Genomic DNA, 284,738 nt, shown 5'->3' on the forward strand with positions numbered 1-284,738 from the left:
AAATCAGTTTTCTAGTTTTTAACTGGCTCTTCTTTATAGATTCTAGTTCCCTTTTTACAGTGATCTACATTTCTGTCAATAGCTTTTCTTAATTCCTTCAGTGTTTTAATCACCTCCTTTTCGAACTCTGGATTTGATAGATGGCAGGGCTCTGTTTCATTGTTCTTTCAGGGGAATTCTCTTGATCTTCTGTTCGGGAGTTATTCCTCTGCTTCTTCACTGTACTTATATTTCTCTAATTCTATGGTGGCTCAGTGGTAAAGAATCCACCTGCCAATGCAGGAGATGCAGGTTCAACCCTGGGTTGGAAAGATCCCCAGAGAAGGAAATGGCTACCCACTCCAGTATTCTTGCCTGGAGAATTCCACGCACAAAGCCTGGTGGGCTACAGGCTATGGGGTCGCAGAGTCAGACATGACTGAGTGAGCACACACATGGGGGTTTAGGAGTCATGAAGGGCTATTTTTACGTGGGATCATCCCTTTGTAGCCTGCAGAAGTCTAATATTTTTTGTGCAAGTGCTGTTTTTAATATGGATATCTGCCACGTCTTTCCTCGGTGTGTGCTGACCATTATCCCCTTGATAGGGGTTGTGACTGGTGTTGTGATGACCACTGGATGTTCAGCAGGGCCTCCTCTTTGCTGCGTGGTTATCACAGCACTGTCTCCAGCAGGGTTTTCTCCCCAGTTTGGGGGGTAGAAGCGCGCAGATCCATTTCTCAGCTATGGTGTGAGGTAGGTGGGAATGGAGTACTTCCCCTAGGAGAGAAGCCACTGAGTATTCCTCTGCCGGACCAGGCCACCAGGAGGTGCACACTGGGTGTCATCTGTCGCATGGACTCACAAAGCACATTGTTGTTGGCATTGCCCCCAGCCCCACCTTACCCATGGGGACGCAGACAGTCAGTCCCAGTGTCCCTCGGGCACTATGCTCAAAAAGCACAGATTCGTTGGTGCCTGCTAAGTCACTTCAGTTGTGCCTGACTCTTTGTGACCCTCAAATCGAGAATGAGGCTGTGATGGGAAGTCCCACCCTGCCCTTTGCGTGCTTGTGAACAGTGAGGCCCCTCTGGCAGACCCAGGCTAGGTCCTGTGTGCACCCCAGGTTGCTTGGACCTCACTGCAGCCCCTTCAGGCTGTCTCCATTCAATCTACCCCAGTTCTCTTCCCAAGTCTATCTGCTGAAGCCCATGTTTCGGGACCCACTCCTGTGTGCACCAGCAGACATGCATCTCATGTTGGGAAGTACAGGGAGTGGCCAGGACCCTCTGTGCTGCTCTCTGTCTGTTGTGCCTGCTGCACTCTCCCCTGAAGCTCCCTTTCTGTCCCAGCTGATCTCTCAGCTGGTGAAGGACATTTCCGGAGAGACAGGACCTTTGATCTTTCACCACTCCCTCCCAGGGGCACAGGTCCCATCCCCATTCCATTTTTTTCCCTTCATCCTACCTAGTTATGTGATGATCTTTCTTGCAATTTTGGCTGTATGAGATCTGTGAGCTTTCAGTAGGTATTCTGTGAGAATTTTTCTACATGTAGATATATTTTTGATGTATTTGTGGGAGGAGGTGAGCTCCACGCCCTTCTGTTCCACCACCTTCATCTGCTTTCCCTCCCCTGGATTTCAGTATCAGGTCACCATTTCGTCACCAGGACTGTAGGACACTAATGGTGACAAGTAGTGATGCCGCTCCCCTTTGTTCAGACTGACCAATGACCAAGGGTAGCCACCAGCATTTGGCTCAGGGAAGACATTATCCCCTAGTTTATAGCCACATGTGGCCATATGTTCTAACATAATGCTGATGGGTATATATCTAAAGATTTGGCCCCATCTAATTTTGGAATTATACAGATACCCTCTGTTAGAAGGGTAATACTTTCTTTAAGATAACCAAGTGGGTAACTATTCCATTTTTTCATATTTAAAATAAGCAAGTAGTTATCTAATACAAGAATAAAAGGAGAGTTTCCACTCAGTACTACTGGAAAGGCAAAAAATAGCTAAATTATGATACTGTTTTTCTCAGAAGCTAAAACTGAGTAGAAAAGTTAAAGAATAGAGGAAAAAGTAGAAAGATGGCATTTTTATTGATTATTTCCAATGCTCTGGGCTCCTTGGAAATTTCCAGTTGCCACAGTGGTGAGGCTTCCCTGGTGGCACAGATGGTAAAGAATCTGCCTGCAGTGTGGGAGACCAGGTTTGATCCCTGGATTGGGATGATCCCCTGAGAAAGAGAATGGCAACCCACTTCAGTATTCTTGCCTGAAGAATTCCATAGACAGAGGAGCCTGGCGGGCTACAGTCCATGGTGTTGCAGAGTCAGACGCAACTGAGTGACTAACACATTTACTTTCACAGTGGGGAGGCAACACTGCTTAAATGATCCAACATCTGGGATTTCTATCAAATTCCAACCGTTTGTTTGTTATTGAATAGAACCCATCCTGGAGTAAAAGAAAGTTTATTGGACAAATAGCCAGCTCCGAACTATTTCTTTAAGCAAGTATGTGTAATAATAATTTAAAGACCAGGGAAAAAAAAACCTTATAATTATTTCTTCAAGGGATCTCTTTTGTTCCTTCTCAGATCATCAATATATGATTTCATGTACTTTCGTCTTCTCTTTGCTCTTTGCTGTGCCATTTATTTATTTATCATATTTAGTATATATTACCTTTATAACTAGAAGCAAAATAGTAAATGCAGTTAGTGAGAACATTTAGAAGTTGAAAAAGTATTGTATCCTTTAAAACTTTTTTCTATGTCTTCTTTGTAACCTTTCCAAATTAGACTGAATTTTATGTTGTATAAACTTTTAAAACATGCACAAGGATAGAGACTATAACAAAACTTCATGAATTTACTACAAGAGTTCACCAATCATCATTAATCTTCTATACTAATTTCTTCTGTTCTCTCTCTTTCCCTCTTTCTCTATTTAAACATTTTAAAGCAACTTCCAGGCTTCACGTTATTTTAGCCCTTAATACTGTAGTATGAATGTCAAAAAAGGAAGGGCACATTTTCTTACCTAACGATATCGTGGCCATACACGGTAAAACTAAAATTCCTAATGCCATCTCAAGCCAAATGTCCCCCATTTGCTAAAATACATCTTCTTAAAACTTGGTTTGTACATATCAAAATCCAAACAAGTTCCATTCATTGTGTTAGGCTATTCATAATCGTATACCTGTCTTAACTCTTAATCTAGAAGTCTCTTTCCAGTTCTATTTGTTTGTTCTGGGCCATTAACTTCTTGAAGAAACCTGGCCAAATGTCCTATGGAATGGCCCACATTGTGCATTTGGCTGAATACATGTTTTAAAAATAAAAGGCATTCCAGTTGTGATTCTATAACATTAGCCTTTTTAAACATCTCCAAAACATAAAACCCGTTTCAATGATAGTGATGAACAACAACCCATAGTGGGATTCTTTGGGGAAAAGATTGATTTAATCAAACAGCATACTAAATGGATGGGCTCCCCAGGTGGCTCAGTGGTAGAGAATCTGCCTGCAATGCAGGAGACATGGGTTCAATCCCTGGGTTGGGAAGATCCCCTGGAGAAGGAAATGGGAACCCACTCCAGTATTCTTGCCTGGGAAATCCCATGGACAGAGGAGCCTGGTGGGCTACAGTCCATGGGGTCAAAACAGCTGGACATGACCTATCAACTAAAACAACACTAAATGGGTTTAATACATTTCAATCCCCTTTTGACTGTGTTGTTTATGATAAAAAATAAATTAAATTTATAGAGTTTTTAGGTTTTTAAAGAACATTTGAAATAGTGCCTTAAGAAAAATATTCTCTACTGTGTGCCTTGTAAAGGAATACCATTGTATAAATTGAAAACTGATGCTAGAGAAGCTAGCAAGGAACAAAACGGTCTTTGAATGTGAGAGTATAGATGCTGTGACTCTGTTTCCATTTATTTGATATGTTTGGATTGCCAGAAAAGAAATACAGGGTGCCCAGCTAAACTTAAATCTCAGGTAAACAAAGAATAAGGATTTTTAGCATAAGTATATCCCATGCAATATTTTGGGATTTACTTATACTAAATATTATTTATTATTTATCTAAAATTCATATTTAACTAGGCATCCTGTATTTTTATTTGCTAAATCTAACAACATATGGACAAACTCTGTATCACAGTAGGGTGGGGAAGACCCAGGAAGGAGCTTTAATACTAGAGAAGAGTATTATTTGAGGACACTGTCAGCCTCTTGACCCCACTTCTGAAATGTGGGAAGAGCCACGAGTCTCTGGTACTGCCAAGATGTTTGCTCAGGAAGCCTGGCTTCTTATTTCTGCACATAAATTCCCTCAGCTGAGATTCTGTAGAGGGCCTGCCAAAGCAGAGGACAGTATGATATTCTTGTTTCTCTGAGAAACAGCACTCACAGAAGCCAGAATCACAAGAGATTCTGGAATCAAAATGGGGGCTGGGATCCACCAGCAAGCTCCTCAAAGCCCTTTCTGTACATGTCAGAGATACAGTAAGGCTGCAGTCAAGCTGGGGTCTCCTGCATTGTAGGCAGATTCTTTACCAACTGAGCTATGAGGGAAGCCCCACAATAAGGCTGCACATATTATGAAATATAAGACAGGAGACAAGGGATAACATAAGATGAGTAGAAAAATTATGCCTAAAGATTCTGGCTTAAAAATTCCCATCAGTGGACGATAAAACTTAACTCTGAACATTCTAGCAGTCAAGACAAAGAAGAAAGCACTGGGTTACAGAAATGTTGTGGCTAGGTTAGCAATGATTAGTTTCTGAATTCATTTAGAAGCAAATGGTTTTCCCAGCCTTAGTTCTGAAGAAAATTTGTGCTGGAGATCAAGCATATTAAGAAGACGTAAGATGTGTCCCTGGTGGCTCAGTGGTAAAGAACCCTCCTGTTAGTGCGGGAGACATAGGTTCGATCCCTGATGCAGGATGATCCCACATGCCTTGGACCGACTAATCCTGTGTGCCACAACTACTGATCCTGTGCTCTAGAGCCTGGGAGCTAGAGCCCATGCTCTGCAACAAGAGAAGCCACGGCAATGAGAAGCCTGTGTACCACGACTAGAGAGTAGCCCCTACTTGCTGCAACTGGAGAAAAAGCCCAAGCAGAAATGAAGACCCAGCATAGTCAACAATAAATACACTTAAAAAATTTTAAGAATATATAAGAATTGTGTAGAAGCAACTATTTCTTCAAAGCAAGACGAGAAACAAAACTTCCTTGTGGAGAAATTTTAGAACCTCTACTCTCTGTAGGTGCTGGAATATTTTAGTGACAGTTAATATAGTTTATGTCCTGTATGCCCTTTAATATGGAAAGGTTTCTTTCAAACATATTCTTCCAAATACATTCTCATTGGGAAAGGGTGAAATGACTCAGGCTTGTCTAAACTCCAAGTCCCCATTCTAGACCTTTCTTCTTCTTTAACCCCTCTTTATAGAGGCATACCTCAGTTTTGTCTCTGATTTCTTATTTGGTCACTCGATTTGGACTTGGACTTCAGATTTTTAATTGGGCTACTGTTACCAAACTGAAGTTGATGACTCACCCATTCTTGCGTGCTCAGTTGCTCAGTCATGTCTGACTCTTTGCAACCCCTTGGATTGTAGCCCACGAGGCTCCTCTCTGTCCACGGGATTTTTCCAGGCAAGAATACTGGACTGTGTTCCCATTTCCTTCTCCAGGGGATCTTCCCAAACCAGGGATCAAACCCACATCTCCTATAGCTCCTGCATTGGCAGGTGGGTTCTTTACCTCTGCACCACCTGGAAAGGCCCATCCACTTACCCACTAAAAAGCAAAGACAATTTACTGACCCCAGGATGTGGTGAAGGTAAGTAGAGTGTTTATTGAAAATGCCCAGCAAGGAGTACAAGCCTCTCATGCTGAAAAGACTTGAACTCCCTGAAGGTTTTCACGGAGGCATTTTTGAAGGCAACATTTGGAGCAATAGCTGCAGGGTGCAAGACTTTCTTCTAACTGGTTGGTGAAGGTCAGTTTTCGTTCAAGTCCTAAAGAAAGGCAATGCCAAAGAATGCTCAAACTACCACGCAATTGCACTCATCTCACACGCTAGTAAAGTAATGCTCAAAATTCTCCAAGCCAGGCTTCAGGAATACGTGAACTGTGAACTTCCAGATGTTCAAGCTAGTTTTAGAAAAGGCAGAGGAACCAGAGATAAAATTGCCAACATCTGCTGGATCATTGACAAAGCTAGAGAGTTCCAGAAAAACATCCATTTCTGCTTTATTGACTATGCCAAAGCCTTTGACTGTGTGGATCACAATAAACTGTGGACAATTCTGAAAGAGATGGGAATACCAGGCCACCTGACCTGCCTCTTGAGAAACCTGTATGCAGGTCAGGAAGCAACAGTTAGAACTGGACATGGAACAACAGACTGGTTCCAAATAGGAAAACGAGTACGTCAAGGCTGTATATTGTCACCCTGCTTATTTAACTTATACACAGAGTACATCATGAGAAACAATGGGCTGGAAGAAGCACACTGGAATCAAGGTTGCCGGGAGAAATATCAATAACCTCATATATGCAGATGACACCACCCTTATGGCAGAAAGTGAAGAGGAACTAAAAAGCCTCTTGATGAAAGTGAAAGAGGAGAGTGAAAATGTTGGCTTAAATCTCAACATTCAGAAAATGAAGATCATGGCATCTGGTCCCATCACTTCATGGGAAATAGATGGGGAAACAGTGGAAACAGTGTCAGACTTTATTTTTAGGGGCTCCAAAATCACTGCAGATGGTGATTGCAGCCATGAAATTAAAAGACGTTTACTCCTTGGAAGAAAAGTTACGACCAACCTAGATAGCATATTCAAAAACAGAGACATTGCTTTGCAAACAAAGGTCCATCTAGTCAAGGCTATGGTTTTTGCAGTAGTCATGTATGGATGTGAGAGTTGGACTGTGAAGAAAGCTGAGTGCCGAAGAATTGATGCTTTTGAACTGTGGTATTGGAGAAGACTCGTGAAAGTCCCTTGGACTGCAAGAAGATCCAACCAGTCCATTCTAAAGGAGATCAGCCCTGGGTTTTTTCTGGAAGGAATGGTGCTAAAGCTGAAACTCCAGTACTTTGGCCACCTCATGTGAAGAGTTGACTCATTGGAAAAGACTCTGATGCTGGGAGGGATTGGCGGCAGGAGGAGAAGGGGACGACAGAGGATGAGATGGCTGGGTGGCATCACCTACCCGATGGACGTGAGTCTGAGTGAACTCCAGGAGTTGGTGATGGACAGGGAGGCCTGGCGTGCTGCAACTCATGGGGTCACAAAGAGTCGGACACGACTGAGCGACTGAACTGAGCTGAAGGTAACGGGATATCAGCAATTTCCATCATCAGCCTTCTTGTTTCAACCAGAAGGTTTAACCAGAGACTGAACCTGCGCCTTTGGCATTGGCAGGCAAATTCCCATCCTCTGTCTTTAGGGAAGTCCTCAACAATTGTTTCTTGACTGTCTTTCCTTTGTTTCTGCATTTCCTCACTTCCGCAATTAGTATCTACTTGAATTTGCTGTTTGGAACTCAGGCAATGCCCGGGAGACTAACGGCCTTTTCGTACAAACAAGGAACAGGGGATACGGAAGGGTCCCAGAGGGTCCTGCTCAGTTTCAGTCCCCCCGCCCCCCGTTTTCTTTGATATTTCTCAATCCTGAGGGAACACAAAGGGAGTAAAATTTTGGACAGAGAGGTCAGTCCCAAGAGGAACACAGGTTTCTGTTTTCTGTTCATTTCTGGCCGCACTGGGTCTTCACTGTGATGCACGGGCTTTCTCTGGCTGCAGTGAGCAGGGGCTGCTAGCTCTAGTTGTGGTGCGTTGGCTCTGCACTGCAGCGGCTTCTCTTGTTGCAGAGCGCAGGCCCCAGGGCGCATGGTCTCAGCAGTTGTAGCTTGTGGGCTCTAGAGGGCGAGCTCAGTAATTGTGGCACATGGACTTTTAGTTACCCTGCAGCATGTGGAATCTTTCCAGACCAGGGATACACCTGAGTCTCCTGCATTGGCGGGTGGACTCCTCTTAACCACTGGACCATCAGGAAAGTCCCAAGAGGAACTTGGTTTTAGGAGGACTCAGTTTCCGTATCTTCGGTTCTGTTTCCACTGCCCCTGTCCCTGTGTCCCCACACATTCAGCAACATAAGAAAGTGACCCTTTTTCTGGCTTTGGACTATTGTGCTCTGATCATATCTGGGTACAGGGTGGCATCCCTCTAGGCATGCCCTGCGGTAATGCCCTCCTAGTCTACTTCTGCTGCTGCTGCTAAGTCACTTCAGTCGTGTTCGACTCTGTGCAACCCCATAGATGGCAGCCCACCAGGCTCCCCTGTCCCTGGGATTCTCCAGGCAAGAACACTGAAGTGGGTTGTTAGACTTAGTTAAATAACTTTCTTTGTTCTATGGGATAAGAGCTAACCTGACAAAGCAGAGTCTTGAAAAGTTTGCATATTTTTGCTTCTGCTTGTTCCCTTGCACAATCAGACCCTCCTTCTCACACCTGGGCCACCACCCTGAGAACATGCCTGAGCTAGCCTGCTCTGGGAAGGTGAATAAGACACGTGCAAGAGAACTGTCATCAGCTGAGGCCATTCTGGACCAACTAGCACTTTAGCCAACTGAAACCAAGCAGAATCCTGTAGGCCCCTCCCAGGTACAAAAGCCTGTCCCCCTGATTCTCATTTATAGGACAAAGGCTTCAAGCTCCTGGATCTTCCCTGAGTTCCAAACAGCAGATTCAAATGGTTACTCACTAGGGAGGTAAGTGGATGCAAAAACAAAGGAAAAGCAGTAGAGATATTAAAACAATACAATCAGTGCAGTTCAGTCACTCAGTCGTGTCCAACTCTTTGCAACCCCATGAAGCACAGCCCTCCAGGCCTCCTGTCCATCACCAACTCCTGGAGCCCACCCAAACCCATATCCATTGAGTTGGTGATGCCATCCAACCATCTCATCCTCTGTCATCCCCTTCTCCTCCTGCCCTCAATCTTCCCAGCATCAGGGTCTTTTCAAATGAGTCAGCTCTTCGCATCAGGTGGCCAAAGTATTGGAGTTTCAGCTTCAACATCAGTCCTTCCAATAAACACCCAGGACTGATCTCCTTTAGGATGGACTGGTTGGATCTCTTTGCAGTCCAAGGGACTCTCAAGAGTCTTCTCCAACACCACAGTTCAAAAGCATCAATTCTTCAGTGCTCAGCTTTCTTTATACTCTAAATCTCACATCCATACATGACCACTGGAAAAACCATAGCCTTGACTAGATGGACCTTTGTTGGCAAAGTAATGTCTCTGCTTTTTAATATGCTGTCTGCTGCTGCTGAGTCACTTCAGTTGTGTCTGACTCTGTGCAACCCCATAGACAGCAGCCCACCAGGCTCCCCCTTCCCTCGGATTCTCCAGGCAAGAACACTGGAGTGGGTTGCCACTTCCTTCTCCAATGCATGAAAGTGAAAAATGAAAGTGCAGTTGCTCAGTCATGTCCGACTCTTAGCGACCCCATGGACTACAGCCCACCAGGCTCCTCCATCCATGGGATTCTCCAGGCAAGAGTACTGGAGTGGGGTGCCATTGCCTTCTCTGTAATATGCTCTCTAGGTTGGTCATAACTTACCTTCCAAGGAGTAAGCATCTTTTAGTTTCATGGCTGCAGTCACCATCTGCAGTGATTTTGGAGCCCAGAAAAATAAAATCAGCCACTGTTTCCCCATCTATTTGCCATGAAGTGATGGGACCAGATGCCATGATCTTCGTTTTCTGAATGTTGAGATTTAAGCCAACATTTTCACTCTCCTCTTTCACTTTCATCAAAGGGCTCTTTAGTTCTTCTTCACTTCCTACCCTAAGGGTGGTGTCATCTGCATATCTGAGGTTATTGATATTTCTCCCAGCAATCTTGATTCCGGCTTGTGCTTCCTCCAGCCCAGAGTTTCTCTTGATGTACTCTGCATATAAGTTAAATAAGCAGGGTGACAATATACAGCCTTGATGAACTCCTTTTCCTATTCGGAACCAGTCTGTTGTTCCATGTCCAGTTCTAACTGTTGCTTCCTGACCTGCATACAGGTTTCTCAAGAGGCAAGCCAGGTGGTCTGGTATTCCCATCTCTTTCAGAATTTTCCACAGTTTATTGTGATCCACACAGTCAAAGGCTTTGGCATAGTCAATAAAGCAGAAATAGATGTTTTGCTGGAACTCTCTTGCTTTTTTTGATGATCCAGCAGATGTTGGCAATTTTATCTCTGGTTCCTCTGCCTTTTCTAAAACCAGCTTGAACATCTGGAGGTTCATGGTTCACATATTGCTGAAGCCTGGCTTGGAGAATTTTAAGCATCACTTTATTAACGTGTGAGATGAGGGCCATTGTGTGGCAGTTTGAGCATCCTTTGGCATAGTGCAGCAGTAAAACAGAGTCCTAGTTCCTCCTCAAGGGCCATACAGAACAATGTATCTTTGAATTGTTCTACAGGAACTAAGGCTCCCACCCAGGTGGAGGATGCCTACTTCCACCTGAGCCAAAGATTCCTAGAATACCACCCTGTTATGTCACCCACCAACCAGTCAAAAGGAAGTCACATACCCTGTAGCCCTCACCTCAAATTTTGCCTTTAAAACTCTCCCCTGAAAACCTTTGGGGAGTTTGGGTCTTTTGAGCATGAGCCATATGTTTCCCTTGCTTGGCCTTTGCAATAAACCTTTCTCTGCTCTAAACTCCGACATTCTGGTTTGTTTGGCCTCACCATATATTGGGTTCATGAACGTGAACATAGATTTAACAATACAACCAGCCAGTTGACCACAGATGCACAAGCAGGTCTAGCCAAGATCAGAAGAACCACCCAGCTGATTGACGGATTCAAAAGCAGTAAATAGTTGTTGTTTTAAGCCATTAAGTTTTGTGATTGTCTATTTACACAAGCAATAGTTGACTTATGCAGTTAGGAAGATAAACCTCACATCTAATTTAATAGATAGCCATCCTATTTCTGCACAAAAGTGAGCTTCATGAACTTATAAATTGGATGAGGGCATTTTCTTTTTCCAGAAAATACAATTCTGAATCTTCTGACATTCAGTGAGTTTTTAAAACCCCAAGTTCTACCCTTTTAAGGATGAAAGTCAGAGATGACAGTCATTGACCTGAAAAATTTTAAGCAAAACCTTAATATGACTCCTCAGTCATCAGATATGAGTAAAATTATTTCAAGGCCAATGGAGTTTGCATTTGGGTCAGAAGATTCTGGTATCTCTTAAACGGTACAGATTGATACCATTAGCTTGTGAACCGTGAAATTGGTAGCTCCTCTCTGATAGTTTTGATCTAGCATTTGAAGCTGACTTCACCATTTCAATTCAAGCGTGAATACTTCTGTGATTAAAAAAAGAGAAAGACACTATAGGTGGAGAAGAAAAAAAAGCACAGAAGAATAAATGCCATCCAGAAAAGGAGATGAAGCCAGTGCAAATGATGGAGAAGAAAGCAGAGGAAGTCTTGGAGGTTCTTGGAAACCACACCTGGTAGTGACGACAGATGAATTGTCAGGGCCAAGATCAGAGAGAAGCACTCTGGCAAACATATGGCAGTGAATTAAATTATCTTTTAAATGAAAAAAAAAAAATTCCTGGAGTCAATTAGAGCTGGACCAAGTCCTGACTCTCATAATTGAATATGGAAAATGATTTGGGGCTGCAGTTTATGCTGATGAAGAAACAATATGTGGTACAGTTTCTTCCTTTAAAATGCAAGTTCTTTGGCATTTGATTCAAATACACAACAAAATGTTTCAGTCTTAGTATAGCAACTCTTAAGGCCATGCAATGATTAAAAAAAAAAAAAAAGGTCTTTTAACAATACATTTTTCCAGTTAAAACTTACAGGAAGGTCTGTTTTTGTATAATTGTCTAAAAGACTATCTCCTATGCTTTTCTGGTTTAGACCTTCCAAGTGAGTTATTTTCTGGACCCACCAGAAGTGAGGTGGGACATTCTGTCAAATCACCTGATATCAAGGACAGACAAATCATTGACGCTGAATAGTCTTTGCCTAATTTGTAACAAGTATTCATGAAAAGGTCCAGGGGACCTAGGTACAGACGTCTTCATACCATACTTTATGCCATACTTTATGTCTAGGGAAGGGCATTTACCTAGGAGGGTATCAGTGATTTGTCTGGTACCTCTTTATGTCTAGGCCAGATAGAAACACCTGGTAGAGGATTTTAGAAGTGATTTTAGTTCCTCCTGGCTAAAGTCACACCTTGCTGGAGATTTGGTTGTGGGTTGTCCTTCCGCTGAGGCTTACATTACCCGATCAGAGGTAATACAGTTAGGAATTGCCATGTGACTCTCGACAACCTGGCATGTAGCTAAGCAGAGCTCTATTACACACAAACAAGCTAGAATTCCTTTATTGAAAATGACCTTCTGTTAAAGCCAGAACTGTGCCAGTTGCAACCTTGATACCAGAGACTACAATAGAAGCCACTATGGGGGCTGGGAGAGGGAGGGAGACAACAAACCCCACCAAATACTGGAGGGGTGCAAAACGTCTGGACAGTTTGGAAAGAAACAGAATAAAAGCAGAAGCAATCGAACATGAAGCACTGACCAACAAAAAATAATCCAAGTAAAACATCATTCATGTAAGCATAGTGGAAAGCATGCTTTTAAAGACCGGGAATCTGCCTTCCAACTCTAAGGAACTCTTTGTGTACTGTAATAACTTGTCTCTTACATTGTCATTCCTTTCTACTGATTTTGTTATCATTGGCTCAACTTTATAAATGCACTAAGAAAGGGGGAAAATAGAAAAGCAAATTACTGAAGTGAGCTTGGAAATGGGAAAGGTTGTATCAAGATGACATTTGAAACACTGGCCCAACTTTTCCTTTGACTTGCACAGTTAAGATCACAGAACAATATGGGAAATGAGCCAGATTACACGGTACATTAGAATAAACTAGAGTTATTTCCTCAGCCCCACAAAGTAGGCAATGCCACGGACCACTGCCTTTCCATGAGATGGAGAAATCCTTTCCATCTTTTGGAGAGGTTCTATTTTAGTCCTTGGAAAGTATACTTGGATTTCTTTATTTTCATTGTACTTCTCTCCTTGTTAACATATTTTGTATACTGTAAGGCCGAAACATCTTCCCTTCAGCTGGTAATATTGTGAGTTGTAATAACATACTGTTTTAGATTTTTCAAAGGTTATCAATGATTGGGAGTTTTTCCTATTATAGAAGAGTTAAGTAGCTATTCTAAAAGTTTCTTTGTGAGAATGTTGGTCTTATTTTTCCTAGGCTGAGAAGCAGCCTCATAGTTTATACCAGTCTTGGACAATCAGGTTCCTTTATATCTACTTGTATTAAAAACATGAATCACTTCAAAATAATCTAGCATCTTTTATTTAGGTTGGCTTTTGAGGTCTGCAATAATAAGTAAAAGAAAAGCAACTAATATAAGATCCAGCTGCCAAATATTATATTTAAAATTAGAGATTCCTTACCTGTTTCTCTCTGGCAGACTTTGGAATGTCTTCTTCTGCAGAACTTTTCTCAGGAGTTGCTTTAAAGCTACTTTTAAATCATTCAGCCTACGATTATAACCAAAAGTGGACAAGACTTCTTAGTTCTCTTGGTCCTAGGGTCAGCTTCATAGTTTCAGGAAGTATTCATTCCTATAAGACAAGGCTTATAGTCTACCCAGTTAAACTAAAGATAACAAGAGACCAGTACTGCACTGAAACCTGAGAAGTATGTGTTCTTTTCATTAAATGCGTGACTAAATATTTTATTAAGTAAAAATAAAATAGGGACTTCGCTGGTGGGACAGTGAATGAGAATCCACCTGCCAATGCAGGGGACATGGGTTCGATCCCTGGTCTGGGAAAATTCCACATGCCGTGGAACAACTAAGCCCAGGTACCACAATTACTGAGCCCGAGCTCTAGAGCCTACAAGCCACAACTACTGAGCCTGCGTGCTGCAGGCTGTGAGCCTAGAGACTGTGCTCTGCAACAAGAGAACCCACTGCAATAAGTCCACGCACTAAAACACAGTCTGTCTTTCCATCTCTTTGTGTCATCTTCAAATTATTTCATCAGTATCTTAATCGTTTTCTGAGTACGGGCGTTTAACCTCCTTATGTATGTTTATTTCAAGGTATTTTATCCTTTTTGATGTAATGGTAAGTGGGATTATTTCCTTTTTTGATAAATTTTGTTTTAGTGTATAGAAAAGCACCTGACTTCTATATATCAATTTTGTGTCCTACAACTTTACCAAATTTATTGATGAGCTCTAATAGTTTTTTTAGTGGCCACTTTGCTGCTAAGTCACTTCAGTTATGTCCGACTCTGTGCTACCCCATAGACGGCAGCCCACCAGGCTCCCCCGTCCCTGGGATTCTCCAGGCAAGAACACTGGAGTGGGTTGCCATTTCCTTCTCCAATGCATGAAAGTGAAAAGTGAAAGTGAAGTTGCTCAGTCGTGTCCAACTCTTAGCAACCCCATGGACTGCAGCCTACCAGGCTCCTCTGTCCATGGGATTTTCCAGGCAAGAGTACTGGAGTGGGGTGCCATTGCCTTCTCCGGGTGGCCACTTTAGGGTTTCCTATGTAAAGTATAATGTTATCTGAAAACAGTGACAATTCTATTTTTTCCTTTCCAGTTTGGATTTCTTTTATTTCTTTTTTCTGTCTGATTGCTGGGGCTAGAACTTCCAATGCTATGTTGAATAAATATGTGAAGAGTGGGCATCCTGGTTTTGTTCCTGATCTTTGAGAAAGTGCTTTCAGATTTTTGCCATTGAGTCTGCTGCTAGACTCATATATGGCCTTTATTGTGTTGAGATATGTTCTCTTTGTGCCCACTTTCTGAAGACTTTTAATCATAAATGGGTGTTGAATTTTGTCCAAAGTTTTCCTGGAGAGAAGACAGAATGATGCAGTGAGCAAGAGTTGGGGTGGAAAATCAGTAAGATATTCACAGCACCACCCAGTGCTTATGCTCAGCTATTTTAATAAAGAGTTATTTATTTTAATAAACTTCTCTGGTGGTCTGGTGGTTAAGACCCACTGCTGCCACTGCAGGGGGCACAGGTTTGATCCCTGGTGGCAGAACTAAGATCCTGCATACCATGCAGTGAGGCCAAAAAGAAAAGAGTCCTATTCTTCTGAAACTCTTTTAAAAAACACCATAGAGTAGGGAAGTCCTGTAGCAGTGTTGCAGAAACCAGTACTCAAGAAACCAAGCACCACACTCAGAGAGTTGGAGAACTCAGGTTTATTACGCCGGTGGGCCCAAAGGAGTTAACACTCTTAAGCTCTGAGCCCCGAACAAAGGGGTTACAGAGTTTTTATACATGGACAGTCATGATTAAGCAGGTTTGTGGGTTTGCAGGGGCTAGGGCGATTGCAAAGAGCAGGACAAGGGTGAGTGAGATAAGCTCCAGTTCCTAGTACTGTGAGTCTCTACTTTCTGAGACCTACATGATCTAGACTTTGCAAAGAGCAAGCTGAGTTACAGTGGCAGAAGGAGCAGGATGTTATGTGAAAATTTTAATTTTTCCTCTTCAGCAGTACTCTTATATTACATCTTTAGAAAGTACAAGGACTTGGAAAGTCAGAGCAAAGTCCATCTGGTTAATTATGAGGCGCCAAACTGGTTACCATGCTTAAAGTCAAGTGTGCATCAGAATAATTACTAAATTAATTTCTCTAATATGAATAAACTTGTATCATATTCTATATCATAAAATTATAGTTTGGAAAATAAAATTATTTCTGTAAAGCTATTTCACAAGAATGAAGCTGGTGAACCAAAAGCTAAATAATCTGAAAAAGATACATGTGTAACCCAAATCTTTTAAAATAAGAGGGGTTTATTTAAATGGGTGAAAACAAAACTGTCATGTGAACTCTATTCAGCCTCAGCATTACGTTTCCCATCTCACTTTTGCATTTTAAACAAGAGCTATGGCTCTCAACCAGATTTAGTTCAAAGTATTGATCTATACTTAAGTTCAACATTCTTAGAAGTTTAAACATATTTTCTACTAATTCAAGCATTTTCTTCTTTTTTGAAAGCACAAATCAATATATGCTTTCTTGGGGCCTATTATTGCTGTTTTAGTGATTCAGCTAATTCTATGATAAAGAGTACATTATGTAAAAAAAAAAAAAAGTAGAGATTCTCATCGTGTAAATAAAGCACTTCTCACTGTCATTACTGTTTGCATGCCTGTGTCCTCCTCCCCACCAAACACACACACACACACACACACACACTGTCTTTGTAAACCCTGGGCCATGCCCTAATAGATGCTCAATAAATGTTTCTTGGGTTAATGATGAAATGCCCTCTCCAATTGTGGGAGACACCATCTGTCACCTCCTAATATCCACTCTTGCCTCTGCCCCTCCCATGAAGAAAACCTTGATGTGTTCAGGTGATGACGGTGATCTCCACCCCCGTGAGACAAGATGGGTTGTGATTGGTTCTATACCAGTGATACGAGGGCTTCCTTGTGGTCCGGTGGTTAAGAACCCACCTTGCAATGCAGGAAACACTGGTTAGATCCCTGGTTTGGGAAGATCCCACATGCTCTGGAGCAACTATCCCCGAGCACCACAACTACTGAGCCTGCTGCAATCTGCAGCTACTGAAGCCTGTGCACCTTAGAGCCTGTGCTCTACAACAAGAGAAGCCACCGCAATGAGAAGCGCTTGCACCGCAACTACAGCGTAGTCCCCACTCTCTACAACTAGAGAAAGCCCCCGTGCAGCAACGAAGACTCAGCACAGACAATAAAGAAAGAAATACATTAAAGACAAATGAAAAAATAAATCAGTGATACTAATATCATTCCCCTTGGCTGGTATTGCTCTAAGCTGGTCATTGAAATGTAAGTGAAACTTCTGAGTAGAGCTTTCAGAAAATATTTTGCTTTCTCATGGCAAAATATCAGACTCAGGTGGCAAAACCCTTTGCCTATCCCTTTCTTCCTAACTAGAAATTATGCAATGGTTGAAGGTGCAGTAGCATCTTACGATCGTGACACATGAGGTCTAAAAGCCAAAAAATAAAAATGTCAGGGATTCAGAAAGATAGAAAGGGCTTATGCCAGCATCACTGAGGAATCACAATAGCTCTGTAAGATGAATTGCTTGTGCTACTGAATATACAATACTAGTAGTTTAGTATTGCACTATTTGCAGCCAAATGCATACCTTACTGTTCAGTTCAGTTGCTCAGTCATGTCTGACTCTTTGTGACACCATGGATTGCACCTCGCCAGGCTTCCCTCTCCATCACCAACTCCTGGACTTTACCCAAGCTCATGTCCATTGAGTCGGTGATGCCATCCAACCATCTCATCTTCTGTCGGTCCCTTCTCCTCCCACCTTCAATCTTCCCCAGCATCGGAGTCTTTTCCAATGAGTCAATTCTTCTCACCAGGTGCTCTAAGTATTGGAGCTTCAGCCTCAGCAGCAGTCTTTCCAATGAATATTCAGGACTTATTTCTTTTAGGATGGACTGGTTGGATCTCCTTGCAGTCCAAGGGACTCTCAAGAGTCTTCTCCAACACCACAGTTCAAAAGCATCAATTCTTCGGCCCTCAGCTTTCTTTATAGTCCAATTCTCACATCCATACATGACCACTGCAAAAACCATAGCTTTGACTAGACGGACCTTTGTTGGCAAAGTAACGTCTCTGCTTTTGAAAATGCTGTCTAGGTTGGTCATAGCTTTTCTTCCAAGGAGCAAGCGTCTTTTAATTTCATGGCTGCAGTCACCATATACAGTGATTTTGGAGTCCCCAAAAACAAAGTTCATCACTGTTTCCGCTGTTTCCCCATCTATTTGCCATGAAGTGATGGGACCAAATGCCATGATCTTCGTTTTCTGAATGTTGAGCTTTAAGCCAACTTTTTCACTCTCCTCTTTCACTTTCATCAAGAGGCTCTTTAGTTCTTCACTTTCTGCCATAAGGGTGGTGTCATCTGCATATCAGAGGTTAATATTTTTCCCAGCAATCTTGATTCTAGCTTGTGCTTCCTCCAGCCCAGCGTTTCTCATGATGTACTCTGCATATAAGTTAAATAAGCAGAGTGACAATATACATCCTTGACATACTCCTTTCCCAATTTGGAACCAGTCTGTTGTTCCATGTCCAGTTCTAACTGTTGCTTCTTGACCTGCATACAAATTTCTCAGGAAGAAGGTAAGGTGGTCTGGTATTCCCATCTCTTTAAGGATTTTCCACATCTATTAGCCATGAAGTGATGGGATCCGATGCTATGATCTTAGTTTTTTGAATGTTGAGTTTTAAGCCAACTTTTTCACTGTCTTCTTTCACCTTCATCAAGAGGCTCTTTAGTTCTTCTTCACTTTCTGCCATTAGGGTAATGACTTCTACATATTTGAAGTTAATGATGTTTCTCCTGGCAATTTTGAATCCAGCTTGAGCTTCATCCAGCTGGCATTTCGCATGGTGTACTCTGCATATAAATTAAATAAGCAGGATGACAGTATACAGTCTTGACATACTTCTTTCACAATTTGGAACCAGTGCATTGTTCTATATTTGTTTCTAACTGTTGCTCCTTGACCTGCATACAGTTTTCTTAGCAGGCATATAAGGTGATCTGTTATACCCACCTCTTTAAGAATTTTCCACAGTTTGTTGTGATCCACACAAAAGGCTTTAGTGTAGTCCCTTTTTCACTTTTTCTTGCACTGCCACATTGATAATTTTGTGTATATTCTTCAAATGGGGAAACGCCTGGTCTGACAGCCAAGATAAAGTGGTCTATTACTATGCCCAGGGTACCCTGTTACAGATATTTCACAAAGCGTTCTTAGCTTCATGTGTTTGGTCCTGTGTCAGCGCATTTGTTAGCTAGGAACTGAACACCAATATGTATTTTTAGCAATGTGATTATGCTCTTTCCTTAAGCTACAGAAGCTGATCTCTTTGCCAGTTATAGGATCCATTAGTTGACCAGCTGCCATAAGGGCTCTGCTTGCTGTCATCAAACATGCTTTTCTTCCTTATGATGAGTTTTAGAGATGCTATTCTCTCTTGAAACGAGATAAGTTTTACCAAACAATATACTTGAGGTAGATAATTTAGTTACATAATCTTTGTGAGCCTAATTAAAAGTTGGTAAAATGAAGCTTTTTCCTTTGTTTGTATTTTAAAAGGAACATAGTCAGGAACTTCCCTGGTTGTCCAATGGCTAAGATTCCATCCTTCCAATGTAGGGGCCTGGGTTCCATCCTTGGTCAGGGAGCTAGATACCACATCCCGCAACTAATAGTTTGAGAGTTGCAATTAAAAATCCATCACAATAAGCAAAGTGAAAAGACAGCCTTCTGAATGGGAGAAAATAATAGCAAATGAAGCAACTGACAAACAACTAATCTCAAAAATATACAAGCAGCTTATGCAGCTCAATTCCAGAAAAATAAACGACCCAATCAAAAAATGGGCCAAAGAACTAAATAGACATTTCTCCAAAGAAGACATACAGATGGCTAACAAACACATGAAAAGATGCTCAACATCACTCATTATTAGAGAAATGCAAATCAAAACCACAATGAGATACCACTTCACACCAGTCAGAATGTCTGCGATCCAAAAATCTGCAAGCAATAAATGCTGGAGAGGGTGTGGAGAAAAGGGAACCCTCCTACACTGTTGGTGGGAATGCAAACTAGTACAGCCACTTTGGAGAACAGTGTGGAGATCCCTTAAAAAATTGCAAATAGAACTGCCTTATGACCCAGCAATCCCACTGCTGGGCATACACACCAAGGAAGCCAGAATTGAAAGAGACACATGTACCCCAATGTTCATCGCAGCACTGTTTATAATAGCCAGGACATGGAAACAACCTAGATGTCCATCAGCAGATGAATGGATAAGAAAGCTGTGGTACATATACACAATGGAGTATTACTCAGCTGTTAAAAAGAATACATTTGAATCAATCAGTTCTGAGGAGATGGATGAAACTGGAGCCGATTATACAGAGTGAAGTAAGCCAGAAAGAAAAAGACCAATACAGTATACTAACACATATATATGGAATTTAGAAAGATGGCAATGACGACCCTGTATGCAAGACAGCAAAAAAGACACAGATGTGTATAACGGACTTTTGGACTCAGAGGGAGAGGGAGAGGGTGGGATGATTTGGGAGAATGGCATTGTAACATGTATACTATCATGTAAGAATCGATTCGCCAGTCTGTGTCCGACGCAGGATACAGCATGCTTGGGGCTGGTGCATGGTGATGACCCAGAGAGATGTTATGGGGAGGGAGGTGGGAGGGTGGTTCATGTTTGGGAACGCATGTACAGCCGTGGTGGATTCATGTCAATGTATGGCAAAACCAATACAGTATTGTAAATTAAAATAAAGTAAAAAAAAAAAATCCATCACAGCACAGTGGAGACAGAAGATCCCACATGCTGCAGCTAAGACCTGGCACAGCCAAATAAATAAACAAAATGAACATAGATCGAAATCATCTGAGAAAAAAAATGGATCCTAATCCACTTTAGTGGAGTCATTTGAACCAAGCACATAATTTTTTGTATTAAGATAAAAATACTCCATTTATGTGACCCACATCCAATGGTACTGGCTTCTGAACATAATGGAATTTTTCTTCTTTAAAATATTTAATCAGTACATGGAAACCTACCGTTACTCTTAAGATGATAACTGGTCTTAATTTCATGATTTTTAACCCAATAGATAGAGTTTAGTAACTGTGCTAGGGCTGAATAACTATATATGCTTGTGTAAATTAATACTTGGCTAAATTTTATGAGTCTAACTTTTTTATTAAATTTACTAATCAGAAAAATATTTGGACAATTGGCTAGATTAAAATAATTCGTTATTTCCATTTCATCCACATATAGCCCGTCGATGGCTCCCTTTGCAGGTCCTGGTCTGGCCTTATTGTTATCATTTCCACCCTCAGTCTCTGAGAACCCTTCCCCTTCAGTTCCCTCATGGACTTCAGCCCACACTGTTCTGTTTCTACTTTTCTTTGTTTTCTGTCTTCTACCTGCTATATCCTCCCATGATCTCTATTTGTCACAGTCTTTCCAGCTACAGACTGGTCTTCTCAAATCCTGCCTCCTCCCTAGTGCTTTCTTTGATCCTCTGGTTGTCATTAACTTCTGTCTCCTTTATTTCCTCATTGTCTCATCTTAGCCCCCAACTTGGCTATTACAGTCATTACTACATCTGCCAATATCCTCCCACACACTATTTCTTCATGGAAGACAAAGCCTATGTTGCTTTCTCCTTCCAATTTCCTATCCTTAAAACATTAAAACAGCTCTTCATTTAGCTGGTGCTGGACAACTCTGCACTGAATCTCATCCTGTTTTGTTGTTGTTTTCTTTATCTGCTCTCACCCACGAGGATTCAGAATTTTTTCGTACAGTTTTTGTAGGTCTTGGCGTTAGAAGGCTTTTAAAGAATGCTGCTGGAAGGATATGTTAACAGATTCAGAGGAGAATCACTAAATGTGCAGAGAGCCCCACATCCTGCAGAGAGTTGGAAACAAGCTGGGGGGAGAGCAGACCATCCAACTGGACACCCCTTCAGAATGAACTGGTCCCATCCTCACTCTGTGCTAGAAGTTATCTACTATCCAGGACATAATGTTGGCCTTCCCAGTAGTTTCATAAGGGACTGCTGGGTAAGGAGGTCAAGTGGAACTTCTCCCCAGCAGCAGCTGAATGGAAGAAAAGCTGTTTTATGTCCTAAGCTACATACATGATTGCTCTTCAATGGTCAGGCCACTAGTGAATTGATGATGCTAGTTAATAATGGCTTAAAGCTATATTTTATAGCAAATGATTTAACCTTTCTAAATCTTAGTTTTCTCCTCTGTCCAATAGGGTAATAGTAGCCTTTTCCAATTTTTTTGTTGCTCTGATGATTAAAAGTAATGTTTATAAAGTAACCACATACATCTCCTCCTCTGGTTCGTAGACCTTTGGACACAGACTAGAACAATGCCACTGGCTGTCCTGGGTCTCCAACTTGCCAGCTCACACTACAGATCTGGAAACTTCCAGCCTCCATAATCACATGACCCAATTCTTTGTGATAAACCTTGTGATATATGTAGATATAGAAATCATATAGATACATTTATACATCTATGTATTTGTATTTTACATATGACATACATAATATAAATAGATACAGATAAAAATGTGCCTCCCAGGTGGCACAGTGGTAAAGAACCCACATGCCAGTGCAGGAGACACAGTAGATGAAGCTTCAATCCCTGAGTTGGGAAAATCACCTGGAGAAGGAAATGGCAACCCTTTTCAGCATTCTTGCCTGGAGAATCCCATGGATAGAGGAGTCTGGCGGGCTACAGTCCACGGGGTCGCACAGAGTCAGACATGACGTAGCGACTGAGCGCATAGATGTAGGTCTATAAAGAGAGTAAATGGCCAAGTGGCCTTGCTTCTGTTTCCTTGGAGAACCCTGACTAAGACATTACTCTTGGTATTATGTGACATAGAAAGAAACAGAAATGAGAAGCTCTTTATCCACTGGAAATGAATGTGGAATGTAGGGAATTCACCAGTGACATATAGGTAATTAGGATACTGCAGTGAATCACAAGAAGTGGGTGATTCAAAGCAAGACAGCCCAGAACCTGCTGCCAAGCCCCATGTCTATGGTCTGGAAGCCTCTACTGTAGACTTATCAGGCTTCAGAGTAAAAAGGCTTCTGCTTGACTCTCACTTTCAAATATCACACCAACCTATCTCTCGGAAGGAATATAAATTGGAACTCAACTAACAAGACTGAGTTTGGCAAATGTAGGTTTTAGGCCTCCAGCAGGTGATAAAGGGAGACCTTAGACATATCAAAAACAAAACGAAAACAGAGAAAATAATTTATAAGGTAAAATTTTGTTGACTTGAATGACAGTCTCCCAAATTGTCCTCCTTCATTCACACAGCAAAGGTCCGCAATCTTAGCTGTACCACCAATTGCAGGTGGCAGTGGGGGGGACGCCTGCCTGCTGACTCTCAGAAGTGGCCTTGACTCCAGGAACCCTGCTCTCTGACTCAGTGGCTAAGCCACTCTGTTCCAGAAGTCCACGAGAAGGCAGGTGAAGTTAATTGTTCTTAGGTCAGGGGCGTTGGAACAGATTCAGCTATGCTGTTCCCTGATACTAATCACCAAGGCCAAAGGTTAGCCAAGAATAGAGAAAGAAGCTGAAATTTTAAGGCAGGCTAGATTTTGTATTCATTGAAAAAAGGAACAATTTCCTGGCTTTTATGAATGAAAACCTCACTTGTGTGGAAGCAATCTACAAAACAACTGAAAGAACTCTCTAGCCTCCTTTCTTAAACTTCCCTGGTGGCTCAGGCCATAAAGAATCTGCCTGCAATGTGGGAAACCCTGGTTGGATCCCTGGGTCAGGAAGATCCCCTGGAGAAGGGGATGACAAGCCACTCTAGTATTCTTGCCTGGAGAATTCCATGGACAGAGCAGCCTGGCAGGTTACGCGGTCTGTGGGACCCCAAAGAGCTGGACATGACTGAGTGACTAATACTTCTACTTTCAGCCTTGTGTCTAGTGTTCACCGAATCCACAGATACCTCATTTATACAAACAGTATTTAGCATGGTTAATAAACTCAGTTCATGACTAGAATGTGGATTTATAAGCTTTCTCAAATACTTATTAGCTAAGTAATATACTGGTATTTCAATGGGATATAAAATCAATTATAGAAAAACATTGTAAAAGCTGTAACATTTAAGACTCTGAGATTTAGAATTAATGTAGGCAGTCCAGAAATCAAATTGTGTTTGATTATCCTATTTTCCTTTTTTATCACTTCAGCTGATCGTCAAGAAAGTTGTTTTCTACTGCACCTGACCACAGATGTTATCGTTAAGCAAGGTGTTATATTATTTCAACAAAGCCTGTTCTCTCACTTAACAGAATGGATTAGCTAAATGATGTAAGTCAAGCTATTTTAATGATGATGCAGATACAAAAAATTTAAGGGGTTTGGAGAAAATTCTGTTACAGTGAAACTAAGGAAGAAACAAGCATTGCGTTAACTTCATGAAATGAGCCTTCAAGAAAAACAGGGTATGGAGTGAAATCCCAATTTTACAGATGGTGAATTTGGGCTCAGCGAAGAAAAGAGAATTACCTAAGGACTAAGAGACCTGGATTTGAACTTGGGTGTTCCTGACTTTGAAATCCACACTGCCGGATCCTTCTGCCCTCCAACTTTATTGAGGATAGAAAAAGGTATTATGCGCACAAAGGAGGCAACAAAGATGAGAAAGCACCAGGAGCAGAACGCTGAATTAACATTTTGTTCATTATTTTTCTGAGGAGATAAGTATTTGTTTTCTAAGCAAGACAACATACCCCTATTAAAATTGCCAACAGGTACACTTACCCTTAGAGAAGTGCTACAAATGTGAGGATGGTTGAAATTTAAACATATTCCAAAAAAATTGAAATACAGGATCATTTATGGACAGTCACTAACTGTGCTAAGGAAGGCAAGAAGATCCAAGGACTAAATTTACATTTAGACTTAATGATACAGATTTGTATCCTGTCTACTCCACTGCCTTCTAGATTTCTTAAGGTGAGGCTGTGATTTCTTGTGTTTTCTTTCTTTCTTAAGTATTTATTTTTATTTATTTATTTGGTTGTGCCAGGTGTTAGTTGCAGCATGTGGGATCTAGTTCCTTGATCAGGGATCGAACCTGGCCTCCCAGATACTGGGAGCATGGAGACCACCAGGGAAGTCCCCGAGACTGGGGGATGGGATCCCAGTGCACAGCTTTGCTGATGAACTGCACTGGCCTTCCTTGTTTTAAATGCAGTGAGGGTAATCCTACATGCTTCAAGTACCAAGTTGGCAATGACATGAGCAAGGGAGGAAGAAGGGAAAATAGTAGAGTGGGAGAAATGTGGAAAACCCTAGAATAATGCCCTGTCTGGAGAAAGCAGAAGACATTGAGCTTAGGCAAGTGTGGCTACAGTGAATCTTGGCCCAGTGGTATCGGAATTTTCATTTTTTAAGCAAAGTCATAAATCTACTTCTACTTTACTGACTATGCCGAAGCCTTTGACTGTGTGGATCACAACAAACTGGAAAATTCTGAAAGAGATGGGAATACCAGACCACCCGACCTGCCTCTTGAGAAATATGTATACAGGTCAAGAAGCAACAGTTAGGACTGGACATGGAACAACAGACTGGTTCCAAATAGGAAAAGGAGTTCGTCAAGGCTGTATATTGTCACCCCGCTTATTTAACTTAAATGCAGAGTACATCATATGAAATGCCAGGCTGGATGAACACAAGCTGGAATCAAGATTGCCAGGAGAAATATCAATAACCTCAGATATGCAGACGACACCACCCTTATGGCAGAAAGTGAAGAAGAACTCTTGATGAAAGTGAAAGAGGAGAGTAAAAAAGTTGGCTTAAAGCTCAACATTCAGAAAACAACGATCATGGCATCTGGTCCCATCACTTCATGGCAAATAGATGGGGAAACAATGGAAAGAGTGAGAGACTGTTTTTTGGGCTCCAAAATCACTGCAGATGGTGATTGCAGCCATGAAATTAAAAGACGCTTGCTCCTTAGAACAAAGACTATGAGCAACCTAGATAGCAACCAACCTAGACACAGCTGAGCGGCTGAACCGAACTGATAAATTTATATTTCACACAAAATTATGTGATGTTTGTGTGTTTGCTCAATCATGTTTGGCTCTTTGCTACACCATGGAGGGACTGTAGCCTGCCAGGCTCTTCTGTCCATAGAATTTTCCAGGCAAGAATATGGGACTGGGTTGCCATTCCCTTCTCCAGAGAATCTTCCCAGCCCAGGGATTAAACCCACGTATGCTTCATCTCCTGCATTGGCAGGCAGATTCTTTACCACTGTACCACCTAGCTTTATCAGCTGCAGTTAATTCCATTTTTTAAATTATGGTGTGGGCTCGATTCTGAAGCCTCTGCTCTAGGTGTCTCTTCCTATATATTTGTAGCTCTGACTTAAATCTGGAAACTTTGCTTAAGGGACCTGTCTACTGCTGATGGCTCAGCTGAAGCCATGGGGTAGCACTGATTCTGAAATGATATTGGCAGGCCTGATGGGCAGGGCTTTCATACACGTGGGTCTGGGAGTCCTGTGCACTTGGGCCAGTTACGGATTGGTCATCTGCCCACTGTAGACATCAGTCAGAGCTACTGCTGAAAGGAACTTTATTAACCTACCCTCGATAACGAAGAACACGGAGATCCCACAGAGTCCCTGGGTACTTGATCACCATCCTCCACACTGTACCCCCAACTGCCCACCAATCGCTCACCACAACAAAATGATTTATTAAGTCACCAAATCAGAAACGCAGAAGTCCCTGGACCATATGCTTAAAATGATTTTTTTTTTGTCTGTCAGATGAGTTTGACAGGGATGTTGCTAGCTTTGTTAGAAAGGCATGCTAGTAATATCTGGTGGCTCATAGCCCACTTTCAATGATTGTAATCTCTTGGTATAATTACTCGCAAGAATCTCATTTGTATAAGCATCTCAAAAACCGGCTTCTCTCACTCACCAAGCCTGACCAGTCAGAAGAGTTTCAAAAGAACAACGAACCTAAGATTGATGAATTGATTTTTGGCTGTGCTGGGCCTTCATTGCTTTGCGTGGGCTTTTCTCTAGCTGTCGTAAGCAGGGACTACTCTCTTTTGGGGTATATGGGCTTCTCACTGTGGTGTCGTTTTTTGCAGAGCGCAGGCTTTAGGTGCATGGGCTTCAGCAGTGGCAGCGCAGGCTCAGTAGTTGCAACTCATGGGCTCCAGAGCAGCGACTCACTAATTTAGGCGAATGGGCTTACTTGCCCCTCGGCACGTGTGATCTTCCTGGACCACAGATGGAATCCCTGTCACCTGCGCTGGAAGACAGGTTCTTGTCCACTGCACCACCAGGTAAGTCCAAAAGAACAACAAATCTTTTAAAATTAGAAATGTAATACACATCTATGAAAAATTCAAATAAATTCCAGTACATAGAGTAAAAACTGAAAGTTCCCTTTGGCTCCTATCCCATGCCAGGAAATAGTTCCTCTTAGTTAATGGGTGCCTTTACCCCAGGCCTTTTCCTTTAGTTTTTTTTTTTAGGCTGCTAGATCTCAGTTCCCCAGTCAGGGATAGAACTCTTTCCCCTGCTTTGAGAACTTGGAGTCTTAACCACTGGACAGACAAGCAAGTCCCTCAGACCCTTTTCAGTTCTTTTGCATGTGTGCGCACATATGCACATGTGCATACATGCACACAAATGCATATTTTAACATTTTAAACATAATATCAACACGGTATACCTAGTGTTTCATATTATTCTGGGATTTGCTTTGTTTATTAGACTATGTTTATTAGAGATGAATGTGAAGTTTTTCAATCGACCTGTAGCTTACAGCTGAATCATGAATTTGAATATATGAGTGAAGTATAACCCAAAGTATTTCATTTAGATTTGGAAGCTTATTTCAGAGTAAATGAGGTTTTAAATTTTTGACAACTAAGTGGTATGGTTCTACTTCTGCTGCTGCTACTGCTAAGTCACTTCAGTCGTGTCCGACTCTGTGCGACCCCATAGATGGCAGCCCACCAGGCTCCCCCATCCCTGGGATTCTCCAGGCAAGAACACTGGAGTGGGTTGCCATTTCCTTCTCCAATACATGAAAGTGAAAAGTGTAAGTGAAGTCACTTAGTCATGTCCAACCCTCAGCGACCGCATGGACTGCAGCTTACCAGGCTTCTCCGTCCATGTGATTTTCCAGGCAAGAGTACTGAAGTGGGTTGCCATTGCCTTCTCCGATGGTTCTAGTTAGATCTACTTAATAAACCAAGTCTTGGAAAGCGTTAACTGAATGTATAAATTGAATCATATTATAAAAGTGTCCCGGAAACTGATTATTGGAAGTGAAAGTGAAGTCGCTCAGTCGTGTCTGACTCTGTGCGACCCCATGGACTGTAGCCCACCAGGCTCCTCTGTCCATGGGATTCTCCAGGCAAGAATACTGGAGTGGGTTGCCATTTCCTTCTCCAGGGGATCTTCCCAACCCAGGGATCAAACCCGGGTCTCCTGCATTGCAGGCAGACGCTTTATCCTCTGAGCCACCAGGGAAGCCCTGGTGGATTATTGGAAAGGACTCAACAATGAGTGATACTTACAGGGAATATTCTTTAGCAATAAAAATGACCACCCTAATAGATGACTTGTGAACTGTCAAACAGACAATTTCTTCGTCTTAACTTGGAGTTCTCTGCATGTGAGCTTGACCAACCCCAATGCAAGCCTGATGGAAGTGAAAGAAATGGTTTGCTTTTTTCCATTAGATGTTTGATGTTTTATCAAAGCATAAGTCAGACAAAGAGGACTGACCTTTAAAACTGGTTGGCATGAGATAACCCCCATCCCCCAAGTTCTTTAGTTGGGTAGAGCCAGCTAAACTCTACAAAATTCCTCATAAAGTGGTCAAAATCCATCAAAACTCATTGGAGAAAACTATTTAGTCTCATATGGTTTGATTCAACTGGATTCAAACCAAGAAGTGCTGGCTGAAATGAAACTCTTAATCAATATTCATGGTTGTGAGAGCGTGCAAACTGGACCATTCCTTGACTGTTCGCTGCAGGGAAAACTAAAGACTCCTAGTCTTTCTTCTTATTGCTTTCTCTCTTTCTGCCCCCTCCCCGGGCCCCCACTCTACAGGAACATCACCTGTAAATGTTTTCTTTCAAAGCAAGGTTTTAAGCTGAAACTTCTCCCAGTCTAAAAGGTCCCCCGGCCTCAAGAAAATAATTTATGTTTGATGATTTACTGAAACTGTCTTAATAGAAAAAAGTGTTTTTCATTAAAGAAAAGTACCCTGAAAAACAGAAGATCAGTTCTATGCTTTGCATTTCAAAATCTCAGTGATCTAAACAGTACATGGAGCCTAGGACTTTGATCAATTTGTTAACAAATGATACATCTTTTTTTTTTTTTCAAATGATACATCTTTAATCTCCTAAAGTTATTAATCCTTGAGTACTTTACGTATCTGCAAAGATATAAATTATCATTCCTAAAAATACTGCCAGAAAACAAATTCACATATGTGATAGTTTGCCAATCTTGAAAGGATTCCATGCCAGAAGTTTGTTTGGATTTCAGAATGCCCTCCCCATAGAAAGTGACTAGATTTCCCCAAGCCCAGGAGGCAGTTTGAGTCACCATGAGGTGAAATAATAGCAATAGACTCACTGTGTTCCCTAATCTCTCAGGAAGCCCTTTCCAACACATTGAGGGGCTGAGGTGGAGTCGGAATCTGCAGCTTCCATTGCAGCAAGATGAAACCTCCAGCAGCAAGACGTAGGTGTGGCTTCGTAATCACTTGATGGTGACTTGAAGGTGAGGAGTTGCTCCAGTTTTCCCTATTCTGCCAATTCCTGGCTGTTTGAATTAGGACTCTTCAGGTCATAAGTGAAAGACTTGGGGGATTTGCTACCAAGGATTCAGGGGCAGTTCGGGAACCCAGGCTAGGAGGACCTTCACAAGGACCGGAACAAGGTGCCGACACAGAGTTGTCTTTCCAGATTAATTGCCTGCATTGCCCAACTTCTCTGTGTGTCTGTCTGCTTTATTCCTCCCTTGTGAGCACTCTGCACTAAGTCTGCTGAGTGAAACCTGACTCCATGTTGGATCTGTTCGTTTGATTTGGTTGTGGTTCAGCTGCTCAGTCATGTCCGACTCTTTGCAACTCCGTGGACTGCAGCACAACAGGCTTCCCTGTCCTTCATTATCTCCTGGAGCTTGCTCAAACTCCTGTCCATTGAGTCGGTGATGCCATCCAACCATCTAGTCCTCTGTGATCCCCTTCTCCTGCCTTCAGTCTTTCCGAGCATCAGCATCTTTGACTTTAACTGTTGCTTACATAATGGCTTGCCTCAGGGAACCTGTCCCTCTGTTCCGAATGTTAAACTAAAGACCCTTTGTTCTGTAGGAAGGGAGAGATTCTGACTCTGCCCACCTGTGAATGGTTGCAGAAAAGAAGAAATTAACACATCCCCTTCCTGATGCTGGCTCAATCAAGAGGTACTTTGCAAAATGAATGGCCTTTTTACTTTACTTTCTCACTTCCTCTATTCTATAAAAGAAACTGGCATGCAGACACCCTCCCTCCCCTCACCATAAGATGGTACTCTCAAGACACTAGCCTGCCTTCTAGGATGCCCAGTTTTACAAATCAAGTCCCTATTTCTTGCCTCAACACCTTGTTTCCCGATTATTGGCTCAGTTGTGCGGCGAGCAGACTGAGCTTGGATTCAGCAACAAGACCACTTGTCTGCCCCATGGCATGGTCTCCACTTTTTAAGTTTTCTTCTCGCTAGTTCAACAGATACTGACAGAGGTCTGTGAATCCAAATTACCAAGGAGAAAGCATTTGATGATCCTAAATGTGATCAAGTGGTGTACAGTCCAGGGTCAACTTGGCCCTGGTAAGGGGGCCAGGTCATGTGGCTCAAAAATGGCTGCCATCTCCTCTCTCATTCTTTCTCACCCCCTGAGTACAGATGAAGAAGGAAGGAAATTCTCCCCATAAGAGCATTGTGAAATGGCAGACGCTGCCGAGTATCTAATAAATTCTCTAACTTTGGGAAAAATCATTTTACATCTCAGTCTCAGTTTTCTTTTCTTAAAAAAAAACAAAGAAAAGCGGTAAAACTGAAACTTTACCTCAGTTTGAGAATCGAATCCACAAGACCAGGACTCGAACCCAGCCAAACCCCACGTTTTCCCCACGGAGGTCACAGACCTGGTTTCAGGGCCTAATAAAGTTCAAGTTCTTGACGTCTCATCACAGAAAGAATTCAAGGAGAGACAAAGTGATAGGTAAGAAGTCGATTTATTCAGAGAGGAACACACTCCACAGAGTGCAGGCCATGGCAGAGGACACGTGCAATGGTCTTGAAATGTGGCTTTGTTGTTTTTTAGGGGCTGGGTAATTTCATAGGCTAATGAGTGGGAGGACTGCTGCTGCTGCTGCTAAGTCGCTTCAATTGTGTCTGACTCTGTGTGACCTCATAGATGGCAGCCCACAAGGCTCCCCGGTCCCTAGGTTCTCCAGGCAAGAACACTGGAGTGGGTTGCCATTTCCTTCTTCAATGCATGAAAGTGAAAAGTGAAAGTGAATTCACTCAACCTTGTCTGACTCGTAGCGACCCCATGGAATGCAGCCTACCAGACTCCTCCATCCGTGGGATTTTCTAGGCAGGAAGGGGGACCCCTTCCAGAGCCCGAAACTCAGCTCTTGTCTAACACTCGGAAATGAATTGTCCGAGGAGAGACATGTGCTGACAAAGCCAGAGGTTTAATTGGGAAAGGGCACCTGGGTGGAGAGCAGTAGGGTAGGGGAACCCAGGAGAACTGCTCTGCTGTGTGGCTCAAAGTCTCGGGTTTTATGGTGATGGGATTAGTTTCTGGGTGGTCTTTGGCCAGTCACTCTAATTCAGAGTCTCCTGGTGGCACAAGCATCGCTCAGCCAAGATGGATGCTAGCGAGAGGGGTTCTGGGAAGTGGACGGACCCACAGTGTCTCCTTTTAACCTTGCCCGAACTCTTCCATTTGGTGGTGGTTTATCAGGATCCCCTGTCATAAAACAACTCATGCCTGGCCAGGGTGGATGGTTTCAATCAGTGTGCTTCCCCTAACAAGAGTACTGGAGTGGCTTGCCATTGCCTTCTCCGGTGGGAGGACTATTCCAACTATTTGGGGCAAAGGGTGGAGATTTCTAGGAATCCAGCTAAGTTAAGTTAAGTTAAGTCGCTCAGTCGTGTCCAAATCTTTGTGACCCCATGGACTGTAGCCCACCAGGCTCCTCCGTCCATGGGATTCTCCAGGCAAGAATACGGGAGTGGGTTGACATTTCCTTCTCCAGGGGATCTTCCCAACCCAGGGATTAAACCCAGGTCTCCTGTATTAGAGGCAGACGCTTTAACCTCTGAGCCACCTATTGCCCACTTTTTGGTCTTTTGATGGTGACTTTGGACTATCCTGGAACCTCTGGGTGTGTCATTTAGCTTGCTGATTGAGGAGAAAGGTCTAATCAAAGTTGACTTGTCTGCCATCTTGGACCCATTTAATTCTAATCTGTTTATGTTGTGTCCTCAGGCTATGTCATTCTTTAGAAAGTTGTGCCCTACCCCCACCCCCACCACCACCACCCTTCTTTCCCGTTTCAAAACCACTGGTCTCTGAGGGTTGTAGAATTCACATACAAAAATTTACAAATGAGTCCAAAAGCTCTAAAAACTGTGAGGTGTACTCTTAATCTAAAACAACATTCCCAAAGTGTTTACTGAGCACTCACTACACACTGGGAAAACTTTTCCATACAAAAGTAAACAGTGAAGATAAATTCCAGGAATAGAATGTGGCTTAGTAATAGATTACGCTTTAGTCAGTAAAACCTGAGTTGAATCCTCCTTCTGGCACTTGGAGACTTGGGTTCGACCCCTGGATCAGGAAGATCCCCTGGAGAAGGAAATGGCAACCCACTCCAGTATTCTTGCCTGGAAAATCCCATGGACAGAGAAGCCTGGTGGGCTACAGTCCATGGAGTCGCAAAGAGTCAGACATGACTGAGCGACTTCACTTTCACTTTCTGGCTCTTAGTTGTGTGGCTTTGGTTAGTTTCCCATCTCTGAGCCTCAGTTTTCTCATCTGTAAAGTGGGAGTATATGGCAAGCCACTCCAGTATTCTTGCCTAGAGAACTCCATGGAAAGAGGAGCCCAGTGGGTTACAATCCATTGGGTTGCAAAGAGTTGGACACAACTGAGTGACTAACACTTTCACTTTACTATTTTGTGGAGGTTTATTGCTACTGCTAAGTCACTTCAGGCATGTCCAACTCTGTGAGACCCCATAGATGGCAGCCCACCAGGCTCCCGGGTCCCTGAGATTCTCCAGGCAAGAACATTGGAGTGGGTTGTCATTTCCTTCTCCAGTGCATGGAAGTGAAAAGTGAAAGTGAAGTCACTCAGTCGTGTCTGACCCTCAGCAACCCCATGGACTGCAGCCTTCCAGGCTCTTCTGGCCATGGGATTCTCCAGGCAAGAATACTGAAGTGGGTTCCCATTTCCTTCTGCAGGGGATCTTCCTGACCCAGTAATCAAACCCAGGTCTCTTGCATTGCTGGCAGATTCTTTACTGACTCAACTATGAGGGAAGCCCCTAACTCTTTATTATTTGTTATAGTCTAAATGGTCCTATTGGGGCTTCCCTGGTGGCTTGGACGGTAAAGCGTCTGCCTGCAATGCAAGAGACCTCGGTTTGATCCCTGGGTTGGGAAGATCCCTGGAGAAGGAAATGGCAATCTGCTCTAGTACTCTTGCCTGGAAAATCCCATGGATGGAGGAGCCTGGTAGGCTACAGTCCATGTGGTCACAAAGAGATGGACACAACTGAGTGACTATGTATATATAGTCTAACTGGTCCTACTAGACCCCACCTCTCCCAAGACAATCCTTGTACTCAAGCCTCTCCTACAGTTAGGGGAAGCACACTGACTGAACTGGCCCACCCTGGCCAGGCCCTTTAGTAACCATTTGTATGAGTTGTTTTATGACAGAAGATCTTGGTAAGGAATACGGAACTAATAAGCCACCACCAACCGGAAGAGTTCAGGAAAGGTCTAAAGGAGACACTGCGTGTCCATCCACTTCCCAGAATCCCTCTCGCTAGCATCCATCTTGGGTGAGTGATGTGTGCACCATCAGGAAAGACTCTGAATTAGAATGATTGGCCAAAGACTACCCAGAAACTAATCCCATCGCCATAAAACCCGAGACTGCGAGCCATGTGGCAGAGCTGTTCTCCTGGGTTCCCTTACCCTACTGCTCTCCACCTGGGTGCCCTTTCCCAATAAAATCTCTTGCTTTGTCAGCACATGTCTCCTCGGACAATTCTGAGTGTTAGACAAGAGCACGCTCTTGGGGCCCTAAAGGAGGGCCTCCCCCTTCCTACAACACTACCAGGTTGTTCCTTTCCCAGTGGTTTGTCCAATACTCCAAGCTTTGGTGGCCTCAAGGCCTTTACAACTGCAGTGTCCTCTAACTGGACTGCTGTTTCTCCTGATCTGGATCAAGTGGGCTCCTCTTCTTCCTGGTCTCTGCACCAATACCCTCTTCTTGGAGGTGACCATCTTACCTGCACGTCTGCCTCCTGCCCCAACCACCTTGCGCTTCTCCAAGGCATTTGTTGCTCACTAAAAATACAGATTAATTTGATTTTTAAAAAATAGCTGTCCCTGGTGGCTCAGATGGTAAAGAATCTGCCTGCAATGCAGGAGACCCAAGTTCAATCCCTGGGTCAGGAAGATCCCCTGGAGGAGGGCATGGCTCCCCACTCCAGTGTTCTTGCCTGGAGAATCCCCTTGGATAGAGGAGCCTAAGTGAAGTTGCTCAGTCGTGGCCGACTCTTTGCGATCCCATGGACTGTAGCCTACCAGGCTTCTCCGTCCATGGGATTCTCCAGGCAAGAATACTGCAGTGGGTTACCATTTCCTTCTCTAGGGGATCTTCCTGACTCAGGGATCGAACCCGGGTCTCCTGCATCAGAGGCAGATGCTTTAACCTCTGAGCCACCAGGGAATGCTTAGAGGAGCCTGGTGGGCTACAATCCATGGGGTCGCAAAGAGCCAGATATGACTGAGTGACTAACAGTACTAAAATATAAGTTTCATGATCTAGGAGCTCTGGTTTTTTAACTGATGCATCCCCAGTCCTAGAATAGTGTCTGACATTAGTAAATGCATAATTGTCAAATACATGAAGGATGAGTGGCTAATTCAGAGGGCTACTGGGAGGATAAAATGTGATTAAATTAGTTATGGTGTGAAAGTACTAAGCACATGCCTGGCACAGAGTAAGAATTGGGTTGGCCAAAAAGCTTATAATTTGTAACACAGAATTTATATTTTTTTATAACATCTTGTGGGAAAAACCCAAAGGAGCTTTTTTGGTCAACCCGACACTTAACTGGGTTGAGTAGCATTTGCTCCAAATTCATGTGTACCCAGAACCTGTGAATGTGGAGGAAATGTAATTTTTGCAGATGTAATCATGTTAGGATGCACCAGACTGGTTTAGAATAGACCCTAATCCAAAGACTGGGACTGGTGTCCGTATAAGAAGAGGGAGATCTGGGCACAGAGAGTCACACTGGGAGAATGCTCTGTGACAACAAAGAAGGAGATGGCGTGATATTGCCTGAAGACAAGGACTGCCACACCCAAGAATCAAGGAATGTCATTTCATCAGGGAAGGCAACTGAGGCCCACAGTGATGTCACAAGCCACTGGAAGCTGGGGTTAGTACCTGGTCCCCAAGGGGACAAAAATGCCTTGTCTGAATATGCATTTTTTGGCCTTGTGCTCCATATGCCATGTTTGGCTTTGACTCTACTATTTGGGAGAAAGGGAAATCACAACATCAAATTTGGGAACTATATAACTTAAGTGTCTTCATGGGAAAGCATATTTCTTTATTATATAAAAAGAAAAGGTCCTGAGCCACAATTCCTACTTTAAAAACAGAACCACAGGATTTCCCTGGTGGTCCAGTGGTTAAGAATCCACCTGCCAATGCCGGGGACACAGGTTCGATCCCTGGTCCCAGAAGATTCTACATGCTGGGGAGTAACTAAAACCCATGTGCCGTAACTACTGGATCCTCACGTCTACAGCCGATGCTCTGCAATAAGAGAACCCACTGCAATGAGAAGCCTGGCACCACAACTGGATAGTAGCCCCATTCATTCACCGCAACTCAAGAAAGCCCATGCTCAGCAACAAAGACCAAGCACAGCCAAAAAAAAGAGAAAACCCTACAGAATTTGGTCCCTGCTGCTGCTGCTGCTAAGTCACTCCAGTCGTGTCCGACTCTGTGCGACCCCATAGACAGCAGCCCACCAGGCTTCCCTGTCCCTGGGATTCTCCAGACAAGAACACTGGAGTGGGTTGCCATTTCCTTCTCCAATGCGTGAAAGTGAAAAGTGAAAGTGAAGTCGCTCGGTCGTATCTGACTCTTCGAGACCTCATGGACTGCAGCCTACCAGGCTCCTCCATCCGTGAGATTTTTCTAAGCAAGAGTACTGGAGTGGATTGCCATTACCTTCTCCAGAATTTGGTCCCAGTGGCTGTAAATGACCACAGCAGATGGAAGAGGAGCCTTCTGCTTCTAGGACTGAACATCTCTTTGTGTGACACAGCCTGATTGGGCCAGCAGTTCTGTGTCTCTTCTGTAAATTAAGTAGAAAATGGTTATTTGCCAAGAGTTTTATTGCTCTCTTAGCCACCTTGATCTTGCTTGCCAGACAGGACTGGGAAGAAGAGCAGAAACGCAGACACAAGGGAGACCACGTCATCCTTGAAGGCTACATCCGAAAGACTTCCTGGCCTGAACTGACAACTGGATATACAAGGTCGGTGATGTGCAGGTGTGCCTGCCTAGTCATGTGTGCAACCAAATACTTAGCAGCTTTACATGGGGGCTACCAGGAAACCCCAGGCTTCAGCTGCAGACTGAAGACAGAAGGATTGAATTGCACTTTCCTTGCAGGCTGGTCAGCTGGGCCTAATTTGACTGTTGGCTTTCTCTGTGAGGAAGTGCAGTGTCTCGAGAGGATTCAGGAGGGAGAAGGCAAAATCAAGGTCGACAGGCAGGATGTTTTCTTTGCTCTTCTCCTGAGATATCTAAAGCCCGCGCTGGTGCGGGGAGAAGTCAACTTCTCCTCCAGATCCTTCAACACCTTGTTCTTGTCTGGTCTCAAGTGTCTAAAGGCAGAGTGGGGGAAAAAAAGCCGGTGGGAGGGGCAAGCACTATCTTTCTTAATGCGGAACACCAAGAAAGAAAGAATCAGTGTTCCTCTCCACGTATCTAGGTGTTCCCCAGTTGCCAAATCACAAGGGCAAGGGCAGGGAGGCGGAGGGATGACTCGGAATCCACTCGAAACCCACTCGGTTGGTTCTTGAGCAATGTCGCAGAAGTTTGGGGCTGTGGGGAGATGCGACATCACGCAGAATTTGGCAAGAACTCAAAAAATGTTCTCTAGCGGGGCTCGCGCTCCCTGCCAGAAGTGGGTAAAAGCAGAGACTAGAGGCTGGATGCGGGGAGTTGGGGGGGGCGGTGGGTGGTGGTGATGGAAAATCTCACCTCTCTTTGAGATCAATAGTGAACAGGAAGGTCCCTAAGCGATCGGCCAGTGTGCGCCAAGTGGACTCACGCAGATCCACACGTGCGCGGCCGCTCCCCATTAGGTGGCACTTATGCACCAGCCGACAGGGGTGGGGACACCTGTACCTTTTCGCCCAGTTTCGAGCCTGCCGGACGCCAGAGATCACCCGAGTCCGCGCGGGCCCGCCGGAAGGAAAGGAGCCGGGACGTGCCCTGCGCAAGGTGGAGGCGAACACCTGGACGTCCGCGCGCGCGGGGGGCGGGCGCTAGGACCCGAGCGGCGCACCTGTTGGCTGGCGCCCCGGGCTCCGCCCGCCCGCCAGCCACCCCGAGCGCCCAGCCCGGCGCGGGCGAGGGCGGGAGGGAAGGCGCGAGCCGAGGGCACCGGGCGGTGGCGGCGCCGGCGGCTCCGGGAGCACCATGGCCGAGCTGCTCTGGAGCCTGCAGGATTCCCAGCTCGTCGCCCGCTTCCAGCGCCGCTGCGGGCTCTTCCCCGCGCCGGATGAAGGCCCCAGCGAGAACAGCGCGGGCCCCGCGGACGGCGAGGCGCGGACGCCCGAGCTCGGGCATCTCCCCGCCGCCAAAGGCAAGGGCGCCGGGGAGCCGGCCAATGGGCTGCGGAGACTGGCGGCCCCGCAGGTAACCACGGGCCAGGTGTTCGCAGAGGGGGGAGGTGAAAGGGGCAGATCGCTCTGCAGCCTGCGTAGGTCCAGCCGACCCCGCGACGCGGCGAGGGGCTTCCGGCGATTCTTGCCGAGCCGAGAGGGCCGCGTCGCCGGTGGTGACCCGGCTGTTCGCGCAGTGAGTCCCACCCCTAGGATGACACCCTCTAACGCTGCCAGGTGACAACTAGGTCTGTTAAGACTTCAGATGGACCCTGAGCTAAAGCTATTTAGAGATTTTTTTAAAGAGTCTCTTTAGAGATTTTCTGCCGTCCTAAGTATATGTTCATGTATATTCTTCCAAATGTAGGAGAGTTACATAATTGAAAAGAGGAGCGGAAATGTCATTGTCATTTTCGGGAGAGGCTTCTCTGGGGAGAAATTCCGACAACTCCCCCCTCCCTCATTGTGAGTTTCCGCGCCATCCCCTTTGTTTGATCCACACTAAGATGGTGCAGTAGAACTCCGCTTGCTCCTCACCGTCCTGCACCGCCGGCTCTCCAGACAGAATTGCGGGTTTAAATACTGCTGCTGGAGAGATTTACCAACCCCACCGCCTACTAACAGTGCTGTTGTCCAGGCAGCGCGCTTCGCTCCCACCTTCCCCTAGAGTCTTCGGGTCCCCCCGGCTTGGTGGGTCTCTTTTTAGCCGACACCAAGTGACTCTGAACAGATGCTGTCAGGAGGGAGGCTCACGACACTGTCCTTCAGGCTGCACAGTGTGGTTATACAATCCACTGCGGCTTTGGGAAGCCAGCGCATCGGCGCAGTGCACAAGGACTCCAGGCACGAGAGATGAGACAGGCTGCAGATGCCAACGTGCCCGGGCGCAGGGCTGCCCTCTGGGAGGGCGGACTCCTGGCAGCAGTGAGACACCTTGGGCCCGGACAGCGTCTGTGCCCTTCCCGCAGGGGAGGTGGAAAGTGACAAAGGAAAAGGGAAACGATGGATTACTACTCTTTGATGGGGGTGGTGGTCTTGGTGGTGGAGGAGGAAACCAGGCATTTTTTCTTCCTAGAAGTTTTGATGACAGGAAGGTGGCATGTATTTATGTGTAGATTTCTAGATCTAGTAACTGAGGAATTATGAAGAACCTGGCTTTCACGGGGAATGGAATATTGTGGGCGTTAAGTGGTAGGATTTAATTAGAGTGTGGGGGTGGGCGGTGGGTTCCACTCCAGAGAAATCTTCCTCCGCGATATTTTCTTTTCTCCTTTTGTGTTTCCTTCTCCATCCCACAGGACACCCAGAAACTTTTAGAGACCTTCGAGAGCCCCTGCCCCTTTCCTCTTGCTTTCTCTTTAATGGTGCAGAGAGGAGAGATTAAGAACCTGCCTCATTCCTGAAACGCTGTCTGGCATTTTCTGGGGGCACAGTTTATATCCACAGGTAGATGCATGGGCTGCTCCCTGTTGCTCTCTCCTCTAGCATCTACTCTGTTTTTTTAGTCCAGGGAGCTGAAGAAGAGCACAGTTTTCCACTAGTAGTTCTCAAACTGTTTCAAACCTTACCCTTAGTCATTTAACTTTCAGATCTGGAAAAGAAACCTCCTGCCCTTTAAAAGCAAGAGGAGCAGGTTTTCTTGTAGAAAGGAGTTATCTTGCTCCTTTCAGTGAAGGAAATGAAAGGGTCATCCCCTTTCTTTCCTCTTTTAAAACAGTTTTTTTAAATTGGAGTAAAATTGCTTCACAATGCTGTGTACTGCAAAGTGAATCAGCTATATGTATACTTAGATCCCCAATCCCCTTTCCATCCTACACAGGACCTCACTCACTATAGATCATGTAAGAGGGTTAAAAATCCATGATAGGAAATCCCCACATGCAATGGGCAAAAAAATGAGAGCACTTAATAAATAATGGGATAATGTTTTTAAAGCTGGGTTGGTATCAAGTGACTTGGGAAGATTCATATTTTGCAAGTACAGGTGGAGTTCCCAAAGCAAGATGATTGCATACTTGCCCTCAGATAATTGATAGGACCTTAAAGGGACAGCGGACAAAACTTCTCTCCAATTAGCTACTCTTCCCCTTGGCCTCTGCCTGGCTTGTGGCTTGTCTGAATTGCCTGTCCATCCTCTGAGTAAACTCCCACTCATCCTTCAGTTTCAAAGGTCAGTTCCTCAGGAGACACTTTCACTCACTCTCCAATCTCCCTCCTCTTTTTATAGATTCTCTTTTCTTAGCAGTTTTCATCACAGCCTTTATCACGTGGGTTAGCGTACCACTTTGTGGCTGATTATTGCTAGCCTCTTCCAGGGGATGATAAGCTCTAAGAATGCAGGAAACTTGTCTACAGTGCTTATTATTTGCTCCTCATGACCTGGTGCCTGAGAGCTCAGTGAATTTTATAAATAAGTGAGTGCAGATTGCAATATAAAATTGCCCTTTAAAAGCTAAACAAGGAGGTTTTTTTTGCAGAGAAGTATCTTCTTACTGCTTCGGTGTTCAGTGAACCAAATGGTAGGGTTTCCCCCTCCCATCCAACACTCTTCGCTCGCTATATCATGACAAAGAGACTGTTCAACATTCAAGATAAGAAACTGAAGATTTCAAAAACTGAAGTATAAATATTGAAAATCAAATTTTTCCACATAATCTAGAAGTCAGGCAGCACCAAGGTATTGATTTAAGATATATCAGACAACAGAGAAGTTGTTTTCTTCGCTGAGTAGCTTTGTTGTTGTTTAGTTGCTATGTTGTGTCTGACCTTTTGTGACCCCATGGACTATATGGAGCCTTCTAGGCTCCTCTGTCCATGGGATTTCCTAGGCAAGAATACTGGAGTGGCTTGCCATTTCCACCTCCAGGGAATCTTCCCAATCTAGGTATCAAACCTGCAGCTGGCTGATTTTCTACCCCTGAGCCATCTGGGAAGCCCCTGAGTGACTTCAGATAGTAAAAGTCTAATTTTTTCTTACCTTTCATGCTTTCTGTATTTCTTGTAGTGCTTATAAAGCAGGGACAAGTAGGAAAATGAAGAAGGGCTTCCTTTACACATTGTTGTAACACCACACACTTCTAGCTTAAAGATTAACTACATCATTTACAAACCAGGCTGGGCTGAACTTGCACAAAGCTGTCATGGTATAAATTAGACTGGACCTCATAGATTTCCCAGTGGGCCTACGTGTCACAGACAGAAAAAGTTTGAGTCCTAAAGAGTTAAATGCTTTGTTGAGGACTTTCCTGATATTACACAGTCAGATCCGTGACTTACGTTTAAACTTCTTTCTACATGTGCACCTTCCTCGGAAACCAGCTCGAGGCCTTATTCTGTCTGCATCATGGAGGACGTGTGAGGTGTTGGGACTGTTCTCAGTCAGGGTAGAGACTTAATGGAAAGAGGAGCAATTGCTCTTGGTTTGTAAAGGTAACTGGTTTGCAAGGGTAACCAGAGGAGGACATTCTTGGAAGTCACCAGGAGCACTAGGCAGGGGTCTTTGGACCCAACTAAGTGGGGGACAAAGGCCTGGACAGAATTATGTTTATTTGTTCTGGAGTAAAGCCAACCTTGAATACAATGGTATTTTGATTTCTGTCCTCTTTGCTTGCTCAATACAGTTGCATCAAGTTAGATTTTGTAGTGCGTTTCCCATTGTTACGTTAGACTGTGGTTAATGTTTCCAAATTGCACTGTGCTCGATAAATACTATTTGATAAGTAGGTTATTTTTTAGAAGTCTTTGCACTCCATCCGCATTTTCCTCTTAAAATTTTTGGGGTCCTCCAAGACTGTCAGTCTATAAAACCCCACCCTTAATTTTATTGGTTTGTTAAAGTGCAAAGGACCAGGGTCTAGCTCTGTGCTGATGTCATTTTGAACTTCTCTAGGCCTTTGCTGGGAAAAGGCAATGACACCCCCCTCCAGTACTTTTGCCAGGAAAATCCCATGGACGGAGGAGCCTGGTAGGCTGCGGTCCATGGGGTCTTGAAGAGTCGGACACGACTGAGCGACTTCACTTTCACTTTTCACTTTCATGCATTGGAGAAGGAAATGGCGACCCACTCCAGTGTTCTTGCCTGGAGAATCCCAGGGACAGGGAAGCCTGGTGGGCTGCCGTCTATGGGGTCACACAGAGTTGGACACGACTGAAGCGACATAGCAGCAGCAGGCCTCTGTTGTCCATCCTCAAAATGAGTAGAGTGGAATAGAACCTTGGGTTTCCAACTATGGCTATACATTACAGTCAGTTAGAGAAGCTTTAAAAACAAAACAAACAGGGATTTCCTTGGTGGTTCAGCAGCTAAGACTCCGTACTGCTAATGTAGGGCGTCCAGGTTTGGTCTCTGGTCAGGGAACTAGATCCCACATGCCGCAATTTACACCTGATGCAGTTAGATAAAAAATTAAAAAAACAAACAAGCAAAAAATCAATGTCCAGGATCCAGGTCAGAAGTAGGGCCCCAGTGTATGCGTGCTCAGTTGCCAAGTCCTGTCTGACTCTTTGTGACTCCATAGACTGTAAGCCCGCCAGGCTCCTCTGTGCATGGGATTTGCTAGACAAGAATACTGGAGTGGGTTACCATTTCTTACTTCAGGGGATCTTCCCTGTGTCTCCTGCGTCTTGTACATTGGCAGGTGGATTTTTTACCACTGAGCCACCTGTGAAGCCCGGGGCCCCAGAGAAGCTGGCAAACAGAAGTAGGAAGCTCTGAATCTCTTTCCCTGGGACCCACCTCCCTTAGTGTGTTTAGGACAAGGGTAGTGATGGCTGGAAGCAGCAGTCATGGTGTCTATTGACATTTTGACTTGATTATATCTAAACTGTGCCTTGGTTATCTTTAGCTGGATGCTCAGGTTGGAAATGGCAAAATAAGCCTCTGTGAAAAGGTACATTTTTTTTCCTCGTTGCAGATATGGTTCAGATGCAAAAATATGAGAAAAAATACAAAGAAAAAGTTAAACCCATGTCCATTATACCACTGCTGAAAGATAAGCACCTGGTAAATGTTCAGCCTGAATTTTAATGGCTATATATTGCTCCATAGCATGGATGTACTATAATTTAGTCCACCTCTTGGTAAGCCTTTAGTTTCTTTCTAGTTTCTGCTTTAAAAATATTATTTTTGTGTGTGTAGCCTGCAGGCTCCTCTGTCCCTGGGATTATCCAGGCAAGAATACTGGAATTTTGCCATTTCCTTCTCCAGAGGATCTTCCCCACCCAGGGATCCAACCCATGTCTCCTGCAGCTTCTGCATTGCAGGCAGATTCTTTACTGCTGAGCCACTGGGGAAGCCCCACATATCTTGGTAGTCTTGTTTTTATTTATTTATTTTTTAAAATATTTATTATTTATTTGGCTGAATCGAGTCTTAGTTGCGACACACAGGCTCTTTCATTGTGGTACATGGGTTCAGTTGCTCCAAAGCATGTGGGGTCTTAGTTCCCCAACCAGTAATTGAACCCACCCACGTTCCCTGCATTGCAAGGCAGATCCTTTACCACTGGACCACCAGGGAAGTCCCGATAGTCTAGTTTTTGAACTGAGATATAACTGACACAACTTATTAGTTTCAAGTATGCAACATGATTCAATATTTGTATATATTGTGATGTGATCACCACAGTAAGTCTAGGTAACATCCATCACCATACAGAGTTACAGTTCTTTTTCTTATGATCGGGACTTTTAAGATCTGCTCTTTCAGCAGTTTTCAAATAGACAATACAGTATTAACTATAGTTATCATGCTGTTCATTACATCTTCATGACTTATTTATTTTTTAACTGGATGTTTGTATCTTCTGACCATCTTCATCTATTTTGCTCATTGCTGTCCTCCACCCCCCACCTCTGCATGCATGTGTGTGCATGCTCAGTCGTGTCCGACTCTGTGACCCTATGGACTGTAGCCTGCCAGGCACCCCTGTCCAGGGGATTCTCCAGGCAAGGATACTGGAGTGGGTAGCCATTTCCTTCTCCTGGGGATCTTTCCAACCGTGGGATCAAACCAACATGTCCGGTATCTCCTTGCACTGGCAGGCAGATTCTTTATCATGGAGCCATGTGGGAAGCCCCACCCTCATTCTGGCAACCATCAACTTGTTGTCTGTATTTGTGAGTTGTTTGTTGTTGTTTAGATTCCACATATGAGTGAGATCATACTTCATTATTTATCTTCATCTGACTTATTTCACTTAGCATAATGCCCTCAAGGCTTCCCAGGTTTCCTTTGCCATGCAGAAGCCTTTTAATTTAATGTAGTCCAACTTGTTTCTCTTTGCTTTTGTTGCTTCCACTTTGGGTGTCAAATCCAAAAAATCATTGCCAAGACTGATGTCAGTCTTTGATTGCTTTCTTAATTTAAATTTCCAGGCTTGTAATTGCTGGGTAGAAATATGTATATATTATGGCTTTCAATAAGTATTACCAACTTGTCATGCAGAAAGGGTGGAGGGATACATAGCTATGAGTGCAGCTTTTCGTACACCCTCACCAGTCTTAGATATTAACAGTCTCTTTACTCTTTGGAGAAAATAGGCCATCTCTGCTTCTGTCTTATCTTTGCTTCCTTGATTGCCAGCTAACACTTATTGATCAGCTACTGTGTTTCTAGGACAGTTCTCAGCCTTAAAGGTACAAGATACAGGAGATTTAGTTCCTGCCCTGGGAAAGCCACAAAGAAAATAATGCAATGCAGCAAATACTAGAATTCAGGGAGAAATAGGTGGTCAGGGAGACGAGAGCAGGAGTCATGGTGATCTCTATCAGGGAACCCATGATGTCTTGAATCAAGGCTTAAAGGGCAGTAGGTAGCAAATAGTTGAAAATATAAGACTCTGGTTTTCTTACATGGAAATCTCATGTAATGAAACATAAAGACACATTACTATTATTTTTGGTGAGTAGTGATAAGTTCATCTTGGCATAAAAAGAGTCCCAGCAGGAGACAGATGGTTTACTGATAAGGGGTCACTGAAACTCTCAAAAATGATTACATGGCAACTTTTATGTTATATATGGTAGTGGTGGTTTAGTCGCTCAGTAGGTCCAACTCTTTGCCCACCAGGCCCCCCCCCCCGCCCCATGGACTGTAGCCTGCCAGGCTCCCCTGTCCATGGAATTTTCCAGGCAAGAATACTGGAATGGGTTGCCATTTCCTTCTGTAGGGGAACTTCCTGTCTCTCGGATCAAACCTGGGTCTCCTGCATTGCAAGTGGTTTTTTTACCAACTGAGTCACCATATTTTACTGCAATTTACAAAAAAAAAAAAAAAAAGAGATGAAGGAATGGAGAAAAAAAGGAAACATAGGCTCTACTCCAGGGGGAGAAATCATAACTTCCCTCTCCTTAAGTGCGGGCTGCACATAGTGACTTCCTTCTGAAGAGTACAGTATGGAAAGAGGGAGACGGGCAGAAAAAAAGAGTTATTTTACAGTGTAAAACCTGACAATGCCACCTCAGCCAGATGATCCAGGCTGATGTCAACAGTGATGAGTGAGTCATGTTGATGTGTGTGCTCTTGGTGTGCACTGACATGATAATTTCTTGATCCATGTTGAAAATGGCACTTCACCTCTGTGACCTTCTTCCCCCAAAGTGAAGTGAAAGTGAAGTCGCTCAGTCGTGTCCAACTCTTCGAGACCCCATGGACTGTAGCCTACCAGGCTCCTCCCTCCATGGGATTCTCCTGGCAAGAGTACTGGAGTGGGTTGCCATTTCCTTCTCCAGGGGATCTTCCCGACCCAGGGATCGAACCAGGGTTTCCCGAATTCCAGGCAGACACTTTAACCTCTGAGCCACCAGGGAAGCCAAACTCTTCCCCCAAACTCTCATTCTAATCGTGAGAAAGACACCAGGCAAATCCCAGTTGAGGGACATTCTACAAAACACCTGTCCTCTTCAACACTGTCAAGGTCATCAATCATAAGGGATGTCTGAGAAACAGTCACAGCCAAGAGGAACCTAAGGCAATAGACGAAGAAGTGTAATTGTGGAGTCGTGGATGGGACCTTGGAACAGAACAAAAAAAAGCATTCGGTAAAAACTAAGGACATCTGAGTAAAATATGGATCTTGGTTAAAAATAGCACATTAGTATTTTAACCAGTGTATCATATTGGTACGATGTTTAAAGATGGGGAAACAGGCTGCAGGGACTTCCCTAAAGGTCCAGTGGCTAAGACTCCACATTCCCAGTGCCCGGGTTCCATCCCTGGTCAGGGAACTAGAGGCCACATGCCACAAGTAAGAAGTTCACACGCAACAACTAAAGATCCTGTGTGCTGCAACTAAGACCTGGCACAGCAAAATGAATACATATTAAAAAGAAAAAACAGGCTGCAGAGTATATGGGAAGAATGTAGAATATGTGGGACCTTTTAAAGGGGGAATGAATGAGCAGTTGAAGAAGTTCAAAGATGGGATCCTTTACAAAGCTGTAGGAAGAGTTGGGAAAAGTCAGCATGGGATGATGAAGTATCCTAAAACAGACGACTTTAGCCTAAAAAGGTGAGGGGAGACGATGGCATTCTGGTATCCCCAGACCCAAGGAGAGCTTAGTATCAGAGAGGCCCCTGACGGAAATGAGCCCTTTAGTGGAGAAATAGCCACAACCGGGCAGGAGCTGAAAGGGAAACTTATTTCTAACTTCTCTGTATGCCTTCTCCTATCCCAACAGTTGCCTCTCTCCCTCCAAATTCAGTCAGAAGCCAGGGAGCCTGGGCTGATGCATTTCAAGGTCAGCCCCACCCTGGAGAAACACGGAGAGTGGATCTGGAAGGACAAATGAAGATTATCCAGTTGTGTAAAGAAGTTGGTGTTATATTGGCTGTAGTGTTGGGCTAGAGCCAGAGTTGAAGTGTGGCTTCCTGCAGAATTTGGACCTCATCCTACAGACAGGGAATAGCAAGTCAGTTTCATCCCATGTGCCAAATCAGAATTTTCAACTCAGACTTGGTCTTGAGAAAGGTTCTTGGGGTGTCAGTGTGCTTCCTGAGAAAGAGTGTGAGGTTGAATGGTGATGCCTGTGTGGGGAACTGAGGGACCTAGTGCTGAAGCATTTAAGAAATGATGATGTCATCCCTTGTGTGCAGAATCTAGAAAGAAAGGAACAGAAACAGACTCACAAACTTACAGAATGAACTTATGGTTGCCAGGGGGTAAGAATGGGGGAAGAGATAGTTAAGGGAGTTTGGGATTGACTTTTACACAGTGCTGTATTTAAAATGAATCACCAGGAAGGTCCCACTGTATATAGCCCAGGGCACTCTGCTCAGTATGCAGCGGGAAGGGAGGGGATTTTAGGGGAGATTGCTTATTTGCTCAGTTGTGTCCTATGCTTTGCAACCCCATGTCTGTAGCTCACCAGGCTGCTCTTTCCATGGGATTTTTCAGGCAGGAATACTGGAGCGAGTTGCCATTTCCTTCTCTACAGGATCTTCCCGACCCAGGGATCGAACACTTGTCTCTTGCATCTCCTGCATTGGCAGACAGATTCTTTACCACTGCACCACCTGGGAAATCCTAAGGAGGGAGGAGAATGGATACAAGGATATGTATGACTGAATCCCTTTGCTGTATACTTGAAATTATCACAACATTGTTAGCTTTGTATACATATTTTTTTAAAAAAAGAAATGGCGATGTTATAGTCAAACAGCATCAAACATGAGACTAACATAAAATCAAGCCTTAGTATCTGTTTTGGGTCCTTGGTGATACTTTGAGTGTCTTCTGCACCTAAAAATGCCTTAGGAGGAAAAAGAGCACAAGTGGTTTAAGATGCAAGTTGCCATGTTTTGAATCATGGGACCCCATCATTACAGCTGAAAGCTGGTTGGATCAGCGATCAGCCCTAAGTCAAAGGCAGCCTGTTTAGGCTGGTCAGTATTTTATGATGTAACCCCACATGGGAACTTCACCTAACTGGGATACTGCATCATGGAGGGTGACTAAGGGAACCAATTTAGTGGCTCCCTTAGGGAGTCTGAATGGAAGACCCAGAGGCAGGGACATAAATGGTAGAATGGTGATGGACTTCAGAAAGAAAGAGGAGGTCGTAAGCAGAAGTCTCATGACAGAGAAAGCAGTAGGAACGCAGAGAGTCCACAGCAATGGGTGGTAAAAGCAGCAGGAGTCTTGAAGGGTAGAGTCCACTTCTGAAGGGGGGAGGACTGCTGACTTTCAGGACAGAGTGGCTTAGGGTGAGGCCAACACGGTTTGTGTCCTTGTTATTGTTCAGTTGCTCAGTCATGTCCAGCTCTTTGCCACCCCGTGGACTGTAACACGCCAGGCTTCACTGTCCTTCACAATTTCCTGGAGTTTGCTCAAACTCATGTCCATTGAGTTGGTGATGCCATCCAACCATCTAATCCTCTGACATCCCCTTCTCCTCCTGCCTTCAATCTTTAACAGCATCAGGGTCTTCTCCAGTGGTTTGGCTCTTCACATTAGGTGGCCAAAGTATTGGAGCTTCAGCCTTAGCATCAGTCCCTCCAATGGATATTCAGGATTGATATCCTTTAGGATTGACAGGTTTGATCTCCTTGCAGTCCAAAGGACTCTCAAGAGTCTTCTCCAACACCACAGTTCAAAAGCATCAATTCTTTGGCACTCAACCATCTTTATTGTCCAACTCTCACATCCATACATGATGAAAAAAACCCATAGCTTTGACTAGATGGATCTTTGTTGGCAAAGTAATGTCTCTGCTTTTTAATATGCTGTCTAGCCTTGTCAGAGCTTTTCTTCCAAGGAACAAGCATCTTTTAATCTCATGGCTGCAGTCACCGTCTGCAGTGATTTTGGAGCCCAAGAACTTCTGAGGATTTATGTAACTCACTGGAGGGGACCTGAGTGGGTCTCCACTTGCAGCCAGAACATGCTGGTCTCTGGTTCTCTGAAGACTTGCACATAATCACAATTAAATCATTAGTTCCAGCATTTTTTGTGAAGTTGGCCAGGTTTCTCTTCCTCACCTATGCATTCTCAAGCTAACATGCGCCTGGAACCTGTTAATCTGTCAACAGGTACCTGGCACTCCCTGTTGAACGAAGCATGTAACTGTGCTGAGCGCGACCTTTTCTTTCTTGGCAGAAATGTGATGTCCCCTGTCAGAACTGGGGTCATTTGGTCCCTGACCACTCTGTCTGTGTCCTCCTTTAAGCTTAATGGTGTTTTCAAGTGTTAGCGCCTTCCTTTTTATCCAGGAAACTGATGAAGGATTTTGATTAATGAATAACTTTTTTTTTTTAATTGGTTTGCTTTCTTCTGTTGGACACTGTGAAGGGAATTCAGGTATCGCTAGAAGTTAATGATGGTGAAACACCTGCCAACTTTAAAAATGTGATTAGGTGACTGTTTTAGGAAGGCTTTTGATAGCAAGTCTGATCTAATTTTAACTTTTGATTTATAATTAAGAGGCTGAAACTTCCCAATTTTAAAAGCACTTTTGCTTCTGTGGGTACAGTTAATGATTAAATCTTCTGTTGTCCTGATAAGAATTATGTCTCGAGCAATGGCATTTTTCTTGCATTTCATTTGGTACACAGTTTTCCGGAAGAAAATAATACTGTCACCGTTTCCTGGCAACACATTTGGAAGGCTCCTTTCTCTGTTAGAAAGCTATGGAAATACTAAAATTGGGGCATACACTGGTTGTTATAATCTGGCTTGCCTGGTGAGATATTTTCTACATATTAAAAAAATAAAAAAGTGAAAGTGTTAGTCGCTCAGTTGTGTCCGACTCTTTTTGACCCCATGGACTGTAGCCCGCCAGATTCCTCCTCTGTCCATGGAATTCTCCAGGTAACAATACTGGAGTGTGTAGCCATTCCCTTCTCCAGGACATCTTCCTGACCCAGGGATCAAACCTGGGTCTCCTGCACTGCAGGCAGATTCTTTACCGTCTGAGCCACTATTAAGAAAATGAAATACTGAAAAATCCGGCAAGACTGTGATTCACATTTTTTTTCCCTCTTGACTCTGGCTTGAAGCAGTGTAGGCTAATTAGCAAAGTGTTTTGAAAACAAAGAAAGAATCCTTAGGCGTGTACCAGGGTGGATGGCAGTAGGGAAAGAGGTGAACCACCTGAGATCTTGAGAGCAGGGTTAGGAATTTTGGGAATGGGGAGTACTGGTTTCTTGGAACCATTTAGAAATACTGCCTCTACTCCCTCAAATGCTAAGTGGCAGTTTTATACCTCTTTGTTTAATAAAACAAAAGGAAACAAAACACCGGATTCATTCTTGCTTTTTTGTTAATGCTGTGTATTTAGCAATCATGCCTGCAGGAGAAACTTGATCTCTGGGTATGTTTTGATTTTGCCAAGTGGCAAAAACTTTGTTCTCACAGTGTTTTATGGGAAAGAGCTCATCAAAGCAGGGACTGAGGAGGGGAGGAGTTAATGATCCTGCAAAGAGGGCTTCTGAGGGTAGAATGTTGGCAGCTGAAAAAGGGTGTGTTAATCTCTCAGTTGTGTCCCACTCCTTGGGACCCAATGGACTATGCCTGCCAGGCTCCTCTGTCCCTGGAATTCTCCAGGAAAGAATACTGGAGTGGGTGGCCATTCCCTTCTCCAGGGGATCCTCCTGACCCAGGGATCAAACCTGGGTCTCCTGTATCGCAGGCAGATTCATTACCCTCTGAGTCACCAGGGCAGCTGAGAGGCCAGGGCTTAATTGATGGGGAAAGGGCATAGGTGAACTTTTTTTGTTTTTGCAGTTAAAAAAAAAAAATCCTGTCTTGATATGATAGGTGACTTAAAAGGTGGCGGTGAAGTAGAACTTCAAAGATTTTGTTAAAAGCATGATAGGTGAAAGGAGGCTCTATTAGAAGTTGGTTTTCTCCTTTCTGAATCTTGATCTGATTTTTTTCAACCAGGAAGCTATTAGATACTTTGAAATTAATGTTTATGCTTTTCCACTATTAAAGGAATGAATGTTCATGTTAGAAATAGTGGAAGACACCAAAAAGTATAACGAAGAAAACAAAATCCTGTCATAATTCTGCAACCCAGAGAAAAATATTAATGTTTTAAAGTAGTACTTCCTTTATCTCTGGAAAACATAGAATATTTACGTAATCAACATCCTGTGAAGGTATAACACTGAGATCAGTTTCTGTCACTCATATCATGAGTGTTTCCCCAGATCACTGGATAGTCTTTATATGATTTAATATTTGTATTATAGTTTATCAGATGATTGTAACTTTGATTTTTAAAGCATTTTCTCAACTATGCATTTTGATTGTTTCATTGTTTATCTTTGTACTTCAACTGGAGTTTAAATATTTAATTGTTTCTGGAGAACTGGAAGAAAAGCTCATTTCAGAGCTCTTCACACTAACTGCCAAATTGCTTTTTGGAAAATGTATCTCAGTTATTGTTCTGAACAGCAATCCAAGACTGCTAGTCTATTGTCAGCATTTATTATCTTTTTTTGCATTTTCTTTTTCTTTATTATAATATACTGTGTGCATGCTCAGTTGTGTGACTCTTTGGGACCCCATGGACTGTAGCCTGCCAAGCTCCTCTGTCCACGGGATTTCCCAGGCAAGAATACTGGAGTGGATTGCCATGTCTTCCTCCAAGGGAACTTACAGACCCAGGGACTGAACTCCCATCTCCTGCATCTCCTTCAGTGGCAGGCAAATTCTTTACCTCTGAACCACTTGGGAAGCCCTTATTAAATATAACTTCAGTATAAGTGCAGTATAACTTCAGTATAATAAATGTAAATACGACTGTATGTCTGGATTCCAGTAACTATTGCCCAGATGAAAATATAGAGCATTCCAGAACCTCAAAAAGCTCCCCTGGACTTCCCTGGTGGTCCAGTACCTAAGACTTTGAGCTCCCAAAGTCAGGGGCCTCGATTTTGATCCCTGATCAGGGAACTAGATCCCACATGCCGCAACTAAAATCTAGCACAGCCAAGTAGTTAGAATGCTTTTTAAAAAATACCACTCTTACCCCCAGATAACCACTGATTTCCCCCCATCACCAGAGCATAGTCTCACCTCCTCCTGAACTTCATATAAATGAATCATATAAGCTGTACATTTTTCATGCCCATTGGCATGCATTGCAGGAACATACAATAGTGTGTTTATATGTTCTACTGTCTATCGACACTTAGGTTTCTGTGAATAAAGGACAACATCAAGTATTACCTTTAAAGCATTGTTAAGTTTTATTTTGAAATAAAACTTTTAAAAGTTTGTAAAAATAATATAAAACATTCCTATATACTCTTGACCAGTATTCTCCTAATGTTAACATCATATATAACCACAATACAATTATCAAAATGAGGAAATAGTATGTAATCTATGGGCCTTATTCAGTTTTCATGACTTGCTTTACTAATCCCTTTTTGCTATTCTAGGATCTTATACAAAGCCAAAAATTGTGTGTAATTGGTATGCCTGTTTAATTCAACCTGGACGTTCTTCAGTTTGCCTTTTCTGACCTTGACTGTTGAAGGGTCCAAGCCAATTATTTTGTACAGTATTCCTCAACCTGGGTTTGTCTGATGTTTTCCCATGATTCCATTCGGGTTCTATAATTTTAGCTGGAATGCCACAAGCAAGATATTATAGGATGCACATGATGTGGATTTGTTCCATTCCTAGTAATTTTAACTTCACAGATCTTTTAAGCTGCTTCAGTGATGTCTTCCATAAATGTTTTTCTCTTTGTAATTAATAAGTATCTTATAGGGCACTATTTTGAGGCATTATAAATATCTTTTTTTTCTGTATACTTTCATCCCCTAATTTTGTCATTCATTTAAAAAAGTAATCTGCCAAACTGATAGCAGATTAAAGCATCTCATTATTTTGGTTTTGTATTTCTTTTTATCTCTAGTGAGGTTGAGTAATTTTCTTTTATTTAGCAGATACTTGTGTTATTTTCTTGAATGGTCTGGTTTTATACTGTATCCACTTTTCCACTGTGATTTTAATGATTTTAATTTTAATGATTTTAATGATTTCCTTACTGGGTTTTGATGGTCTCCTCAGTTTATCCATTGTGTATTAAGATCTTCCACTGTACATCAGCTAACATAATCTCACAACTAATGGATTTATAACTTTTTCTTGTAAAAAGAAAATATTTGGAGCCTGAAAGAGTGAAGGATGATGGGGGTTGGGGGTGATAGCTCCCTTCCAGACACAGGGTTTACATAAGTCATGCCTGGCCCCCTGGTCCTTCTGCCTACTCCCTCCCGGTCAGGTCTATCATTCACAGCCTGTGACATGTTTGTGATACTTCAGTAGCCTTGGGCAGGGGCTGAAGATTCTGAAAGAGTTAAGCATTTATCCTCTGGCAACTCTGAGCCAAGAAGGCAATGTATGCATAGAGGATGTTCCCCTCACTTTATAATATTATGACTGCAAAGCAGGGAAACAAATCTGTTCTGTTGTGCAGAGGGTGGCAGACAATTCCAGAGTCCTCCCTGCTTTGGGTCTCCCTCTTCTGCATGGTTCCTTGAGGAGGCTTCAGAACAGCCGTCTTGCCACGGTCATTTACAACACACATATCCTCAAACAGAAAGAATGGAATGAATATTCCCAATATTTATTTAGTAGTATATTCTGGCATAATGATTGCTTTTGGAGAAGCAGGACTATCATCTGTTGATCACTTAATTTTGCCTCCATCTCAACCCTCTCACCAGTTCAGTTCAGTCGCTCAGACATGTCTGACTCTTTGCAATCCATGGACTGCAGCACGCCAGGCTTCCCTGTCCAACTCCCGGAGCTTGCTCAAAATCATATCCATCGAGTCGGTGATGCCATCCAACCATCTCATCCTCTGTTGTCCCCTTCTCCTCCTGCCGTCAATCTTTCCCAGCATCAGGGTCTTTTGAAATGATTCAGCTCTTTGCATCAGGTGGCCAAAGTATTGGAGTTTCAGCTTCAACATCAGTCCTTCCAATGAACACCCAAGACTGATCTCCTTTAGGATGGACTGGTTGGATCTCCTTGGAGTCCAAGGGACTCTCAAGAGTCTTCTCCAACATCACAGTTCAAAAGCATCAATTCTTCGGTGCTCAGCTTTCTTTATAGTCCAACTCTCACATCAATACATGATCACTGGAAAAACTGTAGCCTTGACTAGGTGGACCTTTGTTGGCAAAGTAATATCTCTGCTTTTTCATATGCTGTCTAGGTTGGTCATAACTTTCCTTCCAAGGAGTAAGCGTCTTTTAATTTCATGGCTGCATTCACCATCTGCAGTGATTTTGGAGCCCAGAAAAATAAAGTCAGCCACTGTTTCCACTGTTTCCCCATCTATTTCCCATGAAGTGATGGGACCGGATGCCATGATCTTAGTTTTCTGAATGTTGAGCTTTAACCCAACTTTTTCACTCTCCTCTTTCACTTTCATCAAGAGGCTCTTTAGTTCTACACTTTCTGCTGTAAGGGTGGTGTTATCTGCATATCCGAGGTTATTGATATTTCTCCTGGCAATCTTGATTCCAGCTTGTGCTTCCTCCAGCCCAGCGTTTCTCATGATGTACTCTGCATAAAGTTAAATAAGTAGGGAAGAGGATGTTTGCTATGACCAGTGCATTCTCTTGGCCTACAGTCTACAGAGTTGCAAAGAGTTGGACATGATTTAATGACTAAACACCAAGAAACATTACCATGCAACCTGCAATTGCACTCCTGGACATTTTTCCCAGAGGCAGGAGAACGTATGCATACAAAAATCTGCACATGATCGTTCATGGCAGCTTTATAATAACCCCCAAACTGGGACCAGCCAAAATGTCCCTCAGCAGACAATGGCTCAGCAAACTGTGGTACATCCATACCATGGAACACTACTCAGCTGTTAAAGGGAATGAGCGATTGATAGACCCAACAACTTGGATAGATCCCAAGGGCATTATGCTAAGTAAAAATGCCAATCTCAGAAGGTCACATATTGCATGATTCCATTTATCTATTTCTGAAATGACACAAGTATAAAGAGGGAAAACAGATTAATGATTGCCAGGGATTAAGAACAGAGGGGCATGACTATAAAAGGGTTGTAACGAGGGATATCTTTGTGGTAACGAGGGATATCTTTATGGTGATGGAAAAACTTTATAATTTGATGACAGTAGTGCTTAGTGAATCTACATGTGTGATAAATTGTTATAACTCTACACATTGCACCAATGTTCGATTCCTGGTTTTGTTTTTTTAAAAGAGGAGCATTTTCTAGAGTACATTTTACTCATGAGATCCACATACTTTCTTGACTCCAGACAGAAATATTAATAATTAACTAGCCTCTACAAGTAGAAAGATTACTGATTTTGATTATGTAATCATGTGAGATGTAATTATGTGAAATGTAACCTCTGTGAGGAAATGGGTGAAGGCTATACAGGAGCTTGCTTACTACCTTTTTGCTATTGCTTGTGAATCTACAGTTTAAAAATCAATACTGCCTTGTAAAAATGGGTCCTGGATACTCTAATTGCATCACAACTCTAATTGCAGGCACTCCACACACACACACTTCCCAGGTGGCTCAGTGGTAAAGAATCCGTTTGCCAGACAGAAGATGCAGGAGACCTGAATTCGATCCCTGGGTGGGGAAGATCCCTTGGAGAAGGAAATGGCAACCCATTCCAGTGTTCTTGCCTGGGAAATCTCATGGATAGAGTAGCCTGAGCTATAGTGCATGGCGGGGTGGGGGCCGCTCTCAAAGAGACAGACATGACTTAGAAACTGAAAACCCAGTGTGCAACCTTGGGGAGACCTTCCTCTGAGGGCCTTCTGTTTCCAGAACTGGGGTGGTTGGAAACCTCCTCACTGGCCTCACCTATCTACCTAGGATGAACACAGGGAAATGTTTGAGGGTCACAAAAAGCACGTTTGCCCTTAACTTTTGTTCGACTGATTCATTTTATAACTGCAGGATTTTTACATTAAAAAATGTTGTTGGTTTCTGTTTTTTACATCAGTTCAACTTGATGCTACAAGCAGGTCAAATTCACACATCATTTGTCTGCCCTCAGTTGTCGTTTTTTATGTCTACAAACAGGCTGAAAATCTTCACCCCTTCCTTACCCAGGACAGAACATCTGCATTCAGCCTGCCTAGAGTCTCACACCCTTGTCTTTTTCTGAACCACTTGACATCTTGAAAGAGTTATCTGAGATCTGTGCTCCATTTCTACTATTTCACCTATTTTTCCCCCCTGTGGCATAGCTCTCGCTGAAATACACTAGTGTATTTAGTGTATACACTAAAATGAAGAGATTATTCACCATAAGATGATGCTTAAGGTTTACTTTGCTGCTGCTGCATTACTTCAGTCGTGTCCAACTCTGTGCGACCCCATAGACGGCAGCCCACCAGGCTCCTCCGTCCCTGGGATTCTCTAGGCAAGAACGCTGGAGTGGGTTGCTATTTCCTTCTCCAGTGCATGAGAGTGAAATTGCTCCGTCGTATCCGACTCTTGGCGACCTCATGGATGGCAGCCTACTAGGCTCCTCTGCCCATGGGAGTCTCCAGGCAAGTGTACTGGAGTGGGTTGCCAGAGGTTTACTTTGCCTGTGTGTAATTTCATGGAGGATAGTTGACCGATTTTAAATTAAAAATTGTAAAAGAGAAACTTCCCTGGTGGTCCAGTGGCTAAGACTGCAAGCTCTCAATGGGGGCCCAGTTTCATCCCCAGTTAGGGAACTCAATCCCACATGCCACAACTAAGACCCAGTGCAGCCAAATAACTAAATATATTTTTAAAAAATTATAAAAGAGAGCATTCTCTCTGATATACATAAAAAGCAATGGGGATTTCTCTTTATTTCAACTGCACTCCAAATTTCAAGAGCCGAGGCTATGGCTTCCCATGGCTCAGCTGGTTCAAGAACCGGCCTGCCAGTGCAGGAGGTACAGGAGACACAGTTTCGATCCCTGGATTGAGAAGACCCCCTGAAATAGCAAATAGCAACCTGTTCCAATATTCTTGCCTGGGAAATCTTACAGACAGAGAGCCTGGTGGGCTACAGTCCATAGGGTTGCAAAGAGTTGGACACGACTGAGCACAGCACCACTGAAGCTATGGCAATGGGTTAGCTGAAAAGAAACTCACAAGTTCATATTTTAATGGCTGCTTTTCCTGCTCTCAAGTTTAACAATATACTCTGCAAGTGGTAGGCCCCCTTCACCCCTGTTTGTTAGATTTATGTTTTTCTCCCACAGGTAGATTTTTTTTTTTTAATGTTTGTTTATTTGGCTGTTCCTGATCTTAGTTGTGCCATGTGAGATATAGTTCCCTTACTAAGGATCAAACCCAGGGCCCCTGCATCAGGAGCATGGAGTCTTAACCACTGGACCACCAGGGAAGTCCCTCCCACAAGTAGTTTTTACCAGAAAGTGTTTATCAAATATCTAATTGTAAAAGGTTTTTTCAGCTGTCTTCTACAAAAGGAAAAACTTAATCACAATATTGAAAGGGTATCTCAAATTTATTAAAATTCCATATATTTCTAGACATGGAAACATCCATGATATATGGTTCAACCCGTCCTCCCCCCCCCAAAAAAAGAGCAAATATAAAAAATATATATGACCCAATTTTAAAAACTGTATAAGTTCATGTTTGAACAACTTTTTAAAGGGTCTGTAGGGATGAAGCATTTGGAACTTTTCTCTTATTCATGCTTTTCTGTATTTTCTGCATAGTTTTCTTTGCTCTAGAAGGTAGTGGTTTTATGTTTAGATAAGATTAAAGCATTGTTGTTTTATAGAAAAAAGTCTTAGGCCATTTTGTACTTTTGAGGAATATTAGTTACTAAGATTACTAACATTACTCCATGTAAGAATTCTTTTTAAAAAATTACGATTGGCATTTTTGTAAGAGAGTCTCAAATATCAGCTGTATTGGTCATGATCTATACCTGAGGAAATATTAGTAAATCATGTGGCTTACATGAAAGCCTTCTTAAAAACAATATGGCTCCCTCCATGTATGCATAAGAACCCTGAGTGAAATTACAGAACACCTTTTCCTTGTCTGTCCGAACAACCATGTGAAATTCCAAGAGCTTTAAATACATAATGTTCTTCTGAACTATTGGGAATAATAATGCAATTAAAGATTTGGCCAGCAAAGGATCTCTTCTTTTCTTGGCCCAAAATGTTTTATTAGACAGCTCAGGAAGGTCTTAAGAAAAGCAGATGTTGTCTGTTGTCACCCCCTACCCTTCAAGCAACCTTTGGCAAGGATTTTTTGTTTCTTTATAAGATCTTTGGAAGATCTCTTCTTACTGTTGTAGATCCAAATGATTAAGTGGTTTTTAGCTTGTTTGGGCTCCCTGGTGTCTCAGAGGGTAAAGAATCCTCCTGTAATGCAGGAGATGCAGGTTTGATCCATGGGTCAGGAAAATCCCCTGGAGAAGGAAATAGCAACCCACTCTGGTATTTTTGCTTGGGAAATCCCATGGACAGAGGAGCCTGGTGGGCTACAGTCCATGGGGTTACAAAGAATAGGACTTTCATTTTCACTTTTACTTTTTAGCTGGTTTAGCTTGTTAGTTACCTGATGGCAATATCTTGGGCATATTTTGTGCTGGATCTTGGCTCCTCTTAATCTGATGACAGTGATTAAAGTAAAGGGATCTTAAAGTAGGATTGGACTTAGGGCATCTGAACTACCATTGCCGCATGTTTGATGTGGTTCTCAATTGAATAACTTAAGAATCCATCCATTTTTATTTTAAAATAAAACTTAGTCTTAGGTGCTCAGTCACGTCCAACTCTACAACCCCATGGACTGTAGCCTGCCAGGCTCCTCCATCCTTGGGATTTTCCAGGCAAGGATACTGGAGTGGGTTGCCATCTCCTTTCCAGGGGATCTTCCCAACCCAGGGATAGAACTCGGGTCTCCTGCATTGCAGGCAGATTCTTTACCATCTGAACCATGAGGGAAGGGCCTAATTACTAATTTCAAAAATTAAATGAATGATAGTTTTCTTTTCAAAAGTAATATTCTTCACTTTTCTAAAAAATAATTTGTGTGCATGCTTACTCAGTCATGTCTGACTCTTTGGGACACTGTAGATTGTAGCCTGCCATGCTCCTCTGTCCATAGGATTTCCCAGACAAGAATACTGGAGTGAGTTGCCATTTCCTAATCTGAGGTATCTTCCCAGTCCAGGGATCGAACCCACATCTTCTGCATTGGTAGGTGGATTCTTTGCCACCTGAGAAGCCCAAAATAATTTGTAGATGAAGTCAGTTTTAACATAATTTTATTTGGAGTTGTATTAAATCTATAAGTTGATTTTAGGATAATTGGTATCTTTATAATACAGTCATCCCTAAACAAATTATGTCTAGATCTTTTTTTTTCTTTTTACTTTACAATATTGTATTGGTTTTGCCATACATCAACATGAATCTGCCACAGGTATACACATGTTCCCCATCCTGAACCCCTCTCCCTCCCCGTACCATCCCTCTGGGTCATCTCAGTGCACCAGCCCCAAGCATCCAGTATCATGCATCGAACCTGGACTGGCAATTCATTTCATATATGATATTATATATGTTTCAATGCCATTCTCCCAAATCATCCCACCCTCACCCTCTCCCTCTCCCACAGAGTCCAAAAGACTGTTCTATACATCTATGTGTCTTTGCTGTCTCGCATACAGGGTTATTGTTACCATCTTTCTAAATTCTATATATATGCATTAGTATACTGTATTCGTGTTTTTCTTTTTGGCTTACTTCACTCTATAATAGGCTCCAGTTTCATCTACCTCATTAGAACTGATTCAAATGTATCCTTTTTAATGGCTGAGTAATAGTCCATTGTGTATATGTACCACAGCTTTCTTATCCATTCATCAGCTGATGGATATCTAGGTTGCTTCCATGTCCTGGCTATTATAAACAGTGCTGCAGTGAACACTGGGGTACACGTGTCTCTTTCAATTCTGGTTTCCTTGGTGTGTATGCCCAGCAGTGGGATTGCTGGGTCATAAGGCACTTCTATTTCCAGTTTTTTAAGAAATGTCCACACCGTTTTCCATAGTGGCTGTACTAGTTTGCATTCCTACCAACAGTGTAAGAGGGTTCCCTTTTCTCCACACCCTCTCCAGCATTTATTGCTTGTAGACTTTTGGATAGCAGCCATTCTGACTGGTGTGAAATGGGACTTCATTGTGGTTTTGATTTGGATTTCTCTGGTAATGAGTGATGTTGAGCATCTTTTCATGTGTTTGTTAGCCATCTCTATGTCTTCTTTGGAGAAATGTTTGTTTAGTTCTTTGGCCCATTTTTTGATTGGGTCATTTATTTTTTGAGCTGCAGGAGTTGCTTGTATATTTTTGAGATTAGTTGTTTGTCAGTTGCTTCATCTGCTATTATTTTCTCCCATTCAGAAGGCTGTCTTTTCACCTTGCTTATAGTTTCCTTTGTTGTGCAGAAGGTTTTAAGTTTAATTAGGTCCCATTTGTTTATTTTTGCTTTTATTTCCAATATTCTAGGAGGTGGTTCATAGAGGATCCTGCTGTGATTTATGTCGGAGAGTGTTTTGTCTATGTTCTCCTTTAGGAGTTTTATAGTTTCTGGTCTTACGTTTAGATCTTTAATCCATTTTGAGTTTATTTTTGTGTATGATGTTAGAAAGTGTTCTAGTTTCATTCTTTTACAAGTGGTTGACCAGTTTTCCTGGCACCACTTGTTAAAGAGATTGTCTTTAATCCATTGTATATTCTTGCCTCCTTTGTCAAAGATAAGGTATCCATAGGTGTGTGGATTTATCTCTGGGCTTTCTATTTTGTTCCATTGATCTATATTTCTGTCTTTGTGCCAGTACCATACTGTCTTGACGACTGTGGCTTTGTAGTAGAGCCTGAAGTCAGGCAGGTTGATTCCTCCAGTTCCATTCTTCTTTCTCAAGATTGCTTTGGCTATTCGAGGTTTTTTGCATTTCCATACAAATTGTGAAATTATTTGTTCTAGCTCTGTGAAAAATACCTTTGGTAGCTTGATAGGGATTGCATTGAATCTATAAATTGCTTTGGGTAGTATACTCATTTTCACTATATTGATTCTTCTGATCCACGAACACAGTATATTTCTCCATCTATTAGTGTCCTCTTTGATTTCTTTCACCAGTGTTTTATAGTTTTCTATATAGAGGTCTTTAGTTTCTTTAGGTAGATATATTCCTAAGTTTTTTTAATTTTATTTTTATTCCTAAGTATTTTATTCTTTATGTTGCAATGGTGAATGGAAATGTTTCCTTAATTACTCTTTCTATTTTCTCATTATTAGTGTATAGGAATGCAAGGGATTTCTGTGTGTTGATTTTATATCCTGCAGCTTTACTATATTCATTGATTAACTCTAGTAATTTTCTAGTGGAGTCTTTAGGGTTTTCTATGTAGAGGATCATGTCATCTGCAAACAGTGAGAGTTTTACTTCTTCTTTTCCAATTTGGATTCCTTTTATTTCTTTTTCTGCTCTGATTGCTGTGGCCAAAACTTCCAAAACTATGTTGAATAGTAATGGTGAAAGTGTGCACCCTTGTCTTGTTCCTGACTTTAGGGGAAATGCTTTCAATTTTTCACCATTGAGGATAATGTTTGCTGTGGATTTGTCACATATAGCTTTTATTATGTTGAGGTATGTTCCTTCTACTGCTGCTTTCTGGAGAGTTTTATCATAAATTGATGTCGAATTTTGTCAAAGGCTTTCTCTTCATCTATTGAGATAATCATGAGAAGACTCTTAAGAGTCCCTTGGACTGCAAGGAGATCCAACCAATCCATTCTGAAGGAGATCAGCCCTGGGGTTTCTTTGCAAGGAATGATGCTAAAGCTGAAACTCCAGTACTTTGGCCACCTCATGCAAAGAGTTGACTCATGGGAAAAGACTGATGCTGGGAGGGATTGGGGGCAGGAGGAAAAGGGGACAACAGAGGTTGAGATGGCTGGATGGCATCACTGACTCGATGGACATGAGTCTGAGTGAACTCCGGGAGTTGGTGATGGACAGGGAGGCCTGGTGTGCTGTGATTCATGGAGTCACAAAGAGTTGGACACAACTCAGTGACTGAACTGAACTGAACTGATGGCTTTATTTTTTAATTTGTTAATGTGGTGTATTACATTGATTGATTTGCAGATATTGAAGAATCCTTGCATCCCTGGGATAAAGCCCACTTGGTCATGGTGTATGATCTTTTTAATGTGTTGTTGGATTCTGATTGCTAGAATTTTGTTAAGGATTTTTGCATCTATGTTCATCAATGATATTGGCCTGTAGTTTTCTTTTTGTGTGGCATCTTTGTCAGGTTTTGTGTGTGTGTGTGCTTAGTCAGACGTGCTTAGTCTTTCAGTTGTGTCCACCTCTTTGCAACCCCATGGACTGTTGCCTGCCAGGCTCCTCTGTCCATGGAATTTTTCGGGCAAGAATATTGGAGTGTATTGCCACTTCCTACTCCAGGGGATCTTCCCCACCCAGGGATCAAACCTGTGACTCTTGAGTTGGCAGGTGGATTCTTTACCGCTAGCAGCCCCTGGGAAGCCCTGCCATTTATTTAATTCTTTTCAGTTTCTTTCAGTAGAGTTGTACAACTTTCCCCATAAAATATTGTACCTTTTTGCTTGATTTATTCCTAGCTGTCTTATGGTTTTGTTAGTACCAAAGCAATGTTTTGAAATTGGTTTTCTGCTGATGTGTTAGAATGCAATTGAATTTTGTCTATTGATTTGGCAGCTGTGCCAAACTTTTATTAAGTCCAACAAATTGTCTCATATTTCTTTGTGTTTGTTATGAAAATTTAAAAAATGGACTTTATTTCTTCCTTTTTGATTCCTATACCTTTCATTTATCTATTTTTTTCTGCCTTACTGCACAGATAAGGACCTTCAAGTATTATGTTGAGCAGAAGTGGTGATACCTACCACACATTCTTGTCTTGTTGTTGACTTTAAGCAAATGGTTTTAACATTTCACCATAGAGTATTAAACTTGATTTAGTTTTCCCCTGCCTTTTAGAGCTTGCTTGACAAGAGATGTTCTCATGAATTTTGGCTCAACTGTGTTGAATTCTTTTTCTGTATTTATAATAAAAGGATCATATGTGGGTTTTTTTTTTCCCTTAATCTCCTTTAATCTTTTGAAAGGGTGAGTTAAAAGAGATTTTCTTTGTTGACTCAACTTTCCATTTATGGGATATACTGTCTGTGGCATGATGTAATCAACAGCAATATTCACTGCTTATAGCAGATATTATGAAAATATCTAAAATGTTTTGTACTAGTGTATTTTTATTTTTAACATTTGTTTTCTTTTTTTTAAGTTTTTTTTTTTTTTTTTTTTTTACCATTTTTTAAGATGAGTTTGAAAGTGATTTTATTTTATTTTTTGGCCATGCCACTCAGCATGTGGGGTCTACTCCCCAATCAGGGACTGAACCTGTACTCCATGCATTGCGATTGCAGAGTCTTAACCACGTGACTGCCAGCAAAGTCTCTGTACTTGTATATTTTAAAAATATCTTCCTTCAGCCCTTTCCCCCACCCCTTCTGGCTTTGTTGGGTGATATTTTTCATAAGCACAGAAAAAACACTGAACAACTTAATTGTAGAGTTTATGTTCATGTCTCTGTGAATATTAGATACATATCATAAAATTTGTATCATAAAGTATCATAAAATTTGCTTAGTTATGTAAATATTCCTGAACATATAAAAGACCCAATTCCTAAGGGGTTAACTGCATGAGTATCTCTTGGCTAAAACGCCAAATATTTTTTAATAAGTAGGTTTCTTTTTGCAGTGCGATTCTGTACTCATGTATGAAGTCTGACGTGTCTAACATTTATGAATCCACTATAATATAATGGAGTCACATTGGAAAGATTTGACTCAGGGACTAACTTCCTCCTTCTTCAGAGCAGACACTGTTTTAGCTCAGTATTCTGACGATTCTGACCAAAAGCAGAGCAAGAATCTGTGGATCAGTGAGCAAGGGGCTGTGTGAACAAACCAGAGATCAGAGTGACGAAGGACTGAATCATAAGGAATCAGCATATTTTCATGTATTGACCTTTATCAGACACCCACACTTAAAAGGAAAATGATATTTTTAGTAGTTAATCCCCTAAAAATGATCACATATTAAAATTGAAAGTATGTCACCAATTAAGATCAGAAATTATCTTAGGAAGTAGTATATCATGTGTTACCCTGTGAATTTTATTTTTTAATTTTGCCTTTTTTTCTTACTGAAGGAAAGGATTTAGGAGGGGCCAGCCTGGAGAGAAGGAAAAGCAGTAATGTTCCTTTCTGATGTGCCTCCAATCATGTCTTTTTGCTGGTAGTGCCTCAGGTCATCTGTGTTCTGCCAGGAGCAGGCATTGCCATAGTTTGTTCTCCTGTTTTTGTCTTTTCAACCATAGGTTTTGTTGGTGTTAGCTTGGGTCATGTGCTACAGAACTTTTGGCAACCTTTCATCGCTGCCTGTGCCCCAGCAGAAGGCCATGTGTTCCATGTCTGTGCTGTACTTTGCAGGGAGGCAGTATAAGGAATGGGCCAAAACAGTGCTTGGCTTCTTACACTTGCAAACACTGTGACCTTGGTCACCTTATCTCTGAAACATTGAGGAGCAGGAGAATAATAACAGGTGAGATGGTTAGCATCACCAACTCAATGGACATGAATTTGGACAAACTCTGGGAGATGGTGAAGCACAGGGAAGCCCTGGCAGGCTGCAGTCCATGGGGTCACATGGAGTTGGACACAGCTTAGGGACTGAACACCAACAATACCTCCAAGAGTCCTGAGATGCAAATAAGATCATCAGTGGGAATGCCAGACACATTGCTGTAGCTGCAAGCTAGCCCTCAAATGCTAACTATTTTCACCATCATTTAAAAAAATAATTTATTATTTTATTTTTTGGCCTTGCTTTGTGGCTTGTGGGATCTCAGTTTCTGACCAGGGTTGGAACTTGTGTCCCTTGCACTGGAAATGCAGAGTCTTAACCAGTAGGCTGCCAGGGAAGCCCCTTCACCATCATTTCTGCCAGCCCATCACCACCAATGCTACTTACTCTGGCTCCTAATACTGCTAATATCCCTACTGCTATTTTTTATCCAAGAACCTTGTCTGGAATGAATCTCTGATGGCAGGGCATGAATGGTGGGGAGGAGGAAAGTTGATATAAGCAGTGCAGATCTTTCCATGCCACTTCCTAGTGGCTTCTACCTTAAAATTCGGGCCCATTTTACACCTTCATTTGTTGCACTAAAATGTATTAAATTTGGCATTCCTTCTTTCTGATAGTTCACAGCATCTGATCATCTGCCACGAAAATGCTTTCCTAGGTCCCGCTTCCCCTCATGCATGTGGGAAGTGCATTTTAGAGTGTTCCTTGCTCTGAAAAGACACTATTCATGTTCAGCCAATCTGTATGAAGCATCTAATGATGTACCAGATCAGGGGTCACACTCTGAGCTCTCAGCAAGAGACATGGGCCTGCCACTCCTGCTCTCGAAGAACTGTCAGTCTGTCGGGGAGACAAGGAGACAGATGAGCATGACCTGAGGGGAAAGGACAAATTCTCCAAGATCATTGATGTGGAGTTGAGCAAGGTCTTCCTTTCTCAGCTTCCCTCATTCCCCATTAGAAAACTTGAAGAGAACATTTCAAAAGAAGATGCTTCTAAGATTCCTAATGGAATCATTAAGAGGATTTGAAACATGCCAAATATAGGACAGCTGATGTCAGATTTTTGAAAACAATAAATGTGGATATCATCTAGGAAAAAAATGCTTGGAGATTTTTTTGTTGCAGTTTGTGTCAAAGAGATTTCATGCTTAAGACTAGAACTTTGTAAGTTTAAAACTTAGAAATGGGAAAAGAAATTGTGTCCATGAGTAATAAGATAAAGCTTCGAACATATGGGTGTCAAGGTTTCTGTCAATCCTTGGCCAAACCCCAACCTAGGAGAATGTTAACTATCTGGTGACCAGGGAAAAGGAGGGTCTCCCCTGATCCTTTTTTCCATTGACAAGGTGTGGAGTTTTGAAAATAAGGCCACCCACCCTTATGGGGAACCATGTGTGATAAAGATGGTAACTAACCTCCACTGCTGGGACCTGACCTTGCCTGGGGTGGCTCTTCTTTAACTGCAAAGTAGAGGTCGCTAACGAGGCAAACCTAGTGTTGGCTACACATATGCTTTGTTCAAACATGGTTTTACTAGCAACATCTTTCTAGATTTTTCTGGCTTCTGTTTTTCTAAGAAAATGAGATCTGGAGCAGTACCTGCTTGCATTCCTGTATGACTGGAAGAGGCTGCTTCCCAGTTGCAGAAGCCTCTCTCAACCAGAACAGGCTTCCACCACATCTTATCCCACACCTGCTGTTGCTTGGCTTTGCTGATTTACATGACTTGCTTAATCCATGTAGGCATTTGAATTTGCAACTCCTGGTCTAGAAAATTCCAAAGTAAGGGAGAAAGGCTGGGGTTCCCAGGGTAGAAGCCTTCAGGACACCCTCAGAAATGGTGTGTGCTGCCCTGGGGACGAGGATGTTTTGCCTGATACTCTTGGATGTAGGCAGTGGTCCCCAGGGGAGAGACATAGAATCACTTTGGACTGGTTAGGCCATCAGAGACACTGCTTTTAGAGGACTTAACCTCATGATCGGTGCTACCTTGCAGTGCAGAGGATGTGGGTTCAATCCCTGGTCGGGGAGCTATGATCCCACATGTTGAGGAGCAGCTAAGCTGATATGCCACAGCTAGAGAGTCCGGTGATCCTGCATGATGCAACAAAGATCCTGCATGGGATCTTTGTGACTGCATAGGGTCACAACTAAGACCCTATGCAGTCAAATATATAAATATTTTTAAAAAATTAAAACAGACCCAGCAATCCCACTGCTGGGCATACACACTGAGGAAACCAGAATTGAAAGAGACACGTGTACCCCAGTGTTCATCACAGCCCTGTTTACAATAGCCAGGACATGGAAGCAACCTAGATGTCCATCGGCAGTCGAATGGATAAGAAAGCTGTGGTATGTATACACAATGGAATATTACTCAGCTATTAAAAAGAATGCATTCGAATCAGTTCTAATGAGGTGGATGAAACTGGAGCCTATTATACAGAGTGAAGTAAGTCAGAAAGAAAAACACCAATACATTATATTAATGCATATATATGGAATTTAGAAAGATGGTAATGATGACCCTGTATGTGAGACAGCAAAAGAGACACAGATGTAAAGAACAGACTTTTGGACTTTGTGGGAGAAGGCAAGGTTGGGATGATCTGAGAGAATAACACTGAAACATGTATATTATCATATGTGAAATAGATCACCAGTCCAGGTTCAATGCATGAGACAGGGTGCTCAGGGTTGGTGCCTTGGGATGACCCTGAGGGGTGGGATGGGGAGGAAGGTGGGAGGGGGGTTCAGGATGGGGAACACATGTACACCCATGGCTGATTCATGTCACTGTATGGCAAAAACCACTACAATAGTATAAAGTAATTAGCCTCCAATTTAAATAAATAAATTTAAAAAATTAAAACAAAAAAAGACTGCTGTGGGTGGGAGTACATGGAAAAGACAGATGACTGCTGATTAAAAGAAGCCCTGAACATTGCCCTCTTTGAATCCTTCCAATACTAGGCTTAGGTGGACTCACCACCTGCCTCATTTATACACTAGCCCAGGAGCTTTGTCCTTGGATGAGGCTTGAGAGAAAGGACAGGATAGGTTTTGAAGAATGAATAGGATTTGTAATGTTGGAGGAGATGGAGAGAACATTCCAGAAAGAGGGCACCACAGAATGAAATGCAGGTGGTGGGAACGGGTGTGCCATGAGAAAGGGACACTTAGGAAACCAGACTGACAACAGCAGAGGAAAAGAGTGGAAGTTGGCTAGTTGGCTCTTCAATCTGTTCTTTTAAAAAAATTTTTATTATTAATATTTATTTAGGCTGCACTGGATCTTCACTGCTGTGCAAGGGCTTCCTCTAGTTGCAGCAAGCAGAGGCTACTCTCTGGTTGCCATGCGTGGGCTTCTTATTGCAAGTGGCTTCTCTTGCTGCAGAGGACAGACTCTAAAGTGTAGGCTTCAGTAGTTGTGGTGCACAAGCTTAGTTGCCCTGTAGCATGTGGAATCTTCCCTGATCAGGGATATAACCTGTGTCCCCTGCATTAGCAGACAGATTCTCAACCACTGAACCACCAGGGAAGTCCTTCAATCGATTCTTCAATGCTGGGCTGAGAATTTTTTGTTGCTCAGTCTCTTAGTTACATCCAAGTCTTTGGCAAATGAGGCTGGTAAGGGAAGAAGAATCATCCAGGTTGACTTGCCCCATTGCCCAAAGTCCAGTCTGAGTTTGATTTTGCTAATAAGCCAAAGGGGGATGAGTAGTTTCTAGTAAGCAATTCATGATGTCTTAGATGCTATGCTGAAAAATTGAGTTACTGGGCCATTCAGGAGGTATTCTCTGGGCAGCAAAGAACCCTGATATCGAGGTCAAAGCTGTACAAGGAAAGATTGGAGTAGTCATTGCATAGCCATAGAGGGAACCAAAGCTGATAAATCAGACACATAAGACAACAGATTATTCAGTTTGAAGGAGAAAACTGAGAAGAAAAACTAATATTTATTAAATTTTCCATGGGTGTTTTCACTTAATCCTCCTAATGATTTCATGATTCTCCAAATATTAACCAGCAGTTTACCATATGCTGATTTTCTCTGATGGCTCAGATGGTAAAGAATCTGCCTGCAGTGTATAACACCCGGGTTCAATCTCTGGGTCAGGAAGATTGCCTGGAGAAGGAAATGGCAGCCCACTCCAGTATTCCTGCCTGAAAAATCCCATGGACAGAGGAGCCTGGCAGGCTACAGTCCATGGGGTTGAAAGAGTCAGACATGACTGACTGCCTGTCACTTTCACTTTCACCATGTGCTGAACTAGGCACTGGGATACAATGGCGAATAAAACAGACAAGCTCCTTCACTATTGAGCTTACAGGCTAGTGAAGAAGGCAAAATAACAACCAGAGAAACAAATAGTGTCAGGTGGAAATAAGTGCAGTGAGGAGACATACAGCTCAACCCGGGGATGGAGAGTGATGAGAGATGTGTCTCTAGCATCACCAGGAAGCAGCTTCATCATCACCACTTTTCTGCCGGGGACACTGAGGCAGGCAGGCTGGGATCCAGAGCAGCCAGGTGGTAATTGGCAGAACCTGGCCTCTGATTCAGGTCGAGCCCCAGAGCATATAGTGGGGAAGTCTGCCAGCTGGGACCTGGGGAACCACTTAACGTCTGCCTTTAAGTGGAGACCAAGCGTCTCCTGTCGGACTCTGCATATGAGAAGTCAACCTCGATGGCGTCAAGCTCCTTTGAATTTTGCCAGTCCTCTATATCAGGGACCAGCCACCTGGTTTTTGCCATGACTTCCTGGTCGTCACTGGCCAATAGTTTTAAACACAGGGACTATGTTCCGTTCTCTGAGCTGTCTGGGCCAGCATGGGTTTATGGGCAGGATGGAGAGATGGTTGAGGGGTTGTAGGCTCTAGACTCCAATGGCTTGGGTTTCAGTGCTTATTCTGTCACTCACAGGTATATAAACTTGACAAGTTAGCCACTGTGTGGCCAAGTGTCGTCCTCTGGAAAGCAGGCCTAATCCTCATTTCTGCCTTAGTGCCTAGATGTGGAGTCTCTGAGATAATACAGGTAATAGCACAGAAAGCCCAGAATAAATAAATGCTCACTCTGTGTATTGGTTCTCTTGGTGTCTTTTATAGAGTCTTTGTCTCCTTTGATGTGTTCACATTGCAGAGCTAGCCTCAGAAAAATGTTTTTTTTTTTCCACGCCGAAACCTCACATTCACACGTTTGTAAACTGTGAGCAGCCTGGTGATGTGGCTAGGGATCGTGTTCCCCCAATGGCACATTTCTAAAGCACAGCCTCCTCAGAAGTGTATCTTCCCATTTGACATGCTTTTGCAGACTGCACAATGTGAAACTGGTCAGACTCCTAATTATAACAGTGGTCCAGAGCCAGAATCCAGTCATCTCGTTGACAAAGAACTTGGTACAGAGAACGGTAACCAGCTGTTCCCCATCTCCAGTGAGCAGAGAGTCAGAGGAAATGGGTTTAAGATGCGTGAAGGATTTGGGTTATTCATGCCAGAATTTCCTGACAGTGAAGGTTGCTGAACATTAGGACTGGATTAGAGAAAGAGGTTGGAGAATTCCCGTCTGCGGAGATTTTGCAAACATATGTTTGTTTGTGTGATTACTACACACATTGCCTTCTACCAGCACTCTCTGCCTTGTCTCTCTCTCTGTGGTGCTTGGAACCAAATGAACTTTGTCTGAAGGATGAGGGAGGAGGAGGCTGGGCTGCAGAAAAGGGAAGGGGGCACCTGGTTAACTGGTCTTTGGCATTCTGGGTGAGGACACAGGAGCATTAACAGCCTTGGGCTGGAAAGCCCACCTGGGCCAGGTGAGATGCAAAGGTGGTCAGGTTTAAGACTTGGATGGACATGGAGGACACAGGCTGGCCCTGAAGAAGGCAGACCCATGGGCGAATCAGCTGATTTTCATCACAGGGTCTGTGGGAACTCACACTGTTGCCAGACTTTGATTCCCCAAAGAAGTATGAATTCTAGGGAGTTTAACAATTCTGGCATGCATGCATCCTAAGTCGCGTCAGTCATGTCCGAGTCTGTGCGACCCTATGGACTAGAGCCTGCCAGGCTCCTCTATCCATGGAATTCTCCCAGCAAGAATACTGGGTTTCCATTTCCTTCTCCAGGGGATCTTCCTGACCCAGGGATCGAATTGGCATCTCTGACATCCTGCATTGGCAGGCGGGTTCTTTACCACTAACACCACCTGGGAAAAGATTCTGACAACTAACTTTTAAAAAGCCAGTTACATATGGGCCAAGCCAAACTAAGGAGGTCAGAATTCAAAGTGCAGGACTCTCTTCTGTGAACTTGGCTCTGTTGGTCTGGTCAGCAAAGAGAAGTTTAAGCCTTTCTCCAAGTTCAAACAAGCACTTGAAGCCGCAGAATTCCTCTTTTAAAATGAGAACCTCTGGGGACTTCCCTGGTAGTCCAGTGGCTTAGACTCCTCAATCCCAATGCAGGGAGCCCGGGTTCAATCCCTAGTCTGGGAACTAGACCCCACATGCCACAAATAAGAGTTCACATGCTATAACTAGGGATCCCACATGCTTCAGTGAAGAGCGAAGATCCTGAGTGCTGCAACTAAGACCTGGTGCAGCCAAGTAAATAAATAAATATTTTTTAAAAAATTAGTTTCTGAGCCTTTAAGAGTGAATAGGAAAAATTTGCCAAAAAAATTTAAAAATTAAGATAAAATCAGAAACTCTATATTCATGGGTTAAACCATAAGAACTTGCTATTTATACATCAAGAATGATCAAATATTGTTAATTTAATTTGCTTCAATCTAAAGTAATCATTTACTACTCAAGAAAAATAATATTAAATGTAAATCATGTTTTCTCCTGCAGCATCAAAAACTGCTGTATCCTCTCAATCATCCTTCTCTTCTCTTCTCTTCCCATCTTCCATGTCATTATAGGCTGCCACCTTTGTCAACTCAGTGGACATGAGTTTGACCAAACTCTGGGAGAAGGTGAAAGACAGGGAAGCCTGGCATGCTGCAGTCCATGAGGTGGCAAAGAGTCTGATACAATTTAGCTACTGAACATCTTTCTACAAATATCATTAGTTTGAAATCATCTAGGCATAGCTGAGGATAAGAAAATTGTTGCTGGTAGACAGATGGCCATATTCTCAAAGCAGGAAGAGTTCTGTTTCAGCCAGGATCCATAATGCTTCTGGGAGAAATTAAATTGCTTACTGATGGTTTCAGTCTCTTGAACACAAGATGTGTTGGGGGAGACATGAGTGGCAGACCACCTCATAGGAACCAGAGGGGAGCTTCCACCTCGGATGCCATGTTCCCTGCCCCCCTCAGCCTGACCCCTGGAAAGTAAGGGTATGGGATGCCAAGTGTTGGTCATGTTAGAGGAGAAAGACCAATATTAGAAGAACAACCTTGATACCTCTCTGGCCTCCCAGTGTGTCCTAGAACTCCAACTCTGATGGAAGGATTTCTCCAGTCAGTTCTGAGAGCTCTCTGGATAAACAGGGTGACACAATTTTTTAACCATTTAGTTTACTCTCTGTGTGCATAGTCGCTCAGTTGTGTTTGATTCTTGGCGACCCCATGAACTGTAGCCCCACAGGCTCCACTGTCCATGGGGATCCTCCAGTCAAGAATACTGGAATAGGTTGCCAGGCCCCCCTCCAGGGGAATCGTCCCAACCCAGGGATCGAACCCAGGTCTCCCACATTGTGGGCTGATTCTTTACCATCTGAGCCACCAGGGAGAATACTGGAGTGAGTAGGTAGCTTAACCCTTTTCCAAGGGATCTTCCCAACCCAGGAATCGGACCAGGGTCTCTTGCATTGCAGGCAGATTTTTTGCCAGCTGACCCACCAGGGAAAGTTTACTTTCTACTGATTTATAATTAGCACCTTTTTTTGGCATGTTTTCTTTATAACATCAAAAAGATTAATTACAGTTCACATTTAATTGGGATTAATTGGAATTAATTGATTGGAACTCATAATTAATTGGAATTCCATCCCTGCCCCAATTTCTTCACTTTTAGTAAAAAGTAACAAATGAGTAGAAACCATACTTAAGGGTGGGGCGGGGGTGCTGAAAGCAGAGATTTAATAAAACTCACTGAAGCAATATTCCAAAACAACTTTCAGAATACCTACTAAATCAATCATCTGGGGGCTGTTTTGAAGGAAGAGAAATGCCCTATAAAGTGACTTGTGTATTTTCTTCATGGGGCTTAACAAAAGTATAATCTATTCCTCATTATGTTGATGGTGATTATTTTGAAAGCCATAATTCTATTTCAAAAACAGCTGTGACCACACATGGCACTATCCAGCTGCCTCTTTATCTAGTCTTATAAGTATGTAAAAACTTATTTGGATGTGTCCAAGGAGTCTAAACCTTCTTCGGTGACTGTAGCTGACTCAAAAACCTCACAATCATCTGAGGGCTGAGCCCAGGGCACAGCCCTCCTGGGTTCTTCTTTCTCTTATCAGAACAGAAAGAATACAATGCTTCTTTGATTTTCATAGACTGCTGCTTCAGCAGCTTTGTGCCTCAGATTTTAGACTGATGGTATTGCAAAAGTCTCACTGGAAGGACTTACGCTGAAACTAAAGCTCCAATACTTTGGCCACCTGATGCAAAGAGCCGGCTCATTGGAAAAGACCCTGATGCTGGTAAAGATTGAAGCCAAAAGGAGAAGGGGGCAGCAGAAGGTGAGATGGTTATACAGCATCACCAACTCAATGGACATGAGTTTGTGCAAATTCTGGGAGATAGTGGAGGACAGAGGAGCCTGGTGTGCTGCAGTTCATGAGATTGAAAATAGTTGGACACAAATTAGCGATTGAATAACAACAACAACATTGCAATGGCACTAAAAGTAACAGGATAATATACACTGATTTAAAAACGTGTTCTCATGTTCACTGAGCAGGGATGCATGGGATCTTACTGCCTCAGTTCAGTTTAGTCGCTCAGTCGTGTCTGACTCTTTGCAACCCCATGGACGGCAGCACGCCAGGCTTCCCTGTCCATTACCAACTCTCAGAGCTTGCTAAAACTCATGTCCTTCGAGTCAGTGATGCCATCCAACCATTTCATCCTCTGTCGTTCCCTTTTCCTCCCGTCTTCAATCTTTCCCAGCATCGGGATCTTTTCCAATGAGTCAGTTTTTCACATCAGGTAGCCAAAGTATTGGGGTTTCAGCTTCAGCATCAGTCCTTCCAATGAATAATCAGGACTGATCTCCTTTAGGACTGATTTCTTTTGGACTGGTTGGATCTCCTTGTTGTCCAAGGGACTCTCAAGAGTCTTCTCTAACACCAGTTCAACAGCATCAATTCTTTGGCGCTCAGCTTTCTTTACAGTCCAACTCTCACATCCATACATGACTACTGGAAAAACCATAGCTTTGACTAGACGGACCTTTGTTGGCAAAGTAATGTCTCTGCTTTTTAATATGCTGATTAGGTTGGTCATAGCTTTTCTTCTAAGGAGCAAGCATCTTTTAATTTCATGGCTGCAATCACCATCTGCAGTGATTTTGGAGCCCCCAAAAATAAAGTCTCTCACTGTTTCCTTTGTTTCCCCGTCTGTTTGCCATGAAGTGATGGGACTGGATGTTATGATCTTAGTTTTTGAATATTGAGCTTTAAGCCAGCTTTTTCACTCTCCTCTTTCACTTTCATCAAGAGGCTTTGTAGTTCCTCTTCACTTTCTGCCATAAGGGTGGTGTCATCTGCATATCTGAGGTTATTGATATTTCTCCCGGCAATCTTGATTCTAGCTTGTGCTTCATCCAGCCTGGCATTTTGCATGATCTTTTCTGCAAATAAGTTAAATAAGCAGGGTGACAATATACAGCCTTGACATACTCCTTACCCAATTTGGAACCAGTCTGTTGTTCCATGTCCAGTTCTACCTGTTGCTTCCTGACCTACATACAGATTTCTCAAGAGGCAGGTCAGGTGGTCTGGTATTCCCATCTCTTTAAGAATTTTCCGCAGTTTGTTGTGAAGCTCCAGTACTTTGGCCACCTCATGCGAAGAGTTGACTCATTGGAAAAGACTCTGATGCTGGGAGGGATTGGGGGCAGAAGGAGAAGGGGACGACTGAGGATGAGATGGCTGGATGGCATCACGGACTCAATGGACGTGAGTCTGAGTGAACTCTGGGAGTTGGTGATGGACAGGGAGGCCTGGCATGCTGCGATTCATGGGGTCGCAAAGAGTCGGACACGAGTGAGCGACTGAACTGAACTGAACTGTTGTGATCCATATACTCAAAGGCTTTGGCATAGTCAATAAAGCAGAAGTAGATGTTTTTATGGAACTCTCTTGCTTTTCTCTTGGAACTTACTGCCTAGGCATGGTTGTTTAGTGCCTGATGGGGTACAGCAATTCTCTTTGTTCAATTGTTGTTTAGCTAGCTGCACCAGGTCTTAGTTGCGGTATGTGGGATCTTTGATCCCTGTGGTAGCATGCATTTATTTTTAAATTTTTTATTGGAATATAGTTACTTTACCATGTTGTGTTACTTTCTGCTGTACAGAAAGGGAATTAGCTGTATATGTACATACATCCCCTCTTTTTTTTAGATTTCCTTCCCAATCAGGTCATCACAGAGCGCTGAGTAGAGTTCCCTGTGCTATATAGTATGTTCTCATTAGTTACCTATTTTATACATAGTAGTGTATATAATGTCAATCCCAGTCCCAATCCATCCCACCCCCCTGCCACATTTGTTCTCAATGTCTGTGTGTCAATTTCTGCTTTGCAAATAGGTTCATCTATAACATTTTCCTATTTTCCACATATATGGCTTGATATATGATATTTGATTTTCACAATGAGAGTTTTTGTTTGACTAGCTAGAAACTCAGGCAAGTTTGAGCCTGAGTTGCCTCCTCTGAAAGTGAAGTGATCAGACTAAGCAGTGAAACTTGTGAAAAACAGACCAACTGAGCCTCCCTCCAGACCTAGTAAGTCAGATTGTTAGAGTGGAGTCCAAATGTGTGTATTTGCATACCTCCCCGGGTGGTCATGATGGACTTCTGCACGGTTCTAAGGCCCCGTCCATCCAGAGCCTTTGGCTCACTCTTCGTTTCTGTGTCTGTTTGTTCAACAAGTGTTTATTGTGTGCTTGCTATGTGGTGGGCAGAACATGGCCACTGTGCTGGATGTTAGGGTTTCCACAGGAAGTCAGAGGTCAAGCTTCCTGCTTTCCAGGAGCTTGAAGTCCAGCGTAGACAAGGAAACAAGTCCAAGAGTAAAAAGCACTCAAGTGGGGTACAAATTAGAAAGAAGATATCAGAGTCGCACAATGCAGCTGAGGAAAAAGTCGCCAGTGAAGGCATCTCGCAGGGGAAACCCTGAGGGGCTGGCATCTCAAAGATGAGAAGGAGCCAGCCACGCAGAGACCTGCTCAATAAAGAAGGTGGGAACTGCTCATCATGCTGAAGGAACAAGTAGTGAACGAAGGCCAGGGTGGCTGGCCTATGAACCGAGGTGGACAGAGACGCAGGAAAAAAGAGCAGTGGTCAGATCTCAGGTCCTTGACCATGGTCAGACATTTGGACTTTATTCTGAGTGCAGTGAGAAGCCACTGGGGATAGAGGTTGTTCAGTCTGCTTGTTTTGAGTTGTGAATCGATTCTCTTTGATTGATATTTGAATAAAGTCATTTTGGCTGTTCTGTCATACTTGACAGGTGGATTTATGAAATTATTGCTTGATATTTGATCAATTAGGCTTTTATTTCACCTTTTTAAAATGTTGTTTTGTTTATTCACAAAGCCATGAAGCTGTGTAGATTGTACATCAGTTACTATCTGCTTTTTGAATTTAAGGATAAGGTGATTCAAGTTGCAAACACATGGCTATATAGGAAATCATAGTCCCAAGAACAGCGTGAGTATAGGGAGGCTTGGTGGGACTACAAGGAAAACAAAGAAACTCTCTTAATTCAGCACTTCCAATAGAACTTTCTATGAAGATGGGAAGGTTCTGTATCTGTGCTTGTCCACATGGGTAGCCATTACTCACATGTGGCTGCTGAGCCCTTGAAATGCAACTAGTACAACTAAATAACTGGAATTTTTATCTAATTACATTTACACTTAAATAGCCACATATGGCTACCATATTGGCCAGCACAACTGCAGGGCAACTTACAAATTTACAGTCTTATCTGAGATCATTTCTCCCCATCCCCCCTACCACCCCAGCTTCCAAAATGTCGGAAAGTTTGAAGCATGTGCTATAAAAATTGTTGTATTTAAACCTAATCTTCACTACAAAGGAAAAATTGCTGCATTCCCACAGGGAATCCAGATGGGGTTCCACACATAGGTTGGGGAGCCGTTCTGGAAATACATCTGAGCGGGAGTCTACTGGGTTGGCACCAGGCGTGGGTGACATCTGTGCGCTCACAGGAGGGCAAAGTAAACTCACGAGCTTGGCCCCAGCTTCACAGCTCACACAGAATAAAAATAATTCCAATATTTTGAGAGGGCCTGATGAGTATGGCTGCTTCTCCTGCTCACACTGGAGTCCCATGTGACACAAGAGCAAAATCGCCCCTTCTAATTATCTGTCACCAAACTATTAGTTGAGAAGAATCAAAGAGCCACGAACGATTCCTTAAGCTCTTACTGTTCAGCTCATTAAATTCCTCCTCTCCCTAAAGGTCTGTTTAAGCGGTTTCTGTTATTAAAAAGAAAAAGTCTCCAGCATCTTGTGTTTTTTTTTTCTTGAGAATTTGCTTTTCCATTGGGAAAGCCTGAGGACATGAGGAGAACAGAGAATGAGATGGTTGGAAGGCATCATCGACTCAGTGGACATGGGATTGAGCAAGCTCCGGGAGATGGTGAAGGAGAGAGAAGCCTGGCGTGCTGCAGTCCACGGGGTTAGAGAATCAGACGTAACTAAGCGATTGAACGACAGCAACAGGGGAAGGACAGTAGCCCGAGAGGATCTTTAAGCTTCATGAATGTTGTAAAATATTCAGTGGGGTTTTTTTTTCCATTGTTCTTTATTTCCTGTTTTTCTCTTTTTTTCAATTATCATGTTTTGTAAATGAGGCATACATGAAGGCAAGCACAGTGAAGATGCTTCTTAACCTAAAACTTCTTATACTTTTAGAGCAAAAAAAGATCCTTAGCATTAATTATGTATGAAGCTATGAAAAGATGGGCTGGCCTTTAATGAATAATTAATATTTACCTATAAAATATGACATGCTCAGGAGAAAACCACAAATATTCACTGACTGCTTGACAAACTTAGAAGAAAAATATAATTGGCCTCTAAAATGGTTCGGTTTTAGGACAAGTGCACAAATGGAGAAAAAGTTTCCATAGGTCAAAGTCGTTTTTCAGGATATTTATCAAGCTAAAGAAGCGTTATGTTTTTTTGTACTTTCAATTCAATGTTAGGCTGCAGTGGGGCTCTGCTGCTGTGTTCGGGCTTCTCTCTAGCGTGTCAAGCAGGGGCTGCGCTCTGCAGTGTGTGGCCTTCTTGTGGTGGTGGCTCCTCTTGTTGCAGAGCATGGGCTCGGGGGTGAGTGGGCTTCAGTAGCTGCCGCACTTGGGCTCAGTAGTTGCAACTCCTGGGCTCTAGAGCACATTCTCAGTAGTTGTGGCACCAGTCTTAGTTGCTCCGTGGCTTGTAGAATCTTCCCAGATCAGGGATTGAACACGTGTCTCCTGCATTGGCTAGAAGATTCTTTACCACTGAGCCATCAGGGACACCCACAAAGCATTACATTTGATAGATTTTGTCCTTCTACCTTGATATATCGATCTACATGTGACTTGGAAAGCTAGGTTCGTAGTTAAAATTCTCAGACCCCAGAGTTCCTCGCTGGCCTGCTGTGGCGTCAGGGAGCCAGCCTGTCACTGCCTGGGGCTGTACGATGGATTCCTGTGTGCCCAGTCTCCTTCCTCACACTAGCCAGCCCTTGGGTCTGGGAGAGTGCACACCAGTGCTCGGGGTTCCTCGCTGGCTCAATAGGTAACAGAATCCACCTGTAGTGCAGGAGACGTGGGAGACTCGAGTCCCATCCCTGGGTTGGAAAGATCCCCTGGAGGAGGGCATGGCAACCCACTCCTATATTCTTGCCTGGAGAATCCCTTGGACAGAGGAGCCTGGCGGGCTACAGTCCATGGGGTCGCAAAGAGTCGGGCCCAACTGAAATGACTGAGCATGCACGCACACCAGCGGTCTCATTTACCCTAGGAAGGACGACCCTGGGGGAGAGACCTGCAGAGGCCCTGCCTGCAAGCTCTGGCATTTGGGCAGGGAATGCTGGGCCACCAGGTGTCTGCAGAAGGATCTAGCAGCCTGAGCATCTTCCCTTGCTCAGGGAAGAAGGACACAGCTGGAGGAGGATCAGAGTGGGGCATCCACATCACAGAGTCTAGCACATGGACCCTGGGGCCTGGGTCTAAGGGCAGCATGGAAGCTTTCATATTTTAAGAGCCAGTGACCATTTCAGTGCTGCCCTGTTGGAAGAAACTGTTTCCTAACATGCCCCTTAAATCTCACCATCCTAGAGAATAGAGCAGTCTCTTGCCGGAGGTGCCCTTCAACATCTAGTTCTACAAGTGGTCTCTTTTGCAGTGGGAATCATGAATTTTCAGTTTGGTGTTTCCAAGGCTCTTGAGGGCTTTTATTTCTATTTTTAAGTTTTCGTGAGATACAAGTCACATACCATGCAATGCGCCTATCTAAATGATTTTCAGTATATTCAGAGTTGTACAACTTTCACCAGAAGCCATTTTTAGAGCATTTTCATCCTCCTAGAAAGAAACTCATCCGCATTAGTGCCCTTCCCCCTTTCCTCCCCACCTCAGCTCCAGCCGTGGGCAACCATCAATCTACTTTCTGTCTTAAAGTAGTTTTCCCCTTTCATGTGTCCATAGGCCTAGAGAGCACTGTAAAACCTTAGTACCTCCATCCAATCTTATTTTTCTCATCAGATGTGGATTTGCGCTTCTCCAACTTCAATGTGTATGTGAATCCCCTGGGGAATCGGGTTAAAATTCCCAGGGATTCTTCAGGTCTGGGGTGGACTTGACATTCTGAACTGCTATCCAATGATGCCCATGCTCTGGGTCTGGGGACCACATTTCAAAGGATAATGGATGATGCTGAAGTCATTATTTTAGCTGGAGTAACTTTCATTTCCTGGGCTTCCCTGGTAGCTCAGATGGTAAGGAGACTGCCTGCAGTGTGGGAGACCCCAAGTCGATCCCTGGAGAAAAAAATGGCAACCCACTCCAGTATTTTTGCCATGGGAAAATCCCATGGACAGAGAAGCCTGGTAGGCTAAAGTCCATGGGGTCGCAAAGAGTTGAACACGACTGAGCGACTAACACACAAAAACAGCCTCCGTTTACGACAGTGTGGCAATGACTTGTGATTTCAACTGGCTTAGGATGGCAGGTTTCCATCCCAGTTTAGAAAGTGATACGGGGGAGGGGAAGGAAGTGTGTGTGTGTGTGTGTGTGTGTGTGTGTGTGTGTGTGTGTGTGTGTGGTGTGATGCAGTGGGCAGAGCTTTGCATACATGGACCTCTGTCTACTGTTCTGAAATGAGGCCTGTGAGGACCCCAGGCCTCCTTTCTGTCTTTTCTTTCAACCCGTGTTCACACTGCTTTGTCAGCATCCTTGTGGAAGCAGGCAGAGACACTTCATTGTTTACTTTGGTCTGGTTCCCTTCCTCATCAGGGCTGCAAACCCACGTTTCTCTGACCATCTCTGCCTCAGGGTCATTGGTTCTGGTCACATAGTGCTTTCTGGAAATAGTATTCTAGGAAAAGAAATGAGAAGCACATTTTCCACACTGTGGTACTTTCAGTGAGTTCTGTGTCCTACGGTGTAGGAGCCGTGGTCTCTGCTGGCGGGGGAGGCCTCTGAAGCGTGTGTCCCTCGGTGACAGAACTGAGCTGGAGCCCGCAGCCTGAGAACCTTGGGGTGGGTCTCGGCACAGCCTGTGGCATTTGGCCGCCTTCCACGGAGGAACTCACTTTCTCTGGGTTTCATCAACTTGTTTTTGTCCCTGTGGTTTCTTGCTAAATAACTGTATCCTCAGATCCCACACGGCAGAGCCAAGGCCAGAAACAGGAACCGAGCTTTCTTCATCTTCCCTGATGGTCCACGGAGGTCTGGGAGCACTGATAAGGAACCCGGAGCCCAGGAGGCTCACCCCGGGCTGCGGGTGGCAGAGGAAGGTTGTGTGTGAGATCCTCTAAGAGCACAGCTTGAGAAGTGGTTTCCCGGCTGTGGTGCAAGGGTGTCTGACCTCTCCTGAAACACGTCAGCCTGCAAAGAGGGGGGAATCACAGAGAAAGGATGAACTTTGTGAGCACAGAGCAGGCCGTGCAGAGCACACCTCTGATCATGACAGTTCCCTGTTCAAACACACTCAGTGGTCCCCCATTCAGTTCAGTTCAGTTCAATCGCTCAGTCGTGTCCGACTCTTTGCGACCCCATGAATCTCAGCACGCCAGGCCCCCCGTTCATCACCAACTCCTGGAGTTCACTCAGACTCACATCCATCGAGTCCGTGATGCCATCCAGCCATCTCATCCTCGGTTGTCCCCTTCTCCTTCTGCCCCCAATCCCTCCCAGCATCAGAGTCTTTTCCAATGAGTCAACTCTTCACATGAGGTGGCCAAAGTACTGGAGCTTCAGCTTTAGCATCATTCCTTCCAAAGAAATCCCAGGGCTGATCTCCTTCAGAATGGACTGGTTGGATCTCCTTGAGCTACCCCATGCCTGAGGCCAGGGGCGGTGGCCGGGAGAAGCAACCCCACGTCCAAGGAGCAGTGGCTGCGCGGGCACAGGAGGGCCTAGAGGAGCTATTCCACGTTCAAGGTCAGGAGGGGTGGAGGTGAGGAGATACCCCTCATCCAAGGTCCCCCATTACCCACATGATAAACCCATCCTCCTTGTTACCGCCTTCAGGACTCTGTTCTCTGGTTCTAGTTACCCCTTCCAGCCTTGCTGCCTACGATCCCTGCTATAAACGCCTTACACTCCAGGCATGTGGACCAGGTTCTGTTCCAGGAGCACTGTGCCTTGCTGCATCCATACCTCTCCCTCAGGCCATTCCCTTCAGCTGGAATGTCCCTGTTCCCTTTCTCTTTCTGTAGCAGTTCCAACCTCCTGCCAGGACAGCTCCCTTTCCTCCTCCTCCTCTATAATATCTTTGTTTTTTAAATCTCATCTACTTTCCCTCCTCTGTGCTTTCTCCTATAACCAGACACTTCTGACACTATCCTTAGTATTTATATGTGTGTGTGTGTGTGTGTCTGTTAGTAGCTCAGTTGTGACGGACTCTTTGTGACCCCATAGACTGTAGCCCGCTAGGCTCCTCTGTCCATGGGATTCTTCAGGCAAGAATACGGGAGTGGGTTGCTATTCCTTTTTTTTTTTTTATGTTAGGAATATTCTTTAATGAGCTAGCAATTATTTATGTGAAGAAGAGACCAGAAAACAGATTTATGACAGTATTAGCCTTATCCTTGATTAGACCTGTATCAATTTACATACAAAACATTATTGCTTAGAGTAGGTTAGTGAAGATCTAACAAGCTGTGAACTTGAAAGAGCTCCTTTCTGCTTTTGTGGCTGCTCCAATCAGACCCCAAGACTTAGTTACAAGGATGGAAGAATTCTCCTCTTTTGAACTTAAAACTTTACAACAGTTCGGATGCTCTTTCCGGCATGCATCAGATCAAAGGCTTCATTAATTTGGTCAAAAGGCAGACTGTGAGTCACAAACTCATCAACTTTTATCTTTTTGGACATATATTCAGACACCAACTTTGGGACACTTTCTACACTCTTCCATCCTCCAAAGGCAGTGCCTTTCCACGTGCGGCCCGTGACTAGCTGGAATGGACGAGTGGCGATTTCTTCACCAGAGGCAGCTACGCCCACTACCACGCTGGTGCCCCAGCCTTTGTGGCAGGCCTCCAGCGCTGCTCTCATGATTTTCACATTACCAATACGCTCAAAGGAATAGTCGACTCCCCCATCCGTCATCTCAATGAGCACTTCTGGATCGGTTTACTGAAGTCCTGGGGGTTAATACACTCAGAGGCCCCAAACTCCTTGGCTGTTGCGAATTTATCCTTATTGATGTCCACACCAATGATCCGGGTTGCGCCAGCCACCTTACAGCCCATGATAACTGCCAGTCCAACTCCTCCCAGGCCAAAGACAGCACAAGTAGAGCCAGGCTCCACCTTGGCAGCATTCAAAGCAGCACCATAGCCAGTTGAAATGCCACAACCCAGAAGGCAAACTTTATCCAAAGGTGCTAAAGGATCAATTTTAGCAACAGAAATATCAGCCACAACCGTGTATTCAGAAAATGTGCTGGTTCCCATGTAATGTAAAATTGTCTTTCCTTTACAAGTAAATCTGCTAGTGCCATCTGGCATTAATCCTTTTCCTTGAGTGACTCTTATCTTCTGGCAAAGGTTTGTTTTAGGATTCAGACAAAATTTGCATTCTCCACACTGGGGGATGTAAAGTGGGATGACAGTATCACCTGCCTGCAGCTTAGTAACTCCTTCACCAACACTCTCCACAATTCCAGCACCTTCATGTCCCAGGATCACTGGATAATTCCCTTCAGGATCAGCCCCACTCAGTGTATAGGCGTCAGTGTGGCAAACTGCAGTGGCAATAATCTTAATTCGAACTTCATGAGCCTTTGGGGGTGCCACCTCTACCTCCTCTATAGAAAGAGGCTTCCCAGCCTCCCAGGCAACTGCAGCCTTGCACTTGATAACCTGGTTCGCCATTTCCTCAGACCGCAGTGAGCGTGAAGCAGATAACTGAGAACAGCCGTGCAGGGTCCTGCTATTCCTTTCTCCATGGGATCTTCCTGACTCAGGGATTGAACTTGGGTCTCCCGGATTGTGGGCAGATTTTTTTACCCACTGAGCCACCTGGGAAACACCTTACTACTAAGCTGCTAAGTCACTTCAGTCGTGTCCGACTCTGTGCGACCCCATAGACGGCAGCCCACCAGGCTCTAAAACTGTGTAAATACAGCTACCATCTCTGGAGCTCACACTGTGTCTGGTGTGGTGTAGTGTGGTTTACATAAGTAACTTCTTTTTATCTTCTAAAGGCCTCTGGAAGGGAGCTGGTATTATATCTACTGCACCGTTGAAAAATTCAAACTTCCCCAGAGTTGCCCAAGGCTGGTAATTCTAACCAACTGAACTACGAGGGAAGCCCTTATAACTGTGGCCGTTGCTGCTGCTGCTGCTGCTAAGTCGCTTCAGTCGTGTACTACTCTGCGACCCCATAGACGGCAGCCCACCAGCCTCTGCCGTCCCTGGGATTTTCCAGGCAAGAACACTGGAGTGGGTTGCCGTTTCCTTCTCCAATGCATGAAAGTGAACAGTGAAAGTGAAGTTGCCACCTTAAACTGTATCCCTGATGCTTCTGCAAAATCTGGCAGAGACTTGAAGTCACCAGAAAACAAAACAAGCAAGCCACAGTAAGACCAAAAAATGCAGACAGGTGGTCTCAGAATGTTGCTGTGCACGGTTATTGCACGGTTATCATTGGCAACACTGAGGAATGAGCAAGGTGCGACAGCATCCGTGGAACAGTACCTCTGGGGGCTCTAACAGAAGTGGATGGGGAACTCCAGTAAAGGGGTTCTTGGGAGATAAGATTCTTGGTCATCCAACCTGCGGATGTGTTTGTAGTCTTGGTCTGTCCTGGGAGTTGCTATGAGAATGGGTGTGTAAGAAGGGGGAGGGGGGTCACAGTAAAGGTGGGACAAAAAAAACTTAAATGGTTAAACCTTACCAAAATCATGATCTAAAATAATATAGGGAAATGCTTACAATACAATAAATAATACTTAAAATTTTAAGATTCAGTAGAATCTCAATTTTTATAAACACAGGCCACATGCTTGGACACCAGAGAGGAGAAAGACCAATGGAAATATTCATAAGGGCTGAATCTGAGGGTTAGGATACTGGGTAATTTTTATTTTGTACAGTTTTTGAAATCCCTCATGTTCTAGAGTGAAATGTGTTCATCAGAAGAATAACAAGTGATCATCAGATAATCAGGAAAAAAACAAATGATATAAAAAGCCCAAATGTTAATTCAAAAAATTAAAAGTGAAAACAAAATAAAAAACAACCATCACAGGACATAAGGAAATCAGTGTGCCCAGAAACAGGCTGGGTGGGGAGGACCATTGTTCTCACCCAGCATGGCTTTCTTCTTAATGTTCTTTTATGTATGTATGCACAATTTCAAAGCTTTTCCTAAGTTTATTTTTGTGACCAGTGGCTTTAAATTTGCTCAGAGATAGGCTTCCAGAGGGAACTGTGGTTTGAAAATGTGACGGAAGTTGATGGAACCTCCCAAGAACTTTTGGTGTAGACAAGGCCTTAGAAGCGTGCAGAGAGTGAGACCCTCTCAGCAGAATGCCCCATCCCTGCTTTACCTGTGATACCCATCACCATGTAAGGACAGTGCCCCAGAGAGGGGCAGGCAGGGATCAAGAAAGAAAAGCTCCCTGCAGTGGCTGCTCTCGTTGTGGAGCACTGGCTTTAGGGCCCGCGGGCTTCAGTAGTCGCATCTCCTGGGCTCTAGAGCAGAAACTCAGTAGTTGTGACGCACAAGCCTAGTTGCTCCACGGCATGTGGATAATCCCGAATCAGGGATCGAACCTGTGTCCCCCGCACTGGTAGGCAAGTTCTTAACCACTGGGCCACCAGGGAATCCTTGTTTTTAAATCTCCATACATAAAAGATCACCAAGGAGAAAACTTAAGATGTATCTGAATAGTTTCTTACATTTTGGTGATGCCTTTTTAAAAGGAAAAATTTTTTTAATTGAGGTATAATTGACAGATAACACATTAATTTCAGGTGTACAACAGTGATTTAATACTTGTATATATTACGAAATGATCATCTAACTAGTAAGACTAGTTAGTGTCCATCACCACACATAGATACAGAATTTTTTTCCTTGTGGTGTAAACCTTTATGATTTACTCTCAGCAGACTTTCAAATATGCAATTATGGTCTTATTGACTGTAGTCACCATGACTGAACATTAATTCCCCATGACTTATTTATTTTATAAATGGAAGTTTATATCTTTGACCCCCTTTACCCATATTTTGGTGGTGCCTTTATAAATCTTTAGCAAATGTTTCTTGAAGGGAATTAGGAGTGGGTGAGTTCATGCTGCCAGGTTAGAGCAGAACTGAGTCAGTCCTTCCAAGTTCTGAATTCTGACTATATGCATCCGGGTAGGGGGTAGAATTCCTGCATTAAAACTAACGAACCCAGGCTTATAAGACTCTTGAACATCCTATAGTTCGTCCAAATGTCCTTTTGATAAGTTAATATAAATGAATCAGAAACATCTGCATCAGAAATCTCCTTGAACGCACAAGGGCTTAACAATTAAATGGAAGAATGTTTGGCACAGTGTGGTTCAGGTTTTAGCAGATCCAAACTGTTTTGCAAAATAGTTGTTCTTAAGACATTCTGAGAATTTAAAAGGCAGCTGGTTCTCCCACCCGCTCTGAAAATGAGAGCAGTGATTTCTATTCTTTGTGTCAACTCTGGTTGCTCTTACTGACTGTGGAGGGACTTCTCACAGAGGCCCTGTCTCTGGTCTCTGCCAAGTGCTGTCCTCCCCTCTCATTCTCTCTTCTCTCTCTCTTTCAATCCTCCATTTGGTTCCTCGGCAGATACTCCATGTTTCAGGCGCAATTCTAACAGCGATGATGAGGCTGCATTTTGTCGAGTTGTGAGATCCAGTTCTAGGTTCAGGTCGAGCATTGTTGTCACCCTGGTTCACAGAATTTAATAATCCTTGTCCCTTTCGCCCTTTCTGATGGTGCCCGATATGAGAGCTGGTCTCTGGGGAAAAGAGAAAGACATTATCAAACATTCAGAGGAGGAGCTGAAATCTGATGGATGGTCCAGAGGAAAGCAAAGCTCAAATTGTGGAAAAGGCTACAACGAAAACGTCACTGTAAATAAAAGCCACATTCAGTTCAGTTCTCTTGAGCCTCCCTCTTGTTCTGGAACACAGACTGAGTGATCCCAGCAAATGCCAACGAAGCAGATGAAAGTGATTAGCATGCCGTTCCCTTTTAAGCTCTTTTATTCGAAGAAGTTGTCCTTCCATTTTATTGACTTTCAGTCTCGCCATCGTGAAATATTAATCACCCAAGCACAAAGATGACATCTCAGATCACCCAACTCGTAATTCTATCTGAACTGCAAGATGAAAGAGGACACCCTCATGCTTTCTTGTCCCTTCTGTTTTCCCCTTCAAGGGACACTGTCAATCTTCCTTAGGCTTCCTGAGTGATCATCATTTAATTTTCTTTTTAGGTTGCAAAGTCTTGATTTCCTGAACTGAAAAAAAAAAAAAAAGAGAGTAATTAAAAGTGATGGAAGCATATTAGGAAAGAGACAGAAATTCAAGCAAATTGACGTCTACTTCAACAATGGGACTCCACCCTCAGAGGCTTTTTTTTTTTCTTCTTTTTTCTTAAAACCCCCAGAGGCTTTTAAGTTTAGCACTGCTAGTTAATATTTCTCCACTAAGTTTAAGAAATTAAAAACAAAAGAATTAAAGCCTGGCTTTTTCCCTTGGCTTCAGAGCCAAAGCTTGTTTTAGTTTTGCCAGAGTTCAAATAATGAAATTCTTATTTGGAACCTTTCAGGGACTTGCTGTTATTCTCAGCTGAGATGCCAAACCTTGGCTTGATCTAGCTTCTGCTCTTAATTTCATCTCCTCTCTCTTTTACCTGCCACATCCCGGTACACAGGCTTGGTTCCTCCTTTGGGGACTTTTGCTAAGTGGTCTCTCTAACCCTGGACCCCAAAGGAACCAGCTCATCTCCTGATGCAGGGCTCAGCTCAAAAGTCTCCTCCTTGGAGAGCATCCCCCAACACACACAAATCATTTGGTATCACCTGATCCTGCTTTCATTTCATCATAGTGCTCATTGCTAAATGAAATAATCTCGCTTGTTGTCAATCTTCCATCCCTAAAGTGTAAAGAATCTGCTTGTAGTGCAAGAGATGCAGGAGGCGAAGGTTCAGCCCATGGGGTCACAAAGAGCTGGACACGACTGAAGTGACTGAGCACAAAGTCTAAGCGATGAATACATGATCTGTGTAGATGTGGCCTCTCTCTACAAAAGATTTGCCACTTTCAATTAAAACAAAAAGGGGGGCATTGCTTGGTTTGTACTTGGCGTGTTAACATGCTAGTTGCTGTTTTATAATAACTTGGAGTGTTTATTTACAAATGCTCCATCTCTGCAGTGTGTCCTGACGTGTCCACCAAAGCTAGTCTTTCACAGACAGGGAGCAGGACCCAAACCTGGCAAAGTGTAGGCTCTAATGAAGAGGAGTCAAGTTCCTTAGATTTGCCGTTCCTCATCTCTAGGCTCTAGATTAGAAATTCTTACCATATGGCTCAGTAGTAAAGAATCCGCCTGCCAATGCTAGGAGCCACAGGAGATGAGGGTTCAATTCCTGGGTTGGGAAGATCCCCTGGAGAAGGAAATGGCAACCCACAAGAGTATTCTTGCCTGGAGAATCCCAGGGACAGAGGAGTCTGGTGGGCTACAGTCCATGGGGTCGCAGAGAGTCGGGCACAACTGAGGATGCACGTGCAGAACGTGGGCAAGGCTAGAGTTTTAGTCCCGAATTGCCTACCTTTCAGGACACTACTCCCACCATGGAAGGCATTTCTCCGGAGGCCCCAGTCTCCATAAATGACTGTTAGATTGGAGACTAGGCTGATGTCCCTTTCCTCCCCAAACTGCAAGCACGTGAAGTGGTTCCCACCTTGGAAAATGATGCCAAGATGACAGCCCCCGGGAGCTGATGAGAAGAATCCATGTGTAGGGTGAATGTACAGCAGATGTAACTAGAACTGACAGAGGCTTTCCCAAGTTGGGTTAAAAAAGCAGTTTAGAATTCCAAAAAGCATTGATTTTAATGGAACACTCTCATTTAAAAAAATTTTTTTTTAAATTTATTTTTGGCTGTGCTGGTTCTTTGTTGCTGCATGGCCTTTTCTGTAGTTGTGGGGGCCAGTTTGTCTAGTTGCTGTGTGTGGCCTTCTCATTGCAGTGGCTTCTCTTGTTGTGGAGCACGGGCTGGAGGACACAGAGGCTTCAGTAGTTGTGGCACATGGACTTAATTGCTCCGCACCATATGGGATCTTCCTGGATCAGGGATTGAACTGGTGTCCCCTGAATTGGCAGGCAGATTCTTTACCACTGAGCCACCAGAGAAGTCCTCTCTCTCTCTCTCTCTCTTTTTTTTTTAAGATTTATTTATTTTTAATTGGAAGATAGTTGACTTACAATATTATTTTTTGCCATGTATCAACATGAATCAGCCATAGGTATAGGTATGTGCCTGTCCTCTTGAACTTCCCTCCCACCTTCCACCCCATCCCACCACCCCTCTAGGTGGTCACAGAGCACTAGTCTGAGCGCCCCTCATCATACAGCAAATTCCCACTATCTAATTTTACATCTAGTATTGTATGTCCTTCCATGGTACTCTCTCATCTTACCCTCTCCTTCCCAACCCCTCTCTTCTTAGTTTTAATCTTTTCCTCAAAAAGTAAAAAAAGTGCTGCCTCTATCTTAGCAGAGAACATACGGACGGATACTCTGGCCTGCAGAGCCAGAGAACCTTGTCTCCAAGTCAGGATTCGGACGGTGGTACAAGAGCCCTTTTTAGGGAAATGAGATTTCTTTTTCTGTGATGGTCTGAGAGGTTAGAAATGTTTTTCACGCTTCCTGGCTCTTTGACTAATTTTGGATTTGTCATCCAGGAATTTATGCAAAGTGTTCTCAGATGAAGGCAGGGAGCCCGGGACAGCTTCTTTCTTTCTGCATTGTTAGTGGATTGGTTGATCCGCTGCCATTTCGATGGGATGCCTCTTCCTCGTGCCCTTCCCGTCAGTGCCTCCTGTGGTTGAGGGGCACGCTGGGGCTCAGTTCCTGCACTCAGATCGCTGTGGGATCCTCCATGGAATTCACTAACTGCTCCCTCTGGTTTGTCACGAGTATTTTTACCTGTCACTTTGATCATGCTCTCTTACTCTCTTAAACTCCAGTTGAGGCTTCCTCTTAACACTAAGAATTAAACCTAAGAACTTTCCTTCTGGGTTTAAAAACCCTTCACTGGGAATGTCCTTGCCCCTTGCTACTCAAAGTCTGGTCCATGGGTGGGTAACCTGGCAGTATCTGCATCACCTGAGAGCCCATTAGAACTCGCAACCCTGCCGCAGATGAACTGCATCAAAGTCAGCATTTTTAACAAGATCCAGGTGAGTCACGTGCGTGTTAGAATGGAGAAATGCTTTCTGGGAAATCCTCCCTGCTACCATCATCATTCATGGCCATCAGGTAGGTCTTAGAGCAACATTTCTCCGCCTGGCTCTGACCTGACTGCTTGGCACATAGCAGAGCAGCACACTCCAATTTAATCTTCCCAGTGTCTCCATGCGGTATGTACTGTTGTAATTCCCATTTGCTGAAGGGACGACTGAGGCCTTTGGGAGATGTTCATTCAGGTAGTGAGTGTTGGAGCAGCCTGGATTTAATCCAAGACACTCTGTCTCCAGAGTTCATGTGCCTAACTATCAACTCTGCACCTCCCCTTTCCTGGACTCTTCCCTCCAAGTCTATTAGCTCTGGATTCTCTTGCCTCTTTCTCATTGGTCTGTAAAAATTCTCTAAAGCAAAGCCACGTTGAAGGAAATGCTGCTGTTTGGTGTCTTCTAGAAAAGCTTTGAGTCCTAAAGTTATTTTTAAGGAAAATTGTGCTGTACTCTGTAGAGATTGATCTCTCAGCCAAGGAGAAGGAGCTCTTTTACTGCTTCCAATTTAATACAGGCCACGTGGAGCCTGAGATATTACCCTCCCCGGATGTGAACTTCTTCTGGCTGTGTTGAGATAGAGTAGTATCTAAAACATGACCTTTGGAAGAATCCTTACATTTACAACTCTAATCAGAAAAAAAAAATTGAGATAATTTATATGACCTTCAATGACATTGGCGCAGGGTTTATCAAGTCCTTTGAAGACCTTAAGGTCAGAATGCTTATAGCCTGTATACTCAAGGCCAGAGTTTCGTTACAGGAGGTTAGCTATATGAGGTCTGGCAGAGATTAAGGTCAGTGGTTTTCAAACTGATTATTGAACTGCTTTGAGGGAATATTCCAGAGAAAAACTTGGAGGCTGTGGTGTGAGATAGTGTCTGAGCTGAAACAGAGGTTCCCTGGGCCCCACCTCACTTTCAACCAATTAGTTTCAATTTTACATCATTTTGTATAATAGGTCCTGGGGTAACATTCTATTCAATGGGCCCTTCCCTACTTAGGGTTTTCCTGGCGGCTCACACGGTAAGATCCCTGGGTCAGGAAGATACCCTGGAAAGAGGAATGGCTACCTATTACAGTATTCTTGCCTGGAGAATTCCATGGACAGAATTTTCTTTTTGTATATTAAAAGCCAATTAAACTACTCCGTCCTTTGCAGTTGAGGCTGTTGAGGTTCAAAAAGGCAAATTGACTTCCCCAAGGTCATACATTGTTTTGACCAAAAACATTTCTTGTATTCCTGCTTTGAAAGCTCAGAAGCTGGGCCAGCTGCCAAGTCTGCTGGGCATTCACGTCTTTGCTGTCTGGGTCAGCCCTTCTTGCAGTCAGTGGTGCTGACCTGGCCATTTTTCCTTTGCATTTAGGACTCCTCTGTGTGTGTTTGGAAAACCAAACACCATTCAGGTGTTTCAGGGGCAAAGCTAAGTCAAAAAGTCATATATTGGCAGCATTCTTTGTCGTCATCTTGGGGTGAAGCTGTATGGCTCTCTCATTGTCCTGACTTAGTTATCTGCTGAAGGCAGCCTTGCAGAGAACAGAGAATATTCCAGTACTTGCAAAACAGAGGAGCTGTTCTCCCCTCCAAACAGTAGTTTACCAAACCCCCCATTTTAGGAGAATGTGCATTTGAGGAATGTGTGACCAAAAGGGAAAGATGGCATTGAAAGACTGAGATCATGTATTTTTCCCTGCTCCTGCAAAAACATTTTTTTCTTTCATTTTCAGGAAAATAAATCAATAGGTGAAACAGACAAATGAGAATTTCAGTGACAATTTACAGTTAGTAATGATGGATATATGGGTAATTTCTACCATGTCTTCTGTTGTTTACTAGAAACTTCTTTAAGCCAGATGATTGGCATACTAAGAGATCTTTTATTTCTAAAAAGAGCTCTCCACCCACCTGTATGTTCAGTGCTTGGCCTGATCTTTTGTTTAAAAAATTGGGTGCTAATCACTGCCTCCCTCCTGAGTCTGGGCTCCAGAAATGCAGCCCCACTGCCTGGGATGTAAGCCCTTTGTGTGTGGCCAGTTATGTAGAATGTAGATATTTCATTCCAGGACTTGATTTTCTGTCTCTCAGTTTTTCTCTCTTCTCTCTGCCATTCACTTTACCTACTGTTTCTTTTTCTAACCCCAGTTTCTGCTCCCTCTAATTGTTCCCAGTGGGACCAACACATACCCTGGAACTAAAATTCTTCTTTACAGAGATATATTAAAGTGAAACACACTGTGATCTCCTACAAGGGAAACAGATTCTTGTTCTGAAAAGACAAGTACTTAATTATTTATAGTATGTATAATTCCTAAGAATTTGGAGACAAATATTGGCTCTCAAGCTATTTGGTTACATATAGAGATGTTATCTAAAAACTCCTTTAGCTGCCCTATATACATGTTGGGGGCTTCCCTGATAGCTTAGTTGGTGAAGAATCCTGCAATGCAGGAGATTCTGGTTTGATTCCTTGGTCAGGAAGATCTGCTGGAGAAGTGATAGGCTACCCACTCCTGTATTCTGGCCTAGAGAATTCCATGGACTGTATAGTCCATGGGGTCACAAAGAGTCGGACACGACTGAGCGACTTTTACTTCACTTCATACACATGTTGCTATTTTAAATTTCACTTTTGCTTTTTGTTCCTAAGATTTAGAGAGGATTCTGTTCTCCACCAAAAAAAATAGTTCCTAAGAGATTCTAGAAAGCATGCCTAAAGATATTAATTAGTTACTTGTAACACTAAAGCAGTTTGCTGTCATCCTTGGCAAATTTTTCCATTATTTACTAAGATGAAGGTATTGAGCTTGGTCTCAGATAGGTCTCTAGGGTAGGGTACGGTTGTTGCTGATTGTTTATGATGTCATGTAACACTGAAGTGTTTATTATTTAAGTGTTAGTCACTCAGCCATTTCTGACTCTGTGACCCCATGGACTGTAGCCCTCTAGTCTCCTCTGTCTATGGAATTCCACAGGCAAGAATACTGGAGTGAATTGCCATGCCCATCTCCAGGGGATCTTCCGACCCAGGGACTGAACCCAGGTCTCTGGCATTACGGGTGAATTCTTTACTGTCTGAACCACCAGGGAAGCCCTTGGGTACTGTGAAATGACAGGAGGGAGGGGCTTGACCCTTGTCAAAGTTTGGCAAAAGTGTTTCCTCCTAAAGCTTCAAAGCAGGAGAGAGTCCCAAGTGTACCTGGCAGCTGGTGCGTTAAAATAACTAATCTTCACATACAAAGAGTCTCTTCACAGGATTTGGCCAAAGGTCAAGCCTGTTGAGTGTATGTTTATAAAACAGAGTCTGTAGAGATTAGTCCTCACTTTAGATAATGAATGACAGAAGGAGGAGGGAGGAGTTTGTCACTTAAGTATTCATCACGGTCCCTTGACCTCGTTCTGCACGTCTAGCCATAGTTATCTTGGCAGAGAGATAGAACTATACACTTCCTTATTTAATTCATTTTGTGCTTTATTGTCTTTGCTCTTGAGGATGGATCCATTCTCTCTCCTTTGAATTCACTTAGAAGTAAAGTTGCTCCCCAGAGAGAGATGAACTTCAGGCTTACCTTGTATGCGCCTGACTAGTAACTTTACTCCTGACTAATAACTTTCTCGCAGATAGTGTCATGTACCGCTGGGCTTTGAGGCTGAAGATTTGAACTTAACCGTGACTGGTTTACATGAATCTAGATGTACCTCTGGAGCCAAGGACAGTGTCAACTCCTGCCTGAGACACTGGGCTCTGTAGGGGAGGTAGACATACTGGAATAAAATCAGGAACCTCAGAGAGAAGAGAAAGAAAGTGGTGCATACTTGGTAGGTAGCCAGCAGTGTCTAGCACAGTTCATATTCTGGCAATTTCCAAGGTCATTTTTTTTTTTTAAAGTATAAAAGCACTCTTGCCCTTTTTCAAGGCTTCAAATAAAATGTTGGTCCTTTAAAAATTAATTTCCTCAAATTATAGATTTTGATGCCCACCCACCCCCACCAGATAAGAGCTCCTTGAAGTCAGGCTTCATGCCTGGCTCATCTGAATATTCTTGGCACCCAGCCTAAGTTCTGAGGCATCATAGACAATATTTGCAAAATAAATGCATATAACTTATTCTCTGAATTCCCCCAGGATTCAAGGACCTCAGACATTATGTAAAAGCTAACCAAAAATCCAGACCTACAAGACCCTTGACAGAGTCAGTCCTGTGGTAGGGCTGCCTTTTTTCCTCCTCGTTTTCAGTACTGGCTTTTTACTTTGATTTTATTTTTATGAAGTTCACAGCTACCTTCACTAACATTAAAATTCTATTTTTTAAGATTCATTTAGCGGGGTGACTTTGTTTTTTTAAGTTCATTACAATTATACCATAATTTGAGGACATATACCATATTTTAAAATAGATTGTTTGTTTACTCCTGTTTTAATATCCTTAAATTTGTTTTTTTTTTTCCCTCTTCTCCCTGTCTACTACCAGGATGATAGAAAATGGGAGTGCATTTTAGCAGACCCAGGTGTACTTGCTGTTTCTTAGGTTGTCACTGTAGTGGGTTGACTTTAACAAATCCTATTTAAAAGGTAAATTACAAACATTCATCAGCAAGTGATTTTTCTAAAGTCTTCATGTTAGCTATCTCTTGTTGCTGCAACAAATTAGCACAAAAATCGTGGCTTAAAACAACAGCCGTTTATTCTGTGGCTACAGAATGCATGGAAGGCAGAAGTCTAAATGGTTCTTATTTGGCTGAAATCAAGGCATCAGCAAAGGTGCCTTCCTTCAGGAGCCTCAAGCAGAGGGTCGGTCCTTTCCCTCACTTTTTCTAGCTTCTAGAGTCTGCCTGTATTCCTTGAATCATGGCTCCTTCCTCCATCTTCAAAGTCACCAATGTAGCATCTTCAGATTTTGACTGGGTTTCTAACTTGACTCTTCTGCCTCCTGTTTATTTTTTTAGATTTTGTGATTACCTTGAGTCCATCCACATAATCCAGGGTGACCCCTAGACCTCGAGATCATTAATTACATCTGCAAACTTCTTTTTGTCACATGAGGTAACATGTTTGCAGGTTCTAAGGATTAGGATCACCTTTGGGACCATTCTCCTGTCTACCATAGGCATGCATGCACGCTTCAGCTGTGTCCCACTTTAGTGATTCTAAGGACTGCAGCCCGCCAGGCTCCTCTGTCCATGAGATTCTCCAAGCAAGAACACTGGAGTGGGTTGCTGTGCCCTCCTCCAGGGGATCTTCCTGACACAGGATCAAACCCAGGCCTCTTATGTCTCCTGCATCGGCAGGTGGGTTCTTTACCACTAGCGCCACCTGGGAAGCCGCCATAGTCAGAGACCCTCACAGAGTTCTGCTGCCTCGAGTTCTAGCTTTCTGTGCACTCAGGAGAAAGGCTTTGAGTTTTTTTGTGTGTTTTCTCCTGATATTTCTGTCTTGGATGTTACTACTTTAATTTTATGAAATGGTAAAAAATCCGCCTGCCAGTGTAGGAGACACGGGTTCAATCCCTGGGTCAGGAAGATGCCCTGGAGAAGGAAATGGCAACCCACTCCAGTATTCTTGCCTGGGAAATCCCATGGACAGAGGAGCCTGACGGGCTGTGTAGTTCATAAAGTCTCAGAAGAGTCAGATGTGACTTAGTGACTAAACAGCAACAATATCAAAAACACATTATCTGTGTTTGTGTGGACACATCAGGGTGGATAGATAGATGTTCAATAACACGGTATTCGGACAATAATGATAATGTATTGGGTTGATACAATGATAATGTAAAATTCGCTCCGTTTTTCCTATTACACCATATGGAAACCCGAACAAGCTTTTTGGCCAACCAGTAATTAATAATGGAAAAGGAGGCAGCAACTTGGCAGTTGAAACCCGGTGAGTTGTAGATAGAGGTGGTTTTGGTTGTTGTTCTCTTGTTTGTTTTTTGTTTTGGCTTCAGCTTGAAGCATGAGGGATCTTAGCTCCCCTATCAGGGCTGGAACCTACCAGAGAGGTCCCCAGATGGAGGTTTTTAAAACTCGTCTTTATGGTGGCCTGTTCAGTGAACTCACAGAGCCTTCTAACTTTTGTCTTTAGGCTTATGTACAGAAGTATGTCGTGAAGAATTATTTCTACTATTACCTGTTCCGATTTTCAGCTGCTCTGGGACAAGAAGTGTTCTACATCACTTTTCTTCCATTCACTCACTGGAATATAGATCCTTATTTGTCCAGAAGACTGACCATCATATGGGTTGTAAGTATTATTATTACTTATGGACCAGTATTGTTTCTGCAAAAGCCATCTGCTTTAGTACTCTGCATATTTGCTCTTTTTTTAAAAATCACTTAGAGCTGAATTTTTACCTGGTTTACTTTGGGAAAATGAAAGGAAAAACATTGCTAAAGCTATGGGTGAGTAAGACTAGCAGAGGAGAGAGATGATGTTAGGAGAAATGACCTTTCTGAGAATCCTAGCAGTGGTGGTACATGTGTGCATGCCCACTCATGACCAACACTTGGTGACCGCATGGACTGTAGCCCAGAACCCAAGATGGGGCATAAATGCCTCCTCTCAAGAAGCCCCTTTTGGTAAAATTTGATCAAAAACTGAAAATAGGAGCTGTTGACTAATACCACTTGGAATTCCTAGGAGAGGAAAGACATGATTTGGTATTAAGTGTGACTTAATTCCAAGTGGTTTTAAGTGTGACTACTCCATACCTATTAGACACAAGGACATATAAGGCAGGGCAGCTTTAATTTGAGGGAGTTTCTAATATTAGGGGGGCAGCTGGCCTATATACGGAAACCCATGGACAATTCCAGGGGGAGAGGTGGAGCCCCTTCTGATGTTTTGTTTCAGACCCTATCATTGAACTTTGTTCAGGACTAAATTCTGATTTTTTTTTTTTTAATTGAGGGAGATAGTAGCAAGGTGTGCTGTGAGCATCCAGGCCCTGGGATCAGATTGGCCTGGGTTCAAGTGAAGCTCAGCCAATGCACCTGTTTGTGTGCCCTTGTCCTGAGCCTGTAAAACAGTGTTAATAAAGCGCATCTCCCAGAATAATCCTGAAGACATTCACAGCATGGTCTAGCATGCGGGAGGGATCTACAGGTTGCTATAAGCATGTAATGCATAGTGATGAGTCCATGAAGGCGAAAGTCTTAAAAGATCAATTCTTAGGTCAAAGATTGTTTAGCCAAGAGATGGTGGCTTCAGGGACAAGGCTGCCAGCACAGCTGTTTCCTTAACTCAAGATTCCACCCTGAAAACTGAGCTTCAGAAGCGCTTGGTCATGTGTAAAGGTACTAGGGTTCTCAGGCGGCTCTGTTCTGAGAAGCTGTGGCTGCACGTCTGGGGCTTTATTTTTCTCATTTGTAGTAGTGGTGAGAGAGAGGTCTTGTTTGGAGCCATAAATGCAAGTGTCACAACAGGCAGGGGGTAGAAATGAAACAGTGAAGTGATGGGTGAAGAGCCCTGGTGGGTGGGGAGGCATCTCGGGGCACTGGGAGTGGCTGCCCCTCTCCACCACCCTGGCCCAAGAGAGGAAAAACAGGGTGGAACTGTCAGATCTCTTTTTTCTGTGAAGTCTTTAAATGAAGGCTTACAGTTTTTTAAAATATGGTTTTTATTATTTATTTTTGGCTGCACTGGGTCTTCGTTGCTTTGTGTGGACTTTCTCTAGCTGCGGTGAGTGGGAGCTACTCTTCATTTCAGTGTTTGGGCTTATCGTTGCGGTGGCTTCTCTTGTTGCTGAGCGTGGGCCCTAGGGTGCTTGGGCTTCGGTTGTTGCGGCTCACAGGCTCAGTAGTTGTGGTGCATGCGCTTATTAGTTACTCCACGGCATGTAGGATCTTCCCAGATCAGGGATCAAACCTGTGTCCTCTGCATTAACCCACAGATTCATATCCACTGGGTCACCAGGAAAGTCCTAGGCTTGCATTTTAAAAGCTTTATATGCCAACTGAACAAAAGCATCCTTGAAATGCAGAATTCCAAGGCCTGGTTTGAAGTCTTGGGCCTAAAGGACAGCTAAGATCCCTCAGGCTTGTGGTCAGGATTATTTGGCCCCTAATTCTTCCTGCTTATTTGCTCCTTTTCTCTCTCATTCTACAAGTCACTGTTTCCTTTCTCTGTCTCCCAGCTGGCCCTCTTCTGAAATCTAGCTTACGTCTAAAAGTATGATCCAATGAGAACGTGCAAAAGCATAAGAATCTTGGAAGAGATGAACATTAGCGCAGTTGTTCCCCTCCTTTCTGAAGTGTCTTCTGTTCCTGCAGAGCCGGTGATGTCCACTAGAGCGGCTGGGGGAGGAGAGGGAGCTAGGAGCACTCCTGTTCTTAGGATGTGAACGTGCACCCAAGATCCAGGGTACTTGCATTCCTTTTCTTGTCACTTATTTTCCGAGATTTAAGATGTGTCTGACTCTACAACCCCATGGACTGTAGCCCGCCAGGCTCCTCTGTCCATGGGATTTCCCAGGCAAGAATACTGGAGTGGGTTGCCATTTCCTTTTCCAGGCAATCTTCCCGACCCATGTCTCTTGCATTGGCAGGTGGATTCTTTACCATTGAGCCACCAGGGAAGCCCCTTTTTCTGAGAATTTTTTTTTTTTTAATCCAACTTTTATGGTAGTTGAGTGTGGTAAATGATGCAAAATATTTTTAATAACCCAGCAGTATCTTATACTGTGTACAGTCAGTTTGAGGTCAGTTATCTTCCTCACTGAGGGTAGAAAACTTTTCTTGAGGGATCAGGAACATCTTTAGACCCTGTAGAAGGCAGTGGTTATGGGACTCTGATTGTCATCGTGAGTGGTGGTTTTTCATTTTGGAGTCCTGATTTCGGAGCACTCAAAGGATTTCCCACTTAAGGTAGAATTACGAGTCTTTTGTCAGAGAGTGGGCAAGTAAAGTCTTCACCTGAGAAAGGAAAGAGCCGCCTTTGAATGTGCTATTTGTTGTGAGCTTTGGCAGCCTATTATTTGCTTTTAGAGATGAGTGAATGGTCAGATCCACAAGGCATCCATGTAGAGGTTATGTAATTTGTATCAGTGAGCCATTCTTGGCAGTTAATGGTGGAGAGACAGTGGTGGATCCAAGGAGGGTTGCAGGGAAGGAAGGAAGGAAGGGCAAAGGGAGGTAGAGGTTTGGAGGGGACAGATACTGAGAGGTGGGAAGGTGGTTGTTCTGTCCTCAGTTGTGGAGATAATAACGGGAGAGGCTTGGTTTGGCTCCACTGTTGTAACTGGGTGGAGGGAAGGAAAATTCTTGATGGTGTCACAGGGAGGTAGGAAGGGAGGTGGGATGGACATGCATGCTAAGTGCTTAGTCCCTTCAATCATGTCTGAGTCCATGTGACCCCATGGACGGTAGCCCACCAGGCTCCTCTGTCCATGGGATTCTCCAAGCAGGAATACTGGAGTGGATTGCTATTCCCTTCTCCAGGGGACCTTCCCAACCCCAGGATCCAACCCATGTCTCTTAAATCTCCTGCACTGGCAGGTGGATTCTTTACCACTAGGGCCACCTGGGATGGAGAAGGGTGAGATTCTTTGGGGCAATCAGTTTCCTCCTGTGGCAGCCTGTCTCCTGTAAGGGATATGACTAAATTAGTGGCTGCCTCTTTAAGGGGTGAGGATGAAAAAATGTTTATTATATAAGGGACAGAATTTGAAGTCCCCTAACTTTAAACATCTTATCTCACTCAAAATCCTTTGAAAGATAGCTATGTTCAAGAGTGCCAGATCTCTTGATGAATTGCATATTAATTTGACAGTTGTCATTGAATAAAGTCTCAGCAGGTTTTATCGCTTTTAAAAATAATTTGTTATATTAGGAGTGACTCATATTGTCTGAAGCAACTTAACAGAATTTATGGTTACATGAACAGCTTTCTTATCACAGTTGTAATTGTTCCTCCTGTCTATTCCACCTCTGTTAATCGCATTTGTTGGCATCCCCATGTTCATTATCTTTCTTGATCTTCATAACAATGGGTTGGTATCGGTTTTATCATTTTATGGATTGGGATTGTAATACTTCAAATAATAAGCCATATTATATGTTGAGGACACTCAGTGTAATAGTGCTTTACATATACTACCTAGTTTAATCCTGCCAGTACCTGAGACATGACTATTGGCAATCAGGAAACTAACATGTAGAAAGAATCACTTTGGATTAAGTGGATTTGATCCAGAGCCTAAGGCCTCTTGTGCAAGAGAGGGCCACCATTGTTTCTTAGAAAAATACTGCTGAACTACACTAAGAGCCTTCACCGTTGGTTGTTTTTTTAAGAGATGTTGAAGTTGAGGCTTTAAGCATCCAGACCACTTGCCCTAGGTTCTGTTCCATTGCATATTTGCTATGATTGCATTTCAGTTTTGCCCATATGGGATTTATTAACTTTATCTACTCCTTAAGTGTCTTTCATAGACCTTTCTTGACAAGTCAAAGGTATTTTATCCCAGGAAACTTAGATAAGCTTTTTTTAAAAAGTTAACTGAGAAACATCAATGAGGTATTTTCTTCCTCTGTCACTTATCAAGGTTTTTTAACCTGTCGTTCGATTCAATAGAATCTTTGACCTTGGAACAGAAAAGGCCATGAATGGGTTATTCATTAGACCCTCATAAGAGATGTTATCCATAGAACTTTAGGAGTCACTGCTCAACTGAGTGATTATCTGATCGCCTGTCTTCCATTTTGGCGTGGTGACAGCCCCACCAAAAAAGAAAATAGAATATTGCTTGTGTCTTAAAAAGGTTAGCTCCACTTTCATTGAAACTGCGTGGTGTTCAGCTCTGTAACATGAGGTAGCATAATGGTACCTCCATTAATTTTCATATATTTTTAATATCACTAAAATTTTTTTTTCAGATGCTACTTGTGTTAACTCTTGTGAATTTTCAGTCTGTCTTTTGAGTATATTTTAAAGGGTCTTTTCGAATCTCTCTTTATCGGTTAGCATCAAGTGAGATTGAACTATTGATTTTCCGAGTCTCAGAGGCCATGTGTCTTTAAATAAGATTTTTAGAAATTCAAGATTTTGAGAAGTGGTATGTAAGTTGATGGTATCATCAGTAGAAGAAAATCCCTTAAAATTGAATTTCAATGCTTTTATGCAGGGTGTTCACATTAGTTTAGGTAGGAACCTCACCACTGTTGCCTTACCTGTTGTGACCTCCATGGCCTGTATGTGTGTGCATGCACGCTAGGCAAGAACACTGGAGTGGGTTGCTATTTCCTTCTCCAGAGGATCTTCCTGACCCAGGGGCTGAACCCGCATCTCTTGCATTGGCAGGTTCTTTACCAACTGAGCCCCCAGGGAAGTCCTTGACCCCTATAAAACATTTGAATTTGGGACTCCCATCTTCAGGCACCAAATCTTTCTCACCTGGAGTTTCCCTGGCCATGAAATAGTTTACTCGGGGGCAACCAGCCTTTAGAAAACCTGATTCTCACTGCCCAAACTCCAGAAAGTTTTTAATTTGTCTTGGGAATTTTCTTTTCCCTTTGTTTTCCCATTTGTAAACACTTCTTTTACATAATGACATCAAAGGATACAGTCCTCAGCATTCTGACCCATATGTGGTTATTTTTAAGGAATTGTCACCCTATCCAAACTGTTCTTAAGAATTTTTCTGATTGTTGAAGGTCTAGTTGAAGGCCCTGGTTGCTTCTGAGTTTCCAGGCAGGGGTAATCTCGCTTCTAATAATTCATGTTTGTTTTTTTTTTAATTCCCTCAATCCTTTTTTTTTTTTTTTTTTTTAAGTTTTGGCCATACTACACAGCATGCAGTATCTTAGCTCCTGACCAGGGATCAGACCCACACCCCCTGCAGTGGAGGTGAGAAGTCTTAACTACTGGATGGCCAGGGAAGCCCCCCTCAATCCTTCTGAATTTATGGCTTTTGATGAACTCTTTGAGTGTTCAAGGAGTGTTGATGTTGGGGGAGGGTGCTGCTTCCACCTCTGTCAGCAGCTCTGAGGTTTGGTCAGAGGTTCCTGGCTTCCCAGGTGCGGGGGGCACTCCGCAGAAAGAGAGAGGCAGTGGAACTTCCCTCAGCAAAGCCGAGGTGTCCCGAGGAGAGGTGAGCCTGCTGTCCCCCAACCCAGCCCCTGGGCAAGCCAGAGACAATCACAGGCGACAGAAGTTCTGTCTAAGCAGTTTTGCTTTATTGTCACAAACTCTTGGTTTATATAGGCAAGCAAGGGGGTTTTGCGAGGGTTGGACCAATCATGTTAAAGGTCAAATTGTAATATGCCATAGTTGCACCAATCACGTTAAAGGTCAAATCTTAATATACCATAGTTGCACCAATCACGTTAAAGGTCAAGTCATCGTGCGCTTCATTGTAACAAGAGTCTATGGTGATCACGTGCTGTCCACGTGCATGGAAATCAAGAGAGCCAATCAAAAGTTTTAACAAACTTAGGCCATGCCCTCATCTCCTCTGCCAGGCACCATCTTAGCTCTAAACTGCAAAGCTAGCCCTTCTTTTTTCAAGGTTTCCCATTTAGGGCCCCACACCCAGGTGGCACTAGTGTTAAAGACTCCACCTGCCATTGCAGGAGACAGGGTTTGATCCCAGTGTTGGGAAGATCCCTGGAGGAGGGCATGGCAACCCACTCCAGTATTCTTGCCTGGAGAATCCCATGGACAGAGGAGCCTGACGGGCTACAGTCCATAGGATCACAAGGAGTTGGACATGACTGAAGCAACCTAGTATACATGCACACTCAGAGGTTCCCAGGCTTCCCAGGTGGTGCAATGGTAAAGAATCTGCCTGCCAATATAGGAGATGCAAGAGTCACAGGTTCAATTCCTGGGTCAAGAAAAGCCCCTGGAGGAGGAAATGAAAACCAGTATTCTTGCCTGGGAAATTCCATGGACAGAGGAGCATGGCAGGCTACAGTTCATGGGGTTGCAAAGAGTCAGACATGACTGTGTACACACATACACACAGAGGTTCCTGATCCTGAAATATTAATACCATGAAAGGAACATGAGGGTGGTATTTATAGGGTGTTGGTTTTGGTTTCCACTCAAAACTGGCTCAAAGGGGAGATGTTGTCAGGTTACAAGGAGTTCCGTAGGAGCCAAAACCACACGGGGGCTGATGTCAGTGAATAGCTTGGTTTCTGTTACAGTTAAGCAGTGACTCTACGGATCTGCCTCTTTACCTCCTGATGCCAGCTGGTAACTTCCTGTCTTTTGGTTCAGAGTTCCAAGACAATATAACCCAGCTCACTGTGTAGCACAACTGCACCCACCTCTGGCTAATGCATATATTGATTGTATTTGGTCCAAGCAGCTGTGTTGGGGGTGAGGATAGACAATTAATTGGGGCACAGAGCCACGGACCAGGTTAAAATATCGGGAGACTTGGACTATAATCCTAGCAGTGAGACTTTGCTCAGGGCACTCACTTCTTGATTCTGGCCTGCAGCATCCCTAGCTTCAAAATGAAAGGACTCAGCTAGAGGACCTTGGGAGGTACATAACATGGTCATGACTCTTCTTTATTTGTTCACTATGTGACACTTAAGAGAGCCATCCATGGCATGGAGAAAGAAAGCAAAGACTAAATGCTGGACAGAATTACAAGAAAAAAACCCTGTCATCTCTTTTGCAGACTGAATGCTAATATGGTTTTACATGCTGCTTTCTTCTGCTCAATGATGATACATTAGAAATGCATATCAAATCCACCTCTAAATATTTGTTAGATAGTTTGCTGTTTTGTGTTCAACACAATCAAAGAAATGCTTTAAAAGGAAATGCTGAGTTGCTCAGTAACTAGAGATTCCTTTTTTTGGGGGGAGGGGGGAGCGGTGCTCTCAAAATCCTGTCAATAAGGAGGTCATAACAGCAGAAGGTTTCCTTTTGGCAGCTCCTTCCTTTCCTCCTCTTCCAAGTCAAGTTAACTTATGCTGAAGAGCTTGAGTTTAAAATGATGGGTTTCCGCCAGTCTATGTCTGACGCAGGATACAGCATGCTTGGGGCTGGTGCATGGGGATGACCCACAGAGATGTTATGGGGAGGGAGGTGGGAGGGGGGTTCATGTTTGGGAACACATGTAAGAATTAAAGATTTTAAAATTAAAAAAATAATAAACTATTAAAAAAAAAATCTGCAAGCAATAAATGCTGGAGAGGGTGTGGAGAAAAGGGAACCCTCCTGCACTGTTGGTGGGAATGCAAACTAGTACAGCCACTTTGGAGAACAGTGTGGAGATTCCTTAAAAAATTGCAAATAGAACTACGTTATGACCCAGCAATCCCACTGCTGGGCATACACACCAAGGAAACCAGAATTGAAAGAGACACATGTACCCCAATGTTCATCGCAGCACTGTTTATAATAGCCAGGACATGGAAACAACCTAGATGTCCATCAGCAGATGAATGGATAAGAAAGCTGTGGTACATATACACAATGGAGTATTACTCAGCTGTTAAAAAGAATACATTTGAATCAGTTCTAATGAGATGGATGAAATTGGAGCCGATTATACAGAGTGAAGTAAGCCAGAAAGAAAAAGACCAATACAGTATACTAACACATATATATGGAATTTAGAAAGATGGCAATGACGACCCTGTATGCAAGACAGCAAAAAAGACACAGATGTGTATAACGGACTTTTGGACTCAGAGGGAGAGGGAGAGGGTGGGATGATTTGGGAGAATGGCATTGTAACATGTATACTATCATGTAAGAATCGAATCGCCAGTCTATGTCCGACGCAGGATACAGCATGCTTGGGGCTGGTGCACGGTGATGACCCAGAGAGACATTATGGGGAGGGAGGTGGGTGGGGGGTTCATGTTTGGGAACGCATGTACACCCGTGGTGGATTCATGTCAATGTATGGCAAAACCAATACAGTATTGCAAATTTAAAAAAAAAAAAAAACATGTTCCAAAATGTACGGCTAAGTCCCCTTGCGGTTCACCTGAAATTACCACAATATTGATAATCTGTGATTCTACAATATAAAATAAAAATATTTAAAAAAAAATAAAGATCATTTTTAAAGCTTTGGTAAAGAAAAAATAAATAAATAAAATGATGGGTTTCACATCTCTCACATTGTGATTATTGAAAGCTAAAGTGAAGTGAAAGGCGCTGAGTTGTGTCCAACTCTTTTGAGACTCCAGGGACTGTACAGTCCATGGAATTCTCCAGGCCATAATACTGGAGTGGGTAGCCTTTCCCTTCTCCAGAGGATGTTCCCAACCCAGGGATCAAACCCACATCTGCCGCATTGCACGAGGATTCTTTACCAGCTGAGCCACAAGGGAAGCCCTTATTGAAAGCTAGCTGGCTGATATCTATATTACAAAGCAGATCTAACATTTTATGTTTAAATTGTGCCTATAACCTAGTGTCTAACTGCAGTAGAGTCTTGGGTATTATAAAGGGTTCCATAAATTGGTTAAGAGGCAGTTGTGTGATAACATGTCAAAATGCAGTGGTGTCTCTTTGGATGTGGGCAGACTGCCATCTGGCTGTGTCACAGGGGAGTCCAAGACATGGTAAGAGAGGAGGGCAAAACAGCCTCTCCCAGCCCTGATTCACAGCCCCCAGACTGGGGTCAATTTTAGTGCCAAAAGATGACTTTTAATGTGATTATCCTCTAATCCTCTGTTTAAACCACTACCACCTTTCACTTCAAAAGGTTGTCTTGCCTGTTAAGTTGGTTCTTGCTTGAGATTAATGAGTCTTGAAAAGTATTCAACAAAGGCCGGATTGTAACTTGCAGTGAATGAAATGGAATTAGGAGTCAGAGGTTCTGACCAGTCCCTCTGAAGTAGAATCTTGTAATTTAGCCTTGGTTAAATATTAAGTAAATGTCTCTAGAGGGTTTGTTATGCAAACTGTATTGGTTCGCTTTTCACAATGAGGAAATGTTTTGGTTTTAGTGTAGGTTTTAAAAAAAAAAAACTTGAAAACCTGGACTGAACAGATTCGGATCTAATTATCACCGTCATTACCTGAAAAATGATCTGCCCCCCTCCCCTTTAGATGATGACTGGAGAATGTTCTTCTCGAGCTCATCTGCCACCCCACCCCTGAAACAGGAGGGAAGAGGGGAGGGCACAACCTTTAAAAGAATGACATAGCCATTTCGTTGTGGATTTAGTAGCTTTTCATGACTCTCTTGCTTCCCTGTGGAGTGTAGCCCTCCAGGCTCCTCTGGTGATGAGATTTCCCAGGCAAGAATACTGGTTGTTGTTGTTCACTTGCTAGGTTGTGTTTGACTCTCTGTGACCTCATGGACTGCAGCATGCCCGGCTTCCCTGTCCTTTACCATCTCCCGGAGTTTGCTCAAACTCACGGCCATTGTGTCGATGATGCCATCCAACCATCTCATCCTCTGTCATCCCCTTTTTCTCCTGCCTTCAATCTTTCCTAGCATCAGAGTCTTTTCCAATGAGTTGGCTCTTCACATCAGGTGGCCAAAGTATTGGAGATTCAGCATCAGTCTTTCCAGTGAATATTCAGGGTTGATTTTCTTTAGGTTTGACTGGTTTGATCTCCTTGTAGTCCAAGGGACTCACAAAAGAGTCTTCTCCAACACTGCAGTTCAAAAGCATCAATTCTTCAGCAGGACACTGGAGTGGGCTGCCATTTTCTTCTATAGGGGATCTTCCAACAAAGCGATAGAATTTGTGTCTCCTACGTGGCAGGCAGATTTTTTTTTTACCACTGAGCCACCTGGGAAGCCCTGACATGGCCATGCTGCTGCTGCTGCTGCTAAGTCACTTCAATCGTGTCTGACTCTGTGCAACCCCATAGACGGCAGCCCATCAGGCTCCACCGTCCCTGGGATTCTCCAGGCAAGAACACTGGAGTGGGTTGCCATTTCCTTCTCCAATGCAGGAAAGTGAAAAGTAAAAGTGAAGTTGCTCAGTCGTGTCCGACTCTTAGCGACCCCATGAACTGCAGCCCACCAGGCTCCTCCGTCCATAGGATTTTCCAGGCAAGAGTACTGGAGTGGGGTGCCATTGCCTTCTCCGACATGGCCATAGGACATGAAAAAAACTGGTTAGAGCCAACTAGGTACAAGATGGCAGGAACTTAGACCTCTAGTGGACCTTGAGCCTCATTATACTATCATTGTAATATGTTAGTGTGGCATGCTGCTGTCCATGGGGTCACAAAGAGTCGGACATGACTAAGCGACCGAACAGTGAAATATATTAGCATCTAAACAACAAATCCAAGACATTTCTGAGGCTAACCATACATAGAAGACCAGAAAATGGGCAGTGGTCTGGAAATCCCAGGCCCTTCCCTGAAATGGTTGGAATATTTCAACTATTAGCTCCCACTCATTATTCTATGAAATTACCTAGCCCATAAAAACTAACTGCCCCATATTTCAGGGCCTCTCTTCTTCTAAGTTGGCCCACACTCTGTGGAGTGTGCTCTCTCTAAATAAATCCACTTCTTTCCTTTCTCTCTCACTGATGCCTTTCTGTGACCAGACATCAAAAACCTAAGTGTTATTAAGTCCTGAGACCAGGTGTATGATCTCAGTTAAAGGACTGTGGGTTCAAGTCCTATCTGAATTTCAGTTTTCACCTCCACTGCTGTCTCTCTTTTCAACCTAAGACTTGAAATGCTGATTTTTGGATAGGGTTTGATTGAGCAGAGTTGTAATCCTCCCACAAAGAGACCAGCACCCCCTACTCTTCACCCCTAAGCATCACTTCTAAATGCTTCACTTTATCTCCTGGATGTGTGATTACTTTCCAGCTTAGCTAGGTATGAAACTGTTTGAAACACCAGGAGCCTGGAGGGCAGGATATCTTTAAGGATGAACTTAGTTTAGATCTGCTAAGACAACGCAGAAAAAATTAAACATTTCATTTCAGAGTTTGGATATGCAGTTAGTTCTCCCCTCCTTTTGGTTTTATCATAGCTTTAAGTGTCTTACCAAGAAAAACAGCCTTTGCCATGTTATATCCAGACCTTGAGCCATGGAGCCTCCAATAGGATAGGGTCTCAGGAGGTCACCTTCTGAATTCAGCTGGCTTCTGGGACCAGGCCCAAAGCTGCCCTTCCCCATTTCCTGCAGGGGATCCGTCCCTAAGGGCCTTTCTTTACAAAGCACCCTTTTGGCTGGAACTGTCCCAGAGCCTCTCCCATTTATTTGTAAAACAAAACGGAAGAAAAATGAGCTAATCAATAGGCCACAGGGGCCTTTCTTTCAGAGGAAATTTTGAAGTAAAATCTTAACAGTACTCTCTCTCTTTTTTTTTTTAATCAGTCAATCCTATTTGCAAAGCTGCCTTCTTAAATGGGTAGGATTCTCACAGCCACTGCTCAAGAGCCTCCTCTATTCGCCAGTTACTTTACCCAGTTCACAGGTGAGAAAACCGAAGGGAACACATCCAGTAAGTGGAATACATGTCTATCTCCCCACCCCATCCATTCCTTTCCACTGCAGCATTTTGCCTCAAATGGCTAAATTCTACTTCCCCCTCCCAGCTCCATCCAGTTATTCAGAGGGTGCTTGGCCTATTTGGTTGGAAGCCTCCATATATCTTCCTGTTAGCAAGTGCCTTCCATGTGCAGCAGATACACGTCCCAGGTTCCTCAGACATTGGCCTCCCAATTCTCTGTGAGGTGGTCCCTTCAGTGCCCCCCTTTCTTTTCAGACTGTGTGTCCCAGACTCTGTGCTCTCCGTAAGAGGCCGGGGCGTTCCAGGGTCCTGGTAGGGGAGAAGGGCTTTGGGACCTTCGTTGGGGGCAGGGAATAGAGAAGGTCTGAGGAGGCAGCCTGCTGTCCCCTCAGGCTTGTGGTGCCTCGACAAACACTCTATTTCCTGATTGTATTTGGCACTACAGCCAAGTGGAAAAGGAGGATTGAGGCTAAGACTGGCCTTTGTCCCAAAAGGAAATGGGGATTTGACTCCTCTTTGCCTCAGGAGCCTCCGGTGGAGGAGGGAGGAGCCCTGCACCCCTCAGCAACTCTCCCACAGGATGAGAAGTGTCTTCTAGGCTGAGAAGGGAAAGAAAAGGTTTTTTTCTAATCAGCCGAGTGCTCTTCCAGTTTACAGCCGGAGAGGCCATATTGTATTTTGGCCTCCGGAATGTTCTGGAAGCTTAGGGTACTAGACCAACCCAGTCTGGTTAAACATAATGGCAGTTGGCTCTCTTCTTCCCTCTCCTTTCTCCAGTGCAGCCCTGGGACTTCCGTGGATGTACCCTTCATAGCCACTTCTCAGTGCAGCCAACAGCCTTGACCTCTGTTCTTTCCTCCCAGGCCCAGCTGCCACCAGACGCCAGTCAGGCTCTGTTGTGCCAGTGGCCTCAGTGGGCTCGTTGGCCAGGAGGCATTGTGTCTGCTTGGGGGGGAGTTGGGTCTCAGCTAATTGAGGGTTAATCTGGGAAACTGAGGCTTCCTGGGAAGACTCTGACCCAGGGTGCCCTCTCTGGCCTCTTGCATCCTACAGTGGGTCCTGGCCGCCACCCGAGGCCTAGCCCCAGTGCTCTCCCTGTTGGATTGAGTCCAATTCCTGTGTCCTTATTGTGTCCTCTGTGAGGCGGAGTGAATGTGTCATTTTCAAAGTGCCACAACCTAACTGTTTATGAATAAATAGCAGTGTGGAATTCATGAACGTAAACTGAACATGGCTGTGTGCAGAGCCTCTGTGCCAGCCTTCGAGACGATGACAGCTCTCTGTGAGCTGAAGTCAGCTAACTGTGTCCTGTCTGGGTGCTGAACACAGGGCCGTGGACCCTATAAATGTTGGGGAGTGAGGTATCGTAAGTGGCTCAGTGGTAAAGAATCTGCTTGCCAATCTCACTGGAGATTTGGGTTAAATCCCTGGGTTGGGAAGATCTCATGGACTAGGAAATGCCAGCCATGGACAGAGGAGCCTGGTGATCTGCAGTCCATGGGGTCTCAAAGAGTTGGACATGACTGAGCAACTTCACCTTCACTTTTCACTTTCATGCTTTGGAGAAGGAAATGGCAACCTACTCCAGTGTTCTTGCCTGGAGAATCCCAGGGACAGCGGAGCCTGGTGGGCTGCCATCTATGGGGTCGCACAGAGTCAAACATGACTGACACGACTTAGCAGCAGCAGCAGCTCTTTGCACCAGGTAGCAAAGTATTGGAGCCTTAGCATCAGTCCTTGCAATGAATATTCAGGATTGATTTCTTCTAGGATTGACTGGTCTGATCTCCTTGTTATCCAAGGAACACTCAAGAGTCTTCTCCAGTCCCACAGTTGGAAAGCATCAGTCCTTTGGTGCTCAGTCTCTCTTCTGGTCCAAAAGTGGGAGCACAACATGGAAGGCCCAACAAGCTGACATAGCCAGTAGGGAGCAGACTCAGGATCTGAACTCTTGAATATCTTATTCCAGAATCCTGGCTATAAACCACTGTTCTCACTAACCTTTTCCCTTAATAGTGTTAAATGCAGTCGGGCTTTTCTGTTTATTAAACATGCACAATTAATTTGATTTGTTTCATTTTACAAGTATGAACCATACTAATAAAAAATTGAGCAAAGAAGAAAAAGTTCCCTAGATCTTCATTTATTGATTTAAGGGTGAGTCCCCCTTTCCTTCTATTTTGTCTGCCACTTGTCTGTCTTTATACACTCTTTGATCACAGGATACAGTTAATCTGCTATTTTGTGGTAAATGGTTTGATTTTACACTAACCATGTCTTGGGGTTCATGGCGCATACCTAAAAAAAAAAAAAAAAAAAAGGAATGAGATGGGATGACTCACTAAGCTTTTAACCTAAAAGAAATCATTCAATCTTAATTCCTTTAAGAATTAGAAAACTTGGATTCTAATCCAAGTGAGAATTGCTCCACCTCTATTTTACTTAGCATACACTTTAGTAAAATAGAGGGAGGTATTTTGGTTGGAGTCAAGGCCAAGCTAGAATGGGCTCATAACTACTGACTGTTCCAGATGGGCATGTAATTAGTCCAGAGTTTGTTAATAATTAGCCTAGTGATGTTTATTTCTGGGTTCAGTTCGACCACCTCTGAAATGTGGAGTTGAGCAAAATGATCACAGGGTCCTTCTCATTTTGAAAGTGTCACAGTTATAAAAATAATAATGGTGATGCATGTTTTAGTTATGATATTCTGTCTTTTTAAATCATATGTTCTGGCTTCAACAATGCATCTGGCCCAATACAGCTTCCCCCAGGTGACTGCCACACGTGCCTTGACTGAGTTTGCTCCTGGTGAAGGTGAAGTCGCTCAGTTGTGTCCGACTCTTTGCGACCCCGTGGACTGTAGCTACCAGGCTCCTCCATCCATGGGATTCTCCAGGCAAGAATACTGGAGTGGGTTGCCATTTCCTTCTCCAGGGGATCTTCCCGACCCAGGGATCAAACCCAGGTCTCCCGCATTGGAGGCAGGTGCTTTAACCTCTGAGCCACCAGGGATCCTAGGGTCCCTCTAAGGAACAATAGTTAGCGATTCTCTGAAAAAAGTTCTGAGACCCTTTGTTGGATCCACTGGATCTGAGTCACCAGGAATCACTTGGCCCTGGAAGTGAAAACCAAGTGATAGTCAGGTTTGCTGAAGGTTTAGTGATCTTAGGCCAGGCACAAACAATGGCAAACATTAAGCACACAGTCTTGCTCTGAGCTTGTGTCTGTGTGTGTGTGAGAACACATAACAATCCATTGTTTGCATTGCATATGCTCTGATTTAACTAGAAAAAGATGTTACGTTTTTGTTCCTCTGAAAATTAAATTTCTTCTGGCATTCACGGGCACTGAAATCAGAAGGGAAAAAAAGTTTTGTTCAATTTGAAAGTGTTTTTGAAATACGTTAGCATTTCGACTCTAGGGAATGGGAAACGACATTCTGAGGGTTTTTCCAAACACATGAACTTGGAAATTAGCAACTGAGAAGCAGTAAGCTGACTTCCTTTTAACCTAACACTGATCAACAAAGGCCAAATGAGCAAAATAAAATAACTGATTACTTTATTAGGCCATAACAGAAGGTTCAGTCAAAGGAGAAAATAAAACTCTGGATTGAATACTAAGGCTAGGATGCATGGCACACCTGTGTGCAGGCTGCCCTGCCCCCATGGGAGCCCCTCCCAGCCCAGCCACACCCCCAACCAGAACTTCTTAAACCTGGGCTATTTGAGATAAAGGTTGAGCAATTTTCTGCATTTGTCTACGTAATTGGGGAAAATATTTAGAAAGAATGGATACAGGCGGGCTGGAATGAACGGCTCCACTTTTCTTTAGCCAGCGAAGACCACAACAGGGTCGTTTCTTGAGAATTCATTAATAAAAAAAAGAAATGGGGCTCATTCACTGGGGTAAGCATTCCACACAAGCTGAGTGTTCTTTGAGGCTTTTGCCCTTTGGGGACCGGATTCAGAAATTTAAACCTGAATTTGTACTGTAGGAAAGCTTTTCAAGTGTATAAGTCTGGGTTTTATGCTTAAAAAAAAAAAAAGTCTGCTAATCTACAAAGAATGCTAGACTTTTTTCCCCTACAGGGCAATCAAAAGGGTGTGTCTTTAACACAAAAAGGATTAAAATCACTATTACTCTGTCAAGAGCCTGAGTTTCAGAAAACCAGGTGCCTGTCTTTATTTAAAACATCTCAGCTGCCTAAAATGATGTTTTAAGCTGTGTTAAGCTGTTATCTAGCTCTCTTATGGATGCTAATTTTGTGTAACTTTATATGTATTCATGAAGTATATGTTTTAAGGAAAATTCATAAAATAGGCATAAAGCCACCTAGAGCCTTTTCGGTGTGTTACCGTTAAGATAAAGATATAAAAAGCTATGTATAGGATCAGCCCTGGTTTAGAAATTATGTTTGCTAAGTAGAACAGTTTTTCTGAAGGAAATTCTCCTAGAAAACCCAAGGTGAAGGGACTCCCAAATCAAACCTGTGCAGGCATGCTTAGTTCAGTTGTGTCCAACTCTTTGCGACCCCATGGACTGCAGGTCAACAGGCTACTCTGCTCTGTCCATGGGGTTCTCCAGGCAAGAGTACTGGAGTGGGGTGCCGTTTCCTTCTCCAGGGGTTCTTCCCGACCCAGGGATCAAACCCATGTCTCTTTACATCTCCTGCATTAGCAGGCCAGAGAAGGCAATGGCACTCCACTCCAGTACTCTTGCCTGGAGAATCCCATGGACGGAGGAGCCTGGTAGGCTGCAGTCCATGGGGTCGCTAGGAGTTGAACACAACTGAGCGACTTCACTTTCACTTCTCACTTTCATGCATTGGAGAAGGAAATGGCAACCCATTCCAGTTTTCTTGCCTGGAGAATCCGAGGGAAGGGGGAGCCTGGTGGGCTGCCGTCTATGGGATCGCACAGAGTCAGACATGACTGAAGCGACAGCAGCAGCAGCAGCAGCAACAGGCAGATTCTTTAGCAGCACCTGGAAACCCCAAAATCAAACCCAGACAAGGTTGAATACTCTTTTGTGGTCACCTGGACAGCTTTCATCCTTTGCAGGCTGGAATTCTGATACCTGTATTTAAAACTGAATGCTGATCCAAGCAAGAAGACAAGCATAGTAATCTCTTGAAGGTGTCTCTTATATCATCTTATGAATCCTATATTTTTACAGATTTAAGCTCAAATTTTGTAGTTTTCTCTTTGATGGTCTTGTAACCATGAGCCTACTTCATTAATTCCCACCAGTAATGTAATATCTCATCCCTAAACTGTGTAGGTGATGCTGAAAGCTCTGACTCTGCAGTGGTGCTGAATGGACTCTTGGGGACAGCTTTTTGGGTGAAGTAGGAAAGAACTGTCTTACCAGGTAGAGCTCCTGCCCCCCAAAACTGTGTCCTAACCCAAGGAGGATTTGGTGAGGCATCTTATACCAATGGTTTGAGGGTGGGATTGCTGATAAGAATTAGGGTATGTGCAGGGTCTTTAATCTGGTTTTAGGTAGTCTAATGAGTTTCTGAGGTTGCTTTAATCTGGCCTCAGGTGGTCTCTTGAAGAGCTTTTCTGGCTTCCTTAACATGTTGTTAGGACCAAACTGAAGCCAGGACAGGCTCTAAGGGGCAGGCTAGGCCTGAGGTTTAGTCTCTAGGAAAGCTGAGGCACTGGGAACTCCCGCAGGCAGTGTAGCTCGACCAATCAGAAAAAAATCCCCGTAGCCCCCCGCCCGCACCAGACCTGAGCCAATCCGGATAGGGATGCGAGGTTTAAAAGTCCCGCGCTTGTATGGTTTAACCAATCAGCTATGCTGTTACAGGAACAAAGAACTGTCTGTATAAAAGTAGATGTGATTGAGAGCTCGGGGCTCTCGTCAAGACTCCACTGTGCTGGATGAGACTTGAGCCCTAGGTCGAGCTAGCAATAAACCCCTTTATGCTTTTGCATTGCTGTGGATGTCTTATTCTCTCAGTTTTGGGGACTCGGACACTGGGCATAACAATAGTATGAAGAATGCTAATATCTTCATTTGTTGGCATTTTTAGTTTTGTAGGCTCAAATATATTGTTACATGTATCCCTTTAGGGGGAACCAGGACCCTGCCCCTGGTTTCACTGTATGATTATACAGAGGAAGTGAGAAATAGATTTAAGGGACAAGATCTGACAGACAGAGTGCCTGATAAACTATGGACAGAGGTTCGTGACATTCTACAGGAGACAGGGAACAAGACCATCCCCAAGAAAAAGAAATGCAAAAAAGCAAAATTGCTGTCTGAGGTGTTACAAATAGCTGTGAAAAGAAGAAAAGTGAAAAGCAAAGGAGAAAAGGAAAGATATACCCATTTGAATGCACAGTTCCAAAGAAAAGCAAGGAGAGATAAGAAAGCCTTCCTCAGTGATCAGTGCAAAGAAATAGAGGAAAATAATATAATGGAAAAGACTAGAGACCTCTTCAAGAAAATTAGAGATACCAAGGGAACATTTCATGCAAAGATGGGCTTGATAAAGGACAGAAATGGTATGGACCTAAGAGAAGCAGAAGATATTAAGAAGAGGTGGCAAGAATACACAGAAGAACAGTACCAACAACATCTTCATGACCCAGATAATCACGATGGTGTGATCACTCACCTAGAGCCAGACAGCCTGGAATGTGAAGTCAAGTGGGCCTTAGGAAGCATCACTACAAACAAAACTAGTGGATATGATGGAATTCCAGCTGAGCTATTTCAAACCCTAGAAGATGATGCTGTGAAAGTGCTGCACTCAATATGTCAGCAAATTTGGAAACCTCAGCAGTGGCCGTGGACTAGAAATATCAGTTTTCACTCCAATCCCAAAGAAAGGCAATGCCAAAGAATGCTCTAACTACCACACAATTGCACTTGTCTCACACGGTAGCAAAGTAATGTTCAAAATTCTCCAAGCCAGGCTTCAGCAATACGTGAACCATAAAATTCCAGATGTTCAAGCTGGTTTTAGAAAAGGCGGAGGAACCAGAGATCAAATTGAGAACATTCGCGGAATCATCGAAAAAGCAAGAGTTCCAGAAAAACATCTATTTCTGCTTTATTGACTATGCCAAAGCCTTTGACTGTGTGGATCACAATAAACTGTGGAAAATTCTGAAAGAGATGGAAATACCAGACCACCTGACCTGCCTCTTCAGAAACCTGTATGCAGGTCAGGAAGCAACAGTTAGAACTGGACATGGAACAACAGACTGGTTCCAAAAAGGAAAAGGAGTACTTCAAGGCTATATATTGTCACCCTGCTTATTCAACTTATATGCAGAGTACATCATGAGAAACGCTGGGCTGGAAGAAGCACAAGCTGGAATCAAGATTGCCGGGAGAAATATCTATAACCTCAGATATGCGATGACACCACCCTTATGGCAGAAAGTGAAGAAGAACTAAAGAGCCTCTTGATGAAAGAGGAGAGTGAAAAAGTTGGCTTAAAGCTCAACATTCAGAAAACTAAGATCATGGCATCTGGTCCTATCACTTCGTGGCAAATAGATAGGGAAATAGTGGAAACGGTGGCTGACTTTATTTTTGGAGGGTCCAAAATCACTGCGGATGGTGATTGCAGCCATGAAATTAAAAGACTCTTACTCCTTGGAAGGAAAGTTATGACCAGCTTAGACAGCATATTAAAAACCAGAGACATTACTTTGTCAGCAAGGGTCCATCTAGTCAAAGCTGTGGTTTTTCTAGTAGTCATGTATGGATGTGAGAGTTGGGACTGTAAAGAAAGTGCCAAAGGATTGATGCTTTTGAACTGTAGTGTTGGAGAAGACTCTTGAGAGTCCCTTGGACTGGAAGGAGATCCAACCAGTCCATCCTAAAGGAGATCAGTCCTGGGTGTGCATTGGAAGGACTGATGCTGAAGCTGAAACTCCAATACTTTGGCCACCTGATGCGAAGAGCTGACTCATTAGCAAAGACTGTGATACTGGGAGAGATTGAGGGCAGGAGGAGAAGGGGACGACAGAGCATGAGATGGTTGGATGGCATCACCAACTCAGTGGACATGAGTTTGGGTGAACTCCAGGAATTGGTTATGGACAGTGAGGCCTGGCGTGCTGCGATTCATGGGGTCGCAGAGAGTCAGACACGACTGAGTGACTGAACTGAACTGAGCTGAAGGACCGTGCCCCAAGACTGCACTATTGTTCCTTGGCCGCTCCTCTCTCGTCTCTGTATCCCCTCCCTTCCCTGGTTAGCAATGGTTTGAACCTGCTCTTTGGAACTCGAGGAAGGTCTTGGAGGGTAAACAGAAAGGTACCTGCACCCAGAAGCCCCACAGTGCCCTGCTTGTTTTCATAAGTGCACCACAGCCCAAGAGTGAAAAAAGTTAAATGATGTGACCATGTTCTTGCCTCTTAAAATGATGAAGTGCTGTGAGAGTGTATGTGGTCTCCTGCCAGCTCTCCTTTCCACTCTAAGAATAGCTGGACATAAACTCTATAGAAGTAAGTTCTGTAGCATATCTGTAGCTAAAATGCGATGTCAGGAGCATGTTAAAAAGAAGTTCCAGAGTCATTGTTTCTAAAAATAATGTTTTAAAAAAGCATACAACTCCACAGATGGCTAAGCCCTTCCAAGCATATTCTTATCTCAATCCAACAGCATTTTTGTGATATTAATGCCTACATTTACATAAGATGAAACTGAGGATGAGATATTAATATCACCCAGATCTCATTTTCACTCCAGCCCTCTTCTTACTTCATTGTACTGTGTCAAGCTTAATATAAAGGTTCTTTAAGAATCAAATGAAGAATCTTCGAAAAGTGTCCAACAGGCTAGAAATTAAAGGATTTAAAGACATTTAAACGTTCAATAAAGACTGGACAACTTGTGTGTGTGTTGGGGTGGCGGGGGGGGGGGGTGTTCTTTTAAAGGAAAGTTTGTTCCTTTCCACTCAGTACTAGCAGCCTTGGCTTCAGTTTCTGTCAGCTTCTCAGAAAGCTCCTGAAGCCCCTACTCAGCTGGCCCTTGTTGACTGGAAAAAAAGTAAAACAAAACCTACAGCATGAGAGTTGTGAATTAAGTCATATTTGGGGCAGAATAAGGACTGTAGTCCAGGAGATGCCATTTCAGATAACTCTGAGAAACTGTTCCAAAAAGGCATGGGGGGAGTCAGTCTACATGTGATTTTAGTAAAGAGGGAATACATGCAATCAGACTCATAGTTTTTGCAAGTTTTTGCTAATCTCTAGGCACAAGGAGTGGATATCACTATGAAGAATTTTAGTCCTTTCTAGATACAAGGAGGTGCAAGAATTGGGCTCATAAAATATTCTCCTAAAAATATCTATCTGAAGACCTGTCAGTTTTCCCAGAGCACTGAGTGCCTCCTTCCTGATATCCACCCTGGACTCCTTTCAGGGATGTTGAAGGTCAGCAGCTGCAATGAAGAAGTGGATGGCAAGTGCCAATTTGCAGGTGACACATTCAACCTAAGAGATGCGGATGGTCTGAGAGCATAAAGGGGTTTGCCAGAGTTTATCTTAAAATACTAATCTATATTTTCTTCTGCAAATAAAAACCTGATTAGATAAATCCCTAAATACACTGCTGGCTGAAAAATGAAAGAAGGTGATCCTATTGAATTCTTCCTGAGCCCTATGCTCCTGGAAAACAGAAACCATGAAGATAATCCACTCACCCTTTTGTGTTCTAGGAATGATTTACTACAAGGAACCATCCTTCTCCGGATGACTTAGACAAGGCTCACAGCCCCACCCCCACCTTGTTTACCTGTAACAAGGCTGGTCATGACCCCTCTAGTTCCCATTCTTTGATTTATAAATGGTTTTAACTCCATCCCCACTGGCCTATCTGGTCAAAATACCTGCTACCTTGACTTGATCAAACTTGAGTTGAGCTTTTCTCCATGGCTGGACCCTGAATTTTGACTCATCTCATACCAGCCAGCACACAGCCCCTCCTGAGGATAAGCTGACCACAAGATAAACAAGGCTCTGATCCACTGCCCTGTCCACCTCCCCACACCCAGAGAACACCTTTGCAGTACTGATCATCCCTCTGGATGAAAGAAAAGCCCTTTTCTGCCTGGTCTTTGAACACTCACAGATCTTACAATCAGAGAGATCTTCCAGTCCTTTCATTTAAAAGCTGTCCTTGCCTAAATCCAGATTTGTTTTTCATTTGATAAAGACAATAGAGAATTCAACCCTGAAGTCCCTCTATGTGCTGTCCTATAGTTCTCACTTTCCAAGATCATTTTGGCAAAATGTGCTTAGTGTCTGCTCCCTCTTATGCAACATACAATCTTTTGTATTGCTGAATAGCTTTCAGGAAAGCATTTGAATTCTTCCTCTAACCAAAGCAGCATATAAACATTAAAGAAAATGAGAAGAAGCAGTTATTTTGCTTAGGCTAGTATTTCACATACACTTGAGACTAGATAGCTGTTTAAACACAAAGTGATTTCCGAACTTTATTATTATAGCTCCAAATCACAAATGCTAGAGAGAGCTACATTCAAATGTAACTCCAAAAACACCTTCCACTCCTCAGTATTAAATTATTTCTATTGTCTCTTGCTTTATATGGGGGCTTCTTCGGTGACTCAAATGGTAGAGAATCTGCCTACCATTTGGGAGACCCAGGTTTGATCCTTGGGCCAGGAAGATCCCCTGGAGAAGGGCATGGCTACCAACTCCAGTATTCTTGCCTGGAGAATCCCATGGACAGAAGATTTGCTTTAGATAAACTTCAGGATTGGCTTTCCCAGCATTAACTAGAATTTGCTGTATGGTATCTCCTTCTCTTGCCTGGAAAATCCCATGGACGGAGGAGCCTGGTAGGCTGCAGTCCATGGGGTCGAGAAGAGTCGGACACGACTGAGTGACTTCACTCTCACTTTTCACTTTCATGCATTGGAGAAGGAAATGGCAACCCACTCCAGTGTTCTTGCCTGGAGAATCCCAGGGACGAGGGAGCCTGGTGGGCTGCCGTCTATGGGGTCGCACAGAGTCGGACACGACTGAAGCGACTTAGCAGCACCGTCTTCTCAGCTGTGTCCAGGTAGTCAATCACCTTGTTTTGTTACTACTTCAAAAGAATAAATACTCCACAAAAAATATAGGTTTTAAGGAATGCTATATCATTTTAAAGTAATGTATGGAAAGTTGGTTTTAATTCTACTAGGACATCTAGGCTATTGATTAACTCTATCAAATATGTGTTCTACTTTATGTACCAGAATTCAAGGGCCTTAATTTAGCCAGTTGTATGATGAGGTCTGTAGTAAGGAGGCATACAATATTTTTTTAGCCCTAGATATTCTAGTATGTAACTTAGAAATTATATACTAGGATTTGTATTAAAGAAGTTGTCACAGAATTTTTTGCTTGTTTGTTTGTTGGCTCCACCACATGGCATGCAGGATCTTAGTTCCCTAACTGAGGATTAAACTCTAGCTCCCTGCAGTGGAAAGCTGGAGTCTTAACCACTGGACCACCAGAGAAGTCCCATCCTATAAAATTTTACCTCCTAAGATTCTTAATTTTCTCCTAGAGTGCTGGCTACAAGCTGTAAAGTCTGAAGTTGTTTATCAATAGAAGTGGCATTTTTTTCTCTTATTTTTTTCTTGAGCTTGGTAGATACCAAAAGCAGGACTTTTAAGCTGAAACATCTAAATGATCTTCCTTCACAGGGGAAGATATAAAACAGAAAAACTACAAAGTAAAGACAGTCAACTTAAAACCGTTCCTGTTCATGAGGTCTTCACTTCTCAGATGGGCTAGTGAGCGGAGTCTCATTCTCCAGGGAGCCCCAGTGTGTCCTTTTATTCATTTAGTAAAGATTTTGGGACTCTACTGGGCACTTGTAATTTTACGTTTCCTACAATTCTGGAAATATTCCCTCACTTTGAGCCTATATCATCTTTATTTTGCCTGCTCATGTTAACCATCTAATGAATCTCCTTACAGCAATTCTTATGACCTTCAAATCCATCCACCCCACAGCATATTGTTGTTGTTCAGTCACTCAGTTGTGTCTGACTCTTTGCGATCCCATGCACTGCAGCTTGCCAGGCTTCCCTGTCCTTCACCACCTCCCAGAGCTTGCTGAAACTCATGGCCATCGAGTTGGTGATGCCATCTAATCATCTTATCCTCTGTTGTCCCCTTCTCCTCCTGTCTTCAATCTTGCCCAGCATCAGAGTCTTTTTCAATGAGTCAGTTCTTCACTTCAGGTGGCCAAAGTATTGAAGCTTTAGCATCAGTCCTTCCAATGAATATTCAGGATTAATTTCCTTTAGGATTGACTGGTTTGATGTCCAAGGGACTCTCAAGAGCCTTCTCACACACCACAGTTCAAAAGCATCTATTCTTTGGCACTCAGCCTTTTTTATGGTCCAACTCTCACATCCATACATGACTACTGGAAAAACCATAGCTTTGACTCTACGGACCTTTGTTGGAAAAGTAACATCTGCTTTTTAACACACGGTCTACATTTGTCATTGCTTCTCTTCCAAGGAGCAAGCGTCTTTTAATTTCATGGCTGCAGTCACTATCTGCAGTGATGTCTGTTACTGTTCCCTTGTTTCCCCATCTAATTTGCATGAAGTGATGGGACCGGATGCTAGCCTGTAGAATGACCTATCTCAGGAGCCCAGTGGTGCGTCATTTAGCTCTCTGGTCTTATATAGAGTGACCTCTCTCAGGTGCAAGTATGACGATGGTCCACTGTTTAGAACATATTAATGTCCAAGCACCTTAAAATAATTGGACTTCTGCCTAAATCTCTACCTTTAACCTTCCCCCGATCTATTCTCTTCTCTGGAATCACAGAACTATCTGCTGATGACCCCCACATCCACCCCAGGTCCTGCCCTGCAGACACACCCACCCTTGACTTTATCCCTCCTTCTACTGTTGCCCCTGCTATCAGCTTCAAGTCTCACCACACACATTGTCTCTAGAAAACCTTGAACCTGTATTGTCCACTTGTGTGCTCAGTCGTGTCTGATCCTGCGACCCCATGGACGGTAGCCCGCCAGACTCCTCTGTCCTTTGGATTCTCCAGGCAAGGATACTGGAGTGGGTTGCCATTTCCTCCTCCGGGGAATCTTCCCTACTGAGGGATCAAACCTGCGTCTCCTGCATTAGCAGGCGGATTCTTTACCACTGCGTCATTCTCTGCTAGCTGGTTCTTTATTATTCCTTGAACTTGGCATGTAGTAGCAGCGCAATACATAATTATTGAATAAAATAAGTAAAGATTCATAATTCTATGAAGAGGATTTCAGAGCTGTCCCCCTTGAGGGGACAGATGTAAAGAAGTAATTACAATTCAGGGTACTAAAGATACATTAGAAAAACCTATAAAGTGCTAAGAGAGCATCCTAGAGATGTTTTTAAAATGAAATTGTTGGACTTCCCTGGTGGTAATCCACCTGCCATTGCAGGGGACATGGGTTCGATCCCTGGTCTGAGACGATCCCATATGTTTCAGGGCAACTAAGGTTGTATGCCACAACTACTAAACCCTTGCTTTAGAGCCCATGCTCTGCAACAAGCGAAGCTACCACAATGGGTGATCCATGATCACTGCAACTAGAGGAAGCCTGTACACAGCAATGAAGAACCAGCACAGCCAAAAATAGAAATAAAATTAATTTTAAAAAAGTAGTTGTTTCCCATCCTGAGTCATTCTGCAGGGCCCTGCTGGACAATCAGGACCCAAATTTGGTCAAGATATCAAGGCCTGTTCTGTAAGCAAGTAGTAATTCTATGTTTTATGTTTCTCAAATGTAAAGGGGTCTTTGAACCAGAAGCCAGATTTTATTTGCCTTTTTAAAAGAGCCTCAGATTTTCTTTCTCACCTTGTGATTGGTAAGCAACAACTTAGTTAGTTGTTCATTCATTCACTTGAAAAACATCCAGCAAGATCGATTATGAAATACTATGCTAAGTCCTAAGGATTAAGCAGTGAACAAGACAAACTCCATCCTACTGTCCTGGAGTTTACTTGTAGGCAAAAGAGAGTAATAAGTCCAAAATAGAAGTTGAAGATTGTACAATTATTGTTTACAGCATGATCAGGGTGAGAACAGAGACCTACTTTAGAAATGCTGTTCAAGAAGAAGCATTTGGTGGTAGTTTCACTTAAGTCTTATAGTATGAGAAAGAGCCAGACAGGTGAAGGCCCAGGGGAGAGAGCCCCAGGCTGATAGGTGGAGAGGGCAAAGGTCCAAAACTGAGTCAGAACCAGGCACTGTCCCAGACTCTGGGCCAAGCATCCCCTTGTGGGTGGGGATGGAGCTGATAAATCAAAATTCATAGTCTAAGTGCAGGCAGAGTAGAGTTCTGTGAAGAAAAATAAAAGCAGGGTATGCAGACTGGTGCCAGGCAGCTGTCTTAGGTCAGGTGGTCAGGAAAAACCTTCCCATGGAGGTGGCTTTTGGACATGGGGCTGATTTTACTTACAATTTACTCACATTGAAATTGTTTATGGCAAATCTAGAATGTTCAAAATTATCAACAGTCTTTGTAACTAATTACTGTATTCATTTGGAAACCAATATTCCCAACAAGTCTAAATGGTAAACAAGCCTTCTAAAAAGACAGCTGGATTTTAAGTGGAAAGACACCTTTGAGGTGGTCTTTTCTAACTTTAAAACCCAACTTTTCCTGTGATTCAGATCTGGTTATTGTTCTTCAGTCACTAAGTTGCTTCCTACTCTTTGTGACCTCATGAACTGCAGCACACCAGGCTTCCCTGTTGCTCAATATCTCCCAGAGTTTGCTCACATTGAGTGAGCAATGAGTCAATGATGATATCCAACCATCTCATCCTCTGCCGCCCTCTTCTCTTGCCCTCAATCTTTCCCAGCATCAGGGTCTTTTCCGATGAGTCAGCTCTTCACATCAGGTGGCCAAAGTATTAGAACTTCAGCTTTACATCAGTCTTTCCAATGAATATTCAGGGTTGATTTCCTTTAGGATTGACTAATTTGATCTCCTTGCTGTCCAAGGGACTCTCAAGAGTCTTCTCCAGCACCACAGTTTGAAAGCATCAATTCTTCGGTGCTCAGCCTTCTTTATGGTCTAACTGTCACATCCATACATGACTACTGGAAAAACCATAGCTTTGACTATACGGATCTTTGTCAGCAAAGTGATATCTCTACTTTTTAATACTCTGTCTAGGTTTGTCATAGCTTTTCTTCCAAGATGCAAGTGCCTTTAAATGTCATGGCTGCAGTCACTGTCTGCAGTGATTTTGGAGCTCAAGAAAATAAACTCTGTCACTGTTTCCACTTTCTCCCCATCTGTTTGCCATGAAGTGATGGGACTGGATGCCATGATCTCTGTTTTTTGAATGTTGAGTTTTAAGCTTGCTTTTCACTCTCTTCTTTCACTATCATTAAGAGGCCCTTTAGATTCTCTTCACTATCCTCCATTAGAGTGGTATCATCTGAATATCTGAGGTTGTTTATTTCTCCCATCAATCTTGATTCCAGCTTGAGCTTCATCCAGCCCAGCATTTCACATGATATACTCTGCCTGTAAATTGAAAAGGCAGGGTGACAGTGTACAGCCTTGATATACTCCTTTCCCAATTTTGAACTAGTCTATTGTTCCATGTTCAGTTCTGTTCCTCTTTGACCTGCATACAGGTTTCTCAGGAGATAGGTAAAGTGGTCTGGTATTCTCATTTCTTTAAGAATTTCCACACAGTCAAAGGCTTTGGTGTAGTCAGTGAAGCAGAAGTAGATTTTTTTTTTTTCTTTTGGAATTCCCTTGCTTTCTCTATGATCCCACAAATTTTGGCAATTTGATCTCTGGTTCCTCTGCCTTTTAAAAATTCAGCATGTATATCTGGAAATTCTTTGTTTATGTACTATTGAACTATCCTAGCTTGAAGGATTTTTGAGTATTACCTTACTAACATGTGAAATGACCGCAATTGTACGGTAGTTTGAACGTTCTTTGGCATTGTCTTTCTTTGGGATTGGAATGAAAACTGACCCTTGGCACCTCATCAAAGAGTTCTGTAAAAATTGTGGCATTGCTCATCATCCTAAGGACCCCAGCCTGACGGTGGAATGTAGAAGTTGCAGAGGAAAGGACTCCGAGGGGAAAGCATAGATGTGCCTGTCAGCCTGGAAGGCTGAGGCTGGCCTTCTCAAGTCGAGCTTCTCTCATTACAAAGGGTCACAGGGAGGTTATAGCCCCAGTTACAGTCCTGTTGGGGAGGTACTGACTGTGTGATCAACAGCCCCTTTTACTAGCTAGAGTTAATCACTCACTGACCGGCTGGTAAATCAATGGTGCCCTGCTCTCCCCCCCTCCGCCTCTCCTATGTCCATCCAGCCTCCTTCCTTCACTCCCTGCAGTGAACAGGCGTCAGGAAGGGAGTTCTCTGGGATGCTTGTCTGGTCCTGCTCAAAGACTGGCTCTACAGGAGGACAGTCATCTAACTCCAGGGGAGGAGAACCCATTCTTCTCTGCCTGGGAGAAACCTTGTAATGAAGGCATCCTGCCAAGGATGAAGAGGAAGCAGCAAAAGGAGGGGGAAGAGGGGGGGGCGGGGAATGGGAGAATGGAGGATGGATGGGGTGTGTTTAAAGGGACAGAGGAGGGGAAGACAGTCTTTTGGAGGAAAGACATCATTGCAGCCAAATGAAAAACTTGATTTTTGCAGATGATGGGCTAGAAAATGTCTACATGTCAAAGGCACTGTAATCTTAGTTCTTAGACTATTTTCATTTCAGGAGGTGGTGAGTTACATTTTTGAGCTCTAGAAGTTAATGTCAGTAAGTTTATTCCAAGCAGGCCCTGTCGTAGGACTTACTAGACTAGTGGCCTCTTGGCAGAGAGGCCAAGGAACCAGGCTGCTGGTAACCTGGACCAGAGCTGAGCACGGTAAGCTCTCACCTTGAGCCTGACTAGGTGTACGTCCGAACCTTGCTTGTCGGAAAGGTGTGACCAGCTAGTGGAATTAAATCTCAAGGTCAAGAGAACTGTTCATTCAGGCACTCTGACTGAGCGGTTTCAGTTGTGAGATGTGAGAGCCTTCACCTGAACTTTAGGGCCATAAAAAGAGACTATTCACAGGGTTTGTACATTTCCCAGGAGGAAGGTGAAATCTCAGACCAGGGCCTGTTACTTTCCCAAGTGAGACGTGAAGCTGGGGCTTCTGAGGGCAGTGAAGGGTGTTCCGGGGAGCAGTGCTGCCATCACAGCGTGGATGCTTACTTTTACAAGAATGTCCCTGATTTCCATTCGGACAAAAGAGAGGTGATAACCAGGAGAAGTTGAGGGCAGAACAGTGAGGAATGTCCGGGACACTGATGAACATCTCGTGGATTGAGGGTGTTGTAGAGAAAGTATATTCAGGTCTCTTGACATTATTATTTTTACTTACTTAATTTATTATTATTTTTTTTACTGCACTGGGTCTTCGCTGCTATGCTCAGGTTTTCTCTAATTTCAGCAAGGAGGGGCTCCTCTCTGCTTGTGGTGCATGGGCTTCTCATTGCGGTGGTTTCTCTTGTGGTGCACAGGCCCTAGGGCACACCAGCTTCAGTAGCTGTGCACACAGGCTCAGTTGCTTTGTGGCATGTGGGATCTTCCCAGACCAGGGATTGAACCTTTGTCCCCTGCATTGCAAGGCAGATTCTTAACCACTGGACCACCAGGGAAGCCCAAGACTTCATTTTTTAAAAATAAATTCTGTTTAAAAATATTTATTTAAATGCACCTATGTCTTCTAGCTGCGTGATGCAAACTCTTAGTTGCAGCATATGGGATGTAGTTCTTTGACCAGGGATCGAACCCAGGACCTCTGCATTGGGTAGTCATTGGACCACGAGGGTAGTCCCAGGTCTCTTGACTTTGGCTCAACCAACTTTGGCACACAAGGTTGATAGCCACTCCCTCTGCACAGTCACCATGTCGACAGTCATTCAGAATGAGTAGGAAATTGGCTTTGCCCAGTGTTGATAGCCCAGCTCGTGACGTCAACCTGAGAATGGAAATAGGTGTTGTGTAAAGAAATATGAGAGTCTGCTTGGCTGTTCCCCTGGTGAGTTGAGTAGATGCATATCCAGGGCGCCTTCACCGAAAGTGGACATCATCTGCGTGGTCATAAGTGAATTTTCTTTCCTACATCCTGTGATTATGGCTCCCGTAATTTTGTTAGCCTGCATATTGAGTTTTTATTCTCATGCATTTCCTTAGCTCTCCATTTCCTCCCCACCCTCTTAACTGGTAATTTCGTTTGCTCATGGATTGCTGTATGACAGAGCATCTCATCATGAAATGGTGCTTCTCCTCCCCCCAACATGTGTGCAGAGGTTTCTAGCACAAGGAAATGCAGCCAGCAATACCAGCCTTTAGAGACAAAGAATTCTCCAGCTAAACTGGAGAATTTGGGGTGTGAAGGGGACCAAATCCAGGGTAGGTCTGACATTGCTTTCACAATGAAAAATGGTTTTACTTCCTTAGGGCTATAGCAAGCATTGTGTATCAGCACCACAAATTCAGATTCCTTTCTGTGCAGTACAGCTAACTGGTCACAAAGAAGGCAGGCCACAGAGATGTGGTTGATGGTCATTCAGAACTTGGGTGGATACAGTGGTGTGACTTGACTCTGGAGTCTTTAAATCCCTTTAGACATAAATCTTTTTAATTTCTTCTGAGTGACCACCCCCCCACACACCCAATCTTTCCTAAATTCTACAAGATTGTAAACTGGAGACAAAGGTGAAATGAACTCTGACAGAACATGTAAAGAAAGCCTGTGATAGCCTGAAAAACTAGGTGTGGAATGTCAATGTTGTTTAGTTTCTAAGTTGTGTCTGACTCTTTTGAGATACCATGGACTGTAACCAGTCAGGCTTCTCTGTCCATGGGATTTCCCAGGCAGGAATATTGGAGTGGGTTGTCATTTCCTTTTCCTGGGGATCTTCCCAACCTAGAAATCGAACCCATGTCTCCTACATTGGCAAGTGGGTTCTTTATCACTGAACCACCAGGGAAACCCAGAATGTCAATGACCATTAGCCTAATGTTAGGTTCATGGTTCATCAGGTCATCATGATTGGTGCTCCAACCTCACACCACGTCCAGAGGCTCTTATACACAAATGCTTCCATAGAAATACAAGCGAGTGCAGTGCGGTCACATTTTCTGCTGTCTCAGGGTAATTCAAGCCTAGACATTCTCTAGGGCAAGATGTGTTTCAGGGTATAATAAGCTAGAATCTCATTTTAATGTTACCTACGCTGGGGAAGATTGAAGGCAAAAGGAGAAGGGGGCAGCAGAGGATGAGATGGTTAGAAAGCATCACCAACTCAATGGAGATGAATCTGAGTGAACTCCGGGAGGTAGTAAAGGGCAGGGGAGCCTGGCATACTGCAGTCCATGGGATCGTAAAGAGTTGCACACAACTTTGTGACTGAACAACAACATGCTTTTTCCAACAGAATATTTTTTTTTCCAGAAAATTATGAGACACATTACAAAAACCCAGATATTATAGTCTACAGAGCTGTTTTTATTGTGTCATGGGTTTAGATTTTTAATGATGGTGGAGGTGGGAAGGACGGTTTAAAAAAAATGTTTTGTTTTCATGACCAGCATTTTTAAGACAAATGCTGTCTCAGTCTTTATGGGGAAACACAAGTTTACTTGGGTAACATTAGAATGACCCGAGCTTTAGAAAAGGTCTGGGCAGCTGTTCTTTATGCCACACTCATGATTTCCTTTTGGTGAGGCACAGATAGGTTCATTCATAGAACATGGGTGATAAAATGGGGGCACATTTGTAAAATATGGATGAAATAGGGTTATTGGTCTAGAATTGCTCGATTAGGTTTTTTGTTTTTTTTAAATCACCAGGAATCAGGATATGCACATGAAAATGTCTTGGGAAAATTTCTTTTCTTTTTTTTTTTTTTTAATTTTTTTTTTTTTTTACTTTATTTTAATTTACAATACTGTATTGGTTTTGCCATACATTGACATGAATCCACCACGGGTGTACATGCGTTCCCAAACATGAACACCCCTCCCACCTCCCTCCCCATAACATCTCTCTGGGTCATCACCGTGCACCAGCCCCAAGCATGCTGTATCCTGCGTCGGACATAGACTGGCGATTCGATTCTTACATGATAGTATACATGTTACAATGTCATTCTCCCACAGCATCCCACCCTCTCCCTCTCCCTCTGAGTCCAAAAGTCCGTTATACACATCTGTGTCTTTTTTGCTGTCTTGCATACAGGGTCGTCATTGCCATCTTTCTAAATTCCATATATATGTGTTAGTATACTGTATTGGTCTTTTTCTTTCTGGCTTACTTCACTCTGTATAATCGGCTCCAGTTTCATCCATCTCCTCAGAACTGATTCAAATGTATTCTTTATAACAGCTGAGTAATACTCCATTGTGTATATGTACAAAAATATGGAACGTTTCACGAATTTGCGTGTCATCCTTGCGCAGGGGCCATGCTAATCTTCTCTGTATTGTTCCAGTTGTAGTATATGTGCTGCCGAAGCGAGCACGGAAAATTTCCAGGTTATAAATTTATTATTTAAGTTTCACCTACCAGTATCATCATCTTATTACACCTATGCAGAAAAATAAGAGAGCGACTTCCCAGGAAGGGTCCTTTGAAGGTGGAGAATAGCACTTTTCTGAATTACTGCCAAAGCATAGCTCATATTTGCTTTATAACATGCATCATACATAGGCTGCTGTTAGCAATGTTGGTTTTTAACATCTAAATGGGTCCCAAGCTGATGTATGTATAAGCAAGTGCGGATTTAGATAAAGGGAGCAGCAGCTCATTATTAATGCATGTGTGGAAAAGCTCTAGCTTGCTGTTGCTAAAGATGGGAGTTCTGGGGAGAATGAAGCTCATTGTGGAAGCTAATATTAGAAATGGTTAGTATTAAAAATGGTACCACTACTGACAAAGGATTTACTCTGTTTAAGTACTGTCTTTTGAGACGTCTTCGATTACAGAGTTGAATTGCCTTTTACAAACACAGATAGAAAGGAGTACAGAGTTGAAGTGCCCTGTCTTATTTTGAAGCTTGATATGAAATGATATATAACTGACTTATTTCTAGTTAAAGAAGATATGCCCATTCGAGGGATAGCACTCATAACATCCTTTTGCCCTAATCACCTGCTCTGGAACATTCTGCTTTGGGGAGACCTATGGAAATTTTGAAATTTTACGCCTTTGGTAAAAAGAGTCTCTTCAGACTACATATCCCATTTAAAGAAAAAAAAAAAACAAGAGAAAAGATAGACAAGAGAAAGGATGAGAATCAAGAGCAAGGTTGATTCATAAGGGATGGTCAGGAGTTCCTTCTATTATAGCAAAAACTATGTAGTAAAATGATATTGAATTATACATTTTATTAAATATATATGAAATATTTCTAATGTACTATAAGCATACTGAAATAATATAAATAATAGGACTGAAATGATATAAATAGGAGAAGGCTGGTTGTGAATTGTTGTTTCATTGTAAGTGTTAGGAGCACAGATTTATATTGGTTCACTTGCCTTCAACACTCAAGTCTGTCCACCTTCAAGAGAGATGTGAGGCCAACTTTTGACGGGCTTTTCCTCTGGAAGGTGGCAGAGGGCTCACTCCCTAGCTGTTTCAAATCAGTGTGTAAATTGCAGACCACCAACGTTTTTTCTTGTTTAATTTTGGGGGGATTTTGGTGACTATAATGTATTATAATGTCAGTGATTATGATGTCCATTTTATGTCCCCATGGGTTTTATGTCCTCATCTGTGTCCCAACTGTATACAGTGTAGATCTTATTGTTGGTACCCATGATGTACAACAAAGGAAGACTCTTAAGTCCTCTACTTTTCACCAGTCCTGGATGATACCTATATAGAAAGGATGGAAGATTCTCAGGATATTGGGGGTAGAATTGGGGCAAGGATTCTGCAGTAGCTGAGGGGCTCTCTCTGCCTCATGCCTTTGCCAAGGAGGATAGACCAGGATTCAGATTCCTCCGAGTCCACATGAACCATAAAACCCCACACACATTTGCTCTGGTCCGATTCATGGTCATAACAAAAAATGTTTGATGATGTGGTTGTTGAGGACGATACCCACCCCAGCATCCAAAGTGCGATAGTAGTTGTCATGGAGGCAACCAGTTGACCCTGCATGTGGCCCAAGATGCTTTTCTGGGGCCCTGGACTCTCACTTCATTGACTTCCTTTCTTTGTTGGTTTTAATTTATTATGTATTTATTTGGGTGTATTGGGTCTTTGTTGCTGTGAGTGGCTCTTCTCTAGTTTTAGCATGTGGGCTTCTCACTGCAGTGGCTTCTCTTGTTGGGGACCATGGGCTCTAGGGTGCTCGGACTGCGGTAGCTGCAGCATGCAGGCTCAGTGGTAGCGCATGGGCTTAGTTGCATGTGGGATCTTCCTGGACCAGGGAAGAAACCTGTGTCTCCTGCATGGGCAGAAGAATTCTTAGCCACTGTACCGCAAGGAAGTCCTTCATTGACTTCTTGATGTTATTGTACTTGGCAACATATCGCCAGTGAAAAAGTGAAAGTGTTAGTCACTTGTGTCTGACTCTCTGCGACTCCATGGGTTGTAGCCAACCAGGCTCCTCTGTCCGTGGAATTCTCCAGGCAAGAATATGGGATTGGGTTGCCATTTCCTACTCCAGGGGATCTTCCCAACCTAGGGATTGAACCCAGGTCTCCCGCATCGCAGGCAGATTCTTTACCTACTGAGCCACCGGGGAAGCTCACACATCTCCAGATAGCAAGTCAAATCCAGAACAAATCAAATCTTCAAGGAGCCTGTCACCCCAAGAGCCTAGTTGATGAAATGAGTTTTTTTCATTTTTTCTTTAAATATACACATCTTGGTTTCAGTGTGTACCTGTAAAATATAACAATCAGATCATGTTTTCTTGAGTGTTTCACTGAAAAGGAGTGAACCAGTTTGAAGACCAACGTTAAAGTGATAATAAAATGAGTGGTCCGTGGATATAACAGAATCTAGAAAATGGTTTATGAGTGACTATCATTTAAAAAACCCTCATAGAGCCAGGCAGAGTGAATGAGAGCATGGAGGAGACCTCCAAACCCAGCTTGGTAGGAGGGACAGAAAAAGTGTTCCATTGGCCATCTAGCTATGTTCCAGTTAATACTGTGCTGACTTGGGGACTTCCCTGGCAGTCCAGTGGATAAGACTCTGCACTTCCTGTGCAGCAGCCCCAGTTACATCCTTGGCTGGGGAACTAAGAGCCCACATGCCTGGTGCAGTGTAGGCCCCGCCACCCAAAACACAACCCCAAAAAACTATGTTGACTTGATCTTGAAAATATTACAAAGCTGGTATTTTAGGCTGTTTTTACCTCATAAAGACCAAATATGATGCTAGTTGGTGGAGTAGATTGGCAGAGGGTTTAGATGTAGGGCTGTTGGCTCAAATTGCTTGGGGGAATTTCTTTGGGGCGATTTTCCTGAATTGGGGGTAGGGGTTCTAATTTGTGAAGAAATCCTGTTAGCAGGTTTTACTGTTTTTGGTGCAGGTAAGAGCAGTGTTCTTGGGCTTCCCTTGTGGCTTAGCTGGTAAATAAAGAACCTGCCTGCAATGTGGGAGACCTGGGTTCGATCCCTGGGTTGGGAAGATCCCCTGGAGAAGGAAAAGTCTACCCGCTCCAGTTTTCTGGCCTGGAGAATTCCATGGACTCTATAGTCCATAGGGTCGCAGAGTCGGACACGACTGAGTGACTTTGACTCACTCACTTAAGAGCAGAAAGAGTCTCAGATGAATAGTCCATCCGTCAAGGCTGAAGACGGACTTCTCTTCAGCTTGAAAAATCTGAGACTATATTAATTGAAATTTATACTTAAATGCCTTTTTGTGTATGTATGTGACTGTTGCCTAGACTGGTTGGCTGGGTTACCCACAGAGATCTGTGGCAGCGTGCTTGGAGATGAGAATAGTTTGTGGGGTTTTTTTTTCTTTCTTTCTTTCTTGTTTTTTTTTTTTTTTTTTAGTTTGTGGTTTTAATCATATGAGGAAGTTGAGCATGGCATGCGGCTAATGTCACATTTTTGCTTTCAGTGGTCTATAAAGTAAAAGTTTTGATCTTTTTGTATTATTTTGCAGTTTGTTTTTTTTTCTCCCTGTGGTCAGCAGGACTGACAATTGATATACTTAGAAATGTGAAGTAAGAGTCTAATAATGAGAAGTTTTCTTTGCAGCACTCACATATTTATTGGAAGCAAGCCTTATTGGTTTTTGCATGAGAACTCAAATGACACACAAGGCACCGACTAACCCCCAGTGGATCCACCATCCACAGTTTGCCCTGTAAGCTACACGCATTTGCTTATAAATACATTTTTAAAATTACAAATAGGATCAAAATATACTCTTGGTGCCTTTCATTGTTTTCATTTAACAGTATATCCCACAATGGTTTCTTCATATTTACATAATTTAGCCAGTGTCCTGCTGTGAATGTTGAATTGTTTCCAGCTTTTGTGGTTAGTTGGCTCTCTGAAGGAAGATGGGCTTCTGCATGTTTTAGCTTTTGCGTGCTCCGCATTTCCTAAGACTGAAGACACCCATTCCCTCAATGGGTGCCATTTGGGATGTGACATCTGTCCAGTGGTGAGTAAAGGACACTGGTCCCAGACTTCTGCTGGACTGGTCATTGTTGGAGTGATGTGGATAAGTATTTGGCAACTGTCTCATCAGATGTGATATCTAAGACTCTTAGCCCCCAGGGCAGTCAGGCAGCCTCTAGTGAGTGTTCCATGGATCTAATGGGTTAGGATCATAGAATTTGGGTTCTTTAAAAATAGGTGTCTGGTTTCAGTAATAACTGTCATGCCAGGTTTGAGAGGGTGGGGTGAAAAGACCTTAGGATTTTGAATCAGCAAAATTCAAACTCAGCTTCTCTACTCATTGTAATATCTTTAGGTTCCCTGGTGGTTCAGTGGATAGTGTCTGCCTACAATGCGGGAGACCCGGGTTCGATCCCTGGGTCGGGAAGATCCCCTGGAGAAGGAAATGGCAACCCACTCCAGTACTCTTGCCTGGAAAATCCCATGGACTGAGAAGCCTGGTAGGCTACAGTCCATGGGGTTGCAAAGAGTCGGACACGACTGAGTGACTTTCCTTTCTTTTCCTTTCCTTTCACCTTCTTTTAAGCATTTCCTGTTTTACAATTTCCTCATCTGTAAAATAGGAATGATATGAATAGTAAAACAAATTATGTCAGTGAAAATACACTTTCAAATCACTGTACTAATACTAGTTATTATTTAACCCAAGTCATTCTTAATAAGGAAAAGAAGCCTCAATTGTTTTAAAGTAACTTTCCTAAAGACATGCATACATATATGACTTACTTACTTATCTTTGTACCTTTAGTGTTTGTCTTCAAAAATTTCAGAAGCAGATCTGAGCTTGAAAAATTGGAGCGTTAGAAGAAACAGGAAAGTGTTGTCACTTAATTGTTTTATTTTTCTTACCTGCCATTTGTGCTTTCTTTATTATATCTTAATTTTTATAGGATGTGGACTATGTCAAGACCAGTTTGCTGATAACCTTCTGTGATTTATGGTGTTTGCTCTGTAATTTCTTTGTTTCGGTGCTTCAGGCATGGAATGAAATTTTATTAGTTTGAAGTTCGAATTGCGCGTCCCAGTGATTCACCATCACCCCATCCACCCCACCCCACCCAATCCCCCACAGACACACAGAAACCCACATGACACACACTATAGAAGGGCTTTGAATTTTAAAAAGTAAATAAAAACAATGCCGCAAGCATGAGAGGACATTCACCAGGCGAAAAGAACCTTTACACTGAATGGTAAGCAGTAGTCTCTCGAATGTTCCCCCATAACCATAACAAAGAGCTGCTTTTAATCCACTCCCTGAAGCCAAATAGAAGGCCACAGAGCAGTGTGTATTCCTGGAGAAAAAAGAAGTCTGGGTAAACAAAAGCTGCACAGGCTAGTGAAGTCACTCTCTCTCTCTCTATTTTGAGGGGGTAAAACTATTGATCTAAAAAGCCTCCAGAGCTTAAAATTGCTCTTAAAATGAATCCCATCCTCATGGGTTTGAGTAGGTAGGACTTTCAGCTTTCTGTGTCATGGGCAGTCACCACCTCAGTGCCCTGTAGAACTGGGGTTTAGGGGCAGAGTTGGGCAGGACTTTTGAAGAAAGTATCAGTAGCAGCCATAGCTGCTTCTATTGAATCAACATTTGAAGGCATTGTCACTAACATTTTGAAGTGAAAGACTTCAGGGACACATAGAAGAGGTATTGCAGAATCCATCTTGATATCTGGTTTCTCTTTTTTCTCATTGTGATACAGTTCACATACCATAATATTAACCTTTCTAAAGAAAATAATTCAATGGCTTTACTATAGTCACAGAGTTGTGCAACCATCACCACCGTCAACATCCACAATATTTTCATCTCCCTAAAAACAAGCCCCATATTCACTAGCACTCACTCCCCATTCCACCCACCAAACAGCCCCTACCCCCCAGATAACCACTAATCTCTATGGATTTGCCTATTGTGAACACTTCATGTAAATGGAATACACCATATTTGCCATTTTCGTCTGACTTCTTTCATTTAGCACACGGTTTTAAAGGTCACCCTTGCTGTAGCATGTATCAGTACCTCATTGTTTTTCAAGGTCAAATAATACTTCATTGTACGGATGTACCCTGTGTTTTAAATCCATTCATCAGTTGATGGACATTCAGTTTAAACTTTTAACATTGGGGCTATTGTGAAGGATAATGCTAAGAATATTCATGTACAAATTTCAGTGAGGACATGCATTTTGAGGGTTCTGGAATATGTGCCTATTGCAGAAACCAGTACTCAAGCACCACACTCGGAGAGCTGGAGAACTCAGGTTTATTACGTCGGCAGGTCCAGAGGAGTTAACGCTCCAAGCACTGAGCCCCGAACAAAGGGATTACAGAGTTTTTATAGACAGACTGTAGTAGGCAACACTAGCTGTTAATAGGCTGGTTTAAACTAGGGAGTTTCGTGTGCGCGGGAACAGCAGTCAAGATGGGGGAGGGATGTCTGACCTGGACCCGCGTGATTAAGCAGGTTTGCAGGGGCTGGGCAATTGCAAAGAGTAGGACAAGGGTGAGTGAGATAAACTCCAGTTCCTAGTATTGCAAGTCCCCACTTTCTGAGGCTACATGACCTGCGTGACCTAGACTTTGCAAGGGGCAGGCTGAGTTACAGAGGCAGAAGGAGAAGGAGGTCATGTAAAATTTTAACTTTTCCTCTTCATACCTAAGAATTGGGTGTCTGGTCTTTCTTTATCCAAATTATAGTGTTAGTAACCTGAGAAGAAGAGGACTGAGCTTAATTTGGACAGATTAAGAAATGGGATGAATAGAGAAGCTGTGGTCTTTGGGCTACATCTCATTGTTCTCTGTTGCTTCTAAGTCACTTCAGTCGTGTCCGACTCTGTGTGACCCCATAGACAGCAGCCCACCAGGCTCCCCCGTCCCTGGGATTCTCCAGGCAAGAACACTGGAGTGGGTTGCCATTTCCTTCTCCAGTGCATGAAAGTGAAAAGTGAGAGTGAAGTCGCTCAGTCGTGTCTGACTCTTAGCGACCCCATGGACTGCAGCCCACTAGGCTCTTCCATCCATGGGATTTTCCAGGCAAGAGTACTGGAGTGGGGTGCCATTGCCTTCTCCACATTGTTCTCTAGAATGAGGAAATGAATTCCTGGCTTTTTAAAAATAAATCTGTCAATTCAGTTCTGTTCAGTCACTCAGTCATGTCCAACTCTTTGCGACCCCATGAATTGCAGCACGCCAGGCCTCCCTGTCCATCACCAACTCCCGGAGTTCACTCAGACTCATGTCCATCGAGTCCGTGATGCCATCCAGCCATTTCATCCTCTGTTGTCCCCTTCTCTTCCTGCCCCCAATCCCTCCCAGCATCAGAGTCTTTTCCAATGAGTCAACACTTCACACAAGGTGGCCAAAGTACTGGAGTTTCAGCTTTAGCATCATTCCTTCCAAAGAAATCCCAGGGCTGATCTCCTTCAGAGTGGACTGGTTGGATCTCCTTGTAGTCCAAGGGACTCTCAAGAGTCTTCTCCAACACCACAGTTCAAAAGCATCAATTCTTTGGTGCTCAGCCTTCTTCACAGTCCAACTCTCACATCCATACATGACCACAGGAAAAACCATATGGGTGGACCATAAACCCTAGTGACTCACAATGTTTCTGCCCCATGAGACCTGAGTAACATCTTGCGTGTATGTGTGTGTATGTGTGTGTGCTCAGTGATGTCCGACTCTTTCAGACCCTATGAACTGTAGCCTGCCAGGCTCCTCTGTCCATGGTATTCTCCAGGCAAGAATACTCAAGTGGGTTGCCATGCCCTCCTCCAGGGGATCTCCCCAACCCAGAGATCAAAAACCCATGTCTCTTGCATCTCTGCATTGGTAGGCGATTTTTTTTTTTTTTTTAACCACTGCACCACCTGGAACAGCTTACATGCCTCTTAGTTAATTGCTTGCACTATGATTCCCCCGTGGTGATGTGGACTATTGGTGAAGCCAGAGGGAAGAAAGATGTTAGAGTTTAAAAATGTGTGGTTTTGAGGGGCGTTGGAGGTGTAATTTGAAAAGAGCTTCTCCGTGTTCCTTCCACCCTGCAGAGGAATCAGCTTTATTATAACAGTGAAGCCCTTACACCATGGGGAGGGGGAGATGGATGCTTGGGGAGGGGGATTCTTTGGGAGGAGGAAGACAGAGAGGGGTGGGCAGCGAGCAATCCCAGAGCATAAAAAAATCAACGTGTGGTTGTTCTTTAAAATCCTGTGGGGCTTTACTGGTCTTGTTATTTCAAGATTCTTCTGTTTCCTAAACTATCTAGGTTTTTATTTATCCTGGCTTGAAGACCAAAGTTCTGTTCATCAGAGCTGTGTTAGACATGGAAATATTATCATTTTGGATTGTATTGGCTTGGCCAAAAATTTGTTCGGGTTTTCTGTTAAATCTTGCGAAAAAACCCAAACTTACTGGCCAACCCAGTAATAAGCAGGAATGGCCACCACACTAAGAGAAAAAGTGCTGTTTTTTCTGCTCGCCCCAAAGAGCCCCAGACATCAGTGTTGATCCTAGGTTGGAAGTTCTTCCACCTTCTGAAGATACACTGCATTTGGGCAGAATTTGTGCCTTCTGTTTGGTTGGGGACAGCAGTAGGTGATCAGGAGAAATGGCTTTTCTTTCCACGGGCTACAGTAATTAGGGGAGAAATAAGCAAGTGGGCTAATTTCTCATCGTGAAACACCACGGGGCCCTAGACCCATCAGCACCAGGCAGGGGACCAGCCAGGTGGCAGAGGCTAATGAGCTGTAATTGCTTCCTGTCTCACCTCCCCATGGATTTTTGCTTTTACACTTAGGCCTTGGAGGCCTCAGCCCAAAGGAGCGTGATGGATGACGGAACTTAATTTAGTTCCTTTAGGTAGAAGGGCCTTTTAACAATGCAGAGCAAAGTCCTTCACGGAAGGCACGCCATAATGAGTTAATCATTGTACTCCTTCCCTGAGAACTAAATGGAGCTCTCTTCTGCCACAGTATTCTTTTTAATAGACTTTACTTTTAGAGTGGTTTTTAGGTTCACAGCAAAATTGAGCAGGAATTATAGAGTATTCATAAATAACCCTTTTACCCACATGCATATGCTCCACCAGAATGGGACATTTGTTACAACCGAGGATCCCACACCAGTATCCCAAGTCCTTAGTTTACATTAGGGTTCACTCTTGGTGTTGTACATTTTATGGGTTTGGACGAATGTTTAATGATGTGTATTCACCCTTAGAGTATCATACAGAATAGTTTCAATGCCCTAAAAATTCCCTGTGCTCCACTTACCCATGTCCCCAACCCTCGGCAATCACTGGTCTTTTTACTGTCTCCGTAGTTTGCTTTTATCAAAACGTCACATAGATGAAATCATACAGTATGGAGCCTTTTCAAGTGCTGTAAAGATACTGTCTGTGACCCAGGAAACAGGTCTGTACCAGTTACCAGTTCTGCCAGTGCCTTGATCTTGGACCTCATCCTCCAGAACTGAGAGAAATGAATTCCTGTTTGTAAGCCATCCTGTCTGCAGCTGGTTGTTGCAGCAGCCCAAGCTGGCTAGGAGAACAACAATTTTTTATGATGTGGTTGACATGTAATAAACTGTACATACTTAGTTTTATTGGGTGTAATTCACATACTATTCATTCATTTTTTAAAAGTGTATGATTCAGTAATTTTTAGTGTATTCACGAAGTTTGTGTGTGTGTGTGTGTGTGTGTGTGTGTGTGTGTGGGTATTAGTCTCTCAGTCATGTCTCTGCGATCCTGTGGACTGTAGCCTGCCAGGCTTCTCTGTCTACAGGATTCTTGAGGCAAGAATACTGGAGTGGGCTGCCATTTCCTTCTCCAGGGGATTTTCCCATTCCAGGGATTGAATACGAGTCTTTTGCATTGCAGGTAGATTGAAGTTGCTCAGTCCTGTCTGACTCTGCGACCCCATGGACTGTAGCCTACCTGGCTTCTCAGTCCATGGGATTTTCCAGGCAAGAGTACTGAAGTAGATTGCCATTCCCTTCTCCTGGGGATCTTCCCGACCCAGGGATTGAACCCGGGTCTCCTGCATTGTAGGCAGACGCTTTACCCTCTGAGCCACTAGGGAAGCCCCTACTCATGAAGTTTGCACATATTTGAAATGTACCATGTGGCACATTTTGATATGTGTACATACCCCTAAAATCATCATAATTTAGATCCTTGTCACTGAGAAATTTCAAGCCCATTTGTTATTTATTTCCCTCCTGGCAACTGTTGACCTCGTTTCTATTTTGTAAAGTCATTTCCATTTTTAAGAATTATATATACAGGGACTTCCTGGAGGTCCAATGGTTAAGATGCTGCGCTTCCACTGCAGAGGTCATGGGTTCAATTCCCTGGTCTGGAAACTGAGAATCCCCCATGCTAAAAAATAAAAGGGGAGGTGGGAAGAATTTTATATAAATAAAATCAGATAGTGTGTACTGTTGTTTTGTTTTTGATCTGACTTCTTCATTCAGCAGAATTACTTTAAGATCTAGTAAAAGTGAAGTTGCTCAGTCCTGTCCAACTCTTTTCAACCCCATGGACTGTAGCCTGTTAGGCTCCTCAGTCCATGGAATTCTCCAGGCAACAGTACTGGAGTGGGTTGCCATTTCCTTCTCCAAGATCTAGTAAAGTAATGCTCAAAATTCTCCAAGCCAGGCTTCAGCAATACATGAACCGTGAACTTCCAGATATTCAAGCTGGTTTTAGAAAAGGCAGAGGAACCAGAGATCAAATTGCCAACATCTGCTGGATCATCAAAAAAGCAAGAGAGTTCCAGAAAAAATATCTATTTCTGCTTTATTGACTATGCCAAAGCCTTTGACTGTGTGGATCACAATAAACTGTGGACAATTCTGAAAGAGATGGGAATACCAGACCACCTGACCTGCCTCTTGAGAAACCTGTATGCAGGTCAGGAAACAACAGTTAGAACTGGACCTGGAACATCAGACTGGTTCCAAATAGGAAAAGGAGTCCGTCAAGGCTGTATACTGTCACTCTGCTTATTTAACTTCTATGCCGAGTACATCATGGGACATGCTGGGCTGGAAGACGCACAAGCTGGAATCAAGATTGCCGGGAGAAATATCAGTCACCTCAGATATGCAGATGACACCACCCTTATGGCAGAAAGTGAAGAAGAACTACAGAGCCTCTTGATGAGGGTGAAAAAGTTGGCTTAAAGCTCAACATTCAGAAAACGAAGATCATGGCATCCAGTCCCATCACTTTATGGCAAATAGATGGGGAAACAGTGGAAAGAGTGTCAGATTTTATTTTGGGGGCCTGCAAAATCACTGCAGATGGTGACTGCAGCCATGAAATTAAAAGACGCTTACTCCTTGGAAGAAAAGTTTTGACCAACCTAGATACCATATTGAAAAACAGAGACATTACTTTGCCAACAAAGGTCCGTCTAGTCAAGGCTATGGTTTTTGCAGTACTCATGTATGGATGTGAGAGTTGGACTGTGAAGAAAGCTGAACGCTGAAGAATTGATGCTTTTGAACTGTGGTGTTGGAGAAGACTCTTGAGAGTCCCTTGGACTGCAAGGAGATCCAACCAGTGCATTCTGAAGGAGATCAGCCCTGGGATTTCTTTGGAAGGAATGATGCTAAAGCTGAAGCTCCAGTACTTTGGCCACCTCATGTGAAGAGTTGACTCACTGGAAAAGACTCTGATGCTGGGAGGGATTGGGGGCAGGAGGAGAAGGGGACGACCAAGGATGAGATGGCTGGATGGCATCACAGACTTGATGGACGTGAGTCTGAGTGAACTCCAAGAGTTGGTGATGGACAGGGAGGCCTGGCGTGCTGAGATTCATGGGGTCGCAAAGAGTCGGACGTGACTGAGCTGAACTGAACTCATCTGTGCTGTAGCTTGACTTCTGTAGTTCAATTTGTTGTTGCTGCTGAGAAGTATTCAATTGTATGGGCTTCTATGATGGATCAATGGTAAAGAATCCAATGTGGGAGATGTGGGTTTGACCCCTGGGTTGGGAAGATCCCCGGGAGGAAGAAATGGCGACCCACTCCAGTATTCTTGCTTGGAGAATCCTATGGACAGAGGAGCCTGGTGGGCTACAGTCCATGGGAATCTCAAAAGAGTGAGACACAACTTCGTGACTAAATAACAATTCAATTGCATGATTATTCCACAATGGAAATCAGGTTGTTTGCAGTTTAGAGCTGTTAAAGAAGCTGCCATCAACATTCATGGACAAATCTATGTATGACTTATGCTTTCACTCCTTGTGGGTAAATACCTAGGATTGGCATGGCTGGGTCCTATGGCAGTCATTTGTTTTAGCTTTTTAAAAAACTGCCAAACTGTTTTTCCACAGTGATTGTATCATTTTGCACCTCTTCAGTGCTGTATGGAAGTTCCAGGCTCCCCCTCCTCCTCAACACCTCCTATGGTCAGTGCCTTTAGTCTCAGCCCTTGTAATACATGGTGTGTCTCACAGTTTAAACTCCACTGGGAACTCTCCTGATGCTCCAGTGGCTAAGACTTGATGCTCCCAACGCAGGGTGCCTGGGTTCAGTCTCCGTCAGGGAACTGGATCCCGCAGGCTGCAACTAAGGACCCTGGTGCAGCCAAATAAATAAAAATAAATATTACAAAAAACGCCACTGGTCCTAATGACTTAGGAGCTCCACCCAACATCACTTCTTTAAGTCTTTGCTCATGCTATTCTTGCAACCTGGATTCTTCTCTGTTCATCCCTCACCTTAGTTAAACAGTCTTCCTTTTAACATTCAGCCCCAGGACTCCCGGTTCCCCCACGTTGCACCAAAGTCTATCTCTCTCTATATATATACCCATAGAATTCTGTGGATGATTTTTTTTTTCAAAGCATACTTGCATTATGGTGAGATCCTCTGTGTGGTGGTTTCCCCACTCAAGGATGGGGCCCCAGTACAGGCCTGGGCACCTTGTTGATTTGCTGTAATGACTGCAATGGCAGAGACAGGATTGGTCATCCTGAGAGTGGTGCTCTTTCCTTACAACTTGAAAAACATCGCCTCACTTGCTCTTACTCAAAGAGCACTGCCATTATAGTAATTGCTATTTGTAATTTATTGATCAGACACAATTGTGTTGCTATGAGAATACTTTTAAATAAAACCAACAATTGCATGCATTCTTAAAAACAACCTTCAGACAGAGAAGGCAAAAGATAAATGAAATCAAAGAAGCTCATGAGCTTCAAGGAAATTAAATTTTGTCTGAATGAGGGTCATCTAGTCTGTCTTCACTCTTAGAATTTTAATGTTTCCTCTCTGAGGATTCTAAGTATTTTTGAGTGAACTAGAGTTAGTAATTATGCCTGTAATATTTTATTGATATTGATAAGCGACTAAGGGACAGGATTGAGAAATACATTCAAGCATCTTTGGAGAAATTCTTAGTAGCCAATAGTACCTGCAAGTTTTTCAACTCCCCCAGAAAATAGTCTAATGCAGGTGTCATGGGCTCACAGGAGGAAGGCAGAAACATAGAAGAGTAAGCTGGTTTCAAGACAGTAGTTTCTGGTAAGAAGGGGATGGTAAAGGGGTTAAGTTTCAAAGTCTGATTAGAAATCACAGCTATGGAATTTGGAGTGATTGTCACTGAGGCTTTAAAGCCTCTGGATTTGGCCTGCTGTGCACAGGCAGTGGTTCTTGATTTTTAACTCAGAGCAAAGTGCCAGCCAAGCAAGAAAAAACATATGCAGCACCTTCTGGAGGATATTGAGTGCACTGGGGCAATGCTCAGAATTCGACAGCAAGATGAATTAAAAGAAAGCACCAGAATATGGGAAACTCTAAAGCAATCTGGGTGACTAACCCAAAGTATTTTGAAATACTCTTTCATGGGTTTTGTTCCAAAGCAAAGTAACTCCAGTCATCATGAGCTAAATAAAGCTCTTCAGTTCAGTTCAGTTTAGTTGCTCAGTCGTTCGGACTCTTTGTGACCCCATGAACTGCAGCATGCCAGGCCTCCCTGTCCATCACCAACTCCCAGAGTTCACTCAGACTCACGTCCATGGAGTCAAGGATGCCATCCAGTCATCTCATCCTCTGTCGTCCCATTTTCCCTGACCCGAATCCCTCCCAGCATCAGAGTCTTTTCCAGTGAGTCAACACTTCGCATGAGGTGGCCAAAGTACTAGAGTTTCAGCTTTAGCATTATTCCCTTCAAAGAACACCCAGGGCTGATCTCCTTTAGAATGGACTGGTTGGATCTCCTTGCAGTCCAAGGGACTCTCAAGAGTCTTCTCCAACACCACAGTTCAAAAGCATCAATTCTTTGGCACTCAGATTTCTTCACAGTCCAACTCTCGCATTCATACATGACCACTGGAAAAACCATAGCCTTGACTAGACGGACCTTTGTTTGCAAAGTAATGTCTCTGCTTTTCAGTATGCTGTCTACTAAGATCAATACAGTCATGGTAAGATGAGGAGGTTTATAATTAAAGCCCATGACAAAGTGCAAGACTATAGTGAAAAGCTGTGCTCAAATTCTCATGTGCACAGCAACCACCTAGGAGCCTTGTGAAAATGAGGGTTCTAATCCTGCAGGTATAAGCAAGACCCTATACAACAGCCCTCAGGGGGTGTGGATGCTGACAGTCCTCAGGCCACACTTGGAGTTGCATATGCAGAGACAGTATGAAAAGGCAAAATTATAGGATACCAAAAGAGGAACTCCCCAGGTCAGTAGGTGCCCAATATGCTACTGGAGATCAGTGGAGAAATACCTCCAGAAAGAATGAAGGGATGGAGCCAAAGCAAAAACAATACTCAGCTGTGGATGTGACTGGTGATAGAAGCAAGATCTGATGCTGTAAAGAGCAATATTGCATAGGAACCTGGAATGTCAGGTCCATGAATCAAGGCAAATTGGAAGTGGTCAAACAAGAGATGGCAAGGGTGAACGTCGACATTCTAGGAATCAGTGAACTAAAATGGACTGGAATGGGTGAATTTAACTCAGATGACCATTACATCTACTACTGTGGGCAGGAATCCCTCAGAAGAAATGGAGTAGCCATCATGGTCAACGAAAGAGTCCGAAATGCAGTACTTGGATGCAGTCTCAAAAACGACAGAATGATCTCTGTTCATCTCCAAGGCAAACCATTCAATATCACAGTTATCCAAGTCTATGCCCCAACCAGTAATGCTGAAGAAACTGAAGTTGAACGGTTCTATGAAGACCTACAAGATCTTTTAGAACTAACACCCAAAAAAGATGTCCGTTTCATTATAGGGGACTGGAATGCAAAAGTAGGAAGCCAAGAAACACCTGGAGTAACAGGCAAATTTGGCCTTGGAATGTGGAATGAAGCAGGGCAAAGACTAATAGAGTTTTGCCAAGAAAATGCACTGGTCATAGCAAACACCCTCTTCCAACAACACAAGAGAAGACTACACATGGACATCACCAGGTGGTCAACACCGAAATCAGATTGATTATATTCTTTGCAGCCAAAGATGGCGAAGCTCTATACAGTCAACAAAAACAAGACCAGGAGCTGACTGTGGCTCAGATCATGAACTCCTTATTGCCAAATTCAGACTCAAATTGAAGAAAGTAGGGAAAACCACTAGACCACTCACGTATGACCTAAATCATATCCCTTTTGATTATACAGTGGAGGTGAGAAATAGTATTAAGGGCCTAGATCTGATAGAGTGCCTGATGAACTATGGAATGAGGTTCGTGACATTGAACAGGAGACAGGGATCAAAACCATCTCCATGGAAAAGAAATGCAAAAAAGCAAAATGGCTGTCTGGGGAGGCCTTACAAATAGCTGTGAAAAGAAGAGAGGCAAAAAGCAAAGGAGAAAAGGAAAGATATAAGCATGTGAATGCAGAGTTCCAAAGAATAGCAAGAAGAGATAAGAAAGCCTTTTTCAGCGATCAATGCAAAGAAATAGAGGAAAACAGCAGAATGGGAAAGACTAGAAATAAAGACTGTCTGCTTTGAATCTTAGGTTATCTTAGTCCAGGACCATCCCTGAAGTATTACTGTGGTAGTTTAAGGCACATATTTTGAGGCCAAACTCCCTGGATTTCAATCCAATAAGTCTTTACCATTTACTAGCTATATGCGATGATTTGTACCTTACCCTGTGTAAAATGGGTCTGCATTCTACAGTTGTTTTTGGATTGAGTTAATATTTGTAAGGCTCTTAGGCCAGTGCTTGGCTATCTAAATGTTTGTTAACTATATGACCAAAGTAAGATGTTTAAGTGTCACGTCTTGGTTGCCCAGTGACCCTCTGGAATCCAGAAGGCCTGTTTCTGTTTTCAAACAATGAAAACATCATCCTCCAAGACTTCCCCAATGAGCAACTGGGTCAGAGAGAAAGGTGATATCAGCCAAACAACAGGAAACCTCGAAATAAATTCACAGAATCCAGGAGTTTATTATTTTGCTTGTTTGATTAGCCTTACTTCTGTCCTTTGGTTTTGCAGCTGGTGATGTATATTGGCCAGGTAACCAAAGAGATCTTGAAGTGGCCCCGCCCCTTCTCCCCTCCTGTCGTGAAACTCGAGAAGAGAGTGATCGCTGAATATGGGATGCCGTCTACCCACGCCATGGCAGCCACGGCCATCTCCTTCACCCTCCTTATCTCTACCATGGACAGGTACCAGGTGAGACAGTGACTCTTCTTCACCGTTTAACACCAGTGAGGGAACAAGGAAGGGTTTTGCTTCAGGACTTCAGGGCAAAGAGGGGATTTTCCTCAGGTGTTTTTTTTTTTTTTTTTTTGAAGGACAATGAAACTTATGAAGTAAAGATGGGGGAACACTTATTGAACAGTGATGATTTCTTTATCAATGAACTGGCCATATGATTTAGTGTCCAAAGCAGGTTATGCCCAAGAGTGAAAGCGGACACCATTGATAATAAAACAAGCATCACTGGGCTGTGTGGTCTCCCCCTTCTGGAAGCATTTTCACCCTGAGCTATTTGACCAGATGGCTCTTAAGTCACTGCCTGCATCCTCTGTTTGCAAGAGATGTGAGGGGCTGATGATCCTGGTAAACGCCTCTCCAGGGTGGAGATGATTTCACCAAATCCTCGAGCTTGATATCCCAGGGCCCAGGGTGAAGTAGAATCTCGGCTCAAATTAGCTCCCAAAGATGCATCTGCCCTTTCTCGGGGCTCACCCATTAGAAATAATCAGTCCACATTCTCTAGAAAGCTTGTCTAAATGACAGGAGATTAATAAGTGTTGAAAATAGAATTTCGTTTATTATCTACTTAAATGCCAATTGTAGCAAGACCTTTTCAAAGTTATATACTATTGGGAATTTCATGGTGGTCCAGTGGTTAAGACCTTGGTGCCTGTGTGCAATCCCTGATAGGGGAACTAAGATCCCAGAAGCCACGCAGCATGGCTGAAAATAAATAAAAGTTATATTATTACTTTAATGAAGATGTATTTTTCCTATCTGAGAACTTCTGCTCCATTTTGGTGCTTAATTTCAGAAATTATATCTTTCACCTGTTGGAAACTTTGGATTTTGCTAACACTAGCAGTCTCATGTGTAAATGGCAGCATTGCTTCTCCTGCCCCCTTTACACCAAAAACCCAGAGGCGTTCCATGTTTCAGGTTGTAGATAAAACGGGAGGCTTATTTTGGGTTTGGGAGAGAATAAGATTAGTGTCAGGTCCTGACTCCATCTGGTTTTCTATTTGGTCACCTGGGATTTGACCTCAGTCTCCTAAATGGGAAAGGGACAAGTATAGGATGATATCTGACTGTGTGCTCAGTCATGTCTGACTCTTATGACCCCATAGACTGTAGCCCATCAGGTTTCTCTGTCCATGGGATTCTGTAGGCAAGAATACTGGAGTGGGTTGTCAGTTCCTACTTCAGGGGATCTTCCTGACCCAGGGATTGAAGCTGCATTTCTTGCGTCTCTTACATTGGCAGACGAATTCTTTATCACTGTTCCACCTGGGAAGCCCCCATACCACGCTTGATCTTAACCAACTTAAATGTCATGCCAGGATTCAAAAAAAAAATGTCTTAGCTCCCCAATAGTGTTGGAGTTTATTGGATGCAGACTTCTGAGCTATGTTGTACTGCCCCCATGCCATCTGTCCCAGAGGGACATAGTGCTCCCATCACTGGCCCCATCACTGGAAGCTGTCAGCATCCAGAGAAGCCTGTGAACTTGCTTCTCTTAGGAAAAAAGCAACAAGTGGGGCTGACTGCAGGAAAGCAACACAGTCATTTATATGCTTATTTTAAGGCCACCTGGATCTTGTTAAAAACTTCTTTACAGCTCATATGATGAAACAGTTTTCTTAAGGCCTGAGTTGTTCTTTTTCTATTTGATTTTTAATGATAAATATATTTAGCTAGTTAGGTTGTTTACTCGTGAACAGCCCTAAAAATGGGTTTATTTATTTAAATATGTGTTTAGGCTAATACCCAACCTCTAAATTGTGACTGCATTAGCTCATTCCTTTTTTAACACTTTTTCAATTAAAATCAGAGACCCAGTTAATGATAAATCTTCAGAAAAGAGGTACAACCCGATATCATTGTACTCAGATGTTACATTGGAAAGCACATGTTGGCTTGGACTCAGAAGATGTGGCTTCTCGTTCAGACTGTGTCACTGCTGACTGTGTTACCGAGGTCAGGTCACTGCACCTCTCTGAGCCCTGGCTTCTGTTGGGAGGATCAAATGGGATGATCGATGGGCAACCATCTTTGTGCAAAAGTTCAGGACTAATGTAACTTATTATCAAGGTGAAGGGTTTCCTCATTTGTAGACTGGGGCTAACAATAGACTGTACTTCATAGGATTATGTGAAGAGTGACTGTAAAGAACTTCACATAGTATAGACAGTTCTGTATCATCTTTATTCTTAGCACCATGGAAGACCACAGACATTAGTACTTGAAGCAACTGAATTATATCTCTATATCTAGTTCATAAGCATATCTGTGTATTCCTTATATGACTTATCATTAGCCAGATTCCTGCAACTGTTTGCATTAATTCATCTGCAAATGTGAAGATATCCCAGTCTTAGCTTGGCATGGTTGTTTCCAGACTTCCCTATGAAGCCAGTTGTTGCCAAGCTTTATCTTCACAGCACATCTTGGGAAGGTACCTGGTTGGACTTTGTAAAATTATAGCACCATCCATATACCTTGCCTCTTGGAAATACTGTATATTTCACAAGTTTTAAGTATAGGTAGAAATAAAAAATCATTTACTCCACTAAAACTTTCAGCACAATAACTATGGTCAAGTTCCAGTGTGTCTTATTTGCAGGTCAGTATGTTGTGAAACTTCCTTCCAGAATTACATTCCTAGGCATTTTCTCCTTCTCTTTCCTTAGTTTTCCCATTTTTTGGAATGATTTTAGATCATCAAACTGCTGGCCTAAGGAATATGAGATTGAGACTAGGAGTTAATGGATCAGAAACCCCTTCCCTTCTACAACATCAAACTGTGTGTGTCTGAGCCTGAACTAATGCCCTGTTTTCTCTTCTTTCCCTGCAGTATCCCTTTGTTTTGGGACTGATGATGGCTGTGGTGTTTTCCACGTTGGTGGGTCTCAGCCGACTTTACACTGGGATGCATACGGTCCTGGTAAGGCTTTGTGGGCGAGTCTTGGGGTGATATCTGAATAGGAGTGTAGCCAGTGTGTTCTTCACACTATATGTTTATAAAGCTATTTGCATTTCATAAGAAGGCCAGTGAAGGTTATAATTTTATTTCCCATCAGGCCAATGAATTAGGAAATTATTATCTTAAGGCACATATATAATGATAGTAATGAATCATTAAGATACTATCAAGTAGGCTGGTCTGGGCTAGACTGGCTAGAACAACAATGAAAATTCAGGTAATTTGTTTACATGCTGGTTTACTGATGATGAAGCAGGCAGTGCAGAAACACACAAAGGATCAGGGATGTTGAGTGATGGATGAAGTTCTTCACTTAGGTCCTCACAGAAATGGTTCTGAAATTCAGGAGTCTTAGCTGCCCTTGCAGGGTAAGAGTCCCAGCAGGTCAAAAGAGCCTATCATCATGGGCCTGCTTCCTTCCATAATGGATTTGCATTTAAAGAGCTGTCTACATTTTTTTTTTTTTTAACCATATTAGGAATTTTTTTGAGCTGCCACAGTTAGCACAGTTGAAATGACTCAATTCTATTTCCTAGTGTGCCAGCCATCTGCCTAGGAGTTCCAGAGCAAAACGCTGGCCATGGCTTACCATGGGCACTATTTATCATGGTAATTGGTGATAGATTTCTTTAAAAAGGACTAGGCCCTTGCTAATTGTGTTACTCTCCACATGAAGCTCAACAATTGGATTAGCATAGGCCTCAGAGGGAAAGGCCAGCCTTCACTGGCCTTCTTATTTCTCCTCTTTTGCCTGACCTTGGTCATCCAGGGGTGGAGGGTGGAAGGACAGAAGCCACAGAGGGGAACAGATTTAGGGAGAGGGTTTGTCAAAATGGGCAGAAGCAGAGAATGGGAAGGAAAATAAATCCAGAGTCCAAGAGTTTATGGCTGCATGGGATTCAGAGGGCGGTACCATCATGCTTTCTTCTTTAAAAAAAAAAAAAAATTGATTAATTTTTGACTGTGCTCAGTCTTTGTTGCCTCACATGGGATTTCTCTAGTGGCAATGAGCAGGCAGGGGGCTACTCTCTTGTTGCGGAGCACAGGCTCTAGGGCACGTGGTCTCAATAGTTGTGGCACAAAGGCTTAGCTGCTCCACAGCAGGTGGGATCTTCCTGGACCAGGGATTGAACCTGTGTCTCCGGCATTGGCAGGTGGATTCACAACCACTGGACCACCAGGGAAACCCCATGCTTTCCTCCCAAAACAAAACAAATTCTAACTCCAAGGAAAGTAGGGACCTGAGTGGAACCGGGGCCGAACCCAGGGTGAGGCCAGGAAGGCAGGAAATTGAAGAGGTGCCAAACAACTCTGGAATCAAGAGAAATGATTTTCAGGCAATACATTAAAAAAGAAAAAATCAAAATCAATGCTGAAATTTTCCATGATGAACTAAACATCCCAGTTTGAGATAAACTCCTGCCTGTGTGTGACCTTGCTGACTTTGCACCATGCTGGTCCTGGAGTGCAGCATAGGATGCAAGGAGTGTGAAGATATGACACAACAGTTAGGGGTCAGGCTTATTATCTACCCACCAAGACAGGTCCCTGCTGTTCCCGTCCCTCCGCACAGTGTGTCGCGTGGCTTCTAAGACTTTAGGGGAAAAGGGGAGGAGTGCATTCTCAATTTGCTACACCACTGCACCTCATCATAAAGGGGTTCTCTCCAAATGCGTCCACAGGCTTGAATATAGAACAAAGCAGAACTCTCTTGGGTGTTTGAGTATTTCTTTTATCTGGGGCAACTTTTTAATTTCCATAGGGTTTATTAAAAAGCGATCTTAGGAACTCAGGTTAAAATTAAAACCAAAGTAAACATGAGACTGTGGGGCTGCAGACATGAATAGAGGGTGCAGAAAACCCTGGATTCAATAAGAATCCAGCTCTGTGTCTATCTTTAGGTCTGAAAGTAGGTTAGGGGATGGAGAAGCACAAATCTTGGGGAAGATCATTAAGGCCTCTCTTTGAGATGCGAGGAATGAGTCCCCCCACCCATTCCAGAAAATCTGTCCCAGGAGAAACTACAACAAGGGGTATGTGTGTGTGTGTGTGCCCGGTTGTCCAGTCATGTCTAGCACTTTGCGTAGTCACAGCTATTCCTCCCGCCCCATCCTGCACCACCACTGGCATCCAGGGACATCCTTTACTTACATAGTTTTGTCTCCTAAGGTTGAGACCTTGGGCTTCTCTGGCAGTTCAGTGGTTAAGACTCCATGTTGCCAGTGCAGAGGACATGGGATCCATCTCTGTCTGGAAAACTAAGATCCCATGTGCTACACAATGGGCCAAAAAATAAGAGTATTTGAGACTCTGACTCAGGCCCAGATCCAAGTCAGGCTCCACGGCTAGAGACATGATCCAAGGTGGTGGTGCTGGTTTAGTCACTCAGTTGTGTCCAGCTCTTTTGCCATTGCATAGACTTTAGCCCACCAGGCTCCTCTGTCCATGAGATTCTCCAGGCAAGAATACTAGATTGGGTTGCCATTCCCTTCTCCAGGGGATCTTGCCGACCCAGGTATGGAACCCAAGTCTACTGCCTTGCACATGGATTCTTTACCACTGAGCCACCTGGGAAGCCCATGGCCCAGGGTAGGATGATACATAATTTCTCGTAGCAAAAGCAAATGTTTTCAATAGAAAGATGAAGTTGAATTATGGATTTGCTCTCTTCTCTATTTAGCAGCAACTTAGTAAGTGTCTTGGCTCTGATGGTAAATGGTCTGCCTGCAATGCGGGAGACCCGGGTTCAATCTCTGGATTGAGAAGATCCCCTGGAGAAGGAAATGGCAACCCACTCTAGTATTCTTGCCTGGAAAATCCCATGGACAGAGGAACCTGGCAGACGATAGTCCACAGGGTTGCAAAGAGTCCGACATGACTTAGAGACTAACACTAGTAAGCTTCTGCAGGCTACAGGCTTGGAGCTAGATCTGGAAAATAGTGGGGTAAATAAAACCTACACCACCCTCTGGGTGTCCAAGTCTGTTGATGGAGTCAGACATGTTTACTTCTGATTACTGGCTCTAATGAGTATTATAATTAGCTTGGAACAGCTAAATCAGGCCAGGCCAACTAGGTGGCATGCCTCCCCCCTGCACCCCTAACATTCTCCAGGAATAGCCACAAACTAGTGCTTCTCAACCTTGGCTACACATTCAAATCCCATGGAAAACTTTTCAAAAATATTTGGACACCCAGATTTACAGCAGCAGCATTATTTACAATAGCCAAAAGGTAAAAGCCACCCACGTGTCCACTGATGGATGAATGAATAAATAATCTGTGGTTCATGTGTACAATGGAATATTATTCAGCCTTGAAAAGGAAGGAAATTCCGACACATGCTACAGCATGGAAGAAACTTGAAGACATCATGCTAAGTGAAACAAACCAGTCACTGAAGAGAAATACAATATGATTGTGCATATATGATGTCCTTAGAGTGTCGAATTCACAAAGTCAGAAAGTAAAGTCATGTCCAACTCTTTGCGAACCCATGGACTATAGCCTGCCAGGCTCCTCTGTCCATGGTACTTTCCAGGCAAGAATACTGAAGTGGGTTGCCATGCCTCCTGCACGGGATCTTCCTGACCCAGGGATCGAACCTGGCTATCTTATGTCTCCTGCATTGGCAGGCAGGTTCTTGATCACTAGTGCCACCTGGGATTCCCACAGAACATAAAAGTAGAAGGTGGTCGCCAGAGCATGAGGGATGAGAGGAAGAACAGGAAGTTATTGTTAATGGGGTACAGAGTTTTAGTTTAGGGTGATGAAAAAGTTCTGCAGGTGCATAGCAGTGTTGGTTGGGCAACAATGTAAATGTTCTTAATACCATTGAACTATACGCTTTGAAATAGTTAAGATGACAAATTTTATGTTGTGTGTGTGTTTAACCACAGTAAAAGATACAGTCCTACGCATTGGTGTTTTTCCAAAGCTCTTTGGTTGATCTTAATGTGCAGCCAGGGTTGAGAGCCATTGACTAGACTGTCCTTTAGAACTGGGCATGGGCACAAGCCTGAACAAAAGAGGAGGGTGGGGACAGTGCTGCGTAGGCACCGACTGTGTCCACCGCCTGAATGGCTCTAATCACACCCAGCTCGGATGTTCACAGCACATAGGTCATCCAGGAGGCTGCCAGCCTCCTATAAATGGCTCTCCTCTGTGTTCTGTAGCGACCTAAGTGGGCAGGAAGTCCAAAAACAAGGTGATATATGTATTCATACAGCTGAATCACTTTGCTGTAGAGCAAAAACTAACACAGCATTGTAAAGCAACTCTACCCCAATAAAAACTAATTTCAGAAAATTCGATGACATTACATGGGAAACTTTCTGTCCTTCCCCTTGTAATAGTGTTTTATAGATAGCAGCTTCTGAGTAGACTGGGAACAGTGTATTTTGAGCGATGGCAAGGAATCCATAAAACTATTTTTTGGTGACGAAAGACTGATTTTTTCCTACTAAAACTACTATTTAAGCTTTGTTTCTTGATGCTTTGTCAAATGTCTATATGTCCTCTTTTGGTGTCATATCTTTTTGCCTTTTCATACTGTTCATGGGGTTCTCAAGGTAAGACTACTGAAGTTGTTTGCCGTTCCCTTTTCCAGTAGACCACATTTCATCAGAATCCTCCACCGTGACCCATCCGTCTTGGGTGGCCCTACATGGCATGGCTCATAGTTTCATTGAGTTAGACTCATTGGAAAAGACCCTGATGCTGGGAAAGATTGAAGGCAGGAGGAGAAGGGGATGACAGGATGAGATGGTTGGATGGCATCACTGACTCGAACATGAGTTTGAGCAAGCTCTGGGAGTTGGTGATGGACAGGGAAGCCTGGCGTGCTGCAGTCCATGGGATCATAAAGAGTCGGACATGACTGAGCAACTGAACTGAACTACATGTCAAGTGCAATAATTGAAACTGTTGATGATAAAAATAATTTAATATACCTACAAAAAAAAAGGTTCCCCATGCATCAAGAGGAGGAATAGTTCATGGACCGCAGTCATTTATTTGCTTCTCTTGCCCATTAAGACATCCTTCCCGTCAGAGATGAGTGGTCTGCTGTTACGTCAAGGCTTCTGGACGGGCTCAGCTGACTCCTGGGCAAGCCCAAGTGAAACGTGGGGAGGCACTGAACCCACACATGTTGCCATCTGGCCAGACCAGCCGTGGCATCGCTTCCTTCTGCCAGGACGCCTGAGTAAGAAACTAGAACACCACCCTCGCACCTCACACTCATCAGTCAGGTAGTCAGCAAGTCAAATTAGTTCTGACTCTTAAAGATGTCATAGAGCTGTCTTTACACCACTGCCTGGATACTATTTCCAAATCTGATGATGTCCTTCCATGCACGGAGACATTTCTAAAGCTCCTACTGAATGTGAAGAATGACACTGGTAGTCCCCACAGGGGACTCTGGGCAACCGACACTTTGAGAGAAGTCAGCACTATCTGTGGGCTTCCCTCATGGCTCAGATGGTAGAGAATCCCTCTGCAATGCAGGAGACCCAGATTCAATCCTTGGATTGGAAAGGTCCCCAGAGAAGGGAATGGCAACCCACTCCAGCATTCTTGCCTGGAGAATCCCCTAAACAGAGAATATATACAAAGAGTTGGACACAACTAAGCAACTAACACTTACTTACTTACTAGAACTATTTATGGCAAAACATGGAAATAAAACACAGGGACCCTGGTGACATTCTTGTTCCACACCTGGGGACCTCTAAGCTGGCTGTTCTTTTTTGCCCAAGCTGATTTTTATTAAAATCTTACACTTCCCATAGTAAGAAGCATCCTCAGCAATGGTTTACAGAAATAATTTTTTAGTGTATAATTTCATGTTCTGTTGGTTTAGAAAGTAAATCAGTTACAGCCAGCTGAAGGGGCAGGGGAGAGGGCAGAATATTTTGGAAAGATGGGGTAGCCCATGGAATCCAACACAGATGGGACTGAACAACCAAGCCTCACATGTGTCTTCCTCTCCCTGTAGTGCCTCTCTGCACAGAACCCAGCTCCCAACAGTTTCTCTCTCAGATACAGGCCTTCATTTGAAGAGATAAAACTGATTGAACTGGGCATTACCCTGGGACATGGGAACCTGGCCAGGGGGACAGGGTCACAGAGCAGAAAGAGGGCCCCAAAAGCCACCCCTGTGGGCTTCAAAGACAGTGCCCAAAGAGCAAGAACTGGAAAAACAACCAGTAAGTTGACCATAATTGAGAATGCCCTAACTCAAGTGTTCACCATGTGCATGAGGCAGGATGCCTTGAATACAAATAGAAACCAACTCAAACTTTTATAAGCTTCAAAGGAAATGGTTTTTATAACCACAGCGTATAACATAGGAAGGGCAGAGGTGCAGGTGGCCACTAGGAGAGCAGGGCCCAGGGTCTAGATCTTTACTGGATCTTTCCTTTACCTCTTTTTCCCAAAGTCATCTCTGCATCTTTCCACATGGTAGATCCATCCTTTTGGGTTGCCTTCCCTCTAAGTCTAGACTCAGGGCTTAAACTCTTTCTGTTTTACTCCGGAAAGGATTGCAGTGGGAAGACTTTAAGAAAAAGTGTCTAATTGGCCTAGCCTGGGTTATTAGCCTTTTGCTGCACCAAACACTGTCCAAGCGGATCCAAGGGGGTGTGATTGGACGAGTGGGTCAGGAGTCAGCCTGTGTGAGCAAGGACTGTGACTGGTAGGGATGGGTAGAGTTAGCATGTCAGAGGAAACTTTCTCTAGAGTCTGTTGCCAGAAGATGAAAACAGGCAAAGCACCAGTGGTGTTCTTTGTACATTGACATCATTGCATTTTCCTATTGTTTCAAAAACTGGGGTGTTGTATTTGTGGGGAAAGGATGAGAGAAATTCAGGAAGGCTGATTGTACTGTTTGTAATGCCTGAAATTAATCAACTTACACAGAATGGATTTTAGGTCTTTTAACTGATAACACAATCACCCCCCAATACATTAACAGTAAAATTAGAGTTTTGTTGTTAGGTTAGTGAATAATTGTTCCATTATTTTGGACTTGGATTAGCTGAAAGTCTGCTCTATTTTTTTGTCTCTAAACTGCTTGATCTGTGAATAATTATATAGATATTAGGTTTTGTTTGCTTACTCATTTATTTTTCCCCTAAATATTGCTTTAGTTTTGGTTGGAGTTGGAGGATGTTGAAACAGTTTCTCAAATATTAAATTATCTGCAGACCATACAAAACTATGTTCTGGCTTTGGACTAGAGCATTTTGGGTGTGTTTTTTTCAAGGTCTTTGAAATTCAAAAAAAAAAGAGAGAGACTTCAAACTGCCTTACTTAATATAGACAAAAAAGCTAATTGTAATATAAATTATACCCTACAAAGCTCTATTTTGTTGGATGAGTTAGTTACTGAGATAAAAAGGGAGTTTGGTTACATTTCTATGCATCAGTTCCTGCGTTATTATGTGCATGGTTTTCTCTTTACCTTGGAGAGAAATATTTGTATGCTTTCATTAAAATAGAGGATTATTTCTGGTTTCAGAAGTAATAAGTATGGTAAAACCCTCATCTCCTGTTTTTAAAGTTGTATATATGTGTATGTTTAAGGCAAAATAATTATTATTCAGTCCACCTCAGGAAGAGTTTAGACAGCCATTTGTTAGGATAATGCGAAAGGAAATGAAAGTATTTTATGTTTCTGTATTAAATGAACCAAAATTAGCACTTTGCACAATTTCCAGCAAGAACTGCTCTTGACACGTATTCCTAACAAGAAACATAGGGAAATTAATTTTTTACCTGCTTTCTCAGTGCTGTCTAAAAGGCCACTGTTGGGTCAGCTTTTCCCAGGTATTCCATAAGTGTGAGGTTCATAGATGACTGGAGAGGCCCTAAATCTAGGAGGGAGAACCGGACTGAGCCTTGAGTGAAGCCCACAGAAGATATACAGAGACAGAAGCTGGTCCAAGCACCAGAATCACATGGAGTTCAGAGGTTCCTTAGGGCAGTGAGCCAAACCCTGAAGGTCAGGCTCAGGCACAGACTGGTTCTAGGCCAGTTTGCCTCAGACTGGAAGCCACGCTATTCTTCCTGCTGCAATGAAAACTGGTTGACCTCTACATTCGGTGAGCTGGAGCCTCAGAATCTGCCTCAGTAGATTGTGCTGTCAGACATGCTGAAGAGAAAGTAAAAGTCAGTCACAGTCCAACTCTTTGCAACCCCATGGCCTATATAGTCCATGGAATTCTCCAGGCTGGAATACTGGAGTGGGTAACCTTCCCTTCTCCAGGGGCTCTTCCCAACGCAGGGATTGAACCCAGGTCTCCTGCATTGCAGGCGGATTCTTTACCAGCTGAGCCACAAAGGAAGCCCAGACATGCTGGAGTATGACAGTTGTCCATTAGCCTGACAAGGGGCAGGAGGTAAGGGAACTCTCTGAGGCTAAAGACGGGGCAGCCAAGCCAAACGGACTAGGCCTGCAGCTACAGAGGTGGTCCCTTGAGGCTAGGTGGACAGGAGAGGTGGTGATGAGGAAGCTAGTAGTTTATCTCAGTAAGAAAGACACCAGAGTGTCTATCTAACCCAGACTGCTGAAGAGGGAGCTGGGGTCAGTACTTAAGGTCTCTATTGTATTGAGAATGCATTCATTTTTCTCCAACACATGAAAAAGAAGCACATTCAGAGACAGAGCATGGATTCCAGACGTGGCACTACTGTGGCTTGTATTTATGATCCATGCAAGTCCAGGGTACCAGTAAAATAAGAGTAAGATCCAATCCCTTTCATAGAAGCCAGTCTCCATATTTCTGTCTTTTTGAATCAGTGTTTTACAGTCTCCTTGAAAGTGAAGGTTTTCTGTAAGCTTCTAATTGTATCCCCCCACTTTTTTTTTTTTTTTTTTTAAGAAAATTAAATCTTTTTCTCACACCAGAAACCAGAGTGGTGCAGACTGGTGGGTCACCTGAGGATCTGGCTTCTTCCCATTTTGTAATCAGATGCCTCTCTTCATGGGAAAAGCACTGTCTTCAATATTTGTTTGTAAAGTCAACCTTTGTAAAATGTGTCAGACCTTCCCATTTTTTTACATGATTTTTAAAAAAGATTCTTTGACCCTCTGGGGAAGTATATACACAAATGTCTGCCATTATGTTCACTATTGGTATGACATTCCTGGAACTATTTGTATGCACTGGCACTTTATTTTCATTGCATCTCTCTAAGTTATTACTATTTTGTCCTGCAACAAAAGAAAAGGGAGATGAAATGGTTTCCTGTGATTCCTCAACTACCCAGTGAAGCCAGAGAACAAAGCTGTATTTATGAACCAAATCCAATCATAAGGGGAAAAAAAAAATCAATCTAGTTTCCTAAACTGTTCAACTCTTCAGAAAGCAGATGCACCCCTTGGAAAAGAAGAATCTGGGACTTCCATGACAGTCTAGCAGTTAAGATTCCATGTTTCCAATGCATGGGGCACAGGTTCAATCCCTGGTTAGGGAACTAAGATCCTACATGCTGCCTGGTGCAGCCAAAAAATAATGAATTTGAAAAAGAAAAGAAGAATCCTACATATTTAATATCAGTAGTTAAAATCCATGAAGGCAGAAGCAAATCCAATATGCTAGAAGGCAATGGTACCCCACTCCAATACTCTTGCCTGGAAAATCCCATGGACGGAAGAGCCTGGTGGGCTGCAGTCCATGGGGTCGCTAAGAGTCGGACACGACTGAGCGACTTCACTTTCACTTCTCACTTTCCTGCATTGGAGAAGGAAATGGCGACCCACTCCAGTGTTCTTGCCTGGGGAATCCCAGGGACGGGGGAGCCTGGTGGGCTGCCGTCTATGGGGTCGCACAGAGTCGGACACGACTGAAGCACAGAGTCGGACACGACTGAAGCGACTTAGCAGCAGTAGCAGCAGCAGGGGCAAGGTAACTTTGTCTGCCTCACCTCAGAAGGCTCCTATAGTCTTCATGTTGTCTCAAAAAGCATTTGGAAAAATTAGAAAGTATAAGTGAATATTTATATAAATATAAAATAGAAAAAGACCTTTCTTGTCATATATTAAGTTGGACTAATTCATGAAAGATTAGACAAACTGAATACATACATTTTTTAGAAGCTTCTATATGTAACAAAATGAAAGTCATTGGTAAAAACATAAATGTATTAAGTGATAGACAAAGAATTAATATAAGGAATCAGTGAGTAAAAGCCCAACATAACAGGCAATTCCCAAAAGAAAAATGTCCCCAAAATAGAACAAACTCCACCTGTATTTATAGAGATATTTTTAAAAGTCATAAAAGAAGCACAAATATTAATAAAAGTGAGATGTCAGTTAAAAATTTTTGCCTGTGAGATTGGTAAAAAAATTAAAAGATGGCAATTCATGTTGACAAGGGGTTGAGTAATGAGATGTTCTCATAAAGGACCATTTCATGCGATAGGTATCAAAAGCAACAAAATACATGAGGCATACCTTTTGACTTAGGAATTGAGATTTTTTTTTCTATTATTTATTGCCCTATAGTTGCTTCATAATGTTCTGTTAGCTTCTACTGCTTAACAAAATTGAGAATTTACCCTAAAGGACAGTTGAACAAATATATACATTTGAATAAGGTTCAGTCACTCAGTCGTGTCCTACTGTTTGCAAACCCATGAATTGCAGCACGCCAGGCCTCCCTGTCCATCACCAACTCCCGGAGTTCACTCAAACTCACATCCATCGAGTCGGTGATGCCATTCAGCCATATCATCCTCTGTCATCCCCTTTTCCTCCTGCCCCCAACCCCTAGCAGCATCAGAGTCTTTTCCAATGAGTCAGCTCTTTGCATGAGGTGGCTGAAGTACTGGAGTTTCAGCTTTAGCATCATTCCTTTCAAAGAACACCCAGGACTGATCTCCTTTAGAATGGACTGGTTCGATCTCCTTGCTGTCCATGGGACTTTCAAGAGTCTTCTCCAACACCACAGTTCAAAAGCATCAATTCTTTGGCGCTCAGCTTTCTTCACAGTTCAACTCTCACATCCATACATAACTACTGGAAAAACCATAGCCTTGACTAGACGGACCTTTGTTGGCAAAGTAATGTCTCTGCTTTTTAATATGCTTTCTAGGTTAGAATAAGGTGAAAATAGGGAAACAGGGAAAACAATTCAATGTGTAACAATAAGGAACTACCAGGTTAAATTAACTATATATCAAGATATGGAACAATATTAAGCTATTTAACACTATGTAATTAAATATTTATTGATATATAGCAATTTTATTCATAAAACTGAAAACAGTGCCAATGCCCTTCAACTAGTACATTGATTAACAGACCTGGGTACGTCCATACAGTGGATTGTACTCCACAGTAGTGATAGTGAAAGTCACTCAGTCGTGTCCGACTCTTTGCAACTGCATGGACTAAACAGTCCATGGAATTCTCCAGGCTGGCAGTGGGCCGGCGCACTAAGCGCAGGCGGCGGCGGCGGCGGTGGCAGGCCGGCACACTAAGCACGGCCAAGAGCAACCCCACGTCCAAAATCAGAGACAGCCGCCTAGAGTGCCAAGCTGCGACGGCACAGGAACAGCCGGGAGGAGCCACCCCGCGTCTGAAGTCAGGGGTGGCGGCCGAGAGGAGCTACCCCGCGTCCCAGGTCAGGGCGGCAACCGGGAGGAGCTACCCAGCGTCCAAGGCCAGTGGCGGCCGGGAGGAGACACCCCACGTCCGAGGTCAGGGGCGGTGACCCTAAGGAGTCACCCCGAGCCCGAGGCCAGGGCCGGCGGCTGTGAGGAGCAACCCCTGGAGCAGTGGCTGCACAGGCACAGGAGGGCCTAGAGGAGCTATCCCAACTTGAAGGTCAGGAACGGCAGGGGTAAGGAGATACCCCTCGTCCAAGGTATGGAGCAGCTGTGAAGAGATCCCCCATGCCCAAGGTAAGAGAAACCCAAGTAAGATGGTAGGTGTTGCAAGAGGGCATCAGAGGGCAGACACACTGAAACCATACTCACAGAAAACTAGTCAATCTAATCACACTAGGGCCACAGCCTTGTCTAACTCAATGAAACCAAGCCATGCCTGTGGGGCAACCCAAGACGGGCGGGTCATGGTGGAGAGGTCTGACAGAATGTGGTCCACTGGAGAAGGGAATGGCAAGCCACTTCAGTATTCTTGCCTTGAGAACCCCATGAACAGTATGAAAAGGCAAAATGATAGTATACCGAAAGTGGAACTCCCCAGGTCAGTAGGTGCCCAATATGCTACTGGAGATCAGTGGAGAAATAACTCCAGAAAGAATGAAGGGATGGAGCCAAAGCAAAAACAATACCCAGTTGTGGATGTGACTGGTGATAGAAGCAAGATCTGATGCTGTAAAGAGCAATATTGCATAGGAACCTGGAATGTCAGGTCCATGAATCAAGGCAAATTGGAAGTGGTCAAACAAGAGATGGCAAGGGTGAATGTCAACATTCTAGGAATCAGTGACCTAAAATGGACTGGAATGGGTGAATTTAACTCAGATGACCATTACATCTACTACTGTGGGCAGGAATCCCTCAGAAGAAGTGGAGTAGCCATCATGGTCAACAAAAGAGTCCAAAATGCAGTACTTGGATGCAGTCTCAAAAATGACAGAATGATCTCTGTTCGTCTCCAAGGCAAACCATTCAATATCACAGTTATCCAAGTCTATGCCCCAACCAGTAACGCTGAAGAAACTGAAGTTGAACGGTTCTATGAAGACCTACAAGATCTTTTAGAACTAACACCCAAAAAAGATGTCCGTTTCATTATAGGGGACTGGAATGCAAAAGTAGGAAGCCAAGAAACACCTGGAGTAACAGGCAAATTTGGCCTTGGAATGTGGAATGAAGCAGGGCAAAGACTAATAGAGTTTTGCCAAGAAAATGCACTGGTCATAGCAAACACCCTCTTCCAACAACACAAGAGAAGACTCTACACATGGACATCATCAGATGGTCAACACCGAAATCAGATTGATTATATTCTTTGCAGCCAAAGATAGCGAAGCTCTATACAGTCAACAAAAAGACGACCAGGAGCTGACTGTGGCTCAGATCGTGAACTTCTTATCGCCAAATTCAGACTCAAATTGAAGAAAGTAGGGAAAACCGCTAGACCATTCAGGTATGACCTAAATCAAATCCCTTATGATTATACAGTGGAAGTGAGAAATAGATTCAAGGGCCTAGATCTGATAGATAGAGTGCCTGATGAACTATGGAATGAGGTTCATGACATTGTACAGGAGACAGGGATCAAGACCATCCCCATGGAAAAGAAATGCAAAAAAGCAAAATGGCTGTCTGGGGAGGCCTTACAAATAGCTGTGAAAAGAAGAGAGGCAAAAAGCAAAGGAGAAAAGGAAAGATATAAGCATCTGACTGCAGAGTTCCAAAGAATAGCAAGAAGAGATAAGAAAGCCTTCTTCAGCGATCAATGTAAAGAAATAGAGGAAAACAACAGAATGGGAAAGACTAGAGATCTCTTCAAGAAAATTAGAGATACCAAGGGAACATTTCATGCAAAGACGGGCTCAATAAATGACAGAAATGGTCTGGACCTAACAGAAGCAGAAGATATTAAGAAGAGGTGGCAAGAATACACAGAAGAACTGGACAAAAAAGATCTTCATGACCCAGATAATCACGATGGTGTGATCACTCATCTAGAGCCAGACATCTTGGAATGTGAAGTCAAGTGGGCCTTAGAAAGCATCACTACGAACAAAGCTAGTGAAGGTGATGGAATTCCAGTTGAGCTGTTTAAATTGAAAGATGATGCTGTGAAAGTGCTGCACTCAATATGCCAGCACATTTGGAAAACTCAGCAGTGGCCACAGGACTGGAAAAGGTCAGTGTTCATTCCAATTCCAAAGAAAGGCAATGCCAAAGAATGCTCAAACTACCACACAATTGTACTCATCTCACATGCTAGTAAAGTAATGCTCAAAATTCTCTAAGCCAGGCTTCAGCGATACGTGAACCGTGAACTCCCTGATGTTCAAGCTGGTTTTAGAAAAGGCAGAGGAACCAGAGATCAAATTGCCAACATCCGCTGGATCATGGACAAAGCAAGAGAGTTCCAGAAAAAATCTATTTCTGCTTTATTGACTATGCCAAAGCCTTTGACTCTGTGGATCACAGTAAACTGTGGAAAATTCTGAAAGAGATGGGAATACCAGACCACCTGACCTGCCTCTTGAGAAACCTGTATGCAGGTCAGGAAGCAACAGTTAGAACTGGACATGGAACAACAGACTAGTTCCAAATAGGAAAAGGAGTACGTCAAGGCTGTATATTGTCACCCTGCTTATTTAACTTCTATGCAGAGTACATCATGAGAAACACTGGACTGGAAGAAACACAAGCTGGAATCAAGATTGCTGGGAGAAATATCAATAACCTCAGATATGCAGATGACACCACCCTTATGGCAGAAAGTGAAGAGGAGCTAAAAAGCCTCTAGATGAAAGTGAAAGAGGAGAGCGAAAAAGTTGGCCTAAAGGTCAACATTCAGAAAACAAAGATCATGGCATCTGGTCCCATCACTTCATGGGAAATAGATGGGGAAACAGTGGAAACAGTGTCAGACTTTATCTTTTTGGGCTCCGAAATCGCTGCCGATGGTGACTGCAGCCATGAAATTAAAAGACAGTTACTCCTTGGAAGAAAAGTTATGACCAACCTAGATAGTATATTCAAAAGCAGAGACATTACTTTGCTGACTAAGGTCTGTCTAGTCAAGGCTATGGTTTTTCCTGTGGTCATGTATGGATGTGAGAGTTGGACTGTGAAGAAGGCTGAGCGCCGAAGAATTGATGCTTTTGAATTGTGGTGTTGGAGAAGACTCTTGAGAGTCCCTTGGACTGCAAGGAGATCCAACCAGTGCATTCTGAAGGAGATCAGCCCTGGGATTTCTTTGGAAGGAATGATGCTAAAGCTGAAGCTCCAGTACTTTGGCCACCTCATGCGAAGAGTTGACTCATTGGAAAAGACTCTGATGCTGCTAGGGGTTGGGGGCAGGAGGAAAAGGGGACGACCGAGGAAGAGATGGCTGGATGGCATCACGGACTCGATGGACATGAGTCTGAGTGAACTCCGGGAGATGGTGATGGAAAGGGAGGCCTGGCGTGCTGCGATTCATGGGGTCGCAAAGAGTTGGACACAACTGAGTGACTGAACTGACTGTCTGAGATACTGGAGTGGGTAGCATTTCCCTTCCTTAGGGGATCTTACAAACTCAGGTCTCCCACATTGCAGGTGGATTCTTTATCGGCTGAGCCAAAAGAGAAGCCCAAGAATACTGGAATAGGTAGCCTATCCCTTCTCCAGCAGATCTTCCCAACTCAGGGATCGAACTGGGGTCTCCTGCATTGCGGGCAGATTCTTTACCAACTGAGGTATCAGGGAAGCCGCATACTCCGCAATAATGAGGAGCTAACTGCTGTTTCATGGAATATGTTGGATGGTCCTCTTTTTTTTTTTTTTCTTATAGGTTTATTGAGATATTATTGATCATATTGAACATATGTCAATTTAAGTTGTATAATGTAATTAGATATAGATATATATTACAAAATGGAAATTCCATGGACAGAGGAGCATGGCAGCCTACAGTCCATGGGGCTGCAAGAGTCAGACACAGCTTAGCAACTAAACCACCAACCACAAAAGAAGGTAGTTGACACCCTGTCCCCTCACATAATTACCTGGTTTTGTTTTTTGGTAGTGATAAGATTTACCATCTACTCTTTTAGAACATCGAAGCATAAAGTACAGTATAATACCATTTGTTAATTATAAACACCAGGCTTTTCATTAGGTCCCCAGACCTTGTTCATCTTATAGTTGGAAGTTTGTACTTTTTGAGTAACATCTCTGCATGTCTTCACCATCCAGCTTTAGGCAACCACGATCCTACTGTTTCTATGATTTCAGTTTTTTTAGATTTCATGTATAAGTAAGATATCATTTACTATTTGTCTGATGTATTTTACTTAGCATAAATGCCTGTAAAGTTTATCCAATCTGTTGCAAATGGCAGGATTTCCTTCTTTTTTAATGACAATAGAGATACAGATAAAGATGGGCTTCCCTTGTTGCTCAGATGGTAAAGAATCTGCCTGCAGTGCAGGAGAGCCAGATTGAATCCCTGGTTTGGGAAGATCCCCTGGAGAAGGGAATGGCAACCTACTCCAGTATTCTAGCCTGGAGAATCTCATGGACAGAGGAGCCTGGCAAACTATAGTCCATGGGGTCACAAAGAGTTAGACACACTGAGTGCCTGTCAGTTTCACTTTCAAGCAGTTTGTGACAAATACACAGTAGTATATAAAGATTCTTAAACATTTGAAATCAAAGAAACTAGTGTAATGTTGCTTATCCAAGGCTGTATCTCATTCAATCCTGTCAAAGAAATTCTGAATTCTTACTTTAAAATGCATTGTAGGTCTCTGGCCAACTCTTTATAATTCCCTTAAAGATTTCTGAATCTTAAATTGGTTTCTTTTTCCTGCTTTGCTTGTTTCTGGACTCCTCCCTAACAACTATCAATGCATGCTTGATAAATGCTAACTAAACAATCGAATTTTATTTAGCAATAACAAAAGCCCAAGATGCTATATTAGGGCAAAAAATAGAAGCAGCTCTAGGTGTTTTTAATAAAGGGAAATTTGTTTTGGCTGCACTGTGTGCCGTGCAGAACTTCTCTGACTAGGGATGGAACCCACACACCCTGCCATGGAAGCAGAATTCTTAACCATTGGGCCACCAGGGAAGTCCCAGAAAAGTGGAATTTAATACAGGGAATGGAGTGCTTACAAAATGTCAGAAGGGCTTGATGAGCAGGGAGAACCCACTGTTCTCTCTGTCACCCAGAAGTCAAAGTGCTTCTGAGGACTTGTCAACACCAGCCCCGTCCATAATCTTTATTTCTGGGCAGTCACCAACCTCATGAACTGATGCTAGGCTAGAGCCTCTGTGATGGCTTTTGTTGCCTCTGAGAAGCCAGGAGCTGGAGTCCTCAGACCTGTTGCTGCAACTCACCTTCCTGTGATGTTCCATCTCTTTTCCACTTTCTGTTCAAAGATGCTCCATCTCTTTGCCACTTTCCCGATTCTGTAAGAGTGCATTTAAACGGTGGAACCTGATTTCCAAAGGAGCCAAGGAAATGTCGTTTTGATCTTTCCCACAGCCCAAGTTCAAGGGGAGGCAGGAATGGACGGGGGTGCTAGTTGACAATTTCCATTGTGCTTTGGTCATCTGGTGCATTCCTGACAATCCCTGTGGGAAATTCTATTTAGGATCATTTCCTAGGAGCAGGCGTCCTAGGGAAAACTGTGACATTTTACCAAATGAAAAGACAAGAATGTGAATATTCTGACATTTGTCTCTTTTAACGTTATATACAAATATTTCTATTCCAGTAGATAAAAGGCCATGTGAAAGATTTTCACTCAAAGACCCTTAAGGTTGTCTAGCGTTTTAATGCATAGATATCACTTTCATAGCAGTAACAGCAAGCTATAATATAAGCATATGATTGGTTATATTCATGTCTGTCTGTCCCAGTAGATTTTGAGTCCCTTGACGCTAAGAATCTTATTTTCCTCCCCTTGGTATGCCCCACAATTCCAAACAGAGTGCCTGACTGTAAGTGCACAGTAAATGTTGAGTGAATTGTAAAAGATATCAACTGAAATCTGTTCATAAATCAGTCTTTCTTATTTCTTTGTACTTTACTGACTCAGATTTGACAAGATTCAGCCATTAGTCTGAATATTGCATTCACTGTAGAAGACCAGATGAGATCACATCTAGTATTCCTTTTTAAAAATTTATTTTTGGCTTCCTTGGGTGTTCATTGCTGTGCACAGGCTTTCTCTAGTGGCAAACAGGGGCTACTCTTCATTGCATCGCCCAGGTTTCTCAGTGCAGGGGCGTCTCTCATTGCAGAGCACAGGCTCTAGGGCACGTAGGCTTGAGTAGTTGTTACTCGAAGGCTTTAGAGCTCAGGCCCAGTAGTTGTGACCGATGGGCTTAGTTGCTCTGCGGCCTGTGAGATCTTCCCGGACCAGGGATCGAACCCGTGTGCCCTGCCTTGACAGGTGGATTCTTAACCCCTGAACCACCAGGGAAGTCTCCCATATTTAATATTCTTTTTCAACATCGTTTTGTTTTGCCTGTAAGAATAAACTTGTGAAAAGTTCTATAGAGAGTGGCACCCAATAGTAAATACTGTGCAGGCATGGATGCTCCATTTCAAAGATTCTAGAACTCCCAGACTTGAATGTGCTAGGAGTCTTAACATGTAAAAAGGGAACCCTGGAGCAGTGGTCAACAGCATGAAGCTTTAAGGCTCTTTGAGAGATCAATTCTCAGGAGAAGAGTATCTGAAGACATGGTCCTTCAGTGCTTCACACCTTACATCTTATAAATGCGATGATGATGTAGCCAGAGGTGGAGAAAAAATTCTGCAATTCTTAGTGGACTAGAGAATTTTATAAAGAGAAAACCTGCTACCTTGTGTAAAAGTGTGTAAGTAGTAGTAGAGGATAAGGAAAGATAAGTAAGCACACCTGAGGAATCACCACCCAGGTTACTGTAGATATAGCCTGACCAGCATCTCAGAAGTCCCTGTGTCCTTTACCCTGCATCTCCTCCAAGGGACCCACTCCCCATGAACCTGAACTTCGTGTAAATGGAACTGTACAGTATGCTTTCCTCAGCACTGAGCTGCTTTCGCTGTTTCGTTTGTGACCCCTGATGACTCGGTAAAGAATCTGCCTGCAATGCAAGACACCTGTGTTCTATCCCTGGGCTGGGAAGATCCCCTGAGAAGGGAATGGCTGCCCACTCCAGTATTCCTGCCTGGGAAATCCCAAAAGAGAAGCCTGGAGGGCTATAATCCATAGAATCCCAAGAGTTGAACACAACAACTAAACCATCACCACCACCTATATTGTATGTCACTTTAGTTCATTGATTTTTATTCTTATACTGTATTAAACCACAGAACTATATCACAGTTTGCTTATCTCTTTTATTACTGATGGATGTTTGGGTTGCTTCTAGCTTGACGGTATTGTGAATGATGCAAACCTTTCTTTGATGTGCCTTTTAGAGCATAGATGTATGTTTTAGTGTTGAATATGAAAACAGAAGTGGATCATTAAGGTAAGTTCAGCTTCCAGATGTCCAGTTGTGTTTTCTGAAGAACTGTACCAGTTTATGCCCTTGTGGCTCAGCTGGTAAAGAATCTGCCTGTAAGGCAGGAGACCTGGGTTCGATCCCTGGGTTGGGAAAATCCCCTGGAGAAGGGAAAGGCTACCCACTCCAGTATTCTGGCCTGGAGAATTCTCTGGACTGTCTGTACTGTCCATGGGGTCGCAAAGAGTTGAACACAACTGAGCAACTTTCACTTTCACGCCCCTGCCAGTTAGAGTATAAGGTTTCCAGTTCTCCACATTCTTGCCAGTCCTCGCTAATGTCAGTCATTTTCTGTTTTCCCCCCCCAAACTTTAAACTTTTATTTTGTATTGGAGTATCGCCGACGTGATAGTTTCAGGTGAACAGCGAAGGCACTCAGCCGTACACATACATGTATCCATTCTCCCACCCAAGCTGGAACATAACGTTGAGCAGAGTTCCATGTGCTATACAATAGGTCTTGTATAGCACATGGAAGCACCTTGTTGGTTATCCGTTTTAAATGTAGCAGTGTGTACATGACCTTCCCAAACTCCATAACTATCCCTTCCCCTGGCAACCGTAAGTTCCTTTTCTAAGTCTGTGAGTCTCTTTCTGTTTTGTAAGTAAGTTCTTTTGTATCACTGCTTTTCAGATTCCACATATAAGGGATGTCATATGATATTTCTTCTTCTCTGGCTGACTTACTTCGCTCCGTATAACACTGTCTAGGTCCATCCATGTTGCTGCAAATGGCATTATTTTGTTCTTTATAATGGCTGGGTGGTATTCCATTGTATATATGTACCATATACTCTTATCCATTCTTTATCCATGGATGTTCAGGTTGCTTCCATGTCTTGGCTGTTGTAAACCGTGCTGCAGTGAACACTGGAGTGCATGTATCCTTTTGGATCATGTTTTTCTCCGAATATGTCCAGGAGTGGAACTGCAGGGTCATATGGTAGCTCTATTTTTGTTTTTTTAAGGAACCTCCATACTGTTCTCCATTGTGTCTGTACCAATTTACATTCCCACCAACAGTGTAGAAGGGTTCCGTTTTTTCCACACCCTCTTCAGCATTTGTGGATTTTTTGATGACAGTCATTCTGACCGCTGTGAGATGATAACCTCATTGTAGTTTTGAGCTGCATTTCTCTAATAACTATGTTGAATATCTTTTCATGTGCCTATTGGCCATCTGTGTGGCCTTCTTGGAGAAATGTCTGTTCAGGGCTTCTGCCTATTTTTTGAGTGAATTGTTTTGATGGTGTTAAGTGTCATAAGCTGTTTGTAAATTTCGGAGACAAATTCCTTATTGGTCATTTTCATTTTCACCATTGTAATTGGTGTGTTAACAGTATTGCTGTGTGCTTTTATTTTGTTGTGTTTTTGTTTATTTATTTCTGATGAATTCAGCCCCTTTTGATGTTTTATTGGTCATTTATATGTCCTCTTTGGTGGGATGCCTATTTATCTTTGACATTTTTAAATTGGATTGTTTGTCTTCTCTTTACTGATTTATTGGTAAGTCACTGGTCAGATAAATGTACTGCGGGTTTCTTTTCCCATTCTCTGGCTTGCCTTTTTACTCTTGGTGGTTTTTTTTTTTTTTTTTTTTTTTGATGGGGGCTTTGTCATATGACCTGGGCTGGGTCTTAGTTGCAGCATCCAGGACCTAGTTCCCTGACCAGGAATCAAACACGGGCCCCCTGCATTGGGAGCATGGAGTCTTAACCACTGGGCCCCCAGGGAAGTCCCTTGGTGGTATCTTTAATGAACAGAAGTTATTAATTTTAACCTACTCCTGTTATCAATCTTTACCTGTGTTTACAACTTTTTGTGTCCTGTTTTAAAATATTTTTGCCTGCCACTAGGTCATGAAAATATTCTATTAGTTTGAAAAGTTTTATTAGTTTGCTTTTCTTACTTAGATTTACAATCTTCTTAGAATTAATTTTGCGATCCACTTTATTTACCATACTCAGCATTATTTATTGAAAATTCAGATTCTCTTTTTTCCACTAACTGAAGTATCAGCTTTGCCGTAAATCAGATGACCTTATACACTCTCTGTGTATGTATATATACTCACTCCTCTTTACCATTAGTTTAGTGGTCTACCTTCACGCCAATACCACTCTCTTATTTTTTTCTTTTTCATTTTGTTGATTGATTCATTTACGGCTGCGCTGGGGCTTCATGGCTGCGCGCGGGCTTTGTTCGTTGCAGTGAGTGGGGCCACTCTCTAGATGCGGTGTGCGGGCTTCTCACTGCAGTGGCTTCTCTTGTTTCTGAGCGTGGGATCCGGTCATGAGGGCTTCAGTAGTTGCAGCTCCCATGCTCTAAAGCACAGGGTCAATAGATGTGGAGTACAGGCCTTCTTGCCCCTTGGCACGTGGGATTTCCCTGGACCAGGGATCAAACCCCTGTCCCCTGCATTGGCAGGCAGACTCTTAACCGCTGGACCACCAGGGAAGTCCCCTGCTCTCTTATTTATTGTAGCTTTCTAATCAGTCTTGATGTCAGCTAGTAAAAGTCCTCAACTTTGTTCTTTGTGAAAACTATTTATTTTTTATTATTCTTGGTCTTTTGGATTTCCATGTGGCTTTTGGAATCAGTTTGTCATTTTCTCCAATGCTAAACTTCTAATTGAGATTATATTGACTCTAATAGATTAACTTGGGAGAATTGACTTCTTTTGTAGTAGTGAGTTTTTAAATTCATGGACCTTGTAGTGGTGGTGATGATTTAGTCACTAAGTCATGTTTGACTCTTGTGACCCCATGGACTGAAGCCTGCCAGGCTCCTCTCTCCATGGAATTCTCTAAGCAAGAATACTGGAGTGGGTTGCCATTTCCTCCTTTGGGGGATCTTCCCGACCCAAAGATGATCATAAGCTCAATAATGTGCTTGTTTACTCTGTAGCAGTCTTGCATATTATATATTAGATTTATTATTATGTATTAATATGTTTGTTGATGAAAATTGTATTTGTTTCATTTTCTAATTATTTATAGCCCTTTTGTATAAATACAGTTGATCTTTGTACACTGACATATTTAGTGATGTTGGTAAATTCAATTAATTCCATTAATTGCTTGAATGTTCTTTTGGATTTTCTGCTTAACACAATTATGTAATTGGTGAACAATACCAAATTTACTTTTTCTTTAATATTTAATTCTTTTGTTTGCTTTATCATGTGGGCTTAGGTTTCTAGTATGATGCTGAATAGAAATGATGATGTGGTTATTCTTGTTTCTAAACTCAGGGAGAAACTATTTTATATTTCATCTTTAAGGATGATGTTAGCTATAGATTTTTTTGTTGGTACCATTTATCAGCACTAGAAAGTATTCTTTTATTCCTGATTTGCTATGAGTTTGAGTTTGGTTTTTTTAACATCCTAAATAGTATTGGATTTCCTTCAGTGATTTTTTGTATCTCTTAACATGATCATCGGAGAAGGCAATGGCACCCCACTCCAGTACTCTTGCCTGGAAAATCCCACGGACGGAGGAGCCTGGTGGGCTGTGGTCCATGGGGTCGCTAAGAGTCGGGCATGACTGAGTGACTTCACTTTCACTTTTCACTTTCATGTGTTGGAGAAGGAAATGGCAACCCACTCCAGTGTTCTCGCCTGGAGAATCCCAGGGATGGGGGAAGTCTGGTGGGCTGCCATCTATGGGGTTGCACAGAGTCGGACACGACTGAAGCGACTTAGCAGCAGCAGCAACATGATCATATTCCAAGATGATTCTCTCTTTTCATTTCTGAATCTGTATTCTTATTTGATCAATTTTTTTTAGGGACCTATCAATTTTAGTAGTCTTTTTAAAGAACCAACTTTTTGTTTTCTCGATCTTCTCCATTGTGTATGTATTAATTTTTGTTATTATTTTCATCCTTCTTTCAGCATTACTTTGCTGTTATTTCTAGAATATTTGAAGTTGATTTTTAGTCCTCCTTTTGCAGTATATCATTTAAGGCTCTACACTTGCCTCTAAAAATATGGTTAGTTGCGGCCTATAAATATAAATTATTTTTTTCGTTGTCATTTATTTGGAAATATTTTCTAATTTTCCCTATTGGCTACTTAGAAGTATATTACTTAAATTTCCAAGTATTTGGGGATTTTCTAATTATTGTTTTAAATTGTATTCCTACCTAATTTCCCTCTAGTCAGAGAATGTACTCTATATGTAGACTTCCATTTCTTAAAATTTGTTGAGATTGATTTCCCCCAAATTTATTGTATTTTGTGTAGTTGCTGCATTGGGTGTTTTATGTTAGGTCATGTTTAAAATTATTTTCAAAGTCCTGTATCCTCACTGATTATTTTTTCCTGCTTGTTCTCTGAATTGCTGAAGGAGGTGTATAACTCACTATATATTACTCACTATGTTGATTACATAGGTGTATTACTCACTATGGTTGTGAATTTGTCTCTTTCTCCTTTTAGTCTGTCCTTCCACATATTTTGAAATATTGTGAAGCTATATTATTTGGTACATACAGTTTTTAAATTGTTGCCTCTCTGATAGTTGGCCCTTTCGCCATTATGAAATGTCCTTTTTGTCTCGTAATGTTTCCTGTCCCAAAACCTACTTTGTCTAATGTTAATATAGCAACACCAGCTTTGTTTTCATGAGCATTTGCAAAGCATTTTTCATCCTTTCACTTTTTGCCTTTTCTGTATCCTGATATTTGCATTGTGATTCTTATGAGCAGTATGTAGTTGGGTTTTATATTTTAATTTAGCTTGACAACCTTCCTTTTTAATTGGTATATTTAGTCTATTGTTACTTAATGTAATCTGATATATTTGGATTTAAATTGACCACATTGGTCTTTGTTAACTTTCTCCCCCTGTTCTTCATCTTTTCTTTTGCTTTCATGTGTATTAATCAAGTATTTTAATTCTCCCTTTACCCTTCCTCTATTAGCTTGTTATGAAGTCTGCATAATTCTTTTAGAGGTTCCCCAAGAGATTATAATATATATCCTTGATTTATAAGCATCAAATGCAATTAGTACCTTTACTACTTCCTGAGAAGAATGGGTTATTAAATGACGTTTAGTTCTACAAATATTTGCCCTCAAGGATTTATTTTTTATTGTTGCATATTTAATATAATTTTAAGTTTATCCACACATTTATCCTTTCTGTTGTTCCTCATTCCTTCCTACAGTTTTATTCTGCCATCTGGCATCTCGTTCCTTCTGCCTAAAATAACTCTATTTAGCATATATCTTTTAGCATAGTTCTGCTGGTAGTGAGTTCTCTCAGTTTTTGTTTATTCTGGAAATGTCTTCATTTCACTTCCATTTTGCTAGGTTTAGCGTTCTCTGACTCATTTCCTCTAGTGTCCCTGAACTGGAATCTTACCATTTCCTCTTGCTTACAGTGTACACTTAAATCAGTGTAGCCATCTTGGTCATATGGCAGTGAGTTTCCGGGTCTCATACCTGCCAAGCAAGAATGATTACTTTCAAAAGTATGGATAATCCATTAGTATAAGCTTTTGGGAGGGCACTTTGTAGACTGTATAAAGATCTAAAGTGTACATACATAGCCTTCTAAACTACTTAGCCCATTTCCCAATGCATATAATTACACAGGTGTAAAAGTAAAAATAATAGCAACCATTTATAAAGTACTTATCTGCTAGGCACCATTCTAAGTGCTTTATGTGTATTAACAACCTCATCAGGGTAATTAACAGTGACCCTGTAAAGGTACTGTTATTATTCCAGACTCACAGATTAGGTTAAGAAACCTGACCAAGATTATACAGTTGGTAAGAGATGAACTGAGCCTTCAGACTGAGCAATCTTGAGTTGAGAATCCATGCTTTTAATTACCATTCTATACTGCCCCTCCAGGGTGCTCATTAATGCATTTTGTAGCAAACATGAGAACAGTAAATGTCCATCAATCAGAGGTAGTTAACTAAGGTGTTTCCATAGAGTAGAATGTGATATAGCCATTATAATGTAGTTCTATAATGAAATAATGTGTATGACATCCAGTCAATGAAAAACAGGTTACAGAACAGCTTGTACAGTATGGGTTCATCAGCTGTAAAATTATGTGTGTGGGAAGGGAAGCTGGTTATGGACAGAAGGCTCAGAAGTGTGTCTTTAATAGTAAACCTGAATAGTTTTTGACAAAAACAATAAAGCTATTTTTATTTAAGGGACAGAGGTTATATCTTCTTCTATCTGAATATATTTCTTGGAGCATAATAACCAATTGAAAATAAAACCATGAGATAACTATTGAATGAATTAATAGAGAAATATTTGAGCTCCATTATTATTTACATAAGAATTTCCTATAAGAGAAGGAAGATTCTAGACTTTGCTGTGATGAATAATAACTCTTCATTGGTTGTATACTTGTATTTCTTATATCTTCCCTGGTACTGTCTTTTTTTCCTTTTTTTAAACAGAACACTTAATGTGGATTTTGGCAATAAAACAAATACATGGATTTCAAAGTGCTTTTGTCTGTGGTCCTTTTATTGTTTGGGAATCAGTTCACAAACCATTGATTTTCAAAATTCCTCTTTGTTGTTATAACCCTGCATCCTAGATCTGATTGAGAAAGGGAACCAAGTTCTCCACAGAATTAATATCCACCCATCTTCTCTGTGATGCTGTTTCAAAATAAGAAATTCACCTTGAAGTGTTTAGAGAGATAAGGTGGGCCAAGTTACCTGTAGAGAGAAATAGTAGTATCTACATTGTCATAAAGGGCAGATGGATGGTTCATCCATCACAACCATGAAACTGCCTAAGAATTCGTCTCATTACCAAAGTATGCCTGGTTAGTGATCAAATGAACACTGATTGGGACACAGCAGACAGATATGTAGAGGAGTGAATTAGCTGCCTTGCATTCTATACTCTGAAAATCAGCTGAAGGTTGAGTACTTAATTTTAATTGCAAAACACAACTGAGGACTGTGTTTGTGTGTATCTGTAGGAATGTTCCTTAAAACATATTCACTGGGGAAAGGAAATAAACTCTTCATGTATCATATTTTTAAATGCATACAGGGCTTCTTGTAAGTGCTGTAGTTTATTTGATTTTTTTCTGACCCTGAAACCTCCATAAAATTATTCCATGTATACAGGTTTATGGCACAGTTTGGATTCCACACCACATCCCTGAGCTCTCACCACATGTGAAAACAAAGGGTCATGCATGTACTGCAATCCTGTGCCTCACTGTGTCTTGGATCTCATTTCTCCACTTTAATAATTACATGGTGTTACCATCTTCACTTCACTCACAATGACTTGGACTTGACCATCCCTGTAATTGAGATTGTCCAGCTTCCTCATAGGAGCTTCCCAGGTGATCCTAGTGGTAAAAACCCGCCTGCCAGTGCAGAAGGCATAGGAAATGTGGGTTCGATCCCTGGGTCAGGAAGATCCCCTGGAGGAGAGCATGGCAACCCACTCTAGTATTCTTGCCTGGAGAATCTCCACAGACAGAGGAGACTGGTGGGCTACAGTCCGAAGGGTCTCAAAGAGTCGGACACTACTGAAATGACTTAGCACGCACACCCTCGGCCTCATCATAAACATTGTGTGGCCACATCGGGCACACCTAGAACAGTCTGCAGAGCAGGACTGCCATTTTTAAATTCTCCAGTAATCTCCAGTTCCTCTTGTGATACACAAGCTGCAAAGGATTCCCCCCAGGAAGTTCTGTTTCTACACAAGAAGCCAGGACTCAACTGTTTAAGCCATCATTCCCCGGGGTGAGTGACAAAGAACTGAGGCAGAGTTAATTTTCCTCTAATGTGAGTACTCATGTCACCAAGTCTATGAAGACTTTTAAGATCTTTCTCTGGGACTGCTTTATACTTAAATGTTTCTTCATTGGCACATCGCTTGAAGGCCTTCAAAATTTACTATCACCTTTTAAAAATATTTTATTTATATATTTGTTTGGTTTCCTAGGGTCTTAGTTGTGGCACGCAGGATCTTTGGTTGTGGCGTGTGAGCACTACAGCGCTGGCCCAGTAGTTGCAGCATGTGGGCTCCCTAGTCATGCGACACGCAGGATCTTATTTCTCCAACTAAGAATCGAACCCACGTCCCTTGCATTGGAAAGTGGATTAGTACTCACTGAAGTACTGTATGAATATATTTTATGGTACTCATATAATTCAGAAGGCTTTTTATTTTTTTAATGTGTACTTCACGAAAGCACTCAGGGAGCTCCGACTGTACCGTGTTCAGCTTGAGGAGTCCATATTGGCCTCTGGAATTTAGCAAGGTGAGATAGTCTTCACCATTCCCAGTGTGGTCCCCTCGGCTCGAGCCCCAGCATCTTCTGGGACCTTCTTAGAAATGCAGACCCTGTGGCCCCACCTGGACCTGCTGAATTAGATTCTGCATTTTAACACGTTCCCAGTGGGCTCCAGTGCAAGATGGAGTCACAAAAACCCTGAAGCAGTTTTTACACAGCTTTCTAGCCTGTATGGTGACAATGGCAATTACATTTCAACTTGCGTGGGCCTGTTCAACAATCATATTACATCTGAACATGAGTTTCATCTGTTCGCTTGTTGCTCAGAGGCCCCTCTACCCACCCAGATCTGAGGAAAGTCGTTTAATGTTTGACAGTGTCTTTTGTGTCTTCTAGCAGATTGCCCTTCCCTATGCTTGTCATTCTTGCAAGCCGCTTAGCAGACAATGTTATAACCTGCCTGGGAAGCTTGTTTGATCTGATGTCATAATCCTGTTGACCTGCCAAGCCCTGTGATTCGTTATAGTTAGAACTGTTCATATTAATGTGAAGTACGGGTGGGGAAGCTTGTTTCATGAAGATCTACTGTTTGGACTTGTTAGATTCTGTGAGACCGAGACAAGGAAGTGATTATTTCCTAAATCATACTGTATATGGAGTTTAGAAATATATAGTCTACCTGAATCCTTTCTAGTTGATATTATAAAAAGCATGCAATAATGTCTTCATTATATTACCACGTCAAGAAACGTTAATACCTGCCTTATTTACCTTTTGAGCAAACCAGTGCCGTTTAAAGAGAGTATACACAGGAAAACAAGATAAAAAATTCCTACATTGTTACATGGATTATGCATATTCAATCATTCAAGACAATTAGTCATATGAATAAACAATTGAAAAATTATCTACTTGTTAGAATATAACTTTTAAATGGTAAAATCATAACGCTTGTCCAAATATAAAATGAATGTGTCAAAGATTTTATTCAACTGATTAATTAATGAATGAACCAGTCAAATATAAAGAGGGACTAAATATTTACAGGCAGCTTGATAAATATTACTTTATGATTGCTGGGTTATATACAAAACTGGTACTGCTCTACAGGGCAACAAACTGTTACCTTTGAGGTTAACAGCAATTATTTGTATCTCTAACCACCCCCCCAAATCTATCACTTAGCCTGTTCTTTCACAAACTCTGAGAATTTTAATCAATATTAAAGAGTGGAGTAAACAAAGTATTATTCCTTCTATTATCTTTGAATGGTCTGTGCCCCCAGAAGACATGGAAATGAGGTTTTCTGCCTTACCTTACATACAAATTTTATATAATTTTTCTTACACTTATAGAAAACCGTTTTCTGTTAAAAATGTCAACATCATTTCTAATGAAGGATTGCATATGCTTACTTTCCAAGTGGGCATTTATTCTAAAACAGCAGAAGGTGAAAGTTGGCATACTTTTTTCTACATCCTGTAATTACTCCTGAACACCAGTAGGTTTTCAGAATAACTGTAGATTTCCGTACCTAGTGATCCTGAGTACTCAACTTGTGCTTGGCTATCTGAGATGGCTCAGAGAACGGTCATGACAGAGTGCCCACTCAAAGAGGTGTGAATATCAGGAGGTTCTACTGTTGACACTCACACCACGTGGCAAGGTAAATCTGGTCCCTGCTTTTGGTTCTCTGTGGACGCTGGCGTGTTTCAGTAGGAAATTAATATTTTTGAAATTAAGCAGTCACTCCTTCTTCCCTATACATATGCTAATTACATGACATGTAGGTTTCTCTCTGTAATCGTTTATATTCATATTCATGAACAGTGCTTCCTCCCTCTTGCTGTGTGGCTTCCATCGAATCTCATCTGCATTATTCTCAGAAATTGAATTAATTGTGAGCTAGCATGGAAGAAGAGTATATTAACTAGGAAACATTGATCTATAACTAAAAATTATTTTTTAAAATAATTGTCGGGTGTGTGGGTTTTGTTAAAGTTTGTTTTAATGTCAGGGTCTGCTTGCATTCAGAGCATCCACTACATCTACAAAGAAGAGGGTCTTGGCTTTTTACGCTGCTCCTGACTTCAGCTTACTCTCCAAAGGCAGTCAAGGGCAGAGAGGGCCCTTCACATTCTCAGCAGGGGACCTGGCAGAGGGGAAGATGCCAGAATCATAGAGTTCTCGGCATAAATAGTTCCAAGATCTGAATGCATTCTTTCCTAACAATTGAATGAATGGGTTTGTTCTCCCCTTCTTTCTGGTGAGCTAACCTTGTGTTGTGTTGGTCTGTTCAAGAGCATTCTTCAGTGAAGATATTTGGGGTAGAATATAAATGTGCCCCAGTAAACCACATATGGGAATGTGATCTAGGGTTAGAATTCACAACTGCAGGGAGTTCGCAAGGCCTGCCTGTTGAAATATCTAGAGAAGTTTACCAAAAGGAAGAGTGTTTCTGTTTGGCTCAGAAAAAAAAACATTGTTTTTTGTGTTTGTGTGAGCATTCACTAAAATTTGTTCTGATGCCTGGGACAGCTCCATTAGGATTCTTTCCTAAACACTTTAGATTGCTGGTCTTCATTATTGTTTTCTGTATGAGGTATAATAAAGCCCAAGCTTTTATCTGTATATTAACTTTTATAACTGAAAATGAGAATAGGTACAAAAATCAAAGGCATTAAGATAGATCTTCCTGCACTTTAACTTTAAAAATGTTAGGTTCATGTAATCATTTATTTTTTCCCCAAATAATTTAAAAGGCTTCATTTGAGCCTTGATGGTAAATTGAATTAAAGATTTATTAAATTTCAATGTGATCTTTAGGATAACACTGGCCACACAATTTATATGCCTTTTTTTATGCCTTTATTTTAAATGTTACCTACATCATAGAAGGATGGTATCTTGATTATCATATAGATTCTTGGGGGCATTTCATTATTTTGGATGATGTAAAAATTTATAAGCATCAATTAATTATTTTCATTTTTTGGAGAAGGAAATGGCACCCCACTCCAGTATTCTTGCCTGGAAAATCCCATGAACAGAGGAGCCTGGTGGGCTACAGTTCATGGGGTTGCAAAGAGTCGGACACGACTGAGCAAGCGACTTCACTGGACTTCTTAATCCCTCTGGTTCTTAGCTTCCCCATCTATAACACAGGGACAGTCACGGTACTTGCCTCCCTGGACTGTCATCAGCATGAAGTGGGTTCATATATGTAAAGCACTTAAGCGGTGCCATGCTCATAGTCAGGTGTTGGAGAAGACTCTTGAGTGTCCCTTGGACTGCAAGGAGATCCAACCAGTCCCTCCTAAAGGAGATCAGTCCTGTGTGTTCATTGGGAGGACTGATGTTGAAGCTGAAATGCCAATCCTTTGGCCACTTGATGCAAAGAGCTGACTCATTTGAAAAGACCCTGATGCTGGGAAAGATTGAAGGCAGGAGGAGAAGGGGATGGCAGAGGATGAGATAGTTGGATGGCATCACCGACTCAATGGACATGAGTTTTGGTGAACTCCGGGAGTTGGTGATGGACAGGAAGGCCTGGTGTGCTGCAGTCCATGGGGTTGCAAAGAATTGGACACGAATGAGCGACTGAACTGAACTGAACATGTCAGCTGTTGTTTAGTTCAGGACCAAAAAGAAATCAGCAGAAAACAAAAGCCTCAGGAATATGTCCTTTTAGGACTCAGAGGAGGAACAGAAATCAATGCAAGCAGAAGAAACAATAGGAGAGATAGTAGGGAAATATGGGGAAGTTCTCTACCATGGAAAAGAGGAGGAGACGAGAGAGACCAGGGGCTGTGGATGAGCTGAAACAAATGCAGTCTCAGGAAAAACTATTGACTTTGAGGATTAAGAAGCCATCGGAGGGCATGTTTATAGAAGGACGGTTGGAAAAGCCAGATTCCTTCTTTAAAGCTCGGGGCTCAAGAATATATGAAGCTCATTTGTACAGCATCCAGCAAAACTTCTGGTGCATTACAGGCTGTAAATAAATGCACTTTGATGCATTTGATAAATTGAAAGTACTTTGGGGATTACTTGACTGTGTCTAAAGAAATTGGGTCATTTACTGATCTTCAAAACTGTGTGGAGGCTGGAGCTACTTAATCTACGATGAGAGGAAGAGGATATTGGGGTGCTGGGCATTGTATATGGGGCAAGCATCTTGGCCCACTTGATTGAATTGCCATCCACCAATGAAGGAGTTAAGCCCATCTCGATTCAGGGACGTGTATGTGCCTCAGGTTGCCCTTTGATTTGTAGTTGCTGCTGCTACAGTCCAGTCTCGTTTGCTCCGTGGCTCAGTCCTAGCCCTTGCCTGCAACAATAATTTTGTCTTCGGCATTCTGTGTTGGTCTCTATGTGCCCCAACTGTGGTGATGCTTTTCTGTAGTTCGATGTCCCGAGAGTTATGCATGAAAGTCCCTCAAAATATTTCTCCACTTCATGATTACCACCTCTTTTGGGAAAATGGGGGATGGTATATTGGAGGAAGAAGGAGAAATCAAACTTAAAGAATGCCCACTATTTTATTTTTTAATTAAAAAATTAAAAAAAATTTTTTTGCCACACTGTGAGGGGCAGGTAATCACTAGACTGTCAGGGAAGTCCCAAATGCCCATTATTTTAAAAACTCATTTAGCAACTATTTATTGGGCATCTCTAGTTGCCAGGCCTTTCACACGCCATATCATTCTTCCAAAAACTTTCTGAGAAGTTATCATCCTGCCAATTTTGTGTCCACTCATTGCCGTGCAGGTGATTTCTAGAACTTTATGATGGGTAGGGCTTTCTTTTTCTTTTTAAGCATCACATATGTTTGATTCAGAGTTGACCTACGAATAGCAAAGTTCTCCAAGGCTCTGGATGTAACATCCTCTGTGAGTCCTAGAGCTATGCCTACATCTGCGATTTGGGCATCATCTAGAGACCAAACCAAAAGCAGGACCATCTCCCTGTGGATCTGGCTTCCAGTCGAGGGCTCCAGTTGTTTCTACACCTGGTTTCTTGATGTAGAAATACAGGACGTGGAACACTGGCTCAAACTGTCACCCATTTTGCCCTCATTCATTCAACAAAAATGTGATAAACTCTCACTCTGCTGAACACCGGGACTGCAGAGTTAAATAATCTTTTGCCCTTGCCCTCAAGGAGTTTGTTCATTGCAGAGCAAGCCGAAGATCAGAAAGTAGGTCATTCTCAGCCAAGTCAACATCAGTGATCAAATACCTCGTACTACTTTGTTGTATTTACCTTCGTGGACTCCCCGGATATCTCAAGGAAGCTGGCGGGACCATTCCACGCATTTTCTCTTTGAACCGAGAAGTTATATTTAGTCCAAATGAGATGGCACAGTTGCTGGAGGCAGAGTGGGGCTGAACGAGTGAGTGGGGATATTGTGAAGTTCATTCTGTAAAGCTGGCCTTAAACCTGAAGTTACCCCTGCTGACCCCTGGCGCTTACTTGGGAACATTTGAAGGACGCTCCTTTCAGGGCCTGAACCCAGGCATGAGAACAGAGGAAAAGAGAAAATAAACCCCAACTTTATCACTTAAGACTTGGAACTCAGAAAAACTTTGACTCCAGTTTGGGATGAAGTCAGAATGGATTCTTTTGCTCATATCTGCACAACCTTCTTTCAAAGAAGAGAGGGGGGAAAAAGTCCATTTGTATCTTTTTTTTCAGATTCTGCAAATAAACGTTATCATGTGCTAAAAAAAAAAAAAAAAATTATTTTCATTTTTGTCTATTTTGAAAGCCTGATTTTAACATCCTGACTTTTTGCATTGATTTTATTTTTATCATAATAAAGGTGTTGACTAGAAGACTTAGAAAGCCTGAAGAAGGTAATCATCATCTGTGATATCCAAAGAGAAGAAAACTACTCTTAATATATTCATCTGTTTCCTGATATTTTATCCTTCCATGATAATGTGGATTTATCTAAAATTAGGATCATCCTTTATGTAGAGTTTGTATTCTGCTTGATATTCTCACTTACAGATACTTTGAAACTATTTTTAAAAAAAGGCAGAGGGTGCAGAAATGTATCTTTTCAAATGGAAATATTCCTGCTATGTTATTAAATAAGAAAGCAGTCTTCAATTTTATCTCCTTTTTGGTGTAAATAACATTATACTATGCTTGATTTATGTCTTTCCAGATTCTTTCTTATTACAACATATGCTCCATTCTTTATCATCTTTTTGCTTATTTGTGTTTTCTGATTGTCCTATGGTGGAGCACTGTTAACTTTTTGGACTTCATCAGTATAGACTGAAATAACAAGAAGCATTCCGATCTAAGAGCCTTTGTGAGCAGCTTTTTCTCGGATCATTTTCTTAGGATAAATTCCTAGGAGTGCCATCACTGGGTCTAAGTGGTGAATATTTTGTGTATTTTGTACTCTTTGCAGTCTAACTGCATTCTTCTTGAAAGTGAGTTTTAAATGTGTTTTCTACAAAGTAAAACACATTTATTCAGCCATTTTTGCCCTCATGTCTTTGCTTTATCAGGCTTTGTTGCATCATTACTTTTCCCATCTTCCATAGAGTTCCTATCTCCTTATAAACCACGCACACTTTTTTCTCTTCCCCCACCTCCAAATACACATTTTTCTGGACAGCATTATCCCAGTGCTATACAGTGGCTCCCACTTCTGTGTTCACTGACTCATTGGAAAGGACCGTGATGCTGGGAAAGACTGAAGGCAAAAGGAAAAGGGGGCTGCAGAGGATGCTGTATGGTTAGGTAGCACTGCTGACTCAATGAGCATGAATTTGGGCAAACTCCGGGAGACAGTGAATGACAAACGAGCTTGGTGTGCTGCAGTTCATGGGCTCACAAAGAGTAGGACACAACTTAGTGACTGAACAGGAACACCCGGTCCTCAGCCTCACCACTCACCTTTGCCATCCCAGAGAACAGTGACCTCTTGTCCCTCTGGCCCCACGTACTGTGCCAAACACATGAAGATCACCTCCTCATTGAGAATCTACCAAAATCAAAACATCAGATACTATCCTCAGATGAGGATTTTATGAGTTTTTTGTTTCTATAAATTTAGTAGCTTGAAAAAATTAGTATAAAAAGTTGTCCTTGAATTTTCAAGCATTATTTTTTAGAAGCTGTTTCAGTTCAGTTCAGTCGCTCAGTTGTGTCTGACTCTTTGCGACCCCATGAATCACAGCACATTAGAGCCTCTCTGTCCAACACCAACTCTTGGAGTTCACTCAACTTGTCCATCGAGTCGGTGATGCCATCCAGCCATCTCATCCTCTGTCATCCCCTTCTCCTCCTGCCCCCAATCCCCCCCAGCATCAGAGTCTTTTCCAATGAGTCAACTCTTCGCATAAGGTGACCAAAGTACTGGAGTTTCAGCTTCAGCATCAGTCCTTCCAATGAACACCCAGGACTGGTTTCTGTTAGGATGGACTGGTTGGATCTCCTTGCAGTTCAAGGGGCTCTTAACAGTCTTCTCCAACACCACAGTTCAAAAACATCAATTCTTTGGCTCTCAGCTTTCTTCACAGTCCAACTCTCACATCCATACACGACCATTGGAAAAACCATAGCCTTGACTAGACGGACCTTTGTTGGCAAAGTAATATCTCTGCTTTTCAATGTAATATTTAGGTTGGTCATAACTTCCCTTCCAACGAGTAAGAGTCTCTTAATTTCATGGCTGCAGTCACCATCTGCAGTGATTTTGGAGCCCAGAAAAACAAAATCTGACACTGTATCCACTGTTTCGCCATCTATTTCCCATGAAGTGATGGGACCAGATGCCATGATCTTCGTTTTCTGAATGTTGAGCTTTAAGCCAACTTTTTCACTCTCCTCTTTCACTTTCATCAAGAGGCTTTTTAGCTCCTCTTCACTTTCTGCCATAAGGGTGGTGTCATCTGCATATCTGAGGTTATTGATATTTCTCCCAGCAATCTTGATTCCAGCTTGTGCTTCTTCCAGCCCAGCGTTTCTCATGATGTACACTGCATATAAGTTAAATAAGCAGGGTGACAATATACAGCCTTGATGTACTCCTTTTCCTATTTGGAACCAGTCTGTTGTTCCATGTCCAGTTCTACCTGTTGCTTCCTGACCTGCATACAGGTTTCTCAAGAGGCAGGTCAGGTGGTCTGGTATTCCCATCTCTTTCAGAATTTTCCACAGTTTATTGTGATCCACACAGTCAAAGGCTTTGGCACAGTCAATAAAGCAGAAGTAGGTGTTTTTCTGGAACTCTGTTGCTTTTTTGATGATCCTGCGGAAACTGTTTAGAAGAAATTTATTATCAGAAATGTAGAGACCCCAAATGAATGTAGAAAGTTCATTAGAACTGGTTCAAGTATTTTTCTTACAAAAATATCTAAATTGCCTTTATACAGCACCACCTTTTATGGCCCAAAAGGGCTTCTCTGGCAGTGCAGAGGTTAAAGCGTCTGCCTGTAATGTGGGAGACCTGGGTTTGATCCCTGGGTTGGGAAGATCCCCTGGAGAAGGTAATGGCAACCCACTCCAGTATTCTTGCCTGGAGAATTCCATGGATGGAGGAGCTTGGTGGGCTACAGTCCATGGGTCGCAGAGTCGGACACGACTGAGCGACTTCACTTTCGCTTTATGGCCCAAAACCCAACTATGTGGATGGATAGAAAGAAGCTCCACAGCAGCAGGCATGTTGGCCAAAATTACTCTCACCTCAAATGCTAGGGCTGTGGACCAAAAATAGTCTCATTCCCTGATACATTGAAGAACAGAGTTGGTTGATGAAAAATATTCCAACCAGATGTCCAGGAATTTGGTAACTGCAGGTACAAAGGAAGGGAGGGAAGGAAGGCAAATTGTCTTCTATGTATTAAAACAGTGAAAGTGTTACTCGGTCATGCTCGATTCTTTGTGACCCCATGGACTATAGCCTGCCAGATCCTCTGTCCATGGGATTCTACAGGCAAGAATACTGGAGTGGGTAGCCATTTCCTTCTCCAGGAGACCTTCCCAGCCTAGGGATCAAACCCAGGTCCCCCACACCGGGGGCGGATTCTTTACCATCTGAGCCACCAGAGAAGCCCATTATATAACATTGTGGGGTTTTTTTTTTTATTATTATGTGTTATTTCTCTTTGGCAATGGGTCTTCATCGACACATGTGGGCATTCTCTAGCTGTGACAATTGGGGGCTACTCTCTAGTTGTGATGCCTGGGCTTTTCACCATGGTCACATCTCTTGTTGCAGAGCCCTAGGGCTTGGGCTTCAGTCCTTGTGGCATATGAGCTTAGTTGCCATGCAGCATGTGGAATCTTCCCAGACCAGGGATCAAACCCATGTCCCCGGCAATGGCAGGTGGATTCTCAACCACTGAACCACCAAGGGAAGTCTTAATCCTGACAATGGGTTTTAAGTATTATGGATAGTCCATTAAGAGAAAGGCGGTACATTCTCCAGATCTCTGTAGTTGAATATCTGTGACATGTTAGGCACTGTGCTGGGAGCTTTGAGGAATAAGGTCAAGTTTCAGGAGAACTTCCTCCTTGCCAGTCAGTGTTACAATCAACTCAGGAGAAAGGCATGTGAACAGAGAACTACAGCGAAGGCAATTTAAGAGAGGGGCTTTTTGAGTGCTGTTAAGCAAATGCCTTTACATTCAGTTCAGGGACAGGCTATTTCCAACCGTGGAGGCAGAGGAAGATACTCTGCAAAGGAAGTAGCTTTTGAGCTGAGCCTTAGATGAGCTGATAATATCTTGAGAGATAAAGATGGCTAAAAATGTACATGAAAGGGATGCAGAATTCTGATAAAATTGCGCCAGGCATTTTGGGAAAAGCAAGTAGACCTATCTGACTGGTGTGGAAAGTTCAAACGGAAAAGGAATGAGAGAAAACCCTGATATGATTGGTTAATTAAACCCAGATCATGCAGGACTCAGACTCTCAATTGAGAGGCTGGTATTTCTCAGAGTTGTTTCTGTTTTGACTCACTACATGAGCATTATGTTGGGATGTAAAAATGCAGACTCCTGGGCCACGCTGCAAGTCAGAATCAGAAGGCAGGCCTCTGAAATCTGCATCTTTAAAATTATCCAAAAATTTGATTTAGTGATTCCAGTGCACACTAAATTCCAGGGGTTCCCTTGTGGCTCAGCTGGTAAAGAATCCGCCTGCAGTGTGGAAGACCTGGGTTCGATCCCTGGGTTGGGAAGATCCCCTGGAGAAGGGAATGGCTACCCACTCCAGTACTCTGGCCTAGAGAATTAAATGGACTGTATCGTCCATGGGGTGACAAAAAGTTGGACACAACTGAGCGACTTTCCCTTTCACTTTTCCAGTGCACACTAATAGTAAAACTGGTGAACATTTGCATTGAAATGGCAACCAGGAAGGCAGTCAGTGAATGCTGTGGGCAGGTGAATGGCCAGCAGGCAGGGAAATTCAGCAGTGACAGCAGGTGCAGGAGCTTGTGAATCAAGGAGGAGGGGAGTCTGTGGGAGTGACTGGTGGCCAGAGGTAGTAACAGAGAGGAGCAGTCATTAGGACTCATGGGGGTGGCACCAGCAGAGATATGTATAATAAATGAATTTCCCTGAACACCTCCAGGGTCAGTCTGAACCTCTAGCCCTCTGCAAAGCTGTGTTTAACCCCCACCTCTAACATAAATGCTTATGCAAAAAAAAAAATGCCTGGACTTTCCCGAGGGCATCTCACATGTGCTCATGAACCCATCTGAGTGCCACGTTGTCGTGCTGGACGTCATGATGTGAAGACTGCTTTGCTGGGTCCCTTGCTCTCTGCCCAGGCTGTGACCCATGAGCACCTTGAACTTGCCTTCTGCCCTCCAGGCCCAGTAGCTTTCTGATACTGTCCCATCAGCCAGTCTGGGAGATGCCGTTGTCGCTGTAAGTTCTGTAGTTCCTGCCCCGCCAGCATCCTTCCCTGCTGATTTGCGTGTCACCAGCATCTCTTTGGCCGCCTCACCAGGCCAAACAGATACAGTGGATGATCTGGATGCTCCACTTATGTCCTGCCAGGTGGTATCATAAAGTACCCACATGGGGCACTGTGGCCTGAAGGGATGAGGAAGACTGGATTCTTCTCTTTGGCTAGCCCTCTGCCAGAAGGATCTCCAAGCAGCCCTCTTTAGCTCTGTGTTTTGTAGATGGAGGCAAAATGCTCTTTCATCCTCTCTAACTTCTTCAGGGCTCAGACAATAGTTCAGCGGGGCTGCCAGGATACACCCTGAGAGGCAGAACCTCCTATCCCCACTGAGAGAGTAGAGGCTTGTGTTGGGGTATGGAATTCATTGTGCCTGGCCCTCCTCCTCCCCTCAAAATGTATGTTCCTCTAAAACACGAGACACCCTCTGTTCCCAGCAGGTGATGCTTTGGCAGGCCAGCTGCACTCTCCCCCCATCACTATATCTGACCAGTCCCCTGTGGAGGATACCATGAGATCACCTGAGATCCCCACTTCACATGGGGATTGAAAGGCAAATTGTGTTTGGAAGAAAAGAGACAAAAATTATTTCACTTAATTTTTTAACAGAGGCAGTCTGCGCTAGGTCGCTTCAGTCATGTCCGACTCTTTGTGATCCTATGGTCTGCAGTCTGCCAGGCTCCTCTGCCCATGGGATTTTCCAGGCAAGAATACTGGCGTGGGTTGCCATGCCCTCCTCCAGGGGTCTTCCCCACCCAGAGATCAAATCCGGCGTCTCTCACGTCTCCTGTATTGACAGGCGGGTTCTTTACTGCTAGCACCACCTGGGAAACCCAGAGGCAGTACATTTATATAATTCCAAAGGTACACAGGGGTATCCTGTGAAAAGTCCTCCCACCTCCATCCCCTGCCCTTCAAGTGAACCTATTTGTGTTTGAAGTAAAAATGTACTGTATAGTCTACCAGCTTTTTAAAAATGGGAAATGGTAGCATGCTGTTCTATACCATGCTTTTTACAATTCTATATGAGAGCTTCCTCATTCTTTCTACAGCTGCAGAGTGTTTGTTTGTAGGGTTATATGTAACTGCTCTCTACAGGTAGAACTTGGCATTTTCCCAGGCTTTTGCTGTTACAGATGATGCTACAATGGACAATTTGTAAAGAGCTCATTATAGACACAGGCAGGTGTATAATATCTCCATGGTCAAGTCCTAGTGTGAGATGGCAAGTCAGGTTAAGTGAATGTGTAATTTTTAGAAACATATCACGAGGTTCCTCCTCGTAAGTGTTGCGCCATTTTGCATTCATACAATTAAGAGACAGGAGTCCCTTCGCCCCCACCTACTGTTTCATCAACAGAATGCTGTCAGACTTCTGGATTTTTGTTAATGCAGATGGGTGAGGGGTACCTTATCAGCAGTTTGTGGGGGAGGGGAGAGAGGGCTGGGTTGGGAACCTCTGGATGGCCAGAGCACTGCTTCACACATGGGACATGCAACACTGTTAATGAGCAAAAACAAGAGCGCCCACCAGCTTTCTTATTTTTGTCTAAAATGTCATTTTTAATTTCATGTGTTAAATGAACAGTAAAATTGATTTTGCCTTGGGTTTATGGTTCTCTGGATATTTTAAAACATATTTATTTGTTTGGCTACACCTGGTCTTTGTTACGGCATGTAGGATCTAGCTCCCTGACCAGGCTCCCCCTGCACTGGGAGCATGGAGTCTTGCTTGCCATGGGATCAGCAGGAAGTCCCAGTTCTCTGGATTTGAATACCAGAATCAGTGTGAGTAACTGCTGCCATAACACAGGACAGCTCTGTCACCCCACAGAGTCCCCCATGCTCTCCCCTTGCAGTGGGAGCTCTCTCCCTCCCCCAGACCCTGGCAGCCACTGATCTGTTCCCCAGTCCTGTCTTTCTCTGTCTTTCAGAGAATGTCATAAAAATAGAACCATACAGTATGTTACCCTTGGAGACTGCTTTTTCCATTCAGCATGATTTCCTGGAGACTTCATCCAAGCTGGTGCCTGCATTTGTATTTTGTTGCTTTTTATTGCCAAGAAATAGTCCATTGCAAGAACACAGCACAGTTTGTTTACCCCTTGAGTGACATGGAGGTTGTTCCCAGTTTGGGGACATTATTAATAGAATGGCTGTAAACATTTGCCTACTGGTTTTTGTGTGAATGTAAATTTTAATTTCTCCTCAGCTTAGTTTGATTTCCACTTATGATGATGAGTAAGTTTAGGTATATTTTCATATGTTTATAAGGCATTCATAGTTCCTTTTCTATAAAGTGTTCATTTCCTTTACTTATTTTTCTCTTTGGGTGTTGATGACTTTTAGACAAGTTGGTTAGGGGAGTTGACAGGCATCTGAATGAAAATAGCTGTTAGTTTAAAAAGGTAGGACCAAAGTTGGAGAGAAAAATGTCTGAAAACAAAAGATTTTAGATAGAGTTACTCTGGTAGAGAATGGAGAGATGGGGCCATGGATCTACACAAGCTCTAAATGGAGGGGAAAAAAGACAGTCTGAAGACAGAATCTGTGGGAATGCCCTGTTTAGGATGTGAAGGAGGAAACTAAGCAGGAGACCTCTCAGAGGTCAGAGAAAAGCCATGATGGTGCAGGGTAACATTAACAAAAGCTGAATATTGAAGGTGTACTAAGTAAAGGGTGTAAACCCACAGGGCCCAGTGTTCAGAAAAAGAAAGAACATCTCTTTCCCAGAATCCCAAGCAAAACCCTCCAGTTTTGTCTGATTGGACTGGTGCAGGTCACATGACCATCCCTGGACCAGTCGGGATAACCAGGAGATACAAAAGACAACACCCATGCATAATCATAGCACAGGGGATGGTCATGGGGACTGTGATCATGAAGACCACACAGCCTGAGGGGTCATCGAGGAGAAGGATGGCAGAAGTAACAGCAGGTGAAGCTCAGGGGTCACATGGAGGACATGCAGAGTACAAGGCTTCCTCTGAGAAGGCAAGTGGCCTCCCCATCCCCATACTCTTGCCCTTCTTGTATTCCTTCTCACCACTGCGGTCATAAAATCTTGTCTTGTTGGTACCCAGTGAGAGCCATGTCAATGGTTTCATGTTGTTCCCTCGATGTAAGCTTTACAAAGTGGATTGGATTTTAGGACCCTGTGGACTTCCTGCCTGTGTTGACCCTTTACTCTTCAGCGCCCTAAAACCATCACAATCCACAAGCTGACCACTTTTCCTCTTCAACAATGGCAATCCTCTGTCTCTTCTCTAGACTGTAAGCTGCCCATAGTCATGGATTGTGATGGTTTAGCTCAGACTGGATCCTGTAGCAATGTGGCGTACAGCAGGGGCTCACACATGTGGACATGGGAAGGATGAATGGGTACCCTCTAATCTGAAAAATGCTCTAGCCTCAGTGTTTACTTCTAAGGTCTGATTCACACTCATTGTTTACCTGAATCAGATGTCATTTTATTAGAAACTAAACAAAAGCAATAATGAATGAAGAATTAGGGGGGATAAAAAAGACTAACTCTTTAGAATTCTATTTTATATTTATGGGGAAAAAAAGTGGGAGGGCAACATGCCAAAATATAGACACAGTTGACAGTAGGTAGCGGAAATAAGGATCTGTTTTTTCTTATACTTTTTGGTGCTTCCCAGATTTTCTACAATGCATATGTTTTACTTTTTGTTTTCCAGATTTTCCAATGCATTGAAGAAAGTGTTTCAATTTTTCAATTATAAAATTTCAAAATAACCCACATGAAACTGTAACAAAACCATAGCAAGCTTCTCATTCTCTGACTTAAATGTATTAACCAATTGGTTATGTTGAGACTTCATCTAATGAATTTTGCTGTGAAAACACTAAGGAAGAAGAAAATGGAGGACATTAAGGAGTTAAAAATATTTTAAACATGCCTTTAAGGAAGGAGGCAAAGTAGGGAAGGGGAGAAAGAGAAAAAATAGGGAAAGAAGGAGAGAGGGACATGGGAACAAAGAAAGGAAACCAGAGTCTAAAGTGTCCTGAAGAAGGACTGATTAAGCATCGTGCATGCACCCAGTGAAATATGTACACTATCTGAAGCTCTGTCTCTGAAGACAGTGGTAGTGCCCAGATGGGCATGGTGGAACTTCGATACCACCACATCTAAAATATCTTCCCAGACCACCCCAAATAAATGCACTCCATAAGTAATGATGGTGCGCTTGCTTTTAACATGGCTCCCGCAGAAAGTGACTTCTTCCTCCACCCTCTGCTTGCCAAGAAAGGATGACACCATCTTTATGAAGATTATGACAATCCTTATGACTTAAGGTGTGGGTGTACTGGTTGCTCAGGGGTGTCCAACTCTTCGTGACCCCTGTGGACTGTAGCCCATCAGGCTCCTCTGTCCATAGAATTCTCCAGGCAAGAATGCTGGAGTGGGTTGCTATTCACTTCTCCAGGGGATCTTCCCAACCCAGCGAGCGAAGCCGCGTCTCCTGTACTACAGGCAGATTCTCTACCATCTGAACCACCAGAGAAGCCCTGTGACATAATATTAAATAAAAAAATAATAGATGGAAGGGAATTCCCTGGTGGTCCAGTGGTTAGGACTCAGTGCTTTCACTGCAGTTGCCTGGGTTCAGTCCCTGGTTGGGGAACTGAGATCCTGCAAACCACATAGTATATGGCCAAAAAGCAAATTTTTTAAAAGTATAGAATGAAAAAAAAAAAAAATAATAGGTTGAAGAAAGTGTGGTTATAGCCATGCATTTAGAAAATAAACATAAAATTTATTCTAAAAGATGGAAAAACTGGAAGACATATCATGAATAGCAATACAATCATGAATAATAGCATGATTGTGTTTTTCCTACTTTTAAAATGTTTAGAACCATACATTTTAAAAAATATATGTATTATAAGGGACTTCCCTGGTAGCTCAGTGGAAGACTTCACCTTCCAGTGCCGGGGGTGTGGGTTTGATCCCTTGCTCAGAGAGGTAAGATCCCGTATTCCTTGAGGCCAAAAAACCAAAACATAAAATAGAAACAATATTGTAGCACATTTAGGAAAGACTTAAAAAATGGTCCACATCAAAAAAAAAAGTCTTAAACAAATAGTATTATAAAATAAATGTAAAAATTGTGTTTTAAACATCAAATCAGTTTTACTTGACTTGAAATGAATACAGCAAGAGCTCTCACCATTCTTTGCTCTCCTTCCCGCAGGATGTGCTGGGCGGCATCCTGATCACCGCCATCCTCATTGTCCTCACTTACCCTGCCTGGACCCTTATCGATCGCCTGGACTCGGCTAGTCCCCTCTTCCCCGTGTGTGTTCTAGTGGTGCCGTTCTTCCTGTGTTACAACTACCCCGTGTCCGATTACTACAGCCCGACCAGAGCGGACACCACCACCATCATGGCTGCTGGGGCTGGGGTGACCATAGGGTTCTGGATCAATCATTTTTTCCAGCTCGTGTCTGAGCCCATGGAATCTCTCCCTGTTATTCAGAACATCCCACCGCTCACCACTGACCTGTTAGTTTTGGGTCTGGCCAAATTCACTGTGGGAATTGTGCTGATCCTCCTGGTCCGTCAGCTTGTACAAAAGCTCTCACTGCAAGTGTTGTACTCCTGGTTCAAGGTGGTCACCAGAAACAAGGAGGCCAGGCGGAGACTGGAAATCGAAGTGCCTTACAAGTTTGTCACCTACACGTCTGTTGGCATCTGCGCTACCACCTTCGTGCCAATGCTCCACAGGTTTCTGGGATTACTCTGAGCCTCAAACAATCACTAGATGAGACATCAAAAAGTTGAGTGGGGAAGTCTTGGTGACACATTTTTCTTTAAAAAAAAAAAAAATGTCCTTAAGTCACATGTCTATTTTGCTAATATCTAAGATAAATGTTGCTGCTGTATGGCGGGGAAAGTTGTCTTGCAGGAACCACTTGCCTGTAAGGGTCATGTCACGGATGAAGCCAGGCTAAACCCACAGTTGACCTCTTTTGGGGTCCCCCACCCTGTTACATGGACTTTGGGCCAGCCCTGGGCTGGCAGGAATTGCAGCCTGGCTTAGGAGTGGCCACAAACACCCTGGGTTCTGGAGAGCATGACCCAGAAAGCTGGACATCGGGTTTTCTTTTCAATTATGACCCTGCCCATCGTCAAGTCTCAGTGTTGGTCCGAGAGAAAGGGTGACGTTCCTTGGACGGGGTGACTTTCTGTCGTTATGATCACATGAGACCATGCCAGCTCACAGGGAAAGAGTGCTGTAAACCTCCCCGGGAAGCGTGAAAGGCGGGGCAAAGCCCTGAGGTCCTAGGCAAGAAACTGCTTTCCCTATGTGTCCTGGTCTCTGTCAGGTGCACATTGGACGGCGGGGCATCTACTCCTCCTTGTCTGTACACTTTGCAGGATTTGGGTACCATTTATTTCTATCCTCTTCTGAACCATGAACCCAACTGGCTGCTCCCAACTCACTTCATCCGGGTTCCTCTGGGTGTGCAGCTCTCTCCTGCATCAGAGTGACTTGGGACTAGCCCTCTGCCCTTCTTCAGCTTTTTTCACTTCCTTACAAACTGGGAAGGCACTGTTGTGGGCCTGTTAAAGTGGATCAGTAGAAGAACAGGTGAATGTAATCCTTCTTGGGGCCCTAGACCTCCCTCCTGGCCACTGTTTCTTCATTACTACTACAACTACTAAGTCGCTTCAGTCGTGTCTGACTCTGTGCGACCCCATAGACGGCAGCCCACCAGGCTCCCCCGTCCCTGGGATTCTCCAGGCAAGAACACTGGAGTGGGTTGCCATTTCCTTCTCCATTACTTTTCCTAAATCCATTTTCTCATCTGCTAAATAGAATCAAGGGCCCCCTTTCCATGCCCCCCCACCTCATATCTTTTGGCAATTTTAAGGGTAATTAATGTCAGCCTCTCTTTGGAACAAGCATCCTTTAGACCCCAGGCAAGTCCTTATTAGACTTAGGAAGGTGATCATTAGGCAAACACCCTCCTGCAGGGGCTCCTTGAGGAGGAGGAACAAGAATGAAGAGGAACAGCTGAACAGCTGTCAACAGTGTTCTTAAAAGTGTCAGTGGGCAGTTAACAAAGTGTCCTGTGGTGGAGCTCCTGAGCTGCTGAAGCCAATACTTTATAACTTCCTGCGTCCTCACCACTCACACACTTTGAGGGGAAATCTGCCAGTCTGGTCAGTTAGGTTCTTACCTCCTCATCCAGCGTGAAAACTGAACACCCGTTTGTCCTGATTTCAAAGACGCATCCTGGCCTTTTGGTTGCGATCATCTCTGATGTTTGACTTCATGCTTCTGACATTTTTCAGTTAGAAGGCAGGGGTCAAAATGACTTGCCGTTTCCCTGTTTTTACATCATCCTCTGACCAGCATCTGTGGCACTTTGGTAGGCGGATGCCCCAGGTCACGGGCACCCCCACCCGAGACCACCCCACATTGCAGTGCACGCGGCACTCTCTATACCCCCGTCCCCGTGGGCTGCCAGACCTGAGATCACAGCCCTGGGTAATATTTAGACAAAATGATTTTAGTTGATTTCTCTGAAGCCAATGGGCAAAAGGATCAGCTTTTCCCACTTGTATCCTTGAGAAGGGTGGTAATTATTGTCATAGCAGTGGGTGTGAGCAATTCATTTGTGTGTGTATATAAATCTTACTGCCATCTCTTTAGTTTTAAGCCCCAACAACAGAACTGCAGTCGGCTGTATTGATGTATTCAAGGCTGTTATTTATACAATTTGGATTGAGGATGAATATGGTAGCCATAGCTCAGTAAAGAAAGACTCACAGATTGGTCACTGTTTTGGTCACTTGTTACATCAACCAAAGAATAAAAAGTGCATATTGGTGAGGCCAAGCTTAGTTTTTGAGCATGACGGCTCTGTGGCCTAGAATCAGGCAGAAACTGTTTAGAAAAACCATTTTAATGGCTTCAAACTGCAACACACACACACAGCCCTCCTCATTCACTTTACCCAGCCCTTCACACACACACACACACACAAACCCCACCCCCAACCCCCAAGACTACACCTTCCATCTCTGATCTTTGGATTTTCTCTCTGGGGGTAGACTGCCCCCTGCTGGCATAGCCCTGTCTTGGTCCAGAGCCTCTGCTGAGCAGAAGTCTTAAGGGATTAAGTTTCAAAATCCAGCTCATCTTGATGTGTCCAGTCTAAGCTTAGAAGCTGTGGTCTGGCCAGCCCTGCATTTGGACGTGATGACGCTCGGCATCATCAGCCCCTCCAGGTAGAACGGCATGTGCTTTTCCTGACTGCCCTCCTGCCCCCAACCCACAAGCACTCTGGACCACGGCATTTCCTCTTGTGAGTATCATTCTAAACAGCCATCATTCCAGACCAGTTTTGCTCAGACTCCCACCAAACCAGATCACACAGTAGAAAAAACCACAGAGGAGACCATGAACAAAAAACCCTCAACGACTGAACTCACCCCTCAACATGCCTGCAGATCACACTGTAACAGAATTTTCTTGCCCAAATAGGCAACTCACGCTTCCCGAGTGTAACCAAAGCATGTGGTGTTTCAGGGCCATATGCTCTGGTTTTCTATTTTGGAAACCTTCAGCTGTCTTACTTATGTACAGTATGTAAATTTATTCTTTTTAAAATCAGTTTTGTTTGATTATGATTTATTAAATGCTTTAAAAGCCAGTGTTCTGCTTCCTTGCAATTTTTTCCCCCCTAGATCCTCAGGGTTTATGGGACCTGAGTTGAAAAGAGGCGACAAAAATAAACAGCAGCTATACAGTTCTCTGGGGCTTCCAAGGTGGTTCACTGGTACAGAATCTGCCTGCCAACACAGGAGATGTGGGTTCGATCCCTGGGTCACGAAGATCCCCTAGAGAATGAGATGGCAACCCACTCCAGTATACTTCCCTGGAGAATCCCATGGACGGAGGAGCCTGGTGGGCTACAGTCCTTGGAGTTGCAAAACGAGTAAACTACAATGGATACAGTTCTCTAGCGCCGTCATGACCCAGCCACATGCAGATTGGTGAGCACCCCGGCAGCCACAGGTATGATGAAAATAAAGGAAGCAGTCTCATTCCCCTCCTTCAGCTCCTCGATACTGAAGAGCATCCTCTTACCATATTCGGAGATAAATGTCACTATATACTGGATAAGCAAAACGCTCTCTTCTTAAAAATTTATTTATGGCTGCGCTGGTCTTTGTTGCTGCATTTGGGCTTTCACCAGTTGCAGAGTGGGGGCTACTCTCCAGTTGTGTTCGGACTTCTCATTGTGGCTTCTTCTGTTGCATAGCACAGGCTCAGTAGCTGTGATGCCTGTGCTTGGTTGCCTCTCGGAATGTGGGATCCTCCCAGACCAGGGATCAAACCCTTTGTTGGCAGGCAGACTCTTAACCACTGGACCACTAGGGAAACCCAAGCAAAAGGTTTTCACAGGTGACTGCACTGTCTGCTGAATGAAATGGACATGACCCCACTTTACAGTCACATCATTGCAATGATATGCTCTCCCCTTAAGCATCCCTTGCTTTTTGAAATGGTTTTGAAAGCTGACACTCTTATTTGCAAGGCTAAGTTAGGATCCTGTTTGTACCTTGAACACTATGTTATTTCATAATACCTAATTTGCTGCTTCCCATGGGCATGTGAGGCTAGATGAGACCTCGTCTGCCAAATGGAGGTCTCTGCAGAGAGAAGACTCAGGCTCAGAAATTACAAACCAAGATCCAAAGTTGTTAAGGCTGTAGGGTAAAAATAAGCTCCCAGTGGGAATTGAGTTCTGCAACTCAACAGAGGCTCATAGGAGAGGTAATGTGTGAGCCAGGCTTAAAGAACAGATGGAGTTTGCATGGAGACGTGATGCAAAGTAGGTACAAGATGATGCTCTATGGTGAGGGCACAGCTTGCGAGAGACACTTCCACAACACCTCCAGCTCTTACAAGGAAGAGCCAGACCACACCCGTGGTGGTGTGCATGTGTGTGGGAGTTAACAGTGATGGCAGGGCTGGGATAAACAGTGAGCAAGAGGCTTTGATGGGGCAGAACCTGATCACGAGAACAGGAAGGGAGCCTAAGAAGCTCCTTAATTCTTTTCCTTGCCTCCACATGGGATAATCCAGAGGAGGTGACATCTACAGGTGATTTCAGTCTCTTCACCTCAAATATTCACCTTTGGGTGCCTTTCCCTCTGCTGTCAATGAACCTCTAGCTCCCACATCCTTTGTTCATCTCTCGGCAGTTATGACAGCAGCAAGGGACTCAATCTGCGTCCTTGGTGTCCACGCCTCCCTCCTGCCTGTCTTTGCTCAGTTCCTTGAGCTAAGTCCCATGAAACTTTTTATTTTTTAATATTTTGCTGTCTCTTTGAGGGACCTGTAAATACTCCATGTTGTTCTTTATTGATTACAAACCATACCCAGTGGCTTCCCAAGTGGCACTAGTGGTAAAGAACCCATCTGACAAATGCAGAGGATGTAAGAGACACGAGTTCAATCCCAGGGTTAGGAAGGTGCCCTGGAGGAGGCCGTAGCAGCCCACTTCAGTATTCTTGCCTGGAGAAGCCCATGGACAGAGGAGCCTGGTGGGCTACAGTCCCTAGGGTCACAAAGAGTTGGACACGACTGAAGCGACTTAGCACATACCAACTGGAAATAAATGATTACAAATAAAGCCCTGGTTCTCTAGTATGAGGTTAACCAGAACAAAGTGGAATGAGGGTGCAGACATTTCTCATTTTAGGAAATAGATCTTTTCATAAAAGCTGCCTCTGTTTTGGTTGGTTAAGCTTGAACTTTAAGTGCACTACGGAGTTTGCTGCTTAAAAATCATATGGCAGCTCTTCATAAGGCTCCCTAATAGAGTCTTTAGGATATAGCGCACATGCATTGTTTTCTGCAAGTAGGGCACCCCTGCAGTGCTGCTGCTGCTGCTGCTGCATCGCTTCAGTCGTGTCCGACTCTGTGCGACCCCATAGACAGCAGCCCACCAGGCTCCGCCATCCCTGGGATTCTCCAGGCAAGAACACTGGAGTGGGTTGCCATTTCCTTCTCCAATGCATGAAAGTGAAAAGTGAAAGTGAAGTCGCTCAGTCGTGTCCGACCCTCAGCGACCCCATGGACTGCAGCCTTCCAGGCTCCTCCACCCATGGGATTTTCCAGGCAAGAGTACTGGAGTGGGGTGCCATTGTCTTCTCTGCCCTGCAGTGCAGACTTGACTATTAACAGGATACATGTTAAGAAGAATGAGAGCTCAATGCGGACCATGAATAGAAAGTTAAGTTCTTAAAACTGGAGCCTTGTGAGACAAGGGAAAGCCATACAAAGCCAAATCCCTTTTTCCTTTTCCACACCTGTCTACATGGCATGCAGAAGCCAGCAAGACAAGCGAGAATGTAGCTGGAGTTTCAGCTGGGATGCTTCTTCCCTGTACCCACTCAACACACTTGCTGGTCCTGCTCTCTTGCTATGACATCAGGGTCCCCGTGGATGGAGCACAAGCCAGCTTCTTTCCCATTGAAGAGTTTCAAAGAATGTCAGTGTCTCCTTAACACACACAAAGCCAGCCTTAATGTGTTTGGGGTGGGGTAGGGTGACAGTTGATACTGCTGTCATGCCATCAACCTGCATCTGTGAGCCTAAATAGGAGCAGAGCCTCCTGGGCTTCCAGTCCAGTGTCTGTCTCCTGGGAACTAGATGGATGATGCCGTGAGAAGGGAAACTGCCTAGGGCACACTAAACCCAGATCATTTTTATCATCTGAACTAGGTACCAATAAAAATATTTGGCTGGAAGACTTTTTCTTGTGGGGGGAATAAAATCACAGCTTAACATGAATTTGTTACAAAGCCAGTCCATCAATTCTGCTGCCATTCAATCGGTATTAGTATTTTCATCAGGGTATTTCTGTTTTATCTCAGACATCATAGTTTTTTCACTGATATTAATTTAAAATACCCATCTTCCATGTCTCTACCTGTTCAGTCTTTCCTCTGGCTTCTTAAACATATGGAAGAGAGTTATCTATTAGTTTGATCAGCTATGTCATTTTTAATTCTTGAAATTCACTTTCCTCCTTATTGGTTGTATTGGCGACTTCACCTGCCTCATAATTTTTTATTGGATGCCAGATACTGTGAAGTTGAGATTCTTGGGTGCTGGGTATCTTGTCTGACTATACATATTCTTAAGCTTTGTTCCAGGATGCAATTCATTCCTTGAAAATAGTTTTGATTCTTCTGGGTCCTAAGATTTTTTAGGTGGAACTAGAGTGACATTTAGTCTCGAGTCTTCTCCCCACTCCTGAGGCAAGGCCCTTCTGGGTACACTCCTCATCATGGTTTCTGAAGTTTGCTAGCTCTGCGCCTTGCCAGTGTGGTATTCAGGTACCTAAGATAATACCAAGTGTGGATGTTTATAGTCTTGTGTGCTTTAGGGCAGGTTTCTCGTGGTCCCTAAGACTGTTGTTTTAGGGGGAGGCATAGGGAAGTCAACCGGAGCACTGCTTACTCTTGCGGAGTTGGAAACAACTGAAGATTCATCAACAAGCATAGCTGACCAGATTGTGGACATCCACACAAGACTTTTGCATGATATAAAAGAATGAGGTAGGTCTAAAGGAAGGTACTGGCCTGGAAAAATGGGGCATATTAAGTGAAATGTCATGAGACTGCACTATGGAAAGTAGAAGCCAAAACTTGTTGCAAACCAGTAAGCAGAGCATGACCCCAGAACTGTGAGCATGTATATGGGTCTGACTGTTCAAACTAAGGAAAATGTCAGGAACAACATAAACTAAATCGTTAACAATGATTAGATAGAGGATTGCAAGAGGAAGGGTAGATTAGCTTACCCTTACTTGGATGGTCTTACTTGGTATAGTTTTTTAAAGTAGTGAAGAGTTCTTATTTTTTTGTCTTTTTTTTAGTATTTTATATATAAAAAACAAAACATTTAAAAAAACACGTTTGGATAAATAGGTAAATAACACAAAACACTCAGATGTGGGTCCCACGTCCCTCTTACCAGGTGTCACAAATCCACTTATTGCCGTGTGACTTCTGGGCACATTATTAATTTCTCTGAATGTCAGCTGTTCTCTTCCTATAAGTCAGGGAGAATCCCTATTCTAACTCTGACCTACACCTGTTAAACCAAAGAATTAATGCGTTGAGACAAAAATCACATGTGAAAATACTCAATAAACTAGAATAATGCAGGAAAATCAGGCTGAAGAAATTATCTGTAAGCTAGAACAAAAATCAATTATATCTAACTTCCCTTTTAATATGAGGGCTCCCAGTTTTTACTAGGCAGGTGTGTCTTCTCCAGTGAAAGCTTTCTGGCAGGTAGTGCCCACAGACTGCTCTGGCTCCAGTTCGAAACACTAACAGGCACAAGTATAAGACCATCTTGCTGTGGAGCCTCGACTTGTAAGTGAAGGTTCTCCATCTAATGTACCCAATACTGTTTTTCTTCCTACTGCTTCCTGCTTCAGAGGGCAGGAATGCCACATGGTGGCTGGAGTTGATTGTTCCCCTTTCCTGCTGGGATACACAGGTATCAGTGGCTGCCAACAGAATTAATGGTTCCACCCACTTCAACAATGGCTATCCTGACTCACAAACCCTGATTGCAATCAGTGAACTTGAACCTGGGAAACAATGTCTCACTAATGGTAGTGGAGCAGTAAGCCATCACAAGCTGACATGCTGATTCTGAAATTCATGCTCTTCTACCCTAAGCGTACATCTGCTGGTGTTCACATCAAAATACAAAAGTTGCACTAACTTTTGTCTCCTAGCTTTAATGAGGTATAACCTACTTAACTACTAAAACCACCTTATTTAAGGTACAGATATTCCGATTACCCCAAACCCGAGTTAACTCTTAATTCTTTGCAGTCCATTTCCCTTCCACAGGCTCCAGCCAATCAATCTGCCTTTGACTTTTCCAGCTCTTCATATAAATGCAATCACACATAGTCTTGTGTCTGGCTTCTTTCACTTAATGTAGTGCTTAGTCATTCATGTTTTGAGTATCAATAGTTCATTCCTTTAAAAAAGGACTGTGATGTATCTGGGGGCTGTGATGTATTCCATAGTATAAATATACTATATTTATCTGTTCATCTGTTTGTATCCAGTCATCTGAATAACACTGCTGTGAATAGCCACGTAAAACTCTCTGTATGGCCATAAGTAAGCCTAGGAGCAGAACAGCTAGATGGCAGATGTATGTTTCATGATGTAACACATTGCCAAACTATTTTCCAAAGTGGCTGTATCTCTATACATTCCCACCAGCCACACATGACAGTTCCAGTTGCTCCAGTCACACCAACACTTGCTACAGTCAGTTTTTAAAAATTTTAGCCATTTTTTTAATTTGCATTTCCCTGATGACTAGTGATGTTAAGCATCTTCTCATGTGCTTATTTATCTTCTTTAGGAAAATGTGTTCAAATCTTTTGTCTATTTTTAAAAATTGGGTTGTCAAGTTATAAGAAATTTTATAGATTTCTTGCTAGATACAAACCCTTTGAAGAGCATTATTTTTTATGGTTGTACCTCACTTCATTACTGAAAATGTGAAGATCTGCTTACAACAGGATTGGGAAGGAACCGATGACAGTCTGTGTGTTCATAAACCTTGCTAAGTTGGACACTGCTGCCCTGATTCATGGTAGGAATATGGTCTCAGTATTAGGTGCCACAAAAACTCCATAAACATAATTTCTGTCTATCCTTGTTAGCTATTTCTATGGGGACTTTTAGAGTTTTACATTTTATTTTGTTTCATATCTCATCTTGGTGGTAATTAAGAACTTTTCTCAAACATTTCATCTAGCTTTTGAAATACATGGTACCTACTGGAGGATTCTAGATCAAAATATTAAAGTAAGTTAGGGGGTAAGACAAGACAGACTGGCAGAAGCTTAGCTTCAGAAGAGAGATCTAATACCTCCCTATAAAATACGACAGAAACTACTAGCTGTATTGAGTATTTAAAACCATGACTTTATAACACTGACCACAGTAAAATGTGGGGCCTAGGGCAAAAGTAAGCTTTATACTGTTTAACATTCACAGGGCCCAGGTACCAGTGTCTCCCTTTAAACTCATCTAGCTGTCTCCACGTATCCACACTCAAATATTTTGAATATGTGTGCATTTTTCTTTTAAATGACTCCAAAGGCTGTAACTACTAGACCATCACCGATTCCTAAAGGTTTTCTAAAAATGCTGTTATATTATTGTTTCCCAATGATGAACACACATCAAATGTCAAAAAATAAAAATCCCGAGTTGACCTCAAACGTGTGCGCTAATCAGCTCTCTCATTTCATCAGGGCAAAGAACGGGATCCCGGATTGCAGAAGTGATGGCGATGGCGGAAGCTCTGACATGTGAGGAGCATTCCTGATTCTCTGGACTGGCTCTCCTGCTGGCCTTCACGGACAAGGCACCTTCACACCGACACCCCATGTGTGTGGTACAAGCTGGCTGGTCATGGGAATGGTATCATCACCCACGGAGCCAGACACTGCTTTCTACTTTATTCAACATCAATGCACAAGTGGACTTCCTGTGGGGACGACTAAAGGGCATCCAGGAGGAGAAAGACCCTCGGGTAGACAACCCCACAGCAGAGATTCATCTTCACAAAAACGGCTCAATGTTGATTTCCACGCAGGAGCAGGGCATAGTCAGCTCGAACTTGGTGATAACGTCAGGATGAAGGACTCCCAGCTTCCCGATGCTCTGACCCCGGGCAAAGATCTCCGCACATCGCCCGGGGAAGAACAAAGGGCCTGAAGGACAGGGAGAGAAGAATCAGTGCTTCCCCAGGCGAAAATGTCAAGACATTTAACACCGAAAGCTTGCTAGTCGCCTTTAAAAAATAACTATTCTTTAAACTCCTGGCCATGAAACCACAGCGCTCCCTCGCACTCTCTGGTCTTAAAAAGAAGCATTTTCTTCAAGATACCTTTATAAGGAAAAGGTTAGGGGCAAACATGAAAGTGGGGACCCTGCGTTTTTATTGCAGTGGTCCAGACAGGATGAAGAGGAGGAGACTGAAGGAACGGAGCTGGGAGGAGACTTGGGGCGGGGGGTGGGTGTGCAGACGAGGAACTGCTCCGAAAGAGGACAAAGGGAAAATGAAATGTAAGACCAACCCCCACCGTGCCTGCAAAGAACCTGTTCTGAAACAGGTTCTTCATAGTAATGCTTGCTGGATGCAGAGTCTACACTGAATTCACGTCCTGTTCAGGACAGCACTCTTTTCTACCTCATTCCACAAAGAACACAAGCTGCACTGTCCTCAGCAGGCGCAGGCCTTGGACCAGAATGTGACCCACATTCCTGTGGGCAAAAGAACCTTCTGAGAAGTTCTGGTACATCTACTGTAAACCGCGGCAAAGGCTAGCCCCAACACAGGGCTGGCCTGACCTCTGATTTACTCAAGACAGGCAGAAAGTTCCATCTTCACTCGGGTGCCAATGACACAGATATGGCTGACTAGCCCAGAAACAGTTCTTGAGGTTTAAACAGCTAAAAGACGAGCAGACAGACACCCAGGCCCCCGCACAGTCATGTCGCAACGCTCCACACTCTACTGAGGGAAAGCAAACGCTGACTCGTTTCTCTCACCACCAGCTTGAAAATGGATCAGGTCCACAGCTCCCCACTGACTCAACCAAAACGTCTACTCGTATGAACTATAAAAACACCGGGCCACAAGCCTCCAGCCTGCCATTTCTGAGCGAGTGCATTATTTATGAAAGAGTAGCCAGCAGAGTCCCTGCTAATGGCTCCAAGGTCAGGACAATGAAGAAACGCAGAACTGGTGTGTTGGGGGGGGGGGGGGGGGGCAGTTACCATCAAGTCAGAGTCTGCTGGAGACTTAGGAAGGGTGTTTGTTTCCATTCCTGAAAAACATTTTTAACTATCATTCTTAAAGAACCCCAAAGCAACCCAGCTGAGATATAAGGTGGTCTGCTTCTCATATCTCCCCAAACTAAGTAATTCTGCTTTACTATTAAAAGCAAGAATTTCAATGAACTGCATTTGAAGTTCATAATGGTTTGGCTGTGTGCATTAATCCACACTTGGAGAGAGGGGTCACATGAAATAATACAGAAAGCATACTCATTGATAATGTATGGTCTTAGTGACTACCAACACTGTTAAATCTGACAAAGATTGCATGTTTTAATTCTGTCAAAATAAAAACCTAACTTAAAAGACAAAAAACAGGCCAAACGAACTTAAGTTTGACTTTGCTGGCAGTCCGGTGGTTAAGAATCAGTGCTCCCAATGCAGGGGACAAGGGTTCAGCTCCTGGTTGGGGAACTAAGATTCCACACGCCATACAATGTGACCAAAAAAAAAAAGAAAAGACCACCCCCTCTCACACCAAATAAATCTTCAAATGACAAGTTTTTAAAAGGGTTGGTGGTGAGCAGTATAACCAAGAATTGTAGAGTTACAACCCTTACATAGAATTCTATCTGAATAAACCACAGTATCTAAAAAAGCCTATTTTTAAAGGCCATTCAGAGAGGAAGTTTTGAAGAACTTTCCTGATAACCTTGCTATGTTTAAGAATCCTCACTGTACCAAAATCCTCCCTTTTTATCTGTCTTCCAATTCCAATTTGATTGGATTCATTTTAACTGAAGCATAAAACCAAACTATTTTAGAATCTAACCCAGATGTGCTGTTCTACAATGTTAGCAAAATAAAGCCCGCGAGATAAGAACTTCGAATTTTTAGTTCATAAAACAACTTTTCAAATCAGCGCTTTTTAAAGCAAAATTCAGTGACGTTCTTCTTTAGCTAGCAAGCATGACAATGCCAGCTGGCCCTCTCTCCAGAAGTCGGCACTGAACTCTACTAGAGCTCACTAACTGGTTAAAAACTTGATCAAACAAAAACATTCATATCACCAGAATGTTCCTCCTTTCCAAAGAAAGGCAAAAAGAACTGAAAACCATATCATGCATTATTTCAAATACATCCAAGTGTGGGAACATGGTCAATGACACCAATATCAAAAGTCTCAGCCTCCACAACTGCCTGGGGTCAGAGGGCCTCCCTGCAGAGGAGCTGCTGCCCAGTGCGGGGCTCCCAAGGGGATCCTTCGCCCTCGCATCCAATGCCGATCCTCCCCTGCCCATCCACACGTAAAAACTAAACCCAGTGGTGGGGTTTCTGTATAACTTCACTGTGTCAAAAACCGTTTTAAACCATGATGACAATTTTCACTTTTCTTGCCCTTTTTCATATTTAACAAAGTCTTACGATTTTTTGATTGATGCCTCTGTTAAGTTAGCGGAAGGCTGAAGGCCTCTCTTCTTCAGACATAAATTGAGAGGCACACAAAAGTGCCTTCAAGTTTGTAAGGGGTACAGAGAGACACTGTACCACCTGACTGATGCTGTATGTGAACCAGAAATACTGAAAGAAAATTTTAAGTTACTAGAACATAAGCATTTCTTAGTGCTTTAAAAAAAATCTTTATGGTTCAAACCAAACTTTGCAGGCAGAAGTGAATGGCTTCAAAGAAGGGCAGATGAGAGAGAGAAATGCTTCACTAACAACAACAAAAAAAGTGAACACACCCCCGCTAAGGCAGCAATTAGGGCCGAGTTCAAAGATAGGCGCGCCTCCTTCATCAGCAGGAGGGGGGCACTCAGCACATCAGTGCGCTCCAGCCAGGAGCCAGGCAACCTGAATCAGTCTTTCCAGAAGTAAAAGAAATGACATCTGAATGGAACCTAAACATGGGTGTAAGCTTATGAAAAATCAGACCTGGATGATAGCCGGAGGCCCCTTTTATCTCACCAGCAAACAAAATTATTTTTGGAGAAAGAGAAGCCTACTGGGTATAGAATCATAAAGTTATTAAATTCAAGTGAAACCACGCTGCCCTGTGAAGGGGGATTCTGAAACGTGAGTTCTACAAACTGCCTTCTTTTAATCATTCATTTAAGCCCAGAGTTCCTGGTTTACTGTTGTACCAAGGTACATAAATACTACAATTTTCAACCTGTGACCAAAACCTCTCCAGCCAAAAAACCTCTCAGCCCAGTTTTCTACCCAGTTCTTTATCCTGATTAAACCCTCAGCTTTGATGGTATCCATCACAGCAAAATGGCTTCCAACGGAAAAACAGATTTGGGGAAAATGAGTGTTCTCTGTTGAAATACATGTGGAAACCCACACAAAAGAAACGTCAGTTAAGCACAAACAAGAATTTAATTTCCAGAACTTAGTGGGGTGTAAGTAAGTCCCTTAATTAAAGCTTTTGTAGCATCTCCTCCAGGTCTGTAATTGTCTCCTGTGCTGAAACGGCAGGACCACTGTGAGGACCTTGGGGGAATTCTTGGGCCAGTAATCCGGCACAGCACCCAGTCTTTAGCACATTTTCTGGCTAATTGACCTTCAAAGAGTTTGTGAGCTCCCTCTCTTGCTCGTTGCCAAACACCTTTCACAGTTTCTTTTTGCCCTCATTTTTCTTTCGGAGTAATATTATAGGCCCGAAGTTTGGATAAGCTTGACGCATAGAGTTTATTCCTGTAATTGTGTGAAGCATCGGAAGCACAAGCTTAAGGCGGTAACTGAGCAGACCCCTAATCTGAAAGCTCCTTGGTGTTCTCAAGCATGAAGCTCTTAATTCCTTAATCTTTAACACCCCTCTGCCCACTGCCCACCCACCACCCCCCTGCCCGCCATCGACTGTTTTCAACTAATTCATTTGGTACTTTATTTAATCCATCTCTAAAAATCACCGACTTGTACAGTTTTACTTTTCCCTTTCTTCACATTACTAGTATATGCTTTGAGGTTCACACCCACATAATTGTAACTGCTGGCAATCTGGTACTTTATCATTCAAATTTTCCATAATAAAAAGAACAAAACTAAAAGGAGGGTGAAGAACACTGGAGAAGGAATGTCAGTATATCATACACATCACAGCAAGTAACAGAAGCTACTATCATGAGCTTTAATAAAAATAACCATCCATAAGCCTCTGAATTCAAGGACAAACACAAAATGCAAAGTTATATAGATAGAGTAAGCCACTGGGCCAAGAGAAAGCGTTTTAAATCTGTTCTAAATGACTATGTAAATAATATAGGATGGGAGGAAGGAAAAATCACTTAACAGCCTGACTCTTGGGCCAGCACCCACTCAAACCCAATCCTTTCCATCTACCAAGTCTCTAATTCTAATACAACTATATATATATAAAATTATCCAGTCCGTGGTCCAATAACCCAGCCTAGGAAATCACACGAAAGGGAAAAAAAAGAAAACCCAGTGTTCTATTTCTGGAGTGAAACTGACAGACTAGGTGACAGGCCAAGAGCAGAATGGGGCTCTGATCATAATTTTCCACGAAGGACTTTTTCCTGGTTTCCCCCCCGTTTTTGATAAGGTAGTAACTATGACTATGTTGTGAGCACATCAACCTCACTTTCCTTTTCTAAATAATTTAAAGGAAAAAGGAAGATAAAATATAGGGCTTAAGAAAACTGACCACACACTTATGTGAGCAAGGTATCATTCTTAAGGGTGGAGGTTCTCAAAATTTTAGAACCAGGAGTTTTTTTTATTGTTTTCTAGAGTGCCTCAATGCAATGAGGGACCACCCAAGGGGGAAAGGCACAATATAGGTAAGACATTAACTCATAAAAAGAAAAAGGTTTAGGAACATCAGGAGGAAAAACTGCCATAACTACCATGATATAAACACACACATTTTTTCCCAGATCTTAGTATACTCCAGATTGGAAGAAAAGTTCTCTGCAAAGACCATTTAATTTGTAAGTGGAGACTAAATAATTTCCAACTGGTAATATAAAACACCCACTTTCCCCAGACATACAGAAGTCTTCACCTTACATATGATGTGAAATATTTATGGCACCTAAAGTCTTTAAAGAGAGGGGGCCTAATCCCTTGAGTGTAATGGCTATCTTTCATCCCTTTCTGAAGATCAAAAGAAAGAAAAGCCCCTTACACAACTTTACAGTGCTAATCCCAACACACACCTGCAGACATCATTAACCCTTAAGTCGTAGGCAACTGGACAGGAGAGCAGTGGGCCCACTTACCCCCACCGCACGGGCTCAGAGAGGGAGCCTGTGCTCACAGTGACATTTTATCAATCAGTTCAGTTCAGTCACTCAGTCGAGTCTGACTCTTTGCAACTCAAAGGACTGCAGCATGCCATGCTTCCCTGTCCATCACCAACTCTTAGAGCTTATTTAAACTCATGTCCATTGAGTTGGTGATGCCATCCAACCATCTCATCCTCTGTCGTCCCTTTCTCCTCCCGCCTTCAATCTTTCCCATCATCAGGGTCTTTTCCAATGAGTCAGTTCTTAGCATCAAGTGGCCAAAGTATTGGAGCTTCAGCATCAGTCCTTCCATTGAATATTCAAGACTGATTTCCCTTAGGATTGACTGGTTGGATCTCCTTGCAGTCCAAGGGACTCTCAAGAGTCTTCTCCAATACCACAGTTCAAAAGCATCAATTCTTCGGTGCTCAGCTTTCTTCATAGTCCAACTTTCACATCCATACATGACCACTGGAAAAACCATAGCCTTGACTAGACAGACCTTTGTTGGCAAAGTAATGTTGTCTGCTTTTTAATATGCTGTCTAGGTTGGTCATAGTTTTTCTTCTAAGGAGCAAGCGTCTTTTAATTTCATGGCTGCAATCACCATCTGCAGTGATTTTGGAGCCCCCAAAAATAAAGTCTGACACTGTTTCCACTGTTTCCCCGTCTATTTGGCATGAAGTGAAGGGACTGGATGCCATGATCTTAGTTTTCTGAATGTTGAGTTTTAAGCCAATTTTTTCACTCTTCTCCTTCACTGTCATCAAGAGACTTTTTAGTTCTTCTTCACTTTCTGCCATAAGGGTGGTGACATCTGCATATCTCAGGTTATTGATGTTTTTCCCAGTTTTTCCAGCTTGTGCTTCATCCAGCCCGGCATTTCGCATGATGTCTCCTGCATATAAGTTAAGTAAGCAGGGTGACAATATACAGCCTTGACATACTTCTTTCCTGATTTGGAACCAGTCTGTTGTTCTATGTCCAGTTCTAATTGTTGCTTCTTGACCTGCATACAGATTTCTCAGGAGGCACGTAAGGTGTCTGGTAGTCCCATTTCTTTAACAGTTTGTTGTGATCCACACAGTCAAAGGCTTTGGTGTAGTCAATAAAGCAAAAGTAGATGTTTTTCTGGAACTCTTGCTTTTTTGATGATCCAACGGATATTGGCAATTTGATCTCTGGGTCCTCTGCCTTTTCTAAATCCTGCTTGAACATCTGGAAGTTCATGGTTCACATACTTTGAAGCCTGGCTTGGAGAATTTTGAGCATTACTTTGCTAATGTGTGAGATGAGTGTATTTCTATCAACAGGGCAGGGCAAAATCTGTCCTGCAAATAAGGACTGAGTCCTGTTGGGCTTTATGCTTAAAAAGGAAATCAGAAAAGTCCAGATTACCTAGCTTCTAACTAATGGAGAAATGTCTTCAACAAGGAATCATTTTTTTAAATAGATCACCACAGTCACCTGATGACTAAACATTTAGAATCCTGACTGCAAAATTTCCCAGTTTTACTTAGTATAAGGAAATTTATAATTTATTTCCATGGCTATCACCTTTTGACATTTGTCATTTTATTAACTTTTTTTTTATTACAGTGTAACTGACCTACAACACCGTGTTAGTTCCAGGGGCACAGCATGGTGACTCAATATTTCTATACATCACAAAATGATCACCACTCTTAGAATCTATTTTAAAGTCTAATCTTAGCTATGTTTGTCTCATACATACCAAGGAAAGACTGGGGGGCTGGAGAAGGGGGTGACAGAGGATGAGATGGTTGGATGGTCTCACCCACTCAATGGACATGGGTTTGAGCAAACTCCAGCAAACTGTGATGGACAGGGAAGCCTGGCACACTGCAGTCCATGGGGTCGCAAAGAGTCAGACTTGACTGCGCGACTGAACAACAAAGTCAAAGAAACAGATCCAGCATGGAGTCAGGTTTCACTCTTCCCTGTTACAGCCTTACTGCTGAGGAGGAAAGCAGTCGCACAGAGAGGCTGCGTAATGCAGGCAGCTGACCTGGAAAGACAGCTCCATGCTGGCACCTCGTTCCAGTCTTTGTGAAGGTCCTTCTAGCCTGGGTGCCCGAAATGCCCCTGAATCCTTGGCAGCAAATCCCCCATGTCTTTTACTTATGACCTGAGTGACTGAACAAAATTCTAAAATAACACCCTCATCCTATATCTGTCTTGCACTTAAATCATTTCCCCCCAAATTTTCACATTTCTTAAATGTTCACAGGACAGATACAGAATCACAACTTCAAAAATAAAAGGTATAGATCATCCTTCTTCCCAGGATCAATAAAATGGGTCTTTCCAGCTCTTTCATCTGATAAAAACTGTCAAAGGACAGCAAAATATGCAGAATTTATTACTTTCTCCACAGTTATAATGAAAGAATAAAAACAACAATAAAGAGACTACTCTACGCTAATTAAGGAAAGACGAAATGGTGTGTATTTGAGACTGTATCTATAACTTCACAATTAGTTAACTTTTCAATTGAGACTTTTGGCCAACATGGAATAAACATAACTTCAAGCATGCCATTAGGACAGATGTGCTGTAGTTTCAGAATTAAATTTCAGCTGACAAGTAGGGCATGTAAGAAGAGAAAGAAAACAATAATGAGATTGTGAAAACAAAGTACCCTACTTTCGACTCATCTTCCATCCCCAGTAAAGGGAGTGACTCGGTCCCAGTGCAGCCCTGGCCAAGCCCCCAAGGACAAGCAAGTTACAGATGGAAAAAGCAAAGCACAAGAAGATTAGTAGACCTGCCCAAGGCAGGCAACAGTATAGGCCCAAGAGTGAGCACCTCGGTGTGTGGCCTGAGGCACAGAAGGCCTACGAATAGTGTTTTCAAACTTTTGGTCAAGCTGTCCATTTCCTGTGTGCAAACTTCTTCTGGTTTAAAATTAAATAAACGAACAACACTTAAATAAAAGACCAACAACCACTAGCCTTAGGACGTAATAACATATGCTCTGCAATATTATTACCATAATATGGACAAACCTAGAGCTTATCCCATCTAAGACAGGCATCCTTAAAGAGTAAGTTTCAGATTCCTGAAACAAGGCTGGAATAATTTGAGTGGATAAAGAAGCACCACAGTAACACCATCTAAAAAGGGGAAGAAAGTGCGCTGTTACGTTAGACCCTGTGGCAGAGGCTACTTCTGACACATTTAAACTCCTGCAGAATCTTAAAACTGGAAATGACCCTGGCAGTGATTTTGTCCATGTTTATCTCAGATATGAGAAAATGGATACCAAAGAGGTTAAAACCAGCCAGCCAGGTAACAGTCAAGCTGAGAACCCAGTTCCTTCTTGAGTCTGTGACTTTTAGCCAAAGATGACTTTCTGAAGGGCAGATCTAACATCTACCCTGAGGGAACTCTGGGGATTGATCAGCCATTCCAAAATGCTTTCCAAGTTCTCAGTCTGTCTCTCCCTGTAGAGACAGGACAGATACTATCATTCCCATTTTACAGATGAAGAAACTGGCACAAAGGGATTAAGTCCTAAATCACCTGGGCGAACACTACAGAAGAACCTGACCCAACACACAGGAGTTACTGTTACTATAATCCATCACAGGTGATACCTCACTGGCGATCATGCCCCCTAGGGCCCAATAAAGTATATTCTTCCCTTGCATTTTAGTAAGAATTTGTATCATCTTAACATCTGCTTTTCCAGCTTAGTTTATATTTACATGTTATCACATTCCATTATATTTATATGTCATTTGCCAAACTGTTTTTCAAGTATTTAATCTTGGCAGTGTTTCCAGTTATTCATTACTACAAATAGGGTTCTTGTAACATATATGTTATTAATACTTCTTGCTCCTTCTTCACCAAAGGTAGTACCACACAAGTAAAACAATGCTAATTATTGTATAGTTCATTACATATCAAAATGTTAAACGATGGACTTCTAGCAATAGTAGGACCAACAAACCACAAACTTAATATGATTATCCTGATGGCTGGATGGCATCACTGACTCAATGGACATGAGTTTGAGTAAGCTCCGGGAGTTGGTGATGGACAGGGAAGCCTGGTGTGCTGCAGTCCATGCAGTCACAAAGTCAAATACAACTGAGCTACTGAACTGAACTGATCTTGCTCTGTACAACATTGATTTTTTTAAAAAAATTGTCCCTTGTATAGTACCAATTACTTCTCATTTCGGTTCCACTGATGGAACCGAAAAAAAAAAAAAAAGCATCAAAGCAGTCCAGGAAGATAATTCTAAGGGAGAATCTTTGCTCAGAGAATACAATTCATAAACAAGCTAGGACCCTTTGGGAATTAAGAGAATGAGCAGAAAACTTTGTCTTCTGGAAGAAGAATACCAAGGTACAGTGGCTGTGATAACAACACTGATAAAACATTTAACAGCTACTGATGAATACTGGGCACATCAAAACTGGTCTCACAGAACAGGAAATAGGAAGTTCTAGAGACATTCAGAGCAAGGCATTTTATCTTCTATTTTTGCTCAACTATTTATTCTTTATGGCTGGCTTCAACATCACTCAAAATAAAAATACTGTAACTACAGTCACAGTTTACTGTGTAATGAAAGGCAAATAATTAATTGATGTCTATCTATTTGCTGATGCTTCCCTTGTGGCTCAGATGGTAAAGCGTCTGCCTGCAATGCAGGAGACCTGGGTTCGATCCCTGGGTCGGGAAGATCCCCTGGAGAAGGAACTGGCAACTCAGTCCACTATTCTTGCCTGGAAAATCCCATGGACAGAGGAGCCTGACAGGCTACAGTCCATGGGTTGCAGAGAGTTAGATACGACTTAGCAACTAAACAACAACAACATTTGCTAATATACTGGGCCGTGTTGCTGTTTCCCACATTTCTCCTTTCCCCTGTTCCTAAACATAAGGAAGTGTGTGCATGGCTGTCAAACAGGTGTCGTTTCAGAAGGTGGAGAGAGTTTTTCTATTCCACTAAATTTGGCCCACCCTTTTTAAAGCTAATAACCTAACATTTCCGTAAAGGGACCAAATTTTCTCCTTTTACAATGAATGAGAAAGTGCCAAAAATTAAAGCAAGTTCACACTGGTATGTATCAACTGAACCTCAAGTCAGATCCTTTCTTGAAATGAAATTTTCCTTTTTTAAAAAAAGGCAGAATGTTTACAATGAGAGTCCTGGAGGGGTAGGAAGGAATGGAAGAAGGAAAAACTAAGACATAGGATGGGCCACCAAGGCTTTAAGTGCTGGAGGGCTGGGGTCTGAAGACAAACCGCCCACCTCACACGCAGCCTATCTGGCCTCGAAGAACCCCCGGCAAGACGATGACATTCCTGACCCTGACCCACGACCAACCAGGGCTGGTGGGTGCTTGGAGATGTTTCTAGGAGGGGGACAGGTTGTCCAAGTCACCCAAGTGACTATTACACTTTATTTCTCAAGAGGGGGAGACTAGACCACAGCTAATGAACACTAAGGTAAAGCAAACTAATTCATCAAGATCTAAACCACAACAGGGACCTGCCTGAATGGAGTCAGATCGTCTGCCTGTCATTTATAGAAAATTATCAGGAATGCTTTAAATGAATGTTAATCTGTGGGATTCCAGCAATGATATAATATATAGAAGCCTATCTCTCTAAAGGCAGCCTAACAGGGGGACAGGAGAAATGTGCTGACAGATGAAAGAAACTCCAGAGAAGACAGATATTAACAGATACTTGATTAAGGTTCTGCTTCCATACTGCCCCAGAATCCACAGTAAAATATGCATTTCTCATTTTTAAACAAAGCAGACTCTGAATTAATATGAGATTTACAAAATACCAGCACAAGCATTGTTTAAGGCTTCTACAGTCTTGCCTGTTAAAAATACTGGGAAATATCAGTGATGTACTAAAAATAAATGTCTGAAAGAAAAAAAAAGGAAAAGAAAAATAAAAATACTGGGAAAATAAAGGTCAAAATGTACTTTATTGTAGGCTATCTAAATACAAAAAGAACTGAAGATAAAGCTTTAAACTGTTTCTAACAATTATATTATTAGTAATAATAACTATTATTCTGAATAAAGACAGATAGAATAATAATATAAATTCATCAGGAACCAAGATTTTCAATGTGAAAAAAAAAACCTTATAAAGATAATGACCAACATATTAAGTAAAAATCCTCTGATCCTAAATATAAACTGGAACTGTCCATATGAAATCAATGTTTTTCTTTAAAAAATAGGATTTTTTTTACAAAAAGGTTTTCCTCAGCTCTGCATTTTGAAAGTCCTAGAAACAAAGACTCACTCAGTAGCAATGAGCAACCTTAGCGCCTAGATTGTGATCTAAATTTGATTTCTCACTAAAGGAAACCAGGGCCACTTGGCAATATAGCTGATTCCAGGTCTAAGGCAGAAACTATATAAGATAAGCCCAGAAGTATATCTCCTATATTATACCACTTCCAAAAAAGCACCACCATATATAACTACTTTCTCCCTTTCACTTTAGTAACAGCCTCCCTGCCAAGAAAAGTTTCTTAAGACTTACAGAGTCCTCTCCCCGCTTCCAGAATAATCTAGCCCTAAAGGGGCCAAGGAAGGCAGAGATCCCCATTCTTGGGGTGGGCACTGGGTGTCAGAGCTACAGGGGGCAGGGAGGGCCTCCACAGATGAGAGGGGGCAGCCCCAAGTGAGAAGGCACAGGGCCGCTAGAGTCTGAGAGTGAGTGATAAGCTGGGCAGACACTAAGGGTACAAGAGAGGGTTCAGTTACAAACAGGGGCAATGAGCAAGTAAGTGAATAAATGACGAATCATGGGAACTGGGTTTTTCACTGTTGGAGAAGTGAGGTACAAATACTGAAAGGGAGAAAACTGCAATGAACCCTAAGGTGTTGAACTGGAATGGAGGTATTAATATGGGCTTATAGTTTTCAAAACACATAGATGTAGGAGTAAATTAGTAGATACAGGTATGTCTGTGTGCACCTAGAAGCCTAAATCTTGGCTTTCAGACACCACTCCCCACTAAAAGGAACCAGGATGGAGAAATGGGACAATGGAAAGTTCAAGATAAGCCTGGAATATCCTCTTATGCCCAAAGCAAGAGCATGCTAACAATAATAAAGAATAATAGGAACATGTTAAAAGGACACAGAAGCCAGCTTGAAGGGATTCCCACTGGCCAAAGTGAGGACAACATGAGCATCAGAATAAGTAACGGATTAAAAGACACTGCTCCTTGGAAGAAAAGCTATGACAAACCCAGACAGTATGTTAAAAAGCAGAGACATCACTTGGCTGACAAACGTCCATCTAGTCAAAGCTATGGTTTTTCCAGTAGTCATGTACGGATGTGAGAGTTGGACCATAAAGAAAGCTGACTGCTGGATTAACTGATGCTTTTGAACTATGGTGCTGGAGAAGACTCTTGAGAGTCCCTTGGACAGCAAGGAGATCAAACCAGCCAATCCTAAAGGAAATCAACCCTGAATATTCATTAGAAGGACTGCTGCTGCTGCTGCTGAAGCTGAAGCTACAATACTTTGGCCTCCTGATGCAAAGACCCTGGGAAAGACTGAAAGCAGAAGAAGAGAGTGACAGAGGATGAGATAGTTGGATGCAACTCAACGGAAATGAGTTTGAGTAAACTCCAGGAGATTCTGGAGGACAGGAAAGCCTAGCGTGTTGCAGTCCATGGGGTCACAAAGAAGCAGACAGGACTGAGCGACTGAACAGCAACAAAATACATTGGATAAAATGGGAAATAATGAATCTGTACTGAGATAGATAAACATATAGGAACACTGATTAGGAACAGAACATTTGCATAATTTCAATGCTCTTCTCTCCAAAATGCTTATTAATAATAAGGGAGAGAGGAATAAGTTGACAGTAAAGAAACCCTTGATCAAATGAGTCAAGTTGACTTTCTCAGCTGTGAGATAAACAGAAACTGGGTGCCACTGGCAGGATGCACCAAGAAGATAGGATGTCTGCAACATCCTTTCAAAGATGCCTAACTTGAATCTACTGGGAAGAAAACATCCGACAACCCCAACCTGAGGGACACACTATGAAATAAAAGTGTCAGGGTCATGAAAGGCAAGGAGAGACTGACTATTCTAGAACTCTCCAGAAGGAGGCTAATGACATGACATGACAGCTAAAGGCAACAAGTGATTCTGTGATATAAAGGATAACTGATAAAACTTGCACACGGTGTAAGGATTAGATGGGGTTAACATTAACATGAAAGATATTTTTCTGGCTTTGATGATTAGATTTTGGTTATGGAGGACACAATGTCCTTGTTTGCAAGAAATACACACTAATGTATTAAGGGGTATAGGTTGGCAACTTACTCTTAAACAGTTCAGAAAAAAGTATTTTGTCTTGCGTCTGCTTTTTTTTTTTAATAAGCTTGTAACTGTTTCAAAACTTTTATAGAAGCTTTTGCACAGGAAAGGAAACCACTAACAAAATGAAAAGACAACCTACCGACTGAGAGAAAATATTTGCAAACAATGTGACTGACAAGGGATTAATGTCCAATATATACAAAAAGATCATGCAACTCAGTAACAACAACAAAGAATAACCCAATAAAATTGGGCAGAAGACCTAAACAGACATTTCTCCAAAGACATACAGATAGCCAACTGGCACATGAAAATAGCTCAACACTGCTAACTAGCAGAGAAATGCAAACCAAAACTACAATGAGGTATCACATCACATGGTCAGCAGGGCCATCAAAGTCTATGAATAATAAATGCTGGAGAAGGTGTGGAGAAAAACGAACAGGTACATCACTATGGAGAACAGTATGGAAGTTCCTCAGAAAACTAAAAGTAGAATTACCATATGATCCAGCAATCCCACTCCTAGGCATATAGCTGAACAAAACTCTAAAACAAATACATGTACCCCAATGTTCATAGCAGCACTATTTACAATAGCCAAGACATGGACTCAACCTACATGTCCATCAGCAGATAAATGGACAAAGAATATGTGGCATATAAAGTCAATGGAATACTACTCAGCCATAAAAGGATGAAATAATGCCATTTGCAGCAACATGGATGGACCTAGAGACTATCACATTAGGAGAAGACAGAGAAAGACGAATATTCTATCACATGTGTAATCTAAACAACAGTACAAATGAACTGATTTACAAAACCAACTCAGAGAGAAAGAAAACAATCTGATGGCTACCAAAGGGGAAGGTGGTGGGATAAACTGGGAGTATGGGATTAACAGATGCATACTACCATATATAAAATAAACAAGGATTTACTGTACAGCACCGGGAACTATATTCAGTATCTTGTAAAAGCTAAAATGGAAAAGAATCAGAAAAAGACAAAAAAAAAACCCCAAAAACCTGAGTAGTACAAATCACCCTAAAAACCATTTCGACTTTCAGGAGTTGGGTCCCTGAAACTGCAAAATGAATTTCTTTTGCATCTCTTTGTATTTGGGCCACAGTCTTTTCTACAGAACAGTGGAGGCCAAGGTCTAAGAAGCAGGAAAAAAAGGAGTACATGGTGTTAAACAAAAATACCTTTCTCTCTCTTTTTTGCCCAGCACATACAGTTAAACTGAAGTAACTCCAAAGTACACTGTAAGTCACAGCATGCACTTTCAATGGGGGATGAAAACTGGTTCTTGGTGGGGGAGGCAGGTATGAAAACAATCTTACATTACAATGATTTAGAGACCCCCAAAGCTGAACCCTACTTAACAAAACTGTTCTCCTTAGTATTCAGTTCGTCTCACTGGCTTGTCTTGGGCTTCACGGGAGCAGCACTGGTGTGGAAAACATAGCTAATGTGTGCAAGACCAGTGTTCCATAACCACGGTGACAGGTGGCTCAGGTCCTGTGACTGGAAGACTGTATCAAGTGCTCAACTTCAAGGTCATGTTAAGAGGTGACCTGCGTGTGCCAGGAGCCACCATAGGCTGCCTTGTGGATGTTGTTTATGTATGATTCTGAGAGCTTCTGTCCATAGCTCAGGCTTTGAGAATTAAAGAAAAAGTTTCTAATTTAAAGAGTTATTATGCAACACATCATTAAGTACATCAAGCGCTGCACTGAAAAAACATCAACATACCTGACTATCAGGGGCTTCCCTGATGGCTCAAAGGGTAAAGAATCTGCCTGCAATGCAGGAGACCTGGGATCGATCCCTGGGTTGGGAAGATCTCGTGGAGAAGGGAATGGCTATCCACTCCAGTATTCTGGCCTGGGAAATCCCATGGACTACTGTAGCCTGGCGAGCTACAAGTCCATGGGATTGCAGAGTTGAACATGACTGAGCAACTAACACTTTCACCTGACTACCAGCTAATTAAAAGTTTTCTCTTATCAAGGAAAAGTTAAATTCACTGAAAATACTTTTTTTTTTCCCTGAAAATACTTTTTAAGAAAATTTTCAAGTGTTTTACTTTCACTGGAAAAGTGAGTTTTGAATGTTTTTTAAAAACTTTTGATTACAGTTATGTATTTAAATCAATCGCCAACTGGCATGTATAATTTGATACACTACAATTTATTCAAGAGTATAACATTAAATGCTATGCAGCAGATACAAAGTTAAAGGTTAGTAGTTTTTTCATGTAAGCTGCTAGGCTTGAAGGATCTCACTTCCCCAACCAGGGATTGAACCTGGGTCCCAGCGGTGAAAGCCCAGAGTCCTAACTACTAGGTCACCAGAATTTCCTAATTTAACTCTTGACTTAAAAGTACATACTTATTCTTAACCCTGAACTGAATTTTAAAAATAAGGTTTATACTTTTTTTATGTATGAAGCCCAGATATTCATGGAGTACATAATAAATATGCAATATACCAGCAGTATTAACATTTTCAGTTCAGTTCAGTCGCTAAGTCATGTCTGACTCTTTGCGATCCCATGGACTGTAGCACACCAGTCTGCATGTCTGGGCTTCATACGTAAAAAAGTATAAACCTTATTTTTAAAATTCAGTTCAGGGTTAGGAATAAGTAAGTACTTTTAAGTCAACAGTTAAATTAGAAAATTCTGGTGACCTAGTAGTTAAGACTCTGGGCTTTCACTGCTGCAACCCAGGTTCAATCCCTGGTTGGGGAACTGAGATCCTTCAAGCCTAGCAGCTTGCATGAAAAAAACTACTAACATTTAACTTTGTATCTGCTGCATAGCTTTTAATGCTATACTCTTGTATAAACTGTTATAAATTAACATTTTATGGAGGGGCAATTAGGGAAAAAGTCTAAAAAGTTTCTTAAGGGAGTGATAAAAAAAACTTGAGACACACTGTGTTTCAATAAGATCTATCAGGTGGGAAAGTGAGCCCACCAAGACATTCAAGTGACATGGTGTGCAGCACCCACCTCAGCACTGAGCACTGAGTCGTCAAGTGGGTTCCTCGGCTCACCAACAGCGCGGGGTGTTGAGCACGCATGGAGAGAACTTTGCCTCATACGTATAAGAGGGAGTGAGGCAAGGAAACAAACAAGCACGCTCAAGAACACAACCTCCCTCATGGTCCAGTGGTTAAGAATCTGCCATCTGCCACCAATGCAAGGGACATCCAGTTCGATCCTTGGTCCAGAAGGATCCCACATGCCTTGGAGCAACCAAGCCCAAGTACAGCAACTCCTGAGCCTGCATTCGAGAACCTCCGACCAAAGCAACAGAAGCCATCGCAGCGAGAAACCCTAGCACTGCAACTAGAGAGTAGCCCCTGCTTGCCACAACTAGAGAAAAGCTCTCACGGCAATGGAAACCCAGTGCAGCCAAAAAGAACACTTTCTATAAATAAATAAAAAGTAAAAACAAACAAAGGAAACTCAGGACTACGTGAACCATGATCACAGCTGAGGCTTTTATGAGCACCTTGGCCCCATGTCATCCTGTTGCTTGGATGTGGGGTGATTCCTGCTGATGCATTTAATACTGCGCTTAAGAAAGCCCACAAAGAAGATAACAAAAACAGCAGTATCTGAAAGCCTGCCTCCACCACCAAAAAAGTAGAGAATCAGGATGCAAGAAAGCAGAGAATCAGAGGATGAAGGACATTTTTTTACACACAGTAACAAGGTCAGAAGCATACAAACTTCCAAACATTTTTTCTTTTAAAATTGGTGCCTTAACAGTCTTTGTTGACAGTAACTAAAAATTTGGAGATGCCACAAAGATCACTCCTTCTTCCAGTCTAGATGTCTTGTATAAATGGGACTATAAACGGGACACTTTTACTCCAAGAAACTGTTCAATATATATGATTCTCGTGTACTTCCAAGCTCATGTTACACTAAAAACCAGTGTGAAGACCGGGGAGACGTCACAATTTCATCCATATTTTTTAGCATCTGCAATCTTTCCCAGGTGTCCTGAAAAAGGGAAAAGGTCATGACCTACAGGTCAAGTCAACGATCATTAGGTGACACTAACAGAAGGTATTTAAATACCCTCTTTAAGTACATATGGTACAGGATTAAATATGCCTATTACTTGCAAGGTTATTTTTCATTTCACAAAATGGATTCTGAGCAGCATGAAAATTAGAATTGTCAAAACTAAAGTACTAAAACTTCTGTTTTTCCATCTTGTCTCAGGTTAAACTGATGTTTTCCATAGATTTGTGAATAAACAAAACTGAAATAGTAACAAAGGGGAAAACACACACACACACACTTGAGTCAATGCAATCTTCTATAAGAAGTGATTTTCACCATAATTTGCCCAGGAACCACATAACTGATGTAAACACAAAAATGCTGGGAATTTTCCTTGCCCAGAGGTGGTTTTTGAAAAGGACAAATGCATTTTAACATACATAATTTAGTTTGCAACAAACCACAAAAACAGAGGGAAGAAGTCTGAGAAAAAAGCATATACATATGCTGTAATGACCTGATCTGATGCCAGCGAAACACTATGAGATGTCTGGAGCACTCACAATGCTCTATTGTTCAGTCACTCAGTCGTGTCTGACTCTTCGTGACCCAATGGACTGTAGCCCACCAGGCTCCTGTCCATGCGATTTTTCCAGCCAAGAATACGGGAGTGGGTTGCCATTTCCTTCTACAGGGGATCTTCCTGACCCAGGGATCGAACCCACATCTCCTGCATTGGCAGGCAGATTCAAAAGGTTAAAGGTTTGCTTTCTTTTTTCCCACTCAATGGTTGCCTTTATTTTACTGGCAGTTTGACATCCTAGTTCCTTTTGTGTTCTTAACTGCCATGATGCTCAGCAAATAAAAACTATGTGAGACTAATCGCCTATGGCTTCTAACGGTGGCTGCAGTCACAGGCCTCAAGAGTGCTTCTCAGAGACTCTGGGGAGGCAGAGGTCTGCTGCCTGCATCAAGCAAGGTTACATGCAAATGTCACCAGAACTCCCTGGGATCAATGTGATGATCAATGAAATGAGTCTCCAGATTTCTCTCACAATGGACAGAGCCAAGTTTCTTAAAGGGGAATCAAGTCTGTTCCCCCTCTGCCACCAAACAAAGCGGCATGAAAGGCAGTCAGTGATGTTTGCTAGAATGGACAGAGAGAGACTGGGTACACCTGCCAGTGAACTGACATTAGCATGGCTCTCTGGTGACCAGACTTTGCTCAATTACAATGGCAGGGCCACCAGGGACTTTTAATTATTAAAAGGTAAACCATATGCCAGAGTAACAGAAGACAGCGCAGTGATCAAGAATGGCAGGAAACGGTAGCTCTTCATCTGTTTCTACTTGACATTTTGATACTCAGAAGACCTTTTCTTGAAGAAGAAAAAACTATATGCAATTAACAATAAACCTGAGGAAACGATATAGCTAAACATGCCTCAGCAACCAAACTCCTGTGTAGAAATTTACTCAGGAGATAAATATATATGAAATTTTAGATGAAGAACTTATACCAACTTTACTGCTGACTTACACTAACAATGGCACTTCTTTAGGTCCGTTTCTTTAACCGTTTAAAAAAAAAAGGCAATCAGAAAAAAAGATTAAAAAAAAAACAAAAAAAGGTAGTCATGCTCGTCATTAATCAAAATGTAATAAAACATTATAATATTCTGAGAGCCAAAGTAAATCCAAAAGAAAACACATATGGCCTCTGTATCAAATAGCAATAACAAGTCGGCTAAAAAACTGAACATGAAGATCTACAACCACATCATAAGTGGTTACAGTTTATGAATGCAACTTCTGACACACACACATACTCTCTCCAAACCAAAACAGACATCTATATATTAAAAAAATTAAGTATTGTCTTGATACTAAAAGATATAAGGATTAAAATTATAATTTCACAGGTTTAGAATGTTAAGAATAGAACTTTAGCTTCTACCTTCATACAGCTGCTTAAATCAGTCTTCTCCTTGCAGTAGCTTTGGCCAACATTCAAGTTCAATTCTTATTCTCACTGCTTTAAAACACACTATAACACCTTTCCACCATTCTCTTCCCCTCTACTCTCTATGCCATCCAACTTACATATTGCTGTCAGATTAATCCCTTCAAAGTACAGATCTAATCATATCACTCACTTAAGGGCGGGGAGGGGAAGTAGCAGCAGCTTCAAAATTTTCCAGTTAATTAGCTGAAATTCCTTATCCTAGCACTCAGGACACTGTGGTCCCAAGCTTCTTCCTTACCCTATAGTCAAATAGAACTGCACTAGGCCTTGTTTCCCGTCATTTCTGGCTTTGCTCCAGTGGTCTGCCTTGCTTCCAGTCTCTCACCTATTCGTTCAAAGGCTCATGTGACCTCCCAGAAACTCACTAGTGTTTTCCCAGACACCCTGAAGAAGCTACACCATATCCCTCTCTGGAAACGTCAAGGCACTGGCCTTAGCAGCAAGGTGTGAGAGTTGGTGTGCAACCGTCATTCCCCCGTCAGTCCCTTGACAGAATGACCTGTATCCTACTTACTCGGGCTTCATGTAGCCTATCTCACGACTGGGAGCTCAGATTCTTCTGAGAAATACCTCTAAGGAACTGACTGAGGCAGGAGAGTCATTATTAAGACACTGGTTTATGGCTTATAGAAACGTCATTAGCATAACTGTTACATATAAAAGTGTCATAGCCACAACAAATTAAGCTCCTATGTTTCATGTCAGATCTTTGCAACCTTTCAAGAAAGAAATAAAGTTAATCTCGTAATGGCACAATGTTTCAGTGAACAGATTTTTATCCAGCTAATCTCTATACGAAATATAAAATTTCTGAGAAGAGACTGTACAGAAGGTTTAAAAAAAAAAAAAAGGGTGTCACATCAGCTCTCAGATCGCTGTTAACATGGATGACCAGACCTTAAAGCAGAATTCTAGAAGCGTCAGTTGGTGAATGAGTACGGAAATCCACTATAAAGGCAGGCAACCTGGCCCTGTGGACAGAGCACTGGGAAGCAGGAGCCCTGGGTTCTACACGTGTGACCCAGCACAACTCACTTAACCTGCCTGTCCTCGGCTCCCGCACTTGTCCGACTAAGGAACTGGACCTGACGAACTCCAAGACCCACTTCCAACACTTGAAAATTCTATAAGTGTAATAATACATATCTTCACTGGATGACTGTTAATGAGAGGTGTGACAGAAGGCTGTAACTCCCTGCAATATGTAATCTTTCAATTTTATTAAAAAAATTTACGTAACTCCACAAATCTTCAACTTAAAAAAGCTCATCTATTTAGGGCTACTGCATTTTCAAATAAGCTTCCAAATTAAATGTAAATAAATAGACAACAGTAAAAAGCGATCTTTGAGGACTAAGAAAAATAAATCTAAGGGGAAAACAAAAATATATCCCCCCAAATTTCAGACCACTACAAGTACTGCTAAATAACACTTCAAGAAAAAGTGAATTTTCCAACAGAAATTTAAGATGCCAGTTATAAAACTGTCAGGTAAACAGTGGAAATAAAGTGGTAAAATGTTTCTTGCAAGCTTTTCTGGATTTCTTGTCTAACAAAATATACTGATTCAAGATACAGGGATATGAAAAGCAAAAATTTCAGAATTCCTCAGACAAGAAACTAGCGTGTTAGGAGTCTATATACCATTAAGCTAGCCTAATTTCAACTCTCTCTCCCTTTTCTTAAAGGCTTCACATAGGTGGCTGTAAGCATAAATCATGAGTTGAGGTTCTCTCAGTTTCCAGTTAGGACTGTGGGTTGGCCATGGCTTGATGGTGCCAGTAACTAGAGGTTACCGGCACTCAGCCGGAACAAAAGTATACTGTGTGGTGCTGGAAGAGCTCTGAAAAGTGTTTTCTCAAAATGCTGGAGGAAAAAAAGGTTTTTCTAGAAAATATGGACAATTAATTGATTTAAGGAACTAAAGAGCCTTTTGATGAAAGTGAAAGAGGAGAATAAAAAGTAGGCTTAAAGCTCAACATTCAAAAAATGAAGATCATGGCATCCAGTCCTATCACTTCATGGCAAGTAGATGGAGAAACAATGGAAGCAGGGACAGACTTATTTTCTTGGGCTCCAAAATCACTGCAGATGGCAGTTGCGGCCATGGAAATAAAAGACGCTTACTCCTTGGAAGAAAAGCTATGATCAACCTAGACAGCATATTAAAAAGCAGAGACATTACTTTGCTAATAAAAGTCTGTCCAGTCAAAGCTATGGTTTTTCCTGTGGTCATGTATGGATGTGACAGTTGGACCTTAAAGAAAGCTGAGCATCAAAGCATTGATGCTTTTGAACTGTGGAGTTGGAGAAGACTCCTAAGAGTCCCTTGGACTGCAAGGAAATCCAACCATTGACTCCTAAAGGAAATCAGTCCTGAATATTCAGTGGAAGGACTGATGCTGAAGCTCCAATACTTTGGCCACCTGATGCGAAGAGCTGACTCATTAGCAAAGACCCTGATGCTGGGAAAGATTGAAGGCAAGAGGAGGAGGAGACAACAGAGGATGAGATGGTTGGATGGCATTACCGACTCAATGGACATGGGTTTGGTGATGGACAGGGAAGCCTGGCATGTTGTAGTCCATGGGGTTGCAAAGAGTCGGACACAACTGAGCGACTGAACTGGACCGAATTGATATGAAGCTCTATTTCCTACTTCCCTGTCGTCCCCCCTCTCCGCCATCAAGCCAAAAAGTTTTATCACAAACAGGGCTTGGGCTCCTCATTACGACATTGCTGACTCTAGACTCAATGGATCTGTCTTACCTTCTGATGCTTTGATCGCATATCCTCCCTTCTTTTCACCAGGAGGCACGTCAAGCAGCTGCATGATTCTATCCAGAAGCCCATGGATTATCTCAAACCCAGGATTCTTGTTGTAATAAACAGCACAGAGATGCCTGTAGTTTCTTGCACCCACATCTGAAAAAATAAAAAAATAAAAGAAATGGTCAGAAGGATACGCTAATCATCACCTAAGAAGCAGATTTACCCCAACACAAACTCAGGCAAAATCAACAAAAAAGGACACCGATTAGTAAGCATACAGAGAAACAATCAACCTCAGAAAGACAAGATGATTTTTCAACCATCAAGTTCCCTGATGTGTTTTTACTTGGGGGAGGTATGGAAAACCCTCAAGGCTGGCCCATGAACAATAGGCTTCATTGTGGTATGAACTGGTTTAGGATTTAGCAACATTTTTCAGAGCCTTAAAATTTCATACTCTTTAAGGCAGAAGACTATCCGAAAGAAATAATCTTAAATACAAAAAAAAGGATTCATACAGAAAGCTATAACTTCTACATAAAGCGTTAGTTTCAACAGTGAAAATTAGAAACAACCCAAATTAGGAAATGGCTACATAGTTACAACACAATCACTCATCAGAATACTATGGGGCTAAAAGGCATCTTTGAAAGTGAAAGTGTTAGTCAACTCAGTTGTGTCCAACTCTTTGGGAGCCCTTAGACTGCAGCCCGCCAAGCTCCTCTGTCATGGGATTTTCCAGACAAGAATACTGGAGTGGGTTGCCATTTCCTTCTCCAAAAAGCACCTTTATGAAGATTCATTATAGCAGAGCTAGAACAAATACTTATAATGGTAAATGAAACAAAAAAAGGGAGGCCATGAAGTTCAAAAAGAAACAAAGCCAAATCACACTGTCTAAAGAGTGCAGGCGGGTTGGAAAAGGGAGTGAAAGTGTTAGTTGCTCAGTTCTGCCCGACTCTGTGACCCCATGGACTGCAGCCCACCAGACTCCTCTGTTCATGGGATTTTCCAGGCAAGGACACTGGAGTGGGTTGCCATTTCCTTCTCCAGGGGATCTTTGCGGACCCAGGGTTCGGAACCTGGGTCTCTTGTGCTGCAGGCAGATTCTTTACTGACTGAGCTACCAGGGAAGTGACTGTCATCAAAGTCAGGACAGTGACTGTCCAGGTAAAGGAAGGTGATACGATAGAGATGGGTCTTACGAACAGCTTAGGACACTGGCAACATTTCATTTCTTAACTTGGATGGTTAAACCAGTGTCTGCTTTATAATCTTTTTAAATTATCTATGTCATATTTACACATCACAATTAAAGTATGAAAAAAACAGCAATTTAAGAAAAGGATACAACTACGTGAATGTAACCACAAACCAAAAAATTCCATTCACAGGAAAAAGTATGTAAAGAAATGTACCTGAATGTTAACAGAGGTAATGTTTGGGTAGGATTAAATTTTTTAAAGTTTATCTATTTTCCAACCTTCCTTAATTTTTTTTTCTACTTTGAAAATCAGAACAAACTTATGATATTTTAAGAAGTTATTTATTTGGTTTTGCCAGGTCTTAGTTACAGCATGTGAGATCTAGTTCACTAACCACGGATGGATTGAACCTGGGCCCCCTGCACTGGAGTGTGGAGTCTTAGCCACTAGATCACAAGGGAAGTCCCACAAATGTAATATTTTTTAAAAGAATGGCAAAAATGCAAATGACTAGATAACAAACTGGTTCACCCATACAATGGAATACTACTCAGTAATAAGGTAGTCTTGATAACTTAGATGTATCTCAAGGTACTAAGATGAATGAAAAGAAGCCAGTTTTATACAGCAATGTAAGTGGACAATGTAAGTCCATTTATGTGACATGCTGGAAAAGGGAAAACTAAGGCAACAGAGAGGGCTTCCCAGGTGGCACGAGCAGGAAAGAACCTGCCTGCCAATGCAGAAGATTTAAGAGATGCGGGTTCGATCCCTAGGTCAGGAAGATCCCCTAGAGGAGGGCATGGCAACCCACTCCAGTATTCATATCTGGAGAATCCCATGGACAGAGGAGCCTGGAGGGCCACAATCCATAGGGTTGCAAAGAGTTGGACACGAGTGAAGGGACTTAGCATGCACACACTCAAGGCTACAGAGAACAAGATAGTCACCAGGGTTAGATGGGAGGTGGGGGAATGTGACTACAGTGGGACAACATGTGGGTCTAGGGGCGTGATAGGACTGTTTTGTATCTGTAGTGATGATTAGAAAAATTTAAAACTAATTTATTAATAAATTAGCATACAAAGACAGACTCAAATTCATTGGAGATCATTTAACTTTCTAACAAATAAACACACTTGTGGCCCTTTAATAAATTCTGGAGGAGACTGCTGCTCTACATAAACAACAAACGTTGGCTTCATTTTACCTTTCAAATTAGAAAAAGAACAAATTAATGTCTATCTGGGGGAACAAACAAAATAAAAAGCTGCTTCATATTAGCATGTATTGAGCAAAAGTTCTTCCATAGACTTATTCTCACAGCCATAATTTGCATAAAATATACAATATCTTTTGCCTTCCAGACATCCAAGTAAACAAATGAGTATTTTAATGCATTGTGTTTTACTATTAAAGTAATATAAAAATGAGTCCATAAATGGTAAAAGGAAAGGAAAACTAACATGAACGAATTATCTACTATGTGCCAGGACTTAGCAGCTATCAGCCTATTTGTCATCTTAATTCTCAAGACAATTGTGTTAGCTAGGTTTTTATTGTATCATGAAAATGGACAGGGAAACTGAGATGAAGAAACAAAAGCTCAGAAAGGCTTTGCCCAAAGTCAAGCTAACTGCCTGGAGCTAACTGTAATTAATTACACAGCTAATAAGTTACAAAACTAGGACTGGACCAGGACTGCCTAACTTTAAAACCCACACCCTCTCCACTGTACAGCAGAAATCTCTTAATCTCTAAAGGATTTAGAAGAAATCTCTAAAGGATTTAGATGAAGATAAAGAAAGTATAAGCGCAAACTTATGTATGAATATACTTGTATTGTCAGAGATGTGCATTCTTGAAATGTTTCTGATATGTTAAACAGATGCTTTTATTTTCAAAAGTTTTCATGTTTAAGACTTTTAGTTAAGCAACTGAAATAGATTATTTCTGAAAGTGAGTTAACTAAAGTTTCTAGCCATCATCAGTGTTGTAACTCATATAAATTCTATTCTAAGTTAAACTTTGGACTGAACATACATAGCGAAATAACTGTCCCTGCCATGTAACATTTCTTAGCACCCACTATGTTCAAAACACTCTACACTAAGTATCCCTAGAGGGTAGAGGTCAGAGCCAGCATAGGGCCTGCACATACTAAACGCTCAATGATTATTTTTTGAATAAATCAATAAAGCCTGGAAAGAAAGCAAAGCATATACAGAATTAAACAAGGCCAGGACCAGACAGCGGCCACATTCTAAGCCTGCCCAAGAGCCAGCTGATGGAGAGTCAGTACTGTGCCAGCCTCACTGTCTATCACTTCCACGTGTACGGATAAAGATATTTGCTATCTAAAAGCTATCATCAAAGCCGTCAGAATAAAAATTAATATTACACCCAGGCAGGCATCAAACCTCACTAATCAACCACATGCATTAATTAAAATGAGGGAACTGATTGCTCTGTAGGAACACAGGCACACCGACACACACACACACACACACACCCCTCTCTCCTCTCCACCTCTCCTCTTCTCCCTCTCTTCCCTCTCTCTGCTCACCCCGCCCACCCCATCCCCCACCCCCCGCCCACTTCCCCTTGAAGAGAAAAACATGCAATGAAATAGAACTAATTTATCCCTTTCATATTACGGACTTGCTCCTGGGTATCTCTACCATGTGGTACCCATTTGTTGGTGTCACATGCTTCCACTTTTAACACAGATATGTATTGAAACTACATTGCAGCCCCATTCTTGCTGTGAGAGAAGAGCCCCATGGTAATGCCACCATTCAGAGAGCTTAGTAACACAAACTGGAAGCTCTATTTTGGTAACCTTTGCCTTGGAATACTTCTGTCCTGATCTCCACATTATGTAAAACTTGCCTTTCTGATAAGAGGAACAACATCTGGTTTAAAGACTTAGAATTTTTTTTAAAAAATTGATTTTGATGATGAGAATAATGAAATTAGGATAAAAATACAGGACTTAAAAAAAAATTATACTCCAATCAAGAAAGGTTTCAGGATTTTTGCAGCATACACATATAGAGTAATAAGCTGTTTATTTTTTAATTCAATGTCACAGTATTTTTAAGAAAGGCCATTGATTTCAGAGCTTTATACTACACCCACCATAAGAACTAGATTAAACGCATTGAAAAGGTGCCCTCTCGCAGCCCCCACCGATGGGCTATTTTTTCTCTTCCAAATGCTACCAGTCCCTCTAGACCTGCTTCATCACATCCTGCTAAAATACTTCCTCTGAATTAACTGGATTGAATTGAAAGAGAAAAAAACCATATACTTCACATCCACCCAGAAATGTCTTGGAGAAACTGCTAGGTTTAGTAAAATTTCCACTTCCTAGGATTTTGCGCTGAGGGACAATATTACATCACAGGAAGTTCACTGACTGCATGCCACAAAATAAGAACTATTTAAATTTCATGCCAAAACTAGGGTTTGTTGGAAATGCTCAGTTCTTTATAACTCAGTTAACAGACCCCTTGTGTCATGCCATTACACAATTCTGCCTTTTAAATGGGCCTGCCAAGTATGTCAGCCTAAATTACCAGTGTCTTTCAGACTTCAAAGTAATGCCTGAAGAGGCTGATCTAAACCACCAAGAGGAGGGGTAGCTGCTACAACTCTGGAAGCTGCAAGAACATGCCAAATGATTTTATAAAGGAAGAAAAAAAGGGGAAAAGTGATACACAAAGTCCCTTAGTAAATGACTATTGCATACAATTCAAATTTTTAGAACAGGCTTCTGCTTAGTGTAGACTCTCTTTCACCAAAGGACGAATGATTAAAAACAAATTAGGGGTGTTACGTTATCATAAATGGCACAGACTGGAAAAGGACAGAGTCTCCAGGTCAATCTTTCCATCTCTCTTCTCACATTCACAGAGAAGCCCAAATGAAGATACTAGGAGAAAGCCTACTGGGAAACCAACAAAGCTCCCAGGTCAACTGGTGGCTGATCCTGAGCTTGAGAATAACTGTCTGGCCAAGCTCAGAACATAACAAATCATCCTGATCTTTAGTTTATTCCTCCAACAAATTTCTTTAATATTGGTGGTACCCATGAGATGATAGCTTATATTGCAAATTTTACTTACCTTCAGAAGAAATTCGGAGTAGGCCTACTGATTCACAAAAGCTGTAAGAATCTCGTTAAGACATACACCGTTAAAAATTAGATCTAATGTGGAAGAACAGGAACTTTTAAGCACTTTTGATAGGACTGCAAATTTGTGTTTTTTAAAAAAATCCTTTTTAGTAGAGAATTTGACAAGGTAGCAAACATTTAATGCTCAAACCTATGGACTGACCAACTTCAAAAAATACATATTTGTATAAGGGTACTAGGATGCTCATTACAGTAGATGTATTTTAGCAAAACCCTGGTAACAATCTAAAGTCATCATACAGTCTGAGTAAATACATTACAGTATATCCACACAATGGAATGCTATGCAGCCATTAAAAAGAATGAGGTGTGGGGGGTGGGGGGGCTTCCCTGTTGGTCCAGTGGTTAAGACTCCACCTTCTAATGCAGGGGGGGCACAAGTTCAATCACTGGTCGGGGAATTAAGATCCCACATGCCGAAGCCAAGAAATGAAGAAAACACACACACAACAACAACAAGCAATGAGGTAGACAGAATGCATTCATAGGGCAAAAGTACAGAATAAGACAGAAAAAGCACAATTCTATTTGAATGAACACTAAAAAGTACCTGGATCTGCGGCTACATACAGAAATGTAAAACACACAGTTAAACATGTAGAGAATGTCTGGCAACTAATTAAAGGAGCAGGATTTGGGAAAAGGTGGACACGTGGTTTTATTTTTTAATGTGAAAATAGAATTACGGTTAAAAATATGTATTTGGGAAAGTTCTTAAAGATATTACAAATACATTTGCAATTTTAAAAACAAACATAATAAAACTTAAGAACAATTTCCCTTAACTTCTATATTACAGCACTGAAGTAGAGACTTTTCTTTTTCAAATAATGCTGAAGGCCAAGAAACAAATGTGAGGAAAAAAACTATGACCTTCTCAATGCATAAAGGAAAAAGCTACATCCTTGTGGGTTGGCTTTTATTTTGTTAACATGAACCTGGAATGGATTTTTATCTGTTAAAAAAATACAATATTCAACGCATGACAGAGCACATTATAGTCACGTTAGGAGATCTTAACTATGTTGAGCCAAATGTACTAAAATAACTTTCTGTATTAAAAATGATGTTATTTACCCAGTTAAGATGCCATCACACATGTGAATGATGCTACTTCAAATATTGTTAAGGTCAATGTTCCCTACACCCATACTTTTTGAATTATTAATTGGAAGTTCTACATGCCAAAAATATAAAGTAGTAAAATTAAATTAATCCAGACTGATGACATAAGCTCTCTTCAGAGAGCCACATTCCACATGTGGATGCTAGATAATCTCCTAATATTTAATGGCTGCAGAATTAATGGACAATTTCTCAGAGGTGAAGTATTTTACAAGCTCATAATGAAAATGCTTCCACTGAGCTTTTTATCCAGCAAAGAATTATACAAAAAACTACAAAGATTGGGCCCCTTTATTTTAGTAGGTTACAATATAGAACAGATACATAAAAGGTGCAAACCAACAGCATACAGAAGGAACAAACCAAATCAAAAAACAGTGAATCAGCTATGCTTCAGGAGCCATGGTGGTGCAGGGAGCAGAACAGACAAGAATCTTAAATAAGATTTAAAAAAAATTACCTTCCAAAGTTTAAAAAAAAAAATTTCTGGATTTCCACATCCAAGCTAAGCAGGGTAAGAAGTAGAGCATTCTCTGATTTAGAAAAGCTGCAGGGAGAATGAGAAGGTTTAGGAACTATTTAAGCAGCAGTTTGGCAGGGCAGAAGAAATACAGCTCTACCACAACGGAATACCAGACCACCTAACCTGCCTCTTGAGAAATCTGTATGCAGGTCAGGAAGCAACAGTTAGAACTGGACATGGAACAATAGACTGGTTCCAAATAGGAAAAGGAGTACGTCAAGGCTACATATTGTCACCCTGCTTATTTAACTTCTATGCAGAGTGTATCATGAGAAACGCTGGACTGGAAGAAACACAAGCTGGAATTAAGATTGCTGGGAGAAATATCAGTCACCTGAGATATGCAGATGACATGACCCTTATGGCAGAAAGTGAAGAGGAGTTAAAAAGCCTCTTGATGAAAGTGAAAAGAGGAGAGCGAAAAAGTTGGCTTAAAGCTCAACATTTAGAAAACAAAAATCATGGCATCTGGTCCCATCACTTCATGGGAAATAGATGGGGAAACAGTGGAAACAGTGTCAGACCTTATTTTTTTGGGCTCCAAAATCACTGTAGATGGTGACTGCAGCCATGAAATTAAAAGACACTTACTCCTTGGAAGAAAAGTTATGACCAACCTAGATAGTATATTCAAAAGCAGAGACATTACTTTGCTAAGGTCCGTCTAGTCAAGGCTATGGTTTTTCCTGTGGTCATGTATGGATGTGAGAGTTGGACTGTGAAGAAGGCTGAGCGCCGAAGAATTGATGCTTTTGAACTGCGGTTGTTGGAGAAGACTCTTGAGAGTCCCTTGGACTGCAAGGAGATCCAACCAGTCCATTCTGAAGGAGATCAACCCTGGGATTTCTTTGGAAGGAATGATGCTAAAGCTGAAGCTCCAGTACTTTGGCCACCTCATGTGAAGAGTTGACTCACTGGAAAAGACTCTGATGCTGGGAGGGATTGGGGGCAGAGGAGAAGGGGACGACCGAGGATGAGATGGCTGGATGGCATCACGGACTTGATGGATGTGAGTCTGAGTGAACTCCGGGAGTTAGTGACGGACAGGGAGGCCTGGCGTGCTGCGATTCATGGGGTCGCAAAGAGTCGGACACGACTGAGCGACTGAACTACACTGAACTGAACCACAACTGAAGTAATGCTCTGCAGGAATGGTCTGAGCAAGAAGTGAAGGTTTGGAGCAAGCGTCCTTGCTGAGCCCAGTGAGATAACTGGACCCTCCTCAGGTCAAGGGCCTTTAACCCATTTCTCCTACTAGAACAAATATTAGAAACCCAAATTCTTCCCTAGTGGCTCAGACAGTAAAGAATCTGTCTGCAGTACAGGAGACCTGGCTTCAATACCTGGGTTGGGAAGATCCCCTGGAGGAGGGCAAGGCTATCCACTCCAGTATTCCTGCCTGGAAAATCCCCATGGACAGAGGAGCCTGGCGGGCTATAGTCCATGGGGTCACAAAGATTTGGGCAGGACTCAGTGACTAAGCATACAGCAAAAATTCTTTAAGGCACAATATGATCATCACTGATATATGTCAACAGACAACTGGATGACTGCATTATGCTAAATGTATTTATTTAAATATAAATGTTTCCTTTAAAATATAGTTTAATGTATTTATTGACTTGGCTGTGCCAGGCCTTAGATGCAGCATGTGACTCTTTAGTTGCAGCACATGGGATCTAGTTCCCTGACTAGGGATCAAACCCAGGCCCCCTGCATTGGGGGCATGGAGCCTTAGCCATTAGACCACCAGGGAAGTCCATACCATGCTAAATGTAAATCACCCTATATACTTGCTCTACAAAGCCAACCTAAGTCTTCCTTCTATCATTCCTTTTAAACCTAGACTCAGCCCTATGACGCTTGTTCTCCTGCCATTATTGTGAGCTTCGAGGCATCCTGGCAGCTTCAAGGACCACTGTGGAATAAACTGTGACAGGCAGAATTCAATCTGCACTTAATAAAAAGCCAGAGTGTGGGACTTGGCAAAATATATTTGCATTTGTGGGCACAAAGGTTAGCAATCCCACTCCACAACTGCTCTTCTGAAGTGATCTTTTACTATTGTTTGGAGTTTCTCCTCCACACTGAAAAGACAAACGTTAACAACTGAAAAAGACCAGTTAGTCACACGGCAGTCTGATCTGATGGTTTCAGTTCAGCCTCTATTGGGCTTCGTTGTTACAATAAAGCTGATAATTTACCCCACAGCAGAGTCTACATTTAACTTCTCGTTTCAGAGACACACATCACTCTACCCATTAAAAAGGATAAATCAGCTTAGTCCCTTGAGTCAGGACTAATTTTTTTTTTTTTAAACATTGCAGCAACTGCAGATCTTATGATTCAACAAATGCAGTGACGAGCTCAGCTTCAAAGAACAAGAGTGTGTCTGACTCAGAGTGGAAACCCTCACTGAGGAGGGTGCCCAAGTCTCTCACTGGGCAGGATGCCAGCCCCATGTCATGGACAGTGGAAAAGTCCACAATGGCATACGAAACTCTCTGATGAGGTCAAATGGGGGCTGAGGGGCTTTCATCCACTCTTACAGGAATGCAGGCCAGACAGAATTTGTGGGAGTCACACTGACTCCAGCACAGAGTCCCTTTCCATTTCCATCTTGGAAGACATGCTTGGCTACACAAAACTGAAGGGACGCTGAGAGTTGGGCTTTCCCTAACGTCACAAAACCAGTTAGTGGCAGTTGTCACTCCCTTCTCTGTGTGATCAGGGTGTCTTACACACTCCCTTGCAACACCACCTGTAAAAACTGTTCACTGGTCTGTCTCAAAGCTGGCAACCTTTCTCTCATTCCAAGCAGGTCCCTGGCGAAGAAAAGGAACTTGAAAAATACATTCAAGCAGTACAACGAATGAGAATGTCTTGACCACTCTTCCCACACACCTTCACCCTTTTTCAATCAATAGTTTGAGTACTGCCCTCACCAGTGAAAAGTTGGGACATTTTTATAGTTAACTGGAAGACTGCTCTATCATTTTACCTTTGATGATCTAGATTTTTTTCTTCAAAACTGTTTCATTATTAAGGAGGAAATGGCTAATGTAAATCCAAAAGAGAAGATTCCTGGTTTGAGAGACAGTAAAAACACCACTAATTCATTGAAAAGAAGTGGGTGATAAACTGCTAAAAACCAACCTTCTTATTTTAAGTAAATTCCCACAGTATGTTTGGGTTTTCTTTTCCTTAAAAAAAAACAAAAAAAGTGTACAATAGAAGAAAAACCAATTAAGTCAAAAGTTTGGATAAAAGTGAGTCCCACTTGTCTTAAGCCTTTAATGATGAGCCAATTTTTAATTCATTCTCAAAATTTCCAGAGGCCTCAAGATGCTAGGTATCTGGCCTTAGGGACTGCTAATACCCTGACAGAGCACACACTAAACAGTGCTTATTATGTGGCTGCAACTTTCTACGTGGCTTAACTTTTACAACAAATCTCATGAAAAAAGTTCTATTGTTGTTCTCACTGTACAGATAAGGAAACTGAGGCAATGAAAAATTAAACTGTCTAAAGTTAAGCAGCTGGTAAGACCGACAGAGAATGAGATGGGTTGGATGGCATCACTGATTCAATGGACATGAGTTTGAGCAAGCTCCGGGAAGTAGTGAAGGACAGGGAATCCTGGCATGCTGCAGTCCACGGGGTTACAGGGAGTCGGATACGACTTAGCAACAGAACAACAAATGGCAGAACCAGGGCTCAAATGCGGGCGCTCTGGCTGCAGAGTCCCTCGAGGACCTGCGGAGCCGGGCTGCCTCTCCTGCAGAGTCCTCTCTGCACAGCAGATGACAGGCAGGGAGGCAACAGGTCCACAGTGAGAATAATCCACCAGAAACGCCTCTTTTGCTATGAAACAGAATCCAGGCCTACCTAAACAGGAAACACACGCCACACAAATTAAAGCAAACCTATGTTTTCAAGATGGTAGACTTCCTGAGCACATTTACCCCTTCGTTCTTCCTCGAATGCCATTGGTATGACAGAAAATTTTAAGGAAAAAGAATAAGCCATAATGGTGCAAGACAGCAGACCAAAGTAGTAGCAGTTAAAAAATGGATTGATGTGGAAAACAGAGCAGAATGATCACAACTAAACACCGTTATAAAAGAGGTCTGCTGCAGAGAGAAGAACTAGTCTTTCTGAGGAAACAAAAGTGCAGCAGAAATACAAATCTTCAAGTTAAAAAGTACATATATGGATGGGGTTTCTGAAGCATCACCAGGGGGATTGGTACAATGATGGCCTATGGCACTCATATTTAAGAACAACTCTCTTTCAACCTCCACGCATAGGCCTTGGGGCCTTTCCAAGAAACACAGAGAAAAAGAAACCCAGCAAAGGCACCCTACCCAGCACCGCAGTAGAGTGAAATGCTCCACACCTATGGCAAAGCCTGCCCATGGCAACTGTGGGGACCGCAGCTCGCCTCTCACCCACACCCTCCAGGCTCCAAGTTGCCTGCCTGAGAGCAGGGGAGCCCCGCAAGGAGCCTCTGCTACTAGGGAAGAGGCCCGGTGCTGAAATAGTATTACAGAACTTTTGACGAAATCTCAAGTAATTAACCTAACCCTATATTTAGAAAGCAATGGCACCCCACTCCAGTACTTTTGCCTGGAAAATCCCATGGATGAAGGAGCCTAGTAGGCTGCAGTCCATGGGGTCGCTAAGAGTCAGAGCGACTTCACTTTCACTTTTCACTTTCATGCACTGGAGAAGGAAATGGCAACCCACTCCACAGAATCGGAGACGACTGATGGGACTTAGCAGCAGCAGCAGCTATATTTAGAAATATGAATGGATCATCAAGGATGAAAACAGAAAACTCAAAGAACTAGTATGATAGATAACAAGTCAAAGTTAACAGGAAAAATTGACGTTGGGATAATAACAAATTCTCAGTTATCTATACCAAAGGATGGTTAGAGGCAGTAAGAACCCTCAAAACTATTTGCAGCTGGCACTGAAGATGTCTTTTCTGTTACAGCAGATTTATCACCCAAAGAACATTCTACAGGGACTGATATGAAAATGAACTTTTATTCTCTAAGGATATGAGCACTGAGACCAAAATCCTGGCCGAGCCCTAAGTTCCTCATTTTAAGTGACTCTGAACAAATTACCAGTTTTTTGTCTTAATTTTCCAGCATATTAAATGGGGACAATATTTTGTCCCACTTGCCTCTGAGATGTTTTAACAATCAAAAAAGAGAAAGTACCTTAAAAAAACTTTTTTTGAAAAGCAAAAAGCACTGTACAAATGCACGGTGACACTGTTAACTGAAGACAGGCTACATACTGGGGAGCAGACGGAATCCAGCCTTTGGCTGGAAGGTTTGCGATGGACAGTCCACCACAAACAGTCAAGATGGCTGTACCTCTAACACAGGCCGGTTTACAGTCAGTGGTTCTTGACTACTTTCTGGTAGTCACAATGACACCATACTGTCCTCTTCAGGAGAAACTGAGGAAAAGGCCTCTTCTTTTGTGAACTGATTCAGAGCAACACACTGAATTCTGCAGAGTCTACAGTAGACTGAATAAATACTGCTGGGACTTCAGCGGTTAAATCCAGGGACTCAAAAGAAACACTGCCAGTCATTTAGGCCTTTCAGGGCACTGCTCACCAAGAGATACCATACACGCAACTCCAAACAGTCAAGTCAAACTTTAATACAAAGCTGAAGATATGGAGAAAGCTGAATGAGACTGGCTTTCTGGGAAATCAGGTTTAAGTACTTAATACATACTTAATATATTTATTAAATAACCACTATATTCCAAATACTAGATGAAACAACCTGCTGTACTAACAAGATCAGACCATACTCAAAAGAAGCAAAAACTGGTAAAACAGATTTATAATCACTGGACAACACTGATAGGAACAATCACTGCTAAACCAGAATGGTAAGATATAAAGTATGTCAAAATGCTACACATATAAATCACAACATAAGGAAAAAAGTACTCTGCAGTGCTTTTCAGGTTGAGGTTTTAATAGGGCTCTTCATAAATATTACTAAACTCAGTTAAAATTTGTTTCCTATTAAAAATAAGAGATACTACAGTCAAGTAGCTGGCCCTCGCTTGAATTGATTCACACAAATCAGTAATGAAAATTAAATTTATGAAACAACTGGAAAAATTCAAACACTAGCTAGATATTTAATGATATAATATAATAACAGTGTTGGGTTATTAAAAAAAAAAAAAGCCAAACCAGTGATATTCCTTATCTTTCAGAAACAGAAACTAAAGTGTTTGCTGCTGAAATTATATGATGTCTAGGATTTACACTACTCTAATATGGGGCAATGGGTTGCAGTAGACATGAAGGAAGCCTGGCCATGTGTGTGTTGATAACTGTTGAAGCTGGGTGCTGGAATCACAGGAGTAGTTACATTATTTTCTCTACTTTTATATACAGTTGAAATTTTCATAATAAAAAATGCTTTAAATATACAAATCAAAGGTGACTCATTCTTACCTCTGCTAGAATCTTTTATTACAATGTCAGAGATTTCAAACAGCTTCAGAGGAAGTGGCATCTTCCGATTGGCAGCTAGGGTCTTGAGGAGGCCAGGAAGAAGGGTCGTGCGTGCCACCTGCAGGAGAAGACGTGAAACTGCACTGACCAAATAGGAATTAAATGTTCAGCTCAAGACTTTGTGGTCTCACAGGAAGACTTTTGGAAAATGCAATGTCTAAATATCCCAGTCATTTTTAATTTTTAATTTCAGGACTTCATGTTCTGCTTTATTTCACAAGGTAATTGAAGTAGATTACAAAAAATACAAATATTTTATATAGATTAAACATAAATTAAATCACATGTTTAAAAACTAGGACCAGGGAAAATGTAAATGCAATAAAAAAATACCTGGACAATGAGGAAAACAGGATACAAATACATAGGCACTACAAAAAACCATGAAGCTGCCATGAGCTGCTATATGACCACAGTTTTCAGCTTAGTAGCCAAAACAAACAGCAAAACGTGCATAGTTATTTCATTCTTAATGAAGATCCAACCAGTCCATTCTGAAGGAGATCAGCCTTGGGTGTTCTTTGGAAGGAATGATGCTAAAGCTGAAACTCCAGTACTTTGGCCACCTCATGCAAAGAGTTGACTCACTGGAAAAGACTCTGATGCTGGGAGGGATTAGGGGCAGGAGGAGAAGGGAACGACAGAGGATGAGATGGCTGGATGGCATCATGGACTCGATGGACGTGAGTCTGAGTGAACTCCGGGAGTTGGTGATGGACAGGGAGGCCTGGTGTGCTGCGATTCATGGGGTCGCAAAGAGTCGGACACGACTGAGCAACTGAACAGAACTGAACTGATAAGGGGACCACCAAAATATAGTCAGCAAAACCCTAAATGTGAGAACTCCACAGGGTAAGTGATCCAGTTTCTTACACAAAGTGAAAGGAGGAAGAGACAGAGGAAGAGAGGAATGGATGGAGGGACAACCTGTGGATTAAGAGAGACTAAGAAGCACATCAATCAATATCACATTGAAGTATGAACTTCATTTGAATCCCAAATCAAACAAACAATTAAAATGAGAGGGAGGGGACATATGTATACCTATGGCTGACTCATGTGGAGGTTTGACAGAAAACAACAAAATTCTATAAAGCAATTATCTTTTAATTAAAAAATTAAAAAAAATAAAAGAACCTTGAGAAAATTTGAACAATAATTAGATATTTAAGGATATTAGGAATACTATTGTTAATTTAAGGGGATATGGTAATATTCTGTAATTGTCTTTACAATTATAGTTAAATTTCACATACTTCAATAAATAACACTTCTCTTATTTCATCCATTTTCTAACATATCTACTACCAAAAAATAGCCCAAAGTTAAGAATTGAGCAAAAGAAAGAATAAGCTTAGATAATAAGCTGATAGAAGACCATGAACAATGTACATTTATTTTAACCATAAATAAATATGTTAGCCACATTAGTAATGGTAGGACATAGCTATTCGTAAAGTGAGGGTAAAATACAGAATCGGCCAAATCTAACACACAGACTCTCATCTCTCATGTATTTAACGGAGAAATATTGATTCTTATGCATGCTAAAGTACAGCTATTTACAGTGACGTTTAATGTGCTTCTGATTTATTTTCTTTCCAGTTATATAAAATAGGCAGGATGTAAACCCTAAAGAACCTAACATTATCACACTGTAAGATATCTATCAAGCTTGATAAGTGAACCTAGAAGAAAAAAAAAAGAAACACTTGGAAAAACACTCAAAAATCCATTAAGATTTACTGAAAATTTTCCACCCATTTATAATGAGTAAATCAACACCTGTTCCATTCTATCCAAATGAATCTGAGTACCTCTTATTAAAAAGAACACCTACGACATCTTACAAAAGCCAGTGGCCTCAGAAAACAAAATATATAAACTCATTACTACAATCCTTCTAAACTAGCATAAGGATTTTTCAAAGTTTTGACACTCAATACAGAGACAGAACTCAAGTCCTTGATGCATATTATTACCAATTAGTTACTTAGTTTAGCTCTAATCTGCACATTTGGTTGTTCTTCAGTCCCTCAGTCGTGTCAGACTCTCTGTGACCCCGTGGACTGCAGCACATTAGGCTTCTCTGTTCTACTTGTAAGTAGCTCTACTGATTAAATCTAACTTTTAAAAAAAAAATCTAAATTTTAACATTTTTAGAACTTTAGAATGTCAAGAACTAATTCAGCTACTGCTTTTAAAAGTGAAAATCAAGATCCAAAGAAACTCACAAATCACAAAATTCAGATGAAATTAACTTTCTTAAAAGAATTTCTTTCCAATTCTAACATTCCCTTTGATGCCAGAATGAATCTAATAGACATGATCTTCTCTAAAGCCTCGGTTAAACAAATCATGCATGCATGCTCAGTTGCTTCAGTTGTATCTGACTTTTTGCAACTGCATGGTCTGTAGCCTGCCAGGCTCCTCTGTCCACGGGATTCTCCAGGTAAGAAAACTGGAGTGGGTTGCTGTGCCCTCCTTCAGGGGATCTTCCCAACCCAAGGGTCGAACTCACATCTCCTGCATTGGCGGGTGGATTCTTTTACTGCTGAGCCATGGGGGAAGCCCAGACAAATCACAGATATGCATACATAAGAAAAAAGAGTGAGCTTATTAAAGTATGAAAGATAAGACAATTCAAACTTATAAGACATTATAACTTTGAAATGCTCTTTTTATAGTTTGTGCACTAATCTATAATGTATATCACTTAACATTTACTTCTAAGGGAGCATCACTCTCATTTAAATATGCATCATAACCTTGACATGAAACTGCCAAAACACGAGACAATCACAATGAAAGGCACAGTCAGCAGAGTCTAGAACTGGTATAACGACTCATTTCACAGCGAAAGACTTAATGGAGGCTCTGGGAACAGGTGTTGATTCACTCATACACAGGTAGAAAAGAGGTGAAACCTGAAAATATTTTTTTTTTTAATTAATTGTGAAATGAAAAGTTGAGATAAGAAAGGCTGGGCTAGTTAGCACTAAGCGAGTAAGAACCACCTATACAGCTAATCAAGAAAAGATGATAAAATGTCCTAAGAAGTTTTGTCAGCAAAGTATATAAGAACCCAACATAAACTTATCCAAGAAGAGATTCTAAAGAAGCTCTAAAATTCTGCCCCCTGAGATAAAACAACTGACAAGACTTCATAACTCATGTACTGCCTCTCAGTTTTTACCCATTTTCTTATCTACTTAAAACCCTTACCTGGAATTCGGCTGTTTTAGGATTACTTATGTGGACAGCCTTGGTTGCAGAGATATCCATACCCAGTTTGTCAGCAATATCTTCTTGGGAACACTAATGAATACATGAAAATAGATCAATATGGAAACACAATGACTAAACCTTAAAGTATGTAATGCTGTAACAACTTGGAATGGTCTCATGGCGATGCAGAAGATATAAACGAGTAAACCAAGAATAAGCATATTTCAATTACATTCAGGTCCACAGCAGATGCAATTCAACATTAATAGTTCCCTTACCAGAGTTCTAACCATGGAGCAGAGCTAAAGCACATTTTTTCACATGGAGTTGGTGGTACAGCCTGTACTTGGGCCCTCCTACATTGACCTTAGCAGTCCAGTCTCCGACAATTCCCTTCTCATTCCCTGAACTGTTTACTTTTCCATACCTTTACCTGAAATGCCTTCCCGCCCAACTTGTGGCTACCACCTCCCACCAAGATTCTACTTAAAAGACATCTCTTCCATAAAAATATCCCTAATGACTCCAGGAAGAAATTCTCTCCCTCCTTGGTGTTCACACAGCTTTCTGTTTTGACTACTATTGTAACCTCTGCAAAATCCACACTGACTTGTGGCAGAACAGTGGGTGGAACTGAGAAAAGAATTCAAGTGGCCTGAGTTATGTCATTTAACTTCTGTGCATACGTGCTTGATGAAGCTCCGGGTCATAAACAAACTCCTAAGCACTCACCTACCAAAACCCACTCACCCACCACTCACTCTTAAAAACCAGGATGGTAGGCAGAATTATGAAAATAAAACTCAATGACTAGGAGATACAGCAAGTCAAATAAATGTAATGACATAAAGAAATAGAATGCTTGGCACAAAGTAAGTGATCAAAAAATATTAATGATGACTGGCAGTGGTGGTTTAGTCACTAAGTCGTGTCTGGCTCTTGCGGCCCCACGGACTGTAGCCCACCAGGCTCCTCTGTCCATGGGGATTCTCTAGGCAAGAATACTGAAGTGGGTTCCCATTTCCTTCTCCAGGGGATCTTCCCGACCCAGTAATCAAACTCGGGTCTCTTGCACTGCAGGCGGGTTCTTTACCATTCGAACTACCAGGGAAGCCCATTAATGATGGTAATAATTCACTATTAAGAATAAACAATTATCACATGTTTTAATGCTAACATTCTGAGTTTAAAACTTAACTTGAAAACTGATGTATCATCAGATTACTCTTTTATGTTTTCCAGCATTGGGTGATATTCATTGCACTGTTCTACAAAATTGTCAAGGACTAGTGGTCTGTATTTCTCTTAGAAAAAATGAACGGGTTTAGATGGATTTTATGCCACTGTCAGTTCTGAAGACTTCTGCTTCACTCTTTTGGAAAAGATTCTGAAGACACATTCAGGCACAGCAGAAAAGAGCTCCTGAGCCACCACAGCTGCAGTGGTGGGGAACAGCGGCAGGCACACTGGGAATAAACGTTTTTTCCTCCATAACATGGAGAAATTTTTAAAACAAGATTTAGATACAATGTGACCAATCAACTAGGAAACGCAATTTACACGATGCAATCTATTCTCAAACAGAACCAGTACTGTCTGTATAAATGAAAATGGCCCCCCAGACACACAGCTTACCCAGCTAGCTATCTGAGTGACTTCTATTTTATTGTGATGATGGATGACAAAGGACAGAGATAAGAAGAAATTTAAATCAGGTATCCTGAAGGGGTAGTAGTGGGGTATACAGGATGAAATGTTTATCAATGTTAATATTTATGTGTTTTAAAATGCTAGAAAAAAATGTATCGAGTAAATGAAGCTCGTAATTTTTATGAATACTATTCTTATAATAAGGTTAAAGTAGGTTTTTAGTTTTAAAAGTGAGCTAACATAAAAGAAAATATTACTACTTTTGGAAATATAGCAGAAATCATGATGCTATGTGAGGTACTTATGCTTGGGAAATCAAGGGCTGAGTTTTATGAAAAGAAGGGCTGTTATTCTCATGCAAAACTAGATATATAAGGCTCTGTGATGTTTAGGTCTGCTCATAAAGTATGTAACCATAAATATCTGTAATGTTGACATTCCTATAGGAAAACTGTTACTACAAATCTGAAACTCTCTAGCACCTAACTTCTCCCACCCTGAACTGTGACAATGTATTGACATGACCTGGGACAGCTGAATGGACTCCTAGTGGGAGTCCATCAGTCACAGGCCTGGGGTGCAGCCAGACCTTGTCTGGAATCCCTGGTGCACAGCCAACTGGCTGCGTGGAGTGGAGCAGGTTACCTCAATTAACTGCTGTGAGAGACAGAAACACCTACTTCACAGGGCTGCCCTGAGAGACAGAATCTCGGACATAAAGCCCTTCACACCAGACCCATTCTCTTTGCAGTGTAGGTACTGGTCCCCCCTGAGATGCGTGGGGCTATGTACTTACAAAGTCACTTCCCTTGCCACTTACTGTAATTTAAAAAAACAACACACTTCCAAAAAAAACACATTTCCTTATGCAACTTTTTGTGTGTATCATTTTACATGAAATCATTGCTGTTCCTGACAGCATATGTATATATGGTCCATATATATGAACACCGTATTCAAACCTAATGTTCCTTCACAGTCCGACCTAAGAAAAAAGCACTCCTCTAGAAGTGAAAAGGCCAGATTTTGGTCACACTTCTGCTCTCTGTGTATGCACTGCCGGGTGCTTATTCTCTCAGCCCCAGGCTCCATCACCAGTGCAGTACCTGGCATATAACAGATGTTCCATAATATTGTTCAATGAACGACTTGCTAAGCCAGAGAAACGACTAAGCCGACTAGGTCTGGAAGCTCCCTCCCAACAGGAACATCCTACGAATTACAAATGATCAATAAAATGACGTGAGACAGGCCACATCGCCGCACCAACCCTCCATGTACTGGTCGTGACTCCCACTACTTTTCTTCTGCAAATCAAAGTCTGAGAATTTTAGGGCTGGAATTGAGTCGGGGGGAGCTTTCCTGGTTGTTTTGGTTTTTACCCTACGACGCTAAGCTCAAACAGACTTGAATTCTCAAGAACTATACTGTGGGCACCACAGAAAAGCTCAGCAGAAGAGAAAAAGAAACTACAAATTGCACACACATTTCCCTTCCTTCAAATGGTCAATCTGCTGGGGCAAGGAGATTTCCGTCTGATTTTGTAATAAAATTCATTTCCTGATTCAGGCCTTTTATGTCAGCTTTTCAACTCAAAGCAAATGTTTGTGAACATGTTCAAAGACAAAGAAACAAGTTTAATGTGGAACAGTCCACAAGCCCTCAACCAGGGCGGCATCTAGCGGGCACACCACAACTGAATCAAGACTAAAAATTTTAATGTAATAACTCTGGTTACGAAATTCACCATGAGCCCTCAACAATGACATGAAACTCTAAAATACACTGTCGTCTGTCATCTCAGATACTAGTTTAGTCCTTCACGCTTTTCTGTGACTAGGTAAAGAAATCTTCGTTTCTGTATCAGAAATTATACAATCTCTAAGTAACAAAAGTTATTCTTCTAGAGCTTGGAAATTTTGTAAGTCTTAATAAATTCATGTAAAGCATCACGGAACAAGGAATCTAGAGAGTTAAAGAAAACCATTAGCAGGACAGAAAACACGTGTACAACATACCAGAGCAAAGGTAAGTGCTTCGGTGAATCCGGCAGCTGCCATGTCCTGTCTCAGGAGTTCTGTGAGTTTATTTAGGGGAAACTGGGGGAAGGAAATCATTTCACTTCAACAAAATTTCCCACTTAAAGAAAAAATTACAAAACTTGTCATTTAAAGGAAACCGCCCTTCCACCCTAATATGTTCTAGTCCCATCATTACTGTGCTACCTCACCATCCCCTCCCCACCACCCCAACACCCCTCCTTTGAGGTAAAAACCCTCCCTCGCTGTCCCCCACACACCATTCTGCCTTCAGGCCCAGGATCAGAAAATGAACCTCCTACTTAGAGACGCAAGGAGGGCTCCAAACTCAAAACCTGTCTTTCTTCAAAGAGCCAGTCATCACAGGTTTTTAACGTACTCTAATCAATGGGGCATCTGTTTTGTATCCTCTCCACAGCAAATGCCTCTCAGAGCAAAGCATGTCCAAGACTGCTTAATTCCTAGGCTCTGTTTCTCTCCAAGCCTTCCTGGCATTCAATAATCAGTTTCTAACAATAAGGAGTGTTTATTTAAGGGTGCAATCTTACTTGATTAGCTATGGTGTACGTTTTCGGCAGAGTCATCTGAATGTTGTTATATCCGTAAGCAATAGCTGCGTCTTCTATGATATCACAGGCGTGGATAATGTCAGCTCTGGTCGGAGGGATTTCAACCTCGATCTGATTCCCATCGCCTATGACTTCCGACTTTAAACACATCCTGGTCAGAAGCTTGGCAAGATTTTCTGGAGTTTCTCTGAAACAGGAACATACAAACCATAAATGTCATTGGATTATTTAAAACGTGTTTATATTTGGTTTTAAAATATGCTACTACCTGAAACAGTAATCTGTCTTTGTGAATTCCAAAAGACCCCCGACATCCTAACTGAGGTTCTGTCATCACTTAACTTTCTCTGAAGGGACAGAAAAACCTCTCTAAGCATTCACTCAGGAAAAATTAAGCAGTCATGTGTGCACTTCATTCTTGAATTCAACAGTAAATAAATAAATGAAGCATGCAGAGTGTACCTGATCCCAACTTTTTTGTTAATTAGGTCAGCTCTCACCATCTCCTTTCGATAAGCCAGTTCCTAAGAGAGAGAAAGAGTCGGAGAAGCTTAAATCACTTCTGCCAGATACAGCCTTAGCTTCTTTCTAATTCAATTTGTTGTTGTTGCAGTTTCATTAACCCCCCCCAAGCAACTGCCATTAGAGTCAGACATCAAAAGTAAACTAGGTATTTCAGAACATGAGTTGCTACATCATATTCGTAAATGAACATTCTATTGATATTCGTAGACAACCAGAAGCTTAGAAATGTTACAAAATGCCAAACGTGTTTTGCTTTCATATGGTCAATCACCATTTTCCTCAGCAAAATACTGGTGCATTACATCATTTCTACACTGCTTACAAATCCTGCTGAAGACTTTCAATTTCATCTCATGCAAGTAGGTGTTTATGACCAAAAAAGAATAATTCATGTATTGCACTGTACTATCCAGCATACTAAATCCAAGAGTATTATGAAGTCATTCCTCTTCTTTTTTTTTTTTAAGGGGGGGGAAATGGAACCAGGCTCCAGGTCCGAGCTATCAATGTGCTCCAGGAGCCAGCCGGCCTGGGAGCATCTGATGAACTAGCCCTCACTCTCCTTCAAACAGTACACAACCCTACCTTGTGAGACAGGAACACACACACATAAAATCCAGGCTTTACCTGTGAGTATTTCTTATCACTGAATTATTCTCAGAAGTTTAACTGCCCCTAGCAAAAGGGCCATAAATTTAACACCTGTTTGGACTCAGGTAAGGACAGTGGGCCAGAGTCCTGCTAATCAAAATGCCATTCTCAGATTAGGGTTGCCAAGGGGAAGGCTGAAGGGAAGGGATAGTTAGGGAGTTTGGGATGGATGTGTACACACTACTGTATTTAAAATGGATAGCCAACAAGGACCTACAGTACAGCACACAGAACTCTGCTCACTGTTATGGGGTAGCCTGGATGGGAGGGGAGTTTGGGGGAGAATGGATACATGTACATGTATGGCTGAGTCCCTTTGCTGTTCACCTGAAACTACCACAACATTGCTTGCTAATTGGCTATACCCCAATACAAAATTTTCTAAAAAATGCAGTTCTGAGAGCAGAAGCATCATTACAACCCAAGTGTAACCACCACTAGGTAAAGAAATCCAAGTTAGGCTGCTGGGTGACGAGACACTTGACCTGTTCGCCCCACTGCCAAGAAGCAACATGAAAGAGAGGCCGACCCAGGTCGTCCAGCTGCCAAGCCTACCAACCAGCTGAAGGAGCCTGGCAGGGACGAGCCTAGGAGACTACCCAGCTGACCACAGAACCATGATACAAACAAATAATTCTTGTCTTTAAGTCAGTAAATCTTGGGGTAGTTACATAAAAAAGGCTAACTGGTAACAGTAACTAAAATCAATTAAAAAAACAAAAAATAGCTACAGCCCAAAATTTCAGTTATGCTTCCCTAGTGGCTCAGACAGTAAAGAATCTGCCTGCCAATGCAGGAGACCCAGGTTCAATCCCCGGGTCAGGAAGATTCCCCTAGAGAATGGCAACGCACTCTGGTACTGCCTGGAAAAGCCAACGGACAGAGGAGTCCAGTGGGCTACAGTCCATTCGGTTGCAAAGAGTCAGACGTGACTGAGCGACTAGTATTTTCTTTCTACAGTTATACATTTGTTTTGAATTATAATAAATACTCTAGAATAATATACGATGCCAAATACTATTGTTTTCAGGAAGGGAAAGGTTTTGATCTTGGCAGGTTTTATCTACTCTAAAAACCATTTGAATAGCAGAAACTATTCTGGGCTCTGACTCACCTCATAAGTAATAGAGGAATTGTGAAAAATCCAAAGATAAAGAGCTCATCAAAGAATGGCCTCACTGAATCAGAACCAGACTGACAGTGACACTGAAAGAATGTGTTAGAGTGGCCACCCTGTGTATGCGAAGCCATCTTGGGGGAAAGAAGCTCAGTTGTTTAAGAATGCTAGTTTGAATTTTTTATCAAGATCCCTTATCTTCACAGTAATTTTGCTTACTAGCAAATTAGTTTTATTAACACATCTAGATGTAATTTTATTAGTTACAGTGATGGCCTTTCGCAACTGGTAAATCAAATGTGAATAGACTAAGTTTGAAAGGCTGAGTAACCTTCAGTTCAGTCGCTCAGCTGTGTCTGACTCTTTGCAACCCCATGGACTGCAACACACCAGGCTTCCCTGTCCATCATCAACTCCCGGAGCTTGTTCAAACTCACGTCTATCAAGTCGGTATAACCTTAAAAGGGGTGAAACTATAAATTACCCAGTTACCTAGTTGATAAGGGTATAAACCACAGGAATTACAGTGTATAACTCCTGTGATATAACGGAGTGTGTCAGGAGTGAAGTGTGCTATAAAATAGTGTTGGGACTGTCAAGCTTAAATCTTAGCTCTACCACTAGTAATAAGGCAGGCAAGCCACTAGCTCCACCAATAGTAATAGGCAAGCAAGCTATTTAACATCTCAAGGTCAAGGGCCTAATAGTGGCACCCAACCTTATAGGGTTAATGTGAAGATTGAGGCCACGTGATGCACATGGCATCACGCCTGACATGTAGGTGGGTAGATGGACTCATAGAAAGACCACAAGCACTCTATATCTATTATTATTGCTGCTACTGTTGTCAAAGTCATCACCATCAAGTCACTTCTATACTTACTGGAAAGGTATGTAATTTTCCATTAGGAAAAACGACCTCAGCTGCTTCAACCCTGAAAACAAAAATAAAGACAGAAACAGAATTAAAAAAATAAAAACAAAAACCTAACGGGGAAAAAAGAGCCATACATTCTAGGAATGTGTGAGGTTAACACAACGTTCCCTTGGTCTACAACTGTAGAATCAACACAGTGTATTCGTGTCCCACACTGCTGTCTAGATTAATCCTCCCAAGACCCAACATTACTAGTCTATTTCCTGTGGCTCTTGTGTCTCTCCTTGATCAGTGTATCTCCCAGTCCTGCCAAGCACACATCCTCGATGAACTCCCTGCTGATACTGATACGCACGTTCCAGGCTTTACCAGAGTCATATTGTTATACAAGGAAAGCTGACTGACACAACCACTAAAATGCAAATCAACTTAAAAAAAAAAAAGATGTTAGCATACAGTAAGGGCCACATAGGTTTGGGAAGTAATTTTTTATATAAAAACTTAGCCTTGGAACAAATACAGTAGTCTTACTGGTATATATAAGATATAATGTTTTGCTTTTATATATGATTCTCTTTGTTCAGCTGTTCCTTTTGCTATTCCTCCATGTTTATATTCTCAAATCCAGTGATCCTTACAAAAAGCCTGTCACTGCCTCTAAGAGGTCTGCTCAGCTAGCAGTAATGTGCCCTTACATACAGCCAGAACATCACTGAAACTTTTTAAAGTACTTATCACCTTTTACATTATTAATTCATGTCTTAGCTCCCCAAAGAGATTATGTATTCCAATTACAGGAATTGTATTTTTTATCTTTATATTTAGCACAAGACCCTAGTGCTTTGACTTCAGAACAACAGGCCATGATTGATAAAAATACCAAATGAACTTACGTAAACTGAGTCTCACAATATTCACTGAACATGGTAACGATGACATCAAGAACTATTTTTGCCTGCAAAGGAAAAAAATAAAATATTATGGTAACACATGAAAATCCTCTCTTCCCTCAAATGGAAATGAATTAATATTTAATATAATTTAGTCTCCAAATATATAAAAATGGACCTGCATACACAAATTTTAAAGAAAGAAATGGAATAAAAACTGAGCTTGAATGGGCCTGACCTTATTGTCAGGTGTTCTGCATTTATGAAGTTCTCTGAGAGTTACAATCCATGACCGAGACAAATCATTTATTTCCCCCACCCCCCTCCCTTGGGCTCACCAGATTTCAAGAAGACAGATGGCTAACGACAGCAGTAAACCTTATCAGTCCCATAAGCCTCTGCAGCCAGACACCAGATCCCTGGCCCAATCACTTACCATCAGTCTGATTTGGGACAAGTTACTTACTGTCACTGTACCTTAGTCTGTCTGTTAAGTAGACATAATAAAAGTTCCTACGTCATTTGGTTAACATGAAGATTAAGAGAGAGAGAGAGAGAGAAAGAGTGTGTGTGTGTGTGTGTGTGTGTGTGTGTGTGTGTGTGTGTGTGTGTGTGTGTGTGTGTAAAACACATAGAACAATGCTTGGCACATAGTGATGGCCCTATTGATTTGTTCATTTTTAAATTAAAAGAAATGCTTAGGAAAAAACACAGTAATCTTATTGGTATACATGCTTTGCTTTTTTATATATTTCACACTTATATACAAACTTCAGGAAAGATAACCAAGGTCTGCGAATGTATAAATTTTAAAAAGTTTTTAACAGGAACAGGTATTATATATTACCTAACACTATTTCTGAATGTACATTTGGTATGCCATACCATGCTAAGTCATGTCTGTCCCTGTGTGACCCTATGGACTGTAGTCTTCCAGGCTCCTCTGTCCATGGGACTCTCTGGGCAAGGATACTGGAGTGGGTTGCCATGCACTCCTCCAGCGACATTTGATATATAAAAGTTATAACCATTCAAGTCTACCTTTCTTAATCTGCTTCACTACCACCTAACTCTACGCCTTACTTAACACATGGAAAGAAATCTTATGCTATAGAAAATAGCTGTCATGATGTTCCAATCGAATATGTGGTGATGACGAGTGTGAATGACTAGTATTCTATATTTTCTAAATATATTTGTGTGTGTGTAAACTCTTTATCAGTTTGCTAAATAAGACTTTATAGCCAGCTGGTCCTAATTTTTTTTTTTTACCAAGTACACAAAAGTACAAAATTAGGATTCAAATTAAGCCAACTAAGATGAACTCCTTATAAAGACGGCATTACAATGTGGATCCCATTCTCAATTTTACTGTTTTAATGTATGTGGCTAATTCTCTCACAAAGATGATGAGTTCCTTGAAATCAAGAACAAGTAACTCATTGTTAAATTCATGGCATCAGAGAAAGAGAGTAGGTGCTCACTAAACATTTGTCAATTGAATGAAAGCACCATAACCAAGGGGCTTCCCAGGTAGCACTAGTGAGTGAAGAACTCGCCTGCCAATGCAGGAGATGTAAGAGATGCTGGTTTGATTCCTGGGTTGGCAAGATCCCCTGGAGGAGGGCACAGCAATCCACTCCAGTGTTCTTGCCTGGAGAATCCCATGGACAGAGGAGCCTAGTGGGCTGGAGTCCATACGGTTGCAAAGAGTAGGACATGACTGAAGTGACTTAGCACACATTACAACCAAAGTACAGAACACAAGCACCTTTCTCATTTTCTAAATTTCTAAAATACAGCCCCATTTAAAAAATAAACAAATTTTAAAGTTCAGTCACATGGTCTTGGCTCAGAGGTAAGAATCTATCTTGACAGAACAAAAATAAAATAAAAGTTTTATTTACCTTAGTGAAGTCAGTTCCTGTGCACTCAATAAATACATTTTTCGTATTTACTGTTATTTTGGAATGGTTTCCTGCAACAAACACAAAACAGTAACAACAAAGCAATCAGTTTCAGAAATAAAGGTGCACTAAAGAACTCTACAAATACAAGCTGACACCTCAGAGGTAAGGAGATACATAACTTTTATTCTAATCTCCCATTATAAGCTGGAGAATAAAGACAAAATAAAAAACAATGTTAAAAAAGGCTTTACAGAGTGCATTACACAGTATGCTGCTTAACAGACGCCACCTCGTCTCATTTGCATCATAACACTAAGACAGGGCTGCAGGCAGGACAAGTAAGATTCAACAATTAAGCTCACTGCCCAGGATCACAAGCTATTAAACAACAAGGCTAAGATTTGGGCCTGGATCTGGCTCACTCCAGAGCCCACGATGAGTACTAGAGTCCAAGATATGGAGGAGGAAGTTTCTCCTTCCCATTGTGAAGCAACTAAACCCCCTTCTCACCTCCAGAAAGGCAAACATCTACGGCTTTGACATCACTAAATTTCGTAAATACATTCAAGTTGCTTCTCAACAAAAGCTTCAGAAAGAAATTAAGAGGGTAAATTTCAGTTCTGAAATTTTAATTTGTAAAACAGCAGGCCAAGCAGAATTCCACTTTAATGAAATGATTACAGGCTAAAACCAAAATATCGACACCTTTTGGAAGAACAGAATCTAGAGAACTAGCACCAGAACATATTTATAAACTTAGCTTTTCCCTTCTCCAGGTGATCCTCCCAACCTCGGGATCAAAGCAGGGTCTCCTGCATTGCAGGTGGATTCTTTACCAGCTGAGTCACCAAGGAAGTCCAAGAATACTGGAGTGGGTAGCCTATCCCTTCTCCAGCAGATCTTCCTGACCCAGGAATCAAACTTGGCTATCCTGCACTGAAGGAGGATTCTTTACCAACTGAGCTATCAAGGAAGCCTTATAAGTAGGTATACATTTATGAACTATATAAAAATCACCAGTAAAATATTGAAAAAATGAAAAGAACTATTACAATAAAATCCACAAAAGACCTCAGATTCTCAGACTGAGTCTTCTGACTGATTCAGCCAAGACAATTGAGAATTCCACAGAAATGCTAAAGATTAAGAAGGAAATAGCAAAACGCCTATGGTACTTAAGAAATAACTCACCATTGATGATTGGAGGCATGGAAAGGACGACACCATTGCTATCATAGATAACTGGGTACAGAGGTTTATTTTCAATTATATGTAAATAATGTTTAAGCTGGTTGTCAGTCTGAAAAAAATTAAGACAAACAAAATTAACTTATTTCTATCAGTATAATTAGTTTACATAAATGCCTAGCATAAAAAGGGGGGGGGGTCAGAAAAATAACAAAACATGCCCCAAAGTTTTAAATGTATGATATTTTCTAATATGAAGTAATGTCTCAGAATCTTCATACAGCCTCATCTCCTACTGAGGAAAGATGAGTTGTTGTTTAGTCGCTGAGTTGTTGTTTAGTCGCTAAGTCATATCCGACTCTTTTGTTGACCTCATGGACTCTGGGTCCACCAGGCTCCTCTGTCCAAGGGATTTCCCAGGCAAGCATACTGGACTGGGTCGCCATTCCCTTCTCCAGGAGATCTCTCCAATCCAGGGATCAAACCTATGTCTCCTGCACTAGCAGGCAGATTCTTTACCACTGAGGAAAGATGAGACCACAACTATTTTTCAAGACTCAAAACAGATTTGCAGAGTAAGCCTGAATTACCTTAAGCAAAAGACAAACCATACAAAACTATTTAGATAAACAGGAAGAAAATCCTTGCAAATCAGGCCAATAATAACAGCTGCTTTTCCCAAAAGATACCTACCTCTTCTACTATTTGTTAAATGCAGTTTAAAGTGACAACTGAATTCATTTTCACTGCTGGACTCTAAAGTGTTAATCATGGTAGGCAGGCACTTTGCAATAGTGCATCACACACACACACACACACACACACACACAAAATCTAGCTAAATCTTACTGTGCCTTATATTTGCATGAGTTTGAATTAGACATAAATATGAATATTACAGTGCAGTAGCACCTATGTAAGTGGTTCTCGATCCTAGGGATACATTACAAATATCGAGAGGATTAAAAAAAGTAATAATGAAACTAGAGCCAGAACTCACTCTAGATCAAATGAACCAGTATCTCTGGGTTGGAGCCCAGACACTGTTATTTTTTTCAAAAGCACTCATGACATCACCCTAATTATAACTTGATTTTGGAGGAACTTCATGATTTATGCAAAGATAAAACAACCTTTACCTTGTATATGTTCATCAGTTCACAGGCTGTATACTCTTTACTCTTATTTAGAGGCTTGAATTTGATATCAGAAGGTTTCTTTGCAGTGTAAGTAAATGGACCTGACAAAGAGTCCAAATCATGGGTACCAATAGCAACCAAGGCTCTTTTCCTAAATGTGGAGAGGGGGAGAGAGAGTGAGAAAAAGAAGAGATTTGAAGATCTCAAAACTTAAGACTACAGGTTTTTAAAAATTATTTGTAGACAATTCCTTAAAATAGTCTGTTACTATATGACACCTTTACAACCATTAAAAATATAAGAAATTATAAAGCTACTGAAAACATATTATTTTAGTAGCTGAAATTCCTTCTACTAGTTTTCCCAGGTACTATGTTATTATTAATAGGACATTAACATACCCTTTATCTTTTTTTAAATCATATTTCCCTTTATCCTATTTCCTCTAATGTCCTCAAGTAAACATAAATGTTTTATTAAGTTAGAATAAACCACCCAAAAACTCCTCTGTTTTTTTGGCTTTTCTATATTTTCCTAAATTTCCTGTCACATAGCTATATTGCTTTATTAATGGAAATTAATTTAAAGAACTGAGAATTACTTTTAAAACTGAATAAGGAAATTTCAAGAGCTATTAATTTCATTTGTTCTAAGGATTTAAGGTAATTTTAGGAACTTAAAGATATATAGTAGGCAAGAAAGAAACAGAAGTAGGAATATAAAATCGAGCCAGGAACAATGCCAATACTAAATTAGAATCTCAAGGCCTACAGTCTTATCACAGAAGATTACAAATTTCACTCTAAGCTTTCCAACAGACAATCCAAAAAGAGAAACTCAAATCAGAATTTATGATATTCTTAAGAAGGCTTCAAATGTGTTTTAGACTATGCAGGTCTAAACTAAATATCAAATGGATAAAACCATTAGTTATCAAGGAATGTGTTGAGTTCACATTACATGAACTATGAAATAGCTTTGAAATTTTGTTGAAACAAATTTTGTTCAATCTCAAATTAACACAGCATTATACATCAACTAACTGAATAAATCTTTTGTTCAATCTCTAAGACAGGTGACTAGGATTTTAATGGGTGACTTGAACAGAGCTGTTGACAAGCCTAGAGGGAGTGTTACTGTACTCAATGAGTTACATGTTTATATGCTAGCATCAGATGTGTGCATGCTCAGTTGAGTCCAACTCTTTGCAACCCCATGGACTGTAGCCTGCCAGGCTCCTCTGTTCATGAGATATCCCAGTCAAGAATACCGGAATGGGTAGCCATTCCCTTCTCCAGGGGATCTTTCCAACCCAGTGATTGAACCTGCGTCTCCGGCATCAGCAGGTGGATTCTTTACCACTGCACCACCTGAGAAGTCAGCACAGGTAGAAATATACCCATGGCCTGCAACAAAAACCACTCCTCAGAGAAAAAGAACAAAATCAAAAGCCTCTACCATAACAATTTATTCTGTACACAATCAGAAAGCAGTGCATATGAAAACGGAAACACAACATACTCCCAACAAACCAACACATAAAACTCACTGCTAAAGATGACCTGGATTTTCAAATCACCACGCAGATTTTTAAAATACTAATACCACTACCAAAAAAGCTACTACAATGGTCCAGTAAGTTTAGATAAATCAACAACTGATAAACCCATGAGTAAGAAAATCCATGTTTTCTTGGACATTAATGTTGGTTTTTTAATCCAAAAACAGTATCTCAAAAGTGTTGCTAAATTTCAACTTCAAGCCAATCACAAAAAAATTCTGGATGGATCAGAGAGCTATGCATTTTGAAAAACAAAGAGCAAACATAGGCACATACACACATATATATACACAAACAAGGAACCATAAACATTATTCAGAGAAAACATAGATGAACAATGCTTAATTAAAACTGTGGAGAAGGACATCCCTTAAGACACAAAACACAAAAGTCATATAGGAAGACTGATAAATATTGACTATACCCAAATTGTAAACTTTATACAATCAAAAGACCCCATAAGTCAAAAGACACTGAGAGAAAAGGTCTACTACATAGGTAAAGAAAAAGGATTAATATCCCCCAAATAAAAAAATATGAAAACTAAAGATAGAAAAATCAAGATTCTACTTATTATACTGGCAAAAATTTTGGTAAAGTCTTGCTGTGAAAAAGCAGCGACTGAAAGAACCAAGCGAAAAAAAGAGAAACTTTGTTAAAAAGGAACCAAAGAGATTCTAGAGAGATAAACAATAAAATAATTGAAGTAAAAAGTTTTCTGGATACTTTCAGGAGTAACAGAGACTAGACTGACTCTCTTGCCTGACACAGTCACAAAAGAGGGAAGACAAGGCCGGCACTGGACCTCAGGTGATGAAGGACAGGAAAGAGATAAGGGAGATGAGAGACAGGAAACAGGTAAGGTAAGCCCTATGACTGCCCAGCTGACTGCCTGGAGGGACTTCAAGTCACAAGGCAGGAAAGGGGGTCAGGCAGGAGCCCAGTGAACTCCCGAAGTTGAAGAGACACAGCTGAGAGCCGAGAGAGACCAAGCTGGTGGCCAGAGGTCCCCACACAGAGTACTAGAGATGACAGAGCTACACAGAGAGCTCTGCGATGTGCAGAGGGCCCCTCAAGAACTTGCCGAGTGTCAGTCAGGGTGAGCACGTGAGGAAACCACCCAAGGCAGGGGAAAGGACCATCCAACGCAGACCGAAAACCCCGTCCTTCACAGGGCCACGGATGAAGTAGGAACACGGTCTTGCCTCAGTAGTAAGGACTAACTAGTCCTAGACAGAACACTATACAATCAACAAAAACAGAAACACACACACAAGCAGAGAAAAATCAGCGAAACCAAAAGCTAGCTCTGTGAAAACTGACACACAAAGATATCCACTAAAGCAACGGATAAAACTTCTAGCTACACTGATCAAAGGGGAAAGAGAAGACACAGGCATAAAAGAGGCGATATGGATACAGATACTGTAGCTATTAAAGGATAATAAGGGAAGATCAACAACTTTCATGCCAATAAAAGTTTACTATAAATCACTTATAATTTAAGTGAAATGATTATATCTCTTGAAAAATACAAATTAGGATTTACTGACTCTGGCATATCAGAGTATTAGGATATAATTTATAACTCCCCTTAGAAAAAGCTCATGATTTCCAGAAATACTGCATAAAACACAACTTAAAGCTGAATTAAGTAAAGAAATAACTTACAATTTAGATTAAAAAATTAGATTCTTCAAATGACCAGAACAGATAACAGGGCTCAAGTACTTACTAGCTATATTAATGCCTATCAGAAATCCTCTATCTTGTCCTATATGGTGAAACTATATTTAAATTCTTATTGTTTTGCTTAAGAGTGACATATTTTCAAGATTTTATAGAACAACTTGGAAAAATGTTATTCAGAATCTTAGAAAAAGCTTCTTCTACCATGTACTCGAAAATGTTTCAAGAAAAGAAACTGTGTGAACTTAACCACAGGTGTTTTATTTTTAAAATACTTTTCACACCAGCAGAAAACACCCAAGGTCTCCTCCCAACCCTGTGTCCAGCCCATCCCTTGCACACAAACCTCTTTTAGTTTCCACAGTTTACCAAACTGCAATCACTGCAATTACTAAAAAATAAGAATTTTTTCCTTTTATATTCAAGACATATGTAAGTATTAATCATACCTTTGATTAGTATGAGGTAACTTATGTTGCTATATTTTAGGACCACATATAAAAACTTGGTATGTTAGCCAAAGACTGATGTTTCCTATCAGTAACTTTTATTAGGATTTTTGAAAAACTGACATTAGTTCAAGGACTCCCACTGTTACCTTCTTTGACCTTTAGGAGTTGAGGAATTAAACTGATCTGAAGATCATCACACTAAAAGGAGCTGTATGGGAAATGATGTATAGCAATGTCAAAGACAGAATAAGAAAATTCAGTTATTTAAAAATCTCAGAAGAGAAAACACAGTTAAAAAATCTAAAAGGTACCTGCTCTTTGGAAGAAAAGTTATAACAAACCTAGACAGCATATTAAAAAACTTTGCCACCAAAGGTCCATATAGTCAAAGCTATGGTTTTTCCAGTAGTCATGTATGGATATGAGAAAGTGAAAGTCATTCAGTCGGGTCTGACTCTTTGAGACCCCATGGACTAAACAGTCCATGGTATTCTCCAGGCCAGAATAGGAGTGGGTAGCCTTTCCCTTCTCCAGAGGTTCTTCCCAACCGAGGGATCAAACACAGGTATCCTACATTGCAGGTGGATTCTATACCTGCTGAGCCACATGGAAAGTCCATGGATATGAGAGTTGGACTATAAAGAAGCTGAACACCGAAGAATTGATGCTTTTGAACTGTGGTGTTGGAGAAGACTCTTGAGAGTCCCTTGGACTGCAAGGAGATCCAACCAATCATTCCTAAAGGAAATCAACCCTGAATATTCATCGGAAGGACTGATGCTGAGGCTGAAGATCCAATACTTTGGTCACATGATGAGAAGAGCTGACTCATTAGAAAAGACCCTGATGCTGGGAAAGATAGAAAGCAGGAGAAGAAAGGGAGGACAGAGGATGAGATGGTTGGATGGCATCACCAACTCAATGAACATGAGTTTGAGCAAGCTCTGGGAGATGGTGTGGATTGCCATTCCCTTCTCCAAGGAATCCTCTCAACCCAGAGATCAAACTGAGGTCTCTCACATTGCAGGTAGATTCTTTACCATCTGAGCCACACGGAAGCCCCCAAATTTAAACTTACTTAAATTTAAATTTCAGTAAACTTTCTTGTTATTCTCACATATATTTATTTTAGAAAAAAATTTTTTAAAGTCTGCGGGGGTCAGGGGAAGAAAGGAAAGAGGGAGGAAAAGAGGAAGAGAGAAGGGGAGGTAAGGAGGAGAAAGAGGGAGAAGCAACCAAGAAAGAGATACATTCACAAACCTGCAAATGTTCTGATGTAATTTCTCCTGAAGTTCAATGAAGCTGTCATATCTATCTTTTGTAAACTTTATGTTTCGGAGAACCGCTGCAACAGCGTACGGGCGTATTTTAGCTGTCTGAAATTCATTTTATCAGTAGAGATGGTAAATATGAAGGCTTTTCTTTGTAATAACATCTTGTAATAGAAAGTCAGCTGTCACAAATTTTCAATCAACAGTAAAATACAGTGGTGATAGAAGAGGAAGTCACTGTCCTCATGGAATTTACATTTCGGCAAGATCTCTGAAAATTTACTGAATTATTGATTTAAAAAATCAACCTTTCAAGCAGTTTGCTCACAGTATTTCTACCAAAACAGCCTTTCCCCAAGAGATTTTCTTTCTAAATGTTATTAACATACCACAATTTAAATAATTATCTCAAAAGTATTTTAAGCAAACATTTGGATGTTACTTTCCAAAATTATTCACAGAAAACAGATGCTGTCCCCTTTCACTTTTTGGTAAAAACAAAATGACAGTTTTCAATCTAGAGGCTAAATATACAATGATCAAAGAAAACTACATTTGGCAGAAGGGTCAGCTCTGTCCCACCTTAGAGATATATACACACAAGGGATGTTTTTAAACGAAAAATAAGAATTGATCCTTATTACCTCTTCTGTGATGATCAACTTCTGGACTTCTCCTTTAGGCATTACCCGTTTATACATTGGAGTCTTTATCCTAAAATATTAAAATAAATGTGTTCATTACTAATCAAAACATTTGAAACTAATTTATTCTGTGTATAGAAAGTATACAAAATGCACAGAAGTAGGACAATGGGTTAAAGTTACAGCAAATCAAATTTGGGCTGAGTATTTAAAAATAAAATCCTAACAAATATTCTAACATTTCTAGCTGTTTAAAAATGGGCTACGATGCCTCGTGGTAATGCATATTATCATCACTGGATCTCAGGAGACTAGAAAACCTTTAATTAAGCAAACTGTATGGAGGCACTTAAACATCAGCTGAGGGGCTGGATTAAATAACCTTTAACTTTTATTCCAACCATGAGAGTTTGAACTTCTCAGAAAAAGAGCTTCTTACAGACACAGAAGGTCTGGCCCCACCTGGACCTAATGAATCAGGATACTCAAGAGAAAGGCCTGGTAAATGGTACATTCTGAAGGTAGTTCAGGTGATTGTTATATCAGACGAGGGTGGGAATCATTGATTTAACAGTGCTTTTCAAACCTCAAGGTGCCTATAATCAACTGGTGAATTTGTTAAAGCATATATTCTGATTCAAGAGGTCTTGGGTAGAAGCAGATTCTGCAGTTCTAACAGGCTTCCAGGTGTTACAGATGCTAGTCCTTGGTCCACATTTCGGGCAGCAAAGGTTTTAAGTCATTTTCCTAATTTTCTCTCATCATAAAAATCATATGAGGTGCCTGTTAAATTCCTATCGGGCAGGTTTGGGAAACACAATGTAAGGAGATTATCCCTGACTCTAAAATATTAACATCTGGACTTCCCTGGTGGTATAGTGGATAAGAATCTGCCTGCCAATGCAAGGGGACATGGGTTCGATCCCTGGTCTGGGAAGATTCCACATGCCTTGGTGCAATTCAGCCCATGGGCCACAACTACTGAGCACGCGTGCCACAACTACTGAAGCCCGTATGCCTGTGCTCTACAACAAGAGACGGCGGTGGTGCTTCAGTTGCTAAGTCCTGTCTGACTTGCGACCCAAGAACTGTAGCCCACCAGGCTCCTCTGTCCGTGGGATTTCCCAGATAAGAATATCGGAATGGGTTATCTTCCCAACCCAAAGATCAAACCCGCATCTCATGAAAAGCCACCACAATGAGCGGCCCTCATACCACAACTAGAGAGTAGTCCCCAATCTCCGTATCTAGAGGAAAGCCTGTGGACAGCAACGAAGACCCAAAGCAACCAAAGCGTAAAAAATAAACATCTGATTGTCATGCAGAGAAGCAACTGGGTCAACCCTCAAATTTTAACCATCTTATTAACCAAATGCCTTATTATCACCCTTTCACCAACACATGTCTCTCGTCTGACGGCCTCATAGTTTCAAAGTCTAGCCTATCAGCCTGAGGCTCATATTCTTTTGCATCCGACAAGATAATGGGTAAGTAATCAAAAAATAATTATTTTTTCCATGTCCATTATTTATTTAATTGGAGGCTAATTACTTTACAATATTGTGGTGGTTTTTGACATACATTCACATGAATCAGCCATGGGTGTACCTGTGTTCCCCATCCTGACCCTCCCTTCCACCTCCCTCCCCATCCCATCCGTCAGGGTCATCCCAGTGCACCAGCCCTGAGCACCCTGCCTCATGCATCAAATCTGGACTGGTGATCTATTTCATATACGATAATATACATGTTTCAATGCAATACTCTCAAATCATCCCACCCTCGCCTTTTCCCACAGAGTCCAACAGTCTGTTCTTTATAATTATTTTTGATAGCTTTACTGTTTCACCTCTTTTTCACTTTACATATTCATCACTTTCTATACATATTACATGAAGAGTCGGAAAGGGACTTGAAAATATTCTTCATTATAAATTACAAGCTTGAAACTAGAGAAGTCTATTAACTTGCTCACAGCCATCATGAGATCTTCAGTTTTCCAGTCAGGAAGCTCCATTTCTGAGCTTCCTCAAAATTTTTAAAAAAACAGCATATAGGGTTGTAGCCTTCTGCTTTTCTCCCAACCTTTAACCAACTCCATGAACTATCTATTCCAACTGGATTATGGAAGGAACTCACACGAACCCACTAAAGAGTTGTTAAAGAAGCCATAAAAATCATTAACCACTCCAGTTTTAAAATATGCTCCCCAAATGAAAGATTATGACTCTTTTTTTCAATTTTCCAATGACTACATCTACAGGCTCCAGTCAGCTCTCCATGTAGACCCAAAGCTGTGGATCTGTCCAACAAGCTTTTTTCCAGAAACTTAGACATGGTTGTTGATAACGACAGGCAAAGAAAAAAGAAATCCCACTTAGCCACGGGTTTAATGAATACACTCCCTTACCTTTCCTTGAAGACTTGAAGTCCTCGAACCAATCCTTCCAGACACAGCAGGTCATATCTATTGGCAGGGACGTCAATTTTGTAGAGAACAACATCAGAGGCCCCATGGGCCTTTTCATTACCTTGTTCCTTACTTATAATTTCCTTTTCAGATGTCTAAAACAAACCCCAAAATTAAAATAAAACTAAATAAATCTAAATTTTTTTCAAAAAAGTCATTATCAGTCCTATAAAGAAGTAACTACACTATTCATGCTTTTTCCAGAGCAGCAGAAAGCTGTCTAAAGCAAGGCATGGGCTAAACTTTGCCTACTAAATGAAAGTGTCAATGAGACAAAGTAAAGGAAATTCACCAAATAAAAGCTATGTTGGGAATTCCCTGGCGGTCCAGAGGTTAGGTTGCCACACTTTCACTGCTGAGGGCCTGGGTTCAAACCCTGGTCAGGGAACTAAGACCCCACAAGCCAAGAAACAAAAAAAGAGAGAGAAAGAAAAAAGAAAAAAAAAATGAAAAGATATGCAACTTTTTATAAGATAATGACTCTAAAAGCTAAATCCTATGGGCACCCAAGACTAGAAGCAACATGAAGATGAGAATAATACTATAAAAGCAAACAAAAACATTTGAAGAGATCATCAGAAGCTGTGGTATAAATCAGAAGGGATTATAGGTGTATAGTCCATGGGGCTGCAAACAGCTGGACACAACTGAGTGACTTTCACTCACTCACTCACAGGTACAATGGGAAGAGGCCTAAGGACAGTAAAGGGTACAGAGCACCAAGAGCAAAAACAAATGAGGGAGAAAGGAGAAGAAATACCACTAGAATAAATTCAGTGCAGAATAAAAAGCTTGGAATATCTCAATCACCACACTGTAGAGACTTTCTTAAAAACAGTCATTGCCAAGAAGTTAAATTCTGTTCTCTACATTTACCATGGCAGGAAACTGTCTATATATTTATTTCCAATCAAATTCTTTAGAAGTCATACTCCAACCGCTAATGTTACCCACTAGTTATCCATTCCAGTATTCTTGCCTGGAGAATCCTATGGACAGAGGAGCCTGGCAGGCTACAGTTCATGGGGTTGCAGAGTCGGATACGACTGAGCAACTGAACTAAACTGGAAAATAAGTTGTGTTTTTTTTAAAGAAACAAAAAAATTAAACAAAGAAGAGGATAAAGAGCAAAGGGAAGAGAAGGGGGCAGGAGAGGAAGAGGAGAAAAGAAATGGGGGAGAGCCGGGGGAGGATGTGAGAAGAGGCAGGAAAAATTAAAATTTCAACTGAGTTCCATCAAAAGGGTCAACAAAATTGCTAATGTTTTAGTGAAGGAAGATGAGTCACTTCATAGGGGTGCTGGATTTCAGGCAAGACCCCATATAAAGAAGGGGAGAAAACATAACTAGAGATCCTTTGCAAAAAAGACATAGCTGCCTAAGCCTTCTCCCATTTTCAGTATCTCAGTTCATACAAAGATCACAGGTGATGACTGTGATCAATGCAGGTTTATCAATGCTAATAAAAATGTTATGGAAATCAATAACCACAGAAACTTCAGAGCCAGAGGGATCTATGATAAGCGAAAGTTAAAGTGTTAGTCCCTCAGACGTGTCCACCTCTTTGCAACCCCATGGACTGTAGCCTGCCAGGCTCCTCTGTCCATAGGATTCTCCAGGCAAGAATACTGGAATGGGCTGCCATTTCTTCTCCAGGTCAGGGGATCGTCCTGACCCAGGGATCGAACCTGGGCCTCCTGCATTGCAGGCAGACTCTTTACTGTCTGAGCCACCAGGAAAGCCCAGCAGGATCTACAGGGATCCCTGAAAGGATCATACATGTAAACTCCTTATTTCACAGATGAAAAATAGGCCCAGAGAGGCAATGTAATGTCCATGGTTCCACAGCTAGTAAATGTGGGAGCTCAAACTAATACTTCATTTTTCTGACCTTCAGTCCAATGCTTAGATATTACAAAACCTCAAACATAATTTTGAGTCTAATAAAATTAATATGTACTATAGAAATCTCAGCTGACTTCTCAAGCATATAGATGCTCATTAACATTAAAAAATTCTTTTTTTGTAACATTAGTAAAGAAACAGCAGGAAAAATACGACAAGACAACACAGGTTTTTGTCAGTCTGAAGGCTTTTTTAACCTTATAGTGTTATTATACACTGAACAGATTAAGAAGGCTTGGGGGAAAAAATAACATTAATTACCAAGAAATATTAAGTTGTCTTTTTAGTTACAAGCACAATGTCTCCAATACATAATCAATATTAGTTATCTATTTGGTAAATAAAGCTATTTTTTAAACATTTCAATCACTGTACAATCAAAAGACCAGGAAAATGTTTCAAAATCATTTTTACAAGCAATTCTTCAAAAGGCAGGAGCTCATTTTACAACATCAATGTACAGAGTAATAAATGAAGAATGAATTCACACTGGAACAAGCACGGGAGGAGGTGGGATGGGGCTCAGAGGAAAGGGAGGAGGAGGAGCCAGAGGCCAAGGAGACAGCAACTCTGGCTGAAGCTCAGTTTCCACTGCTCCCAGACCCCTTCCTGATGACTCGAGGGGACGGCATCCGAATAAAGGCATGAACCCCTTCAGAGATTTTACATGAAGCAACACCTTAGAATCAGTTTAGTCTCATAACTCAGAGAACACAGAAACCACCAGGGCCCACAAATGTTTCCTCTTAGTCTAACCGTAAGGTAACAAAGATAAAATGTAATGAACTGAGACACAGAATATTAAGGAAATATCTAATACATACAATTTCATCAAGTTCCAGTCCAAATTCAAAACACAGTTCATCAAATTCTTCGTCAGCTAGGGGAAAAAAGAGATTACAAATTTTAATCTGTTCGGTACAAATGCAAATAGCACATAAATACTGCATCTTTTTAACTGTCTTACACTGAACATACTAGATATCAGGCATCACATATCACCATTTAAAAACAAAAAAAGCTTGATCAAAAACAATTTTTAAAGAAAGAAAAACAAAACTATTAAATAAAGGGCTGATTCACCTAACTAATATCAGCTATAGAATCAGATTACCTGATTGTAAGCATGGGGAGTTTACATTTACTTGGAAGAAAAACAACGTGCGAGCAGGGATCTAATGTAAAAGTGGGTCCAAATCACAGATCCAACACAATGGAATCATGTCATATAAACGCTATCATTTCAAATTGTCTGAGGTGGCCTGACAGCTGGCTTTGGAGCCAGCTCAATCCGAGTTCAATTTCTGACTGTTCCACTAGTCCTGAGAGCTTACTTTATGGAAACTTTCTGATTCCTATGTCTCGTAAAGTAGTATTTTACAGCCATGCATGCAACTGTTGGAAAGATTTAAATGAGTTCATGCAGATAACAGGCTTCACCTCGTGTCCTGAAACACAGCAGGTCTGCAATAATAGTCCTCTTCCTTACTTTAAAATTATATCTTACTCTGCTTTGCTACCTGATACACAGCATTGTCAGGGTTTTCATGTTACAAAGAATGGAACACAAACCATCATTACCAGTATATTCTAGTGTTAAGCTGGTCTTAAGATCTCTGATCCTGACACTGAAGTTCAATTCAAGTTAACATTTATTGAGCATCTTCTATGAGTTGGCACTATACTAGGTGCCAGGGCTACAAAGATAAATAAAATACAATTCCTGCCGTAACTACTCCCTACTTCAGTAAACAAACCAGATATGTAAATACAGATATGTTGAGTGCAAGGTACAGAGTTGGCACAAAGGAAGTCATCAACTGAGGGTCAGTAAAAACTTCACAGAAAGGAGTCCATTAGGCAGGGACCATGGGGAGTTAGACAACAGCATGAGAAATCTGGCACATTCCATATGAATGCTGCATGAGGCTCATGTCAGGAAGAGATATGATGGAAGAAGTAGAGAGAAGTCATCTCCTGATGCCAAGGGATTTGCCCTCCGTCCTGCCTGAGGCAACAGGGAGTTACACTCCAGGACTTCCAACCGGGCAACAGCATGATCAGATCTGCACTTATTAGAGCAGTGGTACCCAACCTTTTTGGCACCAGGGACCGGTTTTGTGGAAGACAGTTTTTCCGCAGACCTAGGAGGGTGATTCAAGCACATTACGTTTATCATGTACTTTATTTCTCTTTTTATTACATCAGCGCCACCTCAGAAAAATCAGGCATTAGATCCCAGAGGTCGGGGACCCCTGCTTTAAAGAATGCTGGCAGGGGACTTCCGTGGCATCCCCAGTGGTTAAGACTGCGATCCTAATGCAGGGGACACAGGTTCGATCCCTGGTCAGGGAACTAAGATCCCACGTGCTGCATGGTGCAGCCAAAAACAATAAATAAATAACGGTGGCAGGGTGGCAGACGAACTGGAGCAGAGAATCAACTGCAAACAAGTGAGACGGTGAGGAATTCATTAAAGCAGCAGCAGTGAGTGTGAGGGAGAAGGAAGAATATGAGAAATGGGGCAGGTAGAATCTGTAAGGCTCAAAGGCTGACTGGGAGGTGGGAAGAGTGAGTGAGCAGGAGGCGCCTAGGATGGCTCCCAGGTCCCTGGTGGGGGTGAACGTGTAGATGGGGGGGGGTATCATTAACTAGGGCAGGAGGTGAAAGAGGCCTCCAATGATCCCTCCTCCTGGTGCTCGCACCCTGTTAACTGAGGTCTCAAACAACCACATGAATGAACCTGGAAGCATACTGTCCAGCCCAGCCCAGCTCTGAGATGACTGCACGCCCAGCTGACAACTTGCCTGCAAACCCAGTGGGAGACCCAGGGCCAGCTCTCCCAGCTACGCAGCTCCTCCCTCAATTCCTCTCTCAGAAACTGTGCGAAATAATAAAGCCTTGTCATCTTAGCCTCCTACGTACTGGTGCAATCAGTGATCTAGCAGTAAATAACTAACACAGACTTTGGTCCCTGTGCTGCCGTAACAAAACCAAGAGAGGCTCTGGAGTCAGGAGGTGGGCTTTGACAGGGTAAACAAAACCTCAAGTGCCTGACAAAGCTGTTACTTGAAGCCTCAGCCTCTGACAAAGAGGCAGGTAAGGATATGGAGAAAGTGAGGAAGTGTTACTGGAAACTGACAGACCCCGCATCCTTTTTATGTAGAGGCCAAGCTTAGCAACACTGTTGCTGACGGTTACTGGGATTCAAGAAAATGCATCCACTCAACAAGGTGATGGTAACTAAGCTTTCCATCCAGTGCTGACACAGTGGTTTATAATGTGAGAGGAGAGAGGAGGACTAGCAAACAATAAGGAGCTGGGACTTGACGGTTTTAAAACTTCTCAGTCTCCCCAGATGTAACAAATGCTAAGATTAAAAAATGACTTCTGAGCAAAGAGCAAATCCAGAACATTGCCAGGGAGACCTGGTCTAAAGATGAAATCAAGGGTGTGACTGTAAACTCTTGCTGCTGCTGCTGCTGCTGCTGCTGCTGCTGCTGCTGCTGCTGCTGCTAAGTCGCTTCAGAGACTCAGCAAAATCAAAAACACTGTTCACTCAGACAAAAGGCACTATGGATCAAGAAATGAAGGATATGCCTCACAAATTTATTCAGTCACCCAACTGAGTCTAAATAAGAGCACTGTGTCACCAGAAGCCCAAGGAACAAAACAGCTTATTTCAGAGATCCGTGGGTGGTGTGGCTTTTGACCAAGGAAGTGGAAACCAACAAAACTGACTGAAGATCCAGAGTTGTTGTTTTTTTTTTAAAGAAATACATATGCACAAACATTGCAAGCTGGAGCTAAAAGGGATAAATATGGGAAGAAATGAACACTCAAAAATCTGTTCGTGGGAAGAAGACTGAGAAAACCAATCAGTTGTAAAGAGTCCTTTCTTCTCACCAAAAAAATAAAGTAACGAGCATCACTCAGAGGGTAGAACCAAGAGACTCGAGGGTAGGGCAGAACCAAGGACAAAGATCCCAGGCCTGAAGTTCTAATCAAGAATCTCCAACATTTACCAGCTCAATTTCAGAACTACCATGGACCAGTAACTCCTTTGTGTCTCCCATCTTTCTCTTTTGAAAAACAATGCCCTAGGCGCACGTGGAGCAGATAACCTGTCTCTTTAGTCTCTCGGGTCAAGAGTAATTATACTCGAGGAGCTGTACTTAGGGAACTACACTGAAGAGCCTCGTCCGCAGCTGGACCTGATTTAGATGAAGAGACTGGGTTCTGAGCTGCTGCTGAAATGCGATGACACTTCTTGGGGCTTTGGGAGGGAGTGCATGTTGCATGTGGGAGGAACATGAATCACTGGGGGCCACAGGACAGACGGGACTAGTCAGTTCCCAAGCTGGCCTCCAAGAACACTTGCCTCTGGTCTTCTGGTACCAACATCCTTTGCAGTCTCCACTTGCACAGTGCCACAACTGGTCTCTGTGACCCAGAGGATATGGCCAGGGATGGTATATCACTTCTGATACGTTAGGAAAAACTATGGCTTCTATTGTGAGCTCTCTCTTGACTATCTGCTCTCCTGGGCCTCTCACTCTGGGACAAACGAGTCACCATGTTGCAAGCAGTCCTATGGAGAGGTCAAGGTGGGAAGCACTGAAATCTCTGACCAAAACTCAGCAAGGAACTGCTGTCTGCCAATAGGCACTTGCGTGAACCTGGAATTAAGACTCTCCAGCCTATTAGACCTTGAGATGAGTATAGACCTGACACCTTTACTACAACCAGGTGAAAGTCAGAACCACTCAGCTAAGTCACTCCCCAATCCTTGAGCCTCAGAAATATATACCAAATGACCATTGTTTTAAGGTGCTAAATTTGAGGATTATCTATAGATAACTAAATGGTTACTGACCAAATTGTTTGGACTCATTAAAATATACTGAATCCTTTACTGAGTCCTAATTATCATACAATTTGTTTTATTCCGTTCAGCTGTATTTCACCAATTAAATGCAAGGAAGAACTAATAATAAATCATGTTTAATAATTCCCTCTAACAAAATGACACTCCTAAGTAACTACATCTTTGGGGTTTATATGATATACAGAAGTGGCTCTGGCAGCATTGCAAGCAATTACACCAAGGCAGGACAGGCCCAGAATTGAAGAACTGTGAAAACGAATCAGTTAACAAGAAAACGAGTGGCAAGAGGAAAACATCTTAACAGAAAAGTGATAAAAAAACAGATGGACTAAGGAGACAAAACTGGCCCAGAAGAGCAAAATGAATAGAATAAAAGCAGGTTGAGGGATTCCCTGATGGCTCAGTGGTACAGAATCCAACCTTAATTTAACATTTAAAACATTAAGAACACGTAAAATATAAATAATGATGAGTATTATTCCTGAACTGTCTGAAGTACACCAACATCAGTCTTCCTGAGTGAAACTTTAATGAGCCAGCAGTCAACAGATATTTATGAATAATCAAGTTTACCTGATATCTCTCAATATGAAAAAAAGGGAGAGGGCAGCTAGAGAATAAAACATCAGATGATGGTAAATAGGCTATAAATCTTACCATTTTTAAAACCTAGATTATTTCTTACTTTCCCAGATATGGATATACAAGTGGGAATTCACCATAGTTGTCCTGAACAAATTTTGCAACATACCACCTTGTGTAATTCAGATATATCACAAACAATTAATGAGAATACGGTTTAGAAGGATGGGTAAGAAATATAAAAAAGCACAGCATGAAATAAACAGTGTCGCGAATAAGAGCCCCATTTAGAGGACAAGAGCATTACAACTATTTTCAGGGACTTAGGGCAAAACACCGGGCTTTCCAGGGGGCTCAGTGGTAAAGATTCCACCTGCCAATGCGGGAGACTCAGGATCCATCCCTGGGTGCGGAAGATCCCCTGGAGAAGGAAATGGCAACCCACCTCCCAGGATTCTTGCTCGGGAAATCCCATGGACAGAGGAGGCTGGAGGGCTACAGTCCATGGGGAAGCAAAAGAGTCAGGCAAGGCTTAGCGACTAAACAAGGACAAAAGACTAGGGAGAATAACATTTTAAGAATACAGGTAACCCTTGAAGGAGGTAGGGATCCGGGTTCGAATCCCTCCACCAGGTCCGAAATCTCTGTATAACTTACAGTTGGCCCTCCTGCGGTCTGCATGGGAGGATTCAACAACCACAAATTATGTAGAACTTCAATATTTACTGCTGAAAATAAAACCTTCTATAAGTGGACCCGCTCAGTTCAAACTTGGACTGTTCAAGGCTTAGCTGCACCACAGTATCTAAAAGTACACCTGAAGAGCTTTTAGTTTTTAAAAGCTAACTTTATTTCCACAGTAGTATCTTATTGTAGAGAGCAGTACCTGAGGGGGTTGCTATATTGAGCCCTTGAACTAAAAACAGCTCTCACAAACCAATTATCACACTCGTTACAGAAGCTGATAACACTGGACACGGCAGATGTCACTCCAACTGCTACATGTATAGGATAATTGGTAAGTGTACTTTATATTCCCCTTTTTTCCAGAGGCAGTGTTTTTTTTAACACTGAAGAGATGAAGGGCAGCCTACAGACTAGGTCCTACGAGTCGACTCCTCGTCACTCAGGGCTACCACCTAATTAATGTTTTTCCAAACACAGTATCTTTTTTGTTTCCCTGCTAGCATTTAACAGTATCCAAACCAGCACAGTTGCTAAGCTGGTTTTATTATCTGCCCCTTTCATCAGAAATGTGAACGTGGTGGACCTTCGGCGCCCTGTGCACCGCTGTATTCCCAAAACGCCAAGAACAATACATGGGACATAACCGGAGTTAGGCAAACGTGAATAAAATAAAACTAGGAAGGAAAGCAAGCTGTCCCTCCTGCTCCTGCTCACAAATGGAGCTCCCAGAGCGCTCTTCTTGCACTGGCTAACACTTGGAATGCCATCCGGAGCTTCACTCCTGTTCTAACCGCCTGGCATCAGGTACGCCGGAGGCGCTCCGTAAGAGACCCGTGAATGAATGACACTGCGAGCCCAGCACGTGCGGGTGCTGCCCTGACACCCGCGGCAAACTCTGTTCCCACAGGCTGCAATACAAACGCGGTTGGCCTACCCTAGCTGGACCCCGAACGCCCGAGGCCAAAACCTGCGCACAGCATAAACGTGGCCACAATGCCTTTTTGCAAGAGGGTCCCAGCCTCCGAGGAGAGGCGCAGAGTACAGGCTACGGGGCGCACACTCACTGTAGGTCCGGCCCAGGGCTCGGAAGAGCAGATCTCGCTTCACGCTGACAGTCGGCATGGCGAGTCCGGCCCACTGCGCCTGCGCGGAGCGCGGGCCCGGGCTCGGCGACCGGTCTGTGTATAGGACCCGACCCTTCCGTGCGGGCTGTCTTGAATATTGCCAGTCTAATTCTCACAGTTCCTCCTCCCGACTTTCATTTGAAAGCAGGTGAGTTGCCACCATGAAGCTCATTAAATCTAATTCGTTGGGAGAATAAACTGGAGGCCGAAAAAGATGACCTACTTGGATAGAATGGGCGAGGGTTTGATAGGCAGTAAGATGAACACCCCGCGAAAGTCCTCACGCCTTCAACACTTTACGGAAGGAGGACGGCCAGCTAGGTGGGCGGGGCGAAGGGGGTCGAGTGCGTGGAGGAGGCGGGGCCTAGAGATGGAGACGACTCTTGCGAGGGAGTGAGACTGTGAGAAGGCGAGGTCTCAGGCAGCTCCAGGTGGCGCTAAGGATAAAGAGCCTTCCTGCCAGTGCATCAGAGCTAAGAGACTTGGGTTCCATCCCTGGATGGGGAAAATCCTCTGGACGAGGGCGCGGAAACAAACCCTCTCCAGTATCTTGTCTGGAGAATCCCACGGACAGAGGAGCCTGGCAGGCTACAATCCTTGGGGTCGCAGAGTCAGACACGACTGACTCTTATTAGCAGGCAGCCGGGACTGCGTGATGTGCAAACCCAAGTAGCGAGAGCCAAACTGTTAGCGCTTCTGCTTTTATTTCATTCTTTAAACCCTGATGCTGGGAAAAATTGAAAGCGGGAGGAGAAGAGGACGACAGAGGATGAGATGGTTGGATAGCATCACCGACTCAATGGACATGAGTTTGAGTAAACTCCGGGAGTTGGTGATAGTCAGGGAGGCCTGGCGTGCTGCAATTCATGGGGTCACAAAGAGTCGGACACGACTGAGCGGCTGAACCGAAACTAAAAATTTAGTCTCTTACACCCTACTACGTGTTCCAGCTGTGCTTTGGCCCTTATCGCAGCCGTATTAGGGAGGCTTCCTTAGAAACCATTTTTTAAAAGCGGAAACGGACTGACATGTACTCGGTTTCTATTGGCAGATGCTGTGCTCAGTCCTTTGCTGGCCTTGGCAGATCTCCTTCTAACAACATTCAGTGTAACCGGCAGCATTGAAAGTGAAAGTCGCTCAGTCGTGTCTGACTCTTTGCGACCCCATGGACTATAGTCTACCACACTCCTCCATCCATGGGATTTTCCAGGCAAGGGTACTGGAGTGAGTTGCCATTTCCTTCTCCAGAGGATCTTCCCAACGCAGGGATTGATCCCAGGTCTCCCACATTGTAGGCAGACGCTTTACCATCTGAGCCACCAGGGATCCAGGCCCTAATGCCTGGAACCTGTAAATGTTACCTTAAATGGAAACAATCCTTTTAGATAGTTAAGATTTTCGAGATGTAGAACCTATCCCGGATTATAAGTTCAGTTCAGTTCAGTCGCTTAGTCGTGTCCGACTCCTTGCGACCCCATGAATCGCAGCATGCCAGGCCTCCCTGTCCATCACCAACTCCTGGAGTTCACTCAAACTCATGTCCATCGAGTCAGTGATGCCATCCAGCCATCTCATCCTCTGTCGTCCCCTTTTCCTCCTGCCCCTAATCCCTCCCAGCATCAGAGTCTTTTCCAATGAGTCAACTCTTCGCATGAGGTGGCCAAAGTACTGGAATTTCAGCTTTAGCATCATTCCTTCCAAAGAACACCCAAGGCTGATCTCCTTTAGAATGGACTGATTGGATCTTGATTATAAGAATAGCCCCTAAATGCAATCACATGTATTATTATAAGAGGAATGTCTAGGCAGTTTGAGTGGCGGTAGGAAAAGAATTTCCAGACACAGTATTTCAGAAGGGATTTTCTTGAGAATAGGAGCGGAGATAATCAGGGTGCTGCTAGCACAGTGGACTGGGGGCTGTTAGAACAGCTACAGCATCACTGCTCAAAGGAGAGCAGATGCTTTTCCTGGGTTAGTAGCCAGTTTTTATAGCCTCAAGACAGAAGTCCTGCTGGAAGGGTGACATAGGTGATTGGTCAGAGTGCTATGGGGTGAGCACTGGGGTGGGCATTTTTGCCTAAAATGGGATCAGGAAGCTTGTTGTTGGTGGTGATTGGTGGCCAGGGAGGAGGCTTTTGGTAAGGGTTACAAAGGGGCTTGCATGCTAAGTCACTTAAGTCATGTCCAAACGTGTGGAACCATATAGACTGTAGCCTGCAGGTTGCTTTATCCATGGGTTTCTCCAGGGAAGAATACTGAAGTGGGTTGCTATGCCCTTCTCCAGGGGATCTTTCCAACTCAGGATGTGAACCCAAGTCTTCTATGTCTCCTGAGTTGGCGGATGGGTACTAGCACCACCTGGGAAGCCCCACAAAGGGGCTTAGTCAGATCCAGAGGTGACCTTGGTTCTGGAGTCCACTTAAATGGCATTGGTGAAATGCTTAGCACCTGTGGCCTTGGGGCAGGACTCTGTGAAGAAGTTAGAGGAAGATTTAAGATTAAGTAAAACAGAAGAGAGGAAGCAGCGTAACCATGGGGGACGAGGGATACAGCCACAATCCAGGGAATGCCAGGAACCACCAGAAGTGGAAGAGATGAGTAAGACTTCTCCCATAGCCTTCAGGAGCAGCCCTGGAATGTCTCTAGACACTTTAATTTGGGCCCAGTGAACCTGGAATTCTGGACTTTTGGGCTTGTGCCCCTCAGATCTATTAGTTCAGTTCAGTTCAGTCGCTCAGTTGTCTCCAACTCTTTGCAACCCCATGGACTGCAGCACACCAGGCCTCCCTTCCATCACCAACTCCCAGAGTTTACCCAAACTCATGTCCATTGACTCAGTGATGCCATCCAACCATCTCATCCTCTGTCGTCCCCTTCTCCTCCCACCTTCAATCTTTCCCAGCATCAGGGTCTTTTCAAACAAGTCAGCTCTTCTCATTGGGTGGCTAAACTGCTTACTGAGACCTTAGACCAATTGCTGAATACTGATAAGCCTTCATTTCTTATGAGATGAGAATAATAATATCTACTGCATAGGTATACCATAGGATGGTTGTACAAATTTTAATAGAAGCAGATCATGCTAGGCACAGGGCTTCCCAGGTGGTGCTAGTGGTAAAGAATCTGCTTGCCAGTGGAAGTGACACAAGAGACTCAGGTTTAACCCCTGGGTCAGGAAGATTCCCTGGAAGAGGGAATGGCAACCCACTCCAATATTCTTGCTGGAACATCCCATGGACAGAGGAGCCTGGCAGTGACATTTCAAGGAACCACAACGAGACACAACTGAGTGACTGAGCATACACATCACATACTTGGCACACTGGGAACACTTGATCAGTATTAACTCTCATGGCCTCTTCTACCTCGTACACTACCCTTTCTCTATTTTCAGTGTGGGTGTACCCTCTAGAGGTATGTCTTTGGTGGTTTTCTCCCTGAAATATCTCCACTTCCACCATCACCTAAACAGATATGGCTGTCATTCTAACCTCCAACTGACCTCTCGCCTCTGCATATCTCTTGCTGGTTTCTCAACAGGCTGGCATGACATACTCAAAACCTATACTTTCCACTCACCACAAAAGTTGTTCTTCCCCATGTTCTTCCTATCTTTTTCAGAGTCATGAGCATCCACTGAGTTGTCCAAGCCAGAAATACTGAAGTCAGTTTAACTTTTCTCTCTTCTAACAGGTTATGATTGAGGCAACTTGGGATAATCTGCTCAGCATTCCTTGTTTCTCTCCACACAGGGTAAACCTTTGAGTCACCACATTAAAGCAATGGGACACTGTATCTCATGCTAGTGAATTGGTCCAGGGGTAAACAGCTGAAGTAAGCTGAATTTGGGGCTTAGAACCACCAGGGACATGAGGTTCATTTATTTATTTATTTATGTTTAATGGTGGAAACAGCAAGATGCAAGGCTAAAGCTATTGGTGTTTCTGTATGTTCTCTGTATTCCATCATACAGAGAAAACTAATCAGTAATGAGCTAAAATGATATTGACACAAAGAAAAGATAGTGGAGAGAGACCTAGAAGGACTGAAATCCCTGGTTATTCATAAGACTCAAGTGTCTCCCTCCTCTTCCTGAAACTTGATTGTTCACCTGAATGAAGTTCAGAAGGATGAAAGCTTGGAGTGTAAGGGTCAGAGGATTACAGCTGAGACTCTAGAGGTGAGCGTGTGTGTGTGTGTGTGTGTGTGTGTGTGTGCACGCTCAGTCCTGTCTGACTCTGTGACCCCATGAACTGTAGCCCGCCAGGCTCCTCTGTCCATGGGATTTCCCAGGCAAGAATACTGGAGTGTGTTGCCTTTTCCTTCTCCAGGGTATCTTCCTGATCCAGGGATCAAACCCACATCTCCTGCATTTGAAGGCAGATTCTTTTCCTTTGAGCTATCAGGGAAGCCCCAAGAGGTAAATAGAGGCCCTATAGTGCAGGGTCTTAAACTACTTGAAAGAGTTTGGAGTTTAAAAGCAATGGAAGAAACTGAAAGGTTTTAAGCAGAAAATTGACGTGATTAACTTGGTATTTTCTTCAGTTCACTTTGGATACATTGTGGAGAAGGGATTAGGGATGGTAGACCAAGGGGCAAAACTCAAGCCATGGAAATCACTTAGGAGATTGCAATAATCCAAGGAGAAATGACAACAGCCAGGATCAGGGAAATAGCATATGTAGGGTAGGGAAAGTAACAATATTAACAATAGACCAGAGGAACTAATAGGTCATATGTCAAGGAGCCATGAAAAACCAGAAAGATACAAACATGAGTGAAAGTCCATCCATTGGATTGGATGTTCTTGGAAACTTAAAGTGAATGATGGGGTTTGCTTTGCCATACCTCCAAGGACACTGTTGTTTAAGTGGCTGACAGCTTCTTTCAAGAGCCTGTCCGGACCCAGAGCAGTAGCAGTGGGCCTTCCTAGTTGCTTTCTCCTAGATTCTCCCTTGTTTTGGTTGCTGGGCCCCCAAATAGGTTCCCAGACCACATGCAAACTAAAGTGTGGAGTGGATTATGAGAAGAGAAAGGACATTTAATGAACATTAGTGATTACCATAATAATTTCTAATTCATGGGGCTTCCTCTGTACCTCAGTCAGTAAAGAATCTGCTTGCAATGCAGGAATCTGGGTTCAATTCCTGGGTTGGGAAGATTTCCTGGAGAAGGAAATGGCAACCCACTCCAATATTCTTGCCTGGAGAATCCCATGGACAGAGGAGCCTGGCGGGCTACAGTCCATGGGGTTGCAAGAGTAGAACACGATTTAGTGACTAAACCACCATCACCACCAATTGTTCATAGTATTACAATAATTTAAACCATCAACTATGGAAGTGCCTACTTTGTAGAGCAAATCATATATTAACATTAAGTTCCATCTAGTCAAGGCTATGGTTTTTCCTGTGGTCATGTATGGATGTGAGAGTTGGACTGTGAAGAAGGCTGAGCGCCGAAGAATTGATGCTTTTGAACTGTGGTGTTGGAGAAGACTCTTGAGAGTCCCTTGGACTGCAAGGAGATCCAACCAGTCCATTCTGAAGGAGATCAAACCTGGGATTTCTTTGGAGGGAATGATGATGAGGCTGAAACTCCAGTACTTTGGCCACCTCATGCGAAGAGTTGACTCATTGGAAAAGACTCTGATGCTGGGAGGGATTGGGGGCAGGAGGAGAAGGGGACAACCGAGGATGGGATGGCTGGATGGCATCATAGACTCGATGGACATGAGTCTGAGTGAACTCCAGGAGATGGTGATGGACAGGGAGGCCTGGCGTGCTGTGATTCATGGGGTCGCAGAGTCGGACACGACTGAGCGACTGAACTGAACTGAACTGAATGGAAAGATAACAATTGAACTTATATCAGTGGGACTTTCAAAGGAGAATGTGAAAGAAAAGAATAGTATATAGAGTCCGAGAACTTGTACATGCCTATAATTTATTATAATGTGCTCAGTTGTGTCCGACTCTTTGTGACACCTGTGTCCTCTGTCCATGGAATTTTCCAGGCAAGAATACTGAAGTGGGTTACCATTTCTTTCTCCAAGGGATCTTCCCAACGGAGGGATCAAATCCTCATCTCTTACATCTCCTGCACTGGCAGGCAGGTTCTTTACCACTAGCACCACCTGAGAACTTGTATGTGCCTATAGCAACAAGAAAATATAGAGAAAGGAAACCTTTGCAACATTATCATGGGGTGGCTACAAAGTTTCACTCTCTTGGGCAAGACTCCTGAAACTGCTCAGAACAAACATACTCCAGCCCTGTTGGACTGATAAAATAATTCATTGAGAAGATAGTAAAAAAGCAGAGGCTCCTAAGCAAGTTTCTTGAACTTGGTTCAAAAGAGCGTTGAAAATATAACTGCTTAAAGGACATTCCACTGCAATTGCCATAGTGATGGTCCTCTGTTTGACTTTAACCCGAGCTGGTCACCCTCAATGAATTATGGTAACTGTGATAGCTGAGTTTCTTGTGTGTACTGTGTGTGTAAATGAGAGAGACATATTTACCTTTATGATGAGTGTACTTTATGAAAACCAGAACAGTGAGCTAAACTGTCCACTTTAATGACTCTAGAGAAAATGCAGTTTCCTTCCCTAATAATAGGGACATTTTAACTTGAATTATAGTGAAATGTCACATTATAGGAAAACATTGCATCTTCTTGCTAGTTCAGTTCAGTTCAGTCACTCAGTCGTGTCTGACTCTTTGCAACCCCATGAACCGCAGCACGCCAGGCCTCCCTGTCCATCACCAGTTCCCGGACTCCACCCAAACCCACGTCCATTGAGTCAGTGATGCCATCCAACCATCTCATCCTCTGTTGTCCCCTTCTCCTCTTGCCCTCAATATTTCCCAGCATCAGAGTCTTTTCAAATTTTTCTTGCTAGAAGTTAGCTATTGTCAAATGCACAGGAAACAAAACAAAGAAGTAATTTTACTTACTCATCTTCAAGGGCAGACTATTGTAACCTGTGATGCAATCTGAACTGTCACCTTCTCATTCCTCAAAGATAAAACCTGGAAAGAGGAACCACACTTGGTTGCTGGAATCTCAGATCTTCAAGTTGGACAGCTGATTTCCAACACAATGGCCACCTCAGGATTTACCATGGCAAAGCTGCTTTATAAATTTTTGTTGAATTATTGAAAAGTGAAAGGTTGTTGTTGAATTACGACGCCGGGATTCTTGGCCCCCGGAGGAGAAGAATTCAGTCCGGGGCCAGAGACGAGGCTTGATCGCTCAGAGCTTTTGTGTAACAAAGTTTTATTAAAGTATAAAGGAGATAGAGGAAGCTTCTGACATAGGCATCAGAAGGGGGCAGAAAGAGTACCCTCCCTGCTAGTCTTTAGCTGGATGTTATATAGTCACCAGCAGTCTGTTAATGAAAGAAAGGAAATATCTCAAACTTAGAATGGCACCAGGCCCCTCACCCATAAGATGTATTTTGGGATAATCTTGGCTCCAAATGGTTCATCTTGGCCCATAAAATGATTAACTTGAATCTTGAAGAAGGGCAGATCACCATACAAATAGTTTCACTTACATAGATTAGAGGAACAATATCGGAGTATAACACACTGGTTTATCAAGTAGGTTCTGAGCCCAAAAGGCGGAACCAACTGAAGACAGAATTTGGGGTAAACGCATAGTACATTAGCATAGCTTAAGGTAAACATTTCCCTAAGAAAAAGGCATTGGTTAACTTCAGGTGAAACCAGGTATCATTATGACAACACAGAATTTTAAGAGAAACCTCCTTTTAAATTTGTATAGAGAAGGAAAAAAATATCGCTGGTTTGTTTCCTCCTGCCGATTAAGAGAGATCAAATGTCTGACACTTGCAGGCTATTTCCTCCATTTGGAGACCCCTGGCCTTCCTGCCTGTTACCCTCTCATTCCCCCCTTTTCTTTTAGAATTATGTTGCCTAGGGCAAAGGGGTGTCGTTTTCGTTCTATAACTGCTTCGGAGCTGAGAAGGGGCGTTGTCCCTAAATTAGGGAGGCAACATATTCTCCTAATCTTCATATTGAGGGTATCTGATCCAGGGGCCCCAAATAGTAGTCGGAGGCAGCTGCAGCAGTAGCAGGAGTTTGAGCAACCATTTGTAACTTGAAAGCTTTTATGCAGCTAGAAACAAATCCAGTTATACAGTTACAGATGCAGGGCAACATAGTCATTAAAACAAGTTAAAATCAAAATTTAAAGTCACATTATGTCTATAGTTAAAGTGCAACGTGTTGTACCAGTCCATTTTAGGGTTGGTAGATGTCATCAGATGAAGAAGAGGCATCGCATGTAATTGTTGTCAAAGGTATTTACACACTTGGTGAAAGTCTTTTCCTTGAATTGGAGATGTCCACCATGGGAAGCCTTCCACTGATGAAGAGGGGAGTGTTCCACAGACCCAGCAGTTAGACCGATTGTGGAATGCAGCGTAGGAGTGAGCCCAGGACAGGAAGGCATTGTCTTGAGGATCAAACGGCAGACTCAGGATATTTGGAGTCAGCAGAAGTAAGCTCACATAGGTTATCAGGCCCATCTGAAAAGTACAAAGTCAGAGAATAGAAAATAAAGACATAACAAGATGTCACTTAGTTTTGGTCAGGGTGCCACCTCTTTACTCGAGTGTGATGTACCCACGAATCAATCCCTGGCACTTTGACAGCTGTGGGAGAAGAAAGAATAACCTGGTAAGGGCCTTCCCAAAGGGGCTTGAGGGATGGGCCCCCAGATCCCAAAGTTTTTATGAGGACCTCAGTTCCTGGCTCAAATAGAGGCTTGCTTGACTCAGAGGTGGGGTCAGGAGTCGTCTCCCGGAGTTTTGTTAATGCCTGTTGAAAAGCTGAGAGCTGGGCTACGTAACTAGTTAATTCCAAGGCTTCAGGGTCTATAACAATGTCTGTGCATAAGAGAGTCCTTCCATAAATACATTCAAAGGGGGACAGTGCCTCCTTTCTCCATAGCCCTCATTAAAGCTATGGGTAGGACTTTAATCCAATTGTCCTGCGTCTCTTGAGTTAATTTGCACAGATGTCTTTTGATAATGTCATTAGCTTTTTCAACTCTTCCTGAGGATTGGGGTCTCCAGGAACAGTGTAAGTGATATTTTATTTCTAGAGCTTTAGATACCCCCTGAGTTACAGCAGCTTTAAAGGCGGAGCCATTGTCACTCTGAAGGCTTTGTGGCAGCCAAAACCTGGGGATAATTTCATGGATTAAAATCTTTATAACCTCCTTAGCCTGTTCACTATGGCAGGGAAAAGCCTCAATCCATCTAGTAAAAGTATCTACCCAAACTTGTAAGCGAGAATATCCATTAGCTTTTGGCATATGAGTGAAATCAATTTTCCAGTCCTCTCCAGGATACTTCCCACTTCGTTGTAATCCAGATTTTGCTAGCTTTTCAGTCTTTGGGTTATTTTTCTGACAAACTTCCCACCTTTTAATAATATTTTTTAAAGTTTTCATTACATTTTTACCTTCAAACAAACGAGAAGCCATTTGGTAAGTACTCTCTGCACCCAAATGAAAACTCTGATGTAAACCTGTTATGCCCAAGGTCCCAGTCCCCAGAACTGAGAGAACAAGACATCCACAGCAATGCAAACGCAAAAAAGGGAATTCATTGCTAGCTCGAGCCAGGGCCCAAGTTTCATCCAACGCAGTGGAGTGGAACAAGGGCCCCAAGCTCCGAATTACAGCAGTATTTATAGGGTTAAGACAAAGACAGGGAGTTGGCAGGGGCGGATTGGTTGCAAGGGTTCCTTAGCATCTGCTAATTGGCTAGATTTGCGCGCGCGCGGGCTTTCTCAGGGGGGTTTTCGTCCCTGTCCTGATAAGCTTGAACCAGGCTACAGGGAGTATACTGATTGGTCGAGTCCTGGCGCCGGCGGAGGATGATCTCAGCTCCTCCTTGGCAATAATTCAGCCCCTCTGTAAAGGAGACTTAGGCCTACCTTGGCCCCTGGTCCTAACAAAACCCTTAAGAATTTTCCATTGAGCATTTTCAGGAATTATTAATCGTCCATCCTCAGACTGTAACCATCCTTTATCAGTAATCTGTGCTCCTCTTTTTTCATATTTTTCTAATTTTTCCTCAGTATATTGTGGTTTTTCCTGTTCCACAGGACCTGTCCAGAGCAAAGGCGTGTGCAGTGAAGGGGTTTCGTAAAGTGCCACTTTTCTGGCTTGACAGTCAGCCAGCTGATTGCCTTTGGCTACTTCCATCCCTGCTGTGCCCTTTGCAATACATTAACAGCTACTTTTTTAGGACAATATATAGCATTTAAAAGTCTCTCATTCTCTCTGAAATGCTTAATAGTTTCACCTGTTGCTATTTTAAACTGTCTTTCTTTCCATATTGCAGCATGAGCATGTAAAGTCAAATAAGCATATTTAGAATCCATGTAGATATTTACCCACCGCCCTTTGCTCAACTCTAGAGCTCGGGTCAGAGCCACAAGCTCCGCTAACTGAGCACTGGTTCCCTGGGGGAGAGATTTTGCTTCCAAAACCTGTTCAGCAGTCACCACGGCATAACCTGCTTTCCGCTTTCCATCCTGAACAAAAGAACTGCCATCTGTAAATATTTCCAGGTCAGGATTGTCTAACGGGGTATCCATTAGATCTTCCCGAGCTGCATAGTTTAAAGTTAGGAATTGAGAACAATCATGATCAGGTGTTTCATTTTCCTTCTCAGGAAGGAAAGTGGCAGAATTTAAATTTCCACAAACTTTAAGCTTAGTTACTGGTCCTTCTAACAACAATGACTGATATTTAAGAAGCCTACTGTCTGTCATCCAAATATTAACCTTAGAATTTAAGATTTCACTCACATCATGAGAAGTCAGTACAGTAAGGTTTCATCCATTAATTATTTTTAAAGCTTCAGGTGCTAATAAAGCCGCTGCCCCAATTACTCTTAGGCAGTGGGGCCACCCACGTGAAATTACATCTAATTTTCTGCTTAGATAAGCAATAGGTTGCTGGTGAGGCCCTCGGGGTTGTGTCAAAACTCCCAAGGCCATACCTTTCTTTTCAGTGACAAACAAATTAAATTTTGAACCTGTGGGCACGCTCAGAGCTGGAGCTTGCAGGAGCAGTGTGAAGAACCTTAAAACCTTTTTGAGTTTCTGGTGACCAAACCAGTTTGTTAGTTTGGGCCTGCTGAGTTTCAGCTATAAGTTTATATAAAGGCCGGGCAAGTTTCCCATAACCCGGAATCCAAATGCGACAGTAACCTGTGATTCCCAAAAATCCTCTCAATTGTCTTAAAGTCATAGGTAGGGGATGATTTAGTATAGGCTTAATTCTCTCAGGGCCTATGGCCCTAGTCCCTTCTGATATGATTAAGCCCAGATATCTAACTGATTGTTGACAAAGCTGAGCCTTTTCTCTTGATGCCTTGTAACCACAGCCTGCCAGAAAGTTTAAGAAATCTTCTGAGGCTCGCGAACAAGCTTCCTCTGTCTCAGCACAGAGCAAAATATCATCTACATATTGTAACACCACTGCTTCAGAGCTATTAAAGTTTTGTAGATCCCGTGACAAACTTGGTCCAAATAAGTGAGGACTGTCACGAAATCCCTGGGGCAAAACTGTCCAGGTTAACTGAGAAGCTGGCTGCGTAGGGTCTTCAAAGGCAAATAGAAATTGACTTTTCTCTGCCAAAGGCACTGAATAGAAGGCATCTTTTAAATCAATTACTGAGAAATATTTGGCTCGTTTAGGAATTTCAGACAATAAAGTATAAGGATTGGGCACCACGGGGTGTAAAGGAACTGCAGCCTCATTTATTATACGTAAATCTTCAACTAGCCTCCATTTACCATTTGATTTTTTTTATACCCAAAATAGGAGTGTTGCAAGGACTGTTACAGGGAATTAATAGTCCTTTTTCCTTTACATTTTTAATGATGGGTTTTAACCCTTCTTTAACCTCAGGTTTCAGAGGATATTGCTTTTTATGTGGAAATAAGTGTGGGTTTTCTTTGAGCTTGACAACTACAGGAATAGCATTTTGTGCTCGACCCACAGATTTTCCATCAGTCCAGACTCTAGGATTTACATTTTGTTCAACTAGAGAAAGAGAAAGGGAGGGCTGCATATTCATAAAAACAGAGGCATGGACCTTGCTCAGTATATCCCTCCCCAAAAGGGGTGAGGGAGATTCTGGCACGATCAGAAACTCATGTGAAAATAGCACAGAATCCCAGTTGCAAGATAAAGAATAACTGAAATAATACCTTTTGGCTCGTCCAGACAGTCCCATTACGGAAGCGGATCGGGAAGAAAGTGGGCCAGGGGCTTCAGTAAACACAGAGTAAGTTGCCCCAGTATCTAAAAGGAAATCGATGGATTGGCCCCCCCACAATTATTAATACCCAGGGTTCCTCAGGTGTAATTAGGACGGGAGCTTGTG

General features: G+C 42.5%; 3 protein-coding genes and 2 non-coding genes across 5 annotated transcripts; 1 reads left to right on the forward strand and 4 right to left on the reverse strand.

Moving 5' to 3' along the window:
* Positions 1-34,717: 34,717 nt before the first annotated feature.
* On the reverse strand, positions 34,718-34,790 carry TRNAQ-CUG (transfer RNA glutamine (anticodon CUG)). Its single transcript has one exon. It is a non-coding gene; the product is annotated as a tRNA-Gln (tRNA).
* A 3,003-nt stretch (positions 34,791-37,793) lies between these two features.
* SGPP2 (sphingosine-1-phosphate phosphatase 2) lies at positions 37,794-193,058 on the forward strand. The gene is made up of 5 exons (XM_052660957.1): positions 37,794-38,012; positions 96,194-96,352; positions 145,700-145,879; positions 148,761-148,850; positions 192,507-193,058. Exons 1-5 carry the CDS (start codon positions 37,794-37,796, stop codon positions 193,056-193,058), a joined length of 1,200 nt encoding a protein of 399 aa, XP_052516917.1.
* Positions 82,147-83,528, reverse strand: LOC128067847 (alcohol dehydrogenase class-3-like). Its single transcript, XM_052660947.1, is given in 2 exon segments — positions 82,147-82,743; positions 82,746-83,528. Coding segments are annotated over 2 exon segments (1,122 nt in total). The 5' UTR covers positions 83,494-83,528; the 3' UTR covers positions 82,147-82,369.
* On the reverse strand, positions 128,985-129,091 carry LOC128044110 (U6 spliceosomal RNA). Its single transcript, XR_008199078.1, has one exon. It is a non-coding gene; the product is annotated as a U6 spliceosomal RNA (small nuclear RNA).
* A 9,772-nt stretch (positions 193,059-202,830) lies between the features above and the next one.
* Positions 202,831-272,332, reverse strand: FARSB (phenylalanyl-tRNA synthetase subunit beta). The gene is made up of 17 exons (XM_052656371.1): positions 272,240-272,332; positions 265,843-265,898; positions 263,055-263,209; positions 260,645-260,714; positions 259,990-260,105; positions 255,028-255,178; positions 253,892-254,000; positions 252,698-252,768; positions 250,794-250,855; positions 249,907-249,958; positions 247,193-247,254; positions 246,710-246,917; positions 246,141-246,221; positions 242,470-242,562; positions 239,185-239,302; positions 225,622-225,777; positions 202,831-203,106 (listed from the first exon to the last, which is right to left on the reverse strand). Exons 1-17 carry the CDS (start codon positions 272,295-272,297, stop codon positions 202,955-202,957), a joined length of 1,770 nt encoding a protein of 589 aa, XP_052512331.1. The 5' UTR covers positions 272,298-272,332; the 3' UTR covers positions 202,831-202,954.
* Positions 272,333-284,738: the final 12,406 nt, after the last annotated feature.

Source organism: Budorcas taxicolor, chromosome 2 (genome assembly GCF_023091745.1).
Source record: "Budorcas taxicolor isolate Tak-1 chromosome 2, Takin1.1, whole genome shotgun sequence".
Classification (NCBI taxonomy): domain Eukaryota; kingdom Metazoa; phylum Chordata; class Mammalia; order Artiodactyla; family Bovidae; genus Budorcas; species Budorcas taxicolor.

Excerpts from the sequence above, each read along its gene's own strand:
- SGPP2 (XM_052660957.1), top strand. The coding sequence starts at position 37,794 with ATGGCCGAGCTGCTCTGGAGCCTGCAGGATTCCCAGCTCGTCGCCCGC. Across the intron at positions 96,353-145,699 it reads GACTGACCATCATATGGGTT|CTGGTGATGTATATTGGCCA; the intron begins GTAAGTATTATT and ends TTGGTTTTGCAG. Across the intron at positions 145,880-148,760 it reads CTACCATGGACAGGTACCAG|TATCCCTTTGTTTTGGGACT; the intron begins GTGAGACAGTGA and ends CTTTCCCTGCAG.
- FARSB (XM_052656371.1), bottom strand. The coding sequence starts at position 272,297 with ATGCCGACTGTCAGCGTGAAGCGAGATCTGCTCTTCCGAGCCCTGGGC. Across the intron at positions 252,769-253,891 it reads CATGCCTCCAATCATCAATG|GAAACCATTCCAAAATAACA; the intron begins GTGAGTTATTTC and ends TGTTTGTTGCAG. Across the intron at positions 249,959-250,793 it reads TATTGTGAGACTCAGTTTAC|GGTTGAAGCAGCTGAGGTCG; the intron begins GTAAGTTCATTT and ends TTTTGTTTTCAG.